This window comes from Populus trichocarpa, chromosome 9 (genome assembly GCF_000002775.5).
Source record: "Populus trichocarpa isolate Nisqually-1 chromosome 9, P.trichocarpa_v4.1, whole genome shotgun sequence".
NCBI lineage: Eukaryota > Viridiplantae > Streptophyta > Magnoliopsida > Malpighiales > Salicaceae > Populus > Populus trichocarpa.
In genome coordinates this window covers 5451808-5683508 of record NC_037293.2, presented here as the reverse complement: position 1 = coordinate 5683508, position 231701 = coordinate 5451808, and the positions used below count along the sequence as shown (strand labels likewise).

The following is a 231701-nucleotide window of genomic DNA, read 5'->3' as shown; positions in this document are numbered from 1 at the left end:
TGGCGAAGCCATGTCTTGCCGGGGAGAAAGCTTCCCTAATTTGGGTTAAGATTATATAAAGATCTGTCTTGTGTAGAAATATATATGTATAAGCCAAACAATCTTTTTGTAATATCTTTTTATCTTGCATGACATGGTTTGGATTTTGAAAGGCTCGATCGTGACTAGCTTCAAATATGGCATAATTAGATGCTCATGGTTACAACGTCCACTTACCAATCAAGATATATGTAGGATTTCTATAACAAAAAACTCAGGTTCAAATCACTGACAAATGATTGATAATTTACGAACGGAAGAACTGCCCCGAATACCTGTTGATGAACCTCCGATTTCACCAAAAAAATAAAACTGTGATAATTAATTAGTCGAGTTGCCTATACGTGTTTATGAAGTCTTTGCTGCCATATTCGTCTCGTCGAATTAATACATGCTGGCATTAGATGCTTTTGTACATAATTTGTCGGATAAATATGGTGTTTCTCATTTTATTGAAGATGGAAAGTAGCTCAAAGCCTCCACTCAACCACTCAAAATGGCTGGAAAGAACTTGCCGGAAAAATTGGGTCAACTAAAAGAAAAGAAAAACGTGATGCGTCACCTAAACATGCCTCTCATTAGTTGCATCTCTCTCTCTCTCTCTCTAAGAGATCCTGCTTTGACCTGTTTACTTTAGCATTTTAATTTTTTTTTAAATTTTTTTTTTATATTTTAATATGGTAATATAAAAAATAATCTTTAAAAAATATTATTTCAGTGTAATTTCAAGCAAAAAACACTTTAAAAAACAACTATTATCATCCAATCAAACACTTTCTATCATTTCCAAAGCCATGAGTTCTAACTTGTGCTGGTTTCTTATCTCATGCATAAACTTTTTTTTAAAAAAAAATAGAAACTCCCATCGTGAAAGTTTATGATAAGAGAAAGACAGGCAACTTATATCCAAGGATCCAAGGCGTGCAGGATGGGGTCAAGAGGGTGCGACTGTTCTTGAGTTGTCAGCTTTCACTTTATGGCAGTTCCACTCTTCGGCAGCCTATTTGCGTGGAGGTTCTTGCAAGTTAGTGATAGGTTAGCAGACGATTGTTATAATTTTAAAAACAATGACACGTCGAAAGTGTATATTTCAAACAATGAAAAGTTTTTATTCAATTGTGCACAAATTTATGAACACAAAATTCGTTGGTGCGCATAACTTTTGTTATTTAATTTATAAATGGAGTACAGCACCGTCCATAAAAGTCAAATTATTTTCATAATGAAAGTATAAGACTATGCTTCTTTAATATGAAAAAAGATTTTTTTTTTTTTTTACTGAGAAACTATCTAGACACCAATGCACTAAAGCTTCTTTGTATATATATAGCATAAAGAAATTTTAATACAAAATTATTATGATTTGAAAATCAAGTTTTAATAATAAAAAAAGAAAAAGTTATTCCTTGATGATATTTATGTGACGATATGAAAATTAATTAATTTGAACCACTTATATAAAAAAATTATGATATTTTATTCTCATTGAATAGTTATGGGAAATTTTTTAAAAAAATATTTATATTAGGTTTTTATATAATTATTTATAAAATAATTGCTACACTATCATTAAAAACTTATAATATTATTTAAAAAATATAGCATCATCTTATATAATTTAAAATATAATTGTAATTATTTGATTTGAAGATTATTTTATTTTAGCATATTAAAAAACTAAAAAACAAAAATAAATAAAAAAATCAACAAAGCAAGCCCATTTGTGTTTGGACTTTGGACTTAAAAAGCTAGGCTTATGTGCCTAACATTTAAAAAAGGATTAGATATGCCCAGACTTGATAGGTTAAGCTAGTATATTTAATTTTTTTTGAAAAAGAAATTAGACATGAATGAGCGTAATAAGCTAGATATTTATGCTCGATCCTTTAGAAAGGAGACTAGGAGCGTGTTTGGCAGTGTGGTAGTGGTTGCTTTTCAAATAGCTTTTCGTGTCGAAATACATGCCAATGATGTTTTTTTATTTTTAAAAATTATTTTTGATATCAGTACATCAAAACGATCCAAAAAATACAAACCGTATTCAATTTTAGCAAAAAAAAAAAAAATTAAATTTGATCAAACGCAGGTTCAACCGCAGAGCCAAACAGGCTCTAGATGTACCTAGTTTTTATTTTTCTTAAAATATACTGATTATACGTGGATTTCAAGTTTTTAGATCATCAAAACTCATTTTAAACACTTTTTCATCTAAAAACACCCTTAAACGAGTAAGAATCTTAGTAACCTTATTTTCATGCTCAGGATGTAATTTTTAATTGTTCTAAAAATACAAAATCAAATCAAATCATACTTTCCAGACTCTTATCTAAATTTTTTAACATGAATCGAGATCCGAACAATCTTTAGTGAACTTCCGTACTCAAAATGAATCAATTTACATCAAGATTGCTTTTTTCTCTTCTCGTTGGGATGTGTGGTTTGAATGAAAACTTTATCTCCTCTCCCTTTCCGATCCTCACCCAATATCCAAGTACAAAACATAGAAAAAAACAAAGTTTTATACTTGCATTGTAAATGTTATAAACTACAGGGACCAAAGTGTAAGAAAATTATTTAACAGTAGAATGAATTGTAAAATATAAGTGTAGCAGGAACAATAAATGTTTGTTCTGTTTTAATTTACTATTATAATGCAGCGTAATGTACAATTAGATTTTTTGTTGGCAACGCACCAAAGGGCCATTGGTACGCATCATGAAAGTTTGAATACATCTTAATCCCCACTTAAAACGGAGTGGGTTAAAGTAATCGCACCATAATTAAATTGTTAGCAATATTATCCTCCATTGTTAATATTACTTCTTTTTTTCTTTTTTATAGTAAAATATATTTTTTTAGCAGATTTGGATATTAATTGACCTTACATCGCTTTTTTTTAGATAATTTTAAAAACGTACTTAATGTATAAATTCTCTTGAATATGCTCTAATTTTTTAAAAAATCATTTGGGGCTGACCTGATATGATCTGGTCAACTTGACGTGTCTAAAGACAATTCAAATAGCTAACAAAATATAATTTGACTAAAAAAATCTAAGATATTATTTTTTTAATATTAAGACAGTAACATATTAAGTCGATTCGGGCTAATTAGGTTAACCTGAGAAGATCCATGACTTAGATAATGAAATCATGATAACCCTATAGAAAGTAAATTAAAACAAATTATGAAGTTCAATTCCCAGTCAATCAAATATTAACTTGATTTAACTCAATTTAACTTGTCAAATCCGCGACTTTGGTCATGAGACTGAGATAACCCTATAGAGAGCAAATGAAAACAAATTATGAACTTTAATTCTCAGTCGACCCTATCAGACCTATTGTTTAACGATGAAATTTGTAAAAAAATGATAATTAAAAAATGACATAAAAATTAGTCAAGTCAACTCGGGTTACTCCGCCAGACATTATTTTTAAGTCATGAGGCCGAGATAATCTAATAAAAAATAAATTAAAATAAATCATGAAGCATAATTCACAATCAAACACAATATTAAGTTATGGGATTGAAAAAAAAATTGAGTCAATTAGGTTAATTTGTCAAACTCGCGACTCGGGTCATGAGACAACGACAATTCAATAAAAAAAACTCATGACTGAAGTCATAAGATTGATATAACCTCTAAAAAAAAAAATAACTTGATTTAACTGGGGTTAAAATATCAAAACTCGCAACTATAATCATGAGACTAAGATATCCAAAATCAAAACAAAATATAAACCAAGTAAAATTAATATTAAAAAAAAAATAGTGAATAGTATTTAAAAAGGATTACTTAAAAACCTCTCCTCTAGTTAGTTTTTTATTTTTTTATTTTTGGTTAATTGTTAATGCCCTCACTTGATCTGGAGAAGACGTCAAACGTGTGTTTCTCGTGGAAATCTAGAAACACATGTGCAATCATTAAAATCCAACCAAATTGGAGAAGATCATTGTCTCAATCTCCATAAACATATATTTATTTCAACGAAAAGGTATTCGATCATCAAGAATAGAATAGTTACTAATGAAAAGGTGTGGTATTTATTTATTAGAACATGTTTGGCCACCTCATTTTCCATTTGTTTGTCAAAAATTTTAATTTGTTTTTATTTAAAATTATATTTTAAATATTTTTAAATTATTTTAATTTATCAATATAAAAAATAAATTTTAAAAAATAATAATAATATATTATTTTAATACATTTTAAAAAATAAAATATTTTAAAACACATTTGCTTCCTTGGATATCGATTACGAAAGGTATGCTTTGATAACTCATCAAAAGTTAAAAATAAAATGATATAAAATAAATCACTATAATAATAGTAACCACAAATATAGACCTAAGAGATAGGGTGATCTTAGACCCTACAAGACAGTAATTATGTGCTTTTGTAGCTTCTTTTTTTTTCCGAAGATGTAATATATGTAGTTTTTTATATGAGGTAATAATTATTTTTTAAAATATTTTTTAAAATAAAAAAAATATTTAAAAATAAAACAATTTTTCTATTCTATGCATTATTCAAAGGCAATTAACTAGTAATGATTAAGAGGGTGTTTGGGAGTGTGGTAGTGGTTGCTTTTCAAATAGCTTTTCGTGCCGAAATACATGCCAATGATGTTTTTTTATTTTTTAAAAATTATTTTTGATATCAGCACATCAAAACGATCCAAAAGGTACAAACCGCACTCAATTTTAGCAAAAAAAAAAAAAATTTGAAATTCGCCGAAAAACAGGTTGAACAGCAGAGCCAAACGCTCCCTAAGAGCCAAACCACGACCTGTGAAAAGCACATGAAAAAAGTAACGAGTTAACAATAACTTAATCCTTATTGTTTATCAAAATTACTCATTAATCCATTTTAAAAATAAAAATATATTTTTATATATTTTTACATAAAAAATTATTATTATTACACTCTCAATCACCTATATAATTTTTACGTGATTTGTTAACTCAATAATGTTTCAAACACCAATCCTGACATTCATTAAATGCTATCATTTTATTATACGCTTTGATATTTAAGCTCCTGTTTGCATTGTTTTTTAAATACGAGTTGGGAAAATTTTGATTTTTTTTATTTAAAGTTATATTTTTTTAATATTTTTGGATTGTTTTTATATTTCATATATTTTCAAGTAAAAATTATTTTAAAAAACAACCACTGTAACGTTCTTAAATACTCTCTTATCCAATAAACAACTACTTAAACACTTAATTATACTAAATGAAAAAAGTCTAAACATCTATTTGAATAAAATTATGAGACTAAATACTCAATTGTAATAAATCAGATAAATTCAAGCACTCGAAATCACCATATCCTAGCACATTCACCAGAAAATCTCAGGAAATAAATCAATTGTATACGCCTGGAGACACTCAGGGCCGAAATGGGCAGGCTGACCTGACAAGGTCAGGTTGTAAGCCCAGATTTTTTATCACCCCCACAGGCCACAAGTCCTAGGCATTACCAGCCTTCAAGCTAGATGAAAGGTTCGGGGAGTTTTTTGCCTCGCCGACCGAAGAGTCATAACTACAAAAACAGTGAAGTTCTTTTGCCAGATAAATCGAAGAAGGCAGTATTTATGTTGTTTCCCTGTTGTCCTCTTAAGCTTTACCGAACTTTGCCAGCTTAAGTATTTATACTGGAAACTACAGAGCGAGCAATTGGTGCACAATTAAATTGACGAATGGTACATGTAGAGACATCAAAACGATGGTGCTCCAATTGCAGCATACCATAATTTCGACTCTGTATCCGAAGTTTGGTCAGAGCTAACGTAAAGAAAAACGAACAAATCATTCCATCCAATGATTCTAATTCAAAAAAGAAATCGCTGATTTCCGATATGACTAAATCTAGTTTAAAACTTGAAAGATGTGGAAAGTGTAATCATTCACTATTTTGGTATCATTTGTAGATGATGATACTGTGTTTAAAAAATATATATATATTTACTTGCTTAAAGTTGATAAATAATGAGGGTGTTGAGATTATAGTAACTGTTGTATTTTAAAATATTTTTTGTTTGAAAATATATTAAAATAATATTTTTTTTATTTTAAAAAAATTATTTTTAACATTATTACATTAAAATAACCTTAAAATATTTTAAATAAAAAAATCTAAAACTTTTATAAAATGTTATTTGTGCTCGGTTACCAAATGAGGCCTAAAATAAAATAAAAGATTATAGCTGTTAAAATTAAATTTTAAATTCAAAGTAAACAAAAACTATTAAACCTGGCACTTTACGGTGGATGATTCATTTTCAATCTTTTATGGTACTTTATATTCTTGTAATTATATGATGTGTTGCCCCATAACTTATGCCAAGAGTTAAAAAAATGAATTCATTTTATATTACTTTATATTCTTATTCTTGTAATTATATGGTGTGTTGCCCCATAACTTAGGCCAAGTGTTGGAAAAATGAATTCAAAATTGACTCCATTAATTTAACAAGTTAACTGTAAAATCTGATTAAAATTTAATTTAATTTTTAAATATTGACATTTGTTAAAAAAAAACTTAAAATAATATTATATTTATTAATCCAAATCAACGCACCCAGCCCATCTGCCAAGTCATGCCGAGCCCGGGTTTAATTACATTCCTGCGGAGGGCGGAGGGCGGAGGGCGGAGGGCCAACCATATTCTTGCACTTTAATTCGCTGTCGTGGAGTGGAGCGGCAACCAAAGTTGGGTGTGGCCAAGTTCCTTTGTCTAAGAAAATGGGAATAAAATAGTAGTGGTGATTTCGAGTCCTGACTCTGACTTCCCAAGTTTCTGGGTGTCGAATCAGCTATAAATCTTGCTTGGCATCCAGCTTGCCAGAAGAAATTCCTTTTGCATTATGAGCACCAATAATTTAGTATATTTTTATTAGCGCACCTATTTTTGAATATTTAAATTCGCCATCCCCCCTTGTCTACAAGATTTCTCATTTCATCGTCCGAGGATTGTCCCTTGTGTATTTCCTCGAGTCACCTGCATAGGCTCCTCCAAGTCCAACCACGAGGAAGTTGAGTTGCAAGAGCACGACCTTGCCAAGTGATCTAGCTACTACGAAATGTGTAATTTGTCTATACATTTACATAATTCGGCACTAGAGGATGCCATGTTTCCCTGTCCTCGTTCACTATTTTTCTTTAAAAAAGTAATTTTGCTATGCTCCTCGCAGCATATGGTGATCTAGGTATGAATCTGATATACCAATTGGAAAGGGGTCCAATCCCCCGCTGCAATCTACAAGGAAGTTGAACATGTTTAAGAGTATGGTTATAGTTGTTTTTTAAAGTGTTTTTCGTTAAAAAATAAATTAAAATAATACTTTTTTACTTTTTAAAAAATTATTTTTGACATCAGTACATCAAAATAATCTAAAAATATATAAAAAATTAATTCAAAACAAAAAAATAAAATTTTTTAACTTTTTTTAAAATTATTTTTAAAACACAAAAACAAATAATTTCAACTAATGAAATTCTTGTCAGCAGCCGCATGCGTGTAAACTACAATTTTTATATGTTAATTTATCGAACATGTGATCGATATTTAAAAACAAGGATATTTATTAGAAAAATAAAAATGCAAGCACTCAAAATAGCCTAATATTAGCAGGAGTTGGGGGTAGTTTGGGGACCATGCGAGGCAGAAGATGGGATCGTTTAGCACAACGACGCTAACAAAGACCTGATTAATATCATAAGAAGAATTCACGAGCCATTGTTTGTGCCACCTCTCGAATCTATGGGCCAAGACAATTAGATATCGAACCCGCAGCTCATGCATAAAACAAGATGCCATGTATTTGGCTACGTACGATTTAGGGTGTCCTGGTGGTTAGAGAGGTTTTTTTCTTTTTATTTTTTAGGTTCAAATCTTTAAACGAATATATATATTAGGTTAATATGGAGGTGGGTTTTCAAGATCGTTCAGAAAAATATTTAATTCTCATTGATACATAAATTTATTCAATATATTCTTACAGTGAAATTAAAAAAAATTACCACTTGCTTACAAAGTTGAGATCACGATCACCAAAAAAAAAAAATACTATAATTATTTTATTCTCAAAAGAAATACAGATTTCTGAATTCAAAGTAATTAAAAATTAGCAATTCTACTGCGATAGAAGAAAAAATTTTAAAGCGTTTAGGAAGTAGCTAATAAAATATAATTTTCATGTGAGGTTTTTTTTTTTTTTTTTCATCTCACGTTAGTTTTGTTATGAATTATAAGGGTATGCAAGGGTATTTTTTTAATTTACATTAATTAAATATAATTAAAAAATTGTTAGCACTTGTGACCAGCCTTCACACCGTTAAAGTGATGCACACCGTTCAAGTGATGCGTGAGGAGTTGTTCAACTACCAAACATTATCTTTTAAGGTAGCATTTGGAAGGTTTTTCCGCCCTCGATGTGATAGGGCAGTGTATATCCCTAACACTCATCGAGATTGATGTCAATGTTCTTTCTTCTTTTTTTTTTCTCTTTCCCTACCTCGAGAATTCCACGTTAACTCTTTCAAAAAATCAGATCTGCCCTTGCAATTTATTTCTCCTTCACATTTGGTCTATGTCTTTTTTATTTTTTTTTATTTTGAATAAGCCATAAGATAACAAATATTTTTTAATTTCATTCCATTTTATTTTTTAATCTTTTAGATTTAATCCTAATTCCTTTAGTTACTATTTTTGTTGATAAAGTATAAAATTACAATTGTTTTTCAATTTCAACCTCTTTCATTTTTTTTCCTTTCAAATTTGGCCTTCATTATTTTGATTGCTATTTATTTTGTTTGAGATTATTTTTTAGTTTTTTTTTTTACAATTTCATCCTTCATGGGTTTTTTTCTTTCAAATTTCATCCTCAGTCTTTTTATTAATATATATTTTTTCTTTTGCAAGTTTTTTAAATTGATAATTTTTTTTCATGATTTCTCCTTTTAAAATTAAATTGGTTAGAAATTATGCTTCTTGATTGAACCCAATTCAAGGATTTCATGGGTTGCAACTTGCAAGTTTTTAAGATTATATTGGGTTTAGGAGATTTGCTCGAGTTTGTTTTTTTTAAAAAAGTTTATTTATTTATTTTTTAGCCTCTTTTTTTAGAGTTTTGCTTTATTATTTTCTATGATTTGCTTTCTATATGATTAGTCTCGGGTTCATGACCAGAATCACCGGTTTCAAAAGTTAGTGAAGGTTGATTTTTGTTTCTTTCGGTCATTTTTTATATTGATTTATTTCAATTTCATCTTTTAATATTTAATTTATTTGAAATTGTTCTACCTATCTTTCTTTTTTTTCCTTTCATTCCTATTAGATTATCCTGATCATGAGCTTTACAAGTTAACTCAGGTCAACTAAGATTTTTTTTAATTGCTATGGGTTTAATCACAGGTTCATGACCAGAGTCATTGGTTTCGAAGGTTAACGTGGATTGACTTTTTTGTTGGAATTTTTTTAAATTGAATTATTTCAATTTCATCATTCAATATTTGATTTATTGATCTTCGTGCTTTTTTTTTCCATTTCCTCTCTAATGGGTTATCCTGATTTTTTATATATAATTTCATTTTTCATGAGTTTTTTCCTATCAAATTTGATTCTCATTATTTTTATTGTTATCTTTTTTTGACATGTTTTCTAGATTGATATTTTTTTCATGATTTTTTTTTTTTTATGGAGTTATCTTGCTCTCATTTGATTTATTAGGAATCGGTTTTTGAACTTTTTTCTAAGTTTTTTCTATGAAATTATCTTAATCTCATATTCATGGTCGCAAAGTTTGCGAGTTAACCAGGTTTTTTTATTTTTTTGGTTTTTTTATTTTTTTTTCAATCTAGCCCTTTTATCATCGAGTTGTTTCATGATCTATTTTGGCTCATATCATGTTTTTTTTTCATTGTTATTTTTTTGTCTATTTATTTATTATTGTTGTATTTTTTTAATTATATTATTTAAACTACCAATTGAACCAATGACTCCAATCTAGTTAACAATCTTTAATTTTTTTTCTTTAATATTTTTTTTACCTTGAAAATTATTTTGCGTGCCACGAATCTAGTTATAGCCCGTTTAATGTTACAACAGAGATTGTTTTTCAAAGTATTTTTTGCTTGGAAATACATTGAAATAAGATTTTTTATTTTTAAAAATTTATTTTTGACATCAGCACATCAAAATAATATAAAAAAATAAAAAATATTAATTTAAAACAAACAAAAAAATAAAATATTTTTTTAAAAAATTTTTAAAACACAAAAATAAACATACTTTTAATTTGAATTTTATTTAAAAACAAACATGTATTCTTCCAAAAACAAACTGTTAAAAGGAAAATGCTACTTACACTATTTTTCGATGTTTACAGATTCAGATCCAGAATCAGAATCAGAATCTAAACGAGCTCACAGCTGGAAGTTAGGGTAGTCCCAACAACCCTCGACAGTCCACCATACAAAGCCAGAACAGGCTCCACGCGTCTTTGGCATCGTGCACACACGCTCCATTCAACATTGTGATCGTGTGAATTATTTCATATAATAACCTTGAAAAACATACACATTTGATGACATTAATTTTCTCGCTTTTTTTCAAAAAAGTATTCCACTTTCTATTTTTATAGATAATTTTTTTAATTCTCATTTTATTATATCGATCAGGTACTAAACTGGGTTTATTTTTTATGCTTAATTTGAGGGAAAAAATCAAGAGTAGAAATACTCCAAAGAAAAAAAAAAAGTTGGAATGTCTTGATTTATAATAGAAAAATCAAGAGTTATGATACTCCGATGAGAAAATTATACACTCAATTACATATTATTAGAATGCATCTTGAAAAATAAGTTAGATTTGTATACTTTTCAATACAAATAGGAAGGATTGAAGAATTACAACTGAAACTTTCTATATGCTAATGAACGCTAGAAAATAGAAGAAGCATGCTTGGTTAAAATGAGTTGAGGTAAATTATAGTTTAGAGTTTAATTTGTTATATATGTTTTGCTTGATTAATTTTTATATTGATTTTGCTTGATTATTAAATTGTTCAAACAAGAAAAATAGATCATCTGAAAATATAAAAATAAACAACACAAAATTCAGTCAAATAAGATTATGTCATAGATCATAATTTAAAATTTTATTAATTGATGCTCCTCTTCAATTAGTATACACCTCTTTAAACAAGTTACAACTAATTAAATAAACACAAAAAATCAACCTAAATAAACTAGAAAAAACTTAAAAAAAATAAAAAAATTATAAACAAATTAGAAAAAATAAAATTATTAAGTACATTATTTAATTTTCTTAACTAGATAGGAAAAATATTTTTTCAAACGTCATATGGATTTCAAACGTCAATAAAATATTAATTGATTGGATTTCAAACGTCATATGCTAAAATAAATGTCAGGAAACTGTTTCTACATTTTATTTTTTATTAAAAATGGATTAACACAGTGCCCCCATCAAAATAAAATATTAACTTTTTGTTAGCAAACTACTTCTAAATTTTATGAAATGGATTAGCACAAGTGTCCAGCAGAATAAAATATTCACTCATTGGCTCTTCGAGAAAAAAAAAATAATCCAAAAGTCATATGCACACCCATGCCAGAAAAAAATTACATTTTATAATTCATTTTGATGATTATTAATAGAGAATTGTGTAACTTCTTCGTTATATTAGAGAGCTGGATGGTCCGACGGCAAGGTTGAAGGTTGGAAAAAAAACAGCGGGCATGGTTTCGTAATTTATCATTTCGGTATTATTTAACATTGTAGTTTAATTATATTTTTTAAAAAAATATTTTTATATAAATCTTGAATAATAATAATAAATAAATAATAATTATAACAATAACAATAACAATAAGAAAAAAAAAAGAAAGAAAGGAGAGTGGATCTCAGATGCTTGGCTGGGGAATTCGACAGCGAACCCGAGTCTGAACCCTCGAATTGCCCTTTAAAAGACTCCTCTCTCAGTCTCACCAACCATTACCGACACCTACCCCACCGAAGGAGTCATAATTCAAATCTCCAGCGCCGAGCTATAGACAAAACAGCATAGGAAACATCAAAGGAAGAAACAAAGTCAAGTTTTTAGTACTCCTCGACGCATCTTCACTCCCTAGAAAGGCAAGCATCGGTCAGCACCAAGCTGATCAATCTCCGTTCATTTCACTACTTAAAAATTAGAAATGGCAATCGCCGCCTGCTTCTTCACCGCCTCTATACCTAACAATACAAACGCCAAGCTCATCAATCTCCGTTCATTTAACCCCTCCTCCTCTCTCCATCTCCATCTCCGCCTCCCCCTTCCTCCCCTCTCCTCCCCCCTCCGCCACCAGCACAACAACCACCGCCTCCCTCTCTTCATCCCATGCTCTTCTGGTGGAGATGGCGGCATCAACCACCACCCCCCTCCCTCAGGGGGTGGCGGGGGAGATAACAGTGACGACAACAGCCACAATGGCGATGGTGATAGTGCGGAGGATAAGAATAGGGGGGAGGCGATGGTGGTGTTGGCGGAGGCGAAGCGCTCTTTGGAGAGTTTTCCGAAGGATTTAGCGGCGGCGATCCAGGCCGGGAAGATACCAGGGTCAGTGGTTTCGAGGTTTCTGGAGCTTGAAGAGTCACGGTTTTTCGGGTGGTTGATGCAGTTTGATGGGTTTAGGGAGAGGTTGTTGGCTGATGATCTGTTTATGGCTAAAGTTGGGATGGAATGTTTTGTTGGTATGTTCACTAAGGTAGGTATAGTATTACCATTTTCAGTAATTTGTTTTTTACATCATTGGAAACGACAATGCATTTAATCATCTGAATATGATGTCAACGGGTGTTTGATTGGGACGGTCAATTGGATAGATTTTGCTTGAAAAAGTTTAAAATTCCATACTTTGGTTCCTATTTCATGTGCGTCTGCTTTCGACAAATCATTTGGACAATTTGAATATAATGCAAAATGGTACATTTTTGAACTTCTTCATGATGGTTTCATCTTAATGGTAAAGCATGCTTGTCTGTCTATATATGTATGAAGAGAATAGTATTGAAAGATACTTTTTTTATCCTGTTGGTTTATTTCTATGATGAGAGATCGACTTATAGAGGGAATACAAATGGGGTTTAGAGTTATCTCAACACCAGTGTTTCACTTGGGTGGTTGAGTTGTTTGATAATGTGAGGTTGGAGCATACCAAAATTCATAAGAAGTATACGATGGTGCTTATAGGGATATAGCACTGTAAATTGGTTGGCACGAAGAAAAAAGGTGTCATGCAGTTATTGATTTTCTTGAGGGTAAGTCAATTTTCTAGTGGTACGAAGATAATCTTTGCACAAGGGATTGTTATGCAATGGTAATGAAGCTTGTTTATGCCATTACCAACTATTTGACTGATCCAAGCCCAATCCTTCAAGTTTAGAAGCACCTCCATACCCTGAAAGAAGTGAGCTCTTCCCTCATGATGACTAGCAAAAATTGAACTGGAAATTTTTTGATCTGCTCCACTTGTAATGATAATGAGCTTTTATGTGCCTTTTCTGCTTTTATGTTTTCCTTCTTCCTCGTCCATCCCTTCCAGTTCGCTGCATTTGTTTATAGTTTGTACTGACATTAGATTTCTTTACCTTGTAGTGACTTTTACTTTTTTTAAAAAATTTTTTAGACTGCTGCAGAGTATGAGCGTCGGAGAGAGAATTTTTTCAACGAGCTGGAAGTTGTTTTTGCTGATGTGGTAGGACTATTGTCATTTTTTCAAAGAAGTCAATACTTTGGAGGATTTCCTGTGCATTTCATTTTGAAAACGTGGTATTTCCATTCCTCAGTTGGAATTCATTTTTTTCTTAGGTGATGGCCATAATTGCAGATTTCATGCTTGTTTATCTTCCTGCTCCCACGGTGTCTCTCCGACCACCACTAGCAGGAAATGCTGGATCTATTGCAAAGTTCTTACACAACTGCCCTGATAATGCATTCCAGGTTTCTGATTTATCAATAAACTTATGCATTATCCAGTAAGTTTTAGGAAGATGTTTTGAGAATAGAAAATTTAAGATAGTCACCTGTTCCTTGAATCCTCATTACAGGTTGCTCTTGCTGGAACTTCCTATTCACTGTTACAGAGATTAGGGGCTATAGCGGTAATCTTTTTTTGTGTATTGCTCATTGTTAATTAAAAATCTTAATTCCCTTGCCAAGAGCAACAGTCATTTTGTCAATTTGTTATTGCAGCGCAATGGAGCAAAGCTTTTTGCTGTTGGCACCGCCTCATCACTAGTAAGTTCTTACTGACAGGAAGTTATATATCACTTTTTAGATTTATTTTGTGCTGTGAAATGAATTTGAATTTGACAGGATGCTATCCTTCAAGATTTGTCTCACCCATCTTACATACCCTATTACGTCATGCCATACTGTATCAACTACTGTATGTAGTTTTCTACTGGAGTCTCTTATCCTCCTTGCGGTCTTCTCTATTGAAAAATTATTATTTTACGTTCCAGTGCCTTCTCCGGTGTCTTTCTAATTTTCCATGGAGCACCATGACTAAACCACAAAATAAATTTTCTTTTCTGACATTTTATAATGGAAACTGGAACTGCATTATGGAGAAAATAGTGAAAAATTAGCCTGTCTCTCCATACAGTGTTCCTTTCATGGTTTATTTTTTTTTGGCATGGAGAATCTATTTGCTGCTTTAACCTTTTTTTTTTATTATTATTATTATAAGCTCGTTGTTGGAATTGTTAATCTTTAATGGTCTCAAAGCTTTGCATGGCTAGCAGTTCGTTTCAATACTGTGTGCACTTTTGGCTATCACTATTAACCAGGAGTAGCCTTCCGTGCATGTGTTCTTGCATTATAATAAGTTTTTCTAGTTAGATGATAAAAAAGAATAAAATGTAGTCACCTTTTATTTTTATTGAAAAAATCTCTATCATTCTCGGTTCGCCTCTTTCTTTTTTCTTGCAAAGTGCCTATCCTTGGTCATTAAAATGCCAATGGAAGAAAGATTCATGATTTTGAGGATGCATAACTTTGATGCAATTGTTCGTTTTAGGTTGGTACTGCTGTGACAAATGCCTTGATCAATGCACGGAAAGCTGTGGATAAGTCTGCTACCGGTGAAGTTGAAAATGTGCCTATAGTATCTACCAGTGTTGCTTATGGTGTCTACATGGCAGTTTCTAGCAACCTCAGGTACATTGATCTTCTAGACATGGTTTTGCTCTATTTTCTAAGCTCTATTGTCTTATTTATGTACTTTCTAGGATGCTGTAATTGTTACTGTTTAATTCGTGCACTATTCATTTAAAACATTAGGCCTTGACTGCATTGGGCGAGAGATTTATTTCATTATTGGAACTAAATTAGTTTCCTGTTGAACTCAACATGAGAAAAATGATCTCTAGCATAATATTCCATGTTAGAGCTTGTTTTGTACAGCCTTTGGTTCCATATCTATTATTGGATTAATTGGCAAATTAACAATGAAGCAATGCTGATATACTTGTCCATGATGAGTATTGTAGAAAATTTTGAACTGGGGAAAATTTTGAACTGGGGTCATTTTGTCCATTTAAAAAGCTTTTGAGGGATAAAAACTGGATCTGTCATCATAATTTTGATGTGGTGTTTGAAATGTTTCTAATGAGGTGCTATATATATATATATATATGGATATATAAAAGTGCTATTGATATTGAGGGTTTGTGGGAGCTAGAATGGTTTTACTGACAGAGTAGTTCTGTTGAACAGGTATCAAATACTGGCTGGTGTTATCGAACAGCGCATTTTGGAACCTATGCTACATCAGCACAAGATCATGCTTAGTGCACTTAGTTTCGCTGTTCGAACAGGCAACACATTCCTGGGTTCATTATTGTAAGATTGCACTCATTCCCTCCTGGAAATCTTATTGCTTGATAATTTCTGTACCTGTGGCATCTCATGTTCATCACTTTGCTTCAACAGGTGGGTGGACTATGCTCGCATGATAGGAATCCAAAAGGCTCAGGAGGAGCATAAGGAATTGACTGATTAGTTCTAGAAATGTGGGTTTGGTGCGTTGAACTTGCTTGAAGTAGGTGATCAATTGGAAAATTGAGGTATTTGGGTGCTGAACTGCCAAGATGTCCTGAAAATATATACATCAGAATTAGTCGATAGTGCTCTGACGTTTTGTAGTTGGTCTCAGTTTCCCTCTATGATACTGAAATCTATTTTTTTCCTCTCGCGTTGTTGTTGTCCGGATTTGGACACAATCACTGGTAAAATTTGAACTGTTGGAAGTGCCAAATGAGTGCAAGAAGAATAGACATTTTTTATGTGAATATTTTTTTGGCTGTTTCCAGGGAAATCGAAATTGAAAGAGCCCGCAATTCTTGACACGAGTTAAACAGAACTGAACAAATATCGAACCTGCTCGATTCACAAATCGCATGAGAGTAATCATAATAATCATGCTTTTATGTGATCAGATAATTGCAAATTGAGAGGTAATTCTGTTAGATTTTCTATTGGTTGATGAAATTCCACTGAAAGACGGCCTAGAATCGTAATTACTGACCTCCACCACAAGGTTGAAGCTAAGCTACTGCATTGCACCGAGCAGCATCATGTGTGGTGTAAGCCTTGTACCAATCAACAAAATATAAATATAAAAAAAGAAAAAGAAAAAAAAATGAATATACAATCGAGATTCCGTTCCATTTATGTTTTGATAACTTATCTAGGCAATAATTGCGTTTTTCATACAAGCCCTTGACTTGATATGGGCAATGTTCATGTCTGCTGTCTCCTCAACATCGCAGCATTCCATCAGTCCAGCCTGCAATATACATGTAATGATCAACGAACAGTTATAGTTAAATTCTTTGAGGAATTTTTTTCTCTCGAACTTCTCAGCCCAAAACTAAACTAACAGAGGATTGTTAGATGCTAGATCTTTCTCAACTTTCATTGGTTAATCAACGAACTGTAGCAAAACTCTGTAGATCTCGAATCTAGATTGTAGCTGGCTAATATCAAGAGCCAAGTCCAACAACAGTGATGGACTTTTGACATGATGGCAGAGATTGAAAGACTCACCTGTTTGATTGTTGTTGAAGAAGAAAAGACTTCAATTTTGGACATATGATCTGCAGAATGATTGTCATTTGACGAACAGGGCGGCACATTACGTGGCGATGATCGGACATAGGTTGTAACAACTTGATTCCCCCTGGTTTTCTCAACAGACTCCAAGAAAAATTCATGAGGAGTTTCGCATGGATCATTAGTGAGACTTCGAGTGTTGAGCATAAAGAATGGGGGCTTAGAAAATCTTCGACCATGGTCTAAATGTCTCTCTGGGTCTCAGCAAAACGCTTTGAGGGTATATATTTCCGTATATATGAGTGGCATAGCCCCACGAAGTAGAAAAAGACCAGTTGCTTTTCCTTCGGTAGCACATGGTTTATGGACGCAGAGCGGTTCATGGAGGTGAAGAAAGAGGATCGGAGACTGAGGGTGAGCAGATAGAAGGCCTGAGATGTCACCATGTAGATCAATCTGCTAAAGATGCACCATAATCAAATAGTAATTGATTAGTTTGTGAATTGATTTTGCTTAATTTATGAATGAACATTGACAGAATGATTAAATACCTGGAGAAACCCTCTCCGATGTGTTAGAGAAACTCCAAAATCAGCTAAACATGCCTGCAAAATAAAATCACTGGAATAATTTGGATATTGCTGAACACATCCACCGACCTTCGTTGACAAAGCTTCTACCAGAGGGTAACTCAAAGCATACCCAGCTCCACCAAATGCCATTTCGAACGAGAAAATAATGTTCGAGCTAACACATTCCGAATTCGTTCCAATATAGAAATACTCAGTATGATCATACTTAGCTAGAACTTCTACTAAATTATCAATAAATAGGACATTGTCATCATCTGCCATTACATACCATCTAACATCTTTATCTCCCTGCCTAAAAATCTCCATGATTGTTCGTACTATTCTCACATGTCACATGTGCTACATACTTGTGCTTTATTCTAGATTTGATAGGTGCATTGATTCGAAAAGGCGGAGAAGATGAAGGCCAAGGATGGTATCTTAGTGTGGGAGCTCTACCAAGGAAAATATATCCTCGAGTAACATTCGGTCGCCACCACGACTCGGCATATGATTTTCTGTTTTTCCATGTGTTCACAGAACTCACCACGCCGAACACAATGCGGCTAAAACTTGCTGGAGTAGTCGTAATATTCACAGAAGTGCTTGCGTTTTTAGGTGGCCGTCGTCTCATACAAACACCATCATTATTTTTTACCGTTGTGATCCCTACACATAATTTAACTCCAATTCTTGATCGAGGCTTTATTATTTTTCTTTTTACATTGTGATCCCTACACGTTGCTTGGAGATATACACATGTTGGATAAATAAAGGTCTGGATCAAAGAATTGAAGGAGTTCAGGGACGAATACTAAATCTCTAAACGTTAAAGGGCATGTAGCCCGTTTGGCTCTGCGGCTGCGGCTGTGTTTTTTTTAAAACGCAGTTGCAGCCGTTTAGTTACAAAAAATTATGGTGTACTGTTCACTGGGTCCCACCTTTTTTCTGCGTTGGAAACGCGGTATTTACAAAGCAAGAATTGCTTGCTTTTTTTGCATTGTTCACGTAATTGCACTGTTCAATGAACAATGCAATTAACATGAACAGTGCAAGAAATTGCACTGTTCATGTTAAAAATAGTGAATAGTGCAATTCTCTTGCACTGCGGTTTTTTTTTTTAATTTAAAAAATAGCGTGAATTTTATACATGATAATATTTTATCTAATTTTATTACACGCTAAAAAATTATGGAAACTGTAGTTATTGTCAGATAAATTTTGTACGTAATGGAATTTTAGATAGTTTAATAGAACAATAAATTTTTTTTATATAAAGTATGATTTATTTCATAATGTTACCGCAATATTTAAATTAAAAACCATCAATATTAATTTATATTTTTTAAAATTATTTCAATTTCAAAAACATTCTTAACCAAACACATTAAATTACTTTTTTTTCAACCTCAATTTCAACCACAGTTTTAACCAAACACCTATTTTTTCAAACCAACCATAACTAAAAGTACTTTTTATAAACCAACTTTTTTTAAACCACAACCACAACGGCTACCGCAATACCAAACACACTCTTCCTCAACAATCACAGTCGTTCCACAGCAAGGCTTTGCGCATGTTAGATAATTCCATTCCTTGTTTTTTCTTTCTTTTATACATGTTAAAATAATATTTTAAAATCAATTTATTTCTCAATCAAGATTTTTTTAAAATAATCTCGAAAGCATACGTTATATCTAAATCTAATGTATTCAAAAAACGGATTCTTTATAACATTTAACCTTAATTTTTTTTTAAAAAAACAGCAAATTACTTTAAACAACAAAGTAATTTTCAATGTTTGGTGTTTGTCTAACAGTGCGGTCGGCTATATTTTTTAAAAAATTTAAAGTTATTTTTTAAAAAATTTAAAGTTATTTTTTAACTTCAAATTATTTTTTATATTTTTTAATTGTTTTAATGTACTAATACTAAAAATAAAATTAAAAATTAAAAAAATATATTATTTTAATATATTTTTAAATAATAAATATTTTAAAAAATAATATATACCGGAGTCTTAAACAAGCAATTAATTCTATCAGGTCATGTAAACACGGATTAACGGGGAACTGAACAGTATAATAACATTAACAGATCCAAAAATACTAAAAAGTCATTTGTATTCGATAGTTTAATCTTATTGTTTCAGATCTTAGAAATGAAAAGACCAAAAGACCATATCCCATGCATAGACAGATATGCGGGATAACATGACCACTAATAACCTATACTCAAGTGTTTTTTAGTACAAGTGACATTGTTTAAACACTAACCCATGCTTTTCTTTATGCTCTGTTGTTCTTTGTAGTGTAATATTCAGGCAATGACTTCATCTTTCAAACACGACCTTATTTTGATGTCTGTAATATTCGTCTCCGCCTTGTAATCAACATCACAGCACTCTATTACCCCGGCCTGGAAATTATGCAGATGAAAACCAATTATTATTATTATTATTATTATTTTGGAGAAAGGGCCAAAAAGCCTCCAGTGGGTGAATTGGAACTTGAACTTAATCGTAAATTTGATGTATAGATAAAAATTAAAGATTTAACTAGCACTTACCGTTTTGCGTGTTGTTGCTTGAGAAAGGACCCGAATTTTGGAGATGGAATCAGCGGAATGGTTTCCAGAAGCTGAGCAAGGTGGCAAGTTCCGTTGTGCTGCTCGAACATATGTTGTAAGAACTTGGTCGTTCTCTGGATTATGCTCTATGGACTCGAAGAAAAATACATGAGGAGCTTCGCATGGATTGTTAATCTGCCACCGTGTGTTGAACATGTATAATGGAGGGCGAGTGTTCTTAGAGAAAGGCCTAAACGTTTCGATGGGTTTGCGTAGAATGCTTCGAGGTATTATGTTCTCATATATGTGAGTAGAATAGCCCCACGACACAGAGAAAGACCAGTTGCTTTCTCTTTGGTAGCAGATGGTTTGCTGTGCAACGCGAGATTGATCAACCTTTGCAGCTTTCATGAGGTGCCTTAAAGCTTCGTACCTGTCCATGGAGGGAAATATTGGATCTACGATATCCAAATGGTGGAGAGTGAGGAGTGGAGATTGCGGGAGATATGATAGAAAGCCTGATATATCACCACGTAGATCAATCTGCAGGCACCAAAAAAAAGGTGTTTATGAGAAAAATCTCTTGAATGAATTGTTCCTAAGCGTTTTCCTAGCTAGGTAAACGTGCATGGTGCAGATTCATAAGCGGAAGTACTTGTAACAAATTTCAACAATGAGTTCAGGTATAGGATATAGGAGCAAAAGTTCGATCGATTACCTGGTGAATCCCCTTCTCAATTGTTAAAGCAATTCCAAGATCAGCAAAACAAGATTGCGCCATATGATCACTAACCCACAAATGAGGGTATCTTTCAATACAATCTTCTAATTTGGTTGATATTGCTTGTGCAAATGGATAACTCACAGCATAGCCAGCTCCACCAAATCCCATATCAAAAGAGAAATCAGCATTTGACTTGACACATTCTGAAATACCTCCAATGTACTGATACTTATTATGATCGTATTTCCGTAGAACTTCTACCAAATTATCGACGAAAAATATAGAGTCATCATCACACATTATTAACCATCTCAAACCCTTATCTCCCACTCTATACATATCTAAAAGCGAATGAAACATTCGAACTTGAAGAGGGTTTGCGATTTTAGGGTACACTCTTAATTTGGTGATGTCCTCGTTGACTTGAAAAGGAGGAGAAGTTGAAGGCCAGGGTAGAAATTCTTCGGTGGGTTCTTTGTCTAAGAAGACATATCCTCTAGTAACATTCGGCCGCCACCATGACTCAATGTATGATTTTCTATTCTTCCATGAATTCAAAGAACCAATCACTATAAATCCAATGTGGCTAATATTAGTTGGAGAGTCCATGGTGTTGTTAACGTTACTTGAAGATGAAGCTGTAGGCCATTTGAGTTGAAAGGGCAGGTTGAATGAATCAGAAGATTGGTTCTCAGGGTTGTTTGACAAGAATGCATAGAACAAAAGAAGCACTAGGCCTGAAATAGCTATGGATTTGCATAGAATTCCAAGAGGCAAGACTCGAAACTCTTGGAGAATTGATGGGTGCAAGTTGGTGGCGTTTGATGGTGTCATTTTGGAAGATGAGAGAAGTGATGATTGCAGATGATCAAAACATCGATGATCTAAGATGGAGAAATTACAGTCAGGGGAATTCTTGTAGAGGGAGTTTTAAAAGGAATTATAAAGCCATGATTCTTGTTTAAGTTTCCTGCTCCATGTGATGCACTCCTTTCTTTCATTGTTGATGGTCTAATGCACGCAGCAGCTACATGGAGGTGATTAATTAAGCGTTGATTTTCATCAACTAGGCGTTGATTTTAATTAAGCTCCAGTTGAGCTTATTTCAATATATTTACCATAACTTTAAGCTATGATATACATAATTTATACTCTGTCTGAAAACATATACATATATATTTAATCAAATTTACAAGCTGTGATTCATGGAAGAACACCCACCGTCGATCGAGGACTGGACGTCTTAGAGGTATATATCATCCCATGGCTAAGAAATGATGATCAAAAGGTATTGCTTCCAGTATAATTCCCAAGAGAATACATATAATATGAAACGATTCTTAATTTCTTGAAATGCAACGTCGATGGTTTCTTTTTTCCATTTAATTCTGTAATTAAACGCAACATTCCATATATATATATATAAATGATTTTGATTTTATGAACGCATTGTTTGGATTGTTGTAACATAAACAATTATACAATTTCCATTACAAAATAGCCAAGGAATTACATAAATGCCGTTTTTTAGTCCCATCAGTACACCCCTAAAGTTGTTCGATCTGTTTTCTTTGGTCCCTTGATGAAAACTTAAACCAATTGAGTCCCCCTATCACATGCTTAAAATTTCAATTGGAGGACTGAATTAGAAAGATTGAATAAATGTTTTCCATAGGTTTTTGCTCGTGCAAATCTCTTATAGGTTCAGATAAGGTTTGTCCTTTTGTGTAATCTTATTGTTTTGGGCGCCATGAATCACACATATGTGTATAGAATAATTAATAAGAAAATTAATTACACCTGAAAATTAAAAAAAATATAAAAATTCAAACTTGAATGTGTAAAGAATAAAAATGAAAGAGAAGAAATGGCGTAAATCTTACTCAATAATTTTAATATTAACCGGATTTAGTTGACTTAAACTCTCATTTTAATTTCATATCTTTAGTATTAAGATTTTGACTTTTCTCCAGGAAGTAATGCACATTAATTAATTAATTGGACCATTCTGGACACCAGAAATCTTGACCTTTCAGAGAAGCTGGCATATCGATTTTTAGCTAGGCCTAGGCTGTAGAGAGCTAGCTAGGCGTTTACCATCCTGCCTGGGCCTGCTAATTAGGGTTCTGGCGGGACCATTTGAAAATATGATATAACCTGTGTTTTTAAAAATATAAAATTATTTTTATTAAAAATTATATTTTTATATTTTCAATTGTTTTAATATACTAATTTCAAAAATAATTTTTTTTAAAAATATATTATTTTAATATATTTCTAAATAAAAAATACTTTAAACAATTAAATTATTCACAAACTGTAACTCATTTTCTTGATTGAAAAACAGTTCACGTTCGGACTCGGATATCGCATTAATAATCACACAAGTTTCACTAATAATAAACAGAACCCAAAACGCTTACTTTTCTTCGAATTCAAAACAATAATAATAAAAAAATCTATTAATCTTACTTTTATATATATATATACATATATGGATATTCTAACCTTTCAATGTTTTTCTTACATAAATTTTTTTCAGTAAAAATAAAAAAGTTCATGTAAATATTTAATTAAAATAATAATAATAATCCGTGTAAATAAATGAAAAAAAAAATGAGATTACTAAAAAAAACTGAAAAAATCAAGAAATAAATGTAAATCAAGCTATTTGATCATGTAACATGGAATATTTACCTGGTTGTATTTTCTGAATTTATTTATTAAAATTATTTTTTTATTCAACCGTGTTTAAAAGAAATAATAATAAAAAAAACAACTTGGATTAAAAGCCAATTAGATTTAATAAGTTGGATCTATTTTAATTAAACAAAAAAAAAGTAAACGAAAAAATTTTTATATGTAACGAGATCATTTTATTGATTTAAAAAAGTGAAAAAAAAATAAGTGTACCCCATGACAATCCTTAATGACCAATGAGGAATTGGAAATGATCATATTACCCCAATACAAAGGCATTCTAATTTTTCTTCAAATGGCAAAATCATAATTTTATTATAGATGAATAATTTTTGTGTCTTCATGTACAGTGATTTCACCATGTTTTTTAGAGTTTTGGTAATATTAATTAAAATAAAACAGCTAATGGAGATGAAGAGTTTCATTATTCTCTTTCTTTTAAAAGTTTTATAACTGGAAAAAACTTAAAAAAAGAGAGAGAGAGAGAGAACGTGAGAAATCTATCAGTTGGTAAAATAATAGCTATTAGAAATTAATTAGCGACATTAAGGTACAAATTATTTACAATTTAAACAATAATTTACTAAAAACTAAATGTTTAGTGACATATAAAGACTCAAAACTAAAGCATTAATTATTCTATATACCCAGATTCCCTCATGCTCATCCTAACATAATATATTATCATATTATGAACTATATAATTCTAATAATTTGTAAACCTGTTTTTCCTCCTTTCTAATAGTTTATATAATAGAAGTCTGGAATCAAAAGCTTCAAAACACAAGTGGTAATTATATATCGCAGTTTAATCTACTATAATAGTATTTTATTACCTTTGCAATATAGGAGACTTTTGACACATCTTTAATATCATTCCATTACCATTATATATATATTGTCCCTAGTCTACAATGCTTGTTCGAAGGAAAAGCTAGCTCTCCTTAATCTCAGGTCTCTAAAGACGTGGATTATACAGTTTGAGATTTTCAAATTCAAACCGATAGAACAAGGGCTCCAATTAACAGCCCTTTGTTTCTTATTTTCTGTAACCGAAAGGTGGTTTCAGCATGAAGCCTGCAAGCGTATCTTCGATTGCAGATCACCAGCTCCCATGGCTGTCCTATATATACTCCGGGGGCCACTGGTCCAACAAGCCTAGCCAAGCATTTGAGAGCAGAAGACGGCAAACATCAGGTAGCTGCGGGCTGCAGCAAAGACAGATGCTTGACAAGGCAGCATCTGTATATTTATAATCTTACATCCAAGTTGTTTGCTTGTATCTATTCATTGAATGACTGACGAGTTATACAAATTTTAGAGACAAATTTGATCTTACGGGAAACAACTTCCGTCGCCTCTAGTAATTTTCATCATCATCTGCAGCTGATTGACAATAAGGATTGTTTTTCCCTTGCAACTACTACAAGTTACCCCCTCCTCTACAAGAACTATTAAGTTAGAAATAACATTATAAATCCCGAGGGCCATCAAAAGATTGGGTCTTTCTAAGATTCCAGTGGAGGCCATCGTGGATACTTCGCAAAAAGTCGTTTGTAGAATCAATTTGGCATGCTGTTGGCACAGGCCATGGTGCCATGCTGCACACAAGTGCATCACCAGCTGCCAACTGTTTCCTGTCCTTACCATCAAATGAGGCCCAAGCAGGGCTTCTGCTGTTGAATGGAACTTGAACTCGTATTGTTACATGTTCAGGTAATATCAGAGGTCGAAACGATAAGGAATGTGGACAGATTGGAGTGAAGAGAATGCCAGGGACCTGCAATTACAGAAAATTCATCAAATTTGTAAGATTTATCACGCACATTTGATTGATAGAAATGATACTAAAATGGAATATAAAAGAATATTCAATTTCAAATGAAAACAATTACACATTCTTCAAATGCAAATCGAAAATTATTTAACTTTCCTATGAGAAATGAATGAGATTGAAGAAACGGGTAACACAAACTTTATACATGTCCACAGTGTGGGTGATAACTATTACAAATTGAACCGATAGTTTAATACGGAATCTTTTGAAATCAGCCAGATCATGTCATTGAGAATGGTGAAAAAGCAGACCAGTCTATTCTTACTCAATCTGTTAGCCATTAGAAGCTTGCCTGCATTGTGAGAGACCATGAGTCAACTCTAATTTCCATTATTACTCTAGCTGAACCAACGTCTAGGGTTGTCAAGAGCAAGCACGCAACTTTGGTCACTCCTAGTGAAAATGCTGAAGCAAGAACCGCATCCAGATTTCCTTCCTAGGGTCTGTTTCAACCAAATCTAACTACTACCCGTGAGTTAGCCATTTCTTGTACCTTTGTATTATCAAATACCTTTTATCAATAAAATTATTAAGGTCTTCTCAATGCTACTCATCAATCCTGGTGCCCTTATTTAAACTATGCGATACTGCTATGTACATTTCTTGTTTTAAAGCATTTTACCTCATAAATAGCAAATGATCACTGTAGTTGCTTCTAAACATGCTGAAGCACGAAATTAATCTATATTCATAGTAGGAAACTTCCCAGGAAAAAAAAGTGAAAATTTTTACACAGGCGCTCATGAATGCTTAAATGGAAAGATGTTATCATGATGTACCTGAGGATGAACCATTGATCCTCCAGCTGCCAATGAATATGCAGTGCTACCTGATGTTGTTGATAAAATTAATCCATCACCTTGGACACATGTGACAAAAGAGTTGTCACAATAGCATTCCAAATTTGTAAGGAATGATGATATTCCACGGTCGATTGTAACCTCATTCAAAACAAGTATAGGCTCCTCCATTTCGTACTCATTTTTAGCGGCATCTCTAATAACATAGCATTGCAACCGGTGTCGTAATGTTATACTGATTGGACCCCTAAGGACTGAATCAAGGCAATCTCGGTAATGTTCACTATCTTAAAAACAGTTAAAGAATACTTGCAAGTCAAGACATGGGAAAGGTAGGTAGAATTGAGTAAAAAATGACTAACAAATAAATAAATACTGTCACATAGAAGCCAGCAATTGCAATTGGTGTTTTCAGAGGTCAATTAAATTTTCCATTTAACAGAAGAACTTCATCAGCTGGCATGAAGGATACAGAATGGTGTCATAAAGCCAAGAGACCCCAAAGAAAACGGTACAATTGGGGGAACTGGTCCTTTGAACATTGATGCTGCCTGCAAATGAAGAAGGGCGATGATAACTCCACCAAGCATGATTACAAAAGGAATCCACAATCAACCTAAGAGTGATGTACATCAAACTGAAAGAACATACCCAAAGAACAGTGCCATCCCCACCAAGAGTCACGACAAGGTCAACTTTTGTGTGCAGGCTCAAAACTTCCTTCTCTGCAGAGAAACATTGTGAACTCATAAATAGTTAAATTGTTGCACTATCAAGATATTAATGAAGAGCTAAAGGGTGAACGAGATGTAGTCTAAATATGATCTTCACATTGAAGCTTGAATCATGCAAAGCCAGATATAGTGCTTATTGAAGATCTCTAGACTGTATATACATACTGATTGTCACATCATACTAGCATTGGACTGTCTGTTATCTCACATCAACTTTATCTCGAGATTTGAGCAGGATGTAATTTTAACCGTCATTACAAGTGGAGGGCACAAAGTATCTAGTGCAACATGTAAGGGATTCTCAAACAGAAGCATGAAAGAGATCATGGTCTGGCATGGTGCTTACAGTTTTTCCATACAGGCTTAAAGAATATACATGTGCATATTGATGCATAAAGAAGAAAAGAATTGCTAGAAGTTTTAAGTTGGACTAGCAGTTAAAACCATAAAAGAAAACAGCATCTTACTTCAAATCTTCTGACTATAAAGGCGAGCACTTAAGATAAATTTTCCAACATAACCAAAAGCATGTACTTTACAAAATTTCATTGCTCAAAATGTGATGCATTAGCAGTAAATATGATTCATGGCTAACCAACTATGTTTCTTACAGTAATCATAGTCAGATGTCTGCCTCTTAATTTTATTTTTCAAAAGAGCACCAGTGTCAGTGTCCATATAAAATAGAAAATGAAAAACATTCAGTAGCTCACCATCTTTCCATGTATGCACAAAGTTGAAGTATGATGATTCTGATAGAAGTTCACCCATCACTCGTGGTTCCACATAAATGTTTAACTTTTTATGATCTTTCAACCATCTGGAATGGGAATTGAGCATTTAGATAAATAGTAAAATTTAATAAACAGCATGCAACCAGTTAAAAAAAATAAAAATATTAATGTAAAACTACATGGTCTGGAAAAATAACCCTCAAGGGAAGATGAAATCAGAGAGGCAAAGTAGAGAGACCACACTAGGAACTAGGGAAACCATTTCCAGAGAAAATTTCATCAGCACCTGACCATTTCTGCACATAGAATCCGAACAGAGGTTGAATTTGGTTTGGTCATAATCAGCACAGTCTGTGGGTCAGATTCCCACTTCAAAGAAATCTGAAAGGAAAATGAGAATTTGCTAAGGCACAAATACATATTAAATGCCCTTGTTAACTGCTCCTAACAGTGAGAGAAGCACAGAAGCATTTCTCAAAGGAAATGCACAGGTATATTTATAAATTTGCTTATGATACAAGAAAAAAGAAAGAACATGATTCAGGTAGGAGATGTAACTTTGAAAGAGGATTCAATACCTGTTTACTGCTGCGCCCTGCAGCTGTTATATTTCCTCTTTCAAAAGAGACAATATCATGTTTGTGTTGATCACTAATATCACCTTTGCACCGCCATGAAAGCTTGAAAGATGCCTGTCTCAGGATTCAAATTTAAATCTAATTTGTCAGAACATGAATAATATCAATATTCATTAACATGATTTTTAAAGCATGGTTTAGCTAAGAAATTCCCTTGGAATCAAATTGTGACAATTCATTTGTATTATCACAAAAATCGACATGCAAAAGAACAACAAAAGCAACACTAGAAGCAAAGTTTTTGAAGTTACTATCTAGGTTCTAATAGAACATCAACAGATGGTGTAGCATTACCAAGGCTAGCTGGTTTCCATCCAAACATGTGATGCTGTGAAGCTAGCGTGCAATTAAACAAGCAGTTCAACGTACTAAATAGCGAATCTGCTGGGGGCACAACAGGAAAATTACCTTTCTCATAATTCTGTTTGGAACTGCTTTGGCTTGGGAGTCGGTCCCTCCATCATGAAGAATTTCATGAGAGCAAAGCCCATTTGTACTACAATTTTCAGATTGTTCAATTGTTTCATTTCTCAGCATGGGTTGATTAGTCGAGTTTTCCACCCGCTGAGCATCAATATCAGCATTACACTCCCCTGGTGACTTTCCTGTAATACAATCCATCAAAGTCGTTCCTTAAAATGGACAAAAATCAGACATTGAAACACTCAGAACATGGTGGAATATTTAATAGACACAAAAACCTGAAATAAGCCAGAACTTAATTCAGTAGCATTAGACACACGGAAACCAAACATTCAAGCATTCCAAACAAGGAATTCACACAGATTTCAGCTTCAACGAGCATGGCATGCTTTTAATGACAATTGATCTAATTTAGAGTAACCTACATGCAAAAACCAGTAAAGCAAGTAAATGAAGAAAAAGAGAGTCATAGACTCAATAGTGATTAAGAAATAAATATATGCAGCTATAAAGGAAGCAGCAAAATGTGATTGGTATAATTTACCATTTACAAGTTAACTACTATAAAATGGTGGATGCACTCATTGGATATCAAAATAAAAAAAAAATTTCTTTGAACATCAAATAATAAACAAATACAACATATCATAGGAGGACAAAGTGTATTGAATAGAAGCTGTAAAAGTCTTGAGAGAGTCTTTAATGGCTAACACCCTATATGAAGGAACTAGAAAACCAAATCACGTAGTTCAAACTTTAAATGCCAAGAAAAAGCCTACTATTTCTTTCACCCATTTTGGAAAAAAAAGCATCCAGCTTCGGATGTGTTAATGGACATGTACGATACAGATGCCCAAGTCTTCAAGTACAAAGGCACAGATCTTAAAATTATTGAAGATCCAGAGTAATTAGGGCTGTTTTTAGATTAAACTTCCCCAGTCCTTGTGTTTTATTTCATCCATCAAATTTAAGAAAGAAATAGAATATTTCAATGAGAAAACTAACCTAATCAGAGTACAGATACAAAACACACAATTCAACATAAAAGGGGCCAATAAACCAAGACTAGATAAGTATTCACTCTGTGATTAATACAAGGATGTTCACAATTATGCAGCAAGCCTTAGTACAAGTAGAAAACAATACTTGTAATGCAATAAACACAAGGATGTTCAAACTATAGACACACAAACCTAATTTGCTTGTCTGAAAGTCTAACTATGGGCAAATTGAGAGCAATACATTTCTATAAATTTCCACCACCTTGTAATAAATTTGAGACTTTTTTATCCCAGGTTACCTCCATTTCCAGAAACACCTAAAAACATCTTGAAAATATTGTCAAATGCACTAAGTTGCATAAAACCTCTATCTAGAATGACACATATACCAAAGATGGTTGGGTCCCCAATACTCTTGCAGAGTAGAACAAACTTTAACATTCCATTTAGAGAGTGTCTGAACACCATAAGTTTTTCATTATTACTAATTCCAACACAGGATGTTAACAGAAAATTGCATCTTTCAAGAAAAGATGGGCAAATTCTCTACACAAAAAGTTACTACAATTGCCAAGCAAGTTAAATCCGGTACCTTCAGAAACTCTCCTATTTCGTTCTTCCCAAACTTCCCAGCAAACAAGACACGGAAGCATTAATCTTATCATTCCCCTTGCATTATATATAGAAGTCTGAGTCCACCAACTTTGAAGCATTTCACATATATTGTTGCCTGATAGTGCAATAGCCATAATCTGATGATAATGAGTCTAAATTTGATTAGAAAACTCACCAAAACCATAAAATAACCCAACTTTTCGCTGCTTGGACGAGTGAAACAAAAGGAAAATGAAGTATAAAAGTGTATAACACATATTTAGACAAGTTGCAGCACACCCATTTTTATTTCTAACAAGGTGAAAACAGCTGACATCCTAGAAATATTCAAGAGACAGGAAAGTCGGATAATCTCTATTGAGGAAAAAAAACAGAGTGAGAGAGAAGATAGGAACATTCTGAAGATTCAAAGTAAGCAAGAATGGTTTTGAGCAAACATCTTCAAAACCTGTAAAATTCAAGATGAAAATTAAGGGGAACTTCTAGGAAAGTTCAGTTTCTTATCATTCTAAGATCATAGACTGCCACTAAAAAATTCAGGAATGAAAAAGTTAAACAAGTAAGATCAGCATGGAAAGATGCCCATCAGCATATGATGAGATGATTGATCCTAATATAGACATTAAGGCAGAAGAGAAGGACAATAACAAAGGTGCTAGGAAATGAAAAAGGAAAAGATAGAAAATCAAACCGCATATAGCACATTGGAAAAAATCGGAAGAAATTTCCTAAAAATTACAAACAGAGCGCCCATATGCATGCCAAGTCAGTTATTCTGTTGTCTAGAGACCATACCAAAAAGGAGTTAGGAGCATGGAATGGTGTTTCCCATTATTAAAGCTTTAGAAAGGCAAATTTTTCTAAGAGTATTTTCTCAATTATTTTCAAATATCTACACAAATTTGTGGATCAGTTTCATCAATCTTCATTTTTGTCACAAGCACTTAGTTGCATCCTCAGATATTTTATTACAGTCATCCACATTATTATTTTTCAGGTTAGAATACTCTCTATTAATTGTTAGTCTTATATAAATCCGGAATAAATTATGCAGCAAAATTCATCGACAAAAGTAGGTCTCTACAATGCGTTTCAGCTGTCAAGAATGTTCTAAATAGATCATACTTAGTTATACTATTAATTATAGCTTGCAACAAGGTTTATGGATTGAAAATTAGATCAAGGGTACATTTACAGAGGTGAGGTATAATTTGCTCAGAATGGGGCTCATCTGGAAGGGCCTAGACATTGTTAACCTCTTTCAGCGTGCTTGAACATGACCATGAGTCAGTACACATGGCACCTTACCAATCATCAACCTCAAAGTGAACAGTTCTTGTTAATAATCCCTCTATATATTCATTCAAAGACTTTAGGCATATTTTCACCTCACACCTCGCTCTAACTTCACATACTCTCTCTCTCTCTCTCTCTCTCTCTCTAGAGAATCTCAACTTGGAATAACACTCCCCTTTAAAAAATGCCACTCATTCAACAATCTTTGCAATAGAAGAAGAGGGGCATCCTTCAACAATAAACTAAATTCACCAAGGAGGGATTCCCTGTATACCCATTTCCTACTTCTGTTATGCACTCCCTTCCCACACACCCCATCTCTCATTTCCTACCCTTCATCTGCTGCACATGTTCCATCCCACTAAAAATGCTCAATTTTTCTCTAGTTCATCCTCACCACTTTACCGAATCCCCAGTCCCCAAAGTCAATAGTTATCAATATGGAAAGTCCCAGACAGGCAAGGTATGAAAATAAAACCTTTTACCAACAACAAAATAAGAAATTAACCGATATTCATAGGACCAACCATCATTGTGTTAGAGAAAACGGATAATTATATGGAGCTTACAAAAAGACTGCTACAGAGCAGATGAAAAAAGAACATCAATTATATCAACTAAGGGGCAACATAATCTTACAATTCGTCAAGGAAGCACACCCATTTAGATAACCCTTGAGTTCAATATTAGGAAATGTTCTAGAATCCATTACGTTTTGCTTTTTGGTGGGTGTTATCCCATTTCGCCCATGCCATCCTTTAACTTTCAATATTCCACACAAAAATCAAAACTAGTCATACACTCTAGTTTTATGTAACCAAGCAAAGACATGGAAGTAGGATTGTTAAGGAAGAGAAACTTTTCAACCTTTGTCAACAGTAATTTAGCTTATACAGTAGTAGATCAAGGAAAGGAAGTCATTTATTAGGCAGTATCGTCAGTGTTCCATAATAGGAGTTGCCCTTTCTGACCTACTTCAATTGTGAGTTTCTACATTCCAACTTTTCTTTTTTATTTCATGATTTTCTAGTTCTTGCCACCTATGGAGGTTACCTATCATTCTTCCTCAGCATTATCCTTTTCTCCATAGGTTTCCCGTTCCCCCTTTTCTAGCTAAGAAAACATGAATGCCACAATTAAACCCATGATTAGTAACCAAGAGATGCCATTTGGCTCCAACACCATAAAAAGCAAATTCACAAAATATGCTCATAAGATATTGCAATACATTCTTAAATAACCAATAAAAAAAACTCACAGGATAAGTGCATCCAAGAAAGGAGACAACAGATATGACTAGTAATCATCAGATATCTAGGAGACCATGGGTTTGAAACAATAGAGAACCAGATCAGACAGATTACAAAGGATCAACCTGACAACTACCGATTCAAGTAGTACAAGATTGTCTGTTGATACCAAAGCTGCCAAAAATCTAGAAATCAAAAGGAATTTGTTTTGAAGCTGTCAAATTAAGCAACAATAGTCGCACCAACAGAAAATTGAATCTTGGAAAGTGATTTTTGTAGGAGAACTCAAAAAAATCACAAATTTCCTAGTTTTAACCATCAAAGTCAAATGCGAGATATATAATGAATGAAACTCAAATGCCAATATTTATGCATGTTGTTTAATCATCAGAAACCTTTGCGCTCTAGTTGCTGATTCCGTGCCCTTTCCAGTTCAAATCTACGTTTCCATTCAGCAGCCTCAGCTTGAGCGGAAGCCTTTCCTTCAGCAGCTCGTCTTAATGCCTTTGCAACAGCTAATTTGTAAAACTGTATATTAGATGTGTGCTCACAGTAAATAGTTCCAGAAAAGCAACGTGTAGGTCCAAAAATTAAGGGCAAACATACTTCTGAGAGCCTCTGAGAATTCTATAAGATGGTCATCAGTTTGCTGAATTGGAGTCTGTTGAAGAAGCTCCTGCACTGCCTTCTCGGAATGGAAAAGCGTAAGTGAATCACTAGATCCATTGTCCGGCTGTGAAGACGAAAAACTTGCGTCTCCATTTTCATGTGGATCCTATCAGATAGGAGGCATCAACTTGATTTAATTGATGTGATGCAATGAGAAAGCAAGATGTTGAGTACAGTTAATGGAAAGAGAAGTAAATAAAAAGTTTTTCATTTATGCTGGTTCGAGAAGGACTTAATGAATTTCAACCACAACAACCAAGCAAATCCCTCCTTATTATATCCTTGGTTACGTTCCATTGTGAACGCATCAATGAAGTGTATTCAGTCATTGAATGCATTATCTACACTGGAAATTCAAATAAACTTATAATTGTCAAAATCATTCAACGACATACCAAATTCAAAAGTCAAAACTTGCAAAAGCCACCCATTTGGTAATTTTTAATCATTAATTATAAGAACTAGACTCGTGGGCTTTTCCAACTAAAGGAAACCCTGACATTTGAGATTATAATTAGAAATGCATCAATAGCATGATAACAAATTTTTAGATATGATCATAGAATAGATGTAATAAATCAACATTAAAAGAAACAAGATTTCCTTTATTGCTTTCACCTGGAAAGGGACTGACATTTCTTCAAATAATATGGATTTGCATGAGCCACAACTCAATTTTTCTCCAAATTACACTTGTAAATGATAACATTAACACGTCTCTACTAAACCTTGAAAATAAAAAAAAAAAATCCAGGCAAATGCTTAGCTTTCAAGTAAAAACACTACTACCTGATTGAGCTTGGTTAACAATTCACATGTAGTGCGAGAAAAAAAAAACAGAAAAGGAAAAGGAAATTGAAAATTAACAAGAGAGATCCAAACAAATAGATGATGAAAAATCAACCAACGGAGCATAACAAATCAAAATCCAGTATATAGTTATTTATTGATAGGGAGGGAGATAGAAGAGGAATTACAGTGGAATTGAGCTTGCTAGGAGCCATCACTGAGCGAGTGAAGAGAATAGTTTTGTGGAGATTAAAGAAGAGAAACACAAGGAAAGGAATCTTCTCTTCTCTTCTCCTCTCCTCTCCTCTTCAATAAGAAGCTTTACGACAGGTCAGTCAATGCAACACATGAACAGAATTGTCATTTTACAGAGAGACAGACAAGGAGGGAGTTAGCTTCTGCAACTCATGTCATGTCTATCACTATGAGAGAGAAAGATAGAGATTATCTGTCATCCCAATTATTATTATTATTTTATTAGGAGTAAATAAATAATAAATGAGTAACTACTACAATGAGAGAGAGAGAGAGACAAAGAGAGATTTGGTTAAAGGTCCCACATAACGCGTGGCAACTCGGAAGACCAGATTTCAATTAGCTAATCACAAAACTGAATATATTTTTCACATGGCCTTTGCTTCTCCTCCTCCTCCTCCTCCTCCTCCTCTTCCTTTTTTTTCTTTTTTCTTTTTCCTCTGTCCAAATTTTGAGATCAGATTTGGTTTAGGATATATATATATATATAAGTATTTGTTATTTTTTTTAGAAATATATTAAAATAATATTTTTTAATTTTTAATATTAGCATATTAAAATAATTTTAAAATATATAAAAAATTTATTTAATATAAAAAAAATCTTGAGAATATGATTTGACCGTGTTAATAAAGTAATGCTTGGAAATCAAAAGGATAATAAGAGTAGTAGTTGAGATGATCATTCTTCTTTCCGTATGGATATTTTTTCAAATATAAAATTTTACAAAATCAAATTAATTTCTAATTAGATATCCGCCCTATTTTGTGGATTCTTTTCTTTTTCTGACAAAATTTGCTCATTGCTCCTGAAGAAAAAACCCTGGTTCAAGTTTCCTTTTCTTGAAACCAGATCGAGAGAGAATTTTCCATTGCACCGAATTATATAAGACAATTACAGCTTTCTACCTATATTTAAGAAGAAAGGTATTAATATAATATATTAATTATCGCCGGGGATTTTTAATATGGACGGAGGGTGGTGGTGCGAAGATGGGCAAAAAACAATTTGGAGAGAATAAGATTTGGACCAGAATTTGTTGAATTAGGTGAATGTGGAGGCCTCCAATCCATCTTCGTCGACTTTTGACTTTTTTTCTTCATCTTCTTGCCGTCACCTGTTACGTAGCTTAGCTTCCCCTTGATTTTAATATATGGGCTAACAATCGTTGCTTTACCTTTGACTTTCTAAACAAAATGGGAAAGTTCCACTTTAACCCTGCTAAATTCAACAATATCTACTTTGACTCGTAATTTCAAGTTTACGGGTGTTATCCTTCGTTGATTCGGATAAACTAGTTTTTTTTTTTTTTGGTAGTGGTTAGAATATTCTTTTAGCAAAAAAAAAAAAATATATATATATATATATATTTAAATATATTTTTTAAAATATAATTATAAATTACAAAATTTATACATGTATTTAATTAAATACATAAAAAATTATATATGCTAATAAATATAAAATACAAAGTGTTTATTTAACTTGCTTCGCTGCAATTTGAATATTTTTTTCTAACGCAAAAGAATCAATGTGTAGATATTATTAATGTGGTATTTGACATCTAGTAAAAAATATAAATGTAAATCAAAAAATTGATGTTTACATAAAATATAGTAAATATCATATGTATCAATAAAAACATGTAAGATCTCCAGCTAATTTTTAACTTAGCAAAAAAATATATATATATTATAATTGTTAAAATAAAACATCATTTCCTTAGTTTTTGTGTAATAGTTTTTCAAAAAAAAAGTGTAAGGAAAAAACTACAAAACAAATTACAAAAAAATAAAGATAAGAACAAAAAAAAATAGTATAAATAAATTGAGTATTGAGTGATAAATATTTTAAAATATAAAAAATAAAAATTAATATTTGATTATTATGTAGCATTTTTAATTTTAATCCATGAGTCCATAACACTGATTAAAAAGCTTTGTATTCCTTACTTTACGGGTCAAATGTAATTATAAATATTATTTTTTATTGATTAAAAGGCTTTTTATTCCTTATTTTTTATTCCTTACTCCGCTTCAGCGTTAGATTGATTAATTACTAATTTTTTGTAAGGATGCATGGAGAATCATTATCATTGTCAACAGTGATTACTCATTATAATAATTTCTGTAAAAACAAATAAAAAAGGCAAAATTATAGAAACTAGTCATTATTTTTTTCGGATATTGTGTGGAAAATTGAAAAATAACCATTGATTATTGGGAAATTTTGAATTTAATAAATAATTAGAAAAAATAAAAGCATATAAAGGGAAGGAGAAAACAATGGGCCAAAACGCGTGTCATTCAATTATTTTAGTTGAATTGCCGGCGTCTGTCTCTCTTTGTTTGAAGACAAGTTATTAGTTTTCTAAATCACCGTTTATTTTTACATTTAGAATTGTGTTTGAATATATTTTTAAAATATATTTAATATTTTTAATGTATTGAAGTAAAAAATTAAGAAAATAATATACTTTTAAACAAAAATACTAAATCTTCATCTTGATGTTTTGCTAATTGAAAATGACCTTCATTAGAGGCTACGACAAGATTCTTAAACCGGTGTATCACGAGAACATCATAGTAATCGCACTGAACATGATGGAGGCAAGTCCAATATATCTCTCGCAACTTGTCTTCTTTGTTTGACCACAAAAATGTGGGAGACTTGAAAGTGGGGTTGGTGATGAAAATGAAATACTTGGACTAGTAATTTTCGTTACATTATCTATAGTTGAGACTTACGTCAGTTTTAATCCTGTACTTTTAAGACATGTCACCCGCTAATTAACTCCTGACTGCAAATTTGATTTTTTCTACGAGCGCGTTCCAATTTTATTAAAATATTGATTAAGGAGATATTTGAACATGATATCAGATGATGTTCAAAATTATCAAGACGATTAAAAACATGGTTTTTGGGTTAGATAATTGATTGATTGATTAATCGTGATAATTTTATCTATTTTTTATAATTAATTTGATTGATAGATTGTACTCAATACTTGCTAGATTCAGGTTACTTGGGACTAGTACATGTAAAAAATATCATTTAGTAAATATAAAGACTCTTATATGTTTAAGAAAATATTTTTTTTAAGGGAAAAAGTAAAATAATATTTTAAAAATAAATGTTTCTATGTATATATATAATGAAGATTGTAAATATTTATTTTGAATGATTTATTGTATATTTATAGCCCATAAATCTTATCATTTTGTGGAGAGGAGAGGTTGAAGTGTAACTATACCTTTATAATTTTTTGAGTGGTATTGTGTGTTGCAACTCACTCGTTTTATCAAGTAAGAAGATGGAGACATGATAGATCATGAGAGATTTTAATACACCTAATGGTGTTGGTGAAGTGTAGACTTATTTAATTAAACCTATTTGTTGATAAATAACTCTTCTAAGATTTTATATTAAAAAAACTATAGAATTGAATGCATTAGATTTAAGTATTATGTTTGAATCCATGCGTGTAGCGAATCCAGCCATACCGGGGGTGCAATGATAAAAATCCTCGGAAAATCCATGGGCTCGACACCTTTGGATAACACACGACAAGCCCACCCCGTTAGCTTGGTAGTGCGTTAGGCTAAACTATTGGGCTTGACACGTGCTAGACCTTGATGGTGTCTGGACCTCGCGTATTGCCAGGCCCAAGCGCGTTAGGGTAAACTTTTTGCATATGATTTTGGCCAGACCCGACAACTTTGGGATCTAAATTTGAACAAACCTCACAACACCTGGGTTTGTCTACTGCCGGACCTCGCACTTTTTTATGAGGACATGTTTAATAATGACGTATATCAACCTAATATGCATGAGAATACGAGTATAATTTTCTTGACCTATATATTTTTTAATATATATATACATATAAATAAAATGATATATTGATAAAATCTTGGTTCATCAATATCTCTTTTTTTTTTATCAAGTAATAATATATTGATGTAAAGCTAGTCAAACATGTTAATGTGAACAAAGAAAAAAAATCCCTTGAACAATAATATAAAATTTGGAGCTCTTCAAAATAAAGTTGGATTTTTAATTTGTTTTGTTTTATTGAAAAAAAAAGCAAAAAAGATGATTTAATAATCTAATAATCATTTAGAACAAGTCCAAGACTTTGGTTACGAGATATTGCTGACTATTTCACCGGTCATAAAAGTTTGTTTTTGGACATATCGATGTCGCTGGTAAGGAATTTGAAACTTGTAAGAACGTAATGCCAACAAGATAACTTAAAACACATAGGGCCCGAGATCTTTTGCAACTAGTAGTGAGATAGAAACTAGATTCAATTAGTAAAAAATTCTTCGATGTTATTTAATCTCTCATGTGTAAGAAATTATTTGCAAAATTGATCATAAAAAGATAGGATCCGAATCAAACTGTTAGAGAATAATATAAATCATATTATGGGATCTTATCTAAAAGTTTAAGCTATTGGGTTGAGATGGTTCTTTGACATGGTATCAGAGCATTGATGACCAAGCGGTCACGAGTTCGAATCTCACTATCCCCATTTATTTGATAAAAAAAATTAAGCATAAGGTAATGTGGGTCTGTGTAAGTTTCAAGCTCAAAGGGCTTTCACTTGAGGGGGTGTGTTAGAAAATAATATAAATTATATCCTGAGATCTCATCTAAAAATTTAAGCTATTGGATTAAGATGGTTATTTGACACAAATACACCCTTTAAGCTCGAGATCAAAGATAAGCAGCTCCGCTCGAGTCATGGTTTAATGAACTTGCCGTCTACATCCTTTCTTCTAGTCTTTTGACCGTTTTGCTGATCACCACCCACCGGGTCTATTTCTTGGACCCTTATGCTGTGTGGTGGCTGGTCAATGAAAAACAAAATGATTGGGTGCAGAGAAATTGAGCACCTCAAATTCAAGGAAAGCGACTAAAATGAATTTGTTGGGTGGTCTACGTGGACTGCGTCCAGAGGAACTAGATTGTTGTTACGTGCTTCGATGCAGGCCGAGTCGATTTATTTCGTAACTTATTAAAGTGCTGTCATCGTGGTCAAATTAGCATTATAAACTTGTGATGGTAGGATATTCTTGTAAATAAATATACAGACAAAAAATATAATATTTAATAAATTAAAAGTTGTTGGCCAAAATTAAAAAAATTTAAAAACAAATCAGCGTAAACTTTACCTTACATTTTATATATGTTACTTACGTCACGAGACAAAGATGGCTGCATTAAAAGAAGTAACAAAATCTAATCTTTAACAATTCAATATTGAAAGTTAAAAATAAAAAAAAATCAATTTTAAAAAATAAAAAAACAATTAAGAAAATAAAGAATAAATTTAACATTAAAATTTAAAAAAATAATAAAAATAAAGTAAAAGCCGCGAGTCAATTTAAGCTAACATGACAAATGTGTGATCTAGATTGCGAGGCCAGGTTATCGTCATAGAAAGAAAAAAAAGAAAAAATAAAGATGCTTAATCTTTGATAAATTCAATGTTGAATAATAAGATCAAAAAATAAAATAGGTGAAAGAAAACAAAAAAAGATCGATATTGATTAGGATTAAAATCTCATAACTGAGATCCAAGTCACGAGACCAAGATCACTAAAAAATAAAAAACAACAAAGACCAATTCAAAATAAGTCAAATATTGAATGATAAAATTAAAAAAATAAATAAAAAGAAAACCAAGAAAAAAAACAATTAAAAAAATGATGTTCAAATTTCACATAAAAATTAAATTAAATTAAATGATAAGAGATGAAATTGATAATAAATTAAAATTAACAATAAAAAATTAAAGATCAGATATGATATAAATACCAAATAGAACAAAATGCTAAGGGATAAAATTAATAATAAAAAAAATGATTCAAAACAAGTAAAGAGTCATAAAAAAAGGACCACAAATAAAATAAAAAGAAAATGGAGGATAATTTTTAATTTTGGTTCGGCCGACATGTTTTCCAAGGCAAATAGAGAAATGGAAGGGGGGGTTTCACCACCGCGAATTGCCTTTCCACACACTGTCTTCATGGATGTGCCTCCATGTGCACTGTCGGTTGACATGGCGGCTGACCCTTTTTATCTGTCAAGAAGCACATGCTCTACTCAAAAGGCAATGACGCTATCCACATGCTATAGTATGCGTTGCACATATTAACAACCTTTTCTTTTCATTTAATTTATGAGAATACCCAAGTACCCTTAAACACACATGGTATTAATGAAAAAACTAGAATAGAAGGACCAAAAAACCCCTTTCCTAAGATATAGATTTTTTTTGTTTCCAAGTGTACCTTAGAAATTACAATGTGTTAAGAAAAATAGAAAAATAATGAAATTGCCTCAGCCCAGACAGCCAAGAAAATTCAACTTTTAAAGATATTTGAAATATTACATAATATAAAATAAAAGATTAAAAGACTGTTCTACCCTATCTTGTAAGGTGGAATGAGGCAATGAGCCCCCATGAAAGAAAACAATGACCTTGTTATTGAAAAATATAATTTTACCATGCAAATCAATAGTAAATTATGAGTGGACGCAGTAAAGTGAAATGGTGATATCTTTTAGCTTTTGTTTTAATGGCAGAAAAAAGGGAAAGAAAATGAAAATTACCAAAAACACAGAGATACAGTGTCTTATTAGTAATTAAAACGTGCTGAGAAAGATAAAAAACCGAAAACATTATGTAAACACTCGTGAGAGATATTACCATAGCAAGTACCGTAGTAATTACTTTGATTCACCCTCGGAATACTGGGCTAAGATGCTACAAAAACATTTGTCGAACTCTTCTTTTTGTACACAGAAGAACGTAAAGCTTTTAACATATCGAAAATGCTCCCCCATCAACTCTTGATTTACAACATCGCCGGACCGTTTTTTACGAACAAGCTCGGAAAACCTACTTAGAAGCCTTGTCTGAATTTTGCTAGAATATATGATGTTATTATTGTTGGTGTATTTTGTAAATAAATAATTTTTTTTTATTTTATATTAAAAAGAAACATTCCCTTTTAGTATTTATAAGTGTGAGTTTTTATTGTGTAATAAATTAAATTATGATAGAAAAAATTTTTTAGTAAGCTTTCTAATGCTATTATATGGATATTTATAATATTAAAAGATAAAACTTGAAACTTAATATGTACTGAGATTAATTCATCATTAAATTAATTTTTTTAATTAATTATGATATTTGTGACTATTGAGATAAAACTGAATAACAACTATTCAGTTTAATTTAAAATATAACTCTTTCATTAACATCAACAGTTATACAGTTTTATTAATAGTCATACTGTTTCATTGTCATGTTTCAAGTCTATTAAGAACTTATTATTTCACAGAAAGCAACATAAATTAAAAAAACACTTTATTTTTTTGGTTTTATCTTTTTATTATTTAAAAGTTTAAAAGGATTAATTATATCATGAAGGTGTTATTTCTGAAATAAAAATTGTGAATACGAGAGATAGATAGTATCCTCCACATTTCTAAAAGTCTTGGTGCCTCCTTCGTCTGATCCTGGCTGCCTTCCGGCGACATGGAACTCGAACTCTTTCGCATTCATTTCTCTCTTCCAAAACCTCTGGCCGTAAACCCCTGCAAAAAAAAAATAAAATAACCCCCCTAATTTATAGATTTCAGGTGGGGAGGGTGGAGATAGCTCCATTATAAACCAGCAGAATATTTGAAAGCCCAGTCGAGTTACTTACACACCCCATAGCCCAAACCGCAAAGCCCAATAACTAACTTTAAAATCCATCAATTTTATTTGATTTGGGTTTAACCTCAATTTGCCCCCTAACTTACGTTATTTATCAATCAAATACTAAAAATAAATATTCTAGCAATCACCCCCCTATATTGATTGTACTTATGTTTCTAAGGGAAATTACCAGCTAAAACTCCAACGAATTAGTTTCATGCATCAGAAAGAGCCCCAAAAAATTAATATAAAACCCTATTAGGGATACAAAATACCATCAAATGACTCGATATTTAAGTTTATCATAAGGTTTTTAAGAGCAATTTATCAGTTTCCTTTTCAAGCTCCAAACCGATTTCCTATAATTTGAGCGGGTGATTTCCCTCGAAAATGCAAGATCAAACTTTTCTTTAGGGGATGATAGCTATCAAGTTGAAACATGAAGTAGGTGATTGAAAAAAAAAGACGTTTTGGGGGTTAATTGATAAAATAGGTATAGTTTTGGGGGGAAATTGAGGTTAGCCCTTCTACCCGTCCTCCCACGCATTCTTTCGTTCACAGTTCACTCCTCCACTTCTAAATTCTAATCCATCTTTGTCTTGTCTTTGCTTTTAACTTTTTTCCCCTTCTGTCAATGACTCAAAAACTCCTTTCGCTCCTTCGCTAATCTACAAGTCAAAACCTCCGCGACCTCATGGATTCCCTTCAAGCCACCTACAGAGAGGAAGAGGAAGAGGAAGAACAACAGCAACCCAACAACAGCATCACCAACCACAGTCCTCCCACCCCTCCTCCTCCTCCTCCTCCTCCTCCCACCACCACCAGTAGCAGCAGTCCTATTGAACTCGAAGAACACCAAAACGGCACAGACCCACATCAAGGCGACACTGAAATAACTCCAATTAACAACACGACAGCCAACCAACAACCTCAACAAGAGGACGCCTTTGTATCAGCCTCTGAATCTCTCTCCGAATCAGACCACCCGACAACCTCAAACGACACCGAGAAACCCACACCCAAATCTCCCAAAATTGAAGACACTGAAATTGAAGACGATGAAGATGAAGAAGACCCACCTCCTAAAAAACAGAAACAACTCTCCTCTTTAACACAGAAACAAGAGCCACCCGAACCAGCGACAACTGCAGAAATCGAAAACGACAATGGAGCCAGCGAGTTCAAGAAACCAACCAAAATCACCCCAACAACAACAAAAAAAAAGAAGTCGAAGAAAAAGAACAACAATAATGTCTGGGTTACAAGATCCACACGCAAAGGCAAGAAAAAATCAAAACCAAACCCGCAAAACACTCCATCAGAAGACACTGTCTTAATCACTCCAGCCCCAAGATTCCCTGACAAAAGCGACGACTCCCCAGACTTAAAAATCTGCTTATCTAAAGTATATAAAGCAGAGAAAGTCGAATTGAGCGAAGATAGATTGAGTGCAGGGAGCGCCAAGGGGTATAGAATGGTGAGAGCTACAAGAGGGGTATGTGAAGGAGCTTGGTATTTTGAAATTAAAGTGGTTACTTTAGGAGAAACCGGACACACACGACTTGGGTGGTCTACGGAGAAAGGGGACTTACAGGCACCAGTTGGATATGATGGAAATAGTTTTGGGTATAGAGATATTGATGGGAGTAAAGTGCACAAGGCATTGAGGGAGAAATATGGCGAGGAAGGGTATAAAGAGGGGGATGTCATAGGGTTTTATATTAATTTGCCGGAGGGGGGGTTGTATACTCCTAAACCTGCTCATTTGGTTTGGTATAAAGGGCAGAGGTATGTTTGTGCTCCTGATGCTAAGGAAGATCCTCCCAAGATTGTTCCTGGTGAGTTTTTGTTTTTGTTGTTTTGGTGTGATGCGGTGTTTGTTATGTCTTTGTTTTGCTTATATTGTTCACTCTTGAATCTTGTGTGTATTGCAATGTGCTGGTCAAGTAAGGAGTTTTTTAGGTTATCTATTTGTTTGATTTTAATGGCATTGGTTATGGTCTACATCGAGGACTTTTAGGAGGTTGAAGGTCCTGCTTTTGTCTTGCATTTAATAAGAGAATTTAGGATTGTACGAATTGACACGACTGTATTAGCATCAAGAATTTAGCAAAGAAGGTTGCTTTAAATTTGAATAATAGTGTTGCTTGAAATTGGAATTCTGTAATTGCAAATAAGATGGGAAATAAGTAATGTGTTGACTTTACCTCCCACAAACAAATCTGTTTCCTGTAGCAACAGATATTAGCTAATGGTGTGGTTGGGAAGAAGATTCCTGTCTCGTAGATTTTATTGTGATGGGATGTTCAAGGATGATTATTTTGTCACTATGAAGGTTTTTATTTTTTTATTTTTTATGCATTCGGATACTCTTTATTAGAATTTAGATGTTCCGGTATTGTCCCTTAATTGTAATTCCACTTTCTCCCATCCATACTTGGATTTGTTGTTCGTGAAAAAATTGAAACGTTCTGCTATTGAGAGTGTGTCACTTGTGAATTTGATTACTCGTATTCTTTTCTAGGAAATAGACTTGTGTTACCATATAGCATACACTCAAGTACAGAAAGTCAATAATGATAATATAAGTCCTCTCTTTTTAAAGCGCAGCTGTTCTCTTGCATTCTAAGACAAGTGTGTAATCAGTTGGAGGAAGTTGCATTTATTGGACCAAAAGTATTTAGCACACTTACCTGAAACTATAACACAAGATTAGATGATCGAGCGATATAGTAGGTTGCTTGAAATGTATTGTGAATCTGAGTGAGTTGCAAGTAAGTTCCTCATTGCTGTGAAAAGAGTCATGTCAGTCTTTGAGTGTGAATGCTAGCAGCATATGTCCTCAATTGTGGACGCAGAGCTACTTCTAGCCTTCCAATGTCTGACCAATGTGGCCTTTTTTTATTTGGATAAGTTTGGCTGTGCTGAGGTTAGCAACTTGGTTTTTCTTCACCCGAGAGAGTGGAGGTGGCATGCCAAGGGGGTGCTTATTGTTGAGGTGGTTTTAATCACATCCTCTTTTGTTTTCCTTGTGGCATCAGTTTCCAGAAATTAAGTGTCGTGATCAAAATTAAACATGAGCTGATGGTATTGTGGAAGCGTAAGGTAGGCTAAGAAGAGGTGATAGATCACCTGTTTTGCACATGGCATTTGTAGTCTTCTCTCATCAATAGGTCTGTTACCTTGTGGGAACTTGTGTGTTCCAAATGACTAGGCATTCCCTTGTATGCTTTTGTCCATTGGATTACATAAGGAGCTACCAATTGAAACGCCCCTGGATTTAGAGGCTCTCCTCTTCTCATTTTGTTTCCTGTACAGGGTCTACTTGTTTTTTACAGAAGATATGGTGAAAGTTTACCTTACTCCAACTTGCAGATAATTTTCAATGATTATAGTCAAGCACAAATTCTTTACCTGGATGGATGTCATTTTATAAATTAGGAGCCAAACTATCTAATCTGAGTATCTGATATATAAGTTATGATGGTTAAAGAATATACAGCCCATTGAAGGTCATTTACACGAAAAGCTTTTCATGCAAATTGAATTCCAAAGTGAGTCAAGTTAATGTCTTATTCTTAATATCTAATGATACAATAATATATGTTATTGCCAACTCCCTGTTATTGCAGAATAATAGTGAGATTTACATTAAGGGCATCTTAATGTGTTGTATGAATAGTCATATAGCCACTTCCCCGCTGCTCTTGTTCTTTCTGGAGGTTCTGTGTACTCTTGTTTCCAGAATAAACAGTTAGAACTTCAGGAAACATTAAAATTTTGTCTGGTTGTAGACAAAAGGATATTTTTGCATTGCCCTCAACTCATTCTTTCAAACCTCTTGGTGACTGCATTGGAATATTGTCTGTTGTCAGTATACAAGAATAATTTTTCTGCTCAAATGAATTGAGGCTCATGTTGTCTTGTAAAAAAAATCTACTTATGAGACTAGTTTCTATGTCTAAATAGACAAGGGATTTGCCATCATAGGAAGTAGAGAATGGTTGGCAAGTTGATTCTCCTCTGAACTATTCTTGTCTTTTGATGATGGATTTCTTAGGTTTCTGTCCTTGCTTCCGAAGTTCAGATCAACCATCCTAAACTATGTTGTGGTTTACTCACAGTGTAGGTTCTACATCTCCACCTTGAGGCTGTTTGGGCTTTTTTTGGCTAGACTAACATTGTCTCTATTGTTTGATCAACACCCACAACCCTCTTATTTCTCCTCTTCTGATTCCGAAGAAGTGAAATAGCCTTTTGGTCTTACAAAAATAAGTTCTTCTCCCCCCCCGGTGTACCTTTACTGCTCAACATTCACATGGGAGAAGCGGCCATGGGTCCTACTATGCAGTTAGATTTATGAGGTGGAGATGGCACCCAAATAATGTGTGCAGACATAAACATGTTTGATTGAAGAAACAAAGATAAAGATATAAAATAAATTTGTTTGTAATAGTTTTGAAGTGAATTTATGTGCTTTCAAAGTAGAAGAGATATGTCCTCTATGTTCCCATTGCCTTTGTCTTTTTTGTCCCGAGACAGTAACCAAAAGCTATCAATTTCCTTTCCAAGCAGCTATAAATCTTTGAATCTGGCTGGCAAAATCTGATTTAGGTTTGGCCTGTTTATGCTGATGGCAAAGCAAGTTGTAAATTTTGAATCATCTTTCAGATTCCTTATGAGATCTGAAAGAAACCATGGATCACTTTTCACATTTATCTTATGCAAAGTGTGTCTTTGACATTAGATTCTTTTATTCTGATGGAATGGATTATACAGAACTCACCAATTTATTGATGAAATATCATGCGGGATACTGTGTGTTTTGAACTCTGGGTTGCGAGGTGGGGCACGCCAGGGGACAAGCTTGGTGATCACTTGTTCAAAATCTTATTTTAAAATGAGCATGGTTGATCCATGCCCTACTCTTGGGGTGCTAATATGTAATCGTGCTTGATATGATGGATGTTACGACTAACTGTGTACTAAAAATTATTTTCTTGTGCAGGAAGTGAGATATCTTTCTTCAGAAATGGAGTATGTCAAGGTGTTGCGTTCAAGGATTTATTTGGTGGCTGTTACTACCCTGCTGCTTCAATGTACACTCTCCCTAATCAGCCAAATTGTGTGGTCAAGTTTAACTTTGGCCCTGATTTTGAATTCTTTCCAGAGGATTTTGGAGGACGCCAAGTTCCCAAGCCTATGATTGATGTTCCTTACCATGGGTTTGACAACCGTGCTGAAAATGGTGTGAGCGATGAGAAGAAACATTAGCAAGTAACCTTTTTACCGTCTGCAGAGTTGGGAGGTTGATTTGAATGAGCATTCTATCTATAATTTTAGTTACTGATATATTAGGACTGACAAGTGAACTGATTCAGTTTCTGTGAACTCAACATTTTTTATAGAGGATAAAAGAGAGTTGATTTCTGCTTGTGAGATGTAATTTTATTTCATGAGCCCGATGGTACCCTAGAACTGTTTCTTGGTATGGATTGGTTTTTGTTGATGAGAAGTATTATTAGATTACAACAGCATATCTGAACTGATTTGCACATTTTTGAAGTGATATGTGATACCTTTCTCAGAATTCCTATTCACAAGCTAGATGTTTCAGAAATCATGGCTTAGGCTTATGCATCATGTAAATCTCTGTTTTGCTTGCTTTTCCTATATCACTGTGGTTTTGGTAAGTTCTTTGCTATTGTTGGAAGATGATGGACAGTCTAGATTGTCAGTCTTTTTGGTTGATTAAAGTGACGGTTCCTTAAGATTACTGTCCTACTACTGTTTTGTGCTAATGCATGGCAGCCGATTGTAAGTCAAATATTTGAATCATTAACCTCTTGAGCAACTTGTGGCTAAGCATGTTTGTTGAGTCTATGATGTGCAAACCTGACCTTTGCAAGTTTCCTAGCTAAAGGGGTTCATTTTGATCGGACAGGCGAGCACCAGACTGAATTAGAATCTGTGGATGCGTTCTTAAATTTGCCATATGAGTTCAACATTAGGGCATGTGCGCTCATATTCTGGTTTGGTTTCACTTGCAGCACTACAAGTTAAGTCCAGCATTTGATTGTCATTACTCAATTGTGCATTTGCTTGAAAGATTTTCAGGCACACTTGGGCTTTAACAAAAGTGGTATTTAGAGTGGCACGATCATCACCTCCGAAATTTTGATTAAGAGGAGCTAAACATCGGCTCTCTTCTTTTGGATACAGCTGGGCAAGTGCTGCTGAATGCAGTTATGTTGTGGTTGGAAGTATAATGTAATTGTTTTGAGGTGATGGAGACAAATGGACTGACTGGTACATGTTCTTGATTTTACTTTTGAATGGTTTGGGTAACGTTAATGCTCAGGTTCAAATATACTGACAGCAAGAAGAGTAGTAGATGGCAACATGCACATTCATCATTTACGAGATGCTCACTGCGTTTTTTTCACATTTCTCTTTTCTTTTTGCATTAATTTTGCGCACTGATTTTTCTTCGTCGAAAATAATAATAATAATAATGTTGGATTTCGCAGTTTGGAACGCATACTGGAAATTAGGCTCATGAGTACAGCCGGCAACCTTCTCTTGAGAATCCAAACTTTAACCTTGCATGTGGGCACATTCAACAAGGGAAAAGCTTGACAGGTCATGCCCAAAATCCAAATTATGGTGCTTTCAGGTGTCGATGCGCATTGCTTCTTCAGATTGCAGAGAAATTAACTAAGAAACCTTATACCAACAAAAAGGTTACTTAACCTTACCATGGACTCTTCCTGTATACCTTGAGCACTTCAAACTTGTTTGCTTGAGGGGTAAAAGCTCGTCTGTTTCTCAAAAGTACATAACAGAACTCGGAGAGAAGTTGTCTACCAACTCTTGATTATTATCATACAGAACTGTTATCATGGACCGCCTGTCACCATTTTTTACAATACATAATACTTTTTCACGCGTGAGCACAAGACATTTATCCAATGAAGTGTTCAAACGATTAGAATAAAACGTGAAATTGGTTTGTAAAAGCAATTCTTAAATTTTAAATGGTTAAAGCAAGTCCATGTATGGTTTTTTTTATTCGTTTTGCCCTCACCATAACTCTCTCTAAAATATCAGGCAGGGCTGGTGTGCAGCGCGGCCATATGTGTGAAAAGTGTGCTACTAGTAAGGAATTGGAGAGCTGAGACCCTCTTGAGAAGACAAAGAATGAGCAGGTTGGTGTCTTTTTGAAGGGAAGGGTGAATAAGAAGTCTTCCTGAAAGATGGCCTCTTCTTCAGATGCTTTAGAGTCCTCTTGGAATGAAGCTCCCGAAGCATAGGGAGAGTTCTCTCCTTGAACTTGAGAATGGCAAAGAAGAGAAGTCTGAAAGCAATGAGAATGAGCAGGACAGCAGACAGGTCCCACCATTTTGAATGATCAAGACTAATACCAAGCACGGTTGTGAGAACTTCTTCTCCTTTCAGTTTTGGACCGCCAGGTACTAAAGGATCAAACTCCAGCCCAATCATGTCGTTCTTGTATGCTCCCTGCATTTCCCATTATAGGAATGGTAAATATCAAGTGTTGAATACATAAAAACTAAGATTCAATCTTGCTTGTACCCTACCTGCAATCCCCATGATCCAAAGTTGATATAAGAAATTGGGTAGCGCCAGAAGACCTTGGGAATATCAGGCAGCAACCGGAAAAACCCAGAGGTCATCATTAGGATTCCCTGCAAACAAATATCAATGGAAGAGAAACCATGGATGGAGTTTAGGAAGAATGATGATGGGATGAAAAAGATGAATTAGAAGGCTGTTCTTACAATATATGCTGATCCAATAACGAATCCCATTAGGTAGTTGGGGACTAGTGAAGCTATAGTCATCATGCAACTCTCCACAGTTGCTATGCTGCTTAAAAGGTCGAAGAAAACGTAGAGAAAATTTGAAAATTCTGGCCGAAACTTCACCATGTAATAGGTAATACTTGAGGTGCCGAATGACATCACAGTCAAGTAGGGAAACGAAGAGAGAAAGTTTGACAGTACATAAACAGCGACCCCATAATACCCACTGAGCCTTTCCTTGTAAAAAACCTGGGTAAAGCATTGAGAAAGCTTAACTAAAACTTAACTAGTGCCATATAACTCTACTAAAAGTTTATTTTGAGTAGTTTACCTTCAGTTCTTCAATGAAGGAGGGGAAGCCTCCAATGGACATGAATGTCATAAATCCTGACAGAAATCCTCCACAAGCTCCGTGGGCCAATATTGCAGTATAACCTTTGCCAACGTCTAAAAATATGGTACCGACGCAAATAGACAACAAGATGTAGACGATAATCCTTACCCAATAGTACCCCAAATCTCTCCACATGTTAATGAAAGATCTCCTTGTCAACGTTGAAAGTTGTTTCCACCAGTTTGCTTGGTTTTCTTTTCTTATATTAACCACAAGCCCCTTCTGCAATACAGAATTCATGTTCATGAAAACCAGTTCTTCAGAAATAATATTTAGCGAACTTTTTTTTTTCCCTGTCAATGTGTGTGATGTTGATTCCTTATATGTATGTAGCAGCATTGTGTAAACTATATAGGGTTTCTCTAAGTCTAAGGGCACATGTTAGAGTTGGTTATCTCGTTTCTAGCTGTTTGATCTAATGTCCTGCAATTCACGGGTAGGTGGTGGTGTAAGAGAATGCTATAATTTTAAAAATTTCAATGCCTTCTAAACATGTACACTGAGGGCACATCTTAGAGAAATCAAGTTATAAATTGCATTTAAGGTATTATGTATTAAGAGATCAGTACCCTGAGAACTCAAATCACATAGGGATGCTAGAACGAGACAATTGCAATGAAGGGAGGAGAACTAATATGCACCAGATGCAGAAATATTTGAAACGCTTACAATCGCCACAATTTCTTGAATCCTAGCTCTTGCATTTGCTGCATGGTTGGAGGACCTGTACTTCTTGACTAACGATGCCTTAATCTCTGCTGTTGGCAAATTTGCCAAAGAATCTGATGGATTTTGAATTTCCTTCAGTTAAAAAAAAACCCAGAAGAGTTATAATTCAGTTAAGCGATTTGTAGTATGAAAAGAAAATTCCAAGTACAAGGGATGGACAGGCATTAAGATCTAGCTGACACATTCTGTAATTTTTCCTTTCCAGAAATGATGACAGCAAAAACTAAATTGCCATAGCATACTTGCACATACTCTGTGAGATCCCATCAGGGTTGCAGTGACAAGGTCGAAGTCTGAATTAATACAACGTAAGAAATGATCAGAAGGGTTTCTTCTACTTGGACATGGGAATCCAGCTTCAGCAAAGAACTGCAAAATCAGCATTCCAGGTTAGATTCAGATGCAAACTTAGAATTCTCATTGAAATGAGTAAATTTCAGTTTGATTATGACATAAATAACAAGATGCGCATAATATATGTTTTAGCAGCAAGAAAAGTGAGAAAACATGTTGAATTCTACTTGCAATGTGCCCAAGGAAAATCCAATATTGGTTATACACTTGTACCTCTACCGCCATCTTTGCCTCTCCAAAATAAACTGTTTCGCCACCAGATAATAAGAAAAGGTCATCAAAGAGTGCGAAAACTTCGCTACTTGGCTGGTGAACAGAAGATATGACGGTTCTTCCATCGCGAGCAATATTTCTAAGAGTTTGAATTACAAAGAAAGCTGCAGCACTGTCCAGGCCACTTGTAGGTTCATCAAGAAACAAAAGTTGTGGCCTTATGAGGATTTCAAGTGCAATACTTAGTCTTTTCTTCTCCCCACCACTTATACCTCTTAAATGCCAGTTTCCAATCAGCCGATCACTGCACTCTTGGAGACCCATTTCCATGATTGTCCCCTCTACAATGTCATCTATCTCTTCTTTAGCCATGCTGCTTGGAAGTCTCAAATGAGCCGAGTAATTCAGGGTCTCTCTAACTGTGAGAGTGCCCAACAATGTGTTTTCTTGTGTTACATAAGCCTGATTAATGATACAGCATTAGAAGAGAAATATGTGTATTTTCTTCAAATTTTCATTTGGGAGAACTAGGATATATATAATTTTTCATTAATTTATTTTTATGAACACAAGAAAGTAGAATCTTACAACACCACCATAGTCCAGTCTCCTCTTCTTCCCGTTGAGTAGAACATTCCCAGTCATCACAGCATTCCCTGCTAGTCTCCCTGCACAAATTTCATAGATTGCAGGAACAGATAGTCAGTACCATTAGTATTAAGTGACATACAAGTCAATAATATTTCCCTCATATTCACGAGCTATATAAATCAAATCTATTGAATATGATTGAGCTGCAAATAATAGGTTGGAAGTTGGAACTCTCTTGCTATATAAGCTCCTCGTGATCACAAAATGATACAGAGGTAGTGAGTGTTCTCATGGAGAACGAGCATGGGATAGGGTCGGCTGGATTCACACATGGGATATTGGTCCAGAGGCAGTCTTCATTATGCTGTCATCATAAAATAAGATATACAGCAATTGATGGGGTTGGATAGATCATTGAACGTGATGGGAAATTGGTGGCATGATGATCTAGCTCATTGTCCAGCCAAGGTAACCAGTTAAAGAAAAGAACAGTAAGATCATGTTTTGTGACATCTGCAATTAAGAGAAATTTTGTTTAGCGGAATCATGTTTTCTTCGTTACCTTCTCATTGATAATATAATTCATATATATTATCTAATATGTATGATTATTGCATGCTTTCATTTGTGGTTTATATTATTGAGTGTGTGAAAGAGTAATGAAGATTAGAATGATTAGTTCTTGATTCTTATACGAAATGTTTTCCAGAGCTTACTTTTCTGGATAATTTTTTAGGCTGTATTTTTTTTATTTGTATTTTAAAAAAATTTAAATTTATTTTTATATTATTTTAATATTCTGATATCAAAAATAAATTTTAAAAATAAAAAAAATATTATTTTAAAACGTTTACAAGCATGAAATATTGTAAAAAATAAAATTTATAATAATCTCTCTTTTTATGAAAAAAGTTGGTTTAAATCAATCTCAACAAACATGTTTTTATTTATTTAAAATCATTTTATTTTTTTTTTATCACTAATTATTTATAAAAAAACAACTTTTAAATTATCACCCAAAGTAAGAAATTATTTATTATAACTCATGTTAAACACAACCTTAATTTATTCAACTAATTAATAATTTCGATGCAACAACTTTTGGGTACAAAGTAATAGCCGTTCAATTTGAACTGAATGTCATATATATATATATATATATATATATATATATATATATATATATATATATATGTGCGGTCCAATTTGAACCGGACAGTACATGAATCTAGTTCAAATTTAAGGTATTATTACCCAACTGTTTAAACTTTAAACACAATATTAATGCACATTGATCACGCTCTCAAAAAACTAATAATTAATAAAATAATAATAATGCTTAAACTCCTCTAATTAACCATCATGTTAGCTAATTATGGCTTATCAAGAAATTCTTTTGTCAAGGAGAACTTATTATTGCTAACCTATATTTATGAATTTATATTTTATCTTGTATATAGATCGACGCTACCTCATTTTATTTAATTTAGGGCTTTGAACACCAATTTACACCAATAAAAAAAAAACTATCATGTTAGCTAAATAATAGCCTTCAAGATTTAATAAATGATTGATATTTATTTCTTAATTACTTATAATATAAGTGTAATTAATGTGCAAATGCATTAAACCCTAGTATTCGCTTCAAGATGGGACAGGGACAGCACCTCCCTTCCAAACAAGTAGGTTTGCGTTTGTTTTGAGAACTTCACCAAGTGCATTTAAACCTCACTCACAATGTCACATCGACTATGCATGGTGTTACATGGCTAGGACCAATCAATAGAGGCTTTAGCCTTGCTATGAATGTACATGCATACATACACATGTATACATACAAATATACGAATGCTAACAATGGCAACATCGTTAATTGCGTATTTATATATATATATATCACACGCTTTGTGAGCTCCATGTGCCTCAGGCACCAGCATTTATATGCGTGTGTTTTATTGTAATAAACCCTATACAGGGGCCTAGGCCGTGTTTGGCACAGAGCTGGGACCGATTTTTTTATGGGATTCATATAAAAAAAAATAGTTTTTAATTTTACAAGGTGTGATTCGTGTTTTAAAAAGATTGTATTTTTAAAAAAACCAAACATACACTAAAACATAACAGTACTGACCATTGCTTTAGGTTATTGTTGGGACTGGTAGGGATCATAAAAGCATGTATGGGAGATTGAGTGCCGGCATGCCCATTAAGGCATTGGCAAACCTGTGGCATGTTCGAGCCATCATCTAATCTAAGCTTATTGACAACGACTTTCAAGTTCGCAGAACATAGTTAAGATTTTGATTTCCCCTAGCTAGTAATAAATGCTGGTGCTTGACTTGGGCACCTTTGGATCTATTTCCTTCACTGCTTTTGCTACTGCTATTATTCTCTTTGCATTTATTAACTACGTTGCGTTTGGTCAGTGTTTTAAAATAAAGATCGATGAAAGATTATGTGAAGTTTGAAAACATCAAATTATACCAGGAAAATATAGAGACAATCTTGACAATATATATATATATATATATGCATGCATGCATGCTTACGATTCTTTGGATGTAACTTGTAAAATGAATAATTAACCATGCACTCTACCATATCTAATGCTTTCACTGCTGTTTTCCTAGTGCGCGCGCGCGCGCGCATGGCAACAAAGTTCCTAGCCTTGGATCAGTACTTGGAAATGAATCTAGAAAAGAAATCCTACACTCCATACTAAAATTGCCACAGAGAGAGGGATCAGAGAGATGCAAAAACCTGCTAATGCATCAAGAAGGGTAGATTTCCCAGACCCAGATGGACCCATAATAGCCAAGATTTTACCAGGCTCGGCGTATCCATTTAGCCCATTAAGCAATCTCCTTGTAGGTCCATTGCCAAAATTTGGCAGAACCACTGTTAAATCCTCCCATACCAAGAACATAGACCCTACTCCATGATCTCCTCTTCCTCCAGATAAACCTGCCTCCGCATTCCCACCTCCAGAGCCACCATCTCCACCACTGCTAATTACAACCTGCTCTATCTCCATAACATGCAACAACTACTCTCAAGTTAGGATTTGAAAGCAAAAGAACAGCAAAAGAGAGAGAATTTGTAATAAGAAACAAATCAAGAAAGGTGGTCCTTTCGCTATGTCTTTGTGGTCAAGGGATGGCTTGAAGGGAGTAGTGTTTCTTTCTTTCTTCTGGTGAGAACAGGGAGATGGCTTTCCAAAGTCTAAACTCAGCAAAGAAAAGCAGAATAGAGGAGTGAATGTGTAACAGAAATGGTCTGATAGCTTTGGTCAGTACTGGTGAAAGCAGTGATATAGAGTTGCTTAGGCAGCAAATGCTAATCACCAAACCTACCATGCATCAATGCTTCATTAATAAGGTGCAGGACAGAAAACGAGAGTCGTATCTATTTCAACAACTAGTAAAAAAAAATTTCAACATCATTTTTACTACTCTAGCTAGCTATGTATCACATAACAATCTTAATGCATATTGGAGTCTGTTGTTTTTCGTTCTTGTTTCGTCACCATCTAGCAGAACCAATAAATGCTTTATTGTTGACATGATTTATAGAGATTTTTCGAATTGGTTCCGCCTGTGTCAGAAATCACGCAATTTTTCAAAATGGAGTCATGAAATAATCTGAAAGAATATTTTATTTTACAATTTATCTACTGAATTTAATTAATTAGGACGTCCACGATTGTCCATCTCTTTTTTTATGAAATTAAAAAAGGTTCCATATATATGAAATATATTTCTAGCTGGTCTTTAAAATCAATTCCAGCATCCAATTAACAAACTGCCTGGCAGCTCGACTGCAACATTACATAATAACTTGTTTGTGAAGGTATAATTAAGAACAAAGCAAAATAGTGCAGGACCTGCGACATTACTTAATTATTCTTCAATGTGAGCAAGGGGAATAAGATGAGAACAAAATAAATAAATAAAAATATCAGCCGCCCATGCACAAAGGCACGAACATCGAATTTTTTTTTTTTTTGAATACTCATATTGAAGCAGCTATACATGCATTCATACGGGTAAGGGGATAGTTATCCAACTCCTCCATATACAATGGATACAATATTATGTGTACCATTTCGGTCTTAAATATTGGGTGCTTTTTATTTATAAGAACAGTGGCAACTAGCTAGATTGCTGGACACCTCAGTATTGCTTGACCTGATGATCAATCTGTTCATTGTTATAATAGATCTTGGTAATTTGATTTGTTATTTGAAGCAGCTGTTCGAACGGTTTTGCATTACATGTATGATAAATGGAGTCCCATGATAGACTTGAATGTGTGGCTCAAAAGCTTAATCTACAGGTTATGTCGTTATGATGCTTTATCATACATGTTATTTATAAATAATAAAGTTTAAAAATTTATTTTAAAAAGTTTTTTATCTCACAAAAAAGATACTATCTCTTTTTATTTTAAATTGATATATTTAATTTTATTTTACATTGAAAAAACATAATTTTTTTTCTTGTGAGTGTGTATGTGTATATATATATATATATATATATTAATGGGCTTTCAATTTCATATTGAAAAAATAAAGGCTTTTTCTAATATTTTATAGTGAACTTTGATACGAGTTAATAACCAATAAAAAAAAATGGTAGGTTTGTAAAGTTGGGTTGATCAAAAGAAATATCTTTGATTGTCTATCTATATGCACGAGGCAACACCTATGTTTTCACTATTTATTGATTTATTAATTTTTTGCTTGTTAAGAAAATGTGATTTTTATTCCCCATAAAAATGTTCATGTTCATGGACATGTTATAAAAGTATATACTAGTACATTCATCTATGCTCTGCTGTGAGTTGGACTATTCTTTTTCTAAACTTGAAAAAAAAAAGTATAGCTTTTAAACCACGCGAGAACTAATCTAAAGTGAACCTTTCAATTTAATGGATTCAAAGACAACTTTGATAATTGGTAAAAATATGGCGTGGCTTTTAAAAAAACTTTAAGATGATAATTTTTTTAAAATATTGAGATGGTACCAAATTGAATTGACCTCGGTCACCCTACAACCTGAATTATGGACTTCAATGAGTTTAATAACTTTGTTATTTGTATAAAAAAAATTTATTTAATTTTATAATAAAATTAGATGCTTGCAAAATCAAGCACCAATCCTAAAACAGAAATTTATTTGAGATCATGATAGCCCTATAGAAAGTAGAAAAAAATAAACCATGAATTTCATTTCTCAACCAATCCAATATTGAATAAGGATGAAATAAAAAAAACAATTAGAAAAATTAAAGAACCACAAACTTAAAAACAAACATATCAGGTTTGATGGGTAAACCCGTTAAACCCGTGAATCAGGTAACCTGAGTCAACATATCAAACCCGCAAACTAAGTAATGGACTTCATTGGGATTAATAACTTGTTTTTTTTCTAAACTATTTTTTTTAACTATATGATAACAAAAATAAACGATTGTAAAATCGAGCGTTAAACCATTACCGAGAAGTTTTATAAAGATTATGATAACCTCATAGAAAGTAAAACAAAACAAATTATGAAACTCAATTATCAATCAGTCCAATATTGAATGATGAAATCGAAAAAAATAATTTTTTTTAAAAAAGAGTTAAACTCGATAAACCCGTTAACACGCCTGTGGACTTTCTAAAATTTAATAACATTTTTTTTTAAATATATTTTCTTAACTATATGATAAAAAAAAAATAAACAATCACATAATCGAGTTCAAATAATAAAAAGAAAAACCATCGCTAAACCTGCAAGCCAGGACAACTAGGGTTACCTCATCAAACTCTTGTAAATTGGGTCATTGACTCCACAAAGTTTAATAACCTAATTTTTTAAAATTATTTTTATTTAACTAATTTTTTTTAAAATAGACCATATCGCTATGTTATGATATTTTTCTGATATTAACCCGATGTTGGGATATTTTTTTGATATCGCGATAATGATAACCATATAAAAAATTAAAATAAATTATTAACTCTAAATCCTTATAAAGACAATATACAATGACTAAATTAAAAAAAAAATCAATAACCAAAGGAAAAAAAGGGCCAAAATGCATAAAAAAAAAACCCAACAACATTGTGGATGACTATTGTAATTCATAGTGGTAGTGAGTACGAGGAAACAATGTTTTCCTCATACTTTTTAGCTTTATACTTAATTGTATTCCACAGTATTAATGGGTGTGGGGAAACAATGTTTTCCCCACTTCTTTTAGCTTTATTTTTTTCTAATATCAACTCGATGCTAGCATATATTTTTGATATCATGATAACCATATAAAAGATAAATTAAAATAAATTATTAACTCTAAATTCTTATAAATACATCATACAAGGATTAAATTAAAAAAATCAATAACTAAATGAAAAAAATGGCCAAAATGCAAAAAAAAAATATTGTAGATTATTATTATAATTTATAGTACTAATGAGTGCGATTTCCTCCATAACTTTTAACTTTATACTTAAAAAAATATAAATTAAAGCAAAGATTAATTTTTTCTAAAAAAAAAAATCTCTATCAAATTTTCGTCAAGTAAAATTTATTAGGCAATTATAGGACTGTTTTCTATCAACTTCAGATCTGGCCAGGACTGTATGAATCATCCAGATTTCGAGCAGCTGTAGCCATCAATGCTTACACGTGCTAATTCAGGAGTGGAATCTTAGGACGACACGTGGAAGACAAACTTAATTTTCCATGTTCTTTTATTCGTTCCTCTGGGACCACCGCCACCATTATCTGTTGTAGTAGGTTTTTGCATTGAAAGCAAAGTCATTGCTGCTTAATAATTTTCAAACAATGTCGGCTTCATTTGTGGTTTCATGTGTTCTAGAATGGACAAGTTAAATTTAATTTTTATAAAATTAAAGTTTTATTTTATTTTTGAACAACCCCTTAAATTCTAATTAAAATTGTTTTACTAATAATGTGATGGCACATAATTGATGATCTATTAATTAATTAATGCATTTTATATAATTATCATTGCATTGCTACATATGATAAGATTCATAGTTTATATTTGAAACCGTTTTATAAAACAAAGGACACAGCACTTAGACAAAAAAGGGAGATTTTTTAAGAAAACTTAAGCACCTAAGCATTATCCAAGAAGTCAATAATTCATGTTTATTTTTGTGTTTTAAAAGTGTTTTTGAAAAAAATTAAATTTTTTTATTTTTTTATTTATTTCAAATTAATATTTTTTTAGTGTTATCAAATCATTTTGATGTGCTGATGTCAAAAATAATTTTTGAAAAATAAAAAATATTATTTTAATGCATTTTCAAATAAAAAATAGTTTAAAAAATAACCATAACCACACTCTAACAGGCACGTCGTCATTTTCATTTCCCCTGTAAATAACTTATGAAAACTTGTTAGAATTTGGAAGCATTATCCAAGAAAAACAACAGGGTTTCACTCTTTTTTTTTTTTTTTTAATTATTGTTGTTTTTTTCTTCCATAAAAAGGAGAGCAAGACCTACCAACGCATATATTTGTTTTCCATTCACAGAAGTTCGAGTCCTCACTTGATCTATGGAACGATACAATTTCTTCTCCGACTGTATTTTCTTTCTTTCCTTTTACACTTCTGGTTTGAATGCTTTTTTTTTTTTAACAAAATAGAACAACTTTAATTTTTTATTCTTATCAATGAGATTATTAAATATAATGTTATGATATATATATATATATATATAAAGAAATTCTAAAATGACGAGAAAGACCCCAATCATTTGGGGCTAGCGTAAAGGCCCAGTCATATTTTTCTTTTTCTTTTCCTTCTCTAATATTTGCTTTAAGATAATCACTACATTTATTGCCTGTGATACGCTGGAGGCTAGATTAAATTTTGTTTGAATATATAAAAAACCGTTCGGGTATTGCTATCATTTTTTGAGGGGAGGTTGATTTGATATGATATGATATGATGTTATCTGCTTGAAATGTTTAAATATAATTTAAATAATTGATAAAAATATAAATTGATTCACATAAATTCAAGATAATATTTTTTTAAAAAAATAATATTGAAACAATAACATATTAAATTGATTCAAGTTAACCCCGACTAACCTGCCAAATCCCCAAGCTGGATCATGAGACCATAATAACTTTATATAAAATAAATCAAAACAAATTATAAAACTTAATTTCCAATCAATTTAATGTTAAAAAATAAAATTGAAAAAAATCAATTAAAAAATAACAAAAACATTTGACCTGAGTTAACCTGTCAAGCTCGTGACTCGAGTCATGAGATCGGAATAACCATATAGAAAGTAAATTAAAAAATTGACCTGAACCAATCCGGATTAATTACCAAACCTGCGATCAAGGTTATGAGACTATAATGACCTCATAAAAAGCAAATCAAAACAAATTTATGAAGCTCAATTCTCAATAAATCCATTATTGAAGATTGAAAGATAAAAAAAAAAACTCAATCTAAAAATATATGACATAATAAAACAACATAAATCTACTTGGGTTAATTTGTAAAACACGTGATCAAGTTATAAAACTGAATTAACTTTATAAAAAACAAACTAAATAAATTATAAAATCTAATTCTGAATTGCATGTACAAATAAGATAATTTTCTTTTGTATTTCAATATTCTTATTTCTCCAATCCTGAATTGCCTGCAAATCACAATCTCTAATATATATATTTTTTTAAAAGATTATTCGGCAAGTCTAGAGAAGAAATTTGCATAATTAAAACAATAAATATTACATACAAGCTGGATGATTTCCCATGTATGTTTTTATTAAATCCATCAGAAATAATAAGTCAGTCCTGTATGATTGCTTACCTTCAACAGGACTACTATCTATCGTCATCTGTTTCTGTATATGCAAGAACTTTAACATTACAATAAAATTAAGCCTCAGAAATAGTATTGTAACTTGGATAATTGTAGCAGCTCAATATATTATTGGTGCTTCTAGTTGAGAGGAGAGCTAAGGCCCTCCTGGGAAGACAGTGAATGAAGAGGTTGATGTCTCCTTGAAGAAAAAGATGGTGCCTTCCTAAAGGAAGGCCTCTTCTCAAGTATGTGCAAGGTTCTCTTAGAGTAAAGATCCTCAACGAATGGCACAGCTCTCTCCTTGAGCTTGAGAACGATGAAGAAAAGAATCCGATAGCATACGAGAATAAGATAAATAGCAGATAAATCCCACCACTTCGAATAATCCAGGGGAATGCCAAACATACGCGTGATAACAAATTCTCCAGGGATTTTTGGATCACCAGGTATTAGAGGATCAAACTCGAGTCCGAGGAAATCATTCTTGTAGGCACCCTGTATTTGCAGTTCAAAAAGAAATGGATTAAAGATACACAATGTAAGCATGCCATCGATCCTTTTATTTCAATCTTGCTGCTAAGATTTGTGGCATCTCATTTAGGATAAGATGTTGACATGCTTCTTGTTGCACCTAAGAGGAAACATCAAGCAGGTATTGAGAATATTTCTAGTTCTGAAAAACACATTAGAAATAAATTCTCGTCTTGAGGTTCAACAAACTTGAATTATCGAAATTCCGTTAAGCATGAATACGTTTCTCTTCTAACACCTCTCCACAGTCATTTCCACTAGATATGAACAGAACTTATGTTAGAATTACCTGAATTCCCCAGGCTCCATAATTGATATACGAAACTGGGTAGCGCCAGAATGGTTTTGGAAGATCAGGCAGCAATCTGAAGAAACCAGAGGTCATCATCATGATTCCCTGCATGAGTAACCAAATGAGGCATGTGGTCGGATAAATCAGATGGTGAACATAGAAACAATTAAGCTTAACGAAGATCTGAAGCATTTTAATCTTACAATGATTCCGGCCCCTGTAATAAGTCCCATCAAGAAATTAGGGACCAGTGAAGCGATAACCATCATCAGGCTCTCTATTACAGAAATGGAGCCGAAGATATTGAGACAGAAGAATACATAATGATTAAATCCCGATCGAAATTTCACCAAGTAAAAACATATGGTCCCGGAGAGGAGCGCGATCGAAACCAAGAATGGGAAAGAGGATAAGTAATTGGACAGGATAAACACTGTAACCCCATAATAGCCATTGAGCTTTTCTCGATAAAAGACCTGTCAAGTATCAAAGAACGAGTCAAGACCACAAAACCAAGAACAACTCTGCTGTGCCATCATATCTTCACAGGCACAAACTTCTTAATTCTTCTGCAATATTTTTTCTTTCCTACATAAACAAGATCATTACCTTCATTTCTTCAATGAAAGAAGGGAAGCCTCCGATAGACATAAAAGTCATGAAGCCTGTTATAAATCCACCACAAGCTACTCTGGCTAAGATTGCAGTGTAGCCATATCCAACATCATAATAGATTGTACCAACACAGATGGAAACAACTATGTAGATCACTATCCTTGCCCAGTAATACCCCACATCTCTGGACATGTTCACAAATGATCTTCGGGTCAGTGTCGAAAGTTGTTTCCACCAGCTTGCATCACTTCCACTTCGAATATCAACTTCTAGTCCTTCCTGCAATAAATGAGCTTCTTCAAGAAATGTTTAACAGGCAGCAGCATTTAGCATGTTACTTCCAAATGGTTTCTCATCAAACTTGTTATGAACAGGCGCTCAGTGATTGTTTCTTTTAGCTTGTCCATTAAAGTTATTTATCAGATCAGATAACCAAAAACTTCAAGCGGAGAATAATGTTTCTTACAGCTTTCGATAGAAAAATGGAGTGCACGTCACAGAACAAGTTTTGGTGTTAGTAATAGGCGCCGAATAATAGCAGAGAACAGAATAGTTATATCATGTAATGATGTTGGAGATTGCAGATTAACAGCATTAAATGACAGGAAAAAAGGATTGGTTATGCAAAATCTGAGATTTCAGTTGCTTACAATAGCTGATATATCCTTAACCCTTGCTTTGACCTTTTGTGCAATATTCGAGCGCCTATATTTCTCAACAAGTCTTGCTTTGATCTCTGCTGTTGCCAAATTAATCAAAGGGTCTGCTGATTTTGGGACATCCTATAGATACGACAGATACAGAACAGTCACATTAGTCGTCATGATAGCACGACTGAAAGAAACAAAAAAGGTGAATGAAGGCATCCATCGGAGCATGTTCGTGTTTGGACAGAGGCAGAATAGTGCTGTTTCCCTCTTCATTTTTTTTTCTTTTTTTTTACGAGGAAAGTATAGGGTTCATCTTTGAACCTGAAATAGCTTGCTAAAGATTTTCAACACTTGTGTACTGAAATTTGTTTTTTTTACTCAAATGACATTGACAGGCATCTTCAACACTACTATAACATGTGATGTGATGTGATGTAATAAAGAAGCGCTACTCAAAATACCGCCTAAGAAAGTTCAGTTAGAAGAGATAAATACACGAATTCTTTGAGATCCTTTCAGTGTAGCTGTTATGGCATCAAAGTCTGAATTTATGCAGCGTAGGAAATGATCAGAAGGATTCTTCCTTCTTGGACATGGAAATCCAGCTTCAGCAAAGAACTGCGAAGATTGACACTAAAATTCAGATTGCAATAAATCAACATGAGCTTAATTTAGTATTTCTAAGATCATGCATGTAAGTTTCTTTTCTCTAATCTTCTCATACCTCAACAGCCATCTTTGCATCCCCAAAATATACAGTTTCACCACTGGAGAGTAAGAAAAGATCATCAAAGAGCGCAAAAACTTCACTACTTGGCTGGTGAATGGAGGATATAACCGTCCTTCCATCGCGAGCTATATTTCTAAGTGTTTGAATTACAAAGAAAGCTGAGGCACTATCAAGACCACTTGTAGGTTCATCAAGAAACAAGAGACGTGGCCTTGTCAGGATTTCTAGTGCAATGCTTAATCTCTTCTTTTCACCACCACTTATGCCTCTCAAATGCCAGTTTCCGACCACCCGATCAGAACATTCTTGGAGACCCATTTCCATTATTGTTGCTTCTACGACATCATCAATCTCCCCTTTGGTCATTGTATTTGGAAGCCTTAAATTTGCAGAGTAAGTGATCGTTTCTCTGACTGTAAGAGTTCCTAATAACACATCCTCTTGTGTCACATAAGCCTGGAATTTGACACAGGAAAGTACATCACTAAACAAGTTCAATTAAGCTAAATCACACTGGTTATAGCTAGTTATATGGCATAAGAAATTGCTGTTATATGCATATTCCTTTTGCAGCAAGGCTTCCCATTCGGAAGAGAGCTTTCTTTCAGGTTTTGAATTTCATTATATATACTTGAAACATAAGAATTCCCTCATAAAACTTGCAGATCCAGTTGGACTTTAATTATTGCATATTTGCAGAAAATACTCACAACACCAGCGTCTGGCCTCCTCTTCTTCCCATTGAAGAGAACCGTTCCACTCATTATCACATTTCTTGACAGCCTACCTGTGGCAAGATCGATGATGAATACTATTAGCAAAAGGTTGGAAAAATCAGGACAGAGTTTCACCCAATGCTGCTGCCAACATAGCAATAAAGCAGTTAAGTAGTAACTAATCCAGTTCTAAGCAACTCATCTAAATTTGACTCTGTATAGTTTTTAGTCCTAAGAATTTGTTCTTCTTTTTTGATCAGGTCCCAATTTCGTTCCAAGATTCATCGTCATTTCAATTGGCTTACAGCTAAAATAAAAATAACAGCATTATCAAACAAAAAAAAAAATTAAAAAAAAAAAAAGAAGAATGCAACTCAAGGTTAACGCTAGACTCTAGAGCATAACGAAATTTCAAGATTAATTGTTTTAATATCGAGATAATAATATATCAAATTAATATAAGTTAATTCATCAAACCTACAACGCAGGTGATGTACATGATGAATAATAACAAAAATTAATCATTGTAATAAATAAACCTATTAAAACAAAAATTATAGCTTAATTAATGAAATAAAATAATAATGGCTGAAAAAAATGAGTTTATGTGAACGAAGTAAAAGTTTTAATGAAATAAAATAACATAAGAGAACCATTCTTAGTTAATCTAAGAATTTTAAAAACAATATACATATTATATTCTAAATTACTCAATTCTGAAGAAAGTTATATCATTTGGCAGTAAAAAAACAGTTGCGCAGCCCAATTCGCCTTTAAAAATAAGCTCAGTGCATGGGCCCGGCCGAATGAGAATCGCTCAACTGGGCCTTGATTTTTTTTTCTTTTAAATTGGGCAAACAATAAGTTGTCAATTCTTTTTTTTAGACATAAGAAAATGACGAGTTGTTTGTGTGCCTAAAATCCGGCCACCACGGAGATGGCCGGAAACTCACGCTTTATGTTTTTTTAACCTCAAAATCCAATTTCTCATATATTTTAACTGGAAAACATCTAAAAAAACATTTTAAAAAAACATTTTCATAACCTCAAGAAATTAATTATCTAACACAAAAAAATAAAAAACAAATTGGTTAAAAAACACAAATCAAACAAAAAAAAAAAACTCTCAAGCTCAAATTACTTTTCCAAATGATCAGGAAGCCAAAAACATCTTAATACTTTTAGAACAAATTTAGCTATTTTGGTGAACTAAATTGAAACAGCCAACCTCTTTCTCATTTCTTTGTTATTTTCCATTGAATCACTCTCTTCCCTTAAACTCTAGGATCAAACCATGAATAAAATGAAGTTTTATACTAAACCATGTAATTTCAAAACTTAAGGAACCAAAGTATAAATTTAACAAAACTTTAAGCTTAAGAGAGGGCTTTTAGCTTACCAAACTTCCAAGATAGTAATTAAACAAATAATATATAGGATTTTGTCCCGGAAGTTAGTTAAATATATATTAGCACAAAACATACAGCCAAATAGTTCTACCAAGAAAAAAGAGGTGAGCAAGAGACCTAACCAAAAAAAAAAAAAACATACCTGCTAGTGAATCAAGAAGAGTGGATTTTCCAGACCCAGATGGACCCATGATAGCCGTGATCCTACCTGGTTCAGCATACCCTCTAAGTCCTTGAAGCAACCTCTTTGTCGGGCCATTTCCAAAATTCGGTAACACCACCGTTAGATCCTCCCACACCAAATACACCCCCCTCTCCCCACCACAGTCCGGCGCCACCTTATCTTGATACGCGCAACTGCTAGCACCATCACAAAAGTTATTACCAGTACCACCATAACTATTACTTGCCACCTCTATCTCCATAGTGGCCACGGACAAATCTTGATCAGCTAGAATTAGTGAATAGCTAGAAAAAGAAGGAACGCAGTAACATGCCAGTGTTGGCTTGGATGAGTAATATTAAAGCGCTAATGGCAGGCCATTGATTGGATAACAGTCACCAAACAACTAGCCATCAATGCTATGACCAGTACCATTCAACAAATATGGGGAAGAGAGAGAGACACAGAGAGAGAGAGGAGAGAGTTTAATGGCTTGTGTCTAAAACAGATAGATTTGTGCAGTTGGTCGGTGAGGAAGTAAATGTGGGAGCTGTGAGCTTGAGATATATGAGATACGCGGTGGTCCTGTGACGGTTTCTCATGTCTCTTTTATGATGGTTCTAGCTGGTCAACTTGGAAAATATAATCAATCACCTTTAATTTGTTCTGTAAGATTATAAGTTCGACACAATTTTAGTCTGTTTCAGAATAAATCATTCATGCCGAAATGAAAGTGAAAGATTCACAGCAATTTTATTTTCTATAATCTAACGATATAGAGTTATTTTCGTGCATAACATATGCATGTGTGTGTGTGATTAAATATTTTTATATCTTGATTTATATCCTTCGGTGACTCTTTTTTCTCGTACAATAAATAATCTTAATATTTGATGGTTTCATCCTCGTCTTCGGTTCACTGCTGGCTTCAAACTCTTGCAAGCTCTCCTTTCCTTCTACAAGTAATAATTTGATGGTTCGAGCAAAAAAAATCTTAATATTTTAAGCTCTAACCCTTCCCCATACATTTCGAGAAAAACAGAGATAGAAGTTTGACCATCATGCCTCAGTAGAAAATATCTGGGAATATGAGACAAGGGATTGAATGTACTCATTTTAATAGATATAAGGACAGAGGAAGGAAATGATTTACTGATATAAAACAATAATGTTTTAAGTTTTTTTTTTAAAAAAAATTAAAGGTTAAGTTGACTTGGGATTAATTCCAATCTACAACTTGGACTTAGGACTTGGTCCACCATGGAATAAAGTGCTATAAAAATGCTAATTTTCTTTAGTCAAAATAGAGCAATTAATCCAAATATTAATTGAAAGTCACCCCAGAAACGTTTTTTTTTAAGATTAATATCAATATCCACTTCAGTGTAAGTTTAACTAATCACATGGATTTTAAAATTAATGATTATATAAATTTTTAATAATTTTAAGATTTATAAAATTCAAATTAATAATTTTTAAAAAGTAAATCTAGAAATCTAACCTGTTAAATAACATCTCTTGAAATTACCCTATAATTTTTTTTTCCCCAAGCTAAAAGAGGGTTCTAAGTTCAAAATTAAATTATTGCTCAGACTATCGAAAGGAGGACGGCAACCATGTATGAATTGAAGGCATATTTATTGCATATCAGTAAAGACTGTGCCCTCTGGAGGCTGTAAAATTTCGGTGAAGCATTGTTCGCTCCATTTTAAAAGTTAAAATGACATTTGTTTTTATCTTTTAAAAGTGATTTTTGACTCACTCGAGGCATGTCTACATTAGCATGTCTATAAGGATAGCCAACGAACCACTTGTCGGCTCGAGGATTACCCTCCTATTTAGCCCATAATATTGCTGGTGAATATAATAATAATTGTTTGTTAAAGTATTTTTTTTAGTTTAAAAATATATTAAAAAATTTTATATCAACACATCAAAACAATAAAAAAAATTAAAAATTAAATATAAAAAATACTTTTTAAAAAAATATTTTTAAAATAAAAAAACAAACAAAGTTTTAAAATTTTCAAGCTCCATTAGTGTTGTTAAGCCTGCTGAATATCTAAACTTGGGTTTGGTATTTTGTTGTAATTTGATTTTTAAAAATGTTTTTTAATTAAGAATATATTATAATAATATTTTTTATTTTTTTATTAATATATAAAATCATTAAAAAATATTAATTAAGTTTTTATTAAACACAAAGCAGTTCGAAGAATATTTTTGAAAAATAGAAGCAACAAAAAATATCAAGAATATGTTTGATATTGTGATAATGGTTGGGTTTTAAAATGCTTTTTGTTTAAAAATATATCAAAGTAATATTTTTTATTTAATTTTTAAATTTTATTTTTGACATCAGCACATTAAAATAATTTGAAAACGCTAAAAAATTAATTTCCTTATTCATATTTTCTATATTACATATTTTTCTTTGAGAAAACATGTGTGTATTGTAGTCTATAGTTCATTGACAAAGATATATGATTGAAACTCTGCTGATTTAAATCATATTTAGGGTTAAGCCGCTGTTATTTTATAAAGTGGTTTTTAGTTAAAAATATTTTTATTATTATTTAAAATTTATTTTTGACATTAAAATATTAAAATAATCTAAATTCAATCAAAATAAAATATTTTTAACCACAAAAACATACATACATGATATTACATTATGATATCTTAATCACTAATATCTAAGGTTTCGGATCTTGCAGGTTTCCTTACGAAGAAACGTTGTCGTTGCCTACCCAATTAATTAATTTCCACCCATAGTTGCCCTTCCCCGTCCCATCAATCATAATCATAATACAGCAGAGCACTTTCATGGTGCCTGCGCTGCCAACCTCCACATTGCCATCTGCCAACCAATTGCAATAAAGATCTCTCTCTTGATCTTCATATCATTTACTGTATGACTTTTCGGCAAATCTATTTACAGTAAAACTCAGGTGGAATGAAAGTTTTTTCAGTCTATTTGTGTGATTTTTTAAGTGCTTAATTATCTATATTTTCTCTGGACCTGATCTGTCATCAGCTCGCCGATCAAGGGTTGAGAGCATAAGCTCATCGTAAGATTAACATCACAACTGAGTTACAAGTTCATTGAGAAATTCTCTTAAAAGATCCAAACAGTGCCTCGCCGATTGATACGTGCGTGTGAGGATGGTAACAGAAGTCCCCATTCACTGCACAGCGAATCGCCTCTTGTGAGTCTGATTCGAGGATATATTTCCTCACAAATATCCAAACTAGGATCTTCGCCTCTTTCTGATCCAAGGATTTCCTCACAAATATCCAAACGAGGTCAGCAACTATAGTTCAGTAGGGACATCAATATGTTGGAAGAAAATACAATGAAGAAAAAAAAATTCAGACGTATACAGATATTATCTTTAAGATATTTTCTCAAGATTATTCTTCAGGATTTAACAGTCTTCTCCTCTAGAATGAGAGACATAGAAACAGCTAGACTAAAAATGAAAAAAAATACTAGTAAGTTTTGCGAAACATAAAAAATACAATAATTTTCGACCTTTTTTTAATGTAAAATTGCATGGTATATATAGATTAATTGCTAGCATGTAACATAGAAAATAAATTAGAGAATTAAAGAGTTGTTGAAACAATTTTTTAAAAATAAAAACTATTAGGAAATTAAAGAGTTACGACTATTAAACAAAGTTTTAAAATAAAAAAAATATTAAGATTTTGTAATTATTAAAAAATTAATTCCAAGTATTTAAAAAATTTAATTTCAGTTTAAGGGCCAAAAACAAATTATTGTCGAAGATAAAAGGTTCATAAAGTACAAGCATTGTCTTGTGCACAGGGAGACAATCAAAAGTTTTTTTCTTACTCGGCTTAACCTTATACTCGCGAGCACACTATTTTTTTTTGTTGGTTATTATTTTATGTTAAAATTCATTATATAAATACTAGATAAAAATTTTATTTCTTAATGTGAGATAAAAAGCTAAATATATATTTTATAAGTTGTGTTTTCTCAATATAAAATATAAATATTTTGAAATATTCTTTATTATTTCCAACAAAATAATGGCAGAAAAACCTGAGATCCGACCATCTAAGTAGGGGTGAGCAAAAAAACCGATAAACCGATTAAACCGAGAAAACCGGAAAAAAATTAACTGAAAAAAAAACCAAATTAACCGATTAAAAAACCACAAAAAAATTCCGGTTCGGAGGAGGGTCTCGAGAAACTAATCTTGGACTATAAGAACAAGGGCTCATAAACTCAGAGCTAAAAGCAAGCTTACAATCTAGAAACATGGGCTCAATAGAATGGAGCTTTTTTTGAAATTGTGCCGCCGCCGCCGCCATCAAAACAAATCCCATTTGTTTTAAGCCAGATAAACCGTCAAAACAAATAATTTTTTTTAATACTTTATCTACGAGTTAATAATTTATTGTTATCTTTCTATGCTTTTATTCTAATTTATAATGGCTTAACCTGTTAAATATCATACATAATAAACATTTAATTTGAGAAGAGCTTTATCTAGGATTTTATAAAATTAATATTTGTATTATTCCACGTGTAAATAAATAAATAATAAACTCAGTATTAACCATTATCGTAGTAGAAAATAAATCATTATATCCTACAAAGCTAATATTAACCTCCCATTTGATGAAGGGAGGCCGCGGCCCAGGCCCACGTTTTTTATTTATTGCCCTGCTATATTGCTGCAGCAGCTTGGAACAAATTTTTTTGCAAAAGTAAAGAAATAATATTTAAATTGCTATAAATTTTTTAATATTACCATTAAATTTAATATAATGATTTAAATTTGAAAAACTCATTCTATTTGCTTAACCTAAGTTTTAAATTAAATTATATTAAAATTATATTGACATAGACGGGTCAATTTAAAATAAAATAAAATAAAATAAGAATTAGAGTAACCCTAATTAACCAGCTCAATTTACAACCATTGTTACAAAAAAGAAGAAGACGCCCTCCTCCTCCTCCTTCGTCTCCATGAAAGCCTCTCTAGCGGAGCTGAATGTCCATTGTAGATATTTTTTTTTTCTTTCTTTCTCATGATCAATCTCCATTAAGTATAGTATATGAGATATGAAAAATACAATATCTTATATTAATCAAATAAATTTAATCAAAGAGAAAAAAGTCAAAAACTACACAGATTATTGTAGATGGGTGTTGAAAGAATTATAAATTTAGCACGTTATTTTTTATATATAAACCCGGGTACGGAGATCCATGGGGTCAAAGGAGGCTCTACCTGCCTTTATTTTTTATATATATAAACCCAGGTACGGAGATTCATGGGGTCAAAGAATGCCCTACCTACCTCCATTTCCAAAAAAAGTCAAATATTTTTTATTACTTTCTGCCTCATTCAAATAAGCGATACTGTATAAAACCCACCATGCAGATTTTAAGTTTTTTATTTATTTATTTATTTTAATATGAACACGTTAGAATAATTATTATCGAAAGCGCAAGCCGCCTGTCCTTGTAGATTCTTAGACGTGGCCGACACGGAGATTCCAATTATCAGTAGAACCACACATGTTTTACTCCAATCCGATGACCTCACAAATCACAGTCTTCTGCGGGCCCCAGGAAGGCCCTTCAATCATACAACAAAAATTAAAGTGGCTGGAACTACGAGATTTGTTCTCTAATAATATTAATAATTACTCCATGAATAATTATTAATTAATCTAACATGAGAAATTTTTAAAAAAACTTTTCTCATTAATATTCAATAAGATATTTATTTCTTGTTTTTTTTCATATAATTTTTTAGATTTATTATTCTTATATTTATTAATACAAGTGCTTAAAAATCACTGACTCCTAGTTTTATTTTATTTTTTTATTGAAATTTGAATTCACAGTGATAATAATTTTTATTTAAAAAATAATGCTTGTAATAAAAAAAACATTTCATCAAAATAAAATAAAAATGCATGAATAAGGAAAATGAGTTTGTTTTGGAAAAAAAACGCATTTTTTTCATTTATATTCAAGTCATTAGAATTTTTATGAATATTTTTTAGTCACCGTTGGTTTTTTATTTAATTAAATATATTAATAATAATAAAAAGACTTGATATTGTCAAAATAAAAACAAAATCACATGGACGAGAAAAGACAGTTTTGACTAAAAAAATAAAATTGTAAAAAAGAGAGTTATAAATTCCACAGCTTGCCACTACGGTGGTGGTGTCTCTTTCAAAGCCATAATGACTCCCAGGAAAAAATCGATGGCATCTTCTTACCTCATCTCTTTAGAATTTAGCTTCAATCAGTGTTGAAAAAGGGGGAGGGGGTTTACCTGGAAAAAACATGTTCACAAGTTGACTCAAAGAAATCGAGTGACCCATGATATTACATCTGGTATGCCCACCACCACCACCACCACCATCATCATCATCAACTGGATGGCCATAATCATCCTATCATTTTATCAAGCTTTTGGCATATGCAACATGTAATGCAGTGCGAGTAGTGCAGCTACTTTGATATAAAGGAATAACTTTAGAAAAGCAGAAAGAATTCTCCACAAAAACATTTTATTTCTTTTTACCGTTTGCAGAGCATCGTATAATTAAATAGAAACTTGGCCCAGAGTCACAAAGTCATGAATTGGGTGAGAAGATCATTACTAGCTGCTAAGAAATGTGAAGCACGGTCACAGCTTTACAAAGTAAGCAAGCTCAGCAACCCCACCAAAAGACATAATCACCGCCTTAATTATTCTAACCACAGAGAGATGATAAATGAAGAGTTTGTTAAAACCTAAGAAAAACTACGCTGTCAATGTTAACTAACCTCTCTCCCATGTATGGACACCCACAACCTTCCCTCTGGATTTACCATGGTCCTGCTGAGAAGGCCATGAAAAGAGATCCTAGTTTTTTCCAAAAATGATGGTCAAGTCCTTCTAGTAGTTTCCTGTGGCCTTTCTCTTGTTATGACACTATATGGGGCACCACAAGGGGTATAAAAAACCAAAATAAGTTGTACTTGACACCCCCTGCAGGTCTTAGTTTCCAAGTCTTTCTGTGTGTGTGTATCTGGATTCTGGCCTTATTATCACCAGATTCTCCCATGCCACTATGCCTTTGTTTCATTTAATATTTCTCATCTTGGTCCTCTTGACATCGAGCTTTGGCTCTTATTCTTGGTGCCCACATAACTATGCTCCACAAAATAATAGAAAATTTGAGCAGAAAACTGATCGTTTCTGGGAGTTCCAAGAGCAATCGAAAACATGGGTTGAAGTGGAACTGCCATATGGCCTTGTCTCTTGTGTTAATGACAACTGCACTAAAGTTGGTTCAATTCATCCGGTTACAAGAGATGCAGAAGAGCAGTTAGAAAGACAAAATGATGTTACCAAGAAAACTGAGAGTCTGAAAAGGAAGGATGGGGATGGAGGAAAAGAACAGAATTCTGAGATTGTTCTGCCATTGAGGAAGAGGATTTCTTTGACCAAAATGTCTGAGTCATCCATTTGGGTAACTGGTGAAAGTGGGTCTATCTATGAGAGGTTCTGGAATGGAGTCCAGTGGGTGATAGCACCCCATGATCTACCAGTATTGGTTGGTCATGCAATCTGTATCTTTATTGTCAATCAAAGTATTCTTGCTCTATCAGAATCAGGAATCCTATTTCAGGTACTAGTCTTTTTTTCAGCTCATAAAAGTTGCTGTCTTGTCTATATGATCATGGAAGAAACCATATATAATATGAGGCATCTTTGCAGTTATCTATCTTAATCAAAAAAAGCTCGTGGTTTCAATTACTTCTAAGATCATCTATATTTTGCTCCTTTATTTTATATCTACCTATCCTGTTTCTACAAGTTTTAGTTTGGCGAGGCAGAAATGTTTGCTAATTACTACTATCAGACCTGCAAACCTTGATTGCATAGTAGTTGCAAGAGCCTTTTGTCTTCCAGTAGTACTGGATTCAATCAGGAAAGTTATACATACTTTTTTTCTAGCTACCATCAAATCTGCAATCTGTGTCATACAAGCACTTGTAATCAGTGTAACCATGTCAAAACTCAAGTCAAACATTCAGGCATGGCACTCTTGCATAAACTGGGCTGGCTCTATGTTAATTAGCTCTAACACATGTTTTGTCTTTGAAGTTGCTTGTGCAATGGTCCCATGATTTTCTTCATGCATGAGCAATTTTCTCGTATTAGTTAATACTGTTCAATCGAAACCAAAACTAGTTCTTCCACTTCAGGACATATGTGCTAACAATCAGGGAGTGCTCTGAATTTGATGGTCAAGCGTGCTTTGACTTTGATGCCTGCTTGATAAAAATGGATTTGCTGATCACTATAACTGTCAAATGCACTACTGTTTCATGTGTTGGATCATTTTTTCTCCTTTCCAGATGAGACTCAGTGAGCGCTCACAGCCAATTTGGACAGAGTTCACACCTACTCTCGATGAAAGCACAAATAAAGAAGCAGGACAAAGTTCATCGATCCCAATAAAGTCAGGCGTCATTTCACATGATGGGTTGTGAGTGCATCACTTCAGTTTCAAGACCTTCTATTCAGTGAATTATACATACCAAGAGTCTGAAACAGCGTAATCACGTTACTTTACTGCAGCAAATGTAGTAATTAACTCCTTGCTTTCACTGCATTATTTGCCAGGACAATTTATTTCTGCACAAAGAATGGCTCGTTATTAGAACTTAGTGAGGCAGAACCTCCAAGGTAAAACTAGAATTTCTAAAACTAAAAGCTGTCTTAACTACAACTAGTTTTATTGTTTTTGAATTTTAATCTCTGCTTACAGAGTAGATTCTGATGGGGAGACTCTAATATTAACGAAGTTTATGCTGTAAACATAGAACAGATGGGAAAATCACGGGCGACCACCTGGTGCAGATGTTGCAGCAATTGCTGCTGTTGCTACTATTAGACCAGAAGTAGTATATACCGTAAGGTTAGATCTATCTCAAATCAACAACTCAAATTAAAAGAAATCAATAATAACCTTTTTGGACGGGCTAACACAAAGTATATCTAATTGAGAAGTGTACCGGCAAACATCAAATTAAATGTGAAGTTGCCAGTAGTTATAATCAGATATTCTGTGTAGGACAATGTCCCAACCAAGCCATGCTTTGTGGCTAAGCTGTCTCATTGGTTCTAGGCTATTATCTTCTTTGCCATTTGAAAAGGAAAAAAATGTGTGCTGCAAAGCAGTTCTACAGGTGATCTCTACGAATACGATAGGAGGTCAAAACCATCATGGAAGAAGCATATATGGACAGAAGGGAAAGTAGAAGATGCTTCTCTGATGCCATCGATGGGATGCACACTACATGGCTTGAGTGGAGACTACTCCATCTCTCTTTTTCTTTTAACCAAGGTACCATATTTGTAAATATAATGCGCACAAACACACAGACAACAGAAAGTGATAAAAAAAAAAAAGGTAAACCAAATAGGGGGAACAATGTGCACAGCAGAAGTATTATGAAAATCTTCTTGTTTCCAAGGAAGCTAAACGATTGCCTGGCCTCTACTCACAATGTATTCTGTATTTCCAGGGTGGTAAATTGGTAGAGAGACGATTGAACCAAAGGAAGTGGAAATGGATAGTCCATGGAAGTCCCAAAGATCATCAGTTGACATCTATCACACCAGGTCTACAAGATGAGACAAATGAAAAATTCTTGTCATTATTTTTCACCACATCCTCTGGATCGGTTTTTGAGTATCGAATATCAAAACAGTCAGGTGAGTGAAGCAGTTACTATAAACTGTTTTCAATCTCAAAATGGTGAGGCTTTTCGCTATTCTTCTTCTTCTTCTTATGCTTTCTAATGAGATTCCTTTATAGACTCAATGAAGGACAGTCACATAACAAAGACAACCCAAGTATGGTTTTTCTGGTTTTCACTCGTATATATCCAATTCACTACTCTGAGACTCGCATATGGAAAACCAAGGAAAATGCATCCTCTGGGAAGCCATCAGAGAATGCTGTTCCATTGAGTTGAGATCAAGTAACCAGTTTATATATTTTAAATCCCTAATCCTAATTCTGGAAGTAGGCTTTGTCTCCCCCTGAGAACAGTTAAGGCAAAGGACTGGAAAATTCCAAATTACCTATTCAGGGAAGGGAAAGGGCAACTTTTGAAACTCCTAGGGAATTCCATGTGTCATGACTGGCTGGTGAAAAACAGGAATAACATATAATTCCTCTGGTTGCACATTAAGATTCTCATGGAATTGAAATTCATTCTTCGTTCAAAGCTCTTGGTATATTTGAAAAGTTGGCACAATAGAGAAATGCATCTAGCTAGCAATAAAACCAATAGAAGTAGTATTGAAAATAGGTTGTTCTTCTGCACTGCTTCTTCAATGAGATTAATAGCTTTCACAATGCCTAGTAAAGAAATTTTGGAAGAACAAAAATCACAGATGTTTTGTTTTTAGAACCATTTCTTAAAGAAATTATGGCAGATTGTGGATTTTTAAATAATTCAATAAGCTGAAAGCCATGGTTTTTGACTGATTTGCACCTTTGTGTGCCATTGAACATGTTTGCTGTTTGTAGCTAAATCATTGTTAAGTCAGACCTAACTTTTTCTCTTGAAGCCAGGCACTGATCAGGGAAACCAAATTCCTGAAGCATGGTCGAGTCATATGCATCCCCCGCATGCAAAAGTTGCAAGTGGAATTTCTGGGTTACAAGTCCAAGTTGGCAGAATAGTTTTCGCACTGCATGATGGTAGACTTGCAGAATTGCATCTACCTGGACTAGGTGGAGAAAATACAGGGCCGAATCATCAAGTCAATCTCCAAAAAAAGATATCAATTAAATATGTATGGTCAATATTAGATGCCCCAGAGACTGAAGGGTGGAATGCTGAGTATTGCAGAGAAGAACGTGGACCGATGAACTGTCTTGAAGGCATTAAAGATGAGCCAAATGATCACGGAATTACAAGATCAATGGCAAGAAGGCGAAAGGGAAGCCAAGCACAACAAGATTACCTATTTGCAGGTGCTAATGGACCAAAGAAAGTTTCGAAAGAAAATAGATTCCCAGATAATTGGATCAACACTAACTTTCGTCTGCGAATGATGCATGGAGGCAAATCATTTTTCCTTATTACTGATGGTGGTTTGACTTTTGAATATATTTATGCTGAAAATTTATGGCTTTGGCTAAGGCATGACCACCCAACACCAATGAAAGGTGCCCTTGGAAACTACAATGGAAGTCTGTTTTTGGTAGACATTTATGGGAGTCTGCTTATAAGAGAAAGAAGCGGTGAGGGGCTAGCATGGGTGAATTGCACTGCCATGAGGAATCTCGGACATGTTATCGGAGGCCCTCCATGGGATGGGATTCCAGGTAAAGCTCTGAAAGTTACAGAAGAAGATGCAATCTTCTTAGTGAGCAAAAATGGAAGACTACTGCAGTTCACAGTAAGTAGCAGGAATCAAATAAACCAGATTATTTCTATTGGTATACAACTCCAATGTGTACAAAAGATTAAAAGCATCAGAGAATTTATTTTCCTACTTCTGATTCACTTAATCTTTCATTATGTCATTGCATCATCACCATCCATACAAGTATTTCATGTGATCTGGCAACCAAGAAACATTACTGATTAATAGAAACAAATATTCTGAAATGTTACTTTAAACTCCTACAGAAGGCTAGAAAGCCACAGCAGAAAAGGTACTTCTGTGATTTTCCCAGACTTGTAAAGCAGCTCATTGCTGATCATTTAATCAAGTTTCTGTGCAGGTTGCCCTGAGGAAATTCAAATGGAAAGATTGTCAAAACCCTCCAAATACCAAAGTTGCAAGTATTGTTGATCAGGAGCTGTTCCGGGACAACATAGTGTTTGTCATCGGAAGGAATGGAAAGCTATACCAGTATAACAAAGTGACTGAATTGTGGCATGAGCATTATCAGTCGCAACATTTGATTTTATCAAGATTGCCTGGAACTGCTATGAGGGCATCATCACAATCACTTACAGGCTCACTATTTATGCTTTCAGAAGATGGTGGACTGGTTGAATATCATTGGAATACCGGTGTTGGATGGAATTGGATTGAACATGGAACACCTAATAAAGGTGTAACCCTGATCACTTCCCCTAGCCCATGCTTTGAAGGTAATCAACTTTTTCTTATTGGTTCAGATGGAAAAGTGTACGTTAGGTATATGGACAAAATGACATGGAGATGGAAAAACTGTGGCTTCCCATATGTGGGAAAATTAATGAACGAAGATCAAACACAAGAGGGTGGAAATGATGATAATGAAGAAGTTTGCATGGATAAAGATTTTGCAGCTAGCTTGGAGAATGTTGCAGAGAAGTATAGTGATTATAATAGAAACTGTGACCCGAAGGTTGGTATAAGAATCTTTTCCCTTTTTTTTATATATAAATTCATATACTAACTGGATGCTGGACAGCATTAGAAATCAATGATGAGTGTTTTAAACATTCACAGGTGGCACCAACAAGGCCAATCCCATTTTCTGATGATTCAGTTATCTTCGAGCTCAAGGATAGAAGAGTAAGGAACACTTGTTCATTTACTGTCTCTGATTTCTAATAATGAACATAAGTAAACTTGAGATGTAGGGTTTATCCTAATTCACAAAGAAAGAGCTGCAAGTTTCACGTAAACAGACCAAGAAAATGGAGTTGGACTAAAACTTGAAAACTACATGAACATTTTCATAGAAGCTAAACACATTATACATGTCAGCAAATGTTTTCTAGGAAACAGTCTAACACTCTTGACAACAAACTTATTAGAAATTTTATTCAGGAAGTTAAAAGTTGAGCTATTGATTACTTTCTATGTGCAATTTATGCATAATTTTTCAATTAAGAACCGAATCGGCCTCGGATTTCTTTAACTATAATCTCAAAAAGGAAAGGATTGTTCTTTCATTCCTTTTCTAAAATCTGAAACATTTTTCCAAGCTAACATAAACTTAAAAGGGATATAAAAATGAGAATGGTGCTCACGTTAATACTTGTGGCAGTTGGCAGAGATGCGAAGAGTGGAGGGCACACATTGGGTATGGTCACGCACTATTGGCACTCCAACAACCTTATGCATGGCCAATTATTGGACGGCTGTGGCTTCTTGAGGAAAACATACAACATACAGAAGAACATGTCAGAAACATACATGTATAGATCAGCTACTACAAGTACACGAATTTTGTACATTTAACAAAGAAGAGAAAGTAGGAAATATCGGACCTTCTTTTCGCTTGCTGTGGGAGAGCAGGAAGCTGGAATTAGAGTAGAGAATCATCAGGAGCAGAATTTCTAATATGACTGTTTGTACAGTGGAGGAATTCAGAGGAAAGCTGAGAACATGCTCATCAACCCCTAATTATAATATCATTGAAATGACATGGTATCCTATAGATGTGGTAATTTGCTGATAATTTTACTCTTGACTGACAGGCAAACAAGCAAGCAAGGTACGTTGGGGGCTTTCTTCCTCTTGGTACACGTACCTCCACTAAAATTCATCATAAAGTGGAGATTAATAATAATGATATCACAACGAAGTAGTTCATTTCTGCTCGGGGAAATATTTGTTTGGTTGAGCTTATGATGACACCATCGTCAATACCTTCATAGAAGCTCCAGTCCATTCGTTGCGTGAACAAGGGGATTTATCAAAGCATACACGAGCGTGTTGTAAATCTCATCTTACTAAAAACTAAAAATATATTTTATTTTTTTGCTTTTTTTTTTATAGATCCCATAAAAAAAAACTCAACCACCCCTCGAGCCATCAACTGTATACCATAATTTTGTTGGAGAAAAACGATAGGGATAGCCATCTTCCTAAAAACTAAAAATGCTATGTTTTGTTTTTTTGCTTTTTTATAGATCCCATACAAAAACACACAACCACACCACACCGTAATAGCCATCAAGCAATACAGCTGTTTACCATAATTTTGTTGGAGAAGTTACAGCAAGGATGGCTTCCGAGTATCACTGTGTACAGAATTGCAGAATGCTAATGTTTGAGCATACAAGAATATTGGAATTCCTTGCCAGGTAAGCACCACTTGCTCTGGAACCCAAATCAGTAACCAAATTCGGCCATGTAGCACTGGAAAAACCTTTGGACTCCAAAGCCAAATAAACTAACTGAAAAGGCCTCGCTTGAGCAACGTTCTTAATGGAACTTAAAAGCCTCGCAAAAATCTCAGAACTGAATATATCTTAAGCACCCAAATAAACCAGATTACTAAACTTAAAGGTTAGTACAAAATCAGAGTCAAATACACAGTGATTACTAAACTTAGAAATTAGTGTAAATCCATTCAACAAAAGGGGAGAAACTGGAGGGATTCCCAACAAACAGATGATCAATTCATAAACCCAATGAAGACAAGAATCAACCACGATCTTCCATGATAACTAGGTAGAAAATGCCTCAAAGCAAAATCATACACCTTCATAACAGAAATCTCAACCCATTAGTATCTCCTCCTAGGACTCCTTGAGCGATGTGTTCGTCCAGGTCTGCAAAAATTTGAAAGATAACAAGTTATACTCCCAGCTAACACAACTAAAGAAAGATCTAACTCAGATTTGAAGCAACTCATACATGGTCAAAGAGGACAGCGTCATGCATCAGGAAGATACTATCACTTATCTAGAATTTGATTGGGAGTCATATAATAGTAATGGACAGCACATCTCCCCAAGGAGATGAAACAACATCGCACACAGGCATGTACTATCTCAATTAAACTGTTCAAAAAGTAAAACGAGTAAAGAGCATGAAGAAGCAAGGTGAAGCTTATAAGCCCCTTAAAAACACCTGGACTATTTTATAAGAAAATCCACGTCAAAACCAACACTTCCCTTTTCAATTCACCCAAGTCTGAGCTTAATGCCATGTAGTTAGAAGCAGTGTGAATTTCACTGTATTATCTAAAACCACTCTATAAAAGTTTTATCCAGCTGAAGAGCACTACATATTCTTTCACCAAATATAAACAGCACCTTGAATTTGACTAGGATTGAGGGTAGTCTGGTCATACAACAATTCCTAGAAATATGTCATTAATAGCCAGAGTTTTTCCTTGACAGACGACAGGCAGGTTGAGACAATTTAAAACTCCCACTGAAGAAATTTACAGAGTTAGAAGACCCAAGTTATTAAAATGTTTTTCAAACTTCTATAGTAACTTTGATCATTACGGAGGAGACTTCTATGTAATTACACTGACATCCTCTCTATGTAATAATATATGACATCAAATAATTTTTCACCTTATGAAAGTAATGCATAGAGACAAACCTCATATTCTTTCTCTTTAAGGCCCAATTGCTGGGACCATTGCTGAAGGCCCAATCAACATTGATAACCTGTTCAAGCAATGTTCCCCCGTTCATTGAAGCTATTGCATTCTCTGCTTGCTCAAAATTCTCATATTCTATCAGCGCATAGCCCTTGCAAAACAAAAGGTATTATGCATTAACTTAATGAAAGAATACTTGCTTCATAATTTTCAACAAAAACAACAGGCCAATGTTATTGTTAATTGTCATGACCACAATAAAGGGCATGAAATCACATTCATGATCAAGAAATAAAGCTTTGCGAGGGCCAAGGACTGCAAAATGATATTGTACATTAGTGCTGAATTTGGCCACCTCAAAACCCAATTGAATCAATACCATGCTATACAATTAACAGAATTACATGTGGCTCCATAGATGTCAAATGTTATGATTTCTTGTTTTGTGTGGAATGAGTAAATAAACATTAGCTGCTTTCAAAATTTTGGAACTGAAAAGTTGCCAAATTTCCTTCACAACAAAGGTTATGCAATCATGCTTTGTGTACATATGCATAACCACCAGAGCAACCAGTACCAACAAAAATCCTATATATCAATACTCTCTCTCCTGGGTGAGCACATATCTGTAATACCATCCACACACATGAGTTAACATGACTGAAAACAGTTAAAGACAGTCAAGCATTATCAAAACCACTACGGTTTCAGTTCCTCACAAAAAAAAAAAGAAGCCCAGCACTATACACAACCTTTCGAGCAAGTTGCAAATAAAGCAGGTGGAAATATAAAAATAGTACACAATTTAAGTGGAGTCAAGGGTAGATCATTTTCGACAATCAAGGATCAATGATACAGTCATGCAGCATGTAACACCATTTCAGAATGAAAACTAAATAAATCTGAGTTGCCACAGCTAACATCTCAGCATCCATTAACTTGCAAATTGAATAGAGATGATTTTTTTTAGAAGATGCCTATAATCATAACAATTAAAGATTCAACCCACAGTTTATACTTTAAGAAAAGTGAGATTGCTGTGTGCTATTTTGAATCACTAGATTTGAGTTCCAATTGAAATGTGAAAATTTTTGGAACAAATGCTCCAAACCAAAAATCAGTGAAGCACAGGGACTTGTAATAAGATTGATCTCTGTGTTTTGAATTCCAATCTAACAATGGTTTTCACTGATATGGCCTCCCAACTTAACAAAAGAACCAACCAACTACAAAAAAGATTAAAAAAAAGGAAAGGTTTTGCTTACCTTAACAAAACCGGTGCGGCGATCAAGATTCAAATGCAAATTCTTTATTTCTCCAAACTCACCAAAAGCTTCTTGCAAATGATCATCTTGTGCTTCCTCGTGAACTCCACTCACCAAAATTATCCATCCTTCAACAGCTGCAAATAGATGGAACAATTAACATCCACCACAAGTTTCGGAACAAAAAGATAACTGCTTTTTAAACAAATGATAACAGAGATCAGCTAGCAAGAACAAAACATTATTTGTTCAAGCTATAAGAACCTTTAAAGCACCAGGATCATTCACAAATTGCTTCATGAAATGACTAAGAATAACGGGGTACTGTTTTTTAAATAACAATGGCAACTGATCCAATAGATTTGTACTCTAACCAATAAAATTATTCCAAAACAAACCAACAAGATAGTTTAGTTTTGGAGGATCCCCGCGCAAGTAAACCATTCTAGCACAATGTGGGATTTTTTCCACCTAATGTGGAGCTAGTTTACATGAGCAGTCTCTAGTATTATATAAGACTCGATGCCATATTCCCCTAATTTCAAACAAAAGTTTCACTATTTTATTTTATTTGTTTAATTGCATCACATACACAGAAAAAAACAGCACATTCCATCTTAATTTTTCAATAATAAAAGTGAAAAGAAAATAATTAACCACATCAATTCACAGTTAAGAACCTCATAAATCACAAAACCAATCAAAACCCTAATATTGTTTTATTTTAACTTTCAATTAACTCTAAACCCCTAGAATTCAAACAACAAGCTAAAAGTATCTAGGGTTTAAGTTTCACTCACATCGCTGGGGGCCAGGCCCACCATCAGAACCGAGGGAATCAAATCCACGACCGGAGAATCGGCTCTGTCTCTCAGTATCAACCTCTTCTCTAAATCCACGGCCTTTAGTCTTTTTAGGAGCGGAGAGTGAAGGAGACGCGCTGCCTCCGGTAATAGCCGACTTTAACTTCGGAAGTGGAGCTCGCGGCGAGGACGAGGCGTCGACGTCGACGGCACCGTCTTCGTCCATCAAATCATCTTCCTCTGGCTCAAAATCCACCGCTTCTGCCTCCGTGTTTGCCATTATTATCGATTGGTTTCTCGCTCTAGAAATTGTGGGTGCTTTGTTCTGTTTCCCTCTCTAGAATTTTGGGAATTTTTCAGTGTTGGTTGTTTATGACTGAGTGTTACTTTCTTAAACGGGCTTTGGGTTTGGGCCTTACATGCCGTTTGTTAACGTGTTTAAAACGGTATTTTTCATTAAAAAAAATGAATATTTTTGTGTTTTTTTTCAGAAAATTCATTAAATTATATTAAACTAGAGACACTACGGTATTAATTAAACACATTTGCTAAATCACGGGTTCCGATTTGTTTTCCTACATACCCGACCCGAATGATAAATTTTACATTTTTATTTTCCGGAATTATCCCTCTCCCCGACCGTCTCCTTTGCGCCTCCACAACTGGTTCCAAAGAGAGAAATGGTTTTTTCTCGAATGAGATTAAGCGAAACGGCAACGTTTAGAGGATGGTTGTTTATCTTGATGGGTTCCGTTTCTTTTGTGGGATTTCTATTCGCGGCAGTGATATCGAAGCTTCTTCCATTGTCGGACAATCCTATCATCTCTGCCATTCAAAACGACAGGTGAGTTTTACTTAGCTGCTGCGTTTGGCTTTTTTCTTTTTCTTTTTCTTTTTCTTAAATCTAAACTGGTCTTAATTTGTTTGATAACAACAGGTATTACTGCTTCTTGGTGCCCTTGACACTTCCTATCCTGGTCAGTGCTGTGTATTTTCATTGGCTTAGCATGAAGATGTTCAAACATGCATAAGACTCTCATCAAGCAATGAAAGCTTGTCTGAATAGGTATCGCATGACATTATTTTAACTTTTCAGCCCTTGTTTTTATTTAGCAGTGGGCAATGAGCTTGCCCTTTGTAATTTCTTGATGTCTTCTCAAACCCTTGTGATGTTTGGTTGGATATTTCTCGTAGAAACCTCTGCGGTGGAGCTTATTGATTTCATAATTACTACTATAATTTAGAGTGCTCTAAAATAAATTTTCGTATAGGTGTGTTTTGATTGTAAACTGGATGAGTTTCGGCGCAAAGTCTTGTGTTTTGAGATAGTAAAGTTAGTTTTTCTGGATAAATGCTGAATCTTCTTCACCTCTGTTTGGGAGAGCTGTCAAAATGGAGAATTACTGAATTATTATTATTTTTTTAATTTTTAGATTGGTTTGATATTAAAAATAAATAAATAAATATTATTTTAATATATTTTTTAACCAATAAAAATATTTAAAAAACAACGACACCATGAACACCCCACTTCAGTACAAACCTCAGACTAATACACAACTGACAAGAAGGTGGGACTGGTACATAAATAATGTATTCCTTTTATTTTTAGTTAAGAATGATGAAGCATTGCATTCTCTTGAAATCTCCTCATGTTTTTTCATAATTTGTGATGTTTGAAGTTACAGGTAACATTGTATTAAGTTTGTGAATTATAAGAATCTGCCCACCACTTCTGGTTTCCGGTTGATCACGGCTTTCTTCTGAAACCCTAGAAAAGAAAGCTAGAAAAAAGGAAGTCCCATTAAGAAGAGAATGTGATGAAATCCAGAATAAGTGGTAAGTTCTCATCCACCTGCAGCAGGGATACCATACAAGTAATTTACTCTGTGACTAGGAGATCAAGGTTTGCCTGGAAGATAAAACAGGAAAATGGTTATGCCAGAATTTGGTGAAGTCAAAACACTAGAAACTTGAGCCATTGTTTGACAACTCTTCACTTCTAGGTTGCACAGAGCTTCATGTATAGTCATGGAGTCAAGACTTGGAAGCCATTTTCAGTAGATACATTTGAAAATAGAGACAAGATATCGAGAGAAGAAGCACAGAGAGAGAGCTCTTTGGAGGCAACAAAATAGAACATTTAATTTTATAGCAGCATGGACTGATCGATTTCCTATAAACAAAAAAGAATTTCGTTTTTTAATTCCCTTAGGGGTGGTGATGTGAGTGTTTGAGCTCTTCCAGATCAGCTCGGTTATTAGTAGCTATATTTTTAATATCAGAACAACATCAAAATAATTTAAAAATATTAAAACAAAAAAAAAAACAGATTCAATCTTCTACGCTGATAATTTGACAGCTCACACACATGCGAGGTTGATTCAAGTCCTCCGAATTGCTAATCACGTTTGTAAAGCAGAGAAAGGAGGACAAGAATTCATGAAGGGCATCATGCTAAAGGGAGAAAAATTATGTCTATCGAGGTTGGATTTGCGTCGGCCACAAGTGTCTTCTTCGAATTTTATCGCTTCCGAGCAAGAAGACATATTCCCTCATGTCTAACAGAAAAACGTTGCATCCTTCTGAAAAACACTCTGGAAGCTATCTGGCCTAGGTAGGCTCTCTTCCTTGGAAAAGATTTCTCAAGCTAGAGTCCCTGTTGATACTCGGGTCTCGACCTAGATAGTCAATCTTTTATTCCATGAAAAAAAATTCAATAAACCAATTTTAGATCTGTGCCCATTTTAGATTGTTTTCTAGGGTAATGGTGTAGGGAAAGGAAAACAAGTGTTCTTTCTAAAGGGAAGTGATCCACTTGAATAAATAGCCCATTTCTTCCTCCATGCACCCAACTTTCAAAATTTGGATTGAGATCCACTCATTCTCTAGGTCGGGCTGGTTTCAAATTATATTTTTTAAAATTATTTGAAATTATATTAAAATATTTTTTTATTTTTAATATAAAATTATTAATACATTAAAATTAAAAAAATAACAATTTAATATATTTTAAATGAATCTCAATTTTAAAATGCATTTAAAAGCCACAGCTACCGAGCTACCAAATACTCACCGTACAAAATAAAAGAAATGGACCCACTTAATAAAGACAACCCAGATTGAATTATTTTATGGGTATCGCCAATTTCTCCCAGAAACAGCAAGTTGGCCAGTGGCCATGATGCTGCCAAGGACAAAGAAAAAGAACCCATAGCCAGAGGCTAGAGAGAGGTATCGATATGAAATTTAATAATTGTTGTTTTTTTGTAATGATTTTTTATAAAAAAATATATTTTTTAATTTTAAAAATTATTTTTAACATAAGTACCAGAACAATGTAAAAATATCAAATAAAAATTAATTTAAATAAAAAATTCAAAAATTAACAAAACAACCACAAAAACAAATAGATCTAAAAAATGATAGTAGGGAAAATGTTTGTCAAGTCCTTGTGCATTTAATGACTATTTGAAATTGTGATAAAAGTTATATTTAAAAGTGACTTTTATTTATAGAGAAATTAAAATAATATTTTTAAATTTATTTTTAATATTAAAACATCAAAACTATTTAAAAACATTAATTTAAAATAAAAAAACAAAAATTTTACAAAACATGATTATACTGGGCTCTCAAGAACCTCTTAAAGATAGTTTGTTACTGTAGCTTTTGTTTATTCCTCATTCATTAAAAAAAACTATTTAATTAGTTAAATAACTTATATTTTCATTATTTTATATAATAATTTTAAAAATCTAGTTATGTAAAAATTAAAATAATATATTTTTTATTCATAAAGACTTAGTTTTAAAAAATTCAACTCACAGTAGTTTTAATCAAATTTATATTTTATAAAAACTACAATTAAAAATATTAACATGACAATAAAAACTACTAAAATACCAAATACACTACTTAAAAAAAAAGTCCCTCTGTTGTTATTTCATGATATCAATCCATGAACAATATCTTTTATATTCAACTTGAATCCTAATGTGTTTTTGACATTATTTTATCAGTTTTTTTTTCTTAAATTGGTATTTCTCGGAATTTACATACTAGTTTTTTAAGATGTCATTTCTTTATTTCTTTTTTATTATTGTTAAATCTCATTATTCTTCTTGATTTTATTTCCATCTTCTAATTATAACACTTGAAACTAACAAAAAAATGTGTTTTTTTAAATTTCTTTATTTCTTGATATTAGTATATTATAAATATAGAAAAATACTAAAATAATATTAATTTAATAATTTTTAAAGTGAGATGCATTTTTAAAAGGCAATTAAAGGAACCCCTCAATCATTGACCCCTTGACTGGAGGGGAGGGGCCGTAGGAAAGCCTTCTTTATACTGTACTCCGTATGGATACAGCACAGTACGCTGGCTCCTGAGTATGTACACCAAAGGCATGTGAACTGTACGACGGAGATGCAGAGAAGTAATTCCAAGAGTGCCGAGAGGAGAGGAGAAGATGGCGAATCTAGTTTAAGTCTTGCATGGCACCGTACGGGAGATTGTGTCAGAACGAAAGCAGGTGAGCGTGCAGTCTCAAGAAACATCAAGGGACGGGTGCTCACATGCGCTGTTTCAGGCGCGTGTCTTTCACCAACAGAGACACAGGACCAGTGTGGTTCCTGTACTTTGGTCTCTTTGTAAGAACATCAAACATGAATCCATTGTTTATTCATGTGATTATGACCATGGATTTTCTTCCTCCTTCTTTGACTTGGATCAAGTCTTTCACGTGAACCGGTGGAATTCAAATGCTATCATTTTCATAATTTTATTTAAAAATATAATTATGATTGTTTTTTATTTGAAAATATATTAAAATAATATATTTATTTTAAAAAATTATTTTTAATATTAGTAAATTAATTTTACAAAAAAAATTAAAAAATTAATTTTTTTTAAAACGCTTTTAAAACACAAAAATAAAAAGGAACACACACTCAATAAATACTCAAATTAATATTTTTTATATAATTCTAATATGTTAATGATTTTTCAATGTTTATTTTTTATAATTCCGATTTCGGTATAATCTAATTCAATAATATATTTCAGATATTCTTCAAAGAAAACCCTTTTTTTCATAATGCTTTAAAGAAAAGAGAATCCTTATTAATGTTGTATATTTATATTAATGTATTTATGTCATATAAGTGATTTTCTATGATATTGATTCTCTTGAATTAAATTTTATGCATTAAAATTAAGTTTTTTTAAAAAAACATTGGATTCTAGTTGTTCTAGTTAATGCATTTAAGAAAATTCTTTCTTTCTACCTTTTGTTTTTCAAATTTAAATTTGAAATGGAAGAGGAGAAAGCTCATTCAACACCTAACCAAAAGCACGCAAAAAGCCATTAAATAAAGAAGAAAAAAACATCTTAACAATAATTAGCACATGATAGATTATTTTGATCATATATACTTGTTAGGGTTTGCTAAGAAGACATGGTGCCTGGAGCCTGATTCGTGACGGGTTGACTCTGAAAACCTGTTACTTGGAGTCTAATACGAGGAAGGTTTATAATTGAATATCAATCCAGCTAAATCTGGCCTGGTTTAAGACCCTTTTTAATTGAAAATCTAAATCCTAATTGCTCTTCTCTCTCAGCTAGACGACATTATGCTTCCCTTTCAAGTTGTTGAAAAAAAACTTCTTGGACATTTCTTGGAGGAACTACAACCTTCGACGTCCAGGTTAGTGCATTGGAAAGTGCCATTGACCAAAACAGATTAATGCTTGGATTTAAATGTAAGTCTGGAATAGTAATGGCCAAAATCATTCGGGTATTTTGCATGATCGAGTTCAAGTCCTTTATGGTTTAGGTTTATACGGCATCTGCTGAAACGGATGGTGAATGCATGCCGAACTCTTGTTTTTCATGGACTTTCTTTATCACATATTGTTTAGTTGAACGAGACTTCAACCATACAAAGGCTGCCTTTCGTGTCGATAGAATTTGTTTTGAGGACCACCAAGATAGAAGAACAACCTAAACAATCGATGTCAGACCCTGTCATCACTTGCTACTAACTGTTGAGTAGCGCATCGATCTGGATGATCCAATTTGCAGTCTCTGCTGTTGAAAGCTGTAAAAATGAAGATTCTTCTAGCTTTCGCATAGATTTGCTGAGAAGCAGTTGCGGGCGGTGAGGGACGTTGAGGTACATTTCTTAACTACAGCTAAATCTTAGAAATAATTGAATTACTGTGGTAAACTTCAGATAAGAGTGCTAGACATTGCAGCATGCTATTCATCAAGCTATTGCTTCACCTCAACAAATAGTCATTCATAGCTCAAAAACGTTTACAGTGTATAGACTAAACTTTTTTCAGAATTGATTTTGTCAATCCGCAACCAAATTAATCTTGGACATGGCAAGGATCATCTACTTATTTTATTCTCTTGTCGATAATGTTTTGGTTTCTAGACAGCAATACCTGGCATTCTTGAGATAACTAACGAGCTCTTCTTCAAGAGAACTATCAACATCCTAGCTTGCATTATTGTGAAGTTAGGAATCAATTAGCTATGAATTCTGTCTAACCAAAATCAAAACTGCATTCATGTAGTTTCTATTTTCTGATCAACAAAAGGCCATAATCAGCTGTTGTTTTCCTTATGTAAGTGTAGCAGCCGCTTTTCTTTCATTTTCCTTCAATGGAAAATGTTTGGGATCCGCAGGCAGGCGGTAACCATTGCTGCTACTGCTAGAGTACCTCGTCCAGGGATGTCTGCTCGGTAAGGATGTTGTTTTTGCTATTTTTGAAAAAAAAAAATTCATTAGCTTATCTTATATTTTACATCGCACAATCGTACTTTATTAAAATGATTGCAACTGCTGAATTTTATTTAACTTGCATTTGTAGTATTTGCTGGAGATAAGTTTTGTTGATACGTTGGACTGCAGCTAGCAAGCTGCTGGATAAGGTTTTTAAAGTTGGCTGGGTGGACGATTTTACGGAGAGAGTGCCTGGTATTAAGAAAACACCATTTCTCATGTAACTCTTTGTTTTTGTGTTTTTTAAAAATGTTTTTTTTTTTATTTTTTTATTTTTGTGTTTTTAGATAATTTTTAAAATAAAAAAATATTATTTTAATATATTTTTAAATAAAAAATAATCGTTACTTATAAACACTTTATAATGAGCCATAGTTTTTCCACTTTTATCATTATGAATTGGGCTTCAACAGACATGTAACTATAGTTTCTACTTTCTTTTTCTTTGTTATAATTAACTCATTTTCATATTTGTTGCAGTGTAGGCTTGGACCCGGTGGAATCCAATCCTCAGCAGCTGAGTTGTTAGCGCGTTTTGAGAATATGGTTATGGTTATGGTTAGTTTTTAAAGTATTTTTTATTTGAAAGTATATTAAAATAATATTTTTTTTATTTTTTTAAAATTATTTTTGATAGTAGCACATTAAAATGATCTAAAAATATTAAAAAAATAATAATTTAAAATAAAAAAAATTTACATTCCATAGTTTGTTGTTAACTCAGAGTCAGGTTGACCTGATGATTTATTTATAAACGAATCGATGAGTTGATAATTTACAAGTTGATCTCACATGACTCAGTAATCCCAATCTTTTTTAAATTACTCTGCGAATCAAATTCAAAAGTGACAGCTATATTTTGTATTGCTCTTTCTCCAAGGAGTCCATTAAAATTCTCCGATACGCATCCCTCTCCCTTCGTTGAGTAGAATTTCAAATTCAAATCACTGTAGAACGTGCAGATTTATAGGCGTATTGTTTTTGGAAACAATTCGATAAGATTAATTTCATTTTGGGAAATGCTTAAGCGTGCGCGAGTGGTGTTAGCTCTTTCCTTTCTTGGTTTTGAGGCTGATATCTGAATCTCCCCTCCCACTTTAGCCTTGTTTTGTCCAAATCTGTAAAAGACAAGCCCTAAAAAGATTAAAGAGAAAGAAAGTGAGGGAGAGAAACCCAAAAACCAACACCAATCAAACAAGAGAGAGGAAAGTGAATGTGAGTGAGTTCACTCTCCAAAGGCTGTTGCATGTTTGCACTGCCAACAAAAGTTGTGGCTCTCAGTTTATGAGAGAGAGAGAGAGAGAGAGAGAGAGCAGTACAGCACCACAGCCAAACTTCCCTTTGATTGATACTCTCTCTCATCTTTTTTCCATGCCCAAGCATTTTGAAAACCTCGCTCCTCATGATATGAGGAAAAAGGTCCCCCCACCTCTTATAATAACAGTATCTCATCCTTTTTACAGCTTCAAGATCATTACTTTAAAATAACAAATCCCAGTCCCATTATTATTTGCTTTTTCAACGAAGTCCACATTTCCCCTCCATACCTCCTCCCCGTCTATCTACTTTCTTGCTCTGGAAAGGTGAAGTTTTTGTGGTATGTTTTTGTCCTGGGTTTTCTAACACCATGGATTCGTATGAAGCTACTAATATTGTGTTTTCAAGGATCCAAAGTTTGGAACCTGAAAATGCCTCAAAAATCATGGGCTACCTTCTCTTACAAGATTATGGGGAGAAAGAGATGATACGTTTAGCCTTTGGACCAGAGACCCTTCTGCAAAATCTCATTCTCCAAACCAAAACCCAGTTGGGGTTTCCCTCAAATACACCATCCACACCCTCTCCAGCTTTTATTCCTTCCTCTAGACCCAGTCCTTTGTACATTTCATCTTCAAGAATACCAAACAATAATGGCTTTGACATCACAAACTCCTCGTCTCCCTCTACAAATTCCTGGCCTTTATTGAGTCCTAACTCTACTACTTCACTCTCTTATGCCAGTGTTGTTAATGGAGCCAGTAATATCAATGCTGGTTCAACACCTTTTCAACCCACTGTCTCATTATCTAAAGCATTTTCTTACAGCAATAACAATGACAATGCTAATGATCTCGTTGATGAGTATGAACTCCAGGAACGCTTTTCCTTTCTCAATGATTCAAAGACAGATGATTTATTTGATCCAAGGGGAGAGTTAGCCATGAGTCCACCTGCATTCGGTGATAACAGTTTGCACAAGCGAAGTTTTTCAGTACCAGGCATGTGTTTTGGATCTGAAGATTCAAATTCCGGGTTTGGTTGGAAGCCTTGCTTGTATTTTTCAAGAGGGTTTTGCAAAAATGGCACAGGTTGCAGGTTTGTTCATGGAGATTCGGCTGATAGTGCTGCCATTGTTGGTTCACCGAGTGAACTTAATGAGTTTGAACAGTGCCAAGAAATACTTAGGTCAAAGGCTGCTGCCCAGCAAAGGAAGCTAGCCGCAGCCTCACAGTTTATGGCTGGAGCTACCTTTTTACCCCAGAATAAATGCATGAACTTCCTTCATCAGCAACAAAATGAAAGCCAAAGGTATATGCGTTACACATGGAGTTGAGACCTGAAAACCTTTTTTAGTTGTGCTTGCTGTGCTCCAATATTCTCCAAATTACAATTTTTTTTATAAAAAAAGGGGTTTCGTTAGTTGGTTTTATTAACTGTGGTAGCTCCAATATGCTGTTTTAGATCAGCTGCAGCAGCTGCATTGATGATGGGGGATGAGATTCACAAGTTTGGAAGAATCCGGCCTGAAAGGAGTGATTTTTCGCAAATGGGATTGGGAGGTGCAATGAGCCCAAGCGCAAGACAGATCTATTTGACATTTCCTGCTGACAGTACATTTAGAGAAGAAGATGTTTCGAGTTATTTTAGGTAAGTATTTTTTTCTGTTTTTCCATAAAAAGAAATTGAATTTAGGACGATTTGTTGAGAACGGGTTACTTGCTTGTGTGGTTTTGAAGCTTTTATGGGCCAGTGCAAGATGTGAGAATTCCATACCAGCAGAAGAGGATGTTTGGATTTGTTACATTTGTGTTTGCTGAGACAGTGAAGCTTATATTGGCTAAAGGGAACCCGCATTTTGTTTGTGATTCTCGTGTGCTTGTTAAGCCTTACAAGGAGAAGGGAAAAGTCCCGGACAAGTATAGGCCTATCACCTTTTCATCTTGAGAATTTTTCTGTTGAGTTTCTGTGCGTTGCTCATTGATGGTTATGTTCTTAATTTAACGATTTCAGGAAGCATCAGCAGCAGCAACAGATTGAGAGGGAAGAGTATTCAGCTTGTCCAAGCCCATCTAGGATCAATTGTAGAGAGCCATTTGACCTCCATCTTGGTAAGAAGACGAGCAAAAGTGTGAATATCTAATAAAAATTGCATCCCTTTTTACTGAGGTAGAGTTTTGGTTTTAATGTCTGCAGGAGGTAGAATGTTTTACAATACTCAAGAAATGCTGAGAAGGAAATTAGAGGAAGAGGCTGATTTACAGCAAGCTATTGAACTCCAAGAGAGAAGGCTATTGAATCTGCAACTTCTCGACTTAAAGAATCATCGCCAACATCGATACTTCCACGGTTTGTCAACTGGGTCCCCCCTTCCTTCACCAACTATCTTGCATAGTCCCAACAATCAAACCCTCTTTTTTCCGATCGATGGCATTGACAAAGAAGTTCAGCATGGTTAGTTAATCAGCTAATCAATCCTTAATTGTTATTAACTTATTAATTTAGGTTCATAATTTTTTAAGAAAATGAAGGTAACATCTTCTGTGTTGCAGCAGAAAATGGTAGCAACCCTGATGCTGCAGCTGCGCAAAATGCGGTCGCAGATGCTGATCAGGAAGTGAGTCCAGCTTGCAATCACAACGATGGCAATGGTAATAATAGAGATAAGGAGGAGAAGTCCAACAGTGATGAAAGTGATCTCAATGAAAAGTAAGAAAGCACATTTATACTTAGATCCTGTTTAATTTCTGCTATATTCTACTTTATGTTTCTACTTTCCATTTTTTAGTACCTCTTTTATATTCTGTTCACTGTTGCTTTACCTGCTCCTAAATCCCCATAACTTTATGCTGTGTCATTTGAGCAGTTTGGAGCATATTCTCCCGGACAATCTCTTTGGTTCTCCTAAGAAATCAGCTGGTGACAACCTCACTGTCTTCTCCACGGCTTCTGTGGAGGTTGATGACAATTCCTCAAGCCTTACTACATCTTCTCCTAACAGTAACCCCTTAGTGCCCACCACCTCTCTCAACATGACCTCTCTTAAATCATGTTTTCTCCAAATGCCCAGGTAACATAGCAAGAAATCACTTTCATGATCCCTATTGAAGGAAGTGAGCTTCATTATCTGTTTTTTCAGGTTGTCTTCTGGGCATGGAACCGTTGGCATATAGATGGCAAAAGTGAGCATGGCCAGCAATGGGGAGATTGACTTTTTTTAGGGTGAGAGATCAGCAAAATTTGTGTAATTGGATACGATAGGCGCATTCAATCCTATTAAAGTTTTCAACTTGTCAAATTGGGTTCCTTTTTAATGCTGGACTTTCGTATCTTTTGCAGATAAATTGGAAGCATATACAGAAGTTAAAAAAGAAATCCTCTAGCTGCATAGCCAAAAAACTATACCCCTCAACAAAGAAAAGGATCTGTAGACAAGATCTCAGCAAGATCACCATTATCATCAATGCATACTACTTACAATGAATACATAAAAGCATACATAAAAGGACAGATGAACTATAAGGGAGTGGGGTCTTTCTCTTTTCCTCGCTGTTATGTACCCTCTCTGCGGGTATGTATGTGGGCTTGCAGTGTGCTGGACCACACAGCAATTTGCATTGCAGAAGACAATCATCTGTAATTCGAGTCCTTATCTTTATTTTGTTTTACCCCTCCTTTTGCGAGGTGGGAAAAAAATAGAAATGAAGTCTATATGGAAGAAAAATACTACGACTGTGTCGCTATGTGTACAGAAATAGACCCGAAGAGGTTAAAAAGAACTGTAGCAGAAGTTTTAACTACTTTACTCCATTGCAGACCTTGAAAGGTAAAGAAACGCAGACTCTAAGTGGTGGGCAAAAGCTGTGCTCTGGCGCGCTTCAACTTTTGTTGTCATTGTATCTGTCGTCATCCATTGGAATAGGGAACAGGTAGAACAGTAAAGTTTTATTTTTCAGGGAAGAAAAAGATAGTGAAGGGTAAATAAAAGATTGTTCTTTCATGTGAATAAAGTCTACTTTAGGGGACTCTTTTGTCTCATTAGTGGTCTTTTTTAGGTGGGCATGAATGGGTTTAGGGCCACACCCTCACATGGTGGTGGCCATTCACTTCTTTCCCTTTCAATCCTCACAGGTTTTAAATTATTTTCCTTTTTTGTTTTATAGGCGTGTCTTTTTCTTTGCTTTTCTTTTTGCTACCTTGCTGTCTTGTAGGTGTTGATGCCCTCGTATATTTATTTTTTTTATTTTTGCCTCTGTTGGTGGTTGTGATGATAAACTAGAGGGTTTAGCATCGCTTGGATCTATTTAGTGCACAAATTTTCCATAGCAGTGTGCTTGCCCACCATGTGAGGTTATTGTCCTATTTCGAGCATCTTGTTTTTGCCGGACCAAGGAGGGCCACTGCGGGGAATTTTGGTGGTGGATAACTAAAATGTTGGTAGATTTTCTGATATTGCTCTGCTTTGCACTAACCACTCATGGGGAGTTAGGATGTCAATTCCAGGCACCCCTTTAGCTAGCTGCCTCGGAAGCAATTTGCAGGCTTAGCTGTCCCCGATTTTGTCGATAAATAGCCTAAAATATTACTCAAGTGTGATGTCCAAATCACACTATAGGACATCACACTATTTTCCTTTTGCGTGGAGAGATTAGAGGCCTCAAAGTGATGAAGAGGAAATGTTAATTACACCACTGCTTTGTTTCTACTTATGGGCAGGCTTATTGCTGTCTTGTCCATGGAGTTATTAACGGGTGGTCGGTGACAAGGGGTATGTGACGTCTCTCATTTTCAGGTCTGGGGTTTTGGTGTTTTTGGTGTTGTCAATTTTAACATGGGATGTCTGAAAGTGATTTTGTCCTTGATATTATATTATTGCCGAAGGGTATTAGTTAGCATTCGCGGTGTTAAAGATAGTATTTTTGTTGATATTAAAATAATTTGAAAATAAATATTATTTTGTTATATTTCAAGTAAAAAATATTTTAAAATATAATTATAATTACATTTCAAACAATCCTTAAACCTCCTTCATAATCCCCTTCCCTTTGAATATATTTCAAAATGCATGGTGCCCTTCAATCATAATGAACAGAAAGAAATGTTGCGAGGGAGGGGAGGCGTGAACAATGGAGTATGAGAGTGGAAAACAACTACGATGGTTTCAAGTCAAGCCATGAATCATTTTTGGGAATAGCAACATAAAGAGGGAAACTATTTTCTCTAAAATTGATTACGAATTTAAGATCTTTTTTTTTTTTTTTTTTTTGAAGTTGGAGGTGGTGTTTTTTAAAAAAAAAATTATTTTAAATATTATTATATTAAAAGAATCTAAAAATACGAAAGAAATAATTTAAATTTTCAAAATTCAAAAAATAACAAAAGAACGAGTGAACTACAACGCGATACATAGAATCCCAAGAAATATACCTCGGTCAGTGTGCCTTGTGAATGTGGAAGAAACCTGTCAGTGATTTCTGCAGCAGAAAAAAGATACTTCAATTGCTTTGGAGGTTTTGCATAAAATAAAAGTAAAATGATGCTTGCTTGTTATGGCTTTGTCTCGGACCTCTCGGTAAAACTGTTTCTTCACTTCCCAGGAAAAAAAAAGGGTACTTCCATTAGCAATACAGTATTTTCCCTCGAGTGAAAATTGACCATGACCCACCTTGTCTCTTCACCAACTCGGATGCAGAAGACCTTCGTAAATATGTGTACTTCATGATGTAATGCTGCAAGCTTGAACTAAAAGTTGCAGTAAGAGAGGCCACTTTTAGCTCTGCAGAAGCAAAAATGCAGTAAGTAGAAGCGATTCCCCCATCAACCTGGCTTTCATGCTAGAGGAATAAGAGCAGCGTTCCCGCTTGGATTAAAAAAAAAATGTAGTAATGGATATTTGCAACATATTAAAGAAATGAAAGCGATGGAAGTGGCGTTACTGGCAAGAATAATGGCTTATACATTCTTAATTACGCCATGATGCCTTATTTTTCAATGTGAAGGCCTTTTTCAATTATTAAAGTGCTACTTTTACCTGGTTCAAAAGGTTATGCCGAGTGAATATTAATTTAAAAAAAAACTAAAAAAGAAGAGCTTCTAATATAATAATATTCCTAGAATGGTGTTTTTTTTTTAGTATTTTTTTAATTTTTTATTTTAATTTCAATTTTTATAACTTAATGTTAGATTTATTAAGGATGGGCTTCATAATCTTTTCAATTTATTTTTTCATGGTTTTATCATTTAATATTGAATTAGTAAGGAATTAAATTTTATAATTTATTTTGATTTATTTTTTATTAGATTATCATCAACTTATGATTTGGATTATGGGTTTGACATGTTAATTCTGGGTTTACCCGAGTTGTTTTATATACTTTTTTTAATTGATTTATTACTAGGGTAATTTTTTGGATCATTTCTTTCGTTATTTTTTAAACGAGAATTCCATCAAATGGGTTTCAAAACCCTTTTAAATAACTAAATTACAAAAAAAAAAGGGGGTTTTAGCTTAAACTCGATATTCGTCTACAGAACTTTTTGCCATTTCAAAACTCCATCGGCGATGTTAATTATCAAGGTGTTTCAACTTCAAACCGTTATGCCATAATGATGTTTTAGAGTGGCGGAGGCAAATTTGTTGTGGGAGTAATCATTGTATAAAATCATCTCTGTAATGATATCAGTGTGTTCGGTAGGTTCGTCAATTGGATAGAAAAACATAACGTTACATCATTTCGTTGATAAGCCACTTTTGTAGTTTCTGGTTCCCTTCCTTTCCATGTGTGCCTTTTTTTTCTTTTCTTGCTGTTTTACACATGAAATATTGTTGTAATCCAGACATTAAATTCATCGAAGACCAACAGGGATTCATTAGCCAGCCCATTGAGCTCGAGCTCACCTTGCATGCCAAGTAGGAAGTTGAGATTTCCAACCTAATCCTCTAAATTCCTCGAGAAAAATCAGAAAAGGGGCCCGGTGACACAGTGAAAGAGAGGCCGGCGGGAAAGATAGGCTTTGACCCGAAATTTGGGTGAGGGCTTCTGATGTGCCTGTAATTAAGGGGTACGCAATCAACGAATCTAGACCCTCAGACCCACCTGCTTCGATGCACTGAGATTCATCAAATGGTTGTTATTATGGCAGCAAAAGCAATCAAGCGCTCATTAATGGCACACCAACAGCACTGCGGCAAATTATATATGTATTGCTATTTTTTGATGGGTAAATCTGAGTGTAAAATCTCAAGGAAGATTCCATCACTACAGCTAGAGTACACAGAGTAGGAGGGAGATTAGTCAGCAAAAACAGCACAGAACGTGCACTGTTCGGCAAGCTAGAAAGGGCAGTGAGCCGGTGAGTAGGGAGTAGTGACTCAAGTGAGCGTATCACACGCTCGCTCCCTTTCTCTCAGTTGCAGACTCCTGACAGCTTGACTCTTCTGCATTCCATGCCACCCCCCAGTTTACTGAGTCCAACAACTCAACTCACTACCTCCATGGATTAATGAGACCAATCTCCTTACATTAAAAAAATATATAAAAAGCTAATCCTTCTATCACTTTTATGGAATATTTTTAACATTTTTTAGTGAAATTATGACATTAGAAAGCTATCTAACCAAATATATCTTTGATGATTCTAACCCATCACTATATCATTGTCGTTATTTCCAGCTTAATTTAAAAATGTTATTTTAGACATTGCAGCTCGAGTGAGGCAGTCTAGCCCTGGACAGGAGACTGGAGAGTGTTATCAAAGAAAGAGGGCTACTAGCAATCTTCTCGTTTTTTGTCTTCGCTATAGTTAAGCCACACGTGCCTATCTTGTCAAATATTTATTGACACATGGCGTTGCTTTTGGATTTTAATTCTTCGAACTCGTGAGTGCATGTTGGTGGTGGTGCTGTAAAATTGACAAGATAAATGGACTCTTTCCTGATGAATTTGGCTATTTCTTTTTCTTTTTCTTTAATATTTCTTGAGTCATTCTCTTCTTCCTCTTGGCCCTTTTTCTTCAACATAACCAGGCAGTCACCCTCCTCTCTGTTTTTTTTCCCTTTATGAAATTGGAGTGCACCGTTAAATTTGAACCTTCATAAGACTCGACCTTGGAATTTAAATCGCCATGATTGCAAAAGCTGATCGTCTTGTCCTTTCCTCTTATGAGTTTACTTGCAGGAAGATTTTACCCTTTTTTCCTGTTCCTCATAATAATCTCCAAGTCAAAATTCCATATATAAGGTGTCATGCTGAGAAAGTCTCGATCGCCATAACACAATAATTTTGCTTCTGTGTCTTTTCTTTTTATTTTTGTCAATGTAACTTTGACGATGGTTTGTTTGGGATCTACGGCAACAGATTCTGTATCTTCATGGGAATTGGGAAGTCATTTCTTGAGAGGTGAAAAAAAAAGGACCGGCAAATTTGAGGAGTTGCTTGCAGATTGAGAGGAGAGACGAAGGGGATGGGACTGATGGAGAATGGGCACATCGAACAAGGAGAAAGAATATTATGCTTGGCATTGATATTTTATTAGTACTATACAGTAAAATAAATATGTTCTGGATGTGAAAAAAAAAATCAGCTTTTTAAAACATGAAAAAAAAAACATTTGAGGCTATGCATTAAGAATCATTGGGGCAATGAAATCTAGCTCCAAATTCAACATATTTTTGATGTTTTTTGAAAACAAATAGTCTTTTTGTTGTTTTATTAAGGATAAACAGTCTTCTACTTCATAGTAAACTAAACACGTGTTTTACCTTAACTTTTCAAACGGATCTTGATTTTGAACTTCGGACTTCATAAAGTTAAAAATAAAATACAATATCCATAGTCAAAGAAGAACATCAAAACATGAAGTGTTTTTTAAGAGTATTTTGGTTTTATAAATTCTCAAATTGATATATTTTTTTTAATTTTAATGTTCTAATACCAATAATAATAATAAATAAACATTTTATATATTTTTAAGGGGAAAGCTATTTTAAGAGCATATGCATCACAATCTCAAATACATACTAAAATAACATTTGGTCTATATCTTGTAATAGAAGGGACATAGACAATGAAGATAAAAATATGTTTTGTTGAGGAAACAATAATGAATAACATCAAAATAATTTTATTTCTGAGATAATTTTGTAGTGAATGTTTTACTTAAAAATCTGGAGGTATATAAAAAACATGTCTTCAAATATAATATTTATTATTTTTTTATCCTTAAATTATCCTTGTAAAAAACTCTCAATCCTATAATTATTTAACAAATACATGTAGGGATAAAAATAGTTATTGTTATAGTTTTAAAACTTAACTTGAGAGTCGATAAGGGACAAAGTTTGAGTCATTGGTCGAGGTCGTTGCCACAGGTCAGGTTGTCCCGAGTCAATAATTATGGTTATGGTCATAATTTTAAAACTCGGGTTGGGAATCGATCCGGGACAAGACCCTAGTCAATAATAGGGTTGATCGTTGACTTAAATCAATTTAAAAACAAAAATGATTATCGTCATAGTTTTAAAAACCAGTACGGGGATTGATCAGGGGCATGGCCTCGGCCATAGTCGGATGATCGTTGACTTGAGTAGATGCAAAAATAAAAGTGATTATTATTATAGTTTTAAGAACTAGTTTCGGGATCGACCCAGGATAAGGCCCGGGTCACAAGTAGGGTCGATCCTCGACTCGAGTTAATATAAGGATAAAAATAATTGTTATCATAATTTTAAAACCTGACTCAATAGCTGACCATGGATAAGACCTGAATCACATTTCAAGAGGGTAAGCATAGGTTGACCCTTGTTAGCATAAAACAAAACAAGATATGTGTAAATATCTAATTATTTTTTAAAATATTTAAATTTAATAATAGATAAAATACATTTTTTATATTTTACTTTGTCTTCTCCATATAACCTAATAACATGGAAAAACAGTCACTTTATCATATATTTCATTACCGAACATGATTTTATTGATATTTTTTTTCTGTTTTTTCTTCACTTTCTCAATTGTTTTTATCTCATCTATCACAATAAATAAACGCTACCCAAGTGACAAGACAAGCGTCTCCTTTCAATAACTAGACATGCATTACTGGAGAAAAGAAAATTTCTGATCATAGCATGACCACGTTTTTACAACTCTCCCTTCGGCCTGGCTAGGTATTTTCCTCCAAGATTATCATGGCCATATTTATTTGGATTGTGCTTTTGTTTTTTTTTTTTTTAATACAAATAGCATGTTGATTCCTGTCAGCAAAAATGCAACTCGGGATTTCAAGGTTTTCCAAAGAAGAAAAAAACATGTTCATCTATCTTTTTCTACGGTGTTTTCTTCAAACCTTCTACATGAAGATAACTGCATTGTCCATGATCACATAATGTATCATTGATAGACACAAATCACACACAGTTGAGCCAGCAAGAGAGGGAGAAAGATAATCTTATCTAACAGGTTTGGCTAAGATGATCCACTTTTCTAATCGTACTCTCATGCAGATCTTCTCCCTCTTTTTTTTTTCTTTTTTTTGGATTTTAGGGCAAATGGTGAGAGTGCCAGATTACGAACGAACACTTCATCTAGAAATCATGTTATGGATGACAACACCGGTACTGCCTGAATTGATCACTCTAGTCATGTTCTTATCTGTCATGTGATTTCAAGTCACAAGAGCAAGAAAAGTTGCTTTGAATGATGTGTCGAACTCTTGAAATGGAAGGGCAAGCTGTGTGCTTCAGAACATGTATTTGTCCCTGTTAAGTTGCAAAGGAAAACATTTTGTTAATGCATCCAGGGTGTTTTTGAAATAATTTTTAAATGTGAATTCATTTAAATTATATTTTTTATTTTTGATATCAGTACATGAATATTTAAATATATATATGTATATAATTAATTTAATATTTTTAGATAAAAATAATTTAAAAATCACTACCAACCACGAAAACAAAAAATAAAAACTCTCTGAGGCGGGAGCTTGAAAATGGCATGCAATTCTATCAATCACGACCTGGCTACCCTTAAACATCAGAACTTTTTTTGTCATTGTGATTACTTTGTTGATATCCAAATGCATTATATTAAATTGAATTGAATTTTGGTTAATTTCATTTATTTGCATCATGTTAAAAAATTATTTTATATTATTCCTTAAACATCTTTTCAAGTGAGATTCCCTTGACTTTAAAATTTACATATGTATCTTATTATACTGTATTTAATTTTATTAATTTAATTACTTAGAATGATATCATGTTAAATAATTCCGTCTAATCTAACATTTTTAATTATTAAATAAATTAAAAATTAAAAATATACTTTTATATATTTTTAAATAAAAAATATTTAAAAAAAATACTTACACTACATTACCATGTTTTTTTTTTAATAATATAAGTTTCGATACTATTAACTTTACCGCATTATTACATGAAATTATTGTACAGGAGTGGTTTTTTTTTTAGCAGAAAAATCCAAGTTTTAACCAAACAATGATGACGCCGAGAAAAATTCGATAATGGTTAAATTCTTGTTTTCCAGTGTGGTGACGATTAAACCATGGTTGTTTCTTTTTTTGCTCGGAATAGCAACGAAGTTTGATTTTTTGATTTTCTTTGCATACCCCTTTTTTCCCTGTGAGTTTCGAGAATATCTCATTCATAGTTTCGAGATCTATATTCATGAGTTGAAAGGTTTGAATGACCTCAGCTGTTACAATCAATAAATTTTTAAATTGATTTATTGAATGATCATGATATTTTTTAAAAATAAAAAATTTTAATTAATAAAAGAATAATATCATCATTTTTATTTAATAAAATATCAAAATAAATAATTGATCCATTTCATTCTAGGAATAATAGTAGGAAATCTTTTGACAACATGAATTTTTCTTTCTCAATAATATCGCATAATCTAAATAACTAGTTAAATTTTTTGAAATCATTTTATAGAAGATCATAGATGTTTTTTTTTTTTATAAAGTAATTCGACTTCGATTAACCTTGTGAACAATATCACTATTTTTATTCAATAAAATATCAAAATAAATAATTAACTTGTTTCATACTAAAAATAATTGTAAAATATCTTTCAATAACACAACTTTTTATTTCTCAATGATATCATATAATTAAAATAATTAGTTAATTTTTATGAAATTATTTTATAGAAATTCATAGATATCTTCTTTATAAAAAGCAAATCTTCTTTTTATAAAAGTAAATCGACTTCGATTAACCTTGTGAATGATCCCTTTTGTAAGTTTTTTCATGCTATCTTTTTAGATTTTGTGAATGTTCATCAACATCTCCATGCATTACTCTGTCCAAAAACAACAAATCTTGAATTAACATTTTCTTGGCCCTTTCTCATGAAAAAACTATTTTCCATCTTTACTCGACATTTCATTTTTTTAATGCGCCATAATGTTGCGATTCAGATTTCAAAAAACCATCATTTATCTATAGAATCAAATAAAGTTATAGTGAGTATTTTATTTAATGCTTTAAAACGTAAGTGTCAATCTATTTTATTTAATCATTTAATGTCTCGTACCACCTTAAAGAACACAACAAGGTTCTTGATCTCGCTTGGAAGCCTGTCTTGAATATCCCGACCAGAAACTGGCCTGAGATTTTTCGAGTGTGTTCCGATCATCTTGGTAAGGACCAGAACAGGGAAAAAATCGGAATTCTGCTGGTTTTCATCGTAATTAAATTGCCTTTTTTCTTGGATATCCTTCCTTTAATCAGAACTTCTGATTTTATCTACCAAGCGTGAAATTAAAAGCGTGTTTAAAATTGATAATTCATATTTCATAAATTAAAAAAAAAATAACATTCAACTTTGATTGAAGGACTAATTTATGATTTTTAAAAATAGAAAGACTAGCTTACAAGATCATGAGAAACACAGAGAATAATTTATAATTATCTCGAAACAAGATGCAATATATATGTTCATGGCTAAATAATTATAGCAGATATCATAAAACATCGGTAGGTTCTACGTAATATTGTAAGCATTTCTAATTTTATTTCTAGCTGGACTATAACTTTCATCCTGGCCGTCGACAATTTTTTTCACAATTCGTTTGTTTTGAGTGCATGTTAATCTATTTTAAACGTCTGGAAATGTTGTAAACTTTTAAATTTATTTTTTACATAGCTGACATCTTGTTTGTATTTTACCATTTAAAGCTAATTTATGTCTTGGATTTGAGTTGAAAATTACACGTTTTGAAATATCAATTTGAATTATTTTTTATATTACTTGATATCAAAATGAAATGTTATGTATCAAAATATACTATCAAATATATAAAAATATTGTATTTAAATCAATATTACTAGACCAGTTAATTCAGATCAATTTAATAATTTATCAATTTAAAATATAGTTTTAGTTGAAATTCAATAGAAATAAGTATGAATTGATTTTATTAAACTAAATCAATCAAGCATATTAATAAATGACTTGACATGATCAAAATTCATTGGATTTTTTTTTAAAGAAAATTAAAGTTGGTATTTTTTTTGAAAAAAAACTCGAAAGAAAAAAATTGATTTGAGCTGGCCTCCCTATCTCGGAACGCGAATCTTAGACAGGGTTTTGTATCTATCATCAGAAATTGAATTGACAATTATGCTCCAAAGTTGGATAGTGGCCCGGAGGTCAGAAAATACAAACTCACCGCCTTGACGCGGTTGGTTTGGACTGGACAGGTTCACGATAAGTGACAAGTGTTGATGAAATTGACATCGGTTCGTTCATAAAATAACGTCTCAATAAAATATTTTCTTATGAATGCATTGTTCCGTGGAAAATAGATGTTGATGGTTTATTCCATGCCTGATATTTAAAGATATAATATCGGTCCACGTAATTCATTAAATTATTGTTAGTATTGTACTTGAAAACTATACAAAATTGAATAATATTTTAAATATTTGATTTACAGATTTTAATGAGAATTCAAGTTTTTGTTTCTTTCAAAAAAATATCAAAGAGCAACATAAAAAGAGTCAAGGTGTTCGAGTCTTGAAGGGTGAGATCCAGTATAAATAAGCTCAAGCGTGTGTGGCACGCCATGCTCACTTCCTCGAGTATTTTTTTTATTATTTAATAAACAAATGACAAGTAAATTGTTTTTTTAGTTTAACGTGGGTGTCCGGGCCAGCTTGCGCGCACCTCGACTAATCCCACGGGCCCTGAAGTTAACGACCATATAAGTCTCCAGTGGCCATCATATGAGTAACAACAGGGCTCGAACCTGAGACCACAGAGGGAGCAAACCTCTTGATCCCAAATTCTTATTATTGGACACCACCTAAATGGTTGGAAATTGTTTTTTTTTATTTAAACAAGATATATGACATGTTGTCTGTATTTGTATATGATTCTCTGTTAAGAAGCTGAGATTTAGTGACCGAAAAGTCAATGGCAAGTTTTAGAACCTTAAAAACTTATTTTTCAAATTTTTTCTCCTGGAAACACACGATAAACATCTTAATAACCTCTCCAGATGATTCTTAACCTCACAACACTCTTCAACTAATAATAATAAAAAATTAAATCAAATGAAAAAAATCTCTAGTCTCAATCTAGTTTTTCCAGTGAAACCAAAACTCCAAGGTTCAGTTTGTTTTTGTAACGTGATATGTATTTAGATTCAGTCATGAATTTGAAAGTGTCTGACCAATCAACACACATCATAATTTTACGCGAGTCTCACTAAAAACTACACCTCAAAAACATTGGCTAGGAAAAAAGTTATAATTTATCTTTTTATTCTTGAATTTATCTTTTTAAATTCAAACTGTAAAAGCTATTATAATGCTAAGCACATTAATTTTGAGAAGTGTGTTTGGTGTTATGGTTGGACCATGATTTTGAAAAGTTCTGAATTTCCTTTTAGCTTTAATTTTTTTTTTTGTGTCTTTGAATTATTTTAAAGTACTGGTGTCAAAAATTAATTTTAAAAAAATAATAAATTATTTTAATATATTTCTAAATAAAAAAAACTTTGAAAGCACAATCTTCACTCATACTCTCAAACACTTCGATGAAATTTCAACACGTAAAATATCAACAATATAGCACACGATGATGAAGAAAGAGTTTGACAATAAATTTAAGTTCATGCATTACATAAAAAACAAATTCAAGAAAAAGTAAGAAAAACTAGCTTTTATAGGTTAGATATATGCATAGTTGGATGGCCTTCCATCCTAACTTTAATTCCTACTATATTTTTAAATAAACACGCTGGAAAACAAAAAAGAATAAAATTTAATCATCATAGTAAAAAATAAAAAAACGATATTCTTATATTTATATTCATACTGTATAATCATTGAAGAATGCTGTCAATAATAAATCTAGACAAATGCACAGTAATAAAAAGTAAAAAGAAAAATAATATTATTATTTTGGCTGCATAGTATACTGTATAATATAATGATTAAGGTTCCTATATTTTTATCCTAGCACGTGGTCCCGATAAGGCTCCATGGCCGATTCCCTAATCTAAGAACAACAATAATAGAGAAGCATAGATAGAAGGACTCAAAATAAGAAAGAGATCTTTACAGAATATAAATAATACAGGAAAAAGAGAGAGATTTTCACTCTCCAAGTCCAAGCCCGCTTCTTTCACTTCAAAACCCTATCTCAAGATCTCCCTGTTTTATTCTCTGGGCTATTTAAACAAACAGAGAACAAACAAAACAAAAAAATAAAAAAACACAAAAACCTCATAAACCAAAACTTCCACACACACGTCCCTCTGCTTTTATGTCTTTCTTGAAGTAATTGTAAACCACCACCACCACCAACCAGAAAAAAACCCTAAGAAAACCACCATGGATACTCATGAGATAACTAACATACTGCTAACTAAACTCAAGAGTTTAGATCCAGAAAACGCTGCTAGAATTATGGGTTTTATTCTCATACAAGTCCCTTCCGAAAAAGATTTGTTACGTTTAGCCTTTGGCCCTGAAACCCTTTTGCAAAATGTAGTCTTTAAGGCCAAAATCCACTTTGGACTCTCTACAAACACGTTTTCTACACCTTCTACACCATCTTCTCCGTTGCCTCTCAATCCCATAGCAAGGCCTTGTAATAGCACTAACCCCTTTTCACTATCGTCTCCAAGAGTCACAAATAATGATTCTTTCCTTGATTTTGGAAAAAACCCGCCTCCAAATCCCTGGCCTGTTCATGGGTTGCCAAATAATAGTAACAGTAACACTTCAATTAGCCCAAAGTCCAGTCCTTTTTTGTCCTATGATAATATACGTTCTGGGTCTGTTTTAGTGCCACCATTCTCGAGGAATGGTGGTAATGACTGTGGTGATTGCAGTAATAATAGTGTTGACTTCCCTGATGAGTATCAATTAGATGATTATCTTTCGTTTCTTGATGACCCCTCTTCAAAAAATGAGGGCTTTATGGACCAAAGGGTTCAATTGGGTGGTTATCCGGTTGATAATGGAGATAGCCATTTGCATAGAAGGAGATTTTCAGAGAGTGATGCGTGTTTTGGTGCTGAAGATGGGGGGTTTGGTCTTGGGTATAAGCCTTGTCTGTATTTTGCTAGAGGGTTTTGCAAGAATGGAGAAAGTTGCAAGTTTGTTCATGGTGGTGAAAATATGGCTGAGGTTAATGGTGGTGGTGTTCTTGTGGGTTCACCAAGGGAAATGGAGGAACTTTATTTGCAGCAGCAAGAGGAGTTGATGAGAATGAAGGCTGCACAGCAGCAGCAGCAGCAAAGGATGGCTTATAACAAGTACATGAATTTTCTGTTGCAGCAACAGAATAAAACCGATAGGTATATTCAAGATTACTAATTTTGCTTTTAGCATGCCGTATCCTCGTATAACGTGTCAGATTTTCAATTTCAATCAGTTCTACTGGTGGAATTTTGTCTTAATTTGGTGTACCTGTTAATCTCGGGACATTATTGCTCAACTGAGCAATCCCTTATTTACATACAAGATGAGACCAAGGGTACGCGATAGGTTAAGTGTTTCCATCTTTCAGTTTGCTTTTATTGTTATTTTTTTGCTGGTCAAAGAAAGAAAGAGTCTTTTTTAGAGGGAGGTAGAGAAAAAATAGTCATAGTGAGGATATATAGATAGGAAAAAGATAAAGAGAAATTCATCTTTTTAATTGAGCTAGTTTTGGTTTTTCTTTTTCTTGTCTGGATGCTGTTCTAGTCTAATTGGATGATTTGATGGAACTCATTATGCATATGTTTCTCCGTTTAACAAGAAAGACTTTTTTCTTATGAATTTGACTCGTTATTGGAGTTTTACTTCGGGATTGGGTAATGGTGCGATTTGTGGATGTTTGGTACTTGCAGATTGGGGGCAGCAGCAGCAATGATGGGTGACGAATTTTACAATTTCAGTCGGCTTCGTGGTGGAAGGAATGGCTTTTTTGCAATGGGAATGGCTGAAAAGGCAAATTCAGCATCCAGACAGATATACTTGACATTCCCGGCTGACAGCTCTTTCAAAGATGAAGATGTTTCGAATTATTTCTGGTAAATTACCACTTTTCACTTGCCCTTCTCAAAGAATCCAGTTTGGTTATTATTGTTGTTTACTTCTACAAGTAGTACCTAGAGGTTAAGTGCTAGGAGCTGATTAGATTGCCTGCAAAAAGATGAAAACATGTTTATGCCAACGAAACTTAAGTATAATTTGTGAATTGTACATGGTGGAAATTCCTATTGTTAAAAGTTAAGAATACTGGTAAACTTTACGTTGCCAATTGTCACAAAATTTTTCTTGGTTCAAGGGACGGCATTTGTGATCGGTGCATTCCTCTGATTGATGATAGGGAGTAAACAATAATATATTGCTTGAAGACTGTATGCCAGTTTGTGTTTTTAGTCCTTCTCTGGAGTTGGAAGGAAACAATAGACGAGTAAAGAAAACAATAATATATTTCTACCATTTCTGGCTAAAGATAGACGAGCGTCTGATATTCATGCCCATCTGAAAAAAAACAAACAAACAAATGAAAAGCTGTTGGTCTATTTGAAGAAGGAAGGGAAAATATATTGCTAAGCTGTGGAGGTGAGAGTTTGAAGACCGTATGCTAGTGTGTTTGGAGTCTTGTTCGGAGTTGGAAGGGATATGATCTAGAATTCCGAGTCTCTTGACTCATCTTGATAAATCAAAGAATGAAAATAGTGATTGCTAGTTGTATTCAGTCTGATATAGAGCTCTCTTCTCTAGAAATTTTTGAAACATGATTTTGGAAGAGGCAAAAAATTGTGATATATCTTGCTTTATTTCTTGGTTGCTGAGGTCACTGTTGAGTATTGTATTTACAATGATTTCTTTATTTTTGTAGTTCTTTTGGACCAGTTCAAGATGTTAGGATTCCATACCAGCAGAAGCGGATGTTTGGATTTGTTACATTTGTCCACCCAGAGACTGTGAAGGAAATATTGGCAAAGGGAAATCCTCATTATATCTGCGAGTCACGTGTGCTTGTCAAGCCATACAAAGAGAAAGGAAAAGTAGCAAACAAGTATGGTATCGTTTTCTCCATTGCTGTTTTCCTTTTGTGTCTTATGTCTGGCATTTATGGTTTACTTGCCAATGAAACAACAACAGGATGCAACAGTTACTTGAGAGGGGGAATTTTTCACCTACTTCAAGCCCTTCAGGTTTTGATCCTAGAGAGCTACGTGATATTCACCTTGGTGAGTAAAAAATAAACAAACAAGCATAACCTTTCGATGTTTTTTGAAAATATTTATTTGTTTAGGATTTTTTTTTCCACTTTTAAATCATACGTGTTTCTTTAATTATCTTTATTTAATCTCACTTCCTTCTACAGGAGCAAGAATGCTTTACAATACACCTGAAATTATGCTGAGAAGGAAATTGGAGGAGCAGGCAGAGCTGCAGCAAGCTATTGAACTCCAGGGAAGAAGGTTAATTAATCTGCAACTTCCAGACTTGAGGGGAGATTATGTACATCGTCACCAGCGTAGTCTGTCTGTTGGTGCTCCCATTTCCCTGCACACTCATCATTCTCCCATCAATCAAACTGACATTCTTACCTCCAATGGCAAGAACGAGATCACATTAGAAGGTTGGTTAGCATTTGAAACATATTATGTCAATGATGGAGAAGCTTTCCCACTACTAACGTAACTTTCTTTTGGCAGACGAAGGGAATTTATCAGGTGCCACTAAATCTACTTATATTGCTGCCATTGAACAGAATCTTCAGGATGAATTGAACGCAGCTTACATTCAGAACAATGACAATGTTAATTGCAAGGTGGAGAGCTTCACTGAAAGGTATTGAATTGCAGACTCAGGAAGGTTATCTTTTATATCAAAATGCCACTTTGATTGTTCTTTTTTGTATCAAACTTCTTTAGATCTTAATCCCCCCCTTTCACTTCACGTTGTGTTTCCTCATTTTCTGGTTTGTATTCTGTAGCCATGGAAGCAACGTGGAACCCGATAACCTCACAAAATCATCTGAGAATCAGCACTCTGACTTGTTCCCTTATGCCAAAGCTAAAGAAAGCAATGAGTTATCTGTCTCTTCATGGTCTGAAAATGATGCATCAGTGCCCACCACTTCTACTAGTGACGAGGCTTCTTATTGAGTTCCAATGCCAAGGTGCTATCTGCTTGCCTATAATTTGACTCAATTGCAAGCGAATGTTATTTCTAATGGACAGCCTTTTTTCTGATTGGTTTTATTTTGGATATGTAGGTAATAAAGGTTAGTGTGGTCAAAGAGACCAACTTTACTAGGGTAAGGCACTATTCCTCCATTTGAGTTCTGTGGTTATCTTCTGTTCAAATGATTTCTTTATGATGCTGAGTTGCTTGTTTGTCCATGCAGAAAAATAGAGAAGCACATAGAAGGAACTGTAGATGTATAGCCTATATGATACCTGCACTTAATGGTAGAATCGCAGAGATTACCTCAGCTAGATAGCCATCCTTGTCACCAATACGATACTACTAACAGCAACTGCATATTACATACGTAGTGGACAGACAAACTAGTTTTAGTAGGGTTTTCTCTTTTTTGCTACTTGCCCTTTTGTAGGTCGTGTGCAGGACCACAGACTATATAGCTGGACTTTTAAATATCATGCCTCTTTGTTATAATGACAATTATACATGTTTACAATCGTTTACCATCCTTGTCTCTTGTGATTGTTGAAACACTAAGCATGCTTTTAATCGGTGCCAAGAAGATTAGAATTCAATGCTCAGCTACCATGCGTCCAAGTTGAGTAGGATATCCTAATGTGCTACTTGGCTCATGTTAATCGAAGTTTAGAACTTTCATCCGCGTTGGAATCATCAAAGTAAAAACAAAGCTTGAAAAATGTGATTTTGGAATTTGGTTTTGTCATTCAGAATATCAAGGCACACTTTCAGGGGACATTTTTTTGTCTCATTTTATTTCTTTAGGTCCGCATGTGGGGATAGGGCCACTCTTGTCACATGGGTGCTGACAATGTATAAAGATGCCTCAGGGTATCCCGCTCATTTCCTTATCAGCTTTGTCGAAAGTGTTTGTTTTTATTTCTCATGGTTTATTAATATTAGATCCCTACTGCTCTGGTAATGTTACGTAGAATACAGTATTTCTGCATGTGCTCCTGGCTTTCACTTGTCATCAGATTTTTTCCTCACAACTCCACATTTTTTAGTTCCATCAAGTCCCAGCAATGTCCCCTCATGAAAAATCTACCTGAATATGTGTGTGATAAATGATGCATGTAGAGGATGCCAGAAATAGTGACAATCGCGGCCCGAGGGGTTGTGTATCATTGACACGAGTTCCTTATGATTTACGATGCATCCACGGTTCAAGGTTGACCATGGTGGCTGCTATGAGCAATCATTTAAGCTGAGAATTTGCAATTAGGTATCAAGCTAATTAATTTTCCATGATTTTAATTGTCTCCGTCAGGCTAGCCCCAAGTCTTTTCCCCTCATAAGATCATGTTTGGATTATGTTAGCACTAGTTTTTTTTTTCTCCAACGTGCACAGAGAAGACTATGGACCACCGTAGTTGACTGGTCGGTATCAATTTCATGATTTATACAGATATCTTGTCCTTTACTCTTCAGATGGCTTTGACTGTCCTTTCCTGTGTGTGTTTCTGATGTTAACATGTCCTTTCTGTGTAATTTAGTTGCCCACTTCTGGTACAGTTACATCATCCATTAAAATATCAGGTTTTGTTTTTGATTGTCAATGAGGTTAGTTTACAGGGATCTTCCAACCGTTCAGGTTCTCTTGCTAACCTTGTTTTCGTCTTGGCTGCATGGTCACCTGCCTTTCATTGCCATGAAAGAAAAGAAAAGCCACCGCTCTATCTACTTTGAAAACCTTCTCCATACATTTAAGAAACTGAATCATCTAATGATACGTCCCTCATCTCCAAAAACAAGAAAAATGTCACTAAACATTGCTGGATGATACCCTCTTAACATCAACTAGAATAGAAGGACTGGTAAGAGTCAAGGAGTCTTCAAACGAGTCCCTGTATATTTTTTGGGTTTCAGGGAAAATGACTACATCGTTTGAAGAGATGATTATTTAAAGCACTGTACAAATGGAAAAAAAGAAAAGTTCAACCGGGAGGGTGGGTCAGATCCAAACGAGGCAGTGATGAGCCCACCTGACGGCAGCACTAATAAGTGCGTGTCCAATCAAATCGTGAAAAGGCGGATTGGAAATTTGGCATCAAAACCAAAATTTCAGTGATGGGCGGTCTAGTTTTAGGTTCTGACAGTTTGTTTTCACGTTTCCAAAGCAATTTTATAAACAAAATATTTTATATATATATATTTTTTGAATTCTGATATTATAAATAAATTAAAAAAAATTAAAAAAAATATTATTTTAATATATTTACAAATAAAAAACATAAAAACAGTAGATAGCCATAAAGGCACAAGCAATTCTAAATATAGTTGCAGTGGAGATTATCTTTCTTAAAGACAAGCCCATACTCTTCCAAACAACAGGTCCATCATCTATCATATTCCGCACTATGGGCCGAATTCAACCGAGCCTTGTTGAGAAATAAATAACCTTCCTCAATTCTTTTTTTATTTTTTTATAATTACACACATTTTTATTATTGAGAATTTATTAAATTATTATAAATATATTAGAACGATGCAGGGAGCACATTTTTAAAATTACTGGGAAATATACTTAGTTCTGGTTGATGTGTGGAATGACTTGAGAACACCTTGTTCTTCGAAACAAATCAAGAAAACAATTTCTTATTTTTGCAGATTTACATGTGGTAGGTTATATTAGCTTTGAGGAGGAAAGAAGCTATCTTGTTTTCTTATAAAACCTCAGGGTGCAAAGTTATTAAACCTGGCTTGGCAGAAGGCTTGGAATACTGGTTAAATAGTTAATTTAAGTTGATTTTGTTAATATAAACGATGTGGTTTTAATATTTTTTTTTAAAAAATAAAATGTTGTTTTGATTATTTTTAAAATCAAACCAAACTTTAACTATGTTGACCGATCTGCGAGTTAATCCATTACCCACTAAATCAATGATCAATCATGTTTGATAATATCAATTCTTACCTAGTTAATTTTAAATTTCAATTCGAGTTACGAATCACTAAATTGACTTATTAAACTATATATTTAAAAAACATTAGTAAGTCAATTCATGAAATTTATATATACTCACGAGCTATTAAAAAATTGAACTTTTTTTTTGGAATAAATTAAACAAGAACTTTGTAACCCTTGTTTGAAAAAGTTTAAACCACTTGTGATATGTTCACTCGAATAAGGTATAGATTACATTACAATAAGTTTTTTTTTTAAAGACTATTTATAAATTTAGTTGAAGATGTCTCTCCATGAATTCATCTATAAACAATAATTAAAGTTGCAAACAACATAACTTATTTTTTCTGTTTTTATATGCTTTTTAAAAGTATTTTTTATTTAAAAAACCTTAAATTAATGTTTTTTTTTTTATTATTTTCTCATGATTTTTATAATGACATTAATTTTTATCTTACATAGTATTCCATGTATACATATTGTATTATTGTTGAAAGCATGTAATTCTTTTTTTAAAAAAATCTATTTCCACATGAATTTTGATAGAGTTTTTTTTAATTTTTTAATACCAAGTTATCGACTTAATCAATTTTCATAACCTGCAAATAAATTTTTTAACATTTTTCCATCATTCAGGACTTTCTTGTTTATAATAAACCCAACACGAGAACAAACTTCTTCTTCTTCAACATTAGTCAAATGAATCAATTATTATATTATTCAATAAATATTACAAATAATGAGATGATTAATCTAATAACGTCATGATTCAAGACATATATTATTTTTTTAAAGCAAACTAAATCTAAAAAATAAGTTCATATAATTACAGTCATGTGTTTTGAAAAGAAGCTAATTTAGATACATCATTCATACTTAATTTAGATTCAAATACTTTTTCTTTGATACAAAATCACATTACATGACAAAATATGCATTTGATTATACAAAAAAAAAAAAACTACAAGTACAAGATCTCCTACTCGGCATGATACTACGAGGTATCTAAAAATTTATATAACACCCAGTACAATTAATTTATACACAATGAATATTTATTATTACATTTGTATGCCCAACCATGCAAGTTGTGTATAGTTTAAGGGCATACAAATGTCCTCTTTAACCCAAGCTAGATATTCGTTCAATTACTACATTAATGAATTTCTCCAATCACCCATTAACCAAAGTACTAGTCCTATGAACCTAAGAACTAGTTTATTCAATTACCTATTAATCAAGGCAGTATCATATTAACCAGGAAACTATTACCACCATTTGCCCATTAGCTATGATACTAATTCCATTAACTAAGATAACTAGTTTCTCCAATTATCTATTAAGCAGGGCATTAGTTCCATTTACTAGGGTAACTAATTTCTTCAATTTTTTTATTAACCAGACACTAATCTTATTACCATGATAACTAGTTTCTCCAACAACTTAAACATTTATCAATGATCTTAAGATACATTTAAGAAAAATTATATTTTTAATTAAATAATACTTTAGTTTTAAAGTGTTAAGCATTTACCTAATATTTGAATACGTGAAATGGTCATCTGCTGTTAGGTGGGTCTTATGGCCTCTCTTATACTAGCAGGAACAATATCATTTGCTATTTTATTCTTAACACATTTTAAAACCTAACTCCATAGACAATCATTTTATTCTTGACTTAAAATGACTTAGTGCGATTCCATATCTTTAAGCTAATCATCATTAACTATTTAACTTATATTTACAATTTCCTTCTTATAATTTCCATCATTAAATCTTACATTCAAAGAAATCCTAAACAAATTTTAAATTTAGCTACTTTTAGTCAACTTAACTTAGCTTAATCGCTAAAAACGACTGTTAATATTTTAACCATATATGAAGTTATAAAATTTAGTTTCGTGTATAGTTTGTTTATTACAAAATCTAAGATACAAGGCTACGACTTTACTTAAAGGAAGAAAATCTGGTTTTGCCATTAACACATCAAAAAATGCTTGTTATTGCAATATCTAAAAACTATCTAACAAAATTTAATCCGACCCTCCCCCAGTTTTTTTAGAAAGCTAACGTCCATAACTTCAACTTTTATGAAGAAACTTATTCTAATTTTCATCACTTTCGAGTCCTAAACCCACCTGGAAGTTATCGATGAAGATGTACAGTTTTTCAATTTTTTCTTTTGACATACAACAAAATACTTTCATTTGTTTTCTTCTCTATGTAACTTATAATATCATTAACCCTGTATCCTTAATAATCAACTTAATTTTTTTCTCACATACTTCTATAAATAACTAAAATTCTATCATCGAAAGCATATTCACTTTTTCTACATTCCTTAATCTACAACACTTCAGCATAACATAAAAATTCCATAATTCCCTACAAACTTGCAATGTTTCTAATTCAAAGCATAACTAATCTTTCCATCACAAATTAAACACAAGATTTCTATTTCTTTTTAACTTATTCTTCACATTTCAACACATGCTAAAATAATTATAACCAGACAACATTCGTGTATTGTTTTGAAAATTTTTCAATTTTTTTCCTTTTTAGTCGGTACCACCACCCTTCATAACACCATAATCTTTTTCTTCAATTGTTCATCATTCTAAGTTGTTTTTATTCATTTCTATCCCAACTACATTAATCAAAGCCAATTTCTCATTTCCTACAATTTTACTCATGAATCCTAACCTAGAATTTGCAATTTATACATAAATTCCTAATCGTATTCAATCTAACTTATGTAATCGAGCCTAAAACCCCTTGCATGGTGATAAAATGAGCTTCGATTCTCAACTGGTCAAAAATGTTTTCAACACTCCTTCTTCCCCCTTATAGATCGACTTCTTTCCTCTCCAAATCCCTAATTTCTTTCACTTATTCTCTTTTAATTCTTGTCTTGAAGTTGTTTCCTTCACCACCTAACCTAAATCCTTTTCTTTTATATTGCTGCCGAAAATAGAATATTTATAGCCCAAACTCTTAATATTTACATATTGACCCCACTTGTTCAGTTATTTTATTTGTGTCCCAATTCTTTTCTTTTCTAACAATTAGTGCTATAAACTTTTTTTATTTCTTTTAATTTCATTCCTTGTCATTTAATTCTATATCTTTAATTTAATTTAACTAGTTCTATCTCCGGGTTAATATTTTAATATATTTTTTAAATTTAATCGGGGTTTTATAATTTTGATGAGTTAATATTAAAAATTAAAAAAAAATTATTTTAATATATTTTCAAACAAAAAACTATATTAAATAAAACTCAGCTACATGATCTCAACAACTCTCTATAAAGCACGAAAGCCTTGGGGTATCGTAATTTATAAAATTAGAATAGTAACGGATGTAATAACAATAAATGACAATTCTCTGATTTCTTCATAACAGCTTTGTAGATATGAATTGACAGCACTTTAACTCTCTTGTGATAGCAGAAGCAAAGTTTAGCTACTTGACAATATAACTTTATGAAGTTGCTCTTTTGCGTTTTGGAAACACATTTTCCTGTCCCTTCCAAACAAGCACTATATTCTGATTCTCGATGGTACACTGTTCGAGACCTGTGAGTTGTGATGAGTCTGAGAGAAGACTTTAACATCAATGGCCCAGCAAATATCAGTACCAGAACCCACGGCTAGGATTCTGCTTCCATCAAAGGAAGATGCCCTCTTGTCGTTGTTTTTGGATTTTGCCTCACGGCTTCCCCATGTTCTACCTAGCTAGCTATACCTTCCATGGTCAGTTATGCTTGTGTATATAAAGAAGTTGTTCTATTCATTATCACACAATATTTCACAGTAAAAGGGCCACCACAAAGAAAAGAAGAGTGCAGCTCTTTGCTTGGATAACACAGTGACACCTCCAAGGTCAGTCTATATAACATCAATGAAGAAGCTTTTCACTGTTTTGCTGAAATATTGAAGCTCTACGTATAAAACCAAAGATCAAACACCTTCTTTTTAATTTCTTCCCCACCCTCTAAATAATAATTCTTCTTCTTCTTCTTCTTGTTCATACACTTGTTATGACTTCCGAGTAATGGTTCCAAATGAAGGCCTTTGGGTTGATAAATGGGCTATGTGTCTAACAGGAGAATCCTGTCTCGACACGCTGGGGACATGCCCCAGTTAGGTCAGTAGATGGGCCGAGTCTTAAGAATCGATGAGTTTTCTTCTCTTAACACACACTCAGTCCATTCATTAACAGGCAATTTCATATGATCTCTTATTAGTAGTAATGATCATACCATTTGCTTTAATTTTTGAGACGAAAGGAATTTCTCATCTTTTATCGCAATACTCTAAGAAACTGCGTTTAAATTTTCTTTTGAGCAATGACAGATAAAATTAGCACCATTACGATGGAAAAACAGGGTTGAAAACTAAACACAAAAAACAGGTACATAGATCAAGAAATTGGAGGAAACCATTAGTCAGGCTGAGATCTTTCTTTTATGTCCATCTAACTTAGCCACATTCTACGAGGAGTTTCTGGCTTGATAATTGGAACCTGGTCGACACACAGAATTTTTGGAGGCAGAGAGCTTAATATACATGTATTAAGAAACAATATTAAAGATATGATGGAGAAAGTTGAAAAAAAGTAATTTAAGGAACATTTACAGGGTGACAAATCCTGGGAAACATTTTATATCACGCTATTTTTCTACTAGTAGTAAATTTCTTTCAGTTTGTTCCTTCAGGAATTAGCTTAGTTCTAGAGCATGGACAACAGCAGTGACCCCTCGCACAATTCCTTCTCAGGTGCCTTTTTATGCCTGCCTTTTAACGTTTAACAGGAAGGTGTGTAGATTAATAAAATTTTCTGGAAATTGATGTTTGTAATATTTGTTAACATTAGAGTAATCTTTTAGGAAATGTACGCAAAAACTCTTCCGAGCTGCAAGCACTGCAGAGACAGCACGAGGAGAAGACCAGAAAGATTGAGGAGCTGAAGAGTCAAATTGATTCAGTGAAGCTTGATTTGGAGAAGAAAATGAAGGGACCTTCAGGGGATAAAAAAGAAGTTTTCAAGAGCTTGAGTGACAAATATAACAGCCTGAGAGAGGAATACAATGCCTTGTTGGCCGAAAAGTCCAGGGAATAGTCCCCTAGAGAGCTGCTTCAATGTTGCATGCTCTTACAATTTCCGTATTATGCATCTAGCAGCTGGAAACCTATGCATTAGATCGTTAAATTTGCTTCATGTTCTGCTTAGTTTTAGTTTCCTAGAAAAATCTCCCATTTTTTTTTCACCCTTCTTCATGCAATTACAAATTGGGGGAGATGTTGTCTATCCCTACAACATCATTTTGTACGTATGCCATCTAAATATCTGCATTTTCAGCCATGAAAATCATGTAGTTTGTCACCACAATGTCATAGAGTATGTTAACGCGGGTGTTTTTCAAAGTGTACGAGGTTGTCAATATTATTAAAAGAAAAACAATAAATAAATAAAAAACATCAAAATTGAAGGAAAATGATACTGGGAGCATCAAAATATTATGAGCACGACAATTATTGCTCCTTCGAGCTAGTAAATCTGAATCAAGAGAACAAATTTGTCAGAATCTAAACCATGATCAAGAGAGCTAAATTCTCTCAAAAAGAAAAATCCTAGCGATTCAAATAATAACCAATATTAGTTAAATTAATAAATAATCCATATACCTAGTGGAAGAATGATGCTGTACTCAAATTAGGAGTGGCGCAAGGTGCACAAAAATAGTAAAATGGAGTTAAAAATGCTTTAAAAGCATCTCATATACATACTTTACTAAAATTAGAAGTAAAAACATCTTTGGTTAGTTAAAAACTAAAAAACCAAACTCAGAACTCAGAACTCTTCTAAGAAAATTGGAGTTGGTACTTGGGCTGTTTATTGGGGAAGAAGAGGCCAAAATGTCTCTCAGTTTCAGCGCCACTCTTCTGGTTTTCATCAAACATGGCAAACAAATAAGTTTCAATTGGCCGTCCTGGCCTCTTCGGAGTTCCATTTGCAATATGGTTAATCACATTCTGATAGTAATCTTCCGCGTGACTAAATGTAGCTGCATCATTCCCCATCGATAGCCAGCCAGTCTCCGATACAACTATCTCCACATTGAGTCCACCTGCTCTCTCAAGTGCAGAGTAGAGGGCATCCAGTGACACATCAAAAAGATTATGGTAATTCAGGTCTCCATCTTGCACAGCAGGTCCTTTTGGGTTAAGCAACGCATAGCCTAGATCGATATGTTGTGGGTTATCAATATAGCTAAAGCAGGTGTACACATTGACAAGAAGTGGTGCCCCTGTGGTTGCTAGGAATTGGACTATTGGGTTAATGTATGGGCCTGCACTAGTGCTAAATGCACCTGCTGATGGAGGATAGGACAAATTGACTGTAGATGTTTCGCATTGCAGGTAGAACAAATTGAGCTGCATCATCACTAGGCTTGACTTCATTACCGACTGAAACGCATCGAAACTTGACATCAGGTGAGTAGGCTAGTATATTGGCCTGGACCCAATTGTTTGCAGCTGAGGCATCAGCGAGCGCTTGAAGGTTTGGATTAGAGCACCAAGGGTAAGCTCGATGTTTGTTTCTCTAATAGCCTGGAGGGTTTCTTGATTTGGATCATAGATTCTCATTCTGCCAATGCCATTGCTTTTATAAAAATCTACGACTTCTTGTTCAGAAGGTAGGTCATTGCCCAACCGTCCATTGCAGACACCTAAAGATTGAGCACCTGGTTGGAGTAGGAAACAAAGTTGGATTATATGTTAGAAAGAAATCAGTGATTAAAAATTCAAGAGAAAGTATTAAGAGAAAAATAAACAACAAGAGGGTATAAAGATCAACAGATGCTCGAGGAGAACAAAAAGGGCTCCAAACAAGACCCAACAGCGAAATAAACGGGAAAAAAAACTACAACCATACAACACCATATAGCAATCTAACCAAGCCAGCAGAAAAAGTGAGAGGGGGTGTATATATATATATATGTATGTATGTATGCTAGAGAGAGTACGGTACCTGTTACAGCTTCTAGGCCAGACATCAAGAATCCAACAGACAATAGGGAAATGGCAGCCATGATAGTTTTTTGACTACCTGCTTTAAAGAAAGCCATGGGAAAGCCATGGTGAGACTGCAAGGCGATCTCACGGCGAACATTTATGACAAGATATTCTAAGATACAGGGATCGAATCCATGCACATTGAAGTAGTTTATAGCAAAAATTTTCTACCAAAACTAGTCACATGAATTTACTAATATGAATCGCTTGCAAGAGTAATTAAAAAAAGGAAAATATTTTATTCTATATAAAATCTCATAAATTTACTAACGACACCCTTAAAAATAAAAATAGTGATGATCCAAAACAATGCAGAAAGCACCCCTTGTTGAACATGATCAGTATTTTAAAATCTCATGTCATGAAACATGGCTGACGCACCTCCTCTGTTCCTTTTCTCTTTTTCTCCTTTATTCTAAAGCAAACCTTCCAGTTTGTATACGCTTGAGAGGATCAAGAAACTTGCTTGAACATCAAATTAATAATTTGCAGAATGCAAACAAGTTTATTGTATTATATGAATAAGCCTGGCAGGACATCACAAGTAGTATATGAGCTCAAATTCTCTTGTTCAAACAGTAATTAGGTGCAACATGCTACACTATTTTTTCTATCAACCAAAAGTAAGTTGGTACTTGGGCTGTCTGTCGGGGAGGAATAGACCAAAATGTTGTTCAATTCCTGCTGCCTTCAGATTCTCATCAAACATTGCAAATAAGTATGTCTCTATAGCCTTTCCAGATCTTCTGGGAGTCCCTTGTTTCACATGATTAATTAGATTCCTATCGAAAGTTCCTGCGTTGCCAGCTGTTGCTGCATTTCCACCTTCAGATGACCAACCACTTTCGGATACAGAAATGCTCAAATTTGCGGCACCTGCTTTCTCAAGAGCAGCATAAAGAGCATCCAACAATGCATCAAACAAATTCTGATATCCATATTGACCATCTTGCACCACTACTTCTGGTGAAGTAAATAAGGCATAGTTAAGATCAATGCTTTGTGGGTTGTCAGTATATCTGAAGTAGAGATACACATTTGCAAGAAGTGGTGCATCATTGGTCCTTAAGATGTTGATGATAGGGCTTATGTAAGGATTTGCACTGTCACTAAACGACCCTTTTGATGGAGGGTAGGATATGCCCAACAAAGTCGTGTCTATCGCCGTTGAAACCTTAATTTGACCTTGTAAGTTGGCGGATACTATTGCATCATGTATGTTCTGCATTGCTGGTAGAACATATCGTGCATTTGCATCTCCAGGGTGTACTTCATTGCCAACAGCAATGTAGCGGAACCTGACATTGGATGAGTAGGCTACAACGTTGTTTTGGATCCAGGTTGTAGCAGCTGAGGCGTCAGCAAGGGCCCGAAGGTTGTCATTGGGGACACCAAGGATGACTTCTGTGTTTGATCCTCTCAGGGCTTCAAGTGTGTCTCTGTTTGGATAATAAATTCGCATCCTTCCAATACTATTTGTTTGATAAAGACTTACAACTTCCTGATCGGATGGCAAATTGTTTCCATTCTTTCCACAGCAAACCCCCTACGGATTGTGCATCTGCAACATAAACTGAATGCTAACGAGTTTTGTTGAAAAAAGTGAGCCGTCAGCCCATCACTGCGATATATACATGATAGTAGTTCTTAGGGTGTGTGATTAAGTAATAGCCTGCAAATAGCTCTCAAAGTCTTTTGGACTCGGAAGCTCAAGCATGTCTGCCGTACAAACTAGTTTATTAACAGAAAGAAATTCATGGAGCCTTGCCAAAAACCAATGTTGACAAGCTAGTCTATTGACTATTCCACTTACAATAGACTTTGAATTTCTGACCAACATAAGAATCAAGTGAGGACCTCAGACAAAATCAAGTGCTCAATAACTGGCATTATATATGATATAAAGAGGATCTTCTTTGTAAAAAAAAAATTAACTATTTTACTAAAATACATAGATTAAATTATGCTCTGCTACTTAAATATAAGAACAAGGAGCTATCAAGAATGGTGCCCGATAAATACAGCAGTTTCTTGCAGCTGTTCGTCCCATAACATGGTATTCTTTGATTTTTTTTTAAAAAATAATGTATGCATATAACATGGTGTTCGTAATTTCTTAGCATTTTGATATCATCTCTTACATTTAACATGTAAATATTCATAAAAAAATATTAAATTCTCTTTCAACATACCATGTATATGTAGAGGTTTTAGAAAAAAGGAAAGTTTATGTTAATACACAAACTAGTCTGAAATATTCCTTACCATCAATTTTTCTAAAAAAATAACCATAAATTCAGGTTTGATTTTATCATAGTGTATTTAAACTCATTTAAGGGAAGAATTGAGTAAAGATTTTATTATAATATAAGATTACTTATTAAATTGTATTTTTAAAAAAAATATATTAAAATAATTTTTATTTTATTTTTTAAAATTTATTTTTAATATCAATACATCAAAATAATTTAAAAAAATATTAATTTTTTTCAAAAAGCAAACACAACTTTATCTCCTGTAAAATCAGTATATTTGATTTAAAACTTATATAATTGTTAACAAGTTTTTTAAATTTAAATCACAAGATTAAAAAAATTAAAAGCAATAGATCAAAATAAGGGTCGTAATTTTTTAATTATTAAAAAAAGAGATTAATTAACATACAAATGAATCCGAAATACTCCAATTAACAAATATTAATTAGTTTTCCCTTATTTTAAAAACTAAGTGTATTTTAAATCTAATTTAAAATTTAAAATTTAAAAGAATCCATTCAAATTCCTTTAGATAAGGGTAACTAAACCAGCACCATACATATAAAATATAACACACACAAAATTACATGCAATTAATCTTCCTAATATTTAGCCACATAAATTAAAACCCCCCCAAAATATTTATTACTACAAAAACATCTTAATTAATGAGCCCAATTATTTATGTGAAAAAAAGCCCCATCATTTTCTCCACTAACAACAAAACCTCTTTGATCATCAAGTTTCCACCACCCTATTCTCCACCGTTCGATTTAATGACTCCTTCTGCATTGACATGTCACCGGCGTTGCTAGACACCGGAGCTCGGATTCCAAACCCTAATAGTAACATCAACGGTCAGCTTTCTCATTCTCTATCTGCCTCTTATTGTTATTCTTATCTAACTTCAAAAAAATCCCCAATCAAAACAAGAAACCAGCATGAATCCATCAAATTTTGGTAATTTAAATTCCGGGTTTTCAAACTCAACCCAATTTAGCAACCAAGATCCAAACTTTAGCTCTCGATCATCGTCAGCCAAAGGTGGTCTTTCGAGGCCAAGATTGGTAAAAGTTAGGAGGCAATCAAATCCCCAGAACTTTAATGCCAATGAAGATATCTGGGCTAGGTCTGGTTTCAATCCGTTTCGACCTGATACGAGTCGTGTTGAACTGGGCGGTTCTGGTTCAACTGGGTTTGATTCTGGGAGTGGTGGTAATGAGGCGTTTTTGTTTGGAGCTAGTGGAAGTAATGTGGGTTTTAATTCGGATTCCAGCAAGGGAATTATAGAGGACTTGAAAAGTTTGAGAATTGGAGGTGGAACTAATGTAAATGAGAATGATAAGAGTGGTTTTGTTTTTTCGAGTGATGGTAATAAGAGTTTTGGTGTTGATGAGAGCATGCAGAAGCTGAGCATTGATGATAAGGAGAAAGTTGTAGATGGAGAGTCTAAGTTAAGTGCAAATGCTAGGTTTGAGAGTGGTGACAATGTAGGCGGTTCTATTGGGAGAAATGTGGGGTCAGTGCTATCAGATGAGTTAGAGAAGAAATTGAATATTGAAGAGGCCGGGGATGCCACTAATGGTGGTGGTAGTTTTCGAGCTGAAGATATCAAAAAGTTTGGATTAAAAAGTAGTGAAAAGCGTAGTGATATTTTTGCTGATGCTTCAGAGAATGCACTTCCTGATCGGATCAAGAAATTGAGCATAAGGGACTTTGTAGATACTTATAATGTAAACAATGAGAAGGATAGCTTTGCTTTTGGAAGCAGGGAAAGCACTGGCGGTTATGTGGGTGGAGAAAATGAGAGTATACTTTCACGTGAGAGGGGTTGCAAGTTGAACCTCGGAAGTGTGAAGGGAGAATATTCAAGTCAAACTGACATGAGATTTTCTTCATCACGAATCTTCATGCCAACTGTAAATAAGGGGGATGAGAAATTCCATGATTGTGGTGATCCAACGGAATTTGTTTTTGAAGGAGGAATGCTGGGTACAGATGTTGGTGGCTTTCAAGTACCTATAGATCAACCAAAAGTCGATGCACAACCAATTGGAGTTGCAGGGCCATCGCATGCCTTCTCATCCAGTAGCTTGGCTGGTGGGAATGCGTTCAGGGTGCCACCTACTGGTGGACTTGAGAAGACAGATTGGTTTAGTTTTACAAGCAAGCAAGACAGTGCTGGGTCTCTATTTGTAGAATTTGAAACACCAAATCCCAAAGGATATATTTTCACAGGATCAAATCCGACAATGGAATTCAGTACGATGTTTAAAGACTTGAAAGTGAAGAAGAAAAGGGGAAAGTTGAGCCAACCTGTCAAAGTCCCTCTGTGGCCAGGTCAAGATTTTGTTGATAGGGAAGGTGGTTCAAAAGAAATTCCAGAGGCTTCCGAATCTTATTCACCAATGGATATTTCACCATACCAGGAAACATTGTCTGATGCTCGAAATTCCAGGGAAACTTCTGTTGCATCGGAGGAATCTTTCACTCTGGATAATCAACATCAATCAACTGATTCACAACCAGCTGTTCTGAATGATGCAATAGATGAAGATCTGGTTGTTGCAACACAGCAAATGGATAATGAAGAGGATACGAAATACGGAGAAACTAAAGAGCAAAACTCTGAATACTGTTCTGATAAAAATATTGGAGCTGAAAATTATCTGGAAGAGTCTATTTCTGGGGCTGAAACTGAAAGCTTTAAATCTGCAAATGAGGAAATAGATTCTATCAATGATGTTATGGTTGCTTCAGCAGAAAGTGAAGCCAGTTCAAGTGCAAATCTAGATAGTGACCTCAGGACACAATTTTTTTCAGCTGTGAGTTCAGAAGATGCTGTGAGTTCGGGCTTCACCTTTGCTGCCTCTTCTACTGCACAAGCATCTCCAAAACGTCATCACAAAAAGAAGAATCTGGCTAAAGTTGATAATGATTCCTTCAATTCCAGTGCTAATTCCAAAGGTTCATATGCATCATCTTCTTTGCAATTTACACCATTTTCTGGACCATCTTCACCCTTGTCCCCTGTACGGAGCAAGAAAGCTGGCTCATCTGGTCCTTCACATGTGGTTGGGGATACCCGTGAGCTGCTTAGAGGACAGGAGATTAATCAAGGGTCTGTTTCTGCATCTGTTGCAGCTCAAGAAGCATGTGAGAAGTGGCGAATAAGGTAAGATAAATTCTCGTCAACTTCATGTCAATTTTGTTTCTAAAATTATCTTATTTGGAATATATTCTCTTGTTTATCTACCTACCTCATGCTTCTGTAACCATACTGTATGGTGGCAAGATTTTATTGCTCTTATGTTTTTCATACCTTGTATTTTAGGGGAAACCAAGCATACACTAGCGGGGATTTGTCTAAAGCTGAGGATTGTTACACAAAAGGTGTAAATTGTGTTTCTAAAACTGAGACATCTAGAAGCTGTCTCAGGGCATTGATGTTGTGCTATAGCAACCGTGCGGCTACCCGTATGTCTCTTGGAAGAATGAGAGACGCACTATTAGACTGTAAGATGGCTGCTGCAATTGATCCCAATTTTCTCAGGGTGCAAGTCAGAGCTGCAAAGTAAGCTCCACCATTTGTTTCTGATAAAGTTTCTGGATGACTTGATGATTTAATTGTTATGTATTCATGCACATACTGCTAGTTCAATTTCTTATTCAACTTATTTGTACTTAAGAGTGGTAACTGCTGCCTTAATATGCTCTTTTTCCTCATTTTAGACACAGAAGTTGTGTTGCCATTGTATGCTTGAGTTAGTATCTTGCTGTTTGTTGATGTAAACACGGAATATATAAATGATTTAAAGTTTTACTTCTCTTGCTTCTATGTAATTCATTAAACTTTTAATCACTTTTTCTCAGGCCAATTCTCTTTTTCAATCATTAGCTTCTGATTTTGTTGAATATCAGCTCCTTGTATGTGCTGTGCTTATTTTCCTCTTCTTTTTTTTTATCCCAAGTTGTTACCTTGCTCTGGGGGAAGTTGAAGATGCAGTGCAATATTTCAAGAGGTGCTTACGGTTAGGCATTGATGTCCGTGTGGACCAAAAAACTGCTGTAGAAGCCTCTGACGGGCTGCAAAAGGCACAGGTAATCTTTCTTTTCATTTGTTTTGTTTGAATAAGACCTTAAAATTGATATTTTATTGAGTTTGTGGTCTAATTGTCCCTGTACATGTACCCTTAGTTAAATAATGGCATGAAATGCACAATTAATATGACTTAATTCTGATTAAATTGGTGGATGCCATCCACGTTTGAACTTCTTGTATCTTGTTGCTGTGTTGCTACCAAAGCTTGCAACATGGTCGAGTGGTTTAGAGTTACAGCTCCACAAACCACATGGCCAAGAAGCTTTGCTTTTAAATTGACTATATATGATTTTCCTATTTTGTGGCTGTTAACTGTTTTTCATGACTGGCAGAAAGTGTCTGAGTGCATGCAACATGCTGCTCTACTTCTGAAACGGGGAGCACCTAATGATGCAGAGAGTGCTTTACAAGTAATTGCTGAGGGGTTGTTGATAAGTTCGTATTCTGAAAAATTACTTGAAATGAAAGCAGAGTCACTTTTCATGGTTTGTAATTCTCTTACTGAAGCTTTGAAACTTTATTTTTAGTGAACTGCATTCTATTAGTTTCTTTCCAAGTGAACCTCTGCCAAACTATCTGGGGCAAGCTACATGTTTCATTTTCTTTGCATCACTAGAATTCATTTCATATGAAGTAAGTGATTAGCTTACATTGGTTGCCAAAAAAACCACAACTTGGGCCGGCACTGGCTATGCCAATCCAGCCCAACATCAAATCCTACATGCGTGTGGTTACTAATTTCACTATTTAAGAATCAAATAAACAACAAAAAGATGGTGGGAGCTTGGTTAACTTTTGTGTCATCTAGCAGCTGCGGAAGTATGAAGAGTTAATTCAACTGTGTGAGCATACATTTGATTCTGCTAAGAAGAATTCTCCTCCATTACATGCTGATTACCATGTAGAAAATCTTGGTCCTGAACTCACAAAGGGCACTTCCTTTATGATCTGGCGATGCCGCTTCATTTTCAAGTCTTACTTCCATCTTGGAAGACTGGAGGAGGCTATTGTTTCGCTAGAAAAGCAAGAGGAACTTACTTCTATTGCAAGGAGGTAAGTAATATGCCTCACATATCTCTGATTTTGTTTATTTGAATGATGATAAAAGTATTGTTTCTTCAGTAGTCTGTCCAGGAATGATATTGAAACACAGGAATCACTAGTACCCTTAGCTGCCACTGTACAAGAACTCTTACGCCATAAGGTATTGGATTCTTGTGTTAGATTTTTTTCCCTGAATAGTGTTTGACGTATCTTAATCTCTTATCTTATGGAATAAATACAACTAACTGCAGGCAGCAGGGAATGAAGCATTTCAAGCAGGAAAGCATTCAGAAGCTATTGAACATTACAGTGCTGCTCTGTCCCGTAACATAGAATCACGGCCTTTTGCAGCCATTTGTTTTTGCAATAGAGCTGCTGCATACAAAGCACTGCGCCAAATCACTGATGCTATAGCAGACTGCAGCCTGGCAATTGCTCTTGATGGAAATTATTTGAAGGTTTTCTTCTAAACTGATGTCATCCTTTACTTTCTTTTTTTTTTTTCTTTTGGCATAATGATGTATGGAACCTGTTGGCAATTTATCGGTTCCTAGCTGAACCAGATCATTTATGGTGTTGGTAAGAGCACTAGAAAATTTAAACGGAGCCTTAAAGGTTAAATTAGCTCTTAAGAGAAAACACTCGGTGTTCTGATTTGCTCAAATTGGGAGAGCATAAATCTGTCTGGGTATCAAAAGTTTATATTCTGAAGCTTTAAAATTGTACTACGAAGGTGATTCAGCACATTATTGTTTTTGTTTCTGGTGCCAAAGTCAATCTGAAGAAGATTGCTGGCTTTGAGTTAAGTTGTGGAACTTGTTGAAATTGACATGTTTTCAAGATAATTTAATTATATTCCGACTTTATTACTTGCCTTGTTAAATTGCTTCAAGAATTCAGGTTTATGATAGTGCAATTTACTGAATTGCTAAATTGATATCTGCACATTTGCTCTACCTTGGATGCACAATTTCGTATCCATGGAAAAAAATGATAAATTTCTTGGAAAACACTGGTTTTTTTCTTAATATATGTTTGAGAATTTAGGCAGAGTAGTGGTATATTTAGCTACTTTCGGGGCCAAAATCATGCTGGTTTCAGTTGAACAACCTTTTTGGTGATGTACTCTCCATGCTTTATTAGGCAATCTCTAGACGAGCCACTTTATATGAGATGATAAGGGATTATGGACAAGCAGCTAATGATCTTCAGAGAGTGGTAGCTATTCTCATTAAGCAAGCAGAGGAGAAAACTAAACATTTTGGGCACTCTGATAGAACAACAAACTTGGCAAATGATCTAAGACAAGCTCACCTACGTCTCTCTACCATAGAAGAAGAAGCCAGAAAGGAGATTCCTCTGAATATGTACCTCATTCTGTAAGTCACTTTTGATCCTAGAAGTTCCATATGTTCTGATCTCTTTATAATGTCTTGTCATTTGCTGGAATATGAATGGTTTCTATTCCATCTTTTGATCATGTAGGGTAGTTGTTTGCTATATCAGAGAGTAGTCTTTTGTGTGGCTCCATTGCATGTGGTAGAGAGATATATGATCTATGATCACTCTTTTTAAGCACATGTTGAAATAAATGAGCTGAGGTTAAGCTAGTCACTATGTTGTCATCATCTAGTGCCAGTACTTTTAGTGATTAAGTTGCATCTGGTTTAAAAAAAATCCTATATTTAGCCTGCCTTTTAATACCTGTTTATTATTTTGTCCGTCTGTAAGTTGACTGTTGATTTTACAAGATGCCGTGTTGTCATTAATTTAATAATATTTGTTCCCAAAACACGCCTCCTTCACACCCAGATTTTCCAATCTCATTTGTGACACCCTAACCCAAGTTTCTTTTCTTCATCTCTCTCTCTCTCTAAATTAAACTACTACGAAGCATTTTAAAACTGAAAGCCTTAAGACCCTCTCTCTTTCTCTATTAATTTCTCACTTCTGTTATTTGCAAGCCTTGCCTATTTCCTATTCCACAAAGCCATATACGTTGTTATCCAAAATTGAAGATCAAGGAAGAAGATTGGTCTAGACTGCGTAACAAAACTCAAGACATCCCAGGCTCACAAGAGACAAGAAAAAAAGAATCACTCTTACACCAAATTATGAATTTTGATAGTGGATTTGAGATTTTCGATTCAGAATTTGATTGTTGAATTTTAGAGAGTGGGATAGAGGGCTGGGTGAAAGAAATGAGGCTGTAAATTAAAATGGTTGTTTGGGTATTTAAAAAATATCAAACCAATCTTTCAGTAAATTAACAGTCGATGCTGGGTAAGGAGCCAATGAGCAGGGGTGGAGGGTGACTAAAGTTGTGGGGGATAGGGCTTTAAAGAAAACAAAAAACAAAGTTTTTTGAGGGGCCAAATTATAAAATTATAGTGGCTTATATGAAACATATACTATTCTGAAGGGGCTTTACTGAATTTTCAAAAATGTTGGGGGGCATGGCCCCCTCATAGTTGGTTCGCGCCCCACCCCTGCCAATGAGTTTGTAACTCAATTGGTATCCATGTCTCCCTCCCCCAATAGATCTCAGGTCGGGTTTGTCTTTCCTTTGTAACAACAACAACAACAATAATATTGGTTAGGTAATTAACTTATGATTTCTGAAACTAGGACACCTACAATTGCTTCAAAATCACAGAGACTAAATTATTATTGTTGCTCTACTTTCTTCTTTTTTTATTTATTTATTATTATTATTATCACATTGTTGCTTTAAATTTAAGACTCATTTAAAATGTGGGGTATAAAATTGTTTACCAATCAAATTATGATGGCAGGGGAATTGAACCTTCTGCTTCAGCATCGGAAGTTAAGAAGGCATATCGCAAAGCTGCACTTAGACACCATCCTGACAAGGTTTCTTACATGTTCTACTTTATGGATATGCTTATTATGATTCACCCTTTTGACACATTGGTTGTTGATGTAGGCTGGTCAGTCCTTGGCAAGAAGTGATAATGTAGATGATGGCCTGTGGAAGGAGATAGGAGAAGAAGTCCACAAGGATGCTGACAGACTTTTTAAAATGATTGGAGAGGCATATGCCATGCTTTCAGACCCTGCTAAGGTCTCATGCACGTTTCTATTATGCAATCTATTATACTTCCACATCTTCTATTGGCTCAGCTTTTTAATATTGCTGTGAATCTGATAATCCTTTGTTTGCCCTCCCAAAATGGGGAAAAACTTCTGTTCTGAAGTATTTTGTCTTGCTAACAAGGTACTCTTTGAGCTAGTCTAAGAAGATGCATTGCCTCAATATGGGTGTCGGTGTGTTGCTCGCTGGTTTCTTTTACAATTTACAATACTGCCCCCGTCTCCAATGATTTCAAGTAGTTGGTTTGTTATAGAAATGAAAATTATGCAAATTCTTTTTGTGGTTATTTGTGTAAAAAAAGAGAAGAAAAGGAGGTGAAGTAGAGAACATATAGGTATGTGGAAAACCAAGTTCTAATGTATACAATGACTAGTGGATTGCAAGGCTGAAGTTGTTTTATGTGAAAATATGATGTTTTATTTGCTTGTTGCTAGGACACTTGCTGCATTTTCATGGTCTAGTGATGACAATCATGCTTAATTTCTCTGAACAAGAACTTGAAGAACCATAATATATTAATTTTGTGTTGACAAATTTAACTCTCTTGCTGCATGTCTCTTGTTCTAACATACACAACGACTAGTGGATTGCAAGGCTGACTCTGAAGTTATTTAATGTGAAAATATGATGTTGCTTTATGTGCTTGTAGCTAAGACACTTGCTGCATTTTCATGGTCTAGTGATGACAATCATGCTTAATTTATCTGAACAAGAACATCAAGAATCATAATGCACTTAGTTTTGTTTTGACATTTAACTCTCTTCCTGCATGTCTCTCTTTCTTGTTCATGGTGTTTCCTTTGCTGGGATGCTTGCATGCTTATACTTCTTGTTTACTTGTTTTGCTGCTTGCTCTGTGTCATTAGAAGTGTTCTTTTTGTAATCTGCATGACTTGTTATCTATTAAACAATACGCTGTTTGTCCGACATTTGGTAGCTCCCTTTGCCCTGAATAATGATTTTTACTTTTCTTATGTGCGTTCCCTGGAAAAGTACACTGCAACCTAACTGGCTGCACAGTAATTAACATCAGAGATCATCATGCCATTAATACTCCTTTGCAGATCATACAGGCCTGCCCTTTTCATGTTAGGCCTTGCCCAATCTTTTTGATAAATATAATAAAAATGTTTAAACTCATAAATTCAGCTATTACATGTAAAAACTGGAACAAATCATTGTGATTTCTTTTACCGCTTAGCATAACTTGTGCCCTTCATTTGGAGGGTAAGTTGCTTATTTTGCTGTACACCTATTAATGCCTTGGTATGTTGTGGTTCGTATTTCCATTCTGTGAGAAAAATTGGTGTTTATTTGGTCAATATACAATGTTTTGCAGCGCTCGCAGTATGATCTTGAAGAAGCAATGAGGAATGACCCAAAGAAACGAAGTGGAAGCAGCACATACAGAACACATACAGAAGCTCAGAATTATCCATTTGAAAGCAGTAGTAGGAGACATTGGAAGGGGGTTTGGAGGTCACATGGTCGGTAACTCAACCAATGAAAAGCCAGGATCCACTTGATTTAACAGATTTTGATGACAATTGTGTGGCATGAATGACAAGAAGAATCTCGAGATTCTTGTTCAAGTTAGTCCATCTGTAAGTCAGGCAACAAGTCTGGTGGTTGGCCGGCATCTGTATGTAGCTTTGATCCAGAGGTCTTGCAGATGGGAAATCATACCTACTAATGCTTAAGAACTGACAACCTAAATGCAGAGAACTGCCTAACCGTTGAAAACCTTTCCAAAAATCGTGGATTTCTCACATGCTAGCAGGAGAGCTGGTTTGTATTGAAAGTTTGACAGGTAATTGTCAGATTGCGTGAAGGTTGAATTCTGGAAGAGCTTTGTTTGAAATAGCACAAACAAAGAAAAGGCATGCTGTTTAAATGCAATCTGAGACTGAGAAAGGAGATTGCTAACTGTCCGAGTTGTGTAAATGCATCGGCTTTGTACAGATGAAAAGTTGACATTGCAATCAAGAAACTATACCAATATCTTGGAAATTATATGGGACTTTGGTTAGATGAATTCTTTAGGTGAATCCTAGATGTACTGGTCTTGGTTTAATTTCGTCTAGTGATTGTATGTAAATTGATTATGAGTGGCATGCCCAAACTCACACCATTTCCACGTACCTAACCTTTTATTAAATTTCCATTTGAATACCTTGACTTCAATTCTATCTATTTGAGTATCCTATTTTGTATTTTTTTTTTTTTAATGTGGTCATTTTCATGACAAGGTTTAAAAGAGGGGTAAGGGATGATATGGCTGCTGTCTCATGTCAAGTGGCAAAAGGGCAGATTGGGATTGGAAAAAAGAAAGAAGTGAAAATGAGTTAATTTGTTGAAAAAATAAAACTAAATTAATATAAAATCTTGGGTGAAAATGCCTTCTTAAAATCGTTCTATAGGATATCCTTCCTTACCATTGAACAAAAAAATAATAGAATTAATGGAGCAGGATATGCTTCATTTTGCCAGTGACCCTTGCCATAGATGCAGGAAGTCGTGTTTTAATAAAACAATAGTACTGTGTCTGTACTCTTATTGAGCAATTTAGTAGTTTATTTCAAGGAAATTTGACCCTTGTTTTTGCAGTGTTGTTGTGGCTTTGATACCAAATTACTCACAACTGATGAGAGGCCGGGTTTAGCAGGAGAAGCGGTTGCTTGAAGCAACTTGCTGATCCTTTCAAATATACACGTCTGAATCAATGCTTAACTTTTCTCTACTTCAAATAGATATGCTAACAATAGCTATCAGATATACAATTTCCTTAATTAAGATAACTGTTACTTAAGCTATGGATTCTTATCGGGCTGGGAGTTACTTTTAGTTACAGGCATGACATGGCTCAATTTCTTCTGAAGCTAGTAGATAACCATGAGGGTTTGTAGATAGTTGTAGAAGCACATCCATCCTGTTGGTTTTAGTTGTTACATGCATGCAATGATTATCCATTACAGAATCCTCTTCCTACACAGGATATGTACTTTTCCAGGTTTGGTAAGGATGTGGCAATGAGCATGAACATAATTCAGTGTCCAAAATCAATTATCGGCATTGTAAAAGCATGCTTTGTTCATAATCATCCCATGGCAATAAGGAGCATGAACATAATTCAGTGTCCAAAATCAATTCTTGGCATTGTAGAAGCATTCTTTGTTCATAAGCATCCCATTTCACGAATATTTTTTGTTTCTGATATGTATTTCTTTGCTTACAAAGGATCTTTCCATTGCGTTCTCTAAGCAAAGTTTCTCTCCCCTCTGCTACTGTATCGAGTTTGTGATGTCTTCCTGCAGGGTAAAGATTAGGAGAATTATAGGATACTTTCCTGATTGTCAGCTTTGTCATAGCAACCGATTTTTTTTCTCTCATTTGCTTTTTTTTTCCCTCTCTTTTCAAGTCTGGTTAATCTTTGGATTCCCGGAGAATTTTTCCATCAAACTCGAGCTTTATTTTAAAAATAGAATTTGCCCTAGTGCTACCTCTTCAAACCCTTGTTCTCTTCATATTCGAAGAAGTAGTTCGATCATGTAATCAGAGGATTAAACGTGTTCAAAAGTGTACGTACTTTACAACTTATACTTGAGTGAAAAATTAGAATTGTTTCCTTAGTTCATTAAGGTGGTTTACTATTTTCATGAATATCCTCAAAAGAGTAAACCTCTGAACAGTCTGCAACCTTTAGTGCTAAATGAAAACCTCCGGATAAATCTGTAATCTCCACCACCTGAGTCCTGAATTGTAATACCTGGAAAGTAAACGTCAGATTAGTGTAAGTCACTTGAACCTGGACTTGTGAATTCAGACACTGACATATTATGAAATGCTGGATTGACACTGGAACATTTTACCTTTTTAAGTGTATAGTAGCAAAACCGAGGAAGAAAAATGCAGTATGCTTGGATAGCTCTCCGAGAATTCTCACACGTATATTCCCAATCCAAGCTCTTTTGGGTCTGTTTCCACCATCCAAGGTGGCCTGTTGAATAAAGAAACATTAACGCAAGGCTAAGGGGAAAAAAAAGAGAAACAATTGAAGGGAATTGCGTTTTTGGATTAGTATAATTACTTGTTCATTATAAAATTAATCGTTCCTTCTGTTGCACGATTCAGAAGAAGTTCTCTTGCCTCAATTGCAATTCCTTCAGGCTATATAGAGAATTTGAAAATGAGTTTTTAACATTTGAATATAGAACTTGTATTGATAAAATCATTTAGCTCTTGTACATACCTCTTCGGGAAACCAGACCCCTGGTTGCGTGCTACCTTCAAGAACTGCAAGAGCAAAAGCAGCTGTTGCATTTCCCACAGAACTGAAAGCCAGGATTTTCATGAGCTTAGCATTTTGTTATTAACATATTTTTTCAGAAGCATTTAAATGCTGGTTTTAATTGAATGGGCTAAAATTATCTTGAAACCCGGGACTTACACGGAGAGTTTCCGGTGACTAAATAAACCAAGTGTATTGCGCCCATCTGTGCACTCCAAATCAACCTGTCCAATGAGTAGAAAAATTAACAATGAAGTGGAACATATTGTTGAATAATTTGCTTAACATTCAGTGCATTCCACCATCCTCTTTTCCTAATACAACTAAGTAAATATAATCAGCTATGAATTGCTTTCTTTATCATCATCAGAATCATCATCTCACCCTCATTGAAACACGCTCTCCAGCAATCCCATCAACTGCTCGGACTAGAGGGTCAAACAACTGAACCAACTGTTGGACTTTGGTCCTGTCCTTCAGAAATTCCTGCAAAGAATTAATCAAGGTTTATAACTACAATGTTAAGATTTAAGAGCATAGCACATCGTATCTCGGCATGCCCCTATTTCTTTAGTTGTTATCAAATGATCCTTCACTTGCAAAAAACACAACAAATTATATGGCAAGCTGCCAATTTTTGGTTTAAAAAAAAGGAAAAACAGAGTTTATCATTAACTCTTTGTATAGATTAATATCTATTGATAACATTTTCAGAAGCAATACAATGAACTTGTTATGAAATCATCAAACTACACTTTTAACTATTAGTGGTATTGGTAATTTCGATTATGGAAATTAGGTGAGAGCATACTGGAGACAGAAGATTTGTCATGGCTGACATTCCCCAATTCCAAAAGAATGGTGCAGTTCCAAATCGAGCACTGACTGTTGGTATTCCTAGGACATCATGAGCACTTCGAACTTCAGGTAAATTCCTGGACATAAGGATATATATTGAGTTGAAAGTTTTTGAAAGCAAAGGATCTTTACAATATTTACAAAAAAACCAAGACAGAAACCAAATGGCTCTTTTCAACAGAAGACAGTTACCATATAGTGTACAGTTTTTCAAAGTTGTAATATACTACTACATGCATCTGATAAAAATAAAGAAGAAAAAAACTAAATGCATGTGGTATGTGCGACATGTTATTTTGGATCCAGTAAACATGAATTAACTTCCAATAATATAACCCTAGAAGGACTTGGTATTTTTAGGAAAACAGAAAACTGCTTTATTCATGGATGAGCTTCATTGAAGAACATTCTTGTCATAAGTTTTGGTTTAAAAACTATAAAATGCTAAAGAACGAGCAAAGCACAAACCATAGAAAAGAAAAAAAGAACGAGCACTAACTACAATGTAGCTGTGGTCAATTTACCCCAAGGGAACCCCGGGGGATAGAAGGGTTACACTACTACAAACTAAGAAGAACCTGACAAACAGAAGTATGTGAACATGGAATTGAAGAAAGAAGAAAAAGACGAGGAACAAAAGGATGCAAACCATTCTAGGAAGGAGAGGAAGAAGCTCCAGATGAGAAGAGAGGAAATTCTCGTAGGCTGATGTACAGAAGAAGACTGTTCATAGTTGATTCAGGGAGGAAATGAAATGTTGATTATGAAGTGTTTTGCAGTTCATCCACCGATGGTCTTGAGCCATTGAAAGACACAAATAGTGACTAAACTTTCTAAGTGTGGCATTGGCAAGGCTATAATTTCTCCAAGTTTGATTAATTGCAATAGTTAAGGGTGTGGAAAACAAAAGTTTTCACCAAAGCCAGAAAGATACACGGAAATTTGTAAATACTTAAAATAAGGATGTGAGAATTGGTGCATGAATACTGATATAACTATGATCAAAATTGGTCCATCCCAATCTATGATGCTCATTCAAAACTCGATTGTAGACCTGTTAAATAGATGAATTGGCATCTAGAAACTGGCACGTTGATTTTTTTCTGATTTGAGAGAAATTTCTTTCAGGCACTTACAACAGGTAAACATCTCGCTTTCCGATCCCCTTTCCAAAGTCGATGTTAAGCATTCCACTATATGGCTTTAGTTTGATCTTTTCTCCTGATTCAATAAACATTACCATTGTTTAAGTGTTGATTAGAGGAGTACTACAGTAGAAACTGAAGAGGATTGTGCTAGTTTGTAAAATGCTGTTGAGACTAACCCTTATTATATGCAACAACCTCCTCACCAAGAAGTAAGAAACTAGTAGCTAGTATGGTTGGACCAGCACCACCACTGCCTGCTGTATAGTAGTAGAACCTGAGAAGAAGAGAATTCGAGTGTAAACAGCATAAACTTTAAAACAAACCATTGAATAGCTGCTTTATTGCACCGTGCAATGGATCATCATTTACCAAGCAGCAAAGATGCGCCACTTCCATGTTAATTCAATTGATTAGTTTCTACTGGAATGAAAGGAGTTTCATAATGATATGCCTTAACTAAAAAATAAGCATTAAAGATACCACCAAGGACCAAATTTCTTTCAACCAAAATCAGAAAGGAAAATGAAGATTTTGGCCTGAGGTTGATGGCATGGCTAAAAAGAAGAAGTGCTTTCAGAATGAAACGCGCATTTTCCACTTCAAGGAAAAATTTATGAGGTACCAGAAATTATGGATGGAGATGAGCACCACTCTTCATCAGAACTTATATTAGAGAACTGAGGTGGTACTGCAGATACTGGTAAACTAAAGTGGCGGAAAGCCAAGAATCTCTAGATGGATAGTTAACATTCATGGGATGATACATTATGCTAAAATTGTAAGAGAACCCATAGTGGCATTTGGTGATGAATAAGGAGTTATTGACTAGTCAAAACTTTCTTTGGTTTAAGTTCTAAGATGAGAAAACAATTACCTCAGCCTCTCGGGCTTTCCCTTGCTTTCAGTTTTCGCAGCACGTACTAGCTCTGCTGCCATGACTGTCATGATGGTGGTAGAAATTAGCATGTAGGGTTGAATAAAAGTACAGTAGCTGAATGTGAGGTGGTTTTCCACATGATGTAATGTATGATCTATCCACCACTTCTATATCAATGTAACTTATAAGATGCTACTCTATGCTAGTGTAATTATGTTTTTCTTCAGGCATTTGCTAGCTTTAAGGCCCAAATGGTGGGTTTGCATGAGACTGGCAGTGGCATGACCTTAAGGCAGCTGATACAAGCATGAGTCATAAGAATGTTCAGAAACTCAAACTGCAAAGCTTCGTTGAGTTATAGCTTTTCTTCTATTTTTCATAAAAAAGTCATCTCAAAGCAGAGACAATGTACTTGGGGCTGCCGGAATTAATCTTTTTGAATTTGACTCTATCCAGAGGCACATGGTTTATATGATAAGATATGCTCCTTAAATTCACAAAATGATAAGTGATGAGTGTGTTTTGACTGCAAATACAGAAATGCATTTTATACAGGGGACAAAGTATGCAAATAAAAATGATGACCTAGCAAGAATGCTGGTAATCATACCATTGCTCACTCCTGGATAGATTCCACCAGTTGTTATGGCAGGAATATTTGCAGCTAAGGCTTTATCCTTGAAGGACTTTGCACGCAATGCATAGCTTGTATCATCACAAACATCAACATATGCTGTCTGTTAGGAAAAGGCAAAAAGACAGCTCCTAAGATAATATCTTTGTAACAATTATAAACAGGCCTAATAAGCATTCACTTGTACAAAGAAATCTAACCTGAATGTTGATATTCAGAAACATAATGTTTACCTTTCCTCACCTTGGTCTCTATGGCAGCTTCAAGTACAGTGCATTTCGCTGCCTGTTGAAAAGGCCCTGCAGCATGAACGACAAGATCTACATCTGCAGAGGGATTAATACAGCTTGAGACTTGGAAGCTCTGAGAAGCCAGAACAAAGCTGTTCAGTTCATTACATTTTCATTTGAGAAGGACTACAGCCGAGATTTTCATTTGGTAGGTATTAATTATTACAGCTGAAGTGTGCTTGTTTCCTAAAGCTTGGCCAAGTCATGGCATTTTTTAGGAACTTATAGATATTGAATCTAAATCTTGTCTGGACTAAACCTGGTTGGGCTCCATGAAAAATGCAGAACCCCATGATTTATGAGACAAATTCTACATAAGGGAGGAAGCAAATGGAAGTCAACCCCCATGCTTAGAACTCCAATGAGATACAGGAACTTGTCTTCTCAACATATATGGAGGGCTAAAATAACATAAATCAAGCACAATCATGAACAGCAAGATCTCTTTAAAACTCAAAAAGCACAGTGAAAAGAAAAATAGTTGCAAAATTTAACCTTCTGAATATTTTTTTTCTTCTCCCCAATTAAGTCCGAATGGAGCCGTAAAATGACCCAGGATATGTATGTTCAAAACATGAGCAAATACTAGAAAACACAGAAGTAAAAAATAATGGCTTTGCAATTCTGATAATTAAAAGATTACTGTACCTTTCAGAGCTGCTCCCAATGAGTCTACATTCTCAATGTTGACTTCAGTGAACTCGGAGTTCCTCCCCAATTGACCCACCATCGCAGCACCTTTTTCCCTACCATCAATTTCCTCACTTCTTATTTTTCTTTTTTAGTCACTTTCTTGGAAACCAAACAGAAAACAAACAAGGGCTTTTGTTAAATTTACCTGTTTCGACCACCAATCACAATTCTAAGGTCAGGGCAGAACTTGGAGAGAGCAGTGGCAGTGGACCCACCGACCCGACCCGTTCCACCCAGTACAAGAACGCTTGAGTTGCGAGTCTTCTCAGGAAGTTGAACAACGTTGCTGTTAGAATTATCATGTTTACACTCTTTAACGCAAGCCTTTACACTCGTGCTGCTCTTCAACTGAAACAGAGCTTGTCTGGCTATCATTACAAATGCCATTACATTTGATGTTCTGCTCTCTCCTAAAAATGGAAAGACTAAACGTCAGGCCATCTCCCTCTTATCCCATTATCAGTTTATCGTTAGCAATGATGTGGCATCTTATGGTGAGTGATGACATGGTGATATGGTATCCACATGGTCTCTTTAACTTTAAGTGCATCAACATTTTTATAATGTTCATTTCAGTCCTTTTTGGTGCCGATTTCTCACAATTTACACACAATATCTGCCTCCTTGGATGAGGGCAGTGAAATATTTCAAGAACAAAGGCAGGAAAAGAGTTCATCCAATGGACTCGCTCACCCTTAATTTTGCATTAGAAGCGTCAATTAGATAATTTTCCCTCGTATAGCTCTTGGCTCGTCAATAATATACTTCTTTTCTTGCCCTGAATTTTGCATGTCAATTGGCGCATGATCCTCTTTGTCACCGTTCCTCGAGGGGCTTGTTCAGGTCAAAATCTTTTTCAGGTGAGAAAGGATAGGAGGACCAGGCTGTGCAGGCTCAGTATTGAGATCTATATTCTGGTCCTCTTTGAGCCAGCCCTCGTGTCATGTTCGCTTTCTCTATGGCCTCTTGAGTCGGGTTCGACAATGTACGTGCCGATTGAGTTCATCCTCGTCGGTCTTCTCCGGGGACCATCCTCCTCCTGGAGAAGGAAAAGCTCCCTCTATGGGCTGTAATTTGTTGAGCCTGGTAATTGGCCCATCAAAGGCGGAAGAAGGCACTCTTATTTATCTTGGAAGCAGATCCTGCTTGCTAGGTACAGGTGATTTTATAAATATATCATAAAAATATAATTTATTTATTTAAAATTTAAAAAATATATATTTCTGTGATGATTAAAATAAATATCTGTAAGAACTATAACCATCTAAATTATCAGGCAAAAAAAAATTTTGTCCTATAAAAATGCATTTTCATCATTTATGATTTTTATTTTGTTTTGAGAGAACAATGATTTTTTCATCAATTTTTTTTCTTAAAAAAAAAAACAAATTCTCCATATAAGCATTAGTCAGATACTTATAATTAAATTTTTAGCTTCTCAAATGCAAGTATAAAACAACTTATTTAAATTTGTAGAAGAACCAAAAAAAAAAAACTAAACAATTTAATAGATAAAATTTTTATAGCTAATATAGTCGGTTTAATCATGTTTTTATTGTTTAGTTTCATAAGTATATATTTAACCAATGAAGTATTAGTTTCATAAGGTATATATTTAACCAATGAAGTATTGAGAGAACAATGAGAACACAAGTTCGATCTCAAAAAAACATACTTATTGGGAGGGGCAGCCACGAACCTCAAACGAGACTAGTCTCATTCTTTAAAAGGATGTGAGGTACCCAGGTAAAAACAAAACAAAAATATAATATATATTTAATAAGCATCGATTCAATATTATTTTTAAAAATATATATAAAAACAAAATGAATGTACATAACAAACTGGAATAGCAGTTAAACTTTAACTTAAGTTTAAAGTTGATAACAACCTTCTAAATTGTTAATCTAACTTGCAAAAATCTAGATGTATAAACTAAACAAAAGACTAATACTTAGTTAAAGCCTTAAGATTATTGTTCAACGGTAGAGATTATAATTGTTCAGTCTGGATTACATGCAATTTTATATAACAAGATAAATAATGAACATGAACTTGCACTAAAGATTAAAATAAAATTATAGGATGCATGCTTGGCATATAATTAAATATTTAAAGTAGCATTTAAATATACAAAAGATCTTAACATGCATATCAACACATAAAAACAATTATTATACTCAAATTAAAATACAAATATAAAATATTTACTTATTAAAACATTTAAAATTAGATTAAGATAAAAATTTATCATCATCAATAATTAATTATTTATCCTTAGAGTTTTAGTACTCATCTTTTGATGCAGATAGAATGATTGCAATTAATTTTTCAGAATTCCAACAGCATTAAATTATTATTTTTTTTGCATTTCTAGACAATGTTCATGAACTTAAAAAAAAATCACTTGGAATCTCTTTACAGTAATAAAACCTAAGCTCTATGGTAAAGGGGGGAAAAAAACAGTGCTTGAAACTAAGGAATGTAATCTAGAAATTGAGGTGAAAAAGGATCTCAAAATATTTATAAAACACCCTTCCTCCAATCTCTTGCAATGAGTTTTGAAAGAAAAACTAATATAAAAATATTTTTGATAATTACCATAATTATTTTTGTCATTTATTAGCTTTAATTACCCACCTTGAAACAAAACCATTATAGTTTTCTGCTTTAAAATCTTTTTTTTCTATATAAATATAAACTATTCAAGTTTTTTAAAAAAATTGTTTGGATTCATTATTCATAAAAGAGGCAAATAAAATAGGCTAGCAAAAAATTAATTCTTTATTTTGTATGTAGCCTTTTTTCTTTAAAAACATCGGTGATTCATAGATTTATTTTTAAATTTTTAATTTCCTCACATATAAACTACAAGAAAACTTGTAATCTTTCAACATGAAATTAAATTTTATTGGGTTTACAAATATGTTAACCAAGAGTTTTTTATATCAATTTATCATTCATTTCCAATTTATTTTAATTAGAGAATAATTTCCAACAATATTTTAATTATAAAAACGAGGGACTCCTAATTTTAACTGATTTTAAATATGTTTATTAACCATTTCTATAATATTTTTTTTAACAAATAAAACAAAGCAACAATGCTAGTATTTACGATACTGAATAGTAATTAATCTTAAAAACAGTCGGTGATAGCTTTCCATGAGTTATGGTGCTGCTACTAATTTAGTTGTTTGTGTTATTTATGAAATATAAAAAGTTTGTATAATATTATGGAAATGATTTAAAAAAAAATATTTTTTACTTGGTATATTAAAAAATTAAAAAATTAAAAAAAAATAAAAAAAAATAAATTCAAAATTTTTAAAAATATACAGCTAGCCACATTCTTAAACATGTTTTTATTAACTATTACAGATATCTAGATTAATATCGTAGATTCACATTAATTGGTTTTTCGAAGTGTTTTATATGGTTTTGATGTATCAATAAAAAAATAAAAAAATAATTTTAATTAAAAAATATTTTTTTTTAAATACCCTACACCAAAATACACACTTAATCTAACTTAATCTAGATAAGTTTAAAGTAAGCTTCATTACTCCATCTTAATTTAAAATTGCTTAAAATCTAACCAGAACAAGACAGTTGCGATATAATATTTTTAAATATATTTGAATATAAACTATATATATATATATATATATATATATATATATACACACACACTCGTTTTATATAAAAATTAAAATTAAAATTAATTTAGGAGGTAATTAATAAAAGGCAAGAGGAGAGAGTACAATTTGATCACGTGGAGGCTCACGGGAAAGTTATGGTCTAATTGAAACATAAATGAGCAAATGCTTAAAGAGAGGCAAAACGTTTGGTGATATGTTCACGTGACCACCTGAATTCCAATCCGATCTGGCACGCGGCAAAACGAGTGAAAAAATGCACGGAGTACGAGAGGGCAAAATAGGAAACCAGTATTAGGGAGAGGCGGGGTTAACGTGGTCCCTCAATCATAGATGGTAAGCTGTCAAGATGGGGATACAAACACGTGTCGCATCCACAACTCGGGTGGTCCCATTTAGCTGGACAGCTTATTCTGACACGTACTGTTATTTTAGCAACGTGCGTAGACAGCGACTCCTAGATGGGACTGGGATCGTACGCACAGCTGCCTTTGATAAGCCGCTTTATAACCAACCATAGCTCGGCTTCTCCCTGCGGCTTTGGCTCTCCTCTGCCACCTAGCCAGGAAGATATTTTATTAATTTCTCGGCTAAGAGGTTAAATGAGAACGTTTTTGAAACGGTGTTTTATATTTTTTTATTTAAAATTTTTATTTTAATGTTTTTATATAAAAATAATTTAAAAAAAAATAAAAATATATTATTTTAATTTATTTTCAACAAAAAATATTTTCAAAAGTAACAACTAACATACTATAAAAATCTAATTCAATTTAAGTTTTATATATGTAAAATAAGATGGAAGTTAATTTAGTTAAACTAAAAAAATTTGATGGTTAAAATTGTAATTCAATCAAAATCAAATTAAGTAAGACTTTATTGATATATATTTTGTTATTTCTAAAATGATATTATTTTATTTTAAAAAAAATCTCGAAACAAAATTATTTTATATTAATTTAGATTAACCCAGTTCATTTATGATCCAAATCTTGAATCATGTTATAAATAGAGTTAGGTAAAGGCCTGTTTGGAAAAGTGATTGTCGTTGTTTTTTCAAAATGTTTTTCACTTGAAAATGCATCAAAATAATTTTTTTATATTTTAAAAATTATTTTTGATATCAGCACATAAAAATAATTTGAAAACATTAAAAAAATATTAATTTAAAGTAAAGAAAAAAATTAAAAAATTAAAAATTTTTAAAATCGGTTTTGAAACGCAAAAACAAACAATAATAATATACTACTGTACAAGTTCATGGAGGATAAAAAAAAAAAAAAGTTGTAGAAAGGGTACATGCGTGCTGATATTGATAATGAAATAAAAGTTTAAAGATTTTTATATGGAAATGGTCCATGCATGTTATCTCGTGATAGTTAAGCAGATCTATTAGAAATGGTCCCTCACATATAGCATCGAAAGAGGAGAAATATTGTAGATGCTTTTTTGACGAGCTCAAAGGGCAAAAGCGATAAGAAATGGAAAATGGTACCAAATATATATATATATATATATATATATATATATATATATATATATATATATATATATATATATGTTGTAATTTGCTGGGTTTTTATTATTATTGACTAGCAGGTTAATTCATGTATTTGGATGTAATTTAATTTAAATAATAATATTCTCGTTAAATACGAAGAGATATAATCTCAAATCCCTTGAAACAATTAATCCAAGTTATATCTCAAAACTTAAACAGGGAACGAACGAAGAAAAGAACTATGAACAACATATATATGTATAGCTTACATTTATTAATTGATTATCTTTTATTTTTTATTTTTTTATTAACGTGGTGTCCGAGTCAGCTTACGAGTATCTTGACTAATCTCACGGACCCTGAAGTTAATGACCATGTAAGCCTCCAGTGACCCTGAGGTTTGTGAGACTCGAACTGATGATTTTTAGGGAATAAACACAAAACCTAACCAGTTTAGCTATAACCTCAAAGTTATTAATTGATTGTCTTTTATTTTATTTATTTATTTGGGAGGTTGATGAAATTTAATTTCAGCATAACAAGAGAGCTGGTTCGTGGTGTAAAACGCGGACAAGGGATTTGAATTCTCTTGTCCCTTGAAACGACCCAAGTCGAGCTAGTTTGGAGCTAGGTAGCAGAGTAACCTAACGAAGACATCAGTATCGTTGGAATTATGTGAGCACGTCCAGGATGTCAATGAATTTGAACAGCTATAATCATTACAGAACATCGGTCCATTAAATCTTTTGTCCACCCAAACTTTATATAATATAGTATAACATGTTTTTTTCTTCTTCCGTGCAATCAATTATATCATGTAAGACTAATTATGGGATGTCAGATGCTAAAAGGCCATATCGCTTTAATCAGACCTTTTCTTATGAAAGTTGGGATTTTATTAAGATAAGCACGCAGTCATTAAGAGCATGGTTAGACATGGAAATGAAGCGATCATTTACAACCAGATAGTAAGATATTCATCACCACGACTTATTGCTTCCTTGGCTAAATTATCTGCAAAAGCACTTGCTTCTCTAAGCGTATGGATAAAAGCTGCTGCCTTTAAAGCTTTAACTGAGTTGAAAATAATATCGAGAGCATGCTGCGCTCTTGTTCAACCAGCTCGCTGCATTTGAAGAGTCCGTTTCGAAAAAGCCAGTCCATCGTTTGAGCTAAAGATGAATGATCTGCACTGATCTCAACTGCTTTTTTGATTGCTAGTATTTCAGTCTCATTAGAATGATTAGTGCCAGTAAGAATCGAGGAAGAATATATCAACTCATGATCCTTAATAGTACTCCACTTATACCTGATACCGTCTGTGTTCCACTTCAAAGCAGACACTGACTTAACACAGTCAGGGCTCCTCAATAAAGCATCCCCAGTGTAGCAGAAGAGAGCTCGTCCAAGAACCTCAGTACCCAATGAGCAACCCTGTTGACTGTTGTAAATCAGAGACCACAAACCACACTGGTCCAGCCTTCCATCATTGTAGATTACCTCATTTCTAGTAAGCCAAACTGGCCAAAGCACACCATACGCACACAGGCATATACCAGTCCTTCTCTTGCATAGATCCACGAGCAAGAAAAAAAACCCTCTGTATAATTAAACCATCAACAGTTTCAGGGACGACCCACTCACTAGCTACCCCACCAGTTCAAAACTTTTGTCCAAACGCACCAAAACTGCATGAAATGAGGTAGGAAATGGCTTTGACCAGGAAAAAAGTGTTCGGTGTGTGGTGACCATGTTTAAGGGCAAAGCTTGTGATTAGGTACCGACCATTAGAGAGCAATCTCTTTGCGGGGTAATTAATTATATGAAAATTGTGAAGTTTTGTTTTCTTGCATGTATTATTTGAGGAGTAGTACTGTTGATCAATGAGACACAAAAGCTGACGGATGCAATGACAATTTATGTTAACTCGAAGTTAACCAGCATATTGGAGAGATCATATATATCTACTTTAACTAATTTGTTGATGTCTTGTTGGGGCAAGTTTGTAAATTCTAGTATCGATGCCTTGTAAGAACCCTAAAGCTACTCCTAGCTATTCAGATGTGAAAGTTGCTCTCACACACCCATTGCTTTGATCACTTGAAAGTTAAAAGATTAATTTCTCCACAGTGCCACACCATTAGCTAGGTTCTTCATCCAAATTAAAAGGGTGCACGCGTTAAATAGATATCATGTATGTGAACCAAGAAAAGAAAACCTAGCTAGGTTAATAAACTTTCCCTAGATGCGAGCTTCCCCTGGAAGCGAACTTCTTGTTCACCAAACAATTGCAAGCCGCCCTGTGTAGTGGAAATGCGTGAAGTCTCGTTGATGATTCGTTCTTGAAAGAAGAGAGAGGAGGAGCAAAAGCTAGAGAAAAACGATTATTGATAGGTAGCAGTGGTCAGAATCGAATTGAAGTCACGAGTGGAATAGAATAATATTCAACTTCAAGTTGGGGCCGGGGTTCTCTTTTATCTGGACTTATTTTTCGGTCGGTCACCACACAGATGGCCTGAAAGTGACCTGCGCCCTCCTGCCATTATTTAATTTTGTGTTTTCATTCTTGACTGTGTGAAACCAGAATGATTGGAAATAGCTGGAAAACACCTGGATATATACTAACTTCACCAGATATATAAGGCTATTAAAAGTGCACTTTTGGTCGGCAGGTTGTTGTAAGTTTTCTTTCACTCGTTCTATACAGAGGGAGATATTGGAGAGAGGGTTCGAGCCAGGTCAACGGAGTATTGCTTATACATGCGCGTGAATCGTGGTTATTATTGACTACTGCACAGTAGCCATTGAGGTTGTAATTTTTGTGAAACGTGAGGAACTTGTGGTATTACTGGGTATTTGGAAGTGTGAAAACAATTTTTTAAAAAATATATTTTATTTAAAAATATATTAAAATTTTTAAATTTTACTGAACCCTATTTGAAATAATATTAAACATGGGTTAAGCGGGTAGTTAATAGAGTAATAATTTTTAAAGTATTTTTCTTGTTTAAAAAAATATTAATTAAATAATATATTTTTTTAAAAAATTAATTTTAATATCAGTATATAAAAACAATTTAAAAATACTAAAAAAATAAAAAAAACCAATTTTTTGCGAAATAATATATTTTTGGGTTCCCCAGTCTCAAATTTATAACCTGCCCAATAGCCTGAGTATTCTTTCTCATCAGTAAAGGATATTTTATGGTGTAGCGTCTGATATTGTAATAGTGATTGTATTTTAAATTGTTTTTTGATCGAAAATATATTAAAAAATTATATTTTAAAAAAATTATTTTTAACATCGGCATATTAAAACAATAAAAAAAACATAAAAAATTAATTTTAAATAAAGAAGAAAAATCAATTTTTCACCAAATAATATTTGAATAGTATTCCAAACACCACCTTTGTAGTTTAGAATTGTTCACCCTCTTTTTGTGGTGTGATTATAGTCCAATTAGCTTAGTTTAACCATGAATGCTGAGAAAATGAATATTTTTCACCAACTTTCACCAATATCAATTAACTTGAAAGCAATGTAGAATAATTGGGTGGTAGTTGAGAAGATCAGAGAGGTTAGATCCTGTCAAAAAGCGTAATCATATCATATTATTTTCTATCGGCAATAAGGCAACTCCTCGAACTGTATTCATTGAGGGATAGGTTTCAATTCTTTACAAAAAGATAAAAACGACACCCAAATCCTGCTTTAATGCGTGGACACTTGCAACTTCGAATCATTAATTGGATCTAGTCGCGGGACTTCTCCACGAATTCGAATTTTGTACATTAAACCCTCTCCAGACATATTAAAATTAGTTAATTAATCAATTAATCAAGAAGGTGATTAGAGGTTAATGAAAGCACGTACTAGCTTAATGTTAATTTCTTGACCAAGAGCATAGAATATAGTATAGTAATAAAATAATGACAGGAAAGGCTTCTAGCTGTTCTTGGATTAGCCTAGACAGCCTGCTGTTAATTAATTAATCTCCGAGAGTGATTCAATACAGCATATGTCACAGAGGATCATCATCAGCAATATTTGTCACTAACTCATTATTAAAAAACAAAAGCATGCTCCACTCCAAACCCCACATCCAGCCAATGGGATTCGTTGGCCATGGGACGAATCATTGAAACACAAGGAACGGCAAGAAAATAAATAAATCCAGATCTCCAGAAATGACCAAGATCGAGGACGTTACTTTTCTTTAATTTCCATGGCCCTGTGTAAGTCTATTATATTATCCTTAAACTTCACTTTCATCCTATGACTTGTCTCGATTATTATTGTTATTAATTTTATAATATTTGTTAAATAACAAACGTGATTTTTTAATAATGCTGCAGCAGCAGCCGCCATGGTCACTTCGACCTATTAATGAAATGATGGTTCCTATTTTCTATGGTATGATTTTAATTTTATTTTTTTCAGTTTTCAGGGGGCGGCGGAAAACTAATAAGCATGGGGACAGCCGCGCGGGTCCATGCTCCATTGTAGGTTCCTAGCAGGAAAGCATCAAGTGCGAGAATACCACCTTAATTAAGAGAGTGATTAATCGTTTTTTTTGTAATTACGTCCTTAAATTAGCCCCAGTTTCTCCTTCTTCTTTTTCTAAACTTGATTATTTTGTAATTCCAGTAATTTTGTTTTGTTGGTTCTGCACGTATAGAGCTATATTATAGTTTGGGGAGACACATAAAGACATGGATAGGGATGGAAATTAGTATCAACGGTTTTTATATATATATATATCCATGATAAAAAAAAAATTAAATATTTACAAATTATTTATCGAATTTCAGGTATCTAGAGTATTTATTATTTATTCTTCAATAAAAATATAATTGTTAATATATATTTGAAGTATTTATATATATATACACACACACACATATATATTAAAAAATAAAATGATAATATAGACATAAAATACACATATGTGTATACTATTTATCATTTTATTTTTTAATATATGTGTGTGTGTGTCTATATATCATATTGTATTTAAAAAATTCAAATATATTTATATAATATAAATATATATTTCAAGTAAGGTTAAAGTGATCGTTTTGAGTAGGTTTGATAATATTATATCTTATTAATTATCCATCAAATAAAATAATTATTTAAAATTATTAATTCATTCAGTTCGGATGGTGACAATTTAAATTATAATTCTTGGACATGGAATACTTTTATGAGTCCACTTGGTACACGGGGGTGTTTTCTTTTCCTTGATACAATGCTTCTTTTATCCTTGTTTTTTTTAAAAAAAAAAAGAAAAAACGCACTGATTGAGGGAAACAAACATGGGATTGTCGAGTAGAGCAATCATGCAACCCCACAGCACTATAGAAACAAATATACTACTGCGAAGGATACCATCTTCTTGCCTTCTTAGGCATTAATTCCCTGGATTGAGTATGTATGATCATCTCCTTGATAAAGAAATGGCAAAGGTATTCAAAAAGCATGTCGCCCTAAAAGATGTCCTTCCCATAAGCACGCTGCAAAAGTCGTGACGACGATTGGACATGCCATTGGACACATTTGAATGGTTGTAGAACTATATTTTTAGAAGGAAAAAATATAGTATTTTTATTAATATTCAATTCATAAAAATAAAATATCCTGACAATTATAAGGAAAAGATACCGTAAAAACCTTCATTATTTCGGTGAATCATTATTATTCTGGCAAGATATAATTTATATTATTCTTTAATATATTATTTCAAGTGAATACTTGGACTTAAAACTTTTACATGTCCATATTATCTTGTGTTTAATGTTTATTAAATAAATAGAGATGGTGAGATTTGAACTCGTGACCGCTTGGTCATCAAGACTTTGATATCATGTCAAAGAACTTTCTCAACCCAGTAGTTTAAGTTGTTAGGTGAAGTTTTAAGATATGATTTATATTATTCTCTAAAAAAACAAAAAAAAACTCATTTATAAAAATACAAACAAAATGGGTTGAGATGGGCTAAAAGAACTTTCTCAACCCGGTAGTTTAAGCTGTTAGGTGAAGTTTTAAGATATGATTTATATTATTCTCTAAAAAAACAAAAAAAAAACTCATTTATAAAAATAAAAACAAAATGGGTTGAGATGGGCTAAAAGAAGCACAAATCAGGGTTTGAGGGAAGATATTTCGTCGAGGGACAGAGGATAGAAGAAAGGTTGAAAATCGATTGCTTAATGGCTGGATCACTTTATATCAAGGTTGTTAATTTTGTTCCGTTCCGTCCGAAATGGTCGAAACATTCCATACCAATTCAAAAAACGGAACAAAACGAAACAAATTTCATCTCATTTTAAATCTCGGTCCGTTCCGGATTTTTCGGCTAAATTCCACCCGGAACGTTTCGGTTCCATTCCACATGTTCCGTTCCACTCTTAAAAAGCCATTGAATCAAATTGAATCAAATTGAACCTTATTCAATTTAATTAATTAAACCACCCAATTATAAAAAACTCTTTTTCATTACTATTTTCTATAACAATGATATTAATAATAATATTGAAAATTATTATTACTATTTTTATTAACAATGATATTAATTTTTTAAAATTAGATTTATCACTAATATATATGGTTTATATTCATGTTGTTTTTTTTCATGTTTATACTTTGTAGGAATTTGAGCAAAACAAGAAATGTTTTAGATTCCATTAGCCTTCATAACATTGACCTAACTTTATATTTAAAATATTGGTGTTGAAACATTTTACTTTCGTAATATTTTGATATTTTGTTTAAGTTGAATTACTTTAAGTTAAAGATCTATTTAATCTTGACTATTTAGAAATATTTTAAATTTTGAAATTATATTTGTTTGGCATTGTGTTTGTATTGCATAATTTATAATTAATTTATCTTGAATTTGAATTATGTTTGTTATATATATATATATATATATATATATATGAACAGTACAACCCCGAAACGACTCGCCGAAACACTCCGAAACTGAAATATTCTATTCCAATTGAAAAAATAAAACACCTACCGAAACAGAATTGATAACCTTGCTTTATATACACTTGGATTATGCAAATTCAAATCTGGTTTGCAGCAGTAATGCCAAGTTTTCACTGGTCAAGCAAGCCAATTATGATCATGAAAGGTGAAGGCTCCTGGAGGAAGACGACAAATATAGAAATATATATGGTATTAATATTACCTGCTGTTAGGTTTTTGCTTGCTGGCCTAGTGGCCCCGTTTCTATGGGTTTAAGGCACTGATTGACGTAGTAGTTGAATTATTGTTTTGTTTTTTAGTTTTTATTTTGTATTTTTAAATTTTATTGATTTGTTTGTGTAAAAAAATTAAAAATATATATTAAATTTTGCAAATTTAATTATGAACTTGACATAGTGATAGTTGTTGCTTCACGATGATTCTGATGGGTATCATGCTTGTAGAATGCTCTATCACGTTATAAAACAATTTGTAACGTCATGGAAAACCAAAACCACGCCGTTTAATGGTATGTGTGTTTTCTAAAATCATGTGTGTACCTTCAGCTCACATGTTCGAGGCTAGGAACGTAACCCACTTTTTAGGAGAAAAAGAAGACACCATCGATCGTTGATGATCATGTCATTTATTAATCTAATCACTGCTCACTTAAAATTACTGAATATTTTAGAGAGATAAATACAAAAATAAGTAAATTTATCTATTTTTTAATAATTCATTTATGTTTTAGATTAATTTATTAACAAAATAATATTATTTATAGTTTACTAATATATTTAAGTGTTTTGTAGTTTCTTTTTATATAAAAAATTTTGTTATACTATTTGTAGTGGTTGTTGTATTGTGTTTAGGATGGCACGAGAATTATGACCATTAATTAATATTATTTATTTTATTATTATTATTATTAATATGGATGTTCGGGCTAACTTGTACGCACCTCGACTAATCCTATAGGCCCTGAAATTAACGATCACGTAAACTTCCAGTGACCATCATATTAGCAATTACAAGGCTCAAACTTGAAATTATATAGAAAACAAACCTTTAATTTCAAATTTTTACCACTAAATTATTTACATGATTAATCAAAATATATATATATATATATATATATATATATATATATATATATATATATATATCCGCGCGCGCGCGCCGTTCCAGATGAAAAGTAGAGAGTAAAATTTAATTTTTTATTGCGAGTATTCCATGATGATGTCACCGAAAAAGAAGTTGCCAGCGAAATCAATGGAATGTAAATTCCCTGGAAGCATATGGCCAACAACATGTTTCCTTTGACAATTCTATCAATATAGTAATTACTGGTAAAAGTTTTTATTTTTTTTTGACACTGACAAAATATTATATTGTTTTTTTTTCTTAATTTCTTGGCGGTGACTGCAAAGGAATGAAAGAGTGCTGAAATAGCAGATAATAAAATATTATATTTTCCTAGGCTACTGGTCATTTTTCTCAGGCTCCCGATCAATTAACACGCGTGGGTTAATTTAAATGCATGGAGCATGGAATGTTAGGTGCTCGCTGCCGTAGTACTGAAGTTATTTCCATTTTTTTTAAATACCTAAATTAATAAAAAAAACATGAAAGTCGCACTTCTTACACGTACCCATTTTATGAAAAAATTGCTTGGCCTGGCTAATTACACGTGTTATTGATTATATACGAACATGCAATTGATACTTTTCAAGAAAATGATCTTGTCTTCTGAATATTATTGATTGGCTTAGCCAATCGCCACCTTCTAAAACACATGTAATCGATGGCTTACAATAATACAGAGTTGTCATGAAGGAGGAACAGACGACAAGAAAACACAAGCAGGCCCATGATAGAGTTGCAAATGTATTTGTTTTCCAAGTCGTTTAATATTTTTTTTCCAGCCTTTTCTTAATTTAATTATATTGTCAAAAAGGGAATCAGAGATTTTAAACGTCAACAAAAATACTTAGTCACTGCGAAGTTGAAGGAGAGACACTACATAATCTCATACATGTATTTTTAGTGATCAATGGTATTTCTCCACACTCCCATGTAACAAGATACTAACTGTGCATTTATTTTTGTTTTTTTATTTTATTTTTATATTTGTTGTGGGATATAATTATTCATAATAAAAAAACACAATAACAAAAACAACAAATTCATGTTTTTTGTTGCCCTTTTTTTTGCTTTTATTGGTGGACTTCACTACAAAAAACAAACATATATTTTTATATATTATAAAAGGAACTTGACGAAATAATCACAACAAAGATAGTGACAACACATGTAATTTTTAATAAATTTTAATTAAATAATTTATTTTTCAACAATGCAGCTTAAAATTAGATGCTTATTCTTGTTTTTTTTTTTTTTTTTTGCTAGTTTTTTATGCTATGTAGCTTCATTGTCAGGAAATAAAAAAACACCTCTGAAAATAAATATTATTTTAATTATTTGGAATATTTTAGTAAAAGATTTTTAATTGAGGAATGTGTTTGTACAAGTTCAAGTTTAAGAAAGTTTGAACATAATAAACGATATTTTAGATGAAAATTGACATAACTTCGTCTAATAATTGAATTGAGCCAAGACTTGACCAACATTTTCTATAGGCTTGGTTCTACTGTGTGTCAACTTGCTGTAATTAGTCGAGACCGAGATGATGTGCAAATTAGGCCCAAAAATTATTCTTCAAGAGTTTTTTTTTTTTTTGTTTTCATAGTTAGTTTTTGGTTTCCTTTCTAGTTACGTGTTCATGATTTTAATTTGATTTTGATCTTAATTAGTTAGGTCGGTTTATTTTTTTATTTTTATTAACGTGGATGTCCAGGTCAGTTTGCGCGTACCTTGACCAATCCTATGGACTCTGAAGTTAACGACCATATAAACCTTTAATAGCCATTATATTAGCAACTATAAGGTTCGAACCTGAAATCATAAGGGATAAAAAACCTTTTTATCCTAAACTTTTATCACTGCCATCTAATTAATCACTGTTTAAACAGCACTGTAGCTTATTTTTCAAAATAGCTAATATTGATTAATTATTCATAGCATCACAGATGCTTGATTTTTTTTAATAAAATGTATCTACCCAAGTGGTACCGCATCATGTGACTGGTGTTTTTTTAATCGCTTACTTAATAATTATAATATTTATATAAAGTATTATGTATATAATTACGAAAGCAGCGTCAGATTTATTGTGGGCCCGCGAGAACAGACATTTGAGACTGTTTAGCATAAATCACGTGCTTAAAATCAAACGGAAATTCCAGCTTAGCTGTCTGCTTTGCCAGGTCAGGGTAATTTGTACAGTAAGTGGATCATTCATTGATTTTGACTTTTTAAATATGCACGCGCGGTCAAATTAGTCTCGACGGCAGTCATCACTCACCACTCGAAATAAATAAATAAATAAAAAGATTATCGTTTCTGTCTCTTTTAAACTCTCGCGAGTCGCGATAGGTTCTATTTTTTAGCCCTCACGGTCACGGCTGTATTTTAGCCAGCCGGGATATCTATAGGTTTCGGATCAGTTTGGAATACTAGTGATGATTTAAAGTATTTTTTATTTAGAAATATATTAAAGTAAAATATTTTTATTTTTTTAAAATTATTTTTGATATCAACATATCAAAATAATCTAAAATCATAAAAAAATTCATTTTAAACAAAAAAAATTAAAATTTTTAGAAACACCGGTTGCACTGCATTTCCAAACATGCTCTTCATCATCCGCGGAGAGCCGGCTTCCACTGTTCTTCAAGGCCATGGCTTACGAGGAACTTTCATATTGTTGATCTTAACATACATTAGAGAGAATGGCCCTTGTGATAAACACATGATGTCTTGTGGTCTTAAAAAGAAAAATGAAAGGGAAGGATATATATTCGTGGATACCTCTCTTTCATTTAAATTGAGTATACTTTAAATCTCATTTTAAACAAGTTATGTTCAATTGATGCCTTCGCAGATTTTTTTTTTCTTGCATGGTTTTAGCAACAATAGATAATTATTTTTTTTATCTCCTATTATGATTAATAATTTAAATTTAAAAAACATGTGAATCAAAATGTTATTTTAGTTATTAAATCTGGTTCGATCAAAGAGATTGATCTAAAAAATTCATAACTTGAAATCCAACTTGGAATAAGTTTTAATTTGAATAAAAAAATGCATCAATCTAATAAACACAGTTAATTGAACTAAATTTAATTTAAACTCAATTGAGTTAATACTATTTTTTAAAAAAAACAAAATAACGATGTTTTTAATAAAAATAATCGATCTAATTTAACTTTGTAACGTGTAAATTGACTTGTAACTCGATAATGTAAGTTTTTTTTAAGATCTAATGTTAGATCTGCTTTAGCAACTATGAGTGATACTACTAACTATTTAATCTTAATTAACTTTTTGCCAGCATCATCATATGACATTGTTTTGTTAAAATCCCTCGTATAAAAGCATCCATTTATTAAGAAGAGCTAAACATGTAATATGATTTTTTAAATAGTATAATTTTTTTATATATAAATTTTTTTTAACGTGCATTCCAAATGTAAAATGTCATTTAGAAGAATCAATTTTATTTTAATATACTTAAAACATAAAAATTTTAATAATTTGACATTACTCGATTTATCTGACAAATTTAAAAATAACCCGAATAATTTTCAATCAATTTTAATATTAAATGATGAAATAAAAAATAAAAAAAACAACCTGTATCAATTAACATGAACTCGTCAAATTTATAATAAAAGTCATGAAATTATAATAATTTTATAGCAAATAAATTGAAAAAATATAGTTAAAAAAAATCAAAGAAAAAAAAACCACAATTCAATTAATTGTGATTTTTTTTAAAAAAAAAAATTCTTCACATTTTTACCGTACATTCAGGAGTAATATTTTTTTAAAAAAAATGATATTTTAGTAATTTGATCGGCATTGTTTTCCTTGAACACGTAAAACGAGCTTTAAGAAGTCAAATTAATATATTTTTTTAATTCTTGACTTTTGATTTAGCATATTCTTGGAGATGCTCTCACACAAGAGGGCTGAGATGTTGTCTTGTTTTTTTCCAACTGTACTGTAAGTAATAATTTTCTTAAATCTCGTTTAATTGTCATCGAAATAAAAACGTGAACGCACGCAGAGGATGGTAGCTTTTGGTCGTGCTGTAAGCACAGCTGGAATTAGCGGGACACAGCTGGCATGTACGAAGCATACGTGACTAGTACCGTCGCAGTCTGATCTCTTTTTATTTTTGTTTTCTGCTCTGAGAATCAAGTACCGGAATGACAATAAGAATGGAGTTTTTGTTACGCGTTCAGGTTTTATTATTATTTATTAAATAGAAAATAAATTCTCATATTCTTATAAATCTATTTCAAGTATTTATTTATATATAATATTATTTATTATTCACTCCCTTCCCTTTTATACATGCTGGCCTGGTGTGTTGGGACTTGTTGTTGGATATTCTGTTAAGATTACGAAAATGGCCTTGCCCCCGAGTCTTTTTAAAAGAAAGTATTTCATCAGGATAAAAGTTAATGCAATAATGTTCCCAAGCTACAATTATTTTTCCATGTCAGTTTTAAACCCGGAACCTTAGAGAGATATTTTAAGAGTGTTCGTTGCTTAAATTTTGATTTTTTTTTAAAAATATAATATTTTTTTATATTTTCAAATTATTTTAATGTACTGATATAAAAAATAATTTTAAATCGCCACCGCTATTACAATTCCAAACACATCCCAAGATCAAAGAAACCGCGCCACAAACTATAACTAATGTAGTGTTTAGAAATTCGACAGCATCTGTTTTCTAGTTTGTTTTTGTTTCGAAAATGTGTTTCACTAGAGAAAAATTCAGTTTTTTAAGTGTTTTTGACGTGTTTGATAAATTAATATAAAAATATTGTTAAAAACATTAGACATCACGATATCAAACAAGCGATGAAAACAACTGGGAGGTGAAAAGCCTAGGAAAGAAAAGAGAGACTTGTGGATGTTTGCTGTTGCCATCTGAGCTGGGAACGAGAGATCTGAGCAAGGCAGTGAAGAAGCATGCCTCCAAGAGAGATGAACGTGGCCATGGTTAAAAATTTGCTCTCTCTTTCCCCCCACATGAATGTCAGTATGTGTGAAGAAAAAGGAGACGATTAGCTGTGACAGACGATACAAGTTTCAAAACCAAGCTGGAATGCACATAATATTGTAAACACCAGCTGCTGCTTGCTGCTGCCTGGTAGCATTGATGAAGTTGTCGATTCTTATGTTCTGGTCTCTTCGGTTTGAAAAAAACTAATAATAATTAATTAATATTATTACAGGATAAATAAAATTAATGTTGCTTTGTTGTTGTGTGCCTCGAACATTGTCGTCTCGTGTGATAATTAATTCATTAATTTGTTTGGTTCATTGAATTGGTCCCAACTAGGTCGCCAGTGAAGGATGGCGAGTCGAGCCAGGGAGGAAGCACTCTCGAATTAACTCGGTAGAAACTTTTGTATTCATTGTAATCCGAGACCAAAAACAGGAACACACTCATCATGTTTCATTTTTTTACCCTTCAATTCAATCTCTTTCTTTGTCTGCACACGTGATCTTGTAAGGAAGAGGGACTTGAACTATAATCTCCTCTTTAATTTGGATAAGAAATGCTTCTATAATTTCCCTTGAAAATAAATTTAAGCGCTGGTTAAAAAAGTGTTTTGCAACGTGGTTAAAATAATTTTTTTAAAATAAAAAAACATGATTTTAACATATTTTCAAGTAAAAAATATTTTAAATCGCAATTGTTATTATACTTTTTAATACCTTATAAAATTATTTTTATGTTTAAAACTATGTTTAGATGCATTTGACTTGAAAAAATATAAAATTAATTTTTTTAATGATTTTAATGTATTTATATATTACATGCTATAGATAAATTGCAAAAACCATGTGGCACGAACCCGATTGTCATCAATATCATGACTATCTTCAAAACAATAATTATGTTGTGGATGAACACAGGATCGGCATGCCTTATCCACTAGTTATACGAGCAGAGAACTTGGTAATTTTAGATCACGAGTCACAATCACATACTAAAATTAACGAACGAGCACGAACTTGGTTCACACAAGTAAATTGCAATTTAAAAGAACACAGGCATTTTCTGGCTATGCACCTAGCCAGCCCAGCCCTCCGTGCCTGTCTCCAGATCGGAAAAGGGTCCTAATCAAACGAGTCAAACGCAATCAACACCGACCATCTTTCTGCTTTCAAAAAAACCAATGAAAGGTTCTGGTGTTTTTTTTAACTTGTAATATCCTTAAACTCGAATGGCAATTGCATGCACCAACCCCACAAAAAAAGCAGCCACGCCCGGAAGTCAAAATTCTCATTAACCTCAAAAACTATTCACAAACGGTAATGAAATCAACAAAAAGATCCTCGGCAAAAATCTGTCAATTTCGAGCATTAACAAGGGCGAATTTGTCATTTTATTACCTCTATAAGTACCGTCCAGTTCGCTTTCCAACGCTTCTTTAGTCAAGAAAAAAAAGAAAAAAAACCATTCCATTCTCTCTCTCTCTCTCTCTCTCCCACAAAAAAAAAACTCCTCCTATTACCTGTAAAATCTTATTATAAAAAAAAGAGTCTTTTAAGCCTTTCCTCGAACTGTTCATCTACAAATAGGCACCTTCACCGGCGTTTGTCTCTCGCCGCTGAATCCTCATAAAGTATTTAACTTTTCCTATCTGGGTTTCATTCAGATAGTTCATTCACATAGCAAAGTTGCAATGTTTCACAATGAAACGGCGTGGGTTTTCTGTTTCTTTGGACTGGTGAGCGTATAGTGATAAGTTGGCAAGCGGTATAGTTGGATAATTGGTGCGTGATGGGGAAGTTGGCGGCGGGATTGGCGGCGGCTGCGGCGGTGGCGGCTTGTGCGGTGGCAGGAGTGGTGGTGGGGAGGAGGGTACGGAGTAGGAGGAAGTGGAAGAGAGTGGTAGGAGTGTTGAGAGAGTTAGAAGAAGCATGCGAGACACCAGTTGGGAGGTTAAGGCAAGTAGTGGATGCTATGGCTGTGGAGATGCACGCTGGTTTGGCGTCTGAAGGTGGCTCGAAGCTTAAAATGTTACTCACTTTTGTTGACCATTTGCCTACGGGGTATAATAATCCATAATCTAATCTACCTCTCTCTTGTTGTTTTTGTTACTGGTTGTGACTTGTGAGAGATACTATGTGGTCCTCCTTTTGCGCGTGTTTCTGTGTTTTGTTTGATTCTTGATTGATCCATCATCGCTGGTTGGTTTAGGAATTAAAGGGGAATGATTGATTGAATGGTACTTGTCTCTTTAGTTTCTTTTAGTGATATTCGTATGCCTAGTAATCTTGAATTTGATAGTTTGGGTTTAAAATTTCATTTTTATGGTGGTTTGATATTTTTTTTCCTATTTTATTACGATCTCGTGATCGTTTTCTGGGGTGTTCTTGTTGCTTTTACTCTTAGCTGTTTTTATCTTTAATTAAAAATTGATACAGGTTGGCCATTTTTTTCCCATTGCTGTTTTGGAGTGCTTTTTGAACTCTTTTTTTCCTTGTTTTCTTGCAACTTCGACAGTCTTTCTTTGTGTTATTTCTTTTTCTTGTTTCTTCACGCTTTCTGCCAATTTTTTCACTGCAAAAGTGTTTGGCTATTCCAGTTTTATTTTTGTTTTGATGTGATGTTCAGTCTATTTGCTGTTTTCTCCTTTGTGTTGTATAAGTTTGTTTTTAAAGTGTTTTGTGGGTTCATTCGGTTAGATGATTCTGGTACAGTGGTTTTGGAATTGGATTTATTTGTAAACGCACGCGCTTTTAAATTATATATTCATGTCCTGCTTTCTGTTGTTTTGCAAAACTTGATTCTAATGAATCGATCTTCTCACTACTTTAATATATTTTTTTCTCAAACAAAAACATGAGTTTATAGAATCTAAATGTTCTCTTTCTATTCCCTTCTATTCTGATTTAAAATGTTACAGAACTGTTTGAGAAATACTACGTGTTTAGGTTCCTCAATTGAAATATGTTAGTCTTCTTTTCCAAGTGGACGAGATTGGTTGCTCAATGAAGGACAGAATCTGCGTTGTATTCAATGAACAGAATTTTCATACCCGACTCTTGATTTAACAATTGTTTTAATAGTTTGTCGATGCAAATACATAATTGCAATTTTTATGTTAAAGCGCAGATTTATTTAGAAACATAGTATTGATGCATTACATGCCTTCAAAGGGAGTTCATAGTGTCAATTGCTTACACTGGCAGACTTTCCATTTAGTGCCATCCCCTTTTTCTTTTTGAGGTGTTCTGGCTGTTGAAAACATGCGCAATGATAGAGATTAGATATTGGATGGAGAGGGTGTGTTTACAGTTGTTAATAGTCTTTAGCCTGGTTCCTGTACCTGTCTTTGAATCATATATTTGCTGGAAGGGTTAGGATCAAGTTACACCAGATGTGGCCATTTCTTCTATTATCCTTCCTAAACCATTTGAGGCTCATCCTTTTTAGCTACGGTTGCTTTTTATCCTTTACCCATGCATGCCATGTATATCAATTTTAAGTTCCTGAAGCGAATAAGAAGAAGAAAGTTTATCCCCGTTTGTGATAAATAAATGAGATAGATATGGACATCCAATTAATTTCACATTTGGCATGTATGGTATTTGTAATGTAAATGTATAATTACTAGCTTGCTTGGGGAAATCATACCAAATAAGCAGTGACTATGTGCTTCTGTTTTTAAATTGCTTTTTTTTATATCAATTATTAGAGTTGGATCAATTTTCAATTATGCGGTCTATATTTGTATTGTTTGCTTAGGTTGCATTGGTAAATTGATTTCTGATGTTGTTGTCAGGAGTGAGATAGGAACTTATTATGCTCTAGATCTTGGGGGTACTAATTTTAGGGTCTTGCGGGTTCAGCTAGGAGGTAGAAGATCTTCAATCTTGTCTCAAGATGTGGAGCGACGACCCATTCCCCGGCACTTGATGACAAGCACAAGTGAGGTGACTGAGTTTTAACTGCAAATATTTCACTATCTTAGGGCATGCTTTTGGAAAAGAAAAAAAAAAAGATAAGAGATCACCTCCTGATAAGTATGGCAACTATTGTGCATTTTTTGGCTACAGGATCTCTTTGATTTTATTGCTTCAACCTTAAAGCAATTCGTTGAAAAAGAAGAAAGTGGTTCTGAGCCTTCTTCAGTTAGAGCAAGGGAGCTTGGGCTTACATTTTCTTTTCCAGTGAAACAATTGTCTATTCGTTCAGGTATCCTTATGAAATGGACAAAAGGATTTGCCATTGAAGATATGGTAAGCTAGATGATGTCTGCCAAGGAAACTTTGTAAATGTTGACTGCGTAATTGTTAGTTGGATTTCCGGCGCCTTTTTGCTGTTCTCAATATGTCTACACATGTTTTGTGTTGTTCTTAAGGAGCAGTAAGTGAAGTATTGGAGCACCTAGGATGTGTTTTTTCATTGCATGTAATTTTAGGATGAGGAAAAATCTTAAATATACTTGGCCTGATAATTAAATCACTTATCATAAATATATTATAATTTAAGTGATAATGCTTCTATTAGCCAATCTAGAAGTTTTTATACATTTTATTCAAGTGACTATTATAAGTGAACTTCTGTTTCGTCTCCTTTTTTAACGGACTGATTTATTGCACAAATGATTGTAGGTTGGAAAAGAGGTGGTTGGACTTTTAGAAGCAGCGTTAGTCAGGAGTGGTTTAGATATGCGCGTTGCAGTATTGGTAAGCACTTTCTTCTCTTATGGAAGCAACGTTGATATTTGATTTCCCTTTAACCAATATAACAATTCAACTATACAGTTATTGCTATTTGAAGGTATTTTAATAAATAAAAAGTCGATGCTTTTGGGGGTGTACTTCAATTGGCATTATTGTTATCAGTCAAAAGCATGCTTTAGTATTTTTGAATAGTAACTGTTAAGTGGTCAAACATGTATACTATTCCAAATCAGTTTAAGTTTTTTCCTTAGGTCATGTACTTTCTGAATTGAATAGCTGGACCAGCATTGCAAAGTTAACCATAATTTCATTCATGGTCAGAACTAAAGAAGATCTAGACCATTATCGCAGACTGCTTGTGAAGATTTTCCCCATCTGTTTTACTCGCATGAAGTTTCTTTTATTGAAAATCTTTGGTACTTTATCATAAGAAAAACACCTGCTTTACAGTGACTGGTGGAGTTTTACTCATACCAGGATCTTGAATAGCTCGTAGTTGATGTTGTACTGTATGCAAAATAAAGTTGATCTTACATCTCTAATGGATTGATCTAGAACTTAAAAATTATCAAGTCATGCATATATAAATGCACAGACACCAGTATGTTTGAGCCTGTGGATGATCCTTTTGTTGATTTCAAATTTTCCTTTTCCTATAGTTTTTTTTTTTTTTTAATGTTTTAATGAAGAGGTGCACTTTGTTTTGAACAGGTAAATGATACTGTGGGAACCTTAGCACTTGGACATTATGATGATGCTGACACTGTTGCTGCTGTGATAATTGGAACGGGTACTAATGCCTGTTATCTAGAGCGGGCAGATGCCATCATAAAGTGTCAAGGTCTTCTTACAACTTCAGGATGCATGGTACCGCTCTTGTCTCGTTCAAGCATTTTACTGTGATTAACTTGAAAAACGATCCATTATTATATTTGCTTACTCACATTATGCTTTCTCTTGTTTAACTAGGTTGTTAACATGGAATGGGGAAATTTTTGGTCATCCCATTTGCCAAGAACTTCTTATGATATTGATTTGGATTTGGAAAGCCCTAACCCAAATGATCAGGTAAGGAGCAGTTTCTTATGTTTTTATTATTTGTTACTATAAAGGACCTGCTCAATGTTTTTTGTTGGATTTTGTTGCAGGGTTTTGAGAAAATGATATCAGGAATGTATCTAGGTGACATTGTTCGGAGAGTTATTCTAAGAATGTCGCAAGACTCGGATATATTTGGACCTGTTTCCTCCAGATTATCAATCCCCTTTATTTTGCAGTATGTTACATATTTACACAGAAATCTTGGGTGGACTAGGAGTTGATTTTATTGTTGTATAAATGTGTCATCTCTCTTGATATTCTATGCTTATTGTCATTTGAAGCTTTGGTTCTCTTTAATTTCTTACTCATTTTCCTCTATTGTTAATCAGAACACCTTTGCTGGCTGCAATGCATGAGGACGACTCTCCTGAACTGAAAGAAGTAGATAAGATCTTGAAAGAAACCCTGGAGGTAGATGGATCACTCATGTTTTCCTTTCTTGTTTTTACTGAATGCTGCTATGGATTGACTATATCGGTTTTATTTTCCTGTGCACCTGTCAATTTCAGATTTCAGAGGTCTCTTTGAAGGTCCGAAAGCTTGTTGTAAGAGTATGTGACGTTGTGACCCGTAGGGCTGCTCGATTGGCAGCTGCTGGCATAGTGGGAATCTTGAAGAAGATCGGACGGGATGGAAGTGGAGGCGTCACTGGTGGAAGAAGTAGAAGTGATGTAAAAATGAGAAGAACAGTTGTTGCGATTGAAGGGGGTTTATATACAAGTTATACAATGTTCAGAGAGTACTTGCATGAAGCCCTGAATGAAATATTGGGAGAAGATGTGGCCCACCATGTCATTCTTAAAGTTACAGAAGATGGATCAGGCACTGGCGGAGCTCTCCTTGCTGCCGCATATTCATCCGGCAGTGTGGATAACGTACAGTCGCTATAAATATTTATTATTTATATACATATAGCTCCCCTGTAAATGTAGAATTCTTTCAATATCTTTATATATATAAAAGGGTTTGTCAAAAAGAAAAAATGTCATTTTTCTAATGATTCTCATTGTATCTTTAGCTTTTTAATTTATTTATTTTTGGAAAGATTTTTTTATAAACTAAATCTTTGAGAAGTAAATTATTTTTTAATGTTTGTTAGTGTAATAAAAACCAAATTGAAAAATAACTTTTTAATTTTTTAAAGTTTATTAAAAGAATGAGGGTTAAATTTGATTAATAAAGAATGAAAAAAATATAATTTTATAAATTATTTTAAATACAATAAATAGTAATAAAGATCAAATTTTATGGATAAAAAAATTAGAAGGATAAAATTGAAATAAAAATATAAATTATTTTAAATAAAATAAATAGTAATAAAAAAATAAAGATTAAATTTGATAAATAAAAAATTTTAATTTAAAAAATGATAAGAGTACTAAATAATAAAAAAATAAAAATAAAAGTTGATATAATTAATAAATAATAAGATATTTTTAAGAAAGTAATTCATGTATACCAAGTCAACTATTTTTAACTGAAATTTTTTTTTATTAATCAATTTTTTTAATGATAAACAAAAATATTTTTATTTATTGTTGCTGGCTATGTGAAAAGTGTTCTTTATTTATCGCGCAATGAGAGAGTTGTCTTTACAAATTATCCTCCTTTCAAATGATTGAGGAATTTTTATTTTTTACACTCTGGAAGACATTAGGAGTGTTGAATTCTTGGCAGTTGTTGGGCCCAAACATCTCGTGGTTATGGCGAGTTTTAATGACCATCAAGTTCCGCTCCTCCATCCATTATCATTGGTCGGCAGCCCTGCCATTCATCTCCTCCGATTGTCATCACTCATTGACTTCACCACCACCACCACCACCCACATGCCATCGCCATCGCCATGCTAGATATACATGATTTTGTTCAAGACTTTTTTTTCAACCTTTTCATGATCATCTCATCTTATGATTAAGATGGTTGATTTTGAAAATTAACTTAACTTAATTTTGATTTTTAAATTTTTTTTTTAATGTCATCCTATTATTAGGTCGAGTTTTTTTTTTTTTTTTTTATTAAGGTTATCCTACACTGTCAATTAGTTAAATTAACTCGAGTTGCTTTGTGTTTTTTTAAATATTTTTTATTTTTATTATTTGACTTTGGGGTTTTGAGTTTTGAAATTTTTTATTTTTAATGTTTTTCTTTTTATAGGGCTAATCCAAGTCACATGTTTGTTAGATTAATCTAGATTGACTCGGGTTTTTTCAATATTTTTATTTATTTATTTATTTAACTTTGATAATTTTTTCTAATTTTTTTAAAATAATTTTCTTATTCTATCTTATACCGTAGATAATGGATCAATAAAGAAATAAAATTAACTCTTATTATTTCAAATCAAGAGGGGGGGCGCGTGGGAAAGGGACGGGGTATCAATTCCTTTCAGAGCATGAAGATGATGTGACCAAGGTGGTGGTGGTGGTGATGGCATCGTAATCTTTGGGTAGATTTATTTGATGGTCATGTTTCCCTCGTCAGCAAAGCGTTGCCAGTTTTCATAGCCACCTAGAGTCATCCATTACGTCATCAAACACCAAAAGTATTTTATTCCATTTTTGGGTGTGTTTTACCGTGTGTTTTGAAATTATTTTTTTATTTTAAATTAATATTTTTTTTGATGTTTTTAGATTATTTTAAGGTGTTAATGTAAAAAATTATTTTAATATATTTTAAAATAAAAAATATTTTAAAAAATATCTATATCTCGCTTTCAAAACACTGAATGTCACGCTACGGCAACTTATTTAATCCTCTTTTTTACATGCTGCATGCATCCATCGAATCCTTCCATCCTTTTCTACACCCTCACAGCTCCATCAATGCCCACAAACACATGTGGAAGGAATATTTTTAAAAATATTTTTTTTTATGTTTTATAGTATTATAAGAATTGTAAAATATTTTTCAATTTTTAGATACACCATGACAAGTAACTAGAAAAATCACTTATTAATATTTTAATGTTTTTAATCTATCGTATTATGTATAGTTTATGTTATAAAGTGTGTCTGTACATATAATATAAATATTTAAAATATAATATTATAGATATATAATCTTGTTGAATATTTTTTAAGAAAAAATTAATTATATGTTTAGTTCTATACCGAATAATGGGCTGTAAATTATTTTACGTATCGAAGAAAATGAGTTGATAGATAATATATTTTGAGTTGTTAATTTTTTGAAAATTTAATTTTTTTTATTTTTATCAAATATTTTCTGGTGTTTGGAGAACATTGAAAATGAATTTATCTTCTATGTTATTCTAATTTTATAACACAATTTATACGATTTAAAATATATTATTATTGAATAATATAACATGTTTTGTATTCAAATATATTTTCTAGCAATTATTATATCAAATTAATATACTTTTATGTTGTATATTACTATATCCTAATATATTATTTCCTATATAAATATGCTAGTAATTTTTTATTTTATAAAAAATATTATATTTCAAAGTATTTAATTAATATATTATTGTTTATGTGCGTGTACAACAAAATAGTGATGTAATATATCATTTCAGCAAGCTTGATACACACAGCTCTTGACATGGGCCAAATAAATGCTAATAAAAGCCCGTATATGTGATGGGCCTGAATTCTATATTTAAGTTTCAAAATCATGTTCTCTTGAAAACCAGGTTCTGGATCTTTCAATAAAGCCTTGAAAGATTCGAGAAATTACTAGAAAGATCTAGAGAAGCCCAAGATGAAACTACCAGAATGCTCTTCTCCCCCCTTGTAATTTATAAACACTCAACCTATCCCGCCTTCCTCACCATCGTCAACTCGACAACAACAATTTATCTTTCAATTACAAATAATTCCTGCTTCGAAGGCATAAAGAAGAACAAAGACGAGAAGATGGCAATGATCCCAAGCTTCTTCAACAACCGATCACGAGACATCATCTTCGACCCGTTCTCTTCTTTCGATCCATTCAAGGACTTCCCTTTCCCTTCATCTCCCCTCATCCCTCGCGAGAATTCAGCTCTCGTTAACACTCGCATTGACTGGACAGAGACCCCAGAGGCCCATGTATTCAAAGCAGATCTCCCGGGGCTTAAAAAGGAGGAAGTGAAAGTCGAGATCGAAGATGACAGGGTGCTTCAAATTAGCGGGGAGAGGAACGTGGAGAAGGAAGACATGAATGATACATGGCATCGTGTTGAACGTAGCAGTGGCAAGTTCTTGAGAAGGTTCAAACTGCCTGAGAATGTCAAGACAGATCAAGTCAAGGCTGGTATGGAAAACGGGGTGCTTACTGTCACTGTGCCTAAGAAGGAAGTCAAGAAACCAGATGCCAAGAAGACTATTGAAATCTCCGGTTAAAAAAAACAAGATTACATTTTTTTCTTCCAACGTACGTGTTTAGTAGAGCTTTAATCCTTTAAATGCTAAAGAATCAACTAGCGGCCGATTTATCATCATGTTTCTTATACACAAATACTTGATGTATAAGATTCAGTCTTATTTAAAGTAATAATTTGACTTTAGTTATCTACTCTGCCTGCTATATTGGGAGAGCATCAAGCCTTCTTTCTTGAAGCCATGGTAGCGGACTCGGGGATATTTGAGATTGTAATAATTATTGTGGTTTAAAATATTTTTTTATTTATAAATATATTAAAATAATATTTTTTTTATTTTTAAAAAATTATTTTTAAAATTAATACATCAAAACAATTTAAACACATAAAAAATTTTAAAATATGAGAAAACACGGTTTCAACTATCTTTTCGGATAGTTTTATTTGTTTTTTTTTATATATAATTTTTTTTTGATAAATATTTAAGCATTTTCTTTTATTTCCCCCCTCTATACCATTCGCCTAAGCGCAGTTCAAATTTAACATTTTATTGTATTTTTTTGTTCATTCTTCACAATAGCTTTTTGTCGAATTCTTTTAACAGTTTAATTAGTGTGTGCGCTCTAACTAGTTATACACGTTCCAGACACACACACCTATCCATGCCATAAAAATAAAAAGCAATCATAACAAATATATAAAAAATCTTTGGCGATTTGAAATAAGAATAACAAAATCATCTCTCTGGTTGAAAACTATTTTTCTGATCTTATTATAATACATAAAAGCATGTTTTAATTATAAATAAATAAATTTTAATATTTTTGACAAAATTATATTAAAAAATATAAAAATGACAAACCACTTACACGTGGTTGCAGAAAACTTTTTAATATTGTCAATAAAACTAACCTGGCTTGACAAGTCAATCTAGAAACCCTCTAACCCGATCTCTTGTTTGGCTTAGGTTTAAAATAAAACTAAGTAAGAGGTAACGTGATGTAATTCAATCGATATGACAAGTTTAAACAAGACCTAATTAAAATCTAGCTTAACTTAATAAAAATTGCAAATGATGTTGTTTAAACTTTCAGCTATAAAAATAAATAATTAATGAAAAAAAACATGATAAATTAAAAAAAACTAAAAGGTATTAATATTAGAGTTTATTTTGTGGTTGGGAATGAGATTATTTAGGTTTGTAGTATGTTTTTTCTAGTATTTTTTTAAAATAAAAGTAGGTAAAAATTTGGGTTTTTTGGGTTAAAAAATCGAACCCTATTTTATGATAATTGATGGTGGCGGAAAAAATATTAAAGTAAATAACACGTTGGCTATTATAATTTTTTAAAATTAAACAGACGACGAGTGTTGTATTCAATTAAAAAATAAATAAATGCAGGCACATAGGCTTAGCCTTACATAACTAAACTCGCATGAGATTTCATTTTTAAAGGCCAAACAAGTAGATCTAGGTTTTATTTTTAAGGGCTAGGCGCGCGAGCTTAGCCTCTTTGGTCCAACAACACTGTTTCTTGACTTAAAATAAAATCCTCTTTGAATTTATAATTACAATGCTATTTAATAAATTGTCTGATTATACTATACTTTTTAAATAAATTTTGAGTCTTTTATGATTATATATATGCAATAACTTTGTTAATAATTATTTATGAGCCTAATATGTTAAAAAATATAAAAAGATTGCACATGAATATTCAATGAGAATAACATATATATATATATATATATATATATATATATATATATTGATATTTTTATTTATTACAAATTAATTACTCTTTTGATTTTTTCATACAACCTATGATAAGTTTTATTTTAAAACAACATACTACTAATAAAAAGCATGTTTTCGTCAAAATAAATTAATAAGGAATTGGGACTTCTACCTCGAGAAATAGATTTTTTACTCCTTAATTTAAATTATGGGGATTCTTGAAAATATTTATTTAAACTCATTTTATTTTTTTTATTAAAAAACCACGTTGTTAGTTAAAAAAAACATTTTTCACTCAGAGAAAAAAATTTATGCATAAATAAGGACAAAATGATATTGACTTGAAAAACACTCATTTGCTCATGTAGAATTTAAATCCTTCAGATTTTTGTGGATATTTATTTTAATTATTGCAGAATAAATAAAAATCAACTTTGACAATTATCCGGCGTCATTGTGCAAGTGTAAAATCTAATAAAGATGAAAATTAAATATACACATGTAAAATGAAAAGGATATATGCTTAAAATATTTGTATTTATATTTATTTTTTAATTCTTACCAGAAATATCAACTTTTCACTCTAGTCTTTAATTGGCGTTAATAATTTTTTTTATAATTTACCCGTTCGTATATTTATTAAACTTTATTTATTGTTGATTTGTGTTAAAAAATAAAAATAAAAATTTTTTTAAGGATATTTAATTAAATAAATGGTATTTTTTATTGTGATATTTTATAAGTATTTATGGTAAATTTTGAATAAAACTAAAGATTGATTGTAATTGACATTTAATCAATTATTAAAGCATTAAATAACTCTTAACAAGTCTACTAAAAGCTCTAAAAAAGAATATAGCAGCCCTTGATGCTTGCAAAGAGTTGAAGCCCAAGATTCATGGGCCTTATTAACCTGTAAGTTGTTGCCCAAGTTAGGCCTTCAAAAAATTCTAGGCCTCAATTATTCTGGAGCGTGCCAGAAAGTTCGTGAATCGCACCATCGCGATTGCCCTGGATTTGTCTCCCGCTTCCTATAAATTCCCCCTCCCCATCAAGACCGATCACCAGCAATTCACAACGATTATTCTTCAGCAAACGACCAACCAGCAAAGCAAATAACACATATCGATCATGGCAATGATTCCAAGCTTCTTCAACAACCGATCACGAGACATCATCTTCGACCCTTTCTCTTCTTTCGATCCATTCAAGGACTTCCCTTTCCCTTCTTCTTCCCTCATCTCTCGTGAGAATTCAGCTTTCGTTAACACTCGCATTGACTGGAAAGAGACCCCAGAAGCCCATGTCTTCAAAGCTGATCTCCCGGGGCTTAAAAAGGAGGAAGTGAAAGTCGAGATTGAAGATGACAGGGTGCTTCAAATTAGCGGGGAGAGGAACGTGGAGAAGGAAGACAAGAATGATACATGGCATCGTGTTGAACGTAGCAGTGGCAAGTTCTTGAGAAGGTTCAAGCTGCCTGAGAATGCCAAGATAGATCAAGTCAAGGCTGGTTTGGAGAATGGGGTGCTTACTGTTACTGTGCCGAAGGAGGAAGTCAAGAAACCTGATGTCAAGAAAGCTATTGAAATATCTGGTTGAATACGATGCCTGTATGTTTATCTTGGCTGGCTAGCATCTATCTATTTGTAACCAAGAATTCCGTGTCTTCTTATGTTAATAGCTGAAAATCTTGGTGTCGTCCTTGTTTATATCGAAGTGTTCAATGGTGAATAAAGTGTAATTTTGGCTTTCTATAACCATCCTACCGGTGATTTCTAGCTTCTGTTCCCTTTTCTTTTTTCACCTTGTTCTTGATGCTTATAGGACATTATGGCTAGATATGTTGGAAAAATAATGCTAAAGAAGCGGATAGCTGTCAATATTCCTGTAGTCTGTCGTGGGCATAGAATGGAATCAGACAGCGTTAATAGTAGGGAAAAAATACATACAAATCTTTATTGATGACTGGTTCGTCAATCGAGCCTAGGCCCTGCAAATTCTTCTACATTACTCAGCAAAGCTTACAATATGGTATGATGTGTCTAAATGCCCTCTTTGTGTTCATAAGAGAATTATCTCTAATTATCATGTAGTTATCCAATCTGCAAGAATTGCAGAGCCAGTATCTGAAGGAAGCCCATAAACTTGCACGCCATGAAGGAAGTAAAGAGACACGTGCACCATTCAGTCCAAGGGCAGAGCTTCTCCATCACAATCGCTCATTCACGCCATCTTTTTATAAATGAGAAAGACAAGCATAGATATGACTTTAGGACATAGCTAAAATGGATGTGCTGGCGCACGACAAGAACAAAGAAGCAGGATCGGGAACTTCTAGAAGAAGAAGAAAGGACTTTAATGGATGTGTTGTTAATATTTTTTTATGTATAAAGTTCAAACATTCATCCACACTCGGAACATAAAACACAGAAATACATGTGGGAAATTAATTGATCTCGTTAAGTTAGAAGAAGGGACTGGAAATGGTACAAACATTATAATACCAAAGCAGAGCAACCTGGATTATAATCGGTTAACAACCCTCCAAATCTAACACAATTGATGAACCCTAAAACTTCCAAAATCAGAGCTCCAAGAGAGAGAGAAAAAAAAGAAGGGGTGGAAAAGGGAGAGTGGGGTTCAAAGGATCGATTAGGGTCGGGTCGGGATGGAACCTCTCCTGATAATTCAATATGTGAAGGTGGAATCGAGGAAATGAATAGTATTTCTAGAGCTTCTATGTCTGATGATTGGAACTTCATGTTTCCTAATGTATCATGTTGTCCTGCTTGAAGGACACTTGTCTGTTCTGAGTTTTCCTCCCTTCTGTTTTTGTTCGATTGGGTCTCTTTCTGGGGTCCTTCCTATCGGCATAGCCTTATTTCTTGGATCATAAGTGAGGAGGATGACGTGTATAAACCAAGAGAGTGACGTTCATTAGTTGGGATCGAACAACATCCCACAGCGACTAGTTACATGGACGAAAGGCTTTTATCAACGTAGGCAAGCAAAAACTTGTTGTCTCTTAGGAGACATCCGATAAAATTGGAACAATACAGAGAAGATTAGCATGGCCCCTGCGCAAGGATGACACGCACAAATCGAGAAATGGTCCAAATTTTTTTTTCCTCTTTCCCCTCTGGGGTTTTTTCTTCATCTTCCTTCCACGTTTTCCCTGCCCCTCTGGTTTCTCCTCCTCCTTCTTCTTCCCTGTACGCGTTAGGGATTCAGAGTCAACAGGTCAGTTGACACCTTTGCTCGCTCTTATTTTAGTTTCAGTTTCATACTTTTAAATGTCTTCTTCTTGAACTCAGCTTGGAACCAGTAGCAGATTTTATTATATCACAGAGACGTTTCTGTTTTGTTGCGAGTCATTCTCACCATTTCTTGCTATGAATTTAGATGGTGTGCTTGTTAAGGTGTTAAATTGCAGTTCTGAATCAATAATGTAATCCTGAGTCCTGACCCAATTTTGGGCCACAAAGAGGCAAGGTGGGTTTGGGCCTAACTCCGAAGTCAAAGAAATCTATCTAAGCCCAACTCCAAGTGTTTCTCGTCTTCTTGGTGTCCGACGAAATAGAACTAGAAAGTAGAAACCCTCATCGAGCACAGCTTAAGCAAATAATGGCAACGGAGAACAAGCCGAAGTCCAGAGCTAGTGCTACTACCAACAGCAAGAAGAGAAAGCAACACTATCTCCCTCACAATGTATACATCTTTTACTTCCTCTCTATGTAATTGTTCATATATATGTAATTTGTTTTTCTTTCTTTTGATTGTATTTTGTATGTGTTTCTGTACTGCAGAAACCAGTGAGGAAGAAAGGTTCCTACCCGTTACACCCAGGAGTTCAAGGCTTCTTTATCACTTGTGATGGGGGTAGGGAGCGCCAAGCCTCTCGTGAGGCTATTAACGTTATTGATTCTGTATGCTCCTTTCTCTTATTTACTTCTTCTTTTCATTTTTTGTTGCAAAATTCAAGCAGGAGATATGGAAAATCGAGTCATATAGCTGTGAAAATATAGGTGCGGTGAAATGGGTGGCTATGGGAGAAAGATTTGTTTTTATGCTCTAAGTAGAATTCATTAATGGCTACCCTTTTAAATCATGGCTTTGAGTTCTTATGCCAGGTAAAATTCATTATGGCTAGTCCTTACGGACAGGGAGGACTACTCCAACAACTTTGGACCGAAGAAAAAATTTATAGTATCTTAAAAAATTCCTCCTACAAGAATTCTGCTTGTCATGGGTGGGATTTTTGTTTTTTGGTTTGCTCTTTCTGTTATCATAATGTCTGAGAAATGCATTCACTAGATTCGATAATTTAGAGTGCCTTTAGATGTGGTGAATGCACCTTTCCCTTGATTTACGAGGTCAAATTATGTACTCTTTCATTGAGCTGCTGGTATTTGCACTTTTTTCTTGCAGTTTTATGAAGAGCTAGCTTATGGGAAGGATACTAGTGTGAAGCTTGCAGATTTCCCTGATAAACCTACAAATAAAAAGATCAAGTTCTCATATTCTGACGATGAAGGAGATGGCGAAGAGGATGATGATGAAGAAGATGGGGAAGATGAGAACAAATCAGAAGCCCCTGAAGGCAATGATGCCATGAATGATAATCCTACAGACAAAAAGGTAGGATCACCTACTGTAGAAAATGAAAACAGTGAAAATCAAACAGAAGAGAAGACTAATCAAGAAGAGGGTTGTAAAAATGATGAAAAACAAGCAAATGAAGCAGAGGGGCCACCAGCAAAGAAGAAATGCACAGAAACATGTGCCCCAAAGACTGTTGTCCAAGAAAAAGTGGAGGAGAAATCCATTGATAGGCTTATTGAGGATGAACTCAAAGAACTTGGAGATAAGAACAAGGTGAGCAATGTTTTGCCCGTGTTCCATTGAAAAATAAATAATTTTTTAAATGAGTTGATCAGAGAAATTGAACTGGTGGCCTAATTTCTATAGCTTTTGCCTGTGTTCTTTTGTTGAGCTCAATTTTCCTTTTCTTCCCTGTATTTGTACTTAGCTCTCTATCTCCCTCTCCACTATTTGGTATCTCTATAGATTATTTACCTTCTCATTTTGCTCACTAACTTCAGACCCACCAGGGCCACCACATTGCAATGCTGTTAAGATGTGCTGGTAGGTACTCAATAGGGATGTTTTGCTTGTACTGAAAGTACAATGATTTGGCTTGAAATGAAGATAAAAGACATACAAGCAGTGCACTGTACCATCTAACGAAATTACCTCCCCTTCACCCTAGAATGGAAACACATAATCTGTATCCTGATTTTACTTTCAGAAAGTATACTGGGTGACACATTCGTATGATTTGTTCCTTTTGTTTTCTTTTGTTTGTCTTATTTGTCCTCTCAGCTTACCTGTTTTGTTTCTTCTAGGCCCAGATGGGGAAAATGGAAATTGTAGGAAATAGCAGGAAACACATTTTGCTTCCCCGTAGCCTATTGTAGAATGAAATGCAACTCAATGAACAAACTTTACAGCAGTATAAATTGCTGTTTATCTTGCAATCGGGCATGGTGAACTTGGGTGCTCTTATGTTTGTAGCAGATACTGTAGTTTTACTCCTTGCAATTCTGAGAGTATTTTATTCAGATATGCTACATTTTTCATTTTTGATAACTGATCTCCTATCTTGTTGAGCTTGCTATCTGTTGAATTCACTAATTCCTGTTGTTATGGTGAGCATGCTTAAAAAGGGTGGTCTCTGTCCGCTATGTTGCTACTATTTTTGGTTATATCATCATATTCTTACACTGATTATGAATTTTTCTTCTGCTTGAACAGAGGCGCTTTCTCAGCCTTGATTCTGGTTGTAATGGTGTTGCCTTTATTCAAATGCGCAAGATAGATGGAGACCCTTGTCCCAAAGATATTGTCCAACATATAATGACATCTGCTGCGTCAACAAGGAAACACATGTCCAGGTTTATGAATTGCTGACCTCTTAGGTTAAATTTTATAAAGGCATAGCTTCCAACCAGTGCTCACTATTCTCCCCTTTTGAGCCGTACTTCAGCCTCAGGCCACTGCTTATGGATTTCCCCATCCAAAATGCTTGGCATCAACCTGTTTGTGACATTTGATGCATATGTACCAAATTGGCTTTATGTAATGCAAAAAGCAAGAACTTTTACATCTTAAAAAAATGACATGTCATTTCAGAATGCTAAAGTTGTACTATCTGTTCATTTATAGGTTCATCATAAGAATGCTACCAATTGAAGTTGCATGCTATGCTTCAGAAGAGGAAATCTCAAGAGCGATTGCGCCAGTTGTTGAAAAATATTTTCCTGTGGATACTCAGGATCCACTGAAGGTACCTAGAATTATCTATTCATTAATACTTACCTCAAAAGTAAACTGGCACTACTTCTCTGGTGCTCCATAAGTGAGAATTATAAAACAAATAGTAGAAGAAGTGTTTGAGTAGCATATTCACAATTTCAACTAATTTCTTTGTGATGAATAAAATTCACCATCCAATTCAGCAATGCTTGACAACTTGGAATACAGAGGGCACACTCTTGGGAAGAGTTGAGTCTTCAAATATGCTAACAATGTAGCATTAGTCTTGGTCCAACTTCATTGTATGGTTTGATTTTTAGTGGAGGTTTGATTCATAGTCTAAATCAAGCCAAGAGGTAGCCTAGATATAGTATTTTGTGATTCTTTTTTTTCCTCTTCCTAAACTAATAGTTCTAAAACTTAAAATATAAAACTAAGTCCTACAAAAAACACTGTTTGACCTTTAGAACCCTTTGAATAGGACTTGCTGATGATAATCCTGCTTAATTTCCCAACAGTAAGAACTGCTTTCTGCACTGAAAAATCATGTTAGATGTACCGTGAAAAGGGAAACAATGCTCATTTGGATTAAGGGGTAAAACTAAATCTGTATATTCAAGAATTTGTTCCTTGCTTCATCAAAGTTCTTAGAATTCCATGTTGAATACATTGATTTCATGCGTCACTTTTGTGTTAATAAGCTAGCTCTAGCACCACTTTTGAAGTGACCTTAAATAAAATTCCATTTATTCTGTGAAATTCTCAGACCTGCAGGACACGGTTAGTTCAGGAGTTGCTGTTGAGGTAGCTCCCTTTGACAAGGACCAAGCATTACATAAGTTGGGATCCAAGGGAAATTGGCAATGGGGAAATAGATGGCATTGAACACCATCAAATTTAATTAAATAATGATCCAAAACGAAGTTTTGTTTCTTCAATTAATCAGACATGAATAATACTTTTAATAGCTTGCCATTCTCATTTATCATATGGCAGCTGAGCAACCACTAGGTCCACTACACTGCTAAAATCACCCCTGTAGTCTGACATCGTAATTGTGGTGGAATATAGGAAATCGTAGGAGATAAGAAATCTGAGTTTCACTGATTGAACTGAGTCAACAAGGACTAACAGAGTTGCGTCTCATACTTGCAACACAAACTACAATTTGACCACTTACTCCTTCTGTGCAGTTTGCAGTAATGTATGAAGCCCGTGCAAATTCTGGCATTGACAGGATGAAAATTATAAATTCAGTGGCAAAATCTGTTCCTGGACCTCATAAAGTTGATCTTGGCAATCCTGACAAGACAATTGTAGTTGAAATTGTCAAGGTAAGAATCTGTTCTCTTCCCTGCCATGACTTATCTTTTGCAGAAACTGCTCATTTGTTACAAAACCAAGTTTTGCGATATTTTGAAGTTAGAATCGTGTTTGTTGGTTATATGTTTTAGAAGATGCTCTTAGGCTCTCTATCGGCAACAATATTGAAGAACTTTTATAACCATTACATCTCATTACATCTCCTGATGCCTATGAGTGATCATGCATCTGGTCAAATTAATTGGCCAGTCTGTTTATTTCTTAAGACTCTACATGTTTCAAGTTTGTTCAGCCTCTTACACTTGTGATGTATTCTTTACCGCAAAGCACTAGAATTACTTGTTTCGTGTATAATCTATTATTTGTTTAATCAGTACCTGTTTAATCAGTACCCGTGGGGAGAAAAAAATCAGAGTTTGACTGCCTTGATGAGATGTTCGCACTATGGTGCTAATTTATTTTTTGCCCGATTAACTTGATTACTTTGCTTTGTAATTTTCTCAGACTGTGTGCTTGATCGGGGTTATTGAAAAGTACAAGGAGTTGTCCAAGTACAACTTGAGGCAGCTCACATCATCGAAGCAGTAATAGCCTGTCACAACGTAAATGGAGAGGAAAGCGCAACTTTGGATCTGTTATTTTTAGTTTGTATTTAAATAGTGGTACGCTAACTAAAATTTTGGTTCAAATAGAACTTTTTTTTCTTTCTTTCTCGAGCTCCTTGTGGTAAGAATGTTCATGACATTGTTGCAAAAGCATAATATTACCAGAAGACATAATAAAAATCCATGTCGTGTTTTGTCTTCACTTCCTCCTGTTTCTGGTCTTTCCTCATTTCTGCGCACTGCCCTGGTGCGAGACTGTTGTTTTTGTCATTTTTTTTTTTCAACTATCATAGCAATGACCATTACCAATATCATCTTGATAATGGAAGCGACAGCTATTAGTAGTTTCTTTAATTTTTTGTTGTAAAATAAGAAAAAAAACTATTTTTTTTTTATATTGAAGGGAAGGAAGCATTATGGATTTTCTTTCCTTTTTTTTCCTTCTATATTTCAGATTAAAAATGCGTAGTTTCTTCGATTTTTTGTTGTAAAATAAGGAAAAAAAACTTTTTTTTTTATTGAAGGGGGAAACATTATGGATTTTCATTGCTTATAGAAAAAAAAAATTATCCAGTAAGATCGTCTCAAAACCACCCCGTCACAGCACTTATCTAATTTCACAAAATGCAGTAGGAGAGCAGGGATGCTGAACCATGTATGTCCCACGGATTACACACTTTGCAAAGAGGAAAGGAAAAACAAATTTGAGAATTCATTAATTCATTAATCCATTGAAGTCAGTCACACCACACCACACCACACCCATCAAACAGTAAAGTAACCAACTCATTTTGGACCCCTTCTCTTCCTTCTATGCAGCACTTGGAGGCTTGTACAACTTCTCCACCATTTTCCTGTATTCTGCAACAGACACAAGGTACCAAAAGTATGTAAATATGTTTATCCATACTCCAAGCAATACATACACCATCATAGTAAACGTGTTATCCAGACTCCAAGCAACACATCCAGACTTCAAAGTAATCATAGAGGAAAACATCCAAAGTAACAACAAACAAACCTTCTTGATTGCTCCAAAGTTGTGCTGCTTGAGTGTTTAGAGGTGAACTTATGTTTGGCTCTGAACATAACATGAAAAGAGAAACAATGTTAATAGTCAATTAAATCACCAACTTTCATTAACCAGAGAAGGGGAAAACGGAAAACAAGATTCACCTCCAAGCAGACTTTGGATTGATAGCAATATTGTCCTCACATCATAGGCAGATGACCATTTATCCTAGAACACACAATCAAATATCATTGATCAGCCAATTTGCATCTTAGAAAACATTCTTATTTAGTTAAATAAATGCACTAGATCAGAAGTTTTAACTAAAATAATTAATAATTTTACCTGAAGAATATCCAAGCAAATGTTGCCATAGACATCCACATTGGGATGGAAGCAGCTGGTTTCAAACTTGACCTTTGGTGGCTTGAAAGGGTAGTCATTAGGGAAGGAAAGGGATAGTTTGTATTCTGTTCCTTCAAAAACAGTGTCTTTGCTTCCTGTGATTGTTCCTTTCCAGCAAAATATGTTGTCCCCTTCAGGGAAGGCAGATATCCCAGATTCTCCACTCATCTACAAAATAAAATTTATCGGAAACCTCTCAGATCAACAAGTTTAATCATTGATTTGTTGCTGAAAACATTAGAGATACAACAACAAGACAGGTTTCGATGTTCTTACCATCAACGCCATCAGTTCAGATTGCAACCTGATTTCATAACAAAAAAAGGTAACAATCAGTTAAAAAAACCCTTAAAATTCTCAAGCCGATTAATAGACAATGAGCAACCAGATCAGGTTACAGAGCAACCAATTCTGAAAAAAAGTTCAGTCAAATTTAACCGTGAAATACCTCAAGCAAATTATAGCAAAAAAGACGAGTTTTCAAATCAAGCTTATCACACAATCAATTAGCTAATGAAAAGCAGATAACCAATTAAGACAAATAACAGACTTAAAGAAACCCAATTGATTCATTCAAAATCACTCTTAGATAAAGAACCAATTACATAAAAATCAATAGCTTAAATGCTACCATATTCATTATAAATACAAACATCATCTGATCTTAGATCACAAACCACATTCATAAACAAGAAAAGAAAACCAAAGAAATAAATCCAGATAAAATTCGTGATATGTTACATCATTTGACAAATAAGAAGAGCAGATCAAGCGAAAAAACAAGAAAAAAAATAATACCGTTTAAGCACGGATTGTGTATCAACAGTCTTTGCCGATGGGACAGTCTGTTTTGATGGGGTAGTCCCTGCCGGAGCAGCCACCGGAGTATGCCCATTAATAGCTGCCATTGTTTCTCTTCTTTCTTTCTTTTTTTAGTTTAGAATCCAAAAGAAAGAAAACCCAAATAAAGAAACTGATCAGTGAAGTATGTTTAGAAAACAAGAAGAAGAAGAAGATACTCGAGAGTTTTTGAGTTTCTTCTTCCTTTGTCTCTTCTTCTTCTTCGTGTTTTTTTATAGAGAGAGAGAGCGTTTAGAGAGAGAGAGAGATGATAGAGGCCATGCATTTGTGGTTTATAAGAAGTTGAGATTGCCAATTACGGTACCGTTTAGGAGAGTTTTGGGTAGGGTTTGGTGTATTTTCGAACGTTAGAATGACGGTGGTAGGGATTTGAATTGTCGTTTTTCTCATCGATCTCCAACGGCTAGTTTCCTGGTTTGGAAAGTGCTGTCTGCAAATAAAATACGCATGGCTTCGTCAATTATCCTTTTCATTTTAAAAAAATATATATCGGAAACAAAAGCCCCCTGACGAATTTTTTTGGGAAAAATAAAAAATAAATATGCAAGTATTTTAATTTTTTTTAATTCTAGTTATAAATCAAAACACATAAGAGAATTATTTGTGTTAATAAATATAAAAAATAAAATGTTAACATGTTTATTCAACTAATCTAACTATAGGTTAAATATTTTCTTTTTCAATGCATAAATAATTAATGTGTAAATGTTATTAACGTGTTTTTTTACATCAAGTAAAAAATATAATCATGAATTATAAAGTAGACGCTTACATATAATAAAATATAATAAAGATTATATATATTAATAGAAATATTTGAAATCTCAAGTTAATTTTTAACGTAGCTAAAAAATAAAATAATGTTATAATTGCTACAATGAAATACCATTTCCTTAATATGTGTAGAATAAATTTCCAAAAAAGAATTACAAAGGAATAAAAAAATGAACAAAAAAATAAAATAAATAGGTTAAGTGTAAAGAATGAAAAATAATGTTTTTTTCAAAAAAATTATAAAGAAAAAAAAAGAGAAAAAACCAAAAAAACTTTAAAATCATGAATTTGGTATGCAACTTATAATTTGTTTTAAGAAAATACTAGGTGCCTCAATGTGCATTTTTACATGAAAAATTAAAAGTGTTATTTGAAAAGATCATTTAACTAAATAAACCGATAACCATTTATGTAAATAAAAAAAAAGTCATTAATAAGAAACAAGAAAGAAATTGTAAAGATGAGATATTTACCTGATTATATTTACTAAAATTTTTATTTAAATAAATAAAATATAAATCCACCCTAAAAAACCCATGATTTAAACGATAAACACAAACAAAAATGATTGAATAAAAACACACCTTAAAAAATATTATGAAAGGCCAAACACATAAAAAAAAAAAGGAATGAATACATGCCGATATAATGAAAACATATAAAAAATTAGATAAAAAAAAGCTTTGAGTGAATCCGACAGCCAACACAGGTGAACAAATCAAACACACAACCTAGAATATGAAATTGAGATAACCCCCTAAATAACAAAACAAAAAAAATACCAGCAAAAAAATATATTTGAAAAAAAATGCTTTAAAAAAATATTAAAGTCGACCCGGGCTAATCTTTCAGATCTATGACTCGAGTCATAAGACTAGGGTGACCACATTAAAAGCAAAATTAAAAATTAAAAAAGCAAGATTCTTAACTAAACAAATATTAAGGGGTGAAATTGAGAAAAAAAGTCAATAAAAAAAATACAAAACAAAAAAAATAGCAATTAAAAGAATTGGGACTAAATTCAACATAAAAATCAACTAAAATTAAATGTTAAGGGAAAATTTAAATGAAATTAAATGTTTAGAGAGGTAATTGAAATAAAAAACAAATCAATTAAGAACATGATTAAAAAATAACAATTAAAAGAATTGGTACTGGACATGACATAAAAATTCAATGAAAAGAAATGTTCAAGGATGGAATTGAAGAAAAACAAATAAATCAAGAAAATGATTGGAAAAAAAACAGCAATTAAAAGAATGAAGATCAAATTTAATAAAAAAATACTAACAAAATCAAACAATTGGAGATGAAATAAAAAGTAAAATCCAATTAGAAACAATCAATGTAAATGAAACAATTAAAATTAAGAAGAGAATGACTGAATCAAAAGAAAAAAGAAATTGAAGGGTTGATATAATTTTTTGCACGGCCAACATGCAATCTGAGGAAGAAAGAAAAGGAAAAGAAAAGAAAAAAAAGAAAAATCAATCAGCGTCAAACTAGACCTCACTACTATACACACGCTACCTAGGAAAGAAGAAGACTTTGAGAAGCATCAAATGATGTGGAGGAAGCTTGATTTCAACCACCGTCGTCAACTGCATGCGTCAGCATCTTTTTTTTATGTGCACAAAATAAAAAATGCTATTATGACTAAATAGCAATAACAAAAAAAAACCTTTATGAAATTACAACCAAGTCCTTGAAGTCAAGACTAAAAATTTTGAATGGAAAAGGTAATAAAGTAATTCAATTGTTCATAAAATTATAAGAAATGAAAATGCTCCTAGTATTAAATAACAAAAACAAAAACAAAAACCATTAGAAAATGACAGTAAAGCTCCTGAAACCAAGACTAACAAATTTGCATAGTAAGGGTATCTATGTTATTCGATTGTTCATGATAAAATTGAAATTATCATACGACCCCTAGACCAAAGATTCTGATTGTTTACTCTTTAAAGACAATATAGCAATTGCATTGTTATTAAAAAAAATAAAAAAAAAACAGTATTGCCCCCAAACAAATTAAGAATGACAAATTGATCGTGTGCAAAAACCATTTTACCCCTCAAGTAAAGCTTCAAAAATTAAAGGATGAAGGGTAAAAAGATAATTTTATTGTAGCCCTAGACACATTTATTGTGGATGAGCTACAGTGAAAAACCTTTATTATTTTACTTAATATTAGCTAGACCCTCACATTTTTTTATAAAGAAAATCATTTTCAAAAATTTAAGAAATAGAACTTGGGTAAATTACTAGAAGTATATTTAGTTGTGTGGATAATTCTTAACTCCCAACTAGGTTATGAAACATTGTCATTCTATGAGGGTTGATTTAGAATCCAATTTACTTGAAATTTAATTTTAGTCGGGTTTTACAATAAATAGTTCAAGTTTGAGATTTCATGAGTTATGATTTTTAAAAATTAACTTTGATTTAGAGGATTTTTCCAGATTTGCTTGGTTTTTCATGTTATTAAATTGGGGTTGTTTTCTTATATATATTGTTAGATTAACCAAACTTATTAAACTCAATCGACCCAGTAAGTCTTGAATTTCTTTTGGAAATCCTAGCATTGCGCCTTAATTTTTTTTCTTTTTAGGTTGAAAAATTTGTCCCGTCCCAAGGCATTGCGTCGACCATTGATATAGGTTAGCTCAAGTTATATTTTTTCTTTTAAAATTTTTTTTTCCACCTTTTTCCTTAAATATTTGGATTGTTGTAATTGAGCTTTCTATTTTGTTTTGTTGTGGTTTCCATGATTTTATCACCATCTCATACCCATGTTGTGGGTTTCGCAAGGTAACCATAGTTGGTCCGAGTCAATCTAATATATCATTATTTCATAAATTTTTTAAAAATATAACATGTAATGTGGTATCATTTAATTATTTAAAAAGTGTTTCGATCGGTATGAATTATGTTTTCAACTTTCTAATATTTTTATATTTTTTATAAGTTGATAAAAAAAAAATCAACCATGTAACACATGAAAAAAAAGAGTATGTTTTAACCGATGTCTTAGGCAGTGTTTGTCACTGTAGTTGGGAAGTACTTTTGAAAAAAAATTCAATTTATTTTATTTTATATTTGCTTTAAATTAATATGTTTTTGATGTTTTAGATTATTTTAATATGTTGATGTCAAAAATAATTTTAAAAAAATAAAAAATATTATTTTAATATATTTTAAAATAAAAAACACTTTAAAAAACAACCGTAATCTCACTCTGAGTTATCCCTGCAAAGCCAAAAAAATGCCGAATCCTCCAACAGCTAATAAATTCCAAGTGAACACTTGCAAATCAATGAGGGCATCTCCGTTTCCTTGATGGATCAAAAAGGAAGTCTGGTCATGGTGTGTTACTGTGCATAGTCCTTCCAGTGGGTTATCACCTTTTGTTTGGTCTTTTAACTATGATCTGTCAATTAATTAGAGTCCAGAGTTCAGACAGTGTTACTGAAACTCCTAGAGATTCCTTTTATTTAGAAGTACAAGACTGGTTTTGCTTGAGAATATTTATGAAAAATGCACAAACGTGGTGTGTTCATGGCCTCGAATCTACTTGTTCTAATCCAAGTCTCAAGCTAGATCAGAAATGTAGTGGTCATAATAGTATTTTTGGTGTTGTAGTTAGTCTTGTTTTGTTTATAAATATATTAAAATAATAATATTTTTTATTTTTAAAAAAATATTTTTAATATAAATATTTAAACAATTAAAAATACTAAAATAATTTTTTTTTTAAAAAAACATTCTTTTAACAACACACGTGCAGCTGTGTTGCCCTACAAACTCTATACCAACTTTTGAGACTACTTTTAGGCCCCGTTTGTTTGCTGGAAAGTAGTTTTTTTTAGAAAGTGAATTCCGGGGAAAGTGAATTCCGGAAAAGTATTTTCCGATGTTTGGTAGTGTAATGGAAAATAAGTTGGAAAACATTTTCCAGTGTTTGGTTATGTCATGGAAAATGAGCTGGAAAATAACTTATTAATGTTTTATTTTTCTCAAGTTTATTAAAATAATGAGGAACAAAATCTTACAAATTAAAAAATTGAATGAGAATAAAATTGAAAAAAAATATAATTTCATAAATTATCTCAAATAAAATAAATAATAATCAAAATAATAGAGATCAAATCTAAAAAATTAAAAAAAATAAAAGGTGAATAAATTAAAATAATAATAATTAACATTTCATAAATTATTTCAAATACAATAAGTAACAATAAAAAAAATGAGGACCAAATTTGATAGATAAAAAATTTCAATAAAAAAATGATAAGAAAAAAGCAAATAGCAATTATAAAAATAAGGACCAAAATTAATATAAAAATTAAATTTTAAGAGGTGGAATTGAAAAATAAATATTCAAAACAAATTATATATAGCAATCAAAAGTTTGAGGATCAAATTTGATATAATCAGCAAATAATGACATTTCTAAATTTTTCACAACTTCCGGAAAGTGTTTTCCGCCCAAATTTTCCAGGAAAACACTTTCCTGAAAACCAAGCCAAATTTTCCTTTGACTGGAAAGTGTTTTCCGTTGACCAACTTTTCTAATGGCAAACAAACACAGGAAAGTTTGGAAAGTGGTTTCCCGAAAACCACTTTCCGGAAAACAAACACAGCCAAAAGAAAAAACATTTTCCTGGAAACCAAACCAAATTTTTCTTTGACTGGAAAGTGTTTTCCGTTGACCGGAAAGTGTTTTCCGTTGACTAACTTTTCTAATGGCAAACAAACACAAGAAAGTTTGGAAAGTGGTTTCATATCCAATTTGACGTGAAACAAGAGATTAAAAAAGAGAAAAAGAAGCCAAAAAAAGGAGAGAAAGCTGAAGATGAAAAAACAATGGGGTCGGAAAAGTTTACAGCTTTACCATTTTTATTTAATTCATTACCAACTAACTCCTAATATCTGGAAAATTATATATAAATAATAAAACCCTAATCAAAATTAAATTCAGGCTTAAACACAACTAACTAATAAAAATTTAATAAAATAAAATAAATTAAAGTCCAAATAAAGATAAATAAAATATAATAACTTGGACTTGAATGAGCCTAATCTTCCAATCAAAAAACAACGAGTTGAGTTATTCTTCATTGTCTATAATCATAAAAGTATGTAAACAATATTTCGAGTCAGGTGTGGCATCACAATTCTTTTTCTTGGTTTTACAGTAATATCATATTCTTGGCCTAGATTTTGCATCAAAACTAAGTTCACAAATCTCTATGAGAAAGATAGAGCCTAGCATAGCAATACTTTAGTTTCAAATCCTAAATCAATTCAAAATCATCATAAAACAATGACAAGTATCCATCACAGAGAAAGAAAAATGTTTGCCCTGCCAACACAACATCGCCTTGATGATTTGGAATGAAAGGTCTCAAGCTGCCTGCCTAGTCTAATTCCACAATTCTAATAGACAATTGACTTTTTTTAAGTACGCAACTTCTTTTCTTTTCCCTTTTTCTTTAGAATTATGTCACTGGTAACATTTTACCTTGCCATCAGTTTCCCAAGTCATATACGGTAGCAAATTGCACCACAAAAAAAGAATACGAGAGCACAATCAGCGATGGAGCTTGATCACACAGGCTAATCTTTCAAAGAAGATTGGCCACATTCTCATGCTGAACATCAGGACCGATCGCATCCACTCTGGCGCTACCCTCTCAAATGTACCTAATGTTAACACACGATATAACAGCTCTGGTTCCTCTACAGCTTCGTTCTTCATCCATGTTAGAGTAAATGCAAAACCTGTTAGATAAACAAAAATCAAAGCTGCAGCAATCAGAATAACAGATGCTAGAAATGTTTCGAAAATGAAATGAGAACAGAAACACAAGTTGCTAGTTAAATGTTGAGTGAACAACGAGAAGATACACAACGAGATGCCAGATTAGGTTGAACATGTTACACATTTCTTCATGCCGAAGCCATCAAATCTATTAAAATATTTAATTGGGAACTAATGCAAACAAAATATAAAGCAGTAACACAAATTCATGATGTTCACAGTGGACACCATCTCCCGGGTTACCCAAAACAGGGACACATGCACTGTGAAAGGATAAAGTATGAAAAATCAATGCATCCCATAGAGACTAGCTACTCGAGCTCAAGTGACTATCTAAAGAAACATTTGTTTTATCCGAAGCTCTCACTTCTCTGCCATCTCTATCCAGGCAGCAGATTATCTCCCAAAGACACTCAAGAAAATCAACCAATTACCACTCCCTGCTTTGGTCTCCAAAATTTGGACTACTTTCAAGCTGAAACCGTATAGTTTACATCTCTCCAATTGGATACCTACTGATGTATCATGTTAGAATGAGGAAAAGAGAGACGCCAGTAATTAATTCACTCCACAATCCCCATATCATTGTGGCCATTGGTGTCTACCAACTTGGCCAGGCTCCTCCACTTTCACAAAACCAGCCATGTTTTTTTCTTATAAAACAAAGCACATTGCTTTCTACAGCATACTCTACAAATTTTTTTCCAGGAAAAAAAAAGGTATTGTGCGTATCCATCATGCTTCTAAATTGGGCATAAGTACCAAAGTGTTTGGAAACTCAATGTGAGTCCCGCATGTGTCAAAATGCATAAAAACTTTCATGATAAAATTGTCTGTGCTGAATTAATGCAACCCAACAGAGCAATCGTTTATCCAATTAAAACTGAAAATAACTCAAATATCCATTAGGTAATGCTTAGAATCTAACTACAACATGTACTTAGTTTAGCATAGCTAAATAGCTAAATATCCAATGGACAGATCATATAACATACTGGAAGGAAACTCAAATTGGTGAATGATAACTCTTCAGAGAAGATCAGAAACTAAAACAGGACTTGCAATTTCAAGCATATACTATGACAGGACTAAATAACTCATCATCAGACTTGGCTGGATTTTCAATCACTGATTGCTAAACTATAAACAGATTTCTTTACAGCCTATTTGCATATCTACATGTTTAATAAAAAAATTGCGTAGATTCACCTATGCTTGAATCAGTATTGAAATAAAACCAAGTCCAAACTATTAACAGAAAAATCAAAATTAAACAAGGATTGAAAATATTTGCATATCTATTACTGAAATTACCACTTGATTGATGCAGAGCTGAAATGCAAACTTCATCATTTTGATTAACAGCAGACAATTTCATGCCTACTAGGTATTCTAGAAGAGCTTGAAACTGGAAGTTAGCAGGGCCACTTTCAGCTACGATGCCACCATCAGGAAAAAAAGAAAACAATAAATAGATGGATACAACATGAAAAATTGACAAAGAAAACGGGAGAAAATTTAGCATTTGAAACAAACCTGATCTGTATAAAATTCTTTCACAGGATTCTAGCTGGACAGCCACACCAGAACAGTTAGAGGCGGGAAAAAAGGAGAGTCACAGCTTTCACTCTACAAATGTAGGTTACGGACAATACCTGCTGATCATTTGGAAGATCCCCACGGGAAACAGTTCCCTTGGATGAGCGCTTGGCAGATTTTTCTTCCATATCATTGTATCCAACTATATCATTACCACCATGGGTAATTTCTTCTTCCATTTTCTCCCTAGCTTCTCGGTTACGTTTTCTCACCATTCTTCTAGTTGAGGCAATGGATCTCTCTTCTGGTGTAACTTGTGCAGTTTCAAGCATATTCAGCTGGACATTATCATTGTTTCCGTCCTTAGAATTGCAAGGAAGTCCATATTGAAGCTGGTTTTGAAGCTTCTCAACTTCTTCATTAAGAATTTTATCTGCCATAAATAAACCTCTCAGTAATGAAATAGATGTACAATTATTTAGCCACAAGTTTTGGTCAAAGCAACTAGAGCTTTGCTTCTAAATCAAAAGGGTCAGTAAATGATACTTCCAGTAACATATTTAGCTACAAGTCTTTTCTTCACATGCAATGGAGCAAGAGGTATAATATTGAGTTAGGTAGATGGTTTGATCAGCCATTTTTATCATCAGCACTTGAGGTTGAGCTTCTGCTTTCATTTCTTAAAAAGTCAAATTATGTGTTACACGAACTTTATTTTCATTAGATAGTAGGCACTTGCTATGGCTTGGGTCAAGGATACTTCTGCAGTTTCAATGTGTATGCCACCTGATAATGTACCTACTGACAGCTAGAAAATATAGAGATGCCATTAAAATTGGCTGCTATTGAAAAATTAACAAGCTTCATATGCAATCCCATCGGCCATGGATCCAAACCATCCGTTTCCATTCCATGCTTCATATGTAAAGATTATTATCACTCTCATAGTAATTTCATATCAGATATTATCTTACTACAGATGATAGTAATGCAATAGGATTTTCAAGGTGGCACTATAAAGTGACGATAACCCATCAACACATTACGGAGCTGCACTGCATTGAGTCAACTTTCAAAATTGTTATTCGTTGCTTACAAATATTGAACGGGTGTTACAAGTGGAAAGAAAAGAAAAGAAAAGAAAAAAGAAAGTGGATAATTTTTTATGGTGTAGCCATATGAAATTAATATTTATAACATATATCACATACGAGTTCTCCATTAAGTATAAGCCTTCCTAGACGACTGCCTTGTAAATTGATTAAAAACACTCAAAAAAAACAAAGAAGAAGAAGAAGGAAGGAAGGAAATTTGGCATTCGTCAAGCAATATAGTGTTCCTTACTTTTCTGGTTCTCTTCCATTAAGAGCTTCTGGTACTCGGCACATTGTTCATCCATGGTGGACCTGCAAGAAAAATAAAATGAATGAGTGAAATTTATAGTGAAGGAAAAACATGTAGAACCACCACAAAACTTAGGAAAGGACAAGGGGGAATATTGGATGCCTGATTGAAGCAGCTTCACTTCTCAAATCACTGGCTTGTTTACGCAACCTGTCATTTTCATCTTTCAAGTATTGTATCATCTCTTCAGCAACTGCAGGGACCATTTTTTTGTGGCATTAATTTACAAAGAATAGCACCAGAGAACCAAGAGAAACAAAAAAATAAAAGATTTTTGCGGTTATATTGGGCTTCTTCTTCACTAATTAAACCTTAAATTGAAAAGAAAAGCATACCAGAGGCATAATTCAAAAACTTGACTTCTTGATCTTTGTTGAGCTCATCAAACTCTGACAATTGTTTCTTCTGCAAACAAACATGGAATCATCGATGAATTACATAATTAAACCAAATGGGTGTTCATAATTAGAAGATCTCTCGTCTTGTCTTGCAAAAGAAAAGAAAAGCAGCACACCTTAAGCTTATCGTACTTAGCGTAGAGTTTTTTATACAAATCCTCCATCAAAAAAAAAATTCCAAACCCTGAAACAAAAATTAGCAAATTTTATTACCATAAACAACTAGTCAATAAATCATAAAAATAAGAAAGCAAAGTAAGTAGTTTTACCTTAATCAATTGCTCTTTCGGAAATCAAAAGGATTACTGTGTGATTGGGCGTTTCGGGAACTGAGGTGAGGCGGGAAAATTGAAGATTGAAAATTTAAAGGACAGGACAGGAGAGGAAACTCCGTCACTCGCACTCTCTGAGATTTGTTTTGTCGGAGTAATTGATATATATATATTCTATTATTATTGTTGTTGTTTAACTATAGTTGGGTTGGGCCTTCCAGCCTAAAGAAAGAAACATTATTAAAATTATGGGTCTTTCCTGTCCAAGCACTTCAAACTCAATATGAGTTTTTTTTTTTTTTTTTCATGAACATGGTTATGAAACAAATGAGTTATATACTATATTATTGCCTGCACTAAAGGTAAAATCAATTTTTTTTATGGATGTAAAAAAAATATTAAGGTATTATTAATGTGTTTATTGGCAAAACAAAAAAAACTATATAAGAATTTACCTGATGTGATTTAGTTGACTTAGTAAGTCTAAATATAATTCATATAACCGATAAAAATATAATTTGACTAAAGAAGACTAAAATATCTTTTTAAAATATTAAAATGACAACATATTAGATTGATTCAGGTCAACTTGGGTTGATCTATCAAATTTATTACCTAAATCATGAGACCTTAATAACCTTATAGAAAGCAAATAAATAAATAAATATTAAACTCAATTTTCAATCAACTCAATATTGAATGATAAATTTAAAAACAAAATTCAACTAAAAGAATGAGTTAAATTAACCTGACAAATATGATTCATGAGACTGGAAAACTCCATAAAAGGCAAATAAAAATAAATTATAAAACTCAATTCTTAATTAACCTAGTGTTAAAAGATAAAATTAAAAAAAAAATACAAAAAACTACTCGAGTCAACCAACCAAACTCATGACCATAATCATGAGACCGAGATAACCTCATAGAACACAAACCGAAACAAATTATGAAGACTATTGAAAGATAAAATTGAAAATAATTCAACTAAAAAAAGAAAAAAAACCCTGAGCCAATTAGCATAACCTACGAACTAAGTTATTAGACCGTAATAACTCATAAAAATAAAATAAAAGTAAAAATTATATAGACCAATTCTCAATCAATCCAATGTTAAAGGATTAAATTGAAAAAAATCAAATAAACAAAATGATTCGAGTCAACCTGAGTTAACTCATTAAACTTAGGCTAGGGGACCGTGATAACTCCATAGAAAATAAATAAAAAATAGATATAAAATCAAATTCACAATCAACTTAATATTGAATGGTGAAATTAAAAAAAATTATTCAAAAAACAAATGACAAAAAAAACTCGAGTCACCCTTGCTAACCCACAAAACCAGTAACCTGGATCATGATAACCCCATAAAAAGCAAATAAAAAAACAATTATGAAACTCAATTCTCAACCAACCTAATGTTGAAGGATAAAGTTGAGAAAAAATTAATTGAAAAAAATAACAAAAAAATAACCTGAGTCAACATGATTAATCTGCAAAACTGACGACTCGAGTCATGAGACATGGATAACTCTATTTCTATAGAAAATAAATCAAAATAATTTATAAAGTTTAATATTTAGTAAGCTCAATGTTGGATGATGAAATTAAAAAAAAACTAAATTTAAAATAAAAAAAATCATAAAAATATTTTGAGGATCAAATATGAAAAAAAAACCTTAGCATTCTAACGTTCATTGCCAAAATGTAAAGGAATTTTAATATATGTTAGTTTTATTAAAAATATTATTATTGTGGAAAGTCACTAATACAAGTATGATCTAGTAATTCACCATTTAGTGTTAATCACACTTTTATAAATGCAATTCAAGTCTTTCCAGTTTCCACACGGCCGGAATGAGAGCCTGCAGGGAAGATGAAACTCAAGGAAATTTAAATATAAATTATATAATAGCTCATCACCTCTCTCTTTCTTTTTGATAAACTAAAAGATTTTCAAGATTATGAAATCTCATAATTTTTCATCACAGGTTCCCAATTCCAATAGAGACTATAGTCTCCAATAGCCAAAACCTGCTGTGATTGACACACATGAGTGACATGACTTCTCAAGAAAAAGGTAAAATTTGTCAGGTCTTAGAACAACGTGATTTTCCATGTCAACTTCTTCAGGTGTTGAAGACTAATTTGTGTGCCTCATATTTCTTTCGCTGATCTTCACAAATTTTGTCCTTGGAAAGAAAGAACGCTGCTCCAGAACCAACATGTCCGGCACCGCTTGATGTAGCTATAAAAAAAAACTCGTGATTTCCTTATTAATATATGGTTATGCATGATGCAGGTATAGCAAACTCTATCAAAAGGAGGTGTTCTAATTTCTAAAAGATAAAAATGAACTTATTCCACAACTGAGAATACATGCAGAATTTAACAGAAAAAAAAAGACCTAAAAGTTAACTCTCTACATGGTTAACCATGCTTGTCAGTTTCATGCTCGATCAGGTGGGATACATGATACAATCCTCGAGATTTGGGTGATCAAGAATGTTAAAATCATGAACTCTTCAAGGCTGATAAAGCTTCTTTCGTTGTGGCTGAAATAACTGCGTCTGATGCATTTGGCAAGTAATAGTATTTTCCTGTAGAGAAAGATTTGTTAGCACAATTAATTTGTTATGGCCCTCTTGAAAATGAAGAATTAAAGAGTTTTCAAGTAGACAAACCTTGAGCAACTCTTGCGATTTCTTTAGCAAAACCAGTTGAAACGAACTTGTTTTCTGTGTCAATGACGAGGAGTGACATCCCTGCCTTGTATATTTTCCCAGCCACTTCAAGAATCTCATCCTTCATCAGACAAACAGAAAATGCATTACAATCATAGAAAAGAAAAACTGTAGCAAAATTTTAGGATTGCAGATTTGCTTCTCTATGCACCTCTTCACACAGATAAATTGCAAATCAAGATTTGGGATCTAGAATTTAACGTCCAACATAAGGTATGTTTTAGCAAAAGTGGTGACAAGAAAATTATGCATCCCTTTATAACAAGCTTATTTGGATGGTTGCATATACTCGAATAAGTTTTGTATAGTCTAAAATCAGATAAAAAAAGGTCTAAAATCTGATAGGTCTTGATCATTTCAGAGTGAGCAAATTAGGCAATCTCCTGTATGGGGTCTGTCCGTCTAGTGCCATTTAGAAGCTTTTGTGTTGCAGTTGGCGATATGCTACATGTCTATTCAGAGCTCAAAATTTACCTTCAATTCTTGTGTCGAAGGTCTTGGAGCATCAGGACCAGCAGCTTCGGGATCAGTAGACCTTTTTAGTGATATATTGGCTCTGCCATCAGTTATTGCAACAATCATTATGCGTCCAACATCACCACTCTTCTCTGCATTTAACCCAACCCTGACAGCCTATAAAAAAATCAAGCTCATAAAAGTTAGAATCAGGAAAACAAAATTAGGGATGTGTGTATGCAATTCCAGAAAGCTGATTGCAACAAAAACAAGTGCTGCGCAGCAGCATTTTTTAACAATTTCATGAATAAATCAGAAAGGAATAGCAGCTCAGAAGTTAAAAAAGTAAAGATAATGGCATCAGTTTTCAGCAAGTATATACATGGGATGTCATTCACAATATAAAACACACAGAATACACGAGCACAAATTGAAATATTCAGTAACAGAAAAATTTCCATTTTATGGGAATTCATTTGTTGAGATGTGAACTGGGGGGATAAACTAGATCTGCTTACAGTTGTTAGGCCATGAGCTAAGGGAGAACCACCACCACATGGAAGCCTTTCAAGGCGCTTTCTTGCCATTGAAATTGATCTGGAAGGAGGCAAAAGAACTTCAGCAGCATCTCCACGGAAAGGAATAATAGCAACCTAATTCACATTGACCAGAAAAAGAGTTAGAAAGAATCAGTTGTTTACAATGTGTTAATAGTATTCGATAGTTAAAAGTGCTAGATGCCATCCGGAGCTAACTTCTTTTAGTATAGAAGAATCAGTAGAAATTTGAAGTATAAGGTTTCACAACAATTGAAGTACATGACAGATGTGCTAATTATATATACCTGATCCCTGCTTGTGTAACTCTCAGCAAGCAACTTTAGTGCTGCACCTTTTGCATTTTGCATTCGATTCAATGCCATGCTCCCACTAGCATCAACCACAAATATTACCTGCCATTAACTATGTCTATGAGAATCCAGACATATTAGAAGTTTCAACACTTCAAGGGAGCTCTTTTACCCTCTTTCTCTCTCAATGTCAGGGAAATCAAAACAGCACCAAAACTCCCTCCCTCAATAATGGAACAGAACTTAAACCAAATGCACCCTTTCACAGCAATGGAACAGAAATTAGCCCAACATACCAATCCCATTAAGCTCACAGTGGTTGAAATCTATATATTATTATTACCAGACAAAAAATCTGATAGTGTGGTTGAAGTCTCTAAGATTCAAATTCCATATACTACTAAGAAAAGTCATTATGTTTTGAAGTTTACTTTCATCTCTTTATGGCAAAATGATGGCAATTAAAATTTAAAAATTGAATCTAGAACTTCCACTGAATGGTATACCACACTAATCATAACCTTGAAACACAATCAAAGATAAATATACTGAACTGCAACAGAATTTTGTTTTGAAGCAGAATCATTTTTTCTCTAAAGGAAGTCGAGGATAAATGCAAATAATACAAGAATCCATTGTTACCAGTGCTCCGGCTTTTCTTGCCATTCTCTTTGCCCTCATGTCAGTTTTCTCAACATAAACCTTCCTACTCTTTTGAGTGTCCTTCTCTTTACGCAATTTTTGATATGGAGCAGCTGCCCTGAGGGTTGCATCCACCGCTAATCTCTTTACAGGACCCTTGAATGAGGAATTCAGGAAAATGGATGAAGCAAACCATTCAGTAGGGCAAGGACAAACAGATTATTATGATTTTAGAAAAGGACTGTTAATTCATAATCTAAAGAAGAACCAAAGATAAAATCAATGTATTGGATACAAAGTGATCAGAATTCCTTGTACTGTTATGTCTAGTCATGTAAAATTCTACAGAGAAAAAAAAAAACTGGCCTGAAGTGGAATTTAATTGTCGTTTAAAAAGAAAAGGAGGACAGGGGAGGTAGAAGAGATTCAGGGGACAAACCTTTGGGAGCATGGGTTTAATATACCGTCCTCTGTCCTCCGAAAATATCACATTCTTTGCTCTCCCAGCCTTCCCTCGGCGTCTCTGTGCTTGTTGTGCAAAGAAGAGAAGTTTCTCATCAACGAACCCTCCTTCCGCATCAAAGATGAATTCTTCAGGTATTTGTTCCTGCTGTTGTTCATTCTCTTTATCGTCATCCTAGTTACAGAAAAGAACACTCACATTTCAAACAAGTATGTTCCAGGTAAATAAAGAAGAGATGAATGATAAGTCAGAAGACACCAAACAACAATCTGTTTTCTTGTCTTTCCTTTTTCCTTTTTAAAATATAATATTGGAAAGACCAGAATAATTTTCTGCATCAAACAAATAGTTCATCAATGTTAAGGAACCTTTTGATCTTCCTCCTCATTCTGCTCATCCCCAGAATCTTGATTTTGAGGAGGTGGTGGAGGTGGAGGCTGTTGGTCTTGCTGCTCAGGTGGTTTCTCATTAATTATTGAACGAGGAAGAATAACCAGTTCTACCTGCATAAGATGGTATATCAGAATAGGAAGATAGTAAACTTTATGCAAATCTTATAAAGAGATCATTTCAGTAAGTAGATACAAAGGGATGGTGATAACAAGAGCTAAATTTTTTATAGAAATTATATAAAAGGGTTGAAATCTGTCTCAGAAACTTTGTATAGAAGTGGTTATATCAGTGAATCTTCATCGCAAGCAATGAACACAATTCTTTTCATTTTTCTCTCATTACTTATGAGCACTATGTTTCAGGAAAAATACTTTACAGCTTTCTTAAGGTCATCCACTGTCACTTTTTCACGTCCTTCTAAAGCAGTCAGGCATTTTGCAACACGGGCAGCATAGAGCTCAGCTCTGTGTCCCTGCCATTCATAATATACGTTTAGAAGATCTTAATAGCAGCTCAAAAGTAAGAAGATCAAGTTCAGAAAGAAAAGAAAAGAAAAAAATCTGCAGCCAATTGAGAATTCATGAACATCACAAAACATCCTCATGATTCCATAATGGCACAACACACCAACATAAAGGTTTTTGTTAAGTAGTCCAAGTATAAAGGATGTCAAGGGAGATGATCTGCGGACTTCCTTGATTTTGCTTTCCAACAGAGGGTTTAGGAGGTGGGGGAAAGGGAGGAAGGAAAATAAAATCAAAAGAAGACTCTAAATATTGAGCAAGAGCCTTAATCCCAGTACCTGGCAACCACCTCGAATGGCTTCCAAAACAAGGTACTTCAATTGCTCCCTGCCAATAGTAACATCCTTCAAATACTCCCTTGCCAAAATGATCTGCAGGAAAAATAATTTAGAAACATTGTGTAATTTATCTATGTGGACAAAAAACCATACTGCAGCATCACAAAATGCAATAAGGACCAATTATCATATTCGTCAGAATAACAATGAGCATTTGCATTTTAATGAAGCAAAATGCATGACCTGCAAAATTTGGATATGCTGTCATCATTCTGTATGGTGTTCTAGGTAATTCAATTACCATAGGAAATAAATTACGTGAGCACATCTAATATGTTTAAGAAATTAACTCATCTCCTAGAAACCTTGACAGAGAGGCCTTCTAGAAAGTCAGGCTTGCTAATTATGTATATTATTGTATTAACTATTAACAATGGCTACAAAGAACCATTTAGCAGTAGCACCACAAAATACAGTATCATGGAAGAAAAGTTATATACAAAGTCATAACTGATTGTGATTTGGGGGCTAGTACTAAATGGAGCATGTTAACCATCCCAAACGCAATGGTAGATTCAAAAAAATGATCTCTCCTTTTTCTAGTATATAAAAAAATTACTTCAGATAATCATATAAGCATGTCTTTAAACAGAAGTATCTATTTGTTCCTTCAAAGAATAATCTTCTGCCCTTAAGTATACAAAGAAGCCATTGCAAGTAGGTTGTCCTGTCTTTGGTTTAGACAAGCGATATCAGTTGTTATAGTACTATGGGAAATAATAACCTCCACTTGAACTGGAGTGCATTAAATCATAGACAACAACCTGGCACCTCCTCTCAACTGACAGAGGGGAATTGACACTGGGTTACACCCATCCATTCCCAAGGTTTTTGTTTTGCTAAACTCAAAATTTTCTATTGGAGGGCCAACTCACAGGACAAGTCATTGCTGGACAGTACCTGGGTCTTCGCATATTCGGTTTCTTCCTCAACCATTTTAAATACTTCATTAATATGTTCCTGAAATTGTGTTGCAATTCCAACAGCTGCAACACGATCTTCAAAATTCATTGGAAGATCTGCGCTGCAGAAGAATTGTGTCATTATTGAAATGGTGAGAAGAAAATTAAGGACGAGGAAATTACTCCATTGCTTAAATGAAGGCACATACCTCAAATTAATAGCAATGCGATCTAATAAGTGTTCACGAACAGCACCTTCTTCTGGGTTATAAGTAGCAATCAAAAGTGGCTTGCAAGGATGCCTAAAGCTGATTCCCTCTCTTTCCACGATATTAACTCCTTCGGTCAACACATTAAGAAGCAAATTACTTATACCCTCATCCAAGAGATTAATTTCGTCAACATATAAAACACCTCTATGAGCTTCAGCAAGAAGACCAGGTTGGAAGACAGTTGTTCCTGTTTTCACGGACTCCTCAACATCAACAGATCCAATGAGCCTATCCTCAGTAACTCCCAGAGGAATCTGTGCATGAAGAGACCAGAGTTGTTGCTAAGTAATGAAAACCATCTAAACTACTAAGGCTTTTTTCAAGACACGGACCTGAATGAAAGGAGATCTCACAACTTGGGTCTTGATATTACCATCGGAATCATATTCCACTTGTTCGGCCAAACCATCCTCCCACCTTCAGAAAGGATGGCCAGATGGGTCATTTTGCGAGAGAGAAAAAATTAACAGGTCAAAACAAAAAAAATCCCTTGACCTAGGGGGTTAACATTATGATTCATGACAACATAAATTTGGCAGCTCCATATGATTGCTGACAGAAATTAGATCTGTCAATTTATATAATCCTTTTTTTTTCTATTACGTGATATTTGTTCTGCATGGAATAGAAGTAAATAAGGCTTCAGCTTCCAAATCCATATGCTTAGACTTATTGAAAGGCAACGCTAAAATTTTAAATGCCAACATGGACTTCTTAATCGCATGGCATCTCCAGCTTTATCGTTTACAAACAAAAATTATGGAGTTTTGCATCACTAGTTCTAAAAGGAAAAATGATACATGAGGCTATGATCTAGGCCCAGCCTTGAGCTTTGCTCCTATCAAGTAAGTCACCAGACCAAGAATTAAAGCCAGAACCTAATAATAAATAACCTTAAATTAACCACAACATAGAAAACTGGACAGGAGGCAATACCTCTAGCTGATCTTGAGCAGACAAACACAACTATTTATGGTTAAGGATTATTTTCTGAGCGTGAACAAACAGATAAAATAACCACTTTTTAATGAAGATTTCCCACACTGCTAGCATTGTGTTAATAAACATCACATAAATCAAGGAAAAGTTGTTCTGAGTGGGGGGTGGACAAATAAAAAACTTTGAACAAATGATAGCATATCATTATGTGTTTAAAGTGACAATATGACTTCAGAGCAAAAAATCTTCCATTTTAAGGCGATTAAAGTTGTCTGTGTGAACAAATACTGTCTTCTTTTTTTGTATGTGGAAAAGGAAGAACACACACAGACATGCACACAAATCTTTCAAGCACTCATTGAGCTTACTCTTCAGGGCATACTGGATCTGCATTTGCTATTGAACCCATGACTACATCAATGGGTGGCAAAACTTCATGAAGCCCACGTGCCATAACTGTCTTGGCTGTTCCTCGCTTTCCAGATATAGCAATCCCACCAATCTCACGGTCAATAGCCCCAAGCAAAAGAGCAGTTTTGATAGCATCCTATGATACAATTGACATCATTAGGTACATGTTAATGAAAGATTTATAAGCCAAACATTACAATTATCAAATGAATTTCCAAATTAAACACAACCAATACCGCACTGCACACTTAGTTGTCATAATCATATGCGGTGACACATCCAAAGGCATTCTGCTGCAGCTATGGAGAACAATCACTCGCTTAAATAATTTAGTATCGAAATTTCAAAAAGCCAAAGTCTCTCAACTTAATGACAAAGTTCCTTCAATAATCTTTCAGCATTAATTCATTCATTTTTATCCATAACAACATATCGAATATAACCCTACAAGAACCAACCCATTTCAGTATATCCACCAAAAAACAGCAAACAAACAAAATAATTAAAAACCAATTGACCTTCTATTAGCAAAGGCAAATTTGGTACTAAAAAAGAATAAATTTTTTTTATTACCAGATTGAAGAGAGAGAGAGAGATGTATAGTATAGACCTGGCCAACAACAGCAGCTAAAGGGAAGTACTGTCTTCCATAATAAGATGAGTCCAGCTTCTCAGTGGCAGTATTAGGAGTAGCATCAACAGCAACAGCACCATTGCCAGACTGGAGAGTTACATTTGCAGCAACAACGCGAAAACGACGAGTGTGGGAGAGTCTTTTCTTGGGGTTGAAAGCATAAGAAAAAGAAGAGGTAGGAAAAAGATGGGAGTGTGGTTTGAGTGAAGAAAAAAGAGCAGGAGTAGAAGATTGAAGGGTAGAGAGTGAAGAAGAAGAAGAAGGAGATGTGGGAGAGAATGGCATTGTTTTGTTGTCTTCGGCTTGAAAATCACAAGTGCTATGCTTTGCCTTTTGGTTTCTTATCTGTTACATGATCTGTTATAGATAGGTTTGGGTCCCTTGCTTTTGATGATCATGTTTTATAGTTTATACTCTACTGCTCTCTCTCTCTCTCTCTCTCTCTCTCTCTCTCTCTCTCTCTCTCTCTCTCTCTCTCTCTCTCTCTCTCTTAAGTAATTCGGGATGTTAAGACCAGCTTAGCGCACTACAACTAATTTCTGGATCTATTTTTTATAGGGGTGATGGTGTCCGGGTCAGCTTACACGCACCACAACTAATTTCCCGGACCCATTTTTTTTTTTTCTTTCTTTGGTCACTTTTTGTGGGGGTGATGGATGACATGCATTTTATTTATGGGAAAACTACCATTATATTTTATCATGTTTTCCTCTTTTATTTGAAAATATTATATTTTATATACTAATATTAATATAATTTAACAAAATATACATAGCATAGTTGTTTCAGTGTAGCAATATACATGTATTATTATAAATTGCTAAAGCAAAATTATTATTTTGCTCTTGAGTGGAAAAAATAATGGCAGTTGTGGGGTGCTTTGATCTTTTCTATCGGTTTATTAGTTATTAATAAATTGCTCTTTTTTTCACGGTCAATAAAATTCCGAATTATTAACCAAATACTTTTTTTTACTTTTTATAAACTTTTAAAAAATAAAAATAATTTTTTACTGTTATAATAAAAAAAAAATTGGACTGTTGGATAAGGGTTTTTTGGTTTTCTTTTCTTTATATATTGTTGAAATACATATTTGACCTTAGAAAAGATAAAAAAAAATAAAGTTTGCATTTGAGGGTATTTTTATACTTTCACACAAGTTTTTTGGGGTAATTATTAAGGTCATGGAAGTGTTTTGATATTTTCGTGATAACTTTTTAATTTTTTTAATCAAAAAAGGTGTTAAGCATGCACTAATGAATTAACAGTGTTTGCACTATTTAGGCAGCGCATTTGATGCCCTAGATGGCCAAACTTGACCTTTCTTTGTCTTTTTGGATGCATCATTGTGTCTTTTTTAACATGATGTGGCGTGTGATGGCGTATGGTAGATGGATTGTTGCTAATGGTCTTTTTCTCTCTCTCATGTCAGATAAAGTACATGATTGTCCTCTTTGTTTTTGGTTTTTCAATTTCAGTCTTTATTCTTTTGATTTTTTATTTTGTTTTTATTCCTTTTATAAAAGTTTTTTTTCAATTTGGTCCTTCAATTACAATTTCTTATATGTTTTGTTTTTTCATTTTTGTGCTTATTCTTTTAATTTTTATTTTTTTCTTGGTCATTTTGTTAAAGTTTTTTTGGCTTTCAGTTTCATCTTTCAATCAAAGTTTTTATTGTTCTATTTTTTTCAATTTAACCCTCATTCTTTTGATTTATTCTTTTTTTTTGTTGAAACTATTTTTCAATTCAATTTAACCTTCCAATTGAGAATTTATGTTTGCCCTCTAATTATTTTTTATTTTCACCCTCATTTTCATTTATTCTTTTGTGTGATTGATTTTTTTTTTCTAGTTTTGTTTTTCGACATTTGATTTGTTGGGGATTTAGCTCCGTACAATCTTATCGTTTTGCATTAGTTTTTTTCTTTTAAATATTAGTTTGTGATTATCTTTAATTTTTTTTATGAGTTTATCTCGGTCTCATGATCAAAATCGCGAGTTTTACATGTTTTTTTCTAATATAAATTTATTTAAAATTGTTTTATTTATGTTTGATTTTTTAAGATATTATTAGATTTACTAGAGTCGTATTTGGACATGCAAAAATGAAGAGGTCTGCAATTAGGGTTTGCATCAATGTACAGTTGAATGTCTACTTCGTCTTCGAGCTCGTCTAAGGATGTGTATGCGTTTCTTCTAAACACACTAATATTGGTGTCTGGTTATAGATTGAAAATAATATATAAATTATAGGCTCTATCATTTATATGAGGCAGAACCTCGATTATGGAAAAGCAGTATTTTACTACTTTTTGCAAGTTCAACCACCTGTTGAACTTTCTTATATGGCCGGCAGAGTGAGTTAAACTCTGCACTGTTCATTTTTGTGAAGTGAATAGTGCAGAGTAAAGTGTTGCTGACATTGGTAATGGATAATTTTTCTTTTTTTAAAAAATTTCTAAAATATTTTTATTAACCATGTTATTTAAGAAAAAAAAAACTTTAATTTTCTCTACTTCTCGGAAATTGAGGCAGTGATCATGGATAAATTATATACTGCATTATTGGGTTACGATTGTTTGTAAAAGGTTTTTCATTTTTTTTAAATCTATGAAATATAAAATAAAAAAAACATGTTTATTAATTGGGAATGGAAATTATTTTTTCAATTCTTAATTTTTTTTAAAAAAATTCAAAAGCACTAAAATAGTTTTTTTTTTAATAATTTTTTGCTATAAAAATAAAATTCATGTTTGGAAGTCCTGTATTTTCCATTTTATTTTATTTATTCAATAAATATGTTTAATATATATATTTTTTTAGTTATTTTATAACCCCAATTTAAAAAGCATTATTAACCAAACACATTAAATTACTTTTTATTCAACCTCAATTTCAACCACAGTTTTAACCAAACATATATAAATATCAAACCAACTTTAACTAAAAATATTTTTTATAAAATAATTTTTTTCCAAACCACAACCATAAAAGCTACCACAATATCAAACACACTCAAAAATTCATGCGAAAACCAACATCTTCAATGTGGATGCGTCGTAAAAAACTTCATTGCCCATCGTCTCAAATTATAAATCCTTTCAAGTCAACATATATAACTAAATCATATTAATAAGTAGTAATTTATTGTTACATCAAAAGAAAATTATATAAAAAGCTAAATGAGATATTTTCTTGTTTGACATTGTATCGTGTAAAAACCACAAATCATTAAGGTATTATATATATATACACGAGATGACTTCCCCGCGCGCTGCCGCGGGCTTATAAAACAAATGCACTTGATAGTGTTATAATTGTGAACCAGCGCTAGATAAGTAATAGAAATTAAAGGTATGATGGAGCAAATATTTCATGACGGAAAAAAAAGTTGTGTTGGTGATAAAAAATTATAGCGTTTTTCCCAATAAAATAAACTAAAAAACTATTTAGATAAATATTATAGCAATCCACAGTGTTTTGTGAGAAAAACTACAACGCTTTCTTCATATGATTTAGCTTTATTGTAATTATAATTCTTAACCAACTCAATATTAAAAAAAAAATCGACAAAGATAATTTTGGAAAAAATCATAAAAAAATCACATGGAAAAACACTACAACAATTCACAGTGTTTTAAAGAAAAAAAATAACAAAGCTAAATTCTTAATCGGCTCAATATTAAAAAAAAATCAACATAGATAATTTTAGAAAAAAAAAACAAACACCAAAAAAAGGGGAAAAAATCATGTTGGAAACACTGTAGCAATTCACAGTGTTTTGTGATGAAAGCTACAGTGCTTCCCCACATGATTTAGCCTTATTTGTAATGACTTGTAATTATAATTCACAAACAACTCAATATCAAAAAAATAAAATTGAAAAAGATAATTTGAAAAAAATTATAACAAAAAAAACTATACGAAGAAACACTGTAGCAATCCACAATGTTTTATGAGCAAAGCTACAATACTTTCCCAACATGATTAAGCTTTATTACAAAGTTAAATTTTAACCAACTCAATATTTAAAAAAAATAAAATGGACGAAAATGATTTTGGAAAAAAATATTACAAAAAAAGAAAATACAAAAGAAACTGGAAAAAAACTATGTGAGGAAAAATTGTATCAATCCATAGTGTTTTTTGAGGAAAAACTTGTATTTACTTCTAATTACAATTCTTAACCAGCTTAATATTTAAAAAATAAAATTGACAAAGATAATTTTAGGGAAAAACATAACGAAAACAGAAAAAAACCATGTGGAAAAAAACATTGTAGCAACCAACAGTAATTTTCGAGGAAAGTTAAAGTGCTTTCCTCACATATTGTAACTGTAATTTTTAACCAGCTCAATATTAAAAAATAAAATAAAAAAAGATAATTTCGGAGAAAATCATAAAAAAAAACCATGCGGAGAAACACTGTAGCAATAAACAATGTTTTAAAGAAAACAAATTACAAAACTAAATTCTCAATCAGCTTCATATTAAAAAAAATCAAAAAATATAATTTTAAAAAATAAAGAAATAAAATAGAAAAACTATGTGGAAAAACATCGCAGCAATCCACAGTATTTTCAAGAAAAAAATTACAAAGCAAAAATTTTAACCAGGTCAATATTTAAAAAGTAAAATCAAGAAAAATAATTTTGGAAAAAATAAATGAAAAAAAGAAAAATTAGGAAAGTTGAAAAAAAAAATAATTTAAAAAAAAACGAAAAAAAAAGGGAAAAGTAAAAAAAAAAAAAAAAAAAAAGGAAAGAATCATCGTGGATTACTGTTGTAATCCACGGTGAAATGTATGTGGGGAACAGTGATTCCCCCACACGGTTTAGTATATTAGTTAATAGTCTTTATGAATGAAATCTCATTAATTTAGAGGCGATGAACACCTTTTCTTGTTAAGAACAAGTTATGATAAAATGCATTTTTTTATATTCTGACGATATGGTGGAATGCCTGCCTATTGCCAAAATTTTGACGATATTCAAGATTTTATCACTGGCACCTCTTGCATTGTCGGCATTATTAGTTGCTATGCAAAATCGGTAGCCTTTTTTTAGTATAATTACCAACCTGTCCATAAACAGATGAAGAATGTTGGGAGGCTGGATTTTTTACAGGGTAGTGAATTACCGAAAGCTAATTCACCCTCGAATAACACTGTTCATTGTAAGAGAAATTAATAATATAATGATGATTTTGCCGTTCCTTTAAATTTTGGGGGATGGGGGAAGTGTAATTTTTTCACAAGATTTATTAATTATTATTAAATTAATTAAAAATAATTTAGTATTTTCTTATTTTTAAGCACAAAAACAAAAAATTAAACTCTATTAAGAAGCTTTTTATATTTTTCAACCTGGTTTTTTTAGTTATAACCATGTTGTTGAGGAGTAATTTGATATTTTAATAAATATAAATTATAATTAAAAATTACAAAAATAACTAACATGTATAATATATACGTCAGCGTGTGAGAGATATCCCTAGTCGCGGCTTGTGATGGATTTTGCATAAAATATGGGGAGGTTGGTGTCGAATTATAAAATTTTTGGATAGTCTTCATAATTTTAAGGGGTTAGTGTAATTTATTCTTTTATTTCTTGAAAGCCAACCATTGGATTTGATTATCTTTAGATATAAGGATGTAAACGGAAGCATCGAATGGAGAGTTTGTAGAGTCCCATCTTCATGAAATCGGCTCCTCGTAGAGCTTTAATTCTCTTACGTTCAATGATGTAATGGATTACGTCTCTTTGATAATCAACATGGAAAGCAAATAAGGTTGAATTTTAGCGCACATGAAAAAAGTAAACAGGAAAACGAGTGATGAGTAAGAATAAGTTTCGGTATTCGGAACGCGGTGCAAACCGTGTTTTTAAAAAATTTAATTTTTTTTTGTTAAAATTTAATATGTTTTGTATGTTTTAAATTGTTTTGATGTGCTGATGTCAAAAATAATTTTTAAAAAATAAAAAAATATCATAGGCATGCATTTCGGCATGAAATGTTATTTGAAAAGCAACCACAACCACACTGCCAAATACTCTCTAATTCTCGTTCAACAGTAAAAATATATTTTAACTCAATATGAATATTTAAAATGAAATTTTATTAATAACCATTAAAAAAGAAACATTTTGAATTAATTATGGTCAATCTGAATTAACTTGTCATTCTGCATACTAAGTCATGAGATTATATTAATCCTCATAAAAAATAAATCAAAACAATTTTCAAAACTTAATTTTCAATAAACTCAATGTTGAATGATGATTCTGGAAAAAAACGATTAAAAATGACCCAAAAAATGATTCGGGTCAACTCAAGTTAACTTGTCAAGCCCGCAACCCGGATCATGAGATCGGGATAACCCAATATAAAACAAATTGAAATAAATCATGAAATTCAATTCTCAATTAACTTAGTGTTGGAAGATGAAATTAAAAAAAAAATGACATAAAAAATAACTCGACTCAACCAGGGTTAATCCGCTAAACTCGTGACTTGATTCGTGAGATGGAGATAACCTCATATAAAATAGATTGTAACAAATTACAAAATCTAATTTCCAATCAACCCAATATTAAAGCATAAAATTGAAAAGAGAAAAAAAGCTAATTAGAAAAAATGAGGAAATCAAGTCGGTTGATTTAACCTGCGATATAGGTCATGAATTCAGGATAATCTCATTAAAAAAAATAAAAAATATATGAATTTTAATTCTCAGTATATGAATTTTAATTCTCAGTAAATCTAACGATAATGTTAGTCAAATTCTAGGCTTTTTTCTTAAATAGATGGCTAGAATTTAGAGTTGAATGTCGAGGCATCTTTTCATTTTGTGATAATCTTTAAGCTTTTTCCTTGTTAAAAAAAGAAAAGGCATACAGTCACTTTCTTTAATTTATTTTTGATAAACTTAAATTTAACATGTTTAAAAAAGCCAAAAGTTTAAGATTCATAGTCTCAAATAGGGGTGTTCAGAAAAACCGACCAACCGATTAAACCGAAAAAACAAAAAAAAATTAACCGAAAAAACCGAACCGATAGAAAAAACCGATTAAAAAATAAATAAAAACCACCCGGTCCGGTTTTGTTCTTGTTTAAAAAAGCTTAAACCGATTGAATCGGACCAAACCGAATCGGTTTAAAAAAAGGTATAAAAAAATCATTCCTAACCCTAAATCACTTTCTCCCTCTCCAGCCGCCACCCCCCTCTCCCTTTCCAGCCTTCCCTTCCCCCCTTCCCCCCTTCCCAGCCTTCCCCTTCCCCTTCGGCCCTTCCCCTTCCCCTTTTCCCCTTCCCAGCCTTCCCTTTCCCCTTCGACCCTTCCCCTTTCCCCTTTCCCCCTTTCCCTTCCCCTTCCCCTTCCCCTTCCCAGCCCCCATGTGGAAGACTTTAATTGCTGATTGCTTTTTCTGGTTGCTTTTCTTAAATTTCTAAGTGGTTGCTGTGATTAATAGCTCAGATTGATATTTGACGTCAAATTTTTCTTTGATTTAGCTCAGTGATGAAGATTAGCTTATCCAAATACCACAGTCCGGTTTTTTTCTGGTTTTTTATGCTAAAAAACCGATCCGAACCGAACAAAATCGGTTCGGTTTGAACCGGTTCTCGGTTCGGTCCGGGTTATATTAATAAGGAATACTATTTTCCGGTTTGGTTGAATTTTTAGGTTAAAACCGGACCATGAACACCCCTAGTCTCAAATAACAAATATCTAGGCAAAACCACTAATGGACTCAAACTTGAGGAAGAGCTTAACTTTATGGGCTTAATAAGAAGAAGAGTAGGGAAAGAGCTCATCTCTTGTGGACTCAACTAAATTTTAGATCTTTCTCTCTCTACATTCATGGGTATATAAAAAATCTTTCAATGGACTTACCATATTTTCATCGTATTAATAATTGCGTGAAAGATATTTATTCTTCATTAATGTATATGTAAGAGATGTTTTTCCTCATTAATATTTAAGTATTTTTTTAAATATGCTTATTTAAGCATTTAAAACTCAAATCTATCAAATGAGATATTTTGTAGGTACTTGTCACTAGTCACTTTAGTCTACTAGACACTAAGTATTGACTATCAGTCATCTTGGCCAGAAAGATTAAATTGAATTATTATAATCAAGAAATTAATCTATTTTCTGATATATAAGTCTTAATTGGATTTGCGGGGAGATAATCAAAATTTTTTTTAATCTAATGCGTCATTGAAGGCAACATTGATGAGGAAATTGTTAAATTATCTCAACTCCCTATTTTCTTCCCGTCGTATAAAGCGGTGTGCTCCAGTTTGTATTGCCTAGTTGAAGGCACCATCGATGGCGAAATTTTTAAGCCAACTCAACCAGCTATTTCCTTTCAGTCATAAAGCGATAAATCCCACAATCATCTCGTAACGAATTTCACATAATTTACTCAATGAGACTAATAGTGAGCTAGATTTATGCGATCTTTCTTACAGGTAAGAGGAACAGAAAACTCGATGTTTTTAATGTGAAACTATATAATATTAAAGATAGGAAATGTTTCTGCCATACATCTGGGCTTTTATTGAGGGGGTTTTAGTTATTAGATTTCAGGCATGGCATCTCCTGTATATTCTTCATCTCAAACAAGAGGAGGAACGACGTAACCTGAAAAACGGAAGAGAAAAAAAATCAAGCATCAATCTTAACCTTGGAATATTGGCATTGCAAGAAACTTGAACTCTGAAAAACAAGAAAGAAAAGTAATGGGAGAATTGTACTATATATTTAAACTGTTTAGTCTTGACAAATCATAGTAGACTTACTTCCACATTGCGTTCCAGCTCGGACCGTAACTCCACAAGTTCGAGCAACATAGACCACTTTCTCCATGCTAATCATCGCTTCCACTTGTGGTGTCACAAATCGGCAAACACAATTGACGTTCAAAGTCTTGACCACTTGACAACACCCCAGAGAGGGAGGTGTTTTCGGCCCTGTTTTATGAACGAATTGAGAGCACTGGGCTTCAATGTCAACAAAGCTACCTCCACACTGGGCTGAGACCTTGTGGTCACCCAAAAATCGGGCTCCAACTGCCAGCAACCATGCCAAGACCAGTGCATGAGTCTTAGTGCTTGCCATTTCTCTCGGACGCTGCATTCTATATCTCAAGGTTTGATTTTGAATCTGGTTGTGGCATGCATGATTGAGTTCATATATATATATAGAGAGAGAGGGAGAGAGAGAGAGGGTTGGGAGGAGATAGGTCTTTCAGCTATCACTTTCTTACTGGCTCATGTTTATTTGCCGTTTCAAGATTGTATGAATATAGAAGCTAGGTGACACATGGAAATTAATATGCTGGGGTGGTAGACAGTTGTTGAAAACTGGAGATTCTTGAGATTGATGATATTGGATTTTTGCACAGAAAAACAGCTTCAAAGTTCGAACTGATCATGGACTGGTGCGTGCGCGTTGCGTCACTCTGAAACTAACAATTTAACATTCATGCGCATGAGAGCATTGTTTGGTAATGTGGCCAGAAACGGACACTTACTAATTATATATTAACTCTGATATATAAATAAATGCTTTTTTTCTACCTCCCAGGTTCCTTTTTTGATGGTTAGAAATAAATCAAAACTTATGTAGGAGAAAAGAAGGAAATAAAACTCAATTGCCTAGGGCGGTTCATGCAGAGGAAAAGACAATCCCTCTTTCTTTGGATTGATTAATTTCGGAGGTGTTTGATATAATTTCTGTTTCTGTATTTAGATGTTTTTTCAAAAGTATTTTTATGTTAAGAAAACATTAAATTAATAAATTTTTAAATATTTTTCATTATTTTTCAACTCTATAAATTTACAGCTTTTAACAACTTATTTGGAATTATCAATTTTATACTATAATTTATTTCAACTATAAATAAGTAGAGTTTAAATAAGTTTTAAAATCATGGAATTTACTTTATTTGAGTTTGTGAAAATATATCATTGACTCAACTGGGGTTTGGAGGGGGGTGGGGGGTTGTGTGTTTTGGAGGGGGGGGGGGGTTGTGTGTTTTGGAGGGGGGGGGGGGGTTGTGTGTTTTGGAGGGGGTTTGTGATTTGAAAATATTAAAAAATATATGTTCAATTTTAAAGCAATTCACGCTTTTGTTTTTAATGTGATTTGCAAATTTGTAAAAATATTTAACTTTAATTAACTATATAATTCATTTATATTGTTTATAGATATCAACCTTTTAGAAAAATTTGAAGCCAGACTGCATTTAATTGTAATGACAAATGAGAACTAAAAATTAAAGATGATAAATTAATCCAAATATAATGATACTGAAAGAATAGATAATTAATTTCTGGATCCGATGTATCTAGAAATGGCGTGAATATTATCAAATTTAATCTGAAATTCGCCTCAACTTAATCTAAAATATATATTTATATTATATAAATATATTTGTAGAATATTTAAAGTTTTTTAATACAATATTATCAAGTAGCAGGGAGGAAAAGATCAAGTAGAAACATGAATTTTGAAGGGCATTTGGGCCTTCCTCTCTTGGTCTTCCAGATTGGGCCTACTATAGTAGTTTGTGCAGCATTTTTGACAGAAGAAAATGCATGGCTTCTTGTATGCTGTTGCTGAGCACCCAGCGGTGCGCATTCTGCCCACAACAATTCACCGATGAGCAACACTTTTATCAGCTAAATAAATCGCCACCCCGTAACCAGCTCACCTCGGTTAAGATCCCTGCCACCGGAAAGAGGCCCGGCACCGTCCGTGGCTTCTTGTCTCTCGCTTCTTTTCTATTTTTTATAAAAGTAAGCATGTGTTTGATAAAATTTAATTGTCTTTTTAAATAAAATAACAGGGATTATATTTGATAAAAAAACAAAAACATATGTTTCATTTGGATTTTGATGCGGAAATCTCCAATTTGATCTCTAAAATTTTAAATTTTCTATCACGTGGTTCTAGTTTTGAAGATTCAAGTTTCAAAGACAAAATTTATTTCCTTTGTTTTTTCAGTCATTGTCTATCGAGAGAGGATAAATATATTAAAAAAAATAAATTTATGAATTTATCCCTATACAAATTGTTATAAACAATTATATCACGGTGAAATACCACCTTACTCCCAATACCCAATTCAAAAGTTTTATAACTCAAGAGTAATTTTATCATCACGCCTGTTATACAATGAATAATTTTTTTCGTGTCTTGGTCGACAATAAATTCCCTTTCCCTATATATTTTTGTTAATTATAATTTATTGGTCATTGGCCAGATCTAGAATTATTCTCAAATCTCAATATTTTGGTATGGAACAAGTGTTTGTTTTTGAGGTATGGTAAGGTGAGTTTTAAACGCAGCGAGAGCTATTTTGATTAAACGCACCAAGAGCAAAGCAACTGAGAGCTACTTTGAATTTAACTACGTTTTAAACGCAAAACTCAATGAGCCCCGTCAAGAATAAATTGGGTTCTGAATGTTACCAAACAATTGTTTGGTTGTGGTTACTTTAAACGCAGAAACAACCACGCAAACAAACGGACTCACAAACACAATTACCGTGGATTTAACTATTCACGTGAATTGTGCATTTTTTTAATTTGCCCATTAAACTTTAATTTGATATTTCATCCTCTTCGAAGCAGCACTAAGTACTGTTTATACAAACACAATTACCATGGATTTGAATGTATACTCGTATGAATATTGCAATTTTTTTGGTCATTGAACTTTAATTTGAGGTTTCACCCTCTAATGTTACAATATAATGGTTTCTTTTGCTCGTGTTTCTTTAATTTGCACTATCTCTAGTGTATTTGAGCCTTAAGGGATGTTTGAAGAAGAATTTGGTTTTGATTTTGTGTGGTAAAATATTAATTGTTTTTTTTTAAATAAAATAATGAGGATTGTATTTGACTAAGAACAAAAACTTATGTTTCGTTTGGATTTTGATATAGAAATCTTCAATTTGATTTAGATTTTCTATCACCTGGTTCTAGTCTTGGAAATTCAAATTTTGATATTAAACTTTATTTTCTTCATGTTTTTAGTCCTTGTCTATAAAGAGAAAACAAATATACCAAAAATAAAATTACAAATTTGTCCCTATATAAATTATTATAGACAATTATATCATGATGAAAAACTACCTTACCTCCAATATATTGTTTAAAAGTTCTACTACTCAAGAATAATTTTATTATCACGCCTATTAAAATGAATAATTTTTTTTCGTGTCTTGCTCGACAATAAATTCCCTTTCCCTTTAGATTTTTGTGAACTATAATTTATTGGTCATAGGCCAGATCTAGAATTATTCTCAAATCTCAATACTTTAGTTTGGAATAAGTGTTTATTTTTGAGGCATGGTAAGGTGAGTTTGAGGACTTTTAGATATAATCTTTTTAAAATATAAATTACATCTCTTTCAAAATTAAAAATACATGATTTTTGTTTTTTTATAGGTCCTATTAAAAACATTTTAAAAACAAACATACTCTTAAACAAACGTATATATAGAATATGTTTGGCAGTGTGATAGCGGTTGTTTTTCAAATAACTTTTTGTGCCGAAATGCATGTTAATGATATTTTTTTATTTTTTTAAAATTATTTTTGATATCAGCACATCAAAACGTACAAACTATATTAAATTTTAACCAAAAAAAATTTAAATTTTTTGGGAAATATATGGAGTAATGTTATTCCATGAAAGGGAGATCTTTCATGTATACAATTATTATGATAAATCCCATGAGAACGAATGAATATTTTGAATTTGAAATTCCCTTTCGGACAAATTTGGAGGTAAAACCCAAAACAAAAACTAAAAAAGTAATGGGCTATATTGAAAATGCCCAAAAGCACCAAGACTCCAAGAGGAAACGCAGAAGGCCCAAAACGGTGTACATAGACTCGTTTAGGGTTGGTTCATCGACCCAGACCATTAAACCCTGCAATCCCCTCCTGTCGTTCAAAAACTCCTTTCCTCCTCTCTGAAAAGAAAATAAGCTTTTAGTTCAGGAGAGGTAAAGAAAGCGAAAAAATGAGCAGCTGGAGAAGTCTCCTTCTTCGAATCGGCGACAACTGCCCCGACTATGGCACCAGCTCCGACTTCAAAGAACACATTGTCAGTACTATAACACTCATTCTAATTTTTCGATTTATTGAAAAAACCCTAGGTTTCCAAGATCTTTTTTTAAAACCATTCTTTCTGTTCATGATTTTTTAACCTTGCAGGAAACTTGCTTCGGTGTTATTCGGCGAGAGTTGGAGCACTCTTCTAACGATATTTTATCTGTAAAGTTCAATTCCTTTTTTTTTTTTTGATTCTACTACAAATTAGCTTATGTTTTCTTTTGTTTGATTTTGAACAAGGAAACGCTGATTAATAAGATTGTTTTGCTTTCATGCGCATGCTGTTTTATTTACTGTGATTTCTTTCCAAATGACAGTTCCTTCTCCAGTGTGCTGAACAGTTGCCTCACAAGATTCCTTTATATGGAACTTTGGTATTGTACTCTATCATGTTCTCGTTTAATTTACTTGGATGTAAGAATATTTCATGTTTGTCAAATCGTGGCATGTATTCTTGATTATCTCGGGGCTGTGTTTTTTTTTTGGTCTCGTTTTTTTTTCTTTCAAAAATGCATTAAGAGTAGTGTCTATCACCTTCCTGTGGTATATTCCTTTTGTAGTTTCTGGAGTCTGCTTTTTATGGACACGGGCTCTATTAGCTAGTCTTATGCTGGGACTAGATGAATGGAACCCCTTCATGAAAATTATCAGACAGATATGGTTCTAAAGATCGCTAGTAACCCCCTGGTAAGTTACTCTTCCAGGCGAGGCGGGTCGCTCATCCTTCATCTCTCAATCCGAGGAGGGCAAACTCTTTTTCTATTTGCCTTATATTGAGTTAGGTTAGTGTGCCAAGGATGTAACCTGCAAGTGTCATGATGATCATGGTGATTTTTAATGGGTTACCTAGCAAGTTAGAAGAATTAGGCGTGGACCTTGTTAGCTACAAAGTACTGAAGAAAGGAATTTGAATAGAAAAGTGAGGACCTCATGGTTGCCAAATCCATTCGATTTTTTGAAAGATTACCCCATTTCCTTTTCTACCATGAAGTCTATTCATAGTTAGAACATTTACAGATCTATTTCGGCTCCTATAAGCTCGGTGGCATGACCTATATTTTCCTCATTAATCTAACATGATATAAAATAAAAAGATGATAAGAAAAGACTACAAAACTCCCACTTTAACAGGGCATACACTTTGAGGGAATAAAACTTATCATCCTTGTATCACGATGGTATTTTAGTACATTATGATTATGTTTAGCATGATACTGATGAGCTTATTACAACCGACCAAAAGTAGATGAAGAAGAGCATCAATACTGAAGAAGACTACTGAGTCTTTTCCCATGCCAAGTTCTTTTTCTTCCTGGTGGTAGAGATGCCTCTCTGGTCATTAAACACCCAAATAAATGTCAAAAACATGCACAGCATGCAATGTTACCTGCATAGAATACCAATCATCTCATCATTCTCTGTTTTGCATATTTCCTTTTGATTTTGACTGGTTTTGTGCTTTGTTGAATTGGCTTTACTGCAAATACAGTGAATGACCTGCTTATTCTCTTGGTTCTCTCTCTCTCTCTCCTCCTCACACACATACAAACACACACAGGTTGGCCTATTGAACTTGGAGAATGAGGACTTCGTGAAGCAAATGGTGGAGGCAACTCAAGCTAATTTTCAGGTGAGCATACCTGGCCTGAATAGGCTGTGATTATACCAGTTCAGTTTGAAATGCCCCTGGTAGCCTGATGAGATCTAAATGCTTATATATTCTTTAGGGTTCATACATGCCTATCATCGTGCATATTGTAATTGTGCCTGTAAAAGTCATCACATGTAGTGCTTTCTTCAAATAAAAGCTTCAATTGTCAGATATTTTTGTAAAAAATTATGAAGAGGGCCTTTATCTGGTGTCGCTGCTTATTAGCACTAATTTAATTCTATCCTGCACTGTTCTCACTGATGTACTATTCTTGTAAATGACCTTTCTTCTCTCCATGTCTGTGAACGTTTCAGGATGCCCTAGATTTTGGAAACTGTGACATGATTCGCATTTTGATGCGCTTTCTTACTGTTATGGTACGCTGATATAGCTTTTCCTATTCAATCATTCAATGCACATCTATAGGTGATTGCTTTTGCAAAGAAGATCAGGAGTGTTCATGATGTTTTGCTAGGGTTCATTTAAATCAAGCAGTCAGAGAATTTCTTCTCTGCCTTTCAGGTTATTGGTAACACTGGGTGATAGAAAATAATTAGGGTGTGAAGTAGATTTAGCTAAATGTGTTATGGCGTTCATGGCATCTTGTGTTTTTATTTTCTTTTTCAAGTCTGATCAGAAACTTGGCAAAATGATTGTATTCTTTGTTGTAGATGTGCAGTAAAGTTCTCCAACCTTCTTCTCTGGTAGTTGTCTTTGAAACACTCTTATCATCTGCTGCCACAACATTGGATGAAGAGAAAGGAAATCCTTCCTGGCAAGCCCGTGGGGACTTTTATGTAAGCTGCATTTTATCCTGTCTTCCATGGGGAGGATCAGAGCTTGTTGAGGTAATGCATCTCTTGGTTACATCATTGTTGGTTAGCTTAGGCATCTCTCATGCCATAAAGTCTATTTCATCAAGCACGTGTCAATTAGATTTCACATTCCATCATCTTAAGTTCTCATAAAAAATTCTTGAATCCATAACTATTTATTTGCGTTGAAATGAATATAAAGGGCTCATTGGAAGATGCTTACTTGTTGGTGTATTCAAAACTAATATGGTTATTGGGAAATTCTATTTTATCATGCATCTTTGTCAACTCAAGTTATAAATTCTATTTTATCATGCATCTTTGTTAATTTGATTTGTGTCAAATTAAGTTCTCAGACCAAGTACTTGTATTCATGGTCATCATATATTTTTGTCAAAATGAATATCAGGCACTGCTTGAAAGATGCTGACTTCTTGGTGTATTGGAAACTATTATGGTTGTTGGGATCCTTACACAGAATGGACACAAGTTAGAAATGTCAGACTGTTATTTTATGTTAGGTTAACTATGAAATAAAAATGCAAAGTTTTGAATGTAAGCATTTGATTCATCAAGCTGTATTTAACTGTAGCATATCACGTGGAAGATGTTTGTGCGTGTGGTAATGAATGCATGAAACTTTCATATGTTTTTATCCGGACTTATGATTCTTAGATAAATCGTTAATTAGACTTATGTTTGTTGAATCTGAATCATGTAAGCCAGTATTATATAAAAGTTCTAAGAAAATTTGGTCTTTAGAATACCAAAGTGACCTTTTTTGTTCAGCAGGGACTTGTTGACAGGTCTTTGGTACCTCTTTTCTTCTTCTTAATCTAAGTTCTATTTCTTTTAAAGTTACAGAGAAAATGAATTTCCCTTTACTCTGTTGTAATATTTTTTTTTCCTGCCTTATTTTGCATATACTCATCCAGTCTTGGGTCAAGGGAACTCAATATTATATGTGATACCTGCCTCTCCCTCCCCATTGCTAACAACCACATCTCTGTGCAGCAAGTTCCTGAGGAGATTGAGAGCGTCATGGTTGGTATAGAAGCTTATTTGAGCATTAGAAGGCATAATTCTGATACCGGATTGTCTTTTTTTGAGGATGATGATGAATCTGGGAGGGCTGTTGTTGAGAAGGTATCATTCTCTTTTGTAGTTACTTTATGCTGTTATCACATATATGCAAAAGTACAAACAGGTGCATCTTAACCAATCAGAAATAACAAATGAATTTATGGAAAAGTTTGGCTCCTTTCTAGATATCCTGTTTTTATTGAAACTATGAATTAAAGTTTATGTTCCACAATGTATTAATGCAATATCTTTTTAATTTTCTGAGTTGTGCTTGTTTCTTTTCTATCTCAACATTCATTCTGTATGTTTTGTTCAGGATTTCTTGGAAGATTTATGGGGTCGGATTCAAGTACTATCTAGCAATGGATGGAAAGTAGACAGTGGTAAGCTCCCAGTATTATTTGTATCTATTTCTCATCTCAATACTTTTCTTGCAATTTGTCCTTTTTGATATCATCCACTGTATTATCTATTTCATTGTGGTAGTAATGATATAGTTGTCCTCAGGTTATTGTTGGTCAGATCAAGATAATGGTGAATATTTAACACTGTAAAGGATAATATAGGAAGGAAAATATGAATTCCTTGGAAGAAAAATTTAGAGAACATTGAACAATCTTAGTGTAATAAAATTATATTAGTGTTTACCTTTATCTAGAAAACATTGAACAATCTTGTTCTTTTTTATTGGAACCAGGGGAGGGGAGGTTGAGGTTGCATTCTACTCATTTGCTATGCCATGAGGAATATGTGAAAAAAGGGTGCTTAATAACTCCTGAGAATTGCAGAAAACATCCATGAGGATGAAATTAGCTTACCCAATCCTTACAAATTTTGCTTATAAATGAGAATTTTTTATTCATAACAAATTTACTTGTGGACAGAACCTTATTCACAATGAGTAACTATTGGGTTCATGTTCTCACACAAATTAATGTATGCAGTGTTCCCATCTGATTACCCTCTTTGAAATCTTGATAACATTTAAATGCTGTATTTCATTTATGATTATTATCTTCTTGATGTAGTGTGAAATTTTGAGATTTTATTATTCTGTTATTTTCTTGCATTTAACACAATTTTTTGAATTCTGTAGTCATAGGGTATCAATACTTTCCCTTATTTTTCTTCCTCACTTATGATTCCGTGTTTGATTTATGCCACATTACACTTTCTAGTACCCAGACCTCATCTCTCGTTTGAAGCTCAGCTGGTTGCTGGGAAGTCTCATGAGTTCGGGCCCATCAACACTCCTGAGCAACCTGAGCCACTTTCAGAAGTCTCTGGGGTACTTTATGGTAAACAGAAGCATGATGCAGAGTTAAAGTATCCTCAAAGGATACGCAGGCTTAATATATTTCCCGCGAGTAAAATTGAGGTACCTTACTTTTCATATTGTGGATGCTCGTACATGTTAGGATGCATATATCAAACAGCAGGAAGGAGATAGCTGTCATGATTTTTTCATAACTCAGTGATTTCTTTTGAAACATAAGAAGGTCATTTGTAGACATTCAATTATACAGATGACCTTCCAATGGTAATTGAACGTGTCCCTCTAGCACCACAACTCTTCTTTATGTTGGTACCTCACTTTGCACATGATCTTTTCCTTCAAACCTGTCTTTGGACATTGTAGTGGAAGGAAACAGTATGAGTTTCTTTTTTAACCTGTCTATATTTCATGTGAGTTTGGTATGCTGAGGTTTCCCATTATAACATAAAAAAATGACAATGGGACTGCAAGTATTGAAACCAGAATATTGTAATCTACTTTTGGAAATCGGATGGCTTTTTTGTTCCTCTCTGTAACTGAAGAGAGTGAACTGTTTGTTTAGTGTTGGAACTTGTTTTTTCTTCTTTTTTTACTTTGTAATATGTTTGCTGCTTCACAGCTACAGTGTGTACTATGCCAAAGTGTTTGACTGATGCTATTTCAACAAAAAAAAGCACTTGAAATTAGATTTTTCATTTTGTGCTACATTTAGTTTTCCTTGTGTTAGTAATTTTTTTTTAAACTGCATTTTCACATTCATTTCCTTCTTTATTTGAATAACAGGATATGCAACCCATAGATCGCTTCATTGTGGAAGAGTACTTGCTGGATGTACTTTTGTTCCTCAATGGATGGTTTGTATAATACCATCCACCCATCCTTCTACATTATTTATAGCTCACTGTTTTAAACTTTTCGTTAATATTATAATGAGTAGGCTGCTGTTCCTGGATCTATTGGATTCATTTGAATATCTATACAAAATAAAAGGTGTAATAAAATATGGCTAATCCAATGACTAATTCTTTCAACTTGTGGAGATTGATATCATCTGATTTTTGATGTTTCGTAGATGAGTTCATATGTAGCATGAAAGTCTCTAACCAGCTATGTGCTAGCCTATCACCATGCCATGGATGTTTCATGTTTTTATATGGAATTTTGTTCCTGCAGAATTTTTTTCTGGTCTCTTATCCTTGATTGCTAGCGTACATCCTTGGTGCATCATGTGCCTATATGAAGTCATAAAGTAATTAATTCATTTTCCAGGGGTAAAATTGGGTCTGGGGTTCTCCCTTAACCATTTTTTGCTGGTGTTGATCAGCTTGATGTCATCTTCATGTTCCTTACTTCTTATCTCTTGTATTTGGACTAGTCTCAGATTTTTTATTTGAATCTCTTGTATGTTCGGTGTTAGTTATTTTTTTTTCTTGGTTCTTGCAAAGCTAGTCGAAAGGAATGTGCTTCGTTCATGGTTGGCCTGCCTGTACCATTTCGTTACGACTATCTCATGGCAGAGACAATTTTCTCTCAGGTAAGATAATTCTGGTTTGTGTTTTTGATGAAGTTCATTGACAATTTTATGCTATATCTTCTTTTATCTCCTTTTCGTCACATGGAAATCCCAACGATCTTGTCACAAGTCCTGTGTGTGTAATGAAACTGTGAAGCACCTGTGTTTGCAGATCAGTTACTATACTGTCTAGTTGGTAATGCTAATTGTTAAGAATATGAAGTCCCAGAAATCTAGAAATGGTTTTCTGATCCTCAAAGCCCTCTTTAGTCATCAATGCCAAAGTAGCTGAGTGCCACAGGGTGAATTCACCAGTTTAGATGTTCACTTCCCAATCTTACCTTTCCTTCTTTTAGTTGTCCACTGCATGCTTTATATCATTTCCCTAATTTGAAACCAACTAAAATAATTTCCACAAAATCCAAACATCTAAATCTACCCAACTTGGCCATCCAATTAATTTGACCATATTAGATTCTGTTATTTGGAAATAAGGTTAAATGAAATATAAGAAGTGCTATTATCATGATGTACTTTTCTGAATTTGAAACACTGGATGCTTCTCCTGCTTTAAATTTATTTATAAAGATTCTCTCTTTTGGAAGGAGGGAAAACAATGGTTCTGATGTTTAACTGTGGGGTCTTATAATGTTGTGCAGTCAAATTTACTTTTACCAATGGCTAATTAATACAACATGAACCTTTGTGTTTGTTATCATCGATTTTGTTTGGTAAATTCTCTCATGAAACACCATCTCTATATTGTTCTTACAGTTACTTTTGCTACCATTACCACCTTTCAAGCCAATATATTACACACTTGTGATAATGGACCTTTGTAAGGTAAGGCAGTTTCTATTAAGTTCCACTTTTTTCTTCTTTTGCATTTGAATGCAACGTTGATTCTATGAGAAAGCTCTCTAGACAGTAAAATTTTATTTCATTCCTCATTCTTTCTGACAATGAATTATGCTTGTTAGGCTCTTCCTGGAGCCTTCCCTGGAGTTGTAGCTGGTGCAGTTCGTGCACTTTTTGAGAAAATAGCTGATTTAGATACGGAGTGTCAGACAAGGCTCATCCTTTGGTTTTCACACCATCTGTAAGTCTACTCTTTGAAAAGTTAGCGAAAGAGAGTTAGGTATTCTTGCACTCTCTATTGGAGGGCGGGGAGGGTGGAAGCGGAATATTGGTTTCAAATGAAAGCCAGCTTTTGATTCTTTATTGGATTTGCATTGTATCGTTATATAAGTTAATGCTTATTAAGAGGGAGACCTTGGTTATAGAAAGTCTCAAATAGTAATTTGTAGCTATTTTGACAAGACTAAGACTTTGATATTTCAATCACGTTTTGGATATCTTGCAAGGACAATGTAGTGAAAGTTTCAGTTGATTGTTGTTAGTGTTAAGCTGATAGGATTTAGAGAATTAGGACTTAAAAATTGAACACAGATTTGAATAGTATATGAAGTAAAAGAAAAACATGGCAGGGATTATTTTCAGCTAAAACTTATCCATCACACTTTAGGGGTTAAGGAATCATTCCTTAATAATAGCATCACACTTTCAAGAAACCAAACCAACTGGCTGCACTTTTATTCCTAAATTCTGCAACATAAAGTCTAGAAGCATATTTATTGGCTTGGAATATTCTTAATCTGAATTAGACTTGGACTCCTAAATAAGAAACATAAATACTCCTACTTTGACCAGGAAAGGGAAACCTAAATAAGAAATCTAAACCTTTTCTATTTGGAAGATGCTTTATACATTTCCAAATAGCTAGAAAATTCTCCTTTGCAGGAAATGCACTGAAATTACATACTTCCCTTGCTTAAATATATAGTTGAATCCCCTAGATGCATCTGGAAATGGCTTGCATCATAATACATTTTGCCATGCCAGTTGGATTTTTCTCGGTCTGAGTGTGTTTTATGATGGTTTCCTGACTTCACAGGTCAAACTTTCAATTCATCTGGCCATGGGAAGAGTGGGCTTTTGTTTTAGACCTACCTAAGTGGGCCCCACAGCGTGTGTTTGTTCAAGAGGTCTTGGAAAGAGAAGTCCGTCTGTCATACTGGGACAAAGTTAAGCAGGTATTAGGCTATTCTCAAGACTGTTATTTCTTTCACCACAAGTTTCCCAAAGGTCTTTGTATTTCACTCTAAAGGTTAAAATTTGGACAATAGGTGCATGCCATGGTTGAGACTATAGCACAAGACTGTTTACTGTCAATTTCTTACTACTTTAAAATTACCTGTTCCAGTGGCATCTTTTGTATTGACTATAGCATCTATAATTTTCAACCAGTTAGAAGCTGTCACCTCTGCAATGTTTGCGCATCATGATGTGCTCCTACCCTTACCTTAAACTTTTGACAGGGTTTCATTTTTCTTATGTCCTGAGTAAGACATTAACATTTAGAAAGCAATTATGCTGTTACACTTTCTTTTGGCTTATCAGACATACTGTTGAAAAGCCAACAGATGTTCTGGACAAAAAACTTGGTTCATTACAGATGTCATCAGTTTTTCCCCCTTCAAATCATGTTCTTCATGTGGGTGAAATGGAAAACCTACAATAAATGGTACAAAGTTAAATCTCTCTCTCGCTCGCTCACGTTCCCATGTTGCCTTTCTCATAGTTTTAATGGTTGAGATTTCTTCCTCTGGATGGCATGATGCTACTGTTGATTAACACTTTTCCTTCATATTATCTGTCTGAATAGAGCATTGAGAATGCACCTGCTTTAGAAGAGTTGCTTCCACCAAAGGGTAGTCCAAACTTTATATACAGCATCGAAGATGGTAGAGAAAAAACTGAGCAGCATGCTTTGTCTGCAGAGCTCAACAACAAGGTGAAGGCAAGGCAAACTGCTCGAGAAATAATCTCATGGGTAGAAGAAAGTGTAGTTCCTAATCATGGTTGGGACGTCGCCCTTAAAGTGGTTGTACATACCCTTCTTGAAATCGGTTCTAAAAGTTTCACTCATTTGATCACTGTTTTGGAGAGATATGGCCAAGTATTTGCACGAATTTGTCCTGATCATGATAAGCAGGTCATGCTGATAGCTGAAGTTAGTTCATATTGGAAGAACAATGCTCAAATGACTGCCATAGCAATTGACAGAATGATGGGTTATCGACTAATTTCTAATTTGGCAATTGTGAGATGGGTATTTTCTCCAGCAAACATTGAGCAATTTCATACATCTGATCGTCCATGGGAGGTATGTTAACAGTTCTTTTTGCTGGTTTCTTTCTTTCTTGCTTTTTTTTCCTGCTGAGATGCTCCATAATTTATGTTCTGTACCAACTTTGAGCCATTGTATCTTCCATGTGATGATTGATTTTAAGCTTAAAATTAGCAAGGGATGATCTTCCATTGAATCGTTAGAAAACTAGATGTGCCAATTTGAAAACTGTAGAACTGAATTCTTCAGGCAAATGGAAAGTAAAGATGAAAGACTTATATCAGTGATTGTAAGAAATACTTTCTGCTTGAAATATTAATGCATGAATGAGGTACCAGAACTTGCCTTTATACCTTAAGCAAGGTTTCACCCTCTGGTATGAGGAAGAAGGAAGAGAGTTAAAGGAGTGGTAGAAAACAAGGAAAAAGGTGAGCCCTTTTTATCTCAAACCTATTTGGTCGAGAGAAAGGAAGGGGAGGGGAAGAGAAAAGGGAACCTTTACTCATTGTCCTCCCTTACATTGCCAACCATTTTGGGAAAGTTTTTGATGGTTTTCGAAGGAAAGATAATCTCTCCAAGTAAGCTCCCTTTTATGGAAAGGATGGAGGAGAAGTGATCTCCAAATACTCATGATGAAGCTTTCTTGACTTATAGGAGTGGATTTCTTATTGGAATGTATTGTTTTGATTATAAAAGATTCAAAACTAAAGGATGGTATCGACAATATATATTTGCTGGGTTGATGTTAACTTCTATACTTATATTTCTTGCAGCTGTTGCAACAATCTCTTATCTTATAAGCAACATTTCAAGAGCTCTTGAAAGTTGAAGGCATCTGCATGTTCATAAATCTGCAAACTGTCTTGCTATTCTTTTGAAGCTGTATGGCTGTTAATGTTTCCCTAGGGAAAGCCTGTATTTTATATTCAAAGTGAAAATTATTTATTGGCAATTTTTATTTGTCACTGAAAACTAGCTCTCGCTGCTTGTGTTCACATGTTTGTGTACTCGTTATTTTTATGATAGAATCACACTTGTTGTTCAGCTTTGTTATGTTTTCATTGATAAGCTTAATGGTGACCAAAACTCTGCTTCTTGTAGTCCTTTAGTAATTCTTTCATTTCCTTTAAGATCTTTTTATCTCTGAGGTTTCATGGTGGGAATTCAACAGACATATATAAGATTTCACCGCGCTTCATTATCATTTCCCTGCTATTTCCTTTTCTAAGTAGAACATTTTCCCCGCTTCTGGATTTGCGTTTTCTTGCTAGATATTTTTGGAACTGAGAAGATTTCATGTGTTTTTTATTAACAATCTCTTTAGATTTTTCTCCCTTTTTAATCCCCAATTGTTCATTCACAGGTTCTTAGAAATGCTATCAGCAAGACTTATAACCGTATATCTGATCTAAGAAACGAGATATCATCTCTTAAGAAGAGTGTTGTATCAGCTGAAGAAGCAGCGACAAAGGCAAAAACAGAGTTAGATGCTGCTGAGTCAAAGCTCTCTCTTGTGGATGGTGAGCCTGTTCTTGGTGATAACCCTGCGAGGTTGAAGCGCTTGAAAGCAAATGCTGAAAAGGCAAAAGAAGAAGAGGTGTCTGTGCATGAGTCTTTGGAGGCCAAGGAGGCTCTTCTTGCTCGTGCCCTTGATGAAAATGAGGTAATCAGCGTGAGATTAGCTGTAATTTTCCTCTGTTTCGCTGCTTTTAATTCTTATTAGTTTTCTCATGTTGCATAAACTATCTGATTCATTTATGCCAAACTAGTTTGGTTTCCTGAACATGGCTTGTCACCTCGGAATGGAATCTTGGTTAAAGTTTTTGTGTGGAAAAAGAAAATATAGGAAGATCTCTTTTGTAACAATGATTTGCATGTGCAGGCATTGTTCCTCTCTTTGTACAAAAACTTCTCAAATGTGTTGATGGAACGTCTACCTGATCCATCTAGAGCTCGAACATTGCGGGAATTAAAGTCAATTCAAGCAGATGAAATGACCGTTGATCTCGATGAATCATCAGTAATGGAAGTGGATAATGAGAGTGGGAGACCCAACAAAAGGTTACTTCCCCCTCTTGCCCTTTTTCTTCTCCTCCCTTTTTCTTCTCCTCCCTTTTTTTTTCTCTGCATTTACTTTTCATTTCAAGAGCAATTTTGTTTCCCTTGACTCCGGCAGTCAGTCGAATGGAGGAAAGGAAAGCAACATCTATAATGTGGGAGAGAAAGAGCAATGGTGTTTATCAACTCTCGGCTATGTCAAGGCCTTTGCAAGACAGTATGCTTCTGAGGTAAATTTGGTGTAATGAGCTTCTATTCTTTTTCTGACTTCTTAGTTTTTTGGCATTTGTCTGAGTTTTATGTTCAGATATTCTCTCTTTCCCATCTTTGATAGATCTTGTACAGCTGTTGCAGAACATTTTTACTGTAATGGGTGGGAAACAACTCAGAATTTAGCCATGCCCCTTTGGCTGCTAGGCAGCATACATTTTGTATTCAATTTGACAAACTCGTTGATGCCAGTCTTAGTTTTAGAGATCCTGTGCTTTTTATATTTAAATTTGTTTACCCTGATGTAAGAAATCTAGCTCAGCAAAAGCTGTTCTTTTCGCTGCAATGGGTCCTCAACTGGAACAATTCGTCTTTTGTTCAGTCCTACTAAGAGAATGTCATGACAACTGATGCAGCAGCAGTCTGTGGTAGAGCACTGCCAAATGGTCTGCAGAGGAGCTTAAGGCTTATTTGCCTAAACTTATTTTAGAAATTGGCACTTGGTAGATCGTTAGATGGTAGCCAAGGCAGTCTCTACTTTCTTGTAGGCCCTGTTGAACAGAAAATTAACTGGCAATACTTGTAAGAAATGCAGATCAGTGACTCCATAAAATGAAAAGGAACACACACACACACCTACAGAGGGAACGTGATATGGACAAGCAATATAGCTGGATGTGGTCACAACATTATAGAAGTCGAACAGAGATGTATCTTTGTTTTGCACTCTACACTTAACTTGATTCATTGATGTTTCATCTGCACTTCCTGTTGTGAAGCATTGCCATAAACTTTTTAACCTCTGAAAATTTGGATCTTCTTGGCAACAGAAGCCTGGGAACATTGATATCTATTACTGATGTTACTTACAGCATGTTTGATACCAGCAGAGTATTTCTATGAAACTTCTCTATCTCATACTATTTCATTGTTTGGGTGCACTAGCCACTGCTCTTTATGTGCATATTATGAATTCATGATGGCCATAACTGCCATTCATATTTTTTCAGTTTAAATGTATCGTTAAAGATGATAAAGAACGCAATGGATGTCTGTATCTGACGTCTATGCACTACTTTGTTTGCAGATATGGGCTCACATCGAGAAGCTAGATGCAGATGTATTCACAGAAAATGTGCATCCTCTTTTCAAGAAAGCAGTTTATTCTGGTTTGAGTCGGCCAATCAATGATGTGTCATCTGGCTAAAATTTGTCTCAAAATTTTATCCTGCATCCAAAATTGATTAGTGTAGATGACTAAGGCTATTGAAAGAAAATTGAGTTTAGCTTCAATATCCAGGGCAAGCTAAGTTGTTTTAACTATGTTTTTTTTCCCGGGCCCCTCCTGCGAGTCAGGTAGATTAGGGAGAAGCTAACCAAAGCCGCATATCTGGGAACCTTGGTTATGAGTATTCTGTATATTAACTATGTAACATCTTTGATATTGTTTGTTTTCTTCCATGGTGTTTTTGGTACAGCTTTGACACGGTTGCATTGAGCTCGTTTTTACGTTAATTGCTACCTCCACTGGTAACAGCCGTCTTGCTTTTGGTTTTGGTCATTAATCATCAGTTCAATCGGTAATTCATAACCTCATGTTTTCGTTTTTGCTCAGCAATCACAAGGTAGGTGTTAATTTTAGGCACGGTCATTGTTACTCTGTTGAAACGGTAGACAAATAAATGCCCACTTTGTGCTGAACGCTTTTCTGTCTGCCTCTTCTTCGCCATTATTACACGCATTTTATTGCTGTCAATCGGGTCGTGATTTAGGGCAGTTTTTGTGCTTGTTGATATGTTATTGGTGTCTCCTCATTAAAAGATTCATCATGGACCATTTTATCATCAGTTGACGTGACAATAAGTTTTTGGGACCTGTCTACCGTGCCCCATGCTATGTTGTAGTATCAGAAAGCATAAACCTTGGTTTTATCTTTTTTTTTTTTTTTGCCCTGAAGTGCTTTGCAAATGAATGAAAGCATGATAAGTTGTCAAATGATGCGAAACAATCGATCACGCTGTCTGGTCTTGAGATGTACGATATCAGGTCACGATATTATAACATCATTTGGGAAAGTAGGAGGGTTGTGCCTGTACGCATGCTATAGTCGAAGCACAACGAGATCCTCCATGAAAAGAATTGGCCTCTCAATGCGTGTGGTTGGGTGTCCATGGTGGCTATATGCGCGATCGATGTTCGATCGAACTCAGGTCAAAAGCTCGCTGTCCGCTTCAGTTGTGCACTTGATTCAAGGATTGTAGACTTGTAGTTGAGATCAAATGTGAAGGTGGTGCCTCTCGAAATCGCAAGGGAGTTGTGCTTGAGGAGAAGGAAGACAGGGAAGAAGGATTCTACTGAAAATTCTATTTATTTTTCTGTTTTAAAAGTGTTTTTAAAAAAATTATTTTTTTTAAATTAAATTTTTTTAGTATTTTTAGATTATTTTAATATTTTGATGTTAAAAATAATTTTAAAAAATAAAATAAAAATTATTATTTTGATGTATTTCCGATAAAAAACTGTACTTTAAAAACTAACCATAACTATATTTCTAAACACCCTCGAAGTGTGGTTGGTCAAATATTACAACCAGAACCAAAACTCGCAATCTCAGCTAAACAATACAGTTTTGATTTATCACCTATCAAAACAGGGTTTGCTCATGGCATGCAGCTGTATTTAAAGCGTGGCAAGGATTCACAATCTTCGTGGGGGCACAAAAATGAGATTACTCATGAGTGAGAGCATTGATAATTCTGAGGATGGAAAATAAACAGAATTGGTTTGGTTTCTACAGCTCAAACAGTAGCTTCCCTCAAAGCCAAAGGGAAAGGGTAACAAGAAAAGAGGTTTAACCAGAGCATAAACAGGGTTTCTTGATTCGATTTCAAAGTATGTTATTTGCTTTCAAGATCAAATTTACTTGTAGACAGGTAGATAAAATGCAAAGCAAATACCAAAAGAACACAAAAATATTTTATATCACCCGAGTCTAACCCAGTGCTTGTTTGACGCTGCAAATTGTTTTTATTATAGAATTATATATATAAAAAATAAATAAATTTATTTAATACAATTTCAATTAATTCTTTTTTCTTAAATGGAATAGAAGCATTAAAAGCTGCATATACTGTGAACGAAGCATCGTTTGTCACCACATGAAATCCCAAGATTTTCGTGTTCTTTTTTTATTTTTCGTGATTGATGGAGTAGAATACAGAAGTTGACCACTATCTTACAAAATCGTGACACAATCAATGTGAAGCGGAAGTTGAAGGCGGCTATCCATCCACTCCTAATCCCCTTTCCTCCAAGTTCTTCCCTTTCATATTCTGAAATATTGGGTGAAGACAGGTGGCTGCCCCTTCAACTCCGTCACTTCACATAAAAGACTCGAACTTGGCTGGAAAATCAGAAAATAAGCTTTGTTTTTTTTGTTTTTTTTTTGTGTTTTAAAAATATTTTTTAAAATTTTTAATTGTTTTTCAATTTTTAATTTTAAATTAATATTTTTTTATATTTTAATACAATAATATCAAAAATAATTTTTTAATATTTTTTTAAATAAAAAATAATTTAAAAAATAACCCCAACTATAATATCAGCCTCACTCAAAACATGCAATCATGCTTTCCAGCCTCTTAACAAAATCAACAACTCCCTCCTGTCCTTGATTATAGCAGGCTTGGATTTGAGTGATAAGGTGCTTCAATTCAAGATTTTCTTTAATTATTTTTTAGAATTGATTCCCAAATGTTACATTGAATGTCTAAGATTTTGTGTTAAAAGTATTTTTTATTTAAAAATATATTAGAATATTTTTTATTTTAAATTTATATTAAGAAAATACTAAAAAATTATTAGTAACTTGATATTTTTTAAGAAAAATATATTCATATTTTGAACGTAATCTAAAAAAACTATGGTTAGAAATAAAAGGGTACACGAGCATCATCTAAAGATTCATATTTTGAACGTAATCTAAATAAATCATTACATGAATCTAATTACCTAATATATCATTTATTTAGGATTTTTAAGATTTTGGTTATTTATTTTGTTTTTAATCTTAGAGAATAATCCTAGTTCATTGGTTTTTTTTCTTTCTAAACATGACAGTTACAAATCAATCTTATTGTACCTGTGAACAAACACTTAGAATTAACATTTTGATTGTTTTGGATTTATTTCTTTTTATGTAATAAAGTCCTAGGTAGTTAGTTATAAGATATATGTATATATTTTTTTGTCCAAACTACCGACTATAATACACCCATTTCTCCAACAAGGGAAGAAAAGTCATTGCTTCTCTCTCTCTCTCTCTCTCTCTGTGCACGTTTGAACCACCTTTTAGAGAGAGAAAATCAAAGCAAACCACCCTCTTTCTCTCCAACTCTCTTAAAAAAAAGAAAAAGAAAGAAGCATCCAAGCTCATGTTTTTTAAAGAGAGAAAGCCCCAACAAAAGTAATAGCCAAAACCCAGCATTTCTCATTCTCTACAAATTCGAACTCCTCAATGTTTTTTTCCCAAACAGAGATCGAAGTAGGAGAAAAAAGATTATGGAGTTTGTAGGTAAATCAGTTAATAAGAAGTTTAATGGGTTTGGTGTCTTCAAAGGATATGTCAAATCCTACGACGAGTCGTCTGGATTCTTCGAGATCAAATACGAGGACGGTGATTTCGAAGAGCTTGATTTCTCTAAAGTTGCTTCTCTGTTAGAAGAGGAGAAAGAAGCCGCCGGTGTTTCTGCTGCCGGGCCTGTTGACCCCAAGCCTCGTTTGGGACGGAAGCTCAAGAAGCGTCGGCGTGCTGAGCCTAAGAAGCCTGAGAGCGGAGAGTCAGGTAATTCTGGGGTTGTTGAGGCTAATGGGTATTTGGATATGAATAGAAATGTTGATTTGAATGATGGGTTTGTCGGGGATTTGAGGGGAAATGTTGATATTAATGTTGATTTGAATGAAACCCTGGAGAAAGGAAGTGGGGCTGTGGAGGATTTGAGAGAGGGGGTTTTTGATTTAAATGCCGGGTTCAATTTTGATTTAAATGAGGAGGAAGAGGAGGGTAATCCCAATCCCAATCCTAATTATAATCATAACAGTAATAGTAACAATAATAACAATTTAAGCGTTGATTTTGAAGGGAAGAAGAGAGGGTGTATTGACTTGAATTTGGATGTGAGTGGTGATGTGGATGAGAATTTTAAGGAGGTTGATTTGGAGTGTAAAGTTGTAGGGACCCAAAAGAGGGAATGTGGGTTTGATTTG

The 231701-nt window shown here is 33.5% G+C and overlaps 23 protein-coding genes, 4 long non-coding RNA genes, 1 other non-coding gene and 1 pseudogene across 43 annotated transcripts in view; 15 read left to right on the top strand and 14 right to left on the bottom strand.

Annotated features, from left to right (window-relative positions):
- The first annotated feature begins 12061 nt into the window (after window positions 1–12061).
- On the top strand, window positions 12062–16408 carry LOC7467374 (protein RETICULATA-RELATED 4, chloroplastic). Its single transcript, XM_002313310.4, has 8 exons — window positions 12062–12819; window positions 13741–13809; window positions 13923–14054; window positions 14162–14215; window positions 14307–14351; window positions 15136–15275; window positions 15834–15959; window positions 16050–16408. The coding sequence occupies exons 1-8, from the start codon at window positions 12271–12273 to the stop codon at window positions 16117–16119; spliced, it is 1185 nt and encodes a 394-aa protein (XP_002313346.3). The 5' UTR covers window positions 12062–12270; the 3' UTR covers window positions 16120–16408.
- Window positions 16050–17989, bottom strand: LOC7467375 (uncharacterized). Its single transcript, XR_002983853.2, has 3 exons — window positions 17723–17989; window positions 17166–17627; window positions 16050–16905 (listed from the first exon to the last, which is right to left on the bottom strand). It is a non-coding gene; the product is annotated as an uncharacterized LOC7467375 (long non-coding RNA).
- Window positions 17990–19849: 1860 nt separating this feature from the next.
- On the bottom strand, window positions 19850–22128 carry LOC7482330 (uncharacterized). The gene is made up of 3 exons (XM_002314045.4): window positions 21030–22128; window positions 20312–20854; window positions 19850–20161 (listed from the first exon to the last, which is right to left on the bottom strand). The coding sequence occupies exons 1-3, from the start codon at window positions 21867–21869 to the stop codon at window positions 20063–20065; spliced, it is 1482 nt and encodes a 493-aa protein (XP_002314081.2). The 5' UTR covers window positions 21870–22128; the 3' UTR covers window positions 19850–20062.
- Window positions 22129–24993: 2865 nt separating this feature from the next.
- Window positions 24994–34991, bottom strand: LOC7467376 (NAD(H) kinase 1). Of its 7 annotated transcripts, none has more exons than XM_024608825.2 (12): window positions 34710–34991; window positions 33670–33838; window positions 33459–33578; window positions 30495–30632; window positions 28887–29110; window positions 28419–28532; window positions 28127–28221; window positions 27820–27926; window positions 27024–27097; window positions 26845–26923; window positions 26352–26659; window positions 24994–25515 (listed from the first exon to the last, which is right to left on the bottom strand). In XM_024608825.2, the coding sequence occupies exons 1-12, from the start codon at window positions 34734–34736 to the stop codon at window positions 25207–25209; spliced, it is 1764 nt and encodes a 587-aa protein (XP_024464593.1). In that variant the 5' UTR covers window positions 34737–34991; the 3' UTR covers window positions 24994–25206. The 7 variants fall into 7 exon arrangements, with proteins under 7 accessions (XP_024464593.1, XP_024464594.1, XP_024464595.1 ...); XM_024608826.2 differs by having other exon boundaries at window positions 28887–29083; XM_024608827.2 differs by lacking the exon at window positions 30495–30632 and having other exon boundaries at window positions 34710–34990.
- An 8080-nt stretch (window positions 34992–43071) lies between these two features.
- On the top strand, window positions 43072–48086 carry LOC7482332 (protein TRAUCO). Its single transcript, XM_024608711.2, has 2 exons — window positions 43072–44334; window positions 47505–48086. The coding sequence occupies exons 1-2, from the start codon at window positions 43191–43193 to the stop codon at window positions 47768–47770; spliced, it is 1410 nt and encodes a 469-aa protein (XP_024464479.1). The 5' UTR covers window positions 43072–43190; the 3' UTR covers window positions 47771–48086.
- A 1261-nt stretch (window positions 48087–49347) lies between these two features.
- On the bottom strand, window positions 49348–55912 carry LOC7467377 (ABC transporter G family member 15). Its single transcript, XM_002314047.4, has 9 exons — window positions 55364–55912; window positions 52601–52680; window positions 52013–52474; window positions 51698–51814; window positions 51386–51517; window positions 50654–50938; window positions 50299–50571; window positions 50098–50205; window positions 49348–50017 (listed from the first exon to the last, which is right to left on the bottom strand). Exons 1-9 carry the CDS (start codon window positions 55635–55637, stop codon window positions 49652–49654), a joined length of 2097 nt encoding a protein of 698 aa, XP_002314083.2. The 5' UTR covers window positions 55638–55912; the 3' UTR covers window positions 49348–49651.
- Window positions 55913–61344: 5432 nt separating this feature from the next.
- On the bottom strand, window positions 61345–67140 carry LOC7482333 (ABC transporter G family member 15). The gene is made up of 9 exons (XM_024608182.2): window positions 66542–67140; window positions 64985–65061; window positions 64269–64730; window positions 64040–64162; window positions 63545–63676; window positions 62889–63173; window positions 62483–62755; window positions 62277–62384; window positions 61345–61951 (listed from the first exon to the last, which is right to left on the bottom strand). The coding sequence occupies exons 1-9, from the start codon at window positions 66822–66824 to the stop codon at window positions 61595–61597; spliced, it is 2100 nt and encodes a 699-aa protein (XP_024463950.1). The 5' UTR covers window positions 66825–67140; the 3' UTR covers window positions 61345–61594.
- A 5931-nt stretch (window positions 67141–73071) lies between these two features.
- On the top strand, window positions 73072–80041 carry LOC7482334 (uncharacterized). 2 transcript variants are annotated; one of them, XM_024609065.2, is made up of 10 exons: window positions 73072–74239; window positions 74973–75103; window positions 75241–75303; window positions 75446–75535; window positions 75799–75964; window positions 76146–76335; window positions 77204–78036; window positions 78365–78979; window positions 79084–79149; window positions 79586–79700. In XM_024609065.2, exons 1-10 carry the CDS (start codon window positions 73679–73681, stop codon window positions 79589–79591), a joined length of 2721 nt encoding a protein of 906 aa, XP_024464833.1. In that variant the 5' UTR covers window positions 73072–73678; the 3' UTR covers window positions 79592–79700. The 2 variants fall into 2 exon arrangements, with proteins under 2 accessions (XP_024464833.1, XP_006379065.2); XM_006379003.3 differs by having other exon boundaries at window positions 73080–74239; window positions 79628–80041.
- Window positions 78053–79742, bottom strand: LOC127905741 (uncharacterized). The gene is made up of 2 exons (XR_008060047.1): window positions 79611–79742; window positions 78053–78370 (listed from the first exon to the last, which is right to left on the bottom strand). It is a non-coding gene; the product is annotated as an uncharacterized LOC127905741 (long non-coding RNA).
- A 796-nt stretch (window positions 80042–80837) lies between the features above and the next one.
- On the bottom strand, window positions 80838–84385 carry LOC7467378 (RNA-binding protein Y14). The gene is made up of 4 exons (XM_006379002.3): window positions 83991–84385; window positions 83191–83327; window positions 81925–82076; window positions 80838–81140 (listed from the first exon to the last, which is right to left on the bottom strand). The coding sequence occupies exons 1-4, from the start codon at window positions 84271–84273 to the stop codon at window positions 81095–81097; spliced, it is 618 nt and encodes a 205-aa protein (XP_006379064.1). The 5' UTR covers window positions 84274–84385; the 3' UTR covers window positions 80838–81094.
- Window positions 84386–84460: 75 nt separating this feature from the next.
- On the top strand, window positions 84461–85282 carry LOC7482335 (uncharacterized). Its single transcript, XR_002983823.2, has 2 exons — window positions 84461–84837; window positions 84931–85282. It is a non-coding gene; the product is annotated as an uncharacterized LOC7482335 (long non-coding RNA).
- Window positions 85283–91856: 6574 nt separating this feature from the next.
- LOC7467380 (zinc finger CCCH domain-containing protein 53) lies at window positions 91857–96303 on the top strand. Of its 2 annotated transcripts, none has more exons than XM_002313316.4 (9): window positions 91857–93361; window positions 93515–93700; window positions 93790–93969; window positions 94064–94161; window positions 94247–94504; window positions 94603–94759; window positions 94917–95120; window positions 95190–95272; window positions 95390–96303. In XM_002313316.4, exons 1-8 carry the CDS (start codon window positions 92421–92423, stop codon window positions 95221–95223), a joined length of 2058 nt encoding a protein of 685 aa, XP_002313352.3. In that variant the 5' UTR covers window positions 91857–92420; the 3' UTR covers window positions 95224–95272; window positions 95390–96303. The 2 variants fall into 2 exon arrangements, with proteins under 2 accessions (XP_002313352.3, XP_024464907.1); XM_024609139.2 differs by having other exon boundaries at window positions 91861–93361; window positions 94606–94759.
- An 11347-nt stretch (window positions 96304–107650) lies between these two features.
- On the top strand, window positions 107651–112246 carry LOC7467382 (zinc finger CCCH domain-containing protein 55). 3 transcript variants are annotated; one of them, XR_008060184.1, is made up of 9 exons: window positions 107653–108889; window positions 109424–109606; window positions 110425–110604; window positions 110691–110779; window positions 110917–111174; window positions 111251–111386; window positions 111532–111717; window positions 111814–111855; window positions 111946–112246. XR_008060184.1 is itself a non-coding variant. In XM_024607984.2 (7 exons), the coding sequence occupies exons 1-6, from the start codon at window positions 107919–107921 to the stop codon at window positions 111391–111393; spliced, it is 1824 nt and encodes a 607-aa protein (XP_024463752.1). In that variant the 5' UTR covers window positions 107651–107918; the 3' UTR covers window positions 111394–111410; window positions 111532–111719. The 3 variants fall into 3 exon arrangements, 2 of the variants coding, with proteins under 2 accessions (XP_024463752.1, XP_002313354.2); XM_024607984.2 differs by lacking the exons at window positions 111814–111855; window positions 111946–112246 and having other exon boundaries at window positions 107651–108889; window positions 111251–111410; window positions 111532–111719; XM_002313318.4 differs by lacking the exons at window positions 111814–111855; window positions 111946–112246 and having other exon boundaries at window positions 107652–108889; window positions 111532–111719.
- A 6164-nt stretch (window positions 112247–118410) lies between these two features.
- On the top strand, window positions 118411–120098 carry LOC18102031 (uncharacterized). Its single transcript, XR_002983590.2, has 3 exons — window positions 118411–118553; window positions 119390–119450; window positions 119561–120098. It is a non-coding gene; the product is annotated as an uncharacterized LOC18102031 (long non-coding RNA).
- Window positions 120099–120536: 438 nt separating this feature from the next.
- Window positions 120537–121768, bottom strand: LOC112328676 (glucan endo-1,3-beta-glucosidase-like; annotated as a pseudogene).
- A 596-nt stretch (window positions 121769–122364) lies between these two features.
- Window positions 122365–123591, bottom strand: LOC18102029 (glucan endo-1,3-beta-glucosidase). The gene is made up of 2 exons (XM_024608174.2): window positions 123565–123591; window positions 122365–123297 (listed from the first exon to the last, which is right to left on the bottom strand). Exons 1-2 carry the CDS (start codon window positions 123589–123591, stop codon window positions 122365–122367), a joined length of 960 nt encoding a protein of 319 aa, XP_024463942.2.
- A 1068-nt stretch (window positions 123592–124659) lies between these two features.
- LOC18102027 (uncharacterized) lies at window positions 124660–134451 on the top strand. Of its 2 annotated transcripts, none has more exons than XM_006378997.3 (11): window positions 124660–127181; window positions 127341–127580; window positions 127978–128107; window positions 128441–128593; window positions 128920–129161; window positions 129234–129312; window positions 129404–129610; window positions 130296–130531; window positions 131948–132026; window positions 132100–132237; window positions 133607–134451. In XM_006378997.3, the coding sequence occupies exons 1-11, from the start codon at window positions 124948–124950 to the stop codon at window positions 133760–133762; spliced, it is 3894 nt and encodes a 1297-aa protein (XP_006379059.3). In that variant the 5' UTR covers window positions 124660–124947; the 3' UTR covers window positions 133763–134451. The 2 variants fall into 2 exon arrangements, with proteins under 2 accessions (XP_006379059.3, XP_024464389.2); XM_024608621.2 differs by having other exon boundaries at window positions 124661–127181; window positions 129231–129312.
- A 1313-nt stretch (window positions 134452–135764) lies between these two features.
- On the bottom strand, window positions 135765–142132 carry LOC7467386 (uncharacterized). Of its 4 annotated transcripts, none has more exons than XM_002314052.4 (14): window positions 141201–142132; window positions 141011–141108; window positions 140316–140398; window positions 140049–140175; window positions 139436–139499; window positions 138738–138835; window positions 138550–138634; window positions 137367–137490; window positions 136940–137041; window positions 136715–136779; window positions 136517–136598; window positions 136355–136434; window positions 136137–136264; window positions 135765–136033 (listed from the first exon to the last, which is right to left on the bottom strand). In XM_002314052.4, exons 1-13 carry the CDS (start codon window positions 141440–141442, stop codon window positions 136207–136209), a joined length of 1308 nt encoding a protein of 435 aa, XP_002314088.2. In that variant the 5' UTR covers window positions 141443–142132; the 3' UTR covers window positions 135765–136033; window positions 136137–136206. The 4 variants fall into 4 exon arrangements, with proteins under 4 accessions (XP_002314088.2, XP_024464062.2, XP_024464063.2 ...); XM_024608294.2 differs by having other exon boundaries at window positions 141011–141126; window positions 141201–141538; XM_024608295.2 differs by having other exon boundaries at window positions 135765–136035; window positions 136140–136264; window positions 141011–141126; window positions 141201–141538.
- An 18639-nt stretch (window positions 142133–160771) lies between these two features.
- On the top strand, window positions 160772–166197 carry LOC7482338 (hexokinase-3). The gene is made up of 9 exons (XM_002313322.4): window positions 160772–161396; window positions 163133–163283; window positions 163407–163589; window positions 163965–164039; window positions 164748–164903; window positions 165006–165104; window positions 165185–165312; window positions 165467–165548; window positions 165647–166197. Exons 1-9 carry the CDS (start codon window positions 161125–161127, stop codon window positions 166025–166027), a joined length of 1527 nt encoding a protein of 508 aa, XP_002313358.3. The 5' UTR covers window positions 160772–161124; the 3' UTR covers window positions 166028–166197.
- Window positions 166198–168925: 2728 nt separating this feature from the next.
- LOC7467387 (18.1 kDa class I heat shock protein) lies at window positions 168926–169654 on the top strand. Its single transcript, XM_002313323.4, has one exon. It carries the CDS (start codon window positions 169019–169021, stop codon window positions 169484–169486), a length of 468 nt encoding a protein of 155 aa, XP_002313359.4. The 5' UTR covers window positions 168926–169018; the 3' UTR covers window positions 169487–169654.
- Window positions 169655–172220: 2566 nt separating this feature from the next.
- LOC7467388 (17.3 kDa class I heat shock protein) lies at window positions 172221–172959 on the top strand. Its single transcript, XM_002313324.4, has one exon. It carries the CDS (start codon window positions 172334–172336, stop codon window positions 172799–172801), a length of 468 nt encoding a protein of 155 aa, XP_002313360.1. The 5' UTR covers window positions 172221–172333; the 3' UTR covers window positions 172802–172959.
- A 1263-nt stretch (window positions 172960–174222) lies between these two features.
- On the top strand, window positions 174223–174325 carry LOC112328705 (U6 spliceosomal RNA). The gene has a single exon (XR_002983894.1). It is a non-coding gene; the product is annotated as a U6 spliceosomal RNA (small nuclear RNA).
- A 352-nt stretch (window positions 174326–174677) lies between these two features.
- LOC7467389 (uncharacterized) lies at window positions 174678–179647 on the top strand. The gene is made up of 7 exons (XM_002313325.4): window positions 174678–174910; window positions 175009–175128; window positions 175631–176077; window positions 177017–177156; window positions 177428–177548; window positions 178711–178851; window positions 179345–179647. Exons 1-7 carry the CDS (start codon window positions 174827–174829, stop codon window positions 179426–179428), a joined length of 1137 nt encoding a protein of 378 aa, XP_002313361.1. The 5' UTR covers window positions 174678–174826; the 3' UTR covers window positions 179429–179647.
- A 490-nt stretch (window positions 179648–180137) lies between these two features.
- Window positions 180138–181996, bottom strand: LOC7467390 (ubiquitin-conjugating enzyme E2 20). The gene is made up of 6 exons (XM_002314053.3): window positions 181661–181996; window positions 181139–181166; window positions 180803–181030; window positions 180622–180685; window positions 180467–180526; window positions 180138–180306 (listed from the first exon to the last, which is right to left on the bottom strand). Exons 1-6 carry the CDS (start codon window positions 181768–181770, stop codon window positions 180257–180259), a joined length of 540 nt encoding a protein of 179 aa, XP_002314089.1. The 5' UTR covers window positions 181771–181996; the 3' UTR covers window positions 180138–180256.
- Window positions 181997–187780: 5784 nt separating this feature from the next.
- Window positions 187781–192099, bottom strand: LOC7482339 (uncharacterized). Its single transcript, XM_002314054.4, has 9 exons — window positions 191932–192099; window positions 191779–191846; window positions 191600–191669; window positions 191367–191457; window positions 191205–191266; window positions 189977–190293; window positions 189858–189891; window positions 189636–189755; window positions 187781–188281 (listed from the first exon to the last, which is right to left on the bottom strand). Exons 2-9 carry the CDS (start codon window positions 191824–191826, stop codon window positions 188091–188093), a joined length of 933 nt encoding a protein of 310 aa, XP_002314090.1. The 5' UTR covers window positions 191827–191846; window positions 191932–192099; the 3' UTR covers window positions 187781–188090.
- Window positions 192100–193809: 1710 nt separating this feature from the next.
- LOC7482340 (magnesium-chelatase subunit ChlD, chloroplastic) lies at window positions 193810–201890 on the bottom strand. 2 transcript variants are annotated; one of them, XR_008060135.1, is made up of 16 exons: window positions 201479–201890; window positions 200826–201004; window positions 199851–199935; window positions 199456–199772; window positions 199245–199368; window positions 198285–198377; window positions 197859–197954; window positions 197458–197592; window positions 197066–197263; window positions 196627–196782; window positions 195979–196086; window positions 195653–195787; window positions 195153–195311; window positions 194619–194739; window positions 194375–194534; window positions 193810–194182 (listed from the first exon to the last, which is right to left on the bottom strand). XR_008060135.1 is itself a non-coding variant. In XM_006378995.3 (15 exons), the coding sequence occupies exons 1-15, from the start codon at window positions 201785–201787 to the stop codon at window positions 194449–194451; spliced, it is 2301 nt and encodes a 766-aa protein (XP_006379057.3). In that variant the 5' UTR covers window positions 201788–201890; the 3' UTR covers window positions 194250–194448. The 2 variants fall into 2 exon arrangements, 1 of the variants encoding a protein (XP_006379057.3); XM_006378995.3 differs by lacking the exon at window positions 193810–194182 and having other exon boundaries at window positions 194250–194534.
- An 8003-nt stretch (window positions 201891–209893) lies between these two features.
- On the bottom strand, window positions 209894–210692 carry LOC7482341 (uncharacterized). The gene is made up of 2 exons (XM_024608046.2): window positions 210312–210692; window positions 209894–210153 (listed from the first exon to the last, which is right to left on the bottom strand). The coding sequence occupies exons 1-2, from the start codon at window positions 210646–210648 to the stop codon at window positions 210128–210130; spliced, it is 363 nt and encodes a 120-aa protein (XP_024463814.2). The 5' UTR covers window positions 210649–210692; the 3' UTR covers window positions 209894–210127.
- A 3754-nt stretch (window positions 210693–214446) lies between these two features.
- Window positions 214447–227913, top strand: LOC7482342 (nuclear cap-binding protein subunit 1). The gene is made up of 19 exons (XM_002313326.4): window positions 214447–214632; window positions 214743–214802; window positions 214958–215014; window positions 216199–216270; window positions 216606–216668; window positions 216963–217139; window positions 218121–218252; window positions 218506–218572; window positions 219368–219567; window positions 220249–220319; window positions 220915–220999; window positions 221753–221821; window positions 221959–222077; window positions 222933–223071; window positions 223704–224204; window positions 225532–225831; window positions 226051–226229; window positions 226345–226456; window positions 227524–227913. The coding sequence occupies exons 1-19, from the start codon at window positions 214549–214551 to the stop codon at window positions 227641–227643; spliced, it is 2607 nt and encodes an 868-aa protein (XP_002313362.2). The 5' UTR covers window positions 214447–214548; the 3' UTR covers window positions 227644–227913.
- Window positions 227914–230723: 2810 nt separating this feature from the next.
- The window catches only part of LOC7467391 (DDT domain-containing protein PTM), an 8531-nt gene continuing 7553 nt past the window's right edge, over window positions 230724–231701 (top strand). The window contains exon 1 of the mRNA XM_002313327.4: window positions 230724–231701. This exon is cut by the window's right edge and continues 1187 nt beyond it. Coding sequence (XP_002313363.2) covers window positions 230997–231701 — 705 coding nt within the window. The 5' untranslated portion in view covers window positions 230724–230996.

Excerpts from the sequence above, each read along its gene's own strand:
- LOC7467389 (XM_002313325.4), top strand. The coding sequence starts at position 174,827 with ATGGCAACGGAGAACAAGCCGAAGTCCAGAGCTAGTGCTACTACCAAC. Across the intron at positions 175,129-175,630 it reads CTATTAACGTTATTGATTCT|TTTTATGAAGAGCTAGCTTA; the intron begins GTATGCTCCTTT and ends TTTTTCTTGCAG. Across the intron at positions 176,078-177,016 it reads AACTTGGAGATAAGAACAAG|AGGCGCTTTCTCAGCCTTGA; the intron begins GTGAGCAATGTT and ends CTGCTTGAACAG.
- LOC7467387 (XM_002313323.4), top strand. The coding sequence starts at position 169,019 with ATGGCAATGATCCCAAGCTTCTTCAACAACCGATCACGAGACATCATC.
- LOC7482332 (XM_024608711.2), top strand. The coding sequence starts at position 43,191 with ATGGATTCCCTTCAAGCCACCTACAGAGAGGAAGAGGAAGAGGAAGAA. Across the intron at positions 44,335-47,504 it reads TCCTCCCAAGATTGTTCCTG|GAAGTGAGATATCTTTCTTC; the intron begins GTGAGTTTTTGT and ends TTTCTTGTGCAG.
- LOC7482338 (XM_002313322.4), top strand. The coding sequence starts at position 161,125 with ATGGGGAAGTTGGCGGCGGGATTGGCGGCGGCTGCGGCGGTGGCGGCT. Across the intron at positions 164,904-165,005 it reads TTACAACTTCAGGATGCATG|GTTGTTAACATGGAATGGGG; the intron begins GTACCGCTCTTG and ends TTGTTTAACTAG. Across the intron at positions 165,549-165,646 it reads TCTTGAAAGAAACCCTGGAG|ATTTCAGAGGTCTCTTTGAA; the intron begins GTAGATGGATCA and ends TGTCAATTTCAG.
- LOC7467390 (XM_002314053.3), bottom strand. The coding sequence starts at position 181,770 with ATGGCAGCTATTAATGGGCATACTCCGGTGGCTGCTCCGGCAGGGACT. Across the intron at positions 180,686-180,802 it reads TTTGCTTGGATATTCTTCAG|GATAAATGGTCATCTGCCTA; the intron begins GTAAAATTATTA and ends TGTGTGTTCTAG. Across the intron at positions 180,527-180,621 it reads AATCCAAAGTCTGCTTGGAG|AGCCAAACATAAGTTCACCT; the intron begins GTGAATCTTGTT and ends TGTTATGTTCAG.
- LOC7467382 (XM_002313318.4), top strand. The coding sequence starts at position 107,919 with ATGGATACTCATGAGATAACTAACATACTGCTAACTAAACTCAAGAGT. Across the intron at positions 108,890-109,423 it reads CAACAGAATAAAACCGATAG|ATTGGGGGCAGCAGCAGCAA; the intron begins GTATATTCAAGA and ends TGGTACTTGCAG. Across the intron at positions 110,780-110,916 it reads GCTACGTGATATTCACCTTG|GAGCAAGAATGCTTTACAAT; the intron begins GTGAGTAAAAAA and ends TTCCTTCTACAG.
- LOC7482333 (XM_024608182.2), bottom strand. The coding sequence starts at position 66,824 with ATGGAGATAGAGGTGGCAAGTAATAGTTATGGTGGTACTGGTAATAAC. Across the intron at positions 63,174-63,544 it reads TTAAGGATATATCAGCTATT|GAAGGACTAGAAGTTGATAT; the intron begins GTAAGCAACTGA and ends CATTTATTGCAG. Across the intron at positions 61,952-62,276 it reads ATGGAGCCTGGGGAATTCAG|GGTGCCTACAAGAATGATTT; the intron begins GTAATTCTAACA and ends CTGCAAATACAG.
- LOC7467388 (XM_002313324.4), top strand. The coding sequence starts at position 172,334 with ATGGCAATGATTCCAAGCTTCTTCAACAACCGATCACGAGACATCATC.
- LOC7482339 (XM_002314054.4), bottom strand. The coding sequence starts at position 191,826 with ATGGAGGATTTGTATAAAAAACTCTACGCTAAGTACGATAAGCTTAAG. Across the intron at positions 191,670-191,778 it reads CTAAGTACGATAAGCTTAAG|AAGAAACAATTGTCAGAGTT; the intron begins GTGTGCTGCTTT and ends GTTTGTTTGCAG. Across the intron at positions 191,458-191,599 it reads GTTTTTGAATTATGCCTCTG|TTGCTGAAGAGATGATACAA; the intron begins GTATGCTTTTCT and ends TGGTCCCTGCAG.
- LOC7467374 (XM_002313310.4), top strand. The coding sequence starts at position 12,271 with ATGGCAATCGCCGCCTGCTTCTTCACCGCCTCTATACCTAACAATACA. Across the intron at positions 12,820-13,740 it reads TTGTTGGTATGTTCACTAAG|ACTGCTGCAGAGTATGAGCG; the intron begins GTAGGTATAGTA and ends AAAATTTTTTAG. Across the intron at positions 15,276-15,833 it reads GCAGTTTCTAGCAACCTCAG|GTATCAAATACTGGCTGGTG; the intron begins GTACATTGATCT and ends TCTGTTGAACAG.
- LOC7467377 (XM_002314047.4), bottom strand. The coding sequence starts at position 55,637 with ATGGAGATAGAGCAGGTTGTAATTAGCAGTGGTGGAGATGGTGGCTCT. Across the intron at positions 50,939-51,385 it reads TTCAAGAAATTGTGGCGATT|AAGGGGCTTGTGGTTAATAT; the intron begins GTAAGCGTTTCA and ends TCTGTATTGCAG. Across the intron at positions 50,572-50,653 it reads CCTTCATTGAAGAACTGAAG|GTTTTTTACAAGGAAAGGCT; the intron begins GTAAACTACTCA and ends TGCTTTACCCAG.
- LOC7467376 (XM_024608825.2), bottom strand. The coding sequence starts at position 34,736 with ATGGCTCCTAGCAAGCTCAATTCCACT. Across the intron at positions 33,839-34,709 it reads CTAGCAAGCTCAATTCCACT|GATCCACATGAAAATGGAGA; the intron begins GTAATTCCTCTT and ends CCTATCTGATAG. Across the intron at positions 28,533-28,886 it reads CAAACAGAATTATGAGAAAG|GCATCTTTCAAGCTTTCATG; the intron begins GTAATTTTCCTG and ends ATCCTGAGACAG.
- LOC7482342 (XM_002313326.4), top strand. The coding sequence starts at position 214,549 with ATGAGCAGCTGGAGAAGTCTCCTTCTTCGAATCGGCGACAACTGCCCC. Across the intron at positions 216,669-216,962 it reads TGCGCTTTCTTACTGTTATG|ATGTGCAGTAAAGTTCTCCA; the intron begins GTACGCTGATAT and ends TCTTTGTTGTAG. Across the intron at positions 221,000-221,752 it reads CAGAGACAATTTTCTCTCAG|TTACTTTTGCTACCATTACC; the intron begins GTAAGATAATTC and ends TTGTTCTTACAG.
- LOC18102029 (XM_024608174.2), bottom strand. The coding sequence starts at position 123,591 with ATGTTGGTCAGAAATTCAAAGTCTATT. Across the intron at positions 123,298-123,564 it reads TCAGAAATTCAAAGTCTATT|GGGGTTTGCTGTGGAAAGAA; the intron begins GTAAGTGGAATA and ends CACAATCCGTAG.
- LOC18102027 (XM_024608621.2), top strand. The coding sequence starts at position 124,948 with ATGAATCCATCAAATTTTGGTAATTTAAATTCCGGGTTTTCAAACTCA. Across the intron at positions 128,108-128,440 it reads ACGGGCTGCAAAAGGCACAG|AAAGTGTCTGAGTGCATGCA; the intron begins GTAATCTTTCTT and ends CATGACTGGCAG. Across the intron at positions 129,162-129,230 it reads CTTACTTCTATTGCAAGGAG|TAGTCTGTCCAGGAATGATA; the intron begins GTAAGTAATATG and ends TTGTTTCTTCAG.
- LOC7482340 (XM_006378995.3), bottom strand. The coding sequence starts at position 201,787 with ATGCCATTCTCTCCCACATCTCCTTCTTCTTCTTCTTCACTCTCTACC. Across the intron at positions 201,005-201,478 it reads TAGCTGCTGTTGTTGGCCAG|GATGCTATCAAAACTGCTCT; the intron begins GTCTATACTATA and ends ATTGTATCATAG. Across the intron at positions 194,535-194,618 it reads AATCGCAAGAGTTGCTCAAG|GAAAATACTATTACTTGCCA; the intron begins GTTTGTCTACTT and ends CTTTCTCTACAG.
- LOC7467378 (XM_006379002.3), bottom strand. The coding sequence starts at position 84,273 with ATGGCAAACACGGAGGCAGAAGCGGTGGATTTTGAGCCAGAGGAAGAT. Across the intron at positions 82,077-83,190 it reads GCCGCACCGGTTTTGTTAAG|GGCTATGCGCTGATAGAATA; the intron begins GTAAGCAAAACC and ends TTGTTTTGCAAG. Across the intron at positions 81,141-81,924 it reads TTAAAGAGAAAGAATATGAG|ACCTGGACGAACACATCGCT; the intron begins GTTTGTCTCTAT and ends AAATTTTTGCAG.
- LOC7482334 (XM_006379003.3), top strand. The coding sequence starts at position 73,679 with ATGCCTTTGTTTCATTTAATATTTCTCATCTTGGTCCTCTTGACATCG. Across the intron at positions 75,104-75,240 it reads GTCATTTCACATGATGGGTT|GACAATTTATTTCTGCACAA; the intron begins GTGAGTGCATCA and ends ATTATTTGCCAG. Across the intron at positions 75,965-76,145 it reads CTCTTTTTCTTTTAACCAAG|GGTGGTAAATTGGTAGAGAG; the intron begins GTACCATATTTG and ends CTGTATTTCCAG.
- LOC7467380 (XM_002313316.4), top strand. The coding sequence starts at position 92,421 with ATGGATTCGTATGAAGCTACTAATATTGTGTTTTCAAGGATCCAAAGT. Across the intron at positions 93,970-94,063 it reads AAGGGAAAAGTCCCGGACAA|GAAGCATCAGCAGCAGCAAC; the intron begins GTATAGGCCTAT and ends TAACGATTTCAG. Across the intron at positions 95,121-95,189 it reads TGTTTTCTCCAAATGCCCAG|GTTGTCTTCTGGGCATGGAA; the intron begins GTAACATAGCAA and ends CTGTTTTTTCAG.
- LOC7482330 (XM_002314045.4), bottom strand. The coding sequence starts at position 21,869 with ATGACACCATCAAACGCCACCAACTTGCACCCATCAATTCTCCAAGAG. Across the intron at positions 20,855-21,029 it reads TTGAGAAGGGGATTCACCAG|ATTGATCTACGTGGTGATAT; the intron begins GTAATCGATCGA and ends TGGTGCCTGCAG. Across the intron at positions 20,162-20,311 it reads AAGCAACAACACGCAAAACG|GCCGGGGTAATAGAGTGCTG; the intron begins GTAAGTGCTAGT and ends CATAATTTCCAG.
- LOC7482341 (XM_024608046.2), bottom strand. The coding sequence starts at position 210,648 with ATGCAGCGTCCGAGAGAAATGGCAAGCACTAAGACTCATGCACTGGTC. Across the intron at positions 210,154-210,311 it reads AGCTGGAACGCAATGTGGAA|GTTACGTCGTTCCTCCTCTT; the intron begins GTAAGTCTACTA and ends TCCGTTTTTCAG.
- LOC7467386 (XM_024608294.2), bottom strand. The coding sequence starts at position 141,442 with ATGGCATTTGTAATGATAGCCAGACAAGCTCTGTTTCAGTTGAAGAGC. Across the intron at positions 136,599-136,714 it reads AGTCACCGGAAACTCTCCGT|TTCTGTGGGAAATGCAACAG; the intron begins GTAAGTCCCGGG and ends CCTGGCTTTCAG. Across the intron at positions 136,435-136,516 it reads GGGTCTGGTTTCCCGAAGAG|CCTGAAGGAATTGCAATTGA; the intron begins GTATGTACAAGA and ends TTCTCTATATAG.